At 44.6% G+C, this 276,288-nt stretch overlaps 4 protein-coding genes across 5 annotated transcripts; 1 reads left to right on the top strand and 3 right to left on the bottom strand.

The window, feature by feature from the left end:
* The first annotated feature begins 18,315 nt into the window (after positions 1 to 18,315).
* Positions 18,316 to 54,322, top strand: trim54 (tripartite motif containing 54). 2 transcript variants are annotated; one of them, XM_084314782.1, is made up of 8 exons: positions 18,316 to 19,495; positions 23,121 to 23,299; positions 25,007 to 25,187; positions 35,282 to 35,377; positions 35,517 to 35,750; positions 37,198 to 37,220; positions 52,269 to 52,393; positions 53,710 to 54,322. In XM_084314782.1, the coding sequence occupies exons 1-8, from the start codon at positions 19,304 to 19,306 to the stop codon at positions 53,787 to 53,789; spliced, it is 1,110 nt and encodes a 369-aa protein (XP_084170908.1). In that variant the 5' UTR covers positions 18,316 to 19,303; the 3' UTR covers positions 53,790 to 54,322. The 2 variants fall into 2 exon arrangements, with proteins under 2 accessions (XP_084170908.1, XP_084170909.1); XM_084314783.1 differs by lacking the exons at positions 37,198 to 37,220; positions 53,710 to 54,322 and having other exon boundaries at positions 52,269 to 52,392.
* Positions 54,323 to 99,259: 44,937 nt separating this feature from the next.
* On the bottom strand, positions 99,260 to 100,692 carry uts1 (urotensin 1). Its single transcript, XM_084315287.1, has one exon. It carries the CDS (start codon positions 99,925 to 99,927, stop codon positions 99,346 to 99,348), a length of 582 nt encoding a protein of 193 aa, XP_084171413.1. The 5' UTR covers positions 99,928 to 100,692; the 3' UTR covers positions 99,260 to 99,345.
* Positions 100,693 to 115,794: 15,102 nt separating this feature from the next.
* On the bottom strand, positions 115,795 to 157,986 carry mpv17 (mitochondrial inner membrane protein MPV17). Its single transcript, XM_084313856.1, has 8 exons — positions 157,943 to 157,986; positions 155,478 to 155,551; positions 144,902 to 145,017; positions 142,304 to 142,396; positions 140,983 to 141,078; positions 119,478 to 119,510; positions 118,875 to 118,927; positions 115,795 to 116,050 (listed from the first exon to the last, which is right to left on the bottom strand). The coding sequence occupies exons 2-8, from the start codon at positions 155,548 to 155,550 to the stop codon at positions 115,981 to 115,983; spliced, it is 534 nt and encodes a 177-aa protein (XP_084169982.1). The 5' UTR covers position 155,551; positions 157,943 to 157,986; the 3' UTR covers positions 115,795 to 115,980.
* Positions 157,987 to 165,087: 7,101 nt separating this feature from the next.
* LOC311228051 (uridine-cytidine kinase-like 1) lies at positions 165,088 to 249,925 on the bottom strand. The gene is made up of 16 exons (XM_084313952.1): positions 249,823 to 249,925; positions 247,734 to 247,945; positions 238,811 to 238,917; positions 236,494 to 236,664; positions 233,291 to 233,362; positions 218,543 to 218,732; positions 215,040 to 215,101; positions 210,165 to 210,181; positions 202,324 to 202,422; positions 202,109 to 202,202; positions 191,376 to 191,438; positions 189,606 to 189,728; positions 188,527 to 188,634; positions 172,734 to 172,890; positions 169,537 to 169,630; positions 165,088 to 168,002 (listed from the first exon to the last, which is right to left on the bottom strand). Exons 1-15 carry the CDS (start codon positions 249,912 to 249,914, stop codon positions 169,554 to 169,556), a joined length of 1,644 nt encoding a protein of 547 aa, XP_084170078.1. The 5' UTR covers positions 249,915 to 249,925; the 3' UTR covers positions 165,088 to 168,002; positions 169,537 to 169,553.
* Between the last annotated feature and the right edge of the window lie 26,363 nt (positions 249,926 to 276,288).

Here is a 276,288-nt window from a genome sequence, read left to right as displayed (position 1 = left end):
CATTATAGACTAGAGATGATTGTATGGGTGTGTTCTAGGATGTAAACATCATTATAGACTAGAGATGATTGTATGGGTGTGTTCTAGGATGTAAACATCATTATAGACTAGAGATGATTGTATGGGTGTGTTCTAGGATTGAGACATCATGATGGACGACATCCAAAATCTCTAAACAGTTTTGCACACATTAATTTAGCATGTTCTGTTAATTACAGCTCCATGAAATGATGAAGGAATAGCAATACCTTGTCTTATAGGGACTGCTACTTCATCATTTCACTGAGCTGTAACCAACAGCGGCATGGTGGTGTAGTGGTTAACACTGTCGCCTCACAGCTAGAAGGTCCTGGGTTCGATTCCCGCTTGGGGACCACGTTGCCAGGTTTCCAGGTACCCAGGTGGGGTATCTCCCAGGCCTTTCTGTGTGGAGTTTGCATGTTCTCCCCGTGCCCGCAAGGGTTCCCCCCCCCCCCCCCCTCCCCTCCTGTGGACTCACTCGGCCAAACCCTGTTGGTGTGCATCACAGTTACGGGCCTATCTGAAGTGTTGCTCCTGAAGGCAACAGAAATCCTTTTTCTAGACCGTTTGAGAATCACCCGAGAAGACCATATCGTCTCATATGGTCGAAAGACATAAAACATTCACAGATTTCAAGTCAGTCTCATGTTTTTACAGGTCAAAAGAAAGTTACACTAAGACTCTGGCAATGAAATATTACCAGAAAATACTTATATTATTCTTTTTCACTTTTTTGCTACATATTTTAACCAACGTCAGTCCTGATTATAACTACCAAATATTCATTCATTTCTGGGTCTCAATGAATCCAAAATGACAATGTGGTTAGACGTGGTGGAGAGAATAAAAGCTAGCATATAATGGTGGTGTCTGGTTAGGAGGCGAATGATAATGGTTGGATTATCCAATGGGGGGTCCGGGGGGGGGGGGGGGGGGTGCGAGCAAGAGCATAATTGTGTAGGCTGTAGGGTATTAGATAGCAGGTATTAGGGGTATATCTTGTATAAGACATTTATCTAAATGGTGATTTCATTGGATGTGCACTGTTAATTAATGCTTGTATATATAATCTTGTGTTGTCGTGTTTGTTTATGTGTTTGTTAAAAAAAAAAAAAAATACAAATATTCATTAATTTATAGAATTAATTATTTAAATACCATTTTTTGTGATGATACCAATCATATTTATTAAAACAATTCTAATTGAAGTATTCTCAATATAATAAAGGCTATGGGCACTACACAGGGGTGTAAAAAGTACCCAGAAATTATACTTAAGTGAAAGTATGGGTACAGTCTCAAAATCCTACTCAAGTCAAAGTATCTGGCTAAAAACACACTTTAAAGTAAAAGTAAAAAAGTTTCTACTTTTAAATGTACTTAACACTTTGATCGCCATGGTTAAATTCATAATTTACCATCCCTCGCCATCTCTATTTGTCTATGGAGAAGTTCACCTTCTTTGCAGGGCTATAACTTTTTAAATTGTATTGCTAAATTGACATTATTATGGCCCATTCAATGTCCTATATCTATTGTTCAGGGTGTAGCAACGTTATACTTTTTCATTCACATATTCATACTAAAATACGGTCTAAAGTATAAGTATGTTTTTATCGTTTTCTGCAGCTTTCTCCAGAACTTGATTTATAGCCAAATACAGTTTGGTAGGAATCTGTGCGAGATAAAAAATGTCAACTGGATGTGCTTCTAGGAGTTACTACATATGATCTGATGTTGACCGGATGGGCGGGGGGTCGTTTATAATTCCGTGGGCAACGTTATATCATTCATCTAGTGTGGGTGATATGATCATCAGAGCAGTTAGTAAAGAACACATTGGAAAATAACGCTGGATCTTACCGTAATGCAGCGGCCCGCCTGATCTCAAACCTACCGAAGTCGGCCCATGTCACCCTACTTCTTAGGGACCTGCACTGGCTCCCCATTGCTGCACGTATCCGCTTCAAGGCCCTCGACCTAGCATACCATGCGGCAAAGGGAACCGCTCCCGCCTACCTCCGGTCAATGGTCTCTAACTACACACCCTCAAGACCCCTACGCTCTGCATCTTCTGGCCGCCTCAGACCTACACCTATCCAAGCTCCCGGAGGGTCATCAAAGAGAAGCCGCCTATTCTCAGTCCTTGCCCCACAATGGTGGAATGAACTACCCATCCCAGTTAGGACAGCCGAATCCCGTCCAATCTTTCGCCGTCGACTAAAGACTCACTTCTTCAACCATTATCTGAAATGATCAAAAAAAAAAATCTAACCCTGACTAACCTTACTGTCATGCACTTGTCCTAATAAACTAACCTACACTGTAACACGCAACACTTGATGAACATTGTTACTCAGCTGATAGAGTTGTACCCTTCTTGCTGTCTTGTCGTACAGAACTTGTAAGTCGCTTTGGATAAAAGCGTCAGCTAAATGACTAAATGTAAATGTAAAAATGTATCTTCCTCGCGCCGTTGGGCGATGAGCGTGTAGCAGAGATATTCATATTATGGGATGTAGAAATACCCGATCCATTTCCAGGTTGTATAATAGTATATACGTCCAAATCATGTTGTTTGTCGAGTTATTTGCAACCGATCGACATCCATTGTGTCAAGATGGAGTCCTGCTAATGATAGCGAGTGCCCGGACGAAATATGGGTGAGCACCACTTCATCCACATGACTTCCTGTTGGGCGATCTGCCGATCGGCCACCAGATGGCGCTCTTGAACCGTTAGAGAGTTGAGTGGAGCTCAGCAGTATATCTCAGGTCCCCGGGGGAGAAATATGATTTCGATCACAGATTTTTGAAATATTGATATCAAAGACGTGTTACGGCGTCTTCGGCAGAATGAGCATGGCGGGGAATGACGAGTTACGGCGTTTCCGGCGATTAAAGTGTTAAAGACGGAGGTCAAATAAGTGGCACAAGTGGATATCTGTTTATTGATGAGTTGCCAAACACACATAGCATGAAGGACACGCAGTTTTCAATAAACTGACTGGATTGGTTGGTGTCTTAATGAGAATGCAGATTCAGATATGAGGGACATTAACATGCCCCTAGATATGACAATTCAAAGGGCTTTGATAGATGATAATGCCTGTTTTCAGATTCGGATAGTTTTATTTGCCATATACAACGAGTGCAATGGGATTCTTACACTCTGTTTGCTCCACAACATAAATGAAAAAAAAGCAGGCATTTATATACAATAAACTGTATGTCCAGTAACATAAATATAAGTAAATCAAAATAAGTACACATTAGACGAGTTGAAAATACCAATTCCATTTGAGAAATGAATCAAAACAAACCCTTCTGTGATGTCTGTGGCAGGTATATGATTCAGATGTTGTGTAGCATATTAAACTAACCCTTCTGTGATGTCTGTGGCAGGTATATGATTCAGATGTTGTGTAGCATATTAAACTAACCCTTCTGTGATGTCTGTGGCAGGTATATGATGTGTAGCATATTCAGCTGACAGCTGTTCCTCCAGGGCCCTCGTCCCTCCGTCTCCATCCACCACACTGCTCTCCAGTCGCAATACTCCAATTCAGCCAATGGGTGGCGTTGAGCGGTCCTCACAGTGCAGCCCTTTCCGAGTCTGCAGCTGGATACTATTGACTAGAATAGGAGGAACACCACTCTGTTATGAGTTCATCTGTCTGTTGTCAATGCGCCTTTAGTGCTTGAGAAAATTATATTTATTACTGGACCGTGCAGCTTCAAGTAGAGCCTTCTGACCAAGAGCATATTTATAGAAATCTTGACATGTCAGAGAGAAATTTGCTTTGACTTGAATTTCACTCTTCATAAGCTCCACACTGTCTATTTCTCTGGTCCGTCCATGCACGTCATGAGGGAGATCAGCCTCTCGTTTGAGCTTTTCCTTCCATAGCTAAGCTAACATTCAGACAGCTATAGTAGTATGATAGCAGGCAGCCACAGCATGAGTGGGTGGGATCCACAAAGAATGGATTGCACGGTGCTAATTGCACCCTGTGAGATCCACTGGTTTTTCAATGTGTACATAATGTAAATATCTGTAGATGACAGCATCTACTCTGACGGATCTATAGAGGAACAGCAGCTTTCATTCGTGTGTTTTTTCAAGTTATACTGTGGAGCCACAGACAGAGCGGAGAGCAGATAAGGACTTGGGCTGTGCGGCAAGGTCAATCACTGAGGACAGAGAGGGGGGCAGGGCAGAGAGAGAGAGAGAGAGAGTGGGTCAGTAGGTTGCCATGACATCGTGTCCCTTAGTAACGAGAGAAGGGGCGTGGCTACGCTACGGGGATGGCCACCGGTTGCTAGGGAAAAGACGTTATTAGCTGTGAGTTCTTCTGGTGTGACTCAGACTAAGAAACGAAGCGTAGACACGTAGACAGAGAGACCGCAGGGGCTAGAGGGTGGGGGAAGGGAAGCTGACGCGTAGCCCCACCCTCCGGTTGCCACGAGCTAGCTTCGGCTAACAGGGAAGGCTTTTGGATAACACTAGGCCGCGACAACCACCGGGCTGATAGAGAGAGAGATCATTAGAATAAGGAATTCAATAGCAGTCAAAGACTTTTCAGAACGGTTTCCATCTTGTACAGAGTATGTTTATGGGAATAAACATGACGTTCCAAGGAAAGGTATCCTGTTTCCAGTGTGTCCTTAATTCTTTTGAGACGAATTAATCAACGGGAAGATATCGTGCATCAGCTAGTACGATGAGAAAGAGATAAACACAACGCAGAAACTTCACAGAGCCACAGGTGACGAGGTGATTACTGGCTGATATCGCGAAATCCAACCACCCTTACTTACAATTCATTATGAATTGAAAATGGGGGATCCTGATGTAAACAAGACGAAAGTCTTTCTCTGGTCAGCATCCCCTTAACAATTGTGTGTATTGAGCCATACTGTATTGTACCCATTCTGCAATCTGTTAATACAATTTTCAATCAATCAATCAATCAATCAATCACCGCGCAGGTCATCAGTCAGCCAGTCAGTCAGTGATTCAACACTCCTAACAATGACTTTTCCACTCAAATCTTTATCCACTTTTCAGACTGTATGGAGTATAATCTATGCATGACTTTTCAGACTGTATGCCGATGAATCTATGCATGACTTTTCAGACTGTATGGAGAATAATTATGCATGACCTTTCAGATTGTATGGAGTATAATCTATGCATGACTTTTCAGACTGTATGCCGATGAATATATGCAGACTTTTCAGACTGTATGGAGATGGCTCTATGCAATGACTTTTCAGACTGTATGGAGATGGATCTATGCATGACTTTTCAGATTGTATGGAGATTAATCTATGCATGACATTTCAGACTGTATGGAGATTCATTTATACATGACTTTGGCGCAGTAAGTGTTAATAATAATAATAATAATAATAATAATAATAATAATAATAATAATAATAATAATAATAATACAAATACTACTACTAATAATTGAATCATAATAATTGAATAATAGTTATAACTGCACCAAGCAGCCAACACTGTGGGACAGAATTTGGCCTTGTTACTGTTACAGCCACAGCCAGGGCTTTTCTCTCCCCTGTCTGTCAGCAGGTTCCCAGGCCCATACATGGTCCCCTTCCTGTTCCCGTCTCACCATCAACCTACTCACCTGTGACAGACGACACACCTGCCGGCTATCACCCAATCACCGAACCTGGATAAGAGGCCTGCACTTCTGGTCCGAGTGTTGTTTACACCTCCTGTGGTATATTATGTTTTTGTGTGGTGTGCTCAGTGACTTTGCTCTCTATACTAATCCTTGTTCTCCGATGTCCAGGACCTCACCTCTCTCCGGCCTACACCTCAACCACGGTTCCTCACCAGCCTGCACCCTCATGGACCTCACCTAACCTATTGTTATTTTGTATTATTGTATTGTGAAGAAAAAAGCTGAAGGCCGGACCAGCACTCTCAGATTTAATTTTTTTTTAATTTAATGGCAGCCTATAATACAGACATGTTTCGGAACGTGTTCCATCTTCAGTGTAATAGGCTAGCAGTGATAGCTTGTAAAAATGGGAGCTATATACCATGAGGGCAGGAAGTGACATCATAGAGGTGAGCTTGGGAAAGCCAGTCAACTTTGACCTCCAGAGTAAGGACTTGATAATGTAGCATGTTGAAAACAAATATATACCAGAAACTTAAATAAGCCTATAGCAAACACAAAATTCTATGAGAAAAGAAAAACAACAACAGAAAGAACTTTTCACCATTTGTAAAATAATAGTAATGATAATATACTCATGATAATAAAAGTAATAAAAGTCACTTGTAGGAAACAGGATCACAACTTTTTTCATTCATTCCCTTTGGTACGATGCCATTAATCAAATGAATATAGTAACCTGTCTCCCCCTCTAGAGGGCATTGTAGACTAACTAGTCCCTTAAACAATAAGAATGCATTAGGAGAAATAGAGAGATACTGTACACCCTTAAGAGAGGACATAGTGGTGTTAATCACTCAAATGTACACTTGCAATGTCAGTAATGGTGTAAATCTCCGGGACCGATGAACTTTTCTTGCATACTCCGCCGTGGTGGAAGAGGGCCGTCTGGAAACATCTTCTCCGGAGGGAGCACAGCGGAGACATCTCCTTCTTAGGTCGGTCTCTGGGCTGCCAAATAGGGAGAGGCAGTTAAATCATTTTGTGTCCTGTACTGTGCAGGACAGTGATGCAACAGTAGCAGGACAGTGGATCACAGTGATGTAGCAGGACAGTGGATCACAGTGATGTAGCAGGACAGTGATGTAGCATCACAGTGATGTAGCAGGACAGTGATGTAGCATCACAGTGATGTAGCAGGACAGTGATGTAGCATCACAGTGATGTAGCAGGACAGTGATGTAGCAGGACAGTGATGTAGCAGGACAGTGATGTAGCAGGACAGTGATGTAGCATCACAGTGATGTAGCAGGACAGTGATGTAGCATCACAGTGATGTAGCAGGACAGTGATGTAGCAGGACAGTGATGTAGCAGGACAGTGATGTAGCAGGACAGTGATGTAGCATCACAGTGTTGTAGCAGGACAGTGATGTAGCAGGACAGTGATGTAGCAGGACAGTGATGTAGCATCACAGTGATGTAGCAGGACAGTGATGTAGCATCACAGTGATGTAGCAGGACAGTGATGTAGCAGGACAGTGATGTAGCAGGACAGTGATGTAGCAGGACAGTGATGTAGCATCACAGTGATGTAGCAGGACAGTGATGTAGCAGGACAGTGATGTAGCATCACAGTGATGTAGCAGGACAGTGATGTAGCAGGACAGTGATGTAGCATCACAGTGATGTAGCAGGACAGTGATGTAGCAGGACAGTGATGTAGCATCACAGTGATGTAGCAGGACAGTGATGTAGCAGGACAGTGATGTAGCAGGACAGTGATGTAGCATCACAGTGATGTAGCAGGACAGTGATGTAGCATCACAGTGATGTAGCATCACAGTGATGTAGCAGGACAGTGATGTAGCAGGACAGTGATGTAGCATCACAGTGATGTAGCAGGACAGTGATGTAGCAGGACAGTGATGTAGCAGGACAGTGATGTAGCAGGACAGTGATGTAGCATCACAGTGATGTAGCAGGACAGTGATGTAGCATCACAGTGATGTAGCAGGACAGTGATGTAGCATCACAGTGATGTAGCAGGACAGTGATGTAGCAGGACAGTTAAAGGTGTATTCCACCCAAATGGTTAGCAGGACAGTGGAGGACAGTGCATCACAGTGATGCAACAGTAGCAGGACAGTGGACAGTGGTAAAATGGCTGCAGGACAGTTAAAGCCCAACCTCCAGGTTAAACCCTACTGATCAATTATGGGTAGTTTACATCATTGGTATATAATTTCATTATTTATTTTTTTCCATTTGACACCGGAAATGCCACTCTGAAAGAGTTAAAAAGGTCCACGCACGAATAACATGCACGCGCGAATCAAAAAAGCTTATCAAACGCCGACGTCACTACAGGTGCATATTAATGAGCCGAATCTAAAAGCTAGCACGGCCATGACGTCACTTCAGGAAATGCCTTGCCCGTCCGGGTCATAGTACTAGTTCAATGGTGGCCCACTCGGTGCATCACAGTTAGCCTATATAGCTCCGCCGTCCCTGCTGCCTACAGTTGGGACCACTACACTGACGTTAGCCTATGGTTCTCTCCTCTTTGTGTGCCCCCGTCCTCGCGGGTGTCCTGCGGAGGAGCTTGTGGACGCGACAACAGCGGCGGCCGTTGTTAGCTCATAGCTATCGTGTTTGTACCACTAGCCTTTACGGGCTCGAGCACCCTACAGGCTGCCACCATTGTCGCCGTTGTCGCGTCCATGGCCCCCCGGCAGGGTACCCGTGCGGACGGGGTGTACAGAGAGGAGAGAACCATTTTGGGTCGGCCGTTCATGCCGGCCAGCGAGCCGGATGTCGGGATATTTTGTTATCACAATAGCTACCAAGCTAAGCTATGTTAGCTACTAACGTTATAAACACAATATGTGTACAACGACACAATGATTTACAGTATTACAAATATGGTAACGTGGTTGTGGCTTTAGAGATGGGTGGCTATAATCACGGAGCAATAGTGTTAGGTGAAACAGATACATTTTCATTCGGCTAGTAGTAGCAAGCATATATCAGTGCCTGCCACTAGCTGTGTGTGACTCTCAGCGCCCCCTGGTGAGCCCCCTGGTGCCCTGCACCTGTTGTGACGATCATTTCGATTACACACGCACGTTATGAACCATTGATTAAAATATGCACGTGCGTGGTGATTGTGTTGGGCAGACAAAATGTTTGATAAAAACACTAAAACTGTGTCAATTTCAATACTTTTTTTTCCATTCTTCATGAAAGTCACTGTTGGCCTAGTCCACATTGTTTATTGAACAAAAATACAACGTGAAGGTTGACCTTTAAAGGTGTATTCCACCCAAATAGTGTTAAAGGTTATAACCCAAATGTGTCTTCCCCGAATGATTTTAAAGGTGTATTCCACCCAAATTGTTTTAAAGGTTATAATACAGTAGCAGGACAGTGGATCACAGTGATGCAACAGTAGCAGGACAGTGGGCAGTGGTAAAATGGCTGCAGGACAGTTAAAGGTGTATTCCACCCAAATAGTGTTAAAGGTTATAACCCAAATGTGTCTTCCCCGAATAATTTTAAAGGTGTATTCCACCCAAATTGTTTTAAAGGTTATAATACAGTAGCAGGACAGTGGATCACAGTGATGCAACAGTAGCAGGACAGTTAAAGGTGTATTCCACCCAAATGGTTAGCAGGACAGCCCCATCACAATGTGCAGGAGGTGTGTACAGTAGCAGTACAGTAGGTGTACAGTAGCAGTACAGTAGGTGTACATTAGCAGTAGCAGTACATTAGCAGTACAGTCGGTGTACAGTAGCAGTACAGTAGCAGTACAGTAGGTGTGCAGTACAGTATGTGTACAGTAGCAGTACAGTATGTGTACAGTAGCAGTACAGTAGGTGTGCAGTAGCAGTACAGTAGGTGTACATTAGCAGTACAGTAGGTGTACAGTAGCAGTACAGTAGCAGTACAGTAGGTGTACATTAGCAGTACAGTAGGTGTACAGTAGCAGTACAGTAGCAGTACAGTAGCACTACAGTAGGTGTACAGTCACAGTACAGTAGGTGTACAGTAGCAGTGCAGTAGCAGTACAGTATCAGTACAGTATGTGTACATTAGCAGTACAGTAGGTGTACAGTAGCAGTACAGTAGCAGTACAGTAGGTGTACAGTCACAGTACAGTAGGTGTACATTAGCAGTACAGTAGCAGTACAGTAGGTGTATAGTCACAGTACAGTAGGTGTACATTAGCAGTACAGTAACAGTACAGTAGGTGTACAGTCACAGTACAGTAGGTGTACAGTCGCAGTACAGTATGTGTACATTAGCAGTACAGTAGCTGTACAGTAGGTGTACAGTATCAGTACAGTATGTGTACATTATCAGTACAGTATCAGTACAGTAGGTGTACATTAGCAGTACAGTAGGTGTACAGTAGCAGTACAGTAGGTGTACATTAGCAGTACAGTAACAGTACAGTAGGTGTACAATAGCAGTACAGTAGGTGTACAGTCACAGTAAAGTAGGTGTACAGTAGCAGTACAGTAGGTGTACAGTCACAGTACAGTAGGTGTACAGTCACAGTACAGTATGTGTACAGTAGCAGTACAGTAGGTGTACAGTCGCAGTACAGTAGGTGTACATTAGCAGTACAGTTTCAGTACAGTAGGTGTACAGTATCAGTACAGTAGGTGTACAGTATGTGTACAGTAGGTGTACAGTCGCAGTACAGTAGGTGTACATTAGCAGTACAGTTTCAGTACAGTAGGTGTACAGTATCAGTACAGTAGGTGTACAGTATCAGTACAGTAGCAGTACAGTAGGTGTACATTAGCAGTACAGTAGCAGTACAGTAGGTGTACAGTAGCAGTACAGTAGGTGTACAGTCGCAGGGCAGTTAAAGGTGTATTCCACCCAAATGGTTAGCAGGACAGTACATCACAGTGATTCAACAGTAGCAGGACAGTTAAAGGTGTATTCCACCCAAATGGTTAGCAGGACAGTGGATCACAGTGATGCAACAGTAGCAGGACAGTGGATCACAGTGATTCAACAGTAGCAGGACAGTTAAAGGTGTATTCCACACTCTCAGGACCCATACGAGGCTCCTCCCACTAAGACACTCTCAGGACCCTCGCTCCCATTGGCTGATTTGGGTCACGTGACCGTCACAGGGTCACGTGATCGTCCCACCCAATGGCTGAATTGGAGTATTGCACTGCGGGATTGATTGATTGAAAACTTTATTAACAGATTGCAGAATGGGTACAGTACAGCTCAATACACACAATTGTTAAGGGGATGCAGACCAGAGAAAGACCTCAATGCAGTACTGTTACATTTGTGACCAGGCACGTGCACACATAGAGGCCATGGGGTGCTTGAGCACCTGCCTTTTTCAGCCTCATCCAAAAAGTGCCCTTTTTGAAAGAAATTCAATACATTTTTGTTTTTACCGTTATGCATATAGATTGCCCTTCCAACTGAAAAATGTCAGGATAGAATCAAAATATTATGTAAAGAGAGAGAGATGCCCCATATTCCATTGCAGTTTGCACGGCCTCCTCAGCATGCCTCTCCGCGGACCTATATATTTTATGCATAGCGTGGGTGGTGATGATGAAGATGATAGAAACCGCTGTGGCCCATACAGTTGAATGCTGGTATTACACTCATTGAGGGACGCGAAGAAGTCAAGTCCGATGGGATTTGGGAATCTCAAATACAAATCGGGATTGGAATAAAAATTGCATTTATATTAAACAATACAGAATATACAGCACTTCTTGGGGTCTGTAGGGTAAGCACTTATTCCCTCCCCCCTGAACATTTATGGAGATGTATGGGCCTTTTAAGTCAGTGATAAAAGTGTCTTTCAAGGATAAGTGAGCTCCTGCACTGATTATTTTAGTTCAATATTCAATATTTCAATATTTGTTCACCAAAACCCCCCAAAAAGCATAAAAAGGGGGCCCCCCGCCCGAAAAGGTTAATATATACACACAAGTGTAGTGCCCTTTTCAGCCTTTGAGCACCTGCCCCTCTAAAGTCCTGTGCACGTCCCTGTTTGTGAATACAGTAAATATATACAAGGGTGAGGCCTGGTCTCTCTGTGTTCTCTCTCTCTCTTTCTTTCTCTCTCTCTCTCTCTCTCTCTCTCTCTCTCTCTCTCTCTCTCTCTCTCTCTCTCTCTCTCTCTCTCTCTCTCTCTCTCTCTCTCTCTCTCCCACGGCTCCCACGGGCCGAATATTACCCCGATCCTTGCGAGATTAAATCCACCGGTACCTCTCGGTGTGCCGAAGCTTTTCCTAAATCACTTCCATCATCGAAAACGAGGGGAATAGGTCGGCTCGCGACTCTGAAAATGTTGCGTGATTTTAAAAACGCTGTATTAAGTGAGCCTATTATAGGGTCCATGCAAGCTTTTTACCGTGGGTACATCTGGGCGTCCCGCAACTTTTACCCATTCACATGTAGCCCCGAAAACGCTTAGAAAAGGAAAGTTGAAAGCGTGGAATAAACTCGCAGAAACGGTAAAGTGTCCCACGGGCGCGCCGTGATTCCGATCCGCGTGAAGATATTCACGGCCATAGAGGAGACCGTGGGACACCTTTTTGCAACCGAATATGTGTCTCGAATTTGCTCCCACGCGGCGCGCAAAATCGCGCGCCCAGCCTAGTGAATGAGAAAAGCCTGCCCCTAGTGGAGCAGGACAGTCCCTACACAATTACAACAGTACAGGACACAAAATGATTTAACTCCTACTGCAAATAGGCCTGCGGGAGTGCAGGGGGCACGGCACCTAGTGTGTAGACAGTCCCGTTTGTCTCCTCGTCTCCAGCATCTCTTATGCTGCTCGGTGTCTTGCCGATAAGCAGGCCCCTCTGGATGATGGCGTCCTGCCAATAGTTAGTAAGGGTCACGCCATGGAGTAGGATACAAGTCTCTCTCTGCTTCAGGCAAGAATGGGACTCGTGACTCCATCGTTGTAGCTACGAAAGCTGATGTAAATCCACTAGGGACAGGGTGAACTGTAAACTCTGGAGCTGCAGGTCTCTAAGCTACCAAAGTAGCTATGTATCAAAATCTGAGAGTGCTGGTCCGGCCTTCGGCTTTTTTCTTCATAATGTTTTGGATTTCAGCACCCAGTGTCAGATACTGAGAGCGCGGTCTAACTTGACTTTGATACATAGCTACTTTGGTAGCTTAGAGACCTGCAGCTCCAGAGTTTACAGTTCACCCTGTCCCCCTGCACTCCCGCAGGCCTATTTGGCAGCCCAGAGACCGGCCTACAAAGGAGATGTCTCCGCTGTGCTCCCTCCGTAGAAGATGTTTCCAGACGGCCCTCTTCCACCACGGAGGAGTATGCAAGAAAAGTTCATCGAACCCGGAGATTTACACCATTACTGACATTGCAAGTGTACATTTGAGTGATTAACACCACTATGTCCTTTCTTAAGGGTGTACCGTATCTCTCTATTTCTCCTAATGCATTCTTATTGTTTAAGGGACTTGTTAGTCTACAATGCCCTCTAGAGGGGGAGACAGGTTACTATATTCATTTGATTAATGGCATCGTACCAAAGGGAATGAATGAAAAAAGTTGTGATCCTGTTTCCTACAAGTGACTTTTATTACTTTTATTATCATGAGTATATTATCATTACTATTATTTTACAAATGGTGAAAAGTTTTCTTTCTGTTGTTGTTTTTCTTTGCTCATAGAATTTTGTGTTTGCTATAGGCTTATTTAAGTTTCTGGTATATATTTGTTTTCAACATGCTACATTATCAAGTCCTTACTCTGGAGGTCAAAGTTGACTGGCTTTCCCAAGCTCACCTCTATGATGTCACTTCCTGCCCTCATGGTATATAGCTCCCATTTTTACAAGCTATCACTGCTAGCCTATTACACTGAAGATGGAACACGTTCCGAAACATGTCTGTATTATAGGCTGCCATTAAATAAAAAAAAATTTAAATCTGAGAGTGCTGGTCCGGCCTTTGGCTTTTTTCTTCATAATGTTTGGGATTTCAGCACCCAGTGTCAGATACTGAGAGCGCGGTCTAACTTGACTTTGTATTATTGTATTGTAACATTGTTCATTGTATAGTAGCTTATGTTTCTGTACAGTATTTTATGGTTCTTGTATAGTATTTTATGTTTCTTGTATAGTATTTTATGTTTCTTGTATAGTATTTTATGTTTCTCTTTTATTACCTGTGTGATTTCATATTCCACTACTGCACCTTAAATTTGACTCCCAAATCTCATTGTATGCAAATATAATGATAATAAAGTACAATCCAATTAAGCATTACATCACGCGCAGGAGTGGTTTGTGAACAATAAACCATGCCTAGGGGTGGTCGTTAGACCCCCCTAGGCATGGTTTATTGTTCACAAATCACGACTGCAAGTGGTGTAATGCTTTTATACAACTGCCACATTCATCCAACCTTATTGCTATACAATAAACACATTCATCGAAGATTTATTGAAAAAACCATCCGCCAGAAAAAGTTGTTCCCACAACTACAAAAAAGACAAGTTGCCTCCATGTGGAAGCAGCTTGAAGTGCATCCAACCAACTAACACATCCAACTGTGTGTTATTGGAATGGTTGAGAGAAGTTGCCTCCATGTGGAAGCAGCTTGAAGTGCATCCAACCAACTAACACATCCAACTGTGTGTTATTGCATCCAACTGCCTTTCAACTAAGGCATCCAACCAACTAACACATCCAACTGCCTTTCAACTAAGACATCAAACCAACTAACACATCCAACTGCCTTTCAACTAAGACATCCAACCAACTAACACATCCAACTTTTCTTTAGTTTTTAATTATGAAGTTAGTGGTTATTGGAATGATTGATTGATTGATTGAAAATTGTATTACCAGATGCAGAATGGGTACAATACAGTACGGCTCAATACACACAATTGTTAAGGGGATGCAGACCTACTTTCTATAGAACTTCATTCTTAGATGCTTCTATAGAAAGTAGGTAAAACAAATTAAAAGGTTTTCTTTGCCCTATAGGAAAAAAAAGTTTTCTTCGCCCTATTTTTTTATTTATTTTTTTAAACCTACTGTAGAGGGCCTAAACTTAACCAGTTGGAAACCAAGCATACAGTAATAAAATTAGCAATCAATCAATCAATCAACTCAATAGGCCATGCTCACTTAGAACAGCGCAGCACCCAGCTCTCTCTCAGTCTGACTATCCCCTGCGTTGCAGACAGGAGTGTGTGTGTGTGTGCGTGTGTGTGTGTGTGTGTGTGTGTGTGTGCTTGGGGTGGGTGGAGACTGCGCCAGCGTCGGACAGTGTGAGAGTGAGGGCTGCAGTCAGAGAGAAGGGAAAAGAAATTGAAAAAAATATTGCAAATTAATCAATCAATCAATCCGCGATTTTTCTTTTGTTACACAATGATTCAAGACCCATCAATTACATCATCCAACATTGTTTAAAGGACTAAGACATTCGCTGTGACAGAATCGCTTGATATTTAGTCGTTTAGTCGTCATCAACATATCCATTTGTTAAATTATTGTCCGGCATCTTGTGATCCGGCGGAGTGATGTGATGTGATTCGGTTGTGGGCGGATCCTGGGCCAGCAGCGTGGAATTGTGAAGAATAAACACGTGTAAAATGACTGTTTCAGCCAATCAGAATCGAGAAATTTGCATGCCGTTGTATAATCTAATTAAGCATTACATCACGCGCAGGAGTGGTTTGTGAACAATAAACCATGCCTAGGGGTGGTCGTTAGACCCCCCTAGGCATGGTTTATTGTTCACAAATCACGACTGCAAGTGGTGTAAAGCTTTTATACAACTGCCAGATTCATCCAACCTTATTTCTATACAATAAACACACATTAATCGAAGATTTATTGAAAAAACCATCCGCCAGAAAAAGTAGTTCCCACAACTACAAAAAAGACAAGTTGCCTCCATGTGGAAGCAGCTTGAAGTGCATCCAACCAAACTAACACATCCAACTGTGTATTATTGGAATGATTGAGAGAAGTTGCCTCATGTGGAAGCAGCTTGAAGTGCATCCAACCAACTAACACATCCAACTGTGTATTATTGGAATGATTGATTGAAAATGTTATTACCAGATGCAGAATGGGTACAATACAGTACGGCTCAATACACACAATTGTTAAGGGAATGCAGACCTACTTTCCATAGAACTTCATTCTTAGATGCTTCTATATAAAGTAGGTAAAACAAATTAAAAAGTTTTCTTTGCCCTATAGGAAAAAAACGTTTTCTTCGCCCTATTCTTTTATTTATTTTTTTAAACCTACTGTAGAGGGCCTAAACTTAACCAGTTGGAAACCAAGCGTACAGTAATAAAATTAGCAATCAATCAATCAATCAATCAATCAACTCAATAGGCCATGCTCACTTAGAACAGCGCAGCACCCAGCTCTCTGACTATCCCCCGCGTTGCAGGCAGAGTGTGTGTGTGTGTGTGTGTGCGTGTGTGTGTGTGTGTGTGTGTGCGTGTGTGTGTGTGTGTGTGTGTGTGTGTGTGTGTGTGTGTGTGGGGGGGGGGGGGGGTGTGGCGGTGGGTGGAGACTAGAGCGAGCGCTGACAGTCGAAAGGAAAAAATATTGAAAAAAAAATTTAAATTAATCAATCAATCAATCCGCGATTTTTCTTTTGTTACAGAATGATTCAAGACCCATCAATTACATCATCCAACATTGTTTAAACGACTAAGACATTCGGTGTGACAGAATCGCTTGATATTTAGTCGTTTAGTCGCTATCAACATATCCATTTGTAAAGATTATTGTCCACCTTCTTGTGATCCGGCGGAGTGATGTGATGTGGTTCGGTTGTGGGCGGGTCCTCGGCCAGCAGCGTGGAATTGTTGCCAATAAAGACGTGTAAAATGACTGTTTCAGCCAATCAGAATCGAGAAATTTGCATGCCGTTGTATAATCTAATCTAAACACCCCATCGGCCTGTCACTCCTCCACTCCTTGTTCCCTGTCTCTAGCTCCCCTCACGAGCCTTGGACCCTGCTTCCCCCATACTTCAATTAAACATTCTAAACCGCTCTATTTAAAACCTAATGTAGAATACAGAAAAACATGGGCCTACATCTAAAAGTAAGACATAATTAATTCCTGAAAAGTGACTTTTTGAAGGTGTCAGTTTTTCATCTCACATAACTTTATATACAGTTTAATTTTAATCATATTTTCTCTTGCTCTTATTTTTTTTTTACTTCTTTGTAACATCAAATAAATAACTCAATAAAGACACAAAATACTTGAGGAAAATGAACCTGCTTCTCCACTGTGGATGGAGTAGAGAAAGGATGAAACATTAAAATATAACCAACATATATAATCAAATCTACTCAACATACAGTAGAGACAGCACAGTTAGATACTGATATATACAGCACAGTTATATATATATATATATATATATATATATATATATATATATATATATATATATATATATAGAACGGTTAGATACTGATATTTAGAGACAGAACAGTTAGATACTGATATATAGATACAGAACGGTTAGATACTGATTTTTAGAGACAGAACAGTTAGATACTGATATATATATAGACAACAGCTACTGTAGATACTGATACAGTACACACTTCATCAGTGAAACACATACACGCACGCACGCACACACACACACACACACACACACACACAACCTCTCCAGTTGGGGTCTGAGGCATTAGGCTCTGGTGGTCAGCCAGTGGAATGCTGTTTAGACAGTAACTCAAGCCAGAACAAACTCTACAGCTAAATATACCAACAGACAGGCTGGCACAGCGTGTGTGTGTGTGTGTGTGTGTATGTGTGTGTGTGTGTGTGTGTGAGAGGCATGGGAGGGTCTTGACTAGGGGCGAGGCTGACACAGGCGGGCGAGAGATAAGGTAGAGAGAGAGGATAGAAATAGAGTGAAACTGAACAATAGATGAAGGGATAATGTGGTACAGTTAGGGTAGAGAAACACTGTCGCAAGAGACAGAGACATTGACTAAGACAGACTGTGAATGAGTGAGATTCTATAACAGAAAGAGAGAGAGAGAGATCCAGAGGGACAAACGCTGGACTGAAGACACACATTGGATTATACTAAAGGAACACCAGAGAATAACATCAACTGAAAAATACAGAGAGACGAAGGAGACACACGTCAAAGCCGTGTCCACCAGACAGAAGGGTTGTCAAAGAAAGACAGTGAGAGAGAAGGTTCTTTATTGAGACAGTAGGAAGCCTGAGAGAGAGACAGAGTAGAGGATACACATGAGAGAAGGTTCTTTATTGAGACAGTAGGAAGGCTGAGAGAGAGACAGAGTAGAGGAGACACATGAGAGAAGGTTCTTTATTGAGACAGTAGGAAGCCTGAGAGGGAGACAGTGTAGAGGAGACACATGAGAGAAGGTTCTTTATTGAGACAGTAGGAAGGCTGAGAGAGAGACAGAGTAGAGGAGACACAGGAGAGAAGGTTCTCTATTGAGACAGTAGGAAGGCTGAGAGAGACAGTGTAGAGGAGACACATGAGAGAAGGTTCTTTATTGAGACTGTAGGAAGGCTGAGAGGGAGACAGAGTAGGGGAGACAGTAGGAAGGCTGAGAGGGAGACAGAGTAGAGGAGACACAGGAGAGAAGGTTCTTTATTGAGACAATAGGAAGGCTGAGAGGGAGACAGAGTAGAGGAGACACAGGAGAGAAGGTTCTTTATTGAGACAGTAGGAAGGCTGAGAGAGAGACAGTGTAGAGGAGACACAGGAGAAGGTTCTTTATTGAGACAGTAGGAAGCCTGGGAGAGAGACAGAGTAGAGGAGACACATGAGAGAAGGTTCTTTATTGAGCCTGTAGGAAGGCTGAGAGAGAGACAGAGTAGAGGAGACACATGAGAGAAGGTTCTTTATTGAGAGAGGAAGGCTGAGAGAGACAGAGTAGAGGAGACACAGGAGAGAAGGGTCTTTATTGAGACAGTAGGAAGGCTGAGAGAGAGACAGTGTAGAGGAGACACAGGAGAGAAGGGTCTTTATTGAGACAGTAGGAAGGCTGAGAGGGAGACAGAGAGAGGAGACACAGGAGAGAAGGGTCTTTATTGAGACAGTAGGAAGGCTGAGAGAGAGACAGAGTAGAGGAGACACAGGAGAGAAGGGTCTTTATTGAGACAGTAGGAAGGCTGAGAGGGAGACAGAGTAGAGGAGACACAGGAGAGAAGGGTCTTTATTGAGACAGTAGGAAGGCTGAGAGAGAGACAGAGTAGAGGAGACACAGGAGAGAAGGGTCTTTATTGAGACAGTAGGAAGGCTGAGAGGGAGACAGAGTAGAGGAGACACAGGAGAGAAGGTTCTTTATTGAGACAGTAGGAAGGCTGAGAGAGACAGTAGAGGAGACACAGGAGAGAAGGGTCTTTATTGAGACAGTAGGAAGGCTGAGAGAGAGACAGAGTAGACACATGAGAGAAAGTTCTTTATTGAGACAGTAGGAAGGCTGAGAGAGAGAGAGACAGAGTAGGGGAGACACATGAGAGAAGGTTCTAGTGGGATTCAAACCCAGGCCAGGAGTCTTAACACCATCTCTCTCTAGGATCCTTCTAGGATCCACCGTCTCAGGGTGATGATGAACCTGGGCTTCAAGCCTGGGAACTCAGCGGGGGACTCTGGGCCCAGTGGAGGCAGCGGTGCCACTATGGACAACCTGGAGAAACAACTCATCTGTCCCATCTGTCTGGAGATGTTTTCCAGGCCTGTCGTTATTCTGCCCTGTCAGCACAACCTCTGCCGCAAGTGTGCCAATGATGTCTTCCAGGTGAGAAAGTGTGGGTGTGTTTGTTTGTTCATGTGTACAGTATATGTCTGTGTGTCTCTGTAATTGTGTGTGTGTCTATGTATTTGTGTGTGTGTGTTTGTGTGTATGTGTGTGATAGGGGTGTAAAGGTACACATATTCATAGCGAACCATTGGTACAGGACGTTCGGTGCGCATCTTGACTGAATTAACAGTCCAGCTTTAACGACGGAAGTGCAGAACAGAACTTACATTCACAACTCTGAGTTTCCCTCTGGGACATCATGTTGTCGGAGCAACATCCTAGCGACTGAATGTAGCATTTAGCACAGACCAGCCTTGCAGAGTTTGACCATAGAAAATGTATTTGAAATGCTTGGGCTAAATGGGCAAGCATCAGTAATACAGTACAGGACCGTACAAGCGTGTACAGGAAACTATGGCCAATTAATCACAGTTTTGTGGAAGTTAATAACTGAGACAAACAGACACATGGATGTGGGAAGGGGGGGTGCTGAGGGGGCTGCAGCACCCCCACCTGTTGGCGGGGAGTTGTAACTGTAACGCCAAAAAGTTTACTAAACAATGAGGGAGTTTATTTCCACCACCCCTGAGTGCAAGACCACCTTCGGTGTTCTACCGTCTTCGGTAGGCAAATGTGTTTGCCTATCTCTCCTGCACCGTGCATGCTCACTTGTTTGATCTTGGTCACAATAGTATGTGCTACTGGCAGCTGGCGGGCCGACGTCACTGTCTTAGTACTGAAATGTTTCAGCACCACGGACAGCGATTTTTGTTGTGCGTAGTTGTTGAAACAGAAGCCATGTTTCTGCATCTGTTATACGATTCTGTGCGCAGTGCGTGAAAGTTCAAGCGCCTTGTTGCTACCCGGCTGCATCTAAATCCACCATAAATCGTCTTCTGATTAGGGAACAAAAATGGCTGAATTTCGTGTGTGAACTGTCCACATGTTGGTGTTCAAGTTTGCTCTCTGTTGTAGTGTAAAATGTTCTAAAACTGATCTAAAATGTTGACCTTCAGGTGGCGTAGCGGAGATTGCGCTCGTCACCAATGCAAGAGGCTGCGGTCTCGACTCCTGGAGTCAGCATTGCTTGAGGCTTGGGCTGATCGTCATACTAACTCGTTTGGCTGGGTTAGGGGGAGGGCAAGTCGTGGGTGGTAATCTGGCGTTGTGGACAGCAGGTCAGGTCTGGGCGCCTGCTCAGCGAAAGGCAGGAATTGGTGAAAGCAGCGTGACCTCCCACGCGTTACACTTCACCAATGAGAGTCCTCGCTGCCAGGTGAAAAAAGAGTCACTGGCTGTCTCCACATGTGTCGGAGGAAGCGTGCGGATTACTTCAGGGTTCCCTTGTACCGACCAGTAGGAGAACATGCGCACAATGACCAGGTAGGGGAGGGGGGGAACTGGCACAACGACTAAATTGGGACGGGGAGGAAAAAAAGAGAAAATTGGAGAAAGAGAGGATTAAAATGTATTTTTTTAAATGTTGACCTTTCAAATGAATGGAAAATCACGAATGATGCGCATGCATTTAATATGACGTTATTATATGACTTCTCTCTGCATCCCCAACTCTGACTGACTTCCCGCGTCCCTGAACAGACAGAGTATGGAGTCTCTGAGCTTTACTTTACAAACAAATCCAGCAGGAACAAAGGTACAGCCACTCCCTTAAGTCACCTCCTAATTACCTCGCATTACCACCTAATCAGTGTCCATTCTGAGGTGAGACACCTCCATCTAGTGTCCACCACAGTTTACACGTTTATTACTTCATAATAAATTAAAACAATTGAATGTGTTGCATTTATTCCCCCCCCACTCTACTGAAAATATACTGAGATACATACCGAACAGTGACTTTTGTATACAGTTACACCCCTAGCGTGTGTGTGTGTGTGCCATGTTGTCCAGGAGAATTACAACAACCTGTGGAGCATCGATTGCCTTCCGGTCTTGCACGCTTGGTCAAAGGTCAAATTGTGCAAAATCGCATGATCTACTCAACCAATGTAGGGGGGTAGCTGAGAGGATTTGTCTAATGAGCAGTGAATGTGATTGGTTGAACAAGCAGCACTATATCAAATACAGCCGACTTTCTTGCAGCATGCAAGAAAACGGTCTGACTTAATTTGGCTTAGACTTTTAATTCTAACTTAGTCTTTTTAAACCAGTCTGAAAGAATCTTGGAATTCAGACTTGATATATCTGCATCATGGCGTTGCTATTTCCAATCCACGGTGGAGTGGACACATAAATCAGAGACGGACTAATCATCAGAACTGTCCAACAAACGGATACTCCTCATTGAAGTTTAAGTACAAACCAAACATAGATGGACAGACACTACGGATCAATGCAGCCGGACCCTAATGGCTGTTCACATTCACATGGACATTCTGGAACATTCCAACTTTCTGAGTCTCGTGCACTGAACATGAACACACATAAAACAATAGTGAGACACCAGGAAAGGCCCTGTGTGGTTCTATATAGTGACATCACACTATAAGGAGTAACTTTGCTCAGAGTATATCAGCTACAGTACAGGCCAGTAATGGCCTTTAGAATTATACAAAGAGGTTGGGTCATTAGAAAACCATTTCCCTCCTCACCACTGGGAGACGCAACGTATTTGAATAATTAGCGTTGTCTCCCAGTGCTGAATACGTTCTTTGAAAACAGAGGGGCCCCGTCTTCTATTCCAGCATCTCCTCTGGTGTGTTTTGTTGGCTATAGCAACGGGACAAACCAATATGTACCCGTGTTGAAGGATCATCATGCTTAGATAAACATCTGTGAGGTTTTCCTGTGTCCAGAGAGGTTGTATGACTCATTCTGAGGCATGGGGGAAGGGTCTCTCTCTCTATGATTTTAAATCGGCCACATGGTATAATTTGAAATGTTGCTATGATGACATGTGAAGGAATTGAGATCACATGAGATCCACATCACAAGGATTAATTTCACACGTGACATTCATGTAGTTCTCCCTTTTACTCACTTGGGCTCAAATGGACTCAGTTTGAGTCAAATTTACTCTGCGAAATTTACTGTGTATGTTTACTGTATCTACTACAGTATGTTTACTATGTCTACTATGTTTACCACATCTACTATATCTACTATGTCTACTGTATCTACTATGTTTACTAGTTTATTTTATTTTATTTTATTTATTTAGCACATTATTTTAAAAAGACAGTGCTAGGAGGGAACGAAACCCAAAGGGCTTGTACAAAGTTCCACCCCATCTCATTGTCCATAAACAATATGAACGAAATACATGTAAACATGGTCTAGAAGATAAACTACAACACAGGATCAGAGACATAAGGCAGACACTATAGCGAAAACATGGAAGATTGACACGAGTCAATAACAAGAACATTTTTTTATAGAAAATTTTAGTACAAGAGGGCAAAGGAGGAGAATAACATATTAACAGTATATAATGAGGAAAAAGAAACAAGCAGCCATACAGTAGATGTAACACTGTAACACAGGAGTAACTTAATGTGATGGTGATTTATGATGAAATTCAATTAGATTACAATTGTTTTTTAAATATAGATAAGGACCTCATAAGGATAATGACTTACCCTTTAACCCCTCCTCTAACCAGGCAGCCAACTCGCTGTGGCAGTCCCACGGCTCGGCCAGCATGGTGTCCACTGCTGGTCGTTTCCGCTGTCCCTCGTGCCGCCACGAGGTGGTGCTAGACCGCCACGGAGTCTATGGTCTGCAGAGGAACCTGCTGGTGGAGAACATCATAGACATCTACAAACAACAAGAGTCATCCAGGTTTGAGACACACTCATTGCGTGAAGATGCGTGCGTGCGTGCGTGCGTGCGTCCGTCCGTCAGTCATTCCGTTATCCAGTCATTCCTGTTTTTTGACCTGTAAAATCTGTTAAAGTCCGACATATTTAAATATCTCTGGTCATAATGTCCTGTGAAAAGATGTTTTAAACTCGGCAACAGAGGGGAGAATATCAAGCTTTAAGGACTGTTGGAGTTCATTCCATGAACCAGGGGCATCATACTGTAGCAAAATGCAGATTTACCCTCTTCAGAGCAAACTCAGGGGACCTTAACTCATTCAGGGCCGAGGATATTTCTCATCTTGTTCTAGCTAGGCCACGCTATAATAAAGATAGGAGTGCGTCACATTGTTTGTAGAGCTATATCTATATTCTATATTATAGCTATGGATACAATACTATGGTCATTTGACAGTAACTATCTTCTGTCCAAGATGCAAAAAATTATATTTTTTTTCATGAATACGTTTGCACGTTATCCCGTGGTGAATATAAGTATAATTTCGGAATGATCCGGGCTAATTCCTGGGAGGCTGGTTATAGGGCGCTACGTGAATTATACTGAAAAGCATTGGCGTTTCATCCCTGGACACGCCAAATAGTAGTACTGAATTTAGAATCAGTGCTTGTGTTACACTGATGTCACATTACCATATATAAGATAAGATAAGATATTCCTTTATTGATCCCCTTGGGGAAATTCAGGCATCATAGCAGCATGGGGAAGGAAGGGCACAGGTAGTAAAAACAAGCAGTGTAAACAATATAACAAGTCAATATAATTAACTAACTAATGTGGCAATTCCAGGTGTAGGGGTGGCAGAATAAACAACACACAGACAGGTTGCAGTTCCCAAAATCATACTCTTTATTTTCTATTTAAATAATGATCGCTTGCTGGCGGTAATCTGTCGGCCGGGCGGCGTCTCCGCTCTGTGGCCTCTCGCCTTGCGCTGCTACGGGGGACTGAGAGGAGGCTCCTCGGCTCCATTAAGTCCCCCCTCCCCAACAGGCGCACCGCGCCGTGATTCGATAATCACATAATCACTCCTGATGGGTTTTTAGTGACAGGTGCGTCCGGAAGCGGACGCCCAAACATGGGCAGCGCCCAGGGGTGGCTTGGGGTTGCCACACTAACTAACTGAAATATACAGTATTCACATAAGGTGCAGTATGCATAAGGTAGTGTTATTGTCCTTTTTAGGTTCCTAGTAGTTGTAGTTGGATGTCTGGCAGCAGTCCCTGCCCACTGTTGTGGAGCCTAATGGCCGCTGGTATGAAGGACGGGAGCATGTCTATGTTCCCCAGGTCCTATGTTCCCCGGGTTCTATGTTCCCCGCTTTGATTGATTGATTGATAGGAAATTTTAGACCACCAGCCCTGATTCCAAACTCTAACCTTAACCAGTTCGAAAGAGGGCCTACGCTTAACCGTTCGAAACAAGGCGGACATTAATAATTAATAAAATAATACAAATTAATAAAATGTTCAATCTATTAATCAATCAAAGCGGGGAACATAGAACCCGGGGAACATAGGACCCGGGGAACATAGGGATGATCCCTGAAGGACTGGCCGAGGCGGTTAGTTGAGTGTTGTATGAGGCTGCCTGGTCTCAGATCAGAATTTCACCAAATATTACCAAATTGGAGTGTGAATGAAGCGGGACCTTCCTCCACCACTGCAGGCCTCTGAGCATGAAGGCAGAGCCGCAGCAGCAGCAGCTGATGTGTGAAGAACATGATGAAGAGAAGATGAACATCTACTGTCTGAGCTGCCAGACACCAACCTGCTCCCTGTGCAAAGTGTTCGGTCAACACAAGGACTGTGACGTGGCTCCGCTCAACACCATCTACCTGAGGCAGAAGGTATGAGGGGGAGAGAGAGAGAGAGAGAGAGAGAATTTTGAATTTTAACAACACTTTATTTATAAATCATTCCAGCATTACAACAAAAAGTGTTACAGTCAACTGTATAACACTCGTCTTTCTTTCAATAACAATTTGACCATACATTTTTAAAAGCACAACAACAACAAAACAACAAAAAGAAAACACCACCAACAACAACAAAAACAACCACAACAAAGAAAAAACTCAAATCAGCTCAATTGCCAACACCAACTCATCTTCCATTACAGAGCACAACACTCCTTTATGTGCCCATATATCAGTGAACTGATCTAGGTTGTTCAATGCTCTATAATAATTAAAATCTATGCTCAGTCTGGCTTTGATCATTTTTCTGAACAGACATACAGCATCATGATCCAAGATCTGTCCTATCTTATTCCTCCTACTGAGATACACAGCCATCTTTGCTCTCCCTAAAATGAAATTAAAAAGATGACACTTGCTTCTTTCCCTTCTACAGTATTTAAAACCTAAAATGTACCTCTCTTTCGAGAACACCTCTTCACCGGACTGGAAAAGTCTCTCTAGTAACCCTAGCAGAGGCAGCAGCCTGGAACAGTCCAGAAAACAGTGGAAAACTGTTTCCCTTTGCGCACAAAAAGGACAGTCATGTGAGACGTTAGGGTTCAATATGGAAATAAAAGAATTGACAGCCACTATACCATGTAAAACCCTCCACTGCAGATCGCCAATTCTTTTGAATAACGGTGGTTTGTACAGTGCTCGCCACTCTGGTTTCACCTCATCACTGAGACCAAGGTGCGCTCTCCAGGGAGTGTCACCTCTCCCGTTGAGCTTCTCCTTGTTGAGAACCTTGACTAACAGTCTGTACAAACATTTTCCATCACCCTCATCAAAAAACACACCAGAAACATCTCCCATTGCTAAAAGAGGCCCTGTGCAATTTTTTAAATCAGGCTGCAGCTTAAAACTAGGAAACATATCCTCATCACTAGGATGAAGAAACCCGTTTTTAAACTCTGTCAACATGCAACGTTCTATCTCACTGAGCCCCTGCTTCCATTTTCCCAGCATCATGCTGACCGTCCTGATGGATTTCACTCCCAGGCGTGAAGCAAGAGCAGCAGCATTGTCCATGTTCGCTCCTGTCAATTCCACAACATGGCCCAGTGTGGTGATCTTTGACCTGCAGAGCTGCCCGGAAAATGTCAGACCTGGCCCACCAGCTACGTCAAAACGTGCTCCCAGCACAACTGGCTCCTTCAAAAGCCAGAACAGTAATCCAGCGGTCCTTTATCAAACAAACTCCATGTTTTAAAAAGTACACGATAAAAAACAGGCAGAACATTTAAACGAGCACCGCTAAAATCCATCAAAAACAGAGAGTTCGACAGTCCCAGCCCTCCAAGCTGTTGCAGTATGGCACAAGCCACCGGCCTCCACACCAAGTCTTTTGGTCCATAAAAAAGTCTCTGAATGAACTGGAGTCGAAAAGTTGCACCCCTACTGCACAGATGCACAAGACCCTGCCCACCCTCCTCCTTGGGCAGGTACAAAACACTCTGGGGCACCCAGTGCAGCTTGTCCCAGAAAAAATCTAAAAAACAAGCTTGAAGTTTAGGGAGAAGGTCTATTGGGGGATCAACACACATCAGACGATGCCACAATTTAGAAGACACTAGGTTATTGATTACCAGAACACGGCCCCTATACGACATGTTTGGCACAATCCACTTCCATTTCTTTAAACGGCCTTGAGCTATTTCCAGTACATTTTCCCAGTTTTTCCTTTTAAAAGTCTCATCCCCTAAAAACACTCCCAGATATTTGAAACCTCCCTTTTTCCAATGCAGGCCCCCTGGTAAAGTGAGTCTGTTGCACAACGTACCCACCATGATTGCTTCGCTCTTCCCCCAATTGACCTTAGCCGAGGAAATCAAAGCAAAACGTCCCACATTTTCAACTAACACATTGATGTCCTCTTGTTTATTTATAAAAATAACCAAGTCATCTGCATATGCTGAAAGCTTAAAAGGTGCAATACAACCAGGGACACTTACCCCCGAGATGCCTGCCCTGAGCCTGTGTAGCAGGGGTTCAAATGCCAGGGAATACAGCATTCCCGACAATGAACACCCCTGCCTAATACCCCTCTGGATTTTAAAAGGAGCACTCAAACCACCATTAATCTTAAGCACACTCTCAATGTTACTGTACAAGGCCTTGATCTTGGCTATGAGACCTGGGCTGAAACCAAAGGCCTCTAGAGTTTTCCACAAGTACTGGTGTTCAACCCTGTCAAAAGCCTTTTCCTGATCTATGGAAATAAGACCAGTTTCCAAACCCAATGCACTAGAGATGTCCAAAAAATCCCGAATCAGAAACACATTGTCACTGACCAACCTGTCAGGCACACAATAGGTCTGGTCACGATGGATCACCTGCCCCATTACCTCTCTCAGCCTGGTAGCTAGCACCTTGGAGAGGAGCTTGTATTCTGTACACAAAAGTGAGACAGGTCTCCAGTTCCTGATCTCCATTAAGTCTCCCTTCTTTGGCAACAGTGTGAGTACTGCCCTCCAATAAGACTGTCTCCGAGCACCATCAGGAGATCTTCTCCCAACACTGCCCACATGGTCTTATAAAACTCAACAGGTAATCCGTCTATACCCGGAGCTTTCCCATTTTCCATGCTCTGCAGGGCAGTATGGAGCTCATCAAGAGACACATCCGCCTCCAACTCTGCACTGGACTCTTTCTCTACCTTTGGTAGGCCTTCATAGAAACCATGAGATTCCTCTTGCTCCTCTCCAAGTTCAGACTGGAAAAGGCTACTATAAAAACCCACAGCATGCCTCCTGATGTCAGTGGACTCAGACAGTATCTGACCTGTGTCTGAGCGCATGCTGTGGATGAGCCTCTTCTGCCCATTCTTGCGCTCCAGACCGAAAAAAAAACGGGAAGATGCATCCATCTCTGAGATGTTTCTGAAACGTGACCTCACCAGAGCACCCTGTGCTGAAATACCTAACAGGTCAGCCAGAGCAGACTTTTTAACTTTGAGAGCTCCAATATGGCCTCGATCTCCTGTGGATTCTGCTAGCTCTTGAAGCTCCTCCACATCAATCTCCAGAGCCTTCATAGACCTAGCGATATCCCTAGTAACATTTAGAGTGTACTGTTGGCAGAACTGCTTAATTTTACACTTCCCCACATCCCACCACTGCTGTAGTGAGATGAAACTGGCCTTTGTCTGCTTATGAACCTTCCATAAGAAGGTAAAAGCGTCCACAAAATCTTTATCAGTTAAAAGAGACGTATTAAAATGCCAGTAAGCACTTTGTGGCTTTACACACTTGATAAAAACAGAACAGTACACAAGAGAATGGTCAGTAAAACCAACAGGGGTTATATAACAATTATTAAAAACACTAAAATGGTGTTTAAAACAATAAAACCGATCAAGTCTGGCCAAAGATAATAAATTATCTCTAGTGTGAACCCATGTGTATTGCCTCTGCTTTTGATGCATTCGTCTCCACACATCACTCAGCTCATACGTCTCAATCACCCTAGAGAGACGACTACGAGATGCAGAGTGAGGCTCTTGATGGTTCCTATCTAAAACGGGGTTAACAGTACAGTTAAAATCCCACACCCAAAGCACTTCATAGTGTCTGAAGTTATATAAATAGTGTAATCAAAGTCATCCACTCTAAAATTCATGGATAAATTCAGATAACTTTTTTCATTTTTTAAAATCATGAAAACCTGTCTTCTGAAAGATAACACATGCTTTAACAGAGGGGATCTACAACCCAGAGAAATCATCTTCACTGGGGAAACTATCTGTCCGTGTCTAGCCAGTTCCCTTTCCAGGACCTCATTTCTGATGAAAGGAGGAACATTGGAAATGATTATTCTTTGTGCAGGACTTACTAGTGGAAACACGGGGGTAAAAGTGTCTTTGATTACCACACCCTGCTCCACCACCAAATTCACTTTATCTACACAATCCAGAAAAATTACAACTGCATTATTCATCCGCGATGCAGATTTCACGCTATCATGACCCACAATAGCCCCGACCGCAAGCCCGCACTCTTCTACGGTACAATTCAGTCCCGGGGAGAGCTTTATAGCGTGTCTGCGCGTCAGACGCTCCAAACTCATAGCTGCTGCGGGCGGCATACCGACCAGCAGAACTGGTGGCTGCTACTCGCTCCAAAACACACCAAACGAACAACACTGACAAAAGACAAACAAAACGTACATATATAATAGACACACAGATAGAAGATGGAAATAACTTTCAGAAAGTTTTAACTCACAGTCACGCGAACCGCTCAGTCAAACTCGCCCGCTCCAACACACTCGCTCCGAAACACACGCATGCGCACAGAGAGAGAGAGAGAGAGAGAGAGAGAGAGAGAGAGAGAGAGAGAGAGAGAGAGAGAGAGAGAGAGAGAGAGAGAGAGAGAGAGAGAGAGAGAGAGACTTGTGTGCGTAGACTGCGTTACCCTCTGTCGCAGTGATCTCCTGGTTGTTCCCCACCTAGGTTATCCAGTGGCGTCGCGTGGGTAAAATAACAGGGGAAGCCAAAAAAAATTATTAAAAAAAAATTAAATATTTTTATTAATTTTTTTTTTTTTTTTTTTTTTTAAGTCAAGCAGTCACCATGTACAATACAGTACGGCTCAATACACACAATTGTATAAGGGGATGCAGACCAGAGAAAGACGTTTGTCTTGTTTACATCAGGGTCATTAATACTGCTGGAGCATTGGTGAATTTTTGGTCCGATTTTTCCTTGCACGATTTTGCGCGCCGCGTGGGAGCAAATTCGAGACACATATTCGGTTGCAAAAAGGTGTCCCACAGTCTCCTCTATGGCCGTGAATATTTTCACGCGGATCGGAATCACGGCGCGCCCGTGGGACACTTTTCCGTTTCGGCGAGTTTATTCCACGCTTTCTGTTTTCCTTTTCTAAGCATTTTCGGGGCTACATGTGAATGAGTAAAAGTTGCGGGACGCCCAGATGTTTCCACGATAGAAAGCTCGCGTGGATCCCATAATAGGCTCACTTAATACAGCGTTTTTAAAATCACGCGACATTTTCAGGGTCGCGAGGCGACCTTTTCCCCTCGTTTTCGATGATGGAAGTGATTTAGGAAAAGCTTCGGCACGCCGAGAGGTCCCCGTGGATTTAATCTCGCGAGGATCGGGGCAATATTCGGCCCGTGGGAACAGTTATGGGTTAATACAATGTTCAGAGTGCAGAGGGGAAAATATGCTGAGTGTCTTCCTCACAGCCCCGTTTTAAACTTTTAGGGTGTGGCAGTCAGCTCGAATCTGATTGGCTAGGATCGGATTTGGACTCTATAATGCTGGAAGCCTGGAGAAAGAGACCTACCCCCTGCCTCTCTCCTATACTAGCTGCAGTGAGCACATTAATTTGATATTAATTCATATTTTAATATTAGGGAGGCATGGCTTCCATAAGGATTCGCCACTGTCGTGCCGACAGTGTGTGTGTATCAGTGGACAGAGTTTGCATGGCAGGCCATCTTGTGAAAACACACACACACACACACACACACACACACACACACACACACACACACACACGCTACGATGGCGGAGAAAAAAACATCTGATTAACCCAATACTGGTAAAATAGAATCCTTACCTCACATCAGATGTTCTGCAAAAAGATTAATCCAATTCCTGATCGCCATTCCAAATATTGATCGCGTTTATTGATCCAACGTTATAGTCCAAAACACATAATCGACCCTTCTCCCAGCCTCCCCAGTGAATGTGGTAACACGATACTGCTTGCCCGAGAAGGGAAACCCCGGACTGGAGTTTTTTTCTGATGCACAGTCCCATCCAATCCAATCCAATGATGGGCAATACCATCCGGGAGACAATAGGCGGTGGTATTTGCCCTTTTCGAGCTCAGACCCATTCCCAATGATAACGATAATGAATGGATATCGCTAATAAAAGAAATAACGATTAAAACCTGAGTTTTCTCGGGTCTTGGCACGCAACGCATGGCGAGTTAACCCGACTAATCTCGTGGTTGGCCCTGAATTAGTTAATGGGGAACTATCTTACTATTTCTTTCAATATTTGGGCAATCATTGTTTTGTATTTTTGTATTTTTATTTTTTATTACCCCCCCCCCCCCCCCCCCCCCCCTTCTTTTTCCGTTTTTCTCCCCTCCCAATGTTAGTCGTTATGCCAATTCCCAATCCCCTTCCTGGTCGTTGCGCACTTGAAAGGGATAACCTGTCCCTCGTAAGTCCTTGAATTGATATAGTTATGGACCAGCGAACCAAAGATTCACAGAACGACAAAGTTGTATTCAAACGGAGTCTTTATTGCACAGAGAAGAAGAAACCGTCCGCCGCCCTCCACGGGGCTCCCTCTCACCAGCATCAGAAGAAAGAATACCCACATTACATGACATTTATACCCTCTTGGACAGAAGAGGAGGGGAGGGGTGTGTGTGTGTATGTATCTGTGTGTGTATGTATGCGTGTGTGTGTGGTGTGTGTGTGCTAGTCTGTGTGGTGTGTGTGTCTAAGTGCAAGAGTTAATGGATGTTTTCTAAGGGGGCCATCTGGTTAACATCCATCTAATGGTTCATGATATTCATGACAGTTCTCATAACAGTTGGTGTGTATCTGTGGGTATGTGTTTGTAGGTGTGGGTGAGCGCTGTGTGTGTGTGTGTACGTGAGTGTGTGTGCGTGTGCGCGTCGGAAGAGGAGGATGTGTGTGTGAGGCGCGCGTGTGTGTGTGAGGAGGGAGCCACAGACGATAACCCAATCAGGATGTACAGGGGGCCCTGTGTGTGTGTTAATGGGTGTGTGTGGAAGGAGCCTGCCACGAGGTCAGCAGGTCACTCAAGCTAGAGAGAGACACGGACTGAGAGACGCTCATGGGGAGACAATAGGTGCACAGATACATAAGATATTGACAACAAATATTACTACATCAATGAACTAAAAAACGATCAATCCCCCTTTTGACGTTAAATCAATACGTCAACACAACAGTTCATTGATGGATCTGTACCCGTCGATTGTCAACCATTACACGCATCACATCTAAACCAGACGAGATGAACAACTCCAAGAGAGGAGAGAGAGAGAGATAGAGGGAGGGGGGGGAGCGGGAGAGAGAGAGAGAAGAAAGAGAGAAACACAGATTTTGCAACTTTTTCAGACAATACACGTAACCCCTGTTGGACCCCCCTTACTAAGGCACACGCAACGTCTATCAGGGCGCTACCTTCCCTCTGTTACAGTGCACCGCCCATCCTGGGTCGGCCCCGTCTTCTAGAGGGCAAGGGCCCCTTCCTGAGCTGGTCCCCGTTCCAGGGTGCGGTCCCCTAGACAAAAGTGTCTCCTCTGGTCTGCTGCCTCCTCAGTGTCTCTGGACTGTCCTCTCCACCTCTCCTCAGCTGGCCCACCATCTCCCCAGCTCTGCCTCCAGTGTCTCTCCTGCTGCCGTTTCCTCCCTCCTGTCGTAGATTATCTGCGTGTCGTAGATGATCTGCCTGTCGTCTATGATCTGCGGTGCCTGGCTGCTGTCGATGATTTGCGGTGCCTGTCTGCGGTGTTCATCTCCGGCCTGTTCTCCGTCTCCTCCTTTCTGTCTCCTGGTCGAGGGTCGTCTGGTGCTCTCGTCACGGACGTCTGAGGGGCTGCTGCTGGTATCTCACCCTCTGGACCTTCTGCACCGTCTTCTTCCCCGTGTCTTCATTCATCCTCGTTCCGTCCTTGGTTGCAGCTGGCCCACATCAATTCTCACTGGAACCTCCACTTGAAAGGGATAACCTGTCCCTCGTAAGTCCTTGAATTGATATAGTTATGGACCAGCGGACCAAATATTCACAGAACGACAAAGTTGTATTCAAACGGAGTCTTAATTGCACAGAGAAGAAGAAACCGTCCGCCGCCCTCCACGGGGCTCCCTCTCACCAGCATCAGAAGAAAGAATACCCACATTACATGACATTTATACCCTCTTGGACAGAAGAGGAGGGGAGGGGTGTGTGTGTGTGTATGTATCTGTGTGTGTATGTATGTGTGTGTGTGTGTGTGTGGTGTGTGTGTGCTAGTCTGTGTGGTGTGTGTGTGTGTCTAAGTGCAAGAGTTAATGGATGTTTTCTAAGGGGGCCATCTGGTTAACATCCATCTAATGGTTCGTGATATTCATGACAGTTCTCATAACAGTTGGTGTGTATCTGTGGGTATGTGTTTGTAAGTGTGGGTGAGCGCTGTGTGTGTGTGTGTACGTGAGTGTGTGTGCATGTGTGCGTCGGAAGAGGAGGATGTGTGTGTGTGAGGCGCGTGTGTGTGTGTGAGGAGGGAGCCACAGACGATAACCCAATCAGGATGTACAGGGGGCCCTGTGTGTGTGTGTTAATGAGTGTGTGTGGAAGGAGCCTGCCACGAGGTCAGCAGGTCACTCAAGCTAGAGAGAGACACAGACTGAGAGACGCTCATGGGGAGACAATAGGTGCACAGATACATAAGATATTGACAACAAATATTACTACATCAATGAACTAAAAAACGATCACACTCGGGGAGCTCCAGTAGCTCACCGCGTACCTCGAGCGCTATTTCGGCGCCGGGGACAACCGTGCTCGTCACGGATCTGGGGTAGCAAGTTCGATTCCCGGACAAAGCCGTAACTTTCTCAGAGTGTCTTCCCCCCATCTCTACCCCCATTCAACCTGTTTCTGTCGGTCATTCTTGACCAGAGAAAAGCGATAAACGCAAGAAGAGCCAGCGGAATGGCCAAAGTTAAATTTTTTTTTTATAAATATCACACTCTACCCCCTACCGTCGGTCTGGGAGGGCGGAGACTATTACATGCTTCCTCCGACACATGTGTACCCAGCCCACCACTTCTTTTCACCTGGCAGCGCGGACTCTCACTGAGAGAGTGTAACGTGAGGAAGGTCACACTACCTCTCTTAGATCCTTCCCTCGCTGTGCAGGCGCCCCGACCGAACTGTAGGAGTCGCTGTCCACAACGACCCAGACCCACCCACCGGCTTCCCTCCCGCTGACTCTGCCAATCGAGCCAGTTTGACGGCCGGCCAAGCCGGAACAACGCTGACAGCTGGATTCGATACCAGTGTCTCTTGCGTTGGTGACGAGCGCCTTGTCCGCTGCGCCACCCAGCCGCCTGTTTTGTATTTCTAATCAAGTACTCTAAAGCAGCATTTTTCCACTTCAAGATTTCAAGCTGTTTTAGGCTGGGCTCCAGTCCAGTGACAGTCACCCACACAGCGTGATACATACAAGAGAGAGCAATAGAGAGAACGAGCGAGCGAGAGAGAGAGAGAGACAGACAGAGAGAGGGAGAGAGAAAGAGAGAGGAGAGATGCTCAGAGAGCGCGCGTGTCTTTCCCCACACACACACACACAGTCGAGTTTGTGTGTAAATGCTCCGAGACAAGGGAGAGAGAGAGAGGCGTCCCGAAAACACACACACGCAGTCGAGTTTGTGTGTAAATGCTCCGAGACAAGGGAGAGAGAGAGAGGCGTCCCGAAAACACACACACGCAGTCGAGTTTGTGTGTAAATGCTCCCGTTGTTCCGTATCCCTCTCTCCCTCTCTGTCGGCACCTGCGCCACGTCAACCCGTTTGAGGAAGTGTCAGTATTTCCACTCGCTCTGTTGTTGAGTGAATGGTTGAGTGTGCGCTACAAACATAGAGGGGGCGAGTGTTATTATGCAGATGAGAATTCTTGGACGTCCGAAGTACGCTAAGTTTCAGATGACCCAGTTCAGTGAGGGAGAATCTTGTGAGATGTGAATTGGAAGAATGCGCCAAAATGAGAATTAGAGACATAGACCCCATTGATACAAACCCACATTTAGAAAACAATGCTAAACACTGGAAAGGGCCATTTATAAGATAGTTCCCCTTTAGGTCTGTCATGCTAAAGTATCTCTTTAAATGCTTGTGTGACACCCAGTCCTGCACTTTTTCACATTCAAGTAGGATTAGGAGGTGGATTGACATGTATTCTACTGCATTATGATTGGCTGCAGACGGAGTTGAGTGACGGCATCGCCATCTTGGTTGCCACTAACGACCACGTCCAGGCCCTCATCTCTCAGATGGAGGACATCTGCCAGACTGTAGAGGTTAGAATCTCTCTCACACACACACAAAAACCTGACTGAATCTCTCTCACACACACAAAAACCTTCCTTCATTCCTCCCTTCCTTCCTTCTTTTCTTCTTTCCTTCCTCCCTCTCCTCCCCTCCCCTCTCCTCTCCCAGGAGAACGGGCGTCAACAGAAGCAGCAGCTAGCGGACCGTTTTGACAGCATGGTGGCCATCTTGGATGAGAGGAAACAGGACCTGGTGGGTCTAATCGCTAAGCAACAGGACGACAAACTCCACTATGTCAGATCCCTCATCAGTTGCCATGGCGATCACCTGGAGACAGCAGTCAAACTGGTGGAAACAGCAATCCAGTCCATGGAGGAGCCGCATATGGCTTTATTCTTACAGGTACAGAAAATCACATTCACTTTATACACCCTATCACTACCTTACCTCCCCTATCACTACCTTACCTCCCCTATCCCTTATCCCCTATCACTACCATAATACCGATACACCTTATCACTACCCTATCCCTATACACCCTATCACTACCATATCCCTATATACCCTATCCCTACACACCTCATCACTACCGTATCCCCCCTATCACTACCATATCCCTATACACCTTATCACTACCCTATCCCTATACACCCCATAACTACCCTATCCCTACACACCCTATCACTACCCTATCCCTACCTTATCCCTCCTATCACGACCATATCCCTATACACCCTATCACTACCCTATCCCTACACACCCTATCCCTACCTTATCCCTCCCTATCACTACCCTATTCACTCTATCACTACCCTATCCCTATAAACCCCATCACCACCATATCACCACTATGCTCGTATGTACCTTTGTACTGTGCTTGCAATGGGCACATTTGGAGCAATTTGGAGACAAAGATACTATACTATGTTCACTAAGCCAGATAGCAGAGCAAATAACAACTGCCTTACTATTGCTAGCTAAATTAATCACAAACTAGAACACAAAGGCAGGTTAGGCAATAACTAACGAAAGTTAGCTTGCTCACAATGTTCGTTCTTCTATGAAAACTGTGCTTTACACATGTGCTCTTCATCAGTAAGCGGTTCCGGTCTGGTATCTAGGGCTAATGAGGTTGTGACACTTTTGTCATTGTCTCTTCATTTTCTGTAGCTGGACTAGCTAGTGTGGATATTCCCAAACGGAATAAATAATGCATCTATAAGTACAAAACTGTTTACCTAGTGTGGCAAGGTTGGTAAACTCACTCCTAAGTTAAATACCACTTCAGGTGGCGGAATGGACTGGTGTTTAACACTGTGTGCCTGCAGTACTAAGTGACCATTATTATCCCTGTGACAAAGATGTAAAGGAGGGGGGGGGGGGGGTTCATTCAAGATTGACAGACTTTGAAGGCTTATATCCCATCCGTCCTTCCTTCCCTTTGGAGGAATTTATTTTTTATTTTTTTTAAGATAATTTTTTTGGCATTTTATTGCTTTGTTGGACAGACCCGGCAGAGAGGAAAGATAGGAGAAGATATGGGCGGACATTTGGCAAAGGTCGCCGGGTCCGGGAGTCGAACCCGGGACGGCCGTGTTGCACTGTTGCGTTACGTGGTGCGCCACTCTGGCGCCCCCTGGAGGAAATTTCACAGTGTTTATTGCCACTGCCAATCTGTTCACACCATCACATTTTATATTATATTCATATATATATTGAAAGTGAGTGCGTGTGTGCATGCACACATGTTTTTGTGCGTGTCCACATCCTCAACACACAGGGCTGAAAGGTAATTTGTTCAACTCTAACTTTCTCACCCTCTTCTTCTCTGTTGCTTTCAACCCTTCAGAGTGCCATGGTGATACTGGAAAAGTAAGTCCAGTGTGAGTTTTCAAAGATTTAACAGTTTTAAGTACTGGTACTAATTGACCATATTCACACAACAGCCATTTTGCTCTTATGTCATGCTCAGGTTGGGATTACTTTCCACTCTATTCCCAGAATCCCAAACTGAGCATGTCAGAAGAGCTGAAGAGGTTGCTTAAATGTCACTCTGCATACTATGCTTTGTCTTATTGTTGAGCTACTGAAGCTTATGAATTAGTGTGATGGATGGATGGGTTCCAATTCTAAACCATGTTAGTGCTAGTCACTGCTGGATAACATCTGCGATGCTAACTAATCAAAACATACTGCAATATGTAATAAAAGCAGATACAGTCTATATATGTGCAGTCTATTTGTTTTGCAGTGTCAAATTTCCCTCGGATTATAATATTCTATATGAGGAGACAGAGCACTGTGGTGGCTTTGAATGGAGAAATCTGTAACATTACGGATGGTGGCAACAACGAAAATACGTGCTACAAAACAAACATTCAGAGAAAATAATTAAACTTGATGTGATTTTATGTTGAGTAAAATTATAACTTACTGCATCATGTTAAATGAATCACAATCTCTACCTGGGACACAACTCGCAGTTGCTTTCAATATGCTGTAGCCGTCCTTATAAAAATACACCCTTACACATACATATTAGATACCTTTTAAATAGATTAAATTGTAACAGACACAAAAAAATTTAGAAACAGACTTGACTCTCTACATGCACACGCATGTGTTGATATATTATTTGACAATGTGAAAACAGGTTTAACCTCTTTATACAGGTTATATTCTTTATTTTAAAGGTCGAATCTGTAATGCTGTCAAACAGTGATCTCGCAAAAGAGCCCTGCTTAGTGTTTTGTTACTATTGCTGGCCAGATGTCAGGCTCTGGCAAGAGAGGTCTGAAGGAATTCACAGTCAGGGTCGGCCCGATGTGTAAGCGAACTAGCGCCTGCTTAGGAGCACTTGAAGTTTTAGTTTTTTTGATGATATATTATATTATGTCAATGGTAATCATGCAAAAACGCAATCTTATGTTAACAGTATGGCTACTTTTTTCTTTATTAGACTAAAATCAATACAATTATACAGCTTTATAAAGTGTAGGAGAATGGAGCTTCTTAACACATTCAGAGCCACACCCTTATGACCATATTAGGGCTAGCGTGCCAACACTGAAGTCAATGGGAGGACAGGGAAATTTGCGAATGCTTAAACTATATCTTAAATTATGTGTCTAATACACCCGTCGCTTATCAATGACTTGCTTGCAGTCAACATGTATGAAACGGATTGTTTTTTCATTCGTACATTTCCGTTTTATACCGTTTTGAATACGAGTATAGTTTTGGAGATGTCTATTAATTCCAGAGAAATTCCACGATAATAGCTCTTTAGTGGAATACACAAAACACGTTGTAATTTTTCGGCTGATTTATGAATCGTTTTCAAATAAACACTCGATTATCGATAGTATATGTGTACTTATGCACGCTAGAGAAGCGGGCTGAAAAATCTATTATCCATGTCGTGGATACGGCTAATATTACGCGCACACACACACACACACGCTGCGATGGCGGAGAAAAAAACATCTGATTAACCCAAGACTGGTAACATAGAGTCCTTACCTCACATCAGATGTTCTGCAAAAAGATTAATCCAATTCCTGATCGCCATTCCAAATATTGATCGCGTTTATTGATCCAACGTTATAGTCCAAAACACATAATCGAAAGCTGCTCCCAGCCTCCCCAGTGAATGTGGTAACAGCTACTGCTTGCCCGAGAAGGGAAACCCCGGGACCGGAGTTTTTTTTCTGATGCACAGTCCCACCCAATCCAATCCAATGATGTGCAATACCATCCGGGAGACGATAGGCGACAGTATTTGCCCTTTTCGAGCTCAGACCCATTCCCAATGATAACGTCAGGCTGGATGGATGAAAAATTAATGGATATTGCTAATAAAATAAATAACGATTAAAACCCGAGTTTTCTCTGGTTTTCTCGGGTCTTGGCACTCAACGCATGGCGAGTTAACCCGACTAATCTCGTGGTTGGCACTGAATGGGTTAAGGAAAATAGACGAGTCTGGACTTAATCAGATTATCCAGTACTTTATTCAATTATATGTACTGTAGTTTACAAAATAATAGAAAGATAGAATGGGATCCCCGGCCGGTTCCCCAGAAGGAAGTAAGACATTTCAGAATATCATTGGGTCTCATTCCCCAATATTTTCCAAAGAGTTCTCTTGGAAGACTTATCTTGGAACCGACTGAGACAGAATCAATGACAAGTTCAACACGAAACAGGAAGCCGGTCAGGGAGCCTGGAGCCAAGGGGACCCTCCAGCCGCCGGACTAGGGACCGGATCAGGAGATCAAGGTGCGGTGGCGACGACCCCCGGAGTAGGATCCAGCGCAGACCACGGCGAGGACCACGGCGAGGACCAGGGCGCCGATCACTGTGTAGGGCTGGACCAGATGGAGCACCAGGACCAGTCGATGAGCCAGGACCAGTTGAGACGCCGGAACCCGGCATAGCAGCCGGACCAGGTGTAGAGGCTGGGCAGGGCGTGGAGACCGGACCGGTCTCAGCGGCGAGTCATGGTGTAGGATCCGGAGATGAAAAGCCTGGAACCGGTGTAGCAGCTGGACCAGGCGTAGAGGCTGGGCAGGACGTGGAGACTGGACCGGTCTCTGCGACAAGGCATGGCGTAGGGACAGGAGATGAGGGCACGGGACCTGACGTAACAACCGAACCAGTCGTAGTGGCTGGGCTGGGCGTGGAAGCCGGAGGGGAAGCGGTGACAGCAGGGGGCTACACCAACCGGAACCAGGCTGGTAGTGACGGTCGGATCAGCTGTGGAGGCCTTGTTAGCGGTACTAGCCCTGCTCGCCCTTCGAGCCTTGCTAGGCCTCGAAGGTCTGCGAGCTGCGGGGTCTAGGCTAACCGTGGGGCCTGAGCTAGCTGTAGGGGCTAGGCTACTGGGCGCAGCTATGCTAGCCATTGAGGCCTGGTTAACTTCAGGAACTAGGCTGACCGTGAACCTTGAGCCTAAGCTAGCAGTGGGGACTGTGCTAGCTGGGGAGGCCTGGTTAGCTGCAGGGGTTAAGCTAACGGGCGGGGCTGTGCTAGCTGTGGATGTTTGGTTAGCTTCAGGAACTAGGCTGACCGTGAATCTTGAGCCTAAGCTAGCAGTGGGGAGGCCTGGTTAGCTGCGGGGGCTAAGCTAACAGGCGGAACTGTGCTAGCTGTGGACATCTGGTTAGCTGTAGGAGCTAAGCTAACGGGCGGGGCTGTGCTAGCTGTGGACGTCTGGTTAGCTTCAGGAACTAGGCTGACCATGAATCTTGAGCCTAAGCTAGCAGTGGGGACTGTGCTAGCTGGGGAGGCCTGGCTAGCTGCGGGGGCTAAACTAGCAGACAGGGTTGTGCTAACTGTGGACGTCTGGTTAGCTGTAGGAGCTAGGCTACCGAACAAGTCTGTGTTAGCCATTGAGGCCTGGTTAGCTTCAGAGCTAGGCTGACCGTGAGTCTTATGCTAGCTGGCTGGCTAGCTACAGGAGCTAAGCTAGCAGACAGGGTTGTGCTAGCTGTGGATGCCTGGCTAGCTGCGTGAGCTAAGCTAGCAGACGAGGCTCGCCTAGCTGTCTCCATGAGCGCACAGACCTTGTCAGCCATAACCCTCATCAGAGGCGCCTGTGTTGGAGTCTCCTTCGCTACATTGTCTATTAACTTCAACCAGAAGACCCATTTAGCAGGAGAGTAGCTGGTCAGATCCCTGTCTAACATACCAAGCACGATGTCCAACGTCTCCGTGACTTTGTCCACTGAGTTCTTGCGTGGTGGCGTCATTCTGTTACGATTGGAGGGGTAGTGAGGGAAGGCGATAAGAACTCAGTTTGCGGACAGGAATGGAGGAGGCAGAGACGGCAGGGTAACGTGTATATATATAGACTTTACTTAGACGACGACACGTTACAAAAAGAAAACATAAATGGCACAGCCGAGCTGGCTCTAATACAAAAACGAAACTGAAGACACGAGAAAACAAAGATGAACAAAAACGGAATACTAATCTACTTACAACTCTCAAGACAAACACAGCAAGGCAAGGGAGAAGACAGGAGACACGACAAGCAGGGGAACACCGAGGTACTGGAGGAAATGACGCCACGACAAGGAGAGAGAGAAACACACTAATATACACAGACTAACGATGATGAGCCACACCTGGCACAGCCAGGCAAAAACAAAGAATACAAAATCATACCACAAAAGGAATAATCAAACCTGGACACAAAAGGCAATAAGACACACAACAACTAGACAGGGAGACGACATCAAACAAAGGCAGGGATGGCCCAAGATAACAAATAAGTGGAAATTAACTCTATTGTGGTGACTCACTTATCACGCACAATTGGTGCAGACATTCACTGGACTTGAGGAGCGGAGGAATGCTCCTTTAAGCCTGGGGATTCTGGGAACGGGGTGGGTATTTGGTGACCTATATTATGTCACCTGTCTGCTGGCTGCTGTCACTTTCAAGTAGTAACGTTAAACGTCTCTGCACTCTGTTGGATGTATGTAATTTATGTTGGGAAGTAAAAGGAAAGACTCGACTACCGTCTCCCGTTTCATCCTTTCTTGCGATCCCACATTGGTGACCTGAAGTACGTGAGTGAATATTACATCATGACGGACGGAGAAGTGAACATTATCTACGCCGCTGCAATTAAGTTACCCGACTTCTGGCATCACAGCCCTCGACCCTGGTTTCAACACATTGAAGCTCAGTTCGAGTTGAGAGGAATAACACAGGATGTTACGAAATATTATCATGTGGTAGCAGCATTGGATGCCCAGACGACGGCTCGCGCTATGGGGCTGCTGGAAGCCCCGCCAGCTGCCGGCAAATATGACGCTATCAAGGCATTCCTTTTGCAATTATTTGAACTGTCGGAAATTGAAAAGGCGGATCGTCTATTGTCACTTAACGGCCTCGGCGACGGCAAGCCGTCCGAACTGATGGACAGGATGCTGTCCGTTTTGGGCTCGGCAGATCCCTCTTTTTTGTTTAAACATGTTTTCATGCGTCAGCTCCCAGCGCCTGTGCGCACCGCCCTGGCCAGCTCTCCCGTCTCCTTCACCAAGGACTACAGCGCGCTGGCTGCCGAAGCGGACAGGATTTATCTCGCCAACCGGCAGCAGTTTGTGCATGCGCTGCTTCCAGCCTACCACCCACCTACCCACCTAGTGGACGCTGCGGACGCCGCTGCAGCAGTGACTGCCCGTCGCTAGGGTAACAGTGGATGGTGTTATTTCCATAACCGGTTTGGCGCCAGGGCCAAACAGTGTCGCCCACCGTGCAATTACAGTGACCAGGGAAACGCCAGGGCCAATGCTCATTAACAGCCATGAGCGTTGGCGGAGGCAGCAGGCTGCTATTTATTAAGGACACCTTATTTGGCTGGCGACTACTAGTCGACTCGGTCGCACAACAAAGCATCCTGCCTGCTACAGCTGTAGACACTATGGCTGGGGGCCACGGTCCCCCCATGGACGCTGCTAATGGCACGCCTATACGTACCTACGGAACCCGGTATGTAGAGGTGTGTTTTGGTGGGCGCCGTTTCGGGTGGGAGTTTGTCATGGCCGCTGTGTCAGTTCCTCTCCTCGGCGCAGACTTCCTGTGTGCGTTCAGGCTGCTAGTGGACATTACAAACTGTCGCCTGATCGATGCTGTCTCCTTCGCTACCTACCCGTGCACGCTGGGAGGGCCAGGGACACTAGGTCTGTCCAACATGCTTGCTGCTGGGGATGTATATCAGCGCCTCCTAGTGGAGTTCCCTATCCTCACCACGCCTACATTTTCCTCAGCATTCGCTAAGCATGGCGTGGAGCACTATATAGCCACTGTCGGTCCCCCGGTCTATGCACGTGCTCGGCGCCTTGACCCAGCTAAGCTCTCCATTGCCAGGGAGGAATTTGCAACCATGGAACGCCTTGGAATTGTGCGCCGTTCTGACAGTCCGTGGGCCTCCCCCCTGCATATGGTCACTAAGGCTGATGGTGGGTGGCATCCCTGTGGCGATTTCCGACGCCTAAACAACGCCACGACCCCGGACCGGTACCCCGTCCCGCATATACAGGACTACTCCGCCCACCTGGCGGGGACCACCATCTTTTCCAAGGTGGACTTGGTGCGGGGATACCACCAGGTACCAGTTCACCCACGGGACGTTCCCAAGACGGCGGTCATCACTCCTTTTGGCCTGTTCGAGTTTCTGCGGATGCCCTTTGGCCTCAAGGGGGCGGCACAGACTTTCCAGCGACTGATGGACTCGGTGCTGCGGGATATGGCATTCATGTTCGTATACTTGGACGACATTCTCGTAGCCAGCACGTCTGCAGAGGAGCACCTGACACATCTCAGGCAGTTGTTTGAGCGGCTCAGTGCACATGGACTCATTGTTAACCCCGCCAAGTGCCAGTTCGGCCGGTCGTCTATTGATTTCCTCGGGCACAGGGTCTCAGCAGAGGGAGCCGTTCCGCTCCCTGCCAGGGTGGACGCCGTTGCCAGCTTTCCACGCCCCCGCACCGTGAAGTCCCTGCAGGAGTTCCTAGGCATGGTGAACTTCTACAACAAGTTCATTCCCCGTGCTGCTCACCTCATGCGCCCCTTGTATGAGGCCCTGCGTGGTAAGGACCCCAAGGCCGAGGTGGACTGGTCCCAGTGTACCGACGACGCTTTTTTGGGCGCTAAAACTGCACTGGCCAATGCCGCATTACTGGCACACCCATTTCCTACCGCCCCTATCGCCCTCACAACTGACGCCTCAGACTACGCAGTGGGGGCAGTGTACGAACAGTGGGTGGGGGGGGGCTGGCAACCGCTTGCTTTCTTCAGTCGCCAGCTGCGGGACAATGAAAGAAAGTACAGCACCTTTGACCGGGAGCTCCTAGGCCTCTTCCTGGCCATCAGGCACTTCAGATTCCTGCTGGAGGGCCGACGGTTTACTGCCTTTGTGGACCACAAGCCACTCACCTTCGCCATGGCCAAGGCCACCGAGCCGTGGTCAGGGCGCCAGCAGCGCCAACTCTCCGCCATCTCCGAGTTTACCACGGACTTACAGCATGTCGCAGGTAAAGACAACTACGTCGCTGACTGCCTCTCCCGGACGGTGGTGGGGGCCGTCCACTTGGGACTGGACTACGCTGCCATGGCTGCCGACCAGGCCACTGACAAGGACATGCAGGCCTACCGAACAGCCGACACTGGGCTAAGGTTAGAGGATGTGCAGTTTGGTATTGCCAACACTCCTCTGCGACGTCTCCACCGGTCAGCCCCGTCCGATGGTTCCCGCTGGCTGGCGGCGGCAGATATTCGAAGCCATCCATGGCCTGTCGCACCCGGGGGTGAAGGCGTCAACTAAGCTGGTCAGTGCTAAATTCGTCTGGCATGGCCTCAGGAAGGACATCGCAGCCTGGGCCGGCTCCTGCGTGGCGTGCAAAGATACACCGTCACACCAAAGCCCCCTTGGCACAGTTTCTCGTGCCGGAGAGGCGCTTTGACCATGTCAATGTGGACCTGGTGGGTCCCCTGCCCCCCTCCCATGGGTTCACTCACCTCCTCACCATGGTGGACAGAACCACTAGGTGGCCGGAGGTGGTCCCGCTGGCATCGACCACATCCGCCGAGGTGGCCCGGGCGTTCATTGGGTCCTGGGTAGCCCGTTTTGGCACACCATCTGATCTCACATCCGACCGGGGCCCACAGTTTACGTCCGGGCTCTGGACTGCAGTCGCCGAGGGCCTGGGAGTGAAGCTCCACCGCACCACAGCCTACAACCCACAGGGCAACGGCTTGTGTGAACGGTTTCACCGATCTATGAAGGCTGCTCTGCGGGCCAGCCTTACGGACTGCAACTGGGTCGACCGGCTTCCCTGGGTCATGCTTGGCCTGCGCTCTGCCCCCAAAGAAGACCTGCAGGCCTCGGCTGCTGAGCTGGTGTACGGACAGCCGCTGCGAGTCCCTGGGGAGTTCCTCCCGGATGCCGAGGCTCCCTGGTCGGTCACCTCATCTCGGACTGTGCTCAGGGATGGCGCCGGTGCTTTCACCCCAGTCCCAACTTCCCAGCACTGCCTCCCGCAGTCCTACATGCCTAGGGATCTGCAGTCAGCCAGGTATGTTTTCATTCGCCATGACAGCCACCGTACCCCTCTGCAGCCCCCTTACGACGGCCCTTTTCGCGTCCTGGAGGCGGGGCCTAAGAACTTCATGGTGGACATTGGAGGAAGGTCAGAGCGGGTATCGGTCGACCGGCTCAAGCCTGCCCATTTGGACCTAGACAGGCCAGTTGAACTGGCCCGGCCCCCGCGGCGTGGACGACCCCCTGCCCGGCCCCTGCCAACTGCTTTTCCCTCTCGTCACCTCATATCTCCTGAATCCCCCCCACACGCCCCACACGCCCCAATCCCCACCTCTACCCCTGCACGGGTGATACGGAGTCGTTTTGGGCGCCTGATCCGCCCCCCGCCTCGTTGACTGTGGATGATCTTTTGGGGGGTTATTGTGAATTCTGGGGGGGCCTGTGTGGTGACTCACTTATCACGCACAATTGGTGCAGACATTCACTGGACTTGAGGAGCGGAGGAATGCTCCTTTAAGCCTGGGGATTCTGGGAACGGGGTGGGTATTTGGTGACCTATATTATGTCACCTGTCAGCTGTCAGCTGGCTGCTGTCACTTTCAAATAGTAACGTTAAACGTCTCTGCACTGTTGGATGTATGTAATTTATGTTGGGAAGTAAAAGGAAAGACTCAACTACCGTCTCCCGTTTCATCCTTTCTTGCGATCCCACACTATTATATTTAACCAGACCAAAATGGCCGCCTGCACCATCTGGCTCATCTGGCCACTAGAGGGAAGTAGGAGACCAGGTAGGAGACCACTGTCAGGAGGTAGGGAATGTCCAATGTCTTTATCATAACAGGCCCACCAAGGGCTGAGCCTGGGGTCGTTACAGACCTGCATTCTTTCAAATGTATATAATTATAAAACAGATGTGTAACAAATAAGAAATACAAATTCCACAGAAGGCATTAAATAATTATAATTTTCAATCATTTCACAATAATTGCATAATTGTGTTTGAATATCTGAGTAATTAAAGTAATTATACATTTGTCCAAAATAGCTGGTTCAGATATGGTTAATCCAGCTGCCCTGTGATCAGATTAATCCATATTATTTATTTTTCCGACATCAAATGCGTAATTTCTTATCGTACAAATATTGTCATATTTATTTTAATTATGATTAAGTAATTAATTCCAAGGAGGCCTGTAGCGTTGACATGAAGGAATCACTATGAGAACACAGTCTGTCAAGTTAATAACATTTTCAATTAGTCAATCAATCATAAGTGTGCTCTTCAGCACTCTTAAATCTGCTCTCAGCCACGCTCAAATCTGATCTCAGGAAAATTTGGTCGTAAATCCGTTCGGGAATGAGACCCATTGATACTTATAGATAGGGATGTCCCGATCCGATCACGTGATCGGGATCGGGGCCGATCACGTGATTGTCCGAAGATCGGGATCGACAATTTTTTTTTTTTTTATTGTGATTATTTTTATTTTTTTTACTTTTTTTATTTTATTCAACAAACATGACCATGTTCACGTCCTAAACTCATACTGAGGCCTTAGTTTTGGTTTTAAATTGCATATCATCATTCATTTATTTATTGTCACACAGAGCAGAAGAATTTTGCCAAAACAAACCAATAGTATCCAGCTGCAGAACGGCAGACCAGCCACACTCTAAATATATATATATTTTTTTATTTTTTATTTTTTTTATTCCAATTTCTCACATTACATTCATCCTAAATGTTGACGTTATCCAGGTGAAAAGTTTACTTCATTCAAGCGAGGCATTGCAATCCTTGACATAAATCATTTGATGTATAATTAAATCAAAGGAAATGCGTTTGGGTCTGAGAGTGTGGCTGGTCTGCCGTTCTGCAGCTGGATACTATGTGATACATATGTGAGTGCCGGACGCATTTCCCAGATGCACGGACATCTCCATAGGCTTAGAGTGGTGGCAGAGAGTGGTATGAGACGGGCAAACTCCGTGGCAGTTAATGTGTTAACAGGCACATACACTATACAATACGCAAGACACTACCCAAGGGAGGATTGTCCTCCCGGCTGACCGAGAACCACAAGGGGCACTTGTGAGATCGTCTGCTCGCAAACAGATCCACTGAAGCTTCCCCGAAGCGATCCCAGATCTGCCTGACTACGTCTTGGCGCAGTTCCCACTCGTTGTGATGAGGACCGCCCCGTGACATCACATCCGCGCCCACATTCTCCTTGCCAGGGATGTGGAGCGCCCTCAGACTGCGCAGATTGTGAGACGCCCATAGCCAGAGCCCGACCGCCGCCCGGTGCAGACGGGTGGAGCATACTCCACCCTGTCTGTTGATATACGCTGCTGCTGTCATACTGTCCGTCCTGACCAAAACGTGCTCGCCTACCACCAAGTGGGCGAGCCGTCTGAGGACCAGGAGGACTGCCTTCAATTCCAACACATTGATGTGCAGGGCAGACCGGGCAGCATGGATCGTCCAGCTGCCCCCTACTGCGTTGGTCCGACATGTCCCCCCCGTTTCCATTTCCGGGGTAGGCCTGATTGGCCGCGACAGGCACGTGACCCGCCGCGGCCACGCCCCACGGCAGCCCCAGGACGCGGCAACGAGGCTGCTGTGTTTCACCGCCGCTTTCCGCCTTCAACGCCGCCCGCAGCATTAGGAGTTTGCGGCGCCTTTCACATCGCAGTCATCAGTCATAATAATATCGCGCCACCCACGCTGCAGTCGGCAGTCATCAGTCATCTCTAATAATATTAATCACTGTTCAACGTTGAAGTAAGTGCTGTATTTTATTTCACATCAAGCAAGATTCACTTTGTCACAAGTGCTTAAGTTATAACTTGAGTCAAGAAAGCGCAAGCTTCACTCACTTTTCCCCATGGTCATCTAATAATATTAATCACTTTTCAAGTGCTTAAGTTATAACTTGAGTCAAGAAAGCGTGAGCTTCACTCACGTTTCCCATGTGCAGTCAGTCATCCACGCTGCAGCCATCAGTCACGCATCATCTAATAATATTAATCACTTTTCAACGTTGAAGTAAGTGCTGTATTTTATTTCACATCAAGCAAGATTCACTTTGTCACAAGTGCTTAAGTTATCACATCAAGCAAGATTCACTTTGTCACAAGTGCAGTAGAGGTACGCCTTACTGTAAATTGTACCTCATCCCATTTCTGCTTTGCACTATAGCGTATTGTATATTGTATGGTACAGTAACGGTCTCTGGAGCGCAACAGTAAGAAGCATTTGCACTGCAACGCGTACACCTTACTGTAAATTGTACCTCATCCCATTTCTGCTTTGCACTATAGCGTATTGTATATTGTATATTGTATGGTACAGTAACGGTCTCTGGAGCGCAACAGTAAGAAGCATTTGCAAGGGTTTCCCCCCCCGATAAGATAAACCCAATGGAAAAACATGCACAACAACAAGATCGCTAACGCTGTGGCGTCCTTGACGAAGACGGACAGGAGCACTTGGATTGGTCCCCTGGCGCGGCTCACGTGGCGCCTGTCTGCTCCCGGCTGCCCTTGGGGGGGAAGGACGACGGGATGGGTTAATCGCAGATACGCATTGTATGCATGGTTCGCATGTGTGCCAAATGGTGACCTCGGAGCAGGTCCTAAATTATTATTATTATTATTATTATTATTGCACTGCAACGCATACACCTTACTGTAAATTGTACCTCATCCCATTTCTGCTTTGCACTATAGCGTATTGTATATTGGTACATTGCATTGTATATTGTATGGTACAGTAACGGTCTCTGGAGCGCAACAGTAAGAAGCATTTGCACTGCAACGCATACACCTTACTGTAAATTGTACCTCATCGCATTTCTGCTTTGCACTATAGCGTATTGTATATTGTATGGTAACTCAGTTACTTCTATTCTGCATCGAACGCTGTACATATGTCTCTATACTATTTTATTTCATACAACAATGTATGCCTTTCAAATGTTAAATGATAAATGATTGCATGATACACACTGAAATAATCCTGCGCTCGCGCAAATTTGCTGCTGCGGGCGCCGTTGAAGGCGGAATGCGGCGGTGAAACACCGCAGCCTCGTTGCCGCGTCCTGGGGCTGCCGCGGGGCGTGGCGGGTCACGTGCCTGTCGCGGCCAATCAGGCCTACCCCGGAAATGGAAACGGTTGCGGAACTGATACAGGCGGGTGGGACACCGTTCAACCCCGCCGGGGCACAGGATCGATGCTACCTGGCTCTCTAGCCACGGCACACCCGCCCTGCGCCCTGTTGTCAACCCATTCACCCGTAAAAAGGGTAAATAAGACTCAGCAAAACCCCCCACATTAGCTACCAACTGACCTTCATCAATGAACCGGTTAAGAGGAGGGAAAAGCAGTGACATCCCACGGCGGGGAACATTAAAACAGTGACCCAGCACTATAGCATTAGTGTTAGCAGCGCGCTCCAAGATCGCCTGGAAAACGTCCAACTCAGAGGGACGTTCACCCAGACATCCCGCCCCTGGCGCCGACACACAACTCGGTTGTGTAACAAAACAACCAGCAGCATTACTAACACCAGCGTTAATGCCTGATGACACAGAGCCTACCTGTGTACGAGTCGGCTCGATAGCCAAACCTCGCACGCTGTCCCTCGATCTGCTGCCACAAGACGAGGAAACACCAGGATAGACCCGACGTGTCGTTGGAACATGCCGCGAAGATTCCAGGGGTTGGCAAATCTCCGGTAAACACTCAACATTGCGCAATTTCTCTAAACTTTTCATTACACTAGTTCACAGGGTGCAAGCATCCGCCATGATGGAAACGAAATAGAGGAAGGGCGAGTGGTGACCACGCCTAGTGCTTTATAGTACGTCACTAGGGCGGGGCCTGGTCAGATGCTGGGTGCATTTGTTTATTTGTTAATGAAGTACAGTAGGTACTGGAGATGAGGTATATCTCGATGGCGAAGAGCAGGACGCGATTCGCCAGTACGACTATATAACTCATGTGGTGTAGTTATGTAAATGTGACAAGGCTGTTGTTTCGTGTGCGGGTACTAACCAGTCCAGTCTTAACAGAGGGAGGGGGGTTATCCAGAGGTGGGAGCGGTGGAGTGAGAGAGAGCGGGGAGCGACACGGGATTGCCGGGGGGGGGGTTCGGTTCCTTGATGGAGAGAGAAGAAAAATAACGCAGGTTAGAAAAAGAACAAAACGCTGTGGAAACAAAATAACGAGGCAGAGTAGAATCCAACACGAGAGATATATACTACGACTTGAAGATACTTTAGTTTGACTAACCACAAGTGATCAGTACGATCAAGCACTGAGTGACGGGCCGTCTGGCTTCTTATACTGCAGGTGTCTCTGCCCAGCTGCTCCGAATTGCGCCTGATTAGGCTCGACGAGGTGAGAGTCACAACACATTATTTTGAAAGAGTGGACGCTCTGTGGAAAATGACTGTCCTCCAACTATGGTTGCTAACATGGTATCCATGGGAACCCTCAGCTGTCCTGTTTCTCACTCAGAGAGCTCATATGCTGCAAACCCCACATGACCATGACCACCCCATCTAAGACAGTCTCCGGAATTCCTTTAAAGGGACCATGCAGATTTATTTAGCACATAATCTCACGTTTTGCACACATTCATTTAGTTGAACAGTTATTGATGGTAAATTAGTTTGAACATGGCCACCAGTGATGTCATCGGGGACATTGAATCTTTGTGTTGTGTTAATTACAATGAAATTATAAGGTAGCAGTCCCTATAAGACAAGGTATTGCTATTTTGCATCTACTATACATCATTTCATGGAGCTGTAATTAACACCACACACAGATCCAATATCCCTGATGACATCACTGGTGGCTATATTCAAACAAATTTACTCTCAATAACTTTAATTAATGTGTGTGTAAAACTGTGTGCAAAACACTGTTTTTTGATGAAGTGCCGCTTTAATGTCTTCAACAGACAGGGTTGGTTGGAAACACACCACAAAGATAATGTAACAATTAAATATACTAAATATACTAATATATACTAAATATACTAAATATACTAAATATACTAAATGTAACAATTAATGTATAAAGCAAAAAGTCATGCACTTCCAAGAAACATTCAAGAATTGTTCTTTGATAGGGAGGGGGGTTATAATCTGAGGGGAGAACACAATTTAAAGGTGCTAAACGTACGCACTACCATGAGAAAACACTGCATCTCAATATGTGGAGTGAAACTGTGGAACAGTCTAAATGTGGTGCTAAAGCAATGTCCAAACATGAGACAATTCAAACTGATGTATAAGGAAATTATGTTCACAAGGTACAGGGATGAGGAAGGGACTTGATATCCACGGGTGTTTACATTTTTATTTTGTTTTCTATTTTATTTTATTTTATACATATATAGTTTTTGTTTTTTGTTTTGCATATATATATATATTTTTTTTTTCTCTTTTCTTTTTTATGTTTAAAATAGTACACTCATTTGAGTAGTGGAAAAGGGGTAGGATTAAATAAGTGTATACTTCTTCCTACTCCTTTTCGAACATGCAGATTGAGTTGTTTTTCTTTTTTGTTATTGTTTGTTGTATTCATTGCATGTTCGAAATAAAGACTTCAAATCAAAAATCAAATCAAAAAATAATCCAATGTATCCCACTTAGTATACTTGGAGTACCACTATCACAAAGGTTAGACTGAGTTGGCAACCGTGGAACTGAATTAGTTCAGGAGATGTTGCAGTGTCCTCCCACAGACACAAACAGACAACTTCGCCCAGACACAATTGTCACAGACACTTCAACTTCATCTTCATCTTCATCTACATCTACAGCTGTTGTTTGTACTGTGTTGACAGGATCACCAGCACAGCCAAGGCGTCTAAGATGGAGCAGCCAGAGCCAGGCTACGAGAGTATGAGTCACTTCAACGTAAACACTGACGATGTAGCAGACATGCTCTGTAACATTACCTTCTGCTCAGGTACATGGGAGAGGAGGGAAGAGATAGGGGGGAGAGGAGAGGTGAGGAGGGGAGGGGGGAGGTGAGGAGGGGAGAGGAGAGGTGAGGAGAGATAGGGGGGAGAGGAGAGGTGAGGAGAGATAGGGGGGAGAGGAGAGGAGAGGAGAGGAGAGGAGAGGAGAGGAGAGGAGAGGAGAGGAGAGGAGAGGAGAGGAGAAAGGAGGATAGAGAAGAGGAGATGCGAGAGGAGGGGAGAGAAGAGAGGAGAGAAGATGATCATGGGAGAGGAGAGAAGATGAGGGGAGAGGAGAGCAGATGAGGGGAGAGAGGATGGGAGTGGAGAGAGAAGAGAGGGGGGCGAGGAGAGAGTAGAACTCAGTAGAGCAAAGTTATAATATACTAGAGTAGAGGAGAATGGAGAAGAATAAAATCAGTGTGACCAACTCTTTTGATTAATAGTGTATTCCAATCATTAACACTCCCTGTAGTTTATATATATACTGTTTTTATATATATTAGAGCTTAGAGAGCAGGTGCTCTTTTTCAGGAACGCCCTGCTTCACATTCACACAGTTCCATTCACACCTGGGAGCTGCCCAGTACAACCACAGTTGACACCATTGGCCACTGAGCAACTCCACTGGAGCAGTTGATTCAAGCCATGTCACATAGTTCAAGTTTGAAATGATTATTTCTGTTTTGCTCCTGAGAGTGCTAGATACTGTACTGTACTGGTCATATTATTTATTTGTGTTAACTTCTGAATAAAACAACTTATTAAACACAAGTACATCTTATTGAACATTATTTTGATATTTCATTACCAATTATCATAGCAAAACAGCTTTTTCAAACAGTCTGTAATGCATTTTGGAAACGGGAGATGGGCTCATGGTGTAATGGGCCACCTGGCCTGAGAAACATAAGGAGGAAAGAAAAAGTAAGGACTTACTTCTGGTCATTATTTGGGTAGAACACACATATTTTGAATGCCTTCTGCAAGTTTTTTTTTTTTTTTTTTAGCCATTTTAATCTTTAATTAATTAATTATATAATTAATCTATGCCCACCTCTAATATATATATATATATATATATATATATATATATATATATATATATATATATATATATATATATATATAATATTCATATGGTCCGTTGGACAAACGGGATACTCTCTCCTGATACCAATAATGTCCTCAGTCTCCATTTGTCTTATACATTTGACACGTGTGTGTGTGTGTGTGTGTGTGTGTGTGTGTGTGTGTGTGTGTGTGTGTGTGTGTGTGTGTGTGTGTGTGTGTGTGTGTTGTGTGCGTGTGCGTGTGTGTGCAGGCTCAGGGGAGGATGTGGAGGAGTGGGGGGAGGAACTTGGCTCTCTGGCAAGAGGAGAGCTGGACTACGGCAGACACTAGTTCCCATCACCGTAACGTAGAAACTCCAGCCTTGTTTTTACAGCTTAAACCATTTTAATGCCATTTATAGGAAGGCTTTTGTATGATGTACCAGAAGTAAAATACCCCACCCCACATACAAAAAGGTATCCTGGTAGTTTGATGGTAATTTCCGTTTTACTATGGTACCAGCCATTGTATAAATAATGTATTCCATGGGAAAAGTTATGCATCACCATGGTACCACTTTTGTAGTTAAATAATACCATAGTTTATACAATGGCATGCAAATATGACTGCTGAAACAGTCAAGTTAGCTGTTGTTATTTCGTATAACACACTCCACATGACCCCAGATCCCTCCCACAACCGAATAACTTTTTCTGAATGAGTCCGCCATAGATAGACAAATGGAAGTATGCATATATTTTGAACGAATCCTCCAAAAACGATACAGTCAACTGGAATATGTTAGTTCGTTACCCATATGTTGGATTATGTAATTGGTTTGTCATGACCCATTGTGAAACAAAAGAAAAAGTATTATTATTTGTTGTCAGACTTGGATCTACTTTCTCTGTGGATGGTTTTGTGAATAAATCTCCATTATGCTTCAATTACTGTGTTTATTGTATAGCAATAAGGTTGGGTGAATTCGGCCATTGTATAAAAGCATTAAATCACTTGCAGTTGTGTGTTATACTCATTAGATCACGCCTAGGGGGGGTCTAACGACTCTCCGCTGCACGTCGGGCCTAACAACCACCCCTAGGCGTGATCTAATGAGTATAACACACTCCGTCGCGTGTAATGCTTAAAAATCCATGATATAGAGTAGATGGTAATATCATGGTATTTCCATATTTTTTTGGTTACTGTGATCACGTGATCAAATGGAGTTATACCATGATACTTTTATGGAAATACCATGATACTTTTTGTAAGGGTCACCATGCTATTAAATCATCCAATGCAACTTTGACGTTGTGACGTATTGATAACAATTAAAGGAACAGTTCACTTTGTATAAGAGGCCTGTCTGATTTGTCACAAACTGGGAGGCATTTCCTTCAATCTAAAGCACCAATGTTTTGTTTTTTTAGAAGTACTGGGCTCTGTTAAGGAAGGACAGGACACTCTCACTGAGAAACATTGCTTTATACTGAAAACTAGGAAGCAGAGACCCTGACACTGGTAACGTCAAACCGTCCGACTACTTGCCAGCTGGACCAGCTACCCTCCCCACTCCTCCAGACCATAGCACCAGACATCCTCCCATTCCTAACTGCAACCATCAACTCCTCACTCAACTCGGGGGTGGTCCCCACCTCCCTAAAACAAGCCAGAGTCACGCCGCTCATAAAAAAACCAACCCTGAACCCTACTGTCATAGGCAACTACCGTCCTGTCTCTCTTCTCTCCTTCCTTTCTAAAACACTTGAACGTGCTGTATCCAACCAACTTACTACTTATCTCTTACAGAATGACCTCCTAGACCCTAATCAGTCAGGCTTCAGGACTGGTCACTCCACAGAGACAGCCCTCATTGCAGTCACAGAGGCACTTCACTTAGCAAAAGCGAAAGGCCTCTCCTCTGTCCTGATTCTCCTAGATCTATCTGCAGCCTTCGACACAGTCAACCACCAGATCCTCCTTGCGGCCCTCGCAGGAATGGGAGTGGCTGGCTCTGCGCTGACATGTCTGTCATCATACCTCAATGACCGCTCCTACCAAGTGTCATGGAGAGGGACCCTGTCGGCCACCCGCCCCCTGCGGACGGGTGTCCCCCAGGGCTCGGTTTTAGGACCCCTTCTCTTCTCCCTCTACACTAAATCACTGGGTAACATTATCACGTCTCATGGCTTCTCCTACCATTGTTATGCCGACGATACTCAACTCTTCCTCTCCTTCCCTCCCTCAGATATCCACGTCTCTGTGCGGATCTCGGCCTGTCTGTCCGACATCTCAGCCTGGATGACGTCCAACCACCTCAAACTGAACCTAAGCAAAACAGAATTGCTCCACCTGCCGGCCAAATCCTCCCCCCTAACCGACCTTTCAATCACAGTCGAGAATGCAGCTGTGACTGCGTCCCCGACCGCCAAGAACCTTGGTGTTGTCCTCGACGACCAGTTGAACTTCTCTGCTCACATCGCAGCGACGACCAGAACCTGCCGATTCCTCCTGAGCAACGTCAGAAGGATACGCCCCTTCCTGACAAAAGAAGCCACCCAACTCCTCGTCCAATCAACAGTCATCTCCCGCCTCGACTACTGCAATGCACTGCTCGCTGGCCTCCCGGCCACTGCCACTAAGCCTCTTCAACTCATTCAGAACGCAGCGGCCCGCCTGATCTCAAACCTACCGAAGTCGGCCCATGTCACCCCACTTCTTAGGGACCTGCACTGGCTCCCCATTGCTGCACGAATCCGCTTCAAGGCCCTCGACCTAGCATACCGTGCGGCAAAGGGAACCGCTCCCGCCTACCTCCGGTCAATGGTCTCTAACTACACACCCTCAAGACCCCTACGCTCTGCATCTTCTGGCCGCCTCAGACCTACTCCTATCCAAGCTCCGGGAGGGTCATCAAAGAGAAGTCGCCTATTCTCAGTCCTTGCCCCACAATGGTGGAATGAACTACCCACCCCAGTTAGGACAGCCGAATCACGTCCAATCTTTCGCCGTCGACTAAAGACGCACTTCTTCAACCATTATCTGAATAAAAAAAAAAAAAAAAAAAAAAATCTAACCCTAACTAACCGTACTGTCATGCACTTGTCCTAATAAACTAACCTACACTGTAGCACTCAACACTTTGATGAACATTGTTGCTCAGCTGATAGAGTTGTGCCCTTCCTGATGGCTTGTCGTACAGAACTTGTAAGTCGCTTTGGATAAAAGCGTCAGCTAAATGACTAAATGTAAATGTAAATGTAAGTAGAAATTGTAAGCATTTGTTAGAAATGCTAGTGGAAGTCAATGGGGTCTGCTAGCATGTGTCTGAATTGTCCTTCCAAGTCCTTCTATAGATTTCATTGGGATTGCATTTCTAGGGAACAGTTTGGACCCCAGTGTATTTCCTGTCTAGCTATTGATATCAGCAAATACTGCAACAGGACATTTAGAGGTCCATTTAGAATGTGTATGTTGTCAGGTTGAAACCATCTATACAGTCGTGAATGTTGTTAAATGGTTAGGGCATTTGTTTGGAAGGTTCTACATGTGATTTCTCTGACTTTGTTTTTAAACAGAGTGAACTGTTCCTTTAAGGCATACAGTTTAGTGGGTTATATAGCGTACTGGCCAATCGCGTCTCGCTCTTCGCCATACCGAGATGTTATGTTGTTATGAAATGCAGAGAGAAATTGAACAATGTTGGGTTTTCGCTGGAGATTTTCCAGCCCCTGGAATCTTCTCGGCACGTTCTGACGGCGCATCGGGCCTGTCCTGGGGTTTCCTCGTCTTCTGACAGCGGATCGAGGGACGTCGCGCGGTGGCTAGCTGTCGTGGCTAGGTTGCGCCCAGGTAGGGCTTGCGCCACAAGGCATAACAATGCTGGCGTTAGTGATACTGCTTGTTGTCCCGTGAGACAACCGAGTTGTGTATTGGCGCAAGGGGCAGGATATCTGGGTAAACGTTGTCGTTTTCCTGGCTATCCTGGAGCGTGCGGCTAATGCTATGCTACGATGCTGGGTTACTGTTATTTTGATTCCCTGCTGAGGGCTGTCTTTTTAAAAAGGTCTTCCCGCCTCTTAACCATTCATGCTGACGGTCAATCAGTGTCTACTGTTGGGAGTTTTGACGGGGGCTTGTTTACCTTTTTCATGGGTGAATGGGCTGAGGCCTAGGGCTGGTGTGCTTTTTGTGAATCTATGAATGGTGTGCGGGACTGGTGTTTCTCTGGTCTGCATCCCCTTAACATTGTGTGTATGGGTTTTAGTTCATTTATTCATTTACCCCTTCATGTGTGCACACCACAGTGGAGGTTGCTGGTTGCAACCACCACTGGTGCTCCGTGCTTGTGAAGCAGGTGGCATCAGTTCTTTGCCTCTGGCATGTTGGAACAGTGCCTCGCCCGGCCGACGCCATGAGGCGAGTCGGCCCGGCGGGTGGCTGGTGGGCTGTTAAGCCTATACCGCCACGGTATAGAATTAGCAGCGATTAGTAACATTGTTCGAATTGCTGTTTTTTCTGTCAAAAATGGTGTCGGGCGGCAGGGCTTTGAAGGCCAGCCGACATCGAAACATCGCGCGAGGTTTTGACGTTATTAGCTTTGACCTAGCCGCAAGCTATAACCGCAGGGAGGGCTAGGATGCGGTCAACGCTTGTTTACAGACATCTTGGTTGGATTATTCTCCCTTCCTTTGAGGGGGTGAGACGTTTTCTCCTCCTCAGGGCTCCCCTCTCCGCAGAGGGACTTTGGTCTTTCCGCAGGAGCGCAGGCAGTATTTGACCTAGGCCCCACACCGCCTCACACCGCGCAGCCAGAGGTGAGAGCACAGCCTCGCCAGCGGCTGTGGCGAGGCCCTCAACCAGCGGCCATGTTTCCCCCGCCTGAGGTACCCTGGGCACAACATCAACAGCCTTGGCGGCAGAGGGATCGGCTACATTAGATGAGCACGCCCTAAAAAACCGTTGCCGTCTAGCTGTGTGCAGCTCGCTCTCTGGTCACTCCCCTCCCCCAACACCAGCGGGATAAGGGCTCTGATTTGTTTCCTTTGGTTGCGGGTCGCGTGTCTTCAATGAAGCACAAGCGGCCCCACGTTTCGCTTCTCATGGGGACAGGGGCTGACACCCAGTTGATGGCTGAAACTGGGTCTGTCCGTGAGAATGTTGTGCTGTCAAGCGGCTCCCACGCCACACGTTCTGCGTCTGTGTTTGGTTGAGCCTGGTGTTACGTCTGTCAACTACAATGGTTGTCAGCAGGGTGGCTCGAGACCTCTTGAGGCAAACAGTGTGGGTTCCCCCGACCTCGCCAGGCCGGGTATCACGTTAGTGCCTCCCACTCCCGGAAGACCGGCAGTGGTCTGGCAGGCGCACGTGATTTGGGTGGTAGTAATATCACTGCAGGGCTACGGTGTGTAGGAACCCACCCTATCAGGCAGTGTGGGGGCCTCACACCTTGCATGTCCAGCTGTAGAACAATTCCTCAGCTGTCCATGCTGGAGGGGTGTTCAGTGGGGGAGCTTTTGTCACCTAGTATGATGTCAGCTTCTCCCGTATCAAACCAGCCCTTTCTGTCGGGGTCCCCCCTTGGGTGCGATTGCCTCGTGGGTAGTGTCAGGGTCCGATGTCCCGACTCCACGGAACGCTCTGCTTGCGCGGTTAGCGGGTCCAGGGTTGGCTACGCACAGCGGGCGGGACCGGGCCGCCTATCTGCGGTGTCTGGCGGACCAGCGCCAAGTGGCGTGGGTGCGCTTGGGATAATCATCACATATGGCTACAGCAGTGCTATATGTCGAGGTGGATGGAGAGAACGCTGAGGCGGGGACTTGTGTTTACACAACCCCACCCGTTTTCAGGTTTGATACAGACCCTATTGTCAGGGTCACCAGCAGTGACAGCTCTGGCCAACGAGATCCAATCTCTGTGGGCGAAGTAAGCCATCGTCGTGGTCCCAAAGGAGGATGCGATGCGTGGCGTTTCCTCCCGGTATTCTCTGGTGCCCGAGAAATCGGGAGGGGGGGTGTCATACCCATGCTGGACCTGTCCCATGGAAAATTCAGCATTTTGGACCGTCTCCCACCTGTTGAACACTGTCAGGTGGGGGCCTGGTTCTCCTCCATAGACCTGTAGGATGCGTATTCGCATCCCCGATCTTCCATCCTAGGGCTTACCTACGCTTCCTTTGCAGGGTTTAGCGTATGAGTACCAGAGGCTGCCGTTCGGCTATTCTCTGGCTTCCCGCATCTTCACCAAGTGCGTGGAGACCGCAATGGGGCCTCTGCATCGTCAGGGGTTACGAAGTGTATTCTGCCCTGGACGACGTTCTGGTCCTTGGCGGTCAGGGTAGATCGTCAGGTCTCATACCAGGCAGGTGGTGGTTTTCCTCACCAGCCTGGGTTTTGCTGTAGACTGGAAGTAGAGTACTCCTCTTCCCAGTCAACGGGTGGAGTACTTGCGCTTATTCTAAGCTCAAGGTCTATATGGGCATCCCTCTTGGAGCGGCGGCGAGTAGGTGTTCTCGGCACGCTCGGGAGGTTCCGTCCTAGGACGGTTACGGCGCTGTCCGTGATGCGCCTGCTCGGTATGATGGCATCTGCTCATTCCGTGGTCCCTCTTGGCCTCCTCTTCACCTCATGAGGAGGATACAGAGGTGGTTTTCCAGTATGGAAATAGACCCGGTGAGAGGCAAGTGGAAGCGGCTAAGGTTCCCATGTCAGTACTGGGGGACCTCGCCCTCGGGCCAACGCAGTAGGGGGCAGCTGGCAAGACCATGCTGCCCGGTCTGCGCTACATTCAACGTGTTGGAATTGAAGGCAGTCCTTCTGGTCCTCAAACGGTGTTTTGATCAGGACGGACAACACGACGTCAGCGTCGTATATAGACAGACAGGGAGGAGTACGCTCCCCCCGTCTGCGGCGGTCGGCTGGCTATGGGCGTTTCTCCATCTGCGCAGCCTGAGGGCTCTCCACATCCCCGGCAGGGTGAATGTGGGTGCAGGTGTGATGTCGCGGGGCGGTCCTCACCCTGACTAGTGGGGATTACGTCCGGACATAGTCGGGCAGGTCTGGGACCGATTCAGTGGCCGTCTGGGATTCTGTACGTTTTCCCCCCCTTACACCTGATAGCTCAGCTGTTGGGGCGGGTACGTCGGGAGCGCGGGACTTGGTCCTGGTCGTGCCGGGCCGGGGCTCAGCTGTTTGGTCCCCGGCCCTGATTCAGCTCTGTGTGGCCCCGCCGTGGCCTGTTCCGTGGTCACCGCGGGCCCTCTCTCAGGCATGCGGAACTCTGTTCTGCCTTCCTGTTCTGGGGCAGCCTCTAGGCTTGGCTGCTGTCAGTGTGAATTGGTGGGGGTGCGTCTTGGCTATTCTGTGGTTACCGCTATCCGGCACGTGCATGCTTCGTCCTCTACCACGGCTTAGGTGGCGTATTTTCCAAGAGTGGTGTAGAGTGGGGGGCTTGGACCCGGTGTCCTGCCCCCTGGACGCTGTCCTTTCCTTCCTTCAGTCTATTTTGGGTAGACTGTCGGCTTCGACGGTGAGGGTATATGCCGCGGTTATATCCTCTTGTCATGTGGGGTTTGAGGGTGTTACGTTGTTCAGCCACCCTCTTGTGAAGCGTTTCCTGCTTGGCGCTCGCGTCTTAAGCCAGTGGAATGTTCTCTGTCTCCGAGTTGGGACCTCCAACTGGTCCTCGGCCGGTTGTCTGAGGCCCCGTTTGAGCCTCTTGAGCAGGCGTCTTTGGAACAACTGTCTTCAAAACTGCATTCCTGCCGACCATCACCTCCACTAAGCGCGTGGGTGAGCTGTGTGCTCTCTCGGTGCGGCCTGAGTGCTTGTCTATTCAATAGCGGTGTGACTCTGAGGCCTAATCCAGTCTTCGTGCCAAAAAATATCCAGAGCTCTTTTCGCTCCAGGGATATTGTGGTTCAGGCGTTTCATCCGCCTCCTCACGCTGGTGAGTTAGAGGCGAGCCTTCACCTGTCGTGTCCCGTCCGGGCTTTGGGAGTTTACCTCAGTCAGATTCAGGACTTCAGGGCTACCGATCAGCTCTTTGTTTGTTACGGTGGCTCTCGCGCTGGTAAGGCACTGTCCAAACTGCACCTGTCACATTGGTTGTGCGAGGGCATTGCCCTTTGCTACACATTAGCTGGACTGGCCCCCCTGGGGGTGTCAGGGCGCACTCCACTCGTGGAGTGGCGGCCTCTGCCGCCTTGCTAGGGGGAGCCTCGTGGAGGACCTCTGTGCTGCGGCCTCCTGGTCCTCCCCGGGTCCCTTCGTTAGGTTTTACCTCATGGATATGACTGGGGGTTCTGTCTCCCAGGCGGTTCTGAGGTCTGGGACCTCCCCTGCGTCCCGCCTTTCGGTGGGTTAGCTGGGGTGTGTGGGTGTGTGCCACGGGGTGATGTGTCACACGTGGTCCCGCCTGTGCTGTGCGTTTTTATGGGTCTCTAGTTCCCTCTTTTTTCGCACTTTGGTGGAGTTGACTGCCGCCCCCTCTTCAGTAGGAAGGGCGGGTGGACGGGACTCCCCTCCCCCCTGGTGGTAGGGCTTGCAGGTCCTCAGAGGGTACATTTGCCGGGCCACGCGTCTGCTCTGCCCCATATCTCGGTATGGCGAAGAGCGAGACGCGATTGGCCAGTATGCTATATAACGAAAGGTTATGACTATAACCTAGTTATATGAGTACTGGCTGAGCGTCTCGCTCTTAGCGCGCCCTGAGGTCCCTTGGTTGGGTTTTCTATGATGGAAACTTTTTCCCGAGGAAGGGCGAGTATGACCATGTCCGGTGTCTTATAGGGGACACTGGGGCGGGGCCTGGTCAAGTGCATGGGTGCATTGTTTTCATTAATGAAGTACAGTAGGTACTGGAGATATGGGTATATCTCGGTATGGCGAAGAGCGAGACGCTCAGCCAGTACTCGTATAACTAGGTTATAGTCATAACCACTCGTTCATGTGTTATACTGGTGTATGAATAGAAGATATTCAAATGTTATAACAAATCAATCAATCAATCAGATTTATTTATATAGCACATTTAACATGACACGTGTCAACCAAAGTGCTGTACAGAGGGTAGATATATACATATTGACAACAATCACACTCCGTTTTATGGGAGGGCACACAGCCAAGCACACAGGAAAACAGGGCATGAGTCAGTGAACGGGAAAGGCTAGTAGATAGAAGTGGGTTTTGAGCCTAGATTTGAAGGCATCTATTGAGGGGGCAAGCCTAATGGAGGTGGGGATGCTGTTCCACAGTTCAGGGGCTGCGACAGCAAAGGCACGGCCCCCCGAGCTTGAGGTTAGACCTCCGGACTGTCAGGAGCCTCTGATCGGCTGACCTGAGGGACCTGGTGTTGGAATAGGGGGATAGGAGGTCTGAGATGTAGGAGGGGGGGTGACCATTAACACATTGGACGCTAAAAACGAAGTTTGCCTTTGAGAACCAATGGTTCTCGAGCCGTAACGGCACATGGGGCAGGAGCCTATCTCCTGTTTCCGTAGCGTGAGGCAGCCTGATGTACAAGTACACCCCTTGGACATGACGCTAGTATGTCGCAAGGACTTCCCCCCAAACCAACCCTTGATGCTGAGTGTCAAGCAGGGAGGCTATGGGTACCATTTTTAAATAGTCTTTGGTATGACTCGGCCGGGGCTTGAGCTCCCAGCCTCCCGAAGTCAGGGCGGACACTCTACCCACGAGGCCACTGAGTATACTCGTTATTGCCCGCCATGCGTTGTGCGCCCGAAATGAGTTAACTCTTTTTGGGATCAATATTTCATTTTTTCGCCATGGCATTCATAATTCATCCAGCCTCCCTCCGGGACTGCAGCTGGACCCTGTCTGATATTGCAACGCCTCAATACCGCCGCCTGGTGGATGTCGGGCGAGTTACACTCCAAGCCAAACCGGAAGTGGTGCTCGGTGCATCAAGGAAATTCCTCCGGCAGTAATATCTTGTAGCGTGGATCTAGATACACACTCGAGTGCATTGGGATCGCTTTCGAAACGCAATAATCAATATGATTTCGGCGTTTATTGCGTCATACAAACGGGAAATGGATCTAGCAGATCGACGTCAAATTATTGGAATATTTTTCCTCCAGTCTCATCGGTTAACGGTAAGAGGAAACTAACGTTATTTTCAGCCCGATTGTTTATTCATTTCACGGCAATCCATCTGATCAACGTATCAACCCATAGTAAATAAATACGCTACGGACAATCAAGGAATTATAAACGACCCCCCCCCCCCTTTTCCTTCACGCATGATGAAGCATAATGTATAGCGATCATATACATTTAATTTTTTTTAATATAGCGTGTATAGGAAAGAAACGCCAATCGATAATCTATCATATGCGTCAGCCGTCAGGACCTATAACTCGCGTTTTAGGAATTACTGCAGAAAACCTTAAACACATACTTATATTCACGACGGTATTAACACGACAATGTATGAATGAAAAAATATAACGTTCCCACATCCGGAACGATAGATACCCGATGTTGAATGGGCCATAGTAATGTCGATATAGCTATAATATTTAAAAAGTTATAGCCCTGCAAAGAAGGTAAACATCTCCATAGGGTTACAGCACTGGCAGACTGGGCCCAAGGATGAGTACAATGCATGGCGGACAATGTGTTAAGGGCTTTAAAAACAAATAGGAGAACCTTAAAATCTATCCTGTAGCGTACTGGAAGCCAATTTTCTTTTTAAAGGTATGGTAAAATTGATGTTTTAGTAACATTGATGAGCATTCTAAAAGCAATTCTTAAAAATATTCAATTTTAAAAACAATCTTAAATTGTATTTAACACTGTATTTTGTATTTTGTTTTGTTTTTTTGTTTTCTGTTTCTTTGCTTGCATGTAATTTTAGCCATCTTAATTGTTAGTTTCATTGTGTATTGTATGTTGAGTACTGGCTTTTAATAATTAGTAACATTGATGAGCATTCTAAAAGCAATTCTTAAAAATATTCAATTTTAAAAACAATCTTAAATTGTATTTAACACTGTATTTTGTATTTTGTTTTGTTTTGTTTTTTTGTTTTCTGTTTCTTTGCTTGCATGTAATTTTAGCCATCTTGATTGTTAGTTTCATTGTGTATTGTATGTTGAGTACTGGCTTTTAATAATTCTGTTTTGCAATAATTGTTTTTGTATGTTTTTTGTGTGGACCCCAGGAAGACTAGCTGGTTGCCATGGCACCAGCTAATGGGGATCCGTAATAAAATCAAAATCAAATAAATCAAATGAAGGGAGGCAAGGACAGGGGTGATGTGGTCTCTCTTGCGGGTTCCGGTTAACAGTCTGGCAGCAGCGTTTTGTACCAGTTGTAAGCGGGACAGGGAAGACTGGTTAATGCCTATATAGAGGGAGTTGCAGTAGTCTAATCTAGATTAAATAAAAGCGTGGATGATTCTCTGAAGGTCTGCAGGGGAGAGAAGGGCTTTGAGTTTGGCAATGGTGCGTAGTTGGAAAAAACATGCCTTTACCACTGTGTTCACTTGTCTGTCGAATTTAAATTGTGGATCAAAAATGACACCTAGGTTCTTGACATAAGGCTTGACCAGGGAGGACAGGTTGCCAAGACTGTTGGTAAGGGTGGTGACAGCGTCTGGGGGACCGAAGAGGATTATTTCGCATTTGTTTTGATTTAGTTGTAGAATGTTTTGTGCCATCCAACATTTAACGTCATCCAGGCAGGACATGAGACTGTTAAGTAGAGACTGGTTGTTAGGTTTCAGGGAAACGTAAAGCTGTATGTCGTCAGCATAACAGTGAAAAGAGATGTTGTGCTTCTGAATGATTGGACCAAGGGGTAGCATGTAAAGAGAGAACAGGATCGGGCCAAGGATGGTCCCTTGCGGGACCCCACAGGAGAGGGAGGTTGAGGGGGAGGAGCAGTTGGTGATGTTGACAGCAAAGTCAACAGACAGTTATTGATATAAGACATTCAAGAATTAGAATAGTTCCAATATGTTATGATATGGTATTCTAGTATTAGTTAGCTCTAATGTCATGATATAAGACATTCAAGTATTAGTTAGCTTATTATGTCATGATATAAGACACCCTTGTATTAGTTAGCTCTAATGTCATGATATAAGACACCCTTGTATTAGTTAGCTTATTATGTCATGATATAAGACACCCTTGTATTAGTTAGCTCTAATGTCATAATATAAGACACCCTTGTATTAGTTAGCTCTGTCATGACATAAGGTATTCTAGTATTAGTTTGCTCTAATGTCATGATATAAGGTATTCTATTTAGGGATGGGTACCGAATCAGGTACTTTTAAGGGTACCGACCGAATCACGTTGGTACTATCAAGTACCGATTCACATGAGATCCGCCGGTGCCACATTTCGGTAAAAAGAAATAGTGAAATGAAACCTATGAAGTGTGCCTTTCGTTCACGTCAACGTTCACACGCACAATACACCTAGGATTTGACTTGATTCAACAACAAAGCAGTCAGAAACGGTTGCTGCAATATTATATATATATAATACCAAATTGTTCTAAATAAATAATAATTATAATAAATTATTTGATTATATAATATACCCCGAATACCTATTTTCTAAAACCCTACATACATATGCTCCAGCTCAAATCCCCCCCTCCCGGACCCCCTCTTGGATAGTACCTCCATTATCCCTCACTCCTAACCAGACATCACCATTATAGGCTAGCTTTTATTCTCTCCACCACTTCTAACCACATTAACATTTTGGATTCATTGAGCCCTAGAATTCTTGCTGTTGATATTTCTTGATATATCACATCAAGATATGTAAGAAACCACACTTTCCGGCACATTTTTTCCGGTTGAAACCAACGTGATGCAATCAGTTTTTTAGCTACTGTGATACCCGATAAAACCAATCTTTTTAGTTGTGGGTTCACTGCAAACTCAAAAACATCATTCAATAGCAATACCGCGGGGTGTACAGGTATATTCCAAAATACGAGTATTGATAATTGTTGGGACACATCTTCCCAGAATGTCTTAACTGGTGGGCAGTCCCAATACATGTGCATAAATGTTCCTTCGTCCCCATTTGTACATTGGGAGCATTTGGAGTTTTGTATAAGCCCCATTTTGCACAGCCTTATAGGAGTCAAGTATGTCCTGTGAATATAGTTCAGATTGATTTGTTGATGATCCGGGTTCCTTGATGTAAGTCGGACATTTGCCCAGGCTCCTTGCCAATCAAAGTCATTTTCCAGGTCTGGTATATCCCTCCTCCAGACATTGTCTAGTTGAAGGGTTTCGTACGAGGACGTTAGTAATTGTGAATAAAAACCTGATACAAAACCTCCCAATGTATTTCTGTCATAGAAAAATTTGTGGTATCTGTGGTGTTCAATTGGTATGTGTAATGGAACACCGTGGGATCTCATACAAAGTTTTAACTGTATGTAAAAAAGCCATGTGGACTCGGTGAGGTTAAACTTTATGCATATTTCGACATAACTACAGAGGCCCTTGTTATTAAAAATATCCCCTAATGAGTGTATGCCTCTTTCTTCCCATACAGGGAATCTTATAGGTCGTTTTCCCATTAAGAGAGCATTGTTATTGAATATGGGAGTGTGATTATGCCATACTTGATTGTTAGGAAATTTCCTTTGAGTTTCCCGCCATGTCCTGATTGCATGGGTTATTATTGGGCCAAATTCTCGCTCACAATGCTTGATTGAAAGTTTAGTGTATGCTATGTCTTCCAATCTCTGTGGGGCTACTATGTTTTCTTCTAATTTTCTCCAAGATACCAAAGCCTCGGGGTCAAACCATATCTTCTTCAATGGTCTTAATGTGAAGGCATTAAAATATTGTAAAAAATCTGGGACTGCCATGCCACCGTCTGCTTTACTTCTCTGTGCGGTGGATCTTTTTATGCGAGGTGGTTTGTTATTCCAAATAAATTTGTATGTGGAGGTTTGTAATCTTTTCCAGTAGCCCTCTGGAGGAGGTAACGGAAGCATTGAGCTGAAGAAATTGATTCTTGGTAATACATCCATCTTAACTATTGATACCCTTGCCTGTACTGAGTTTTTAAGTTTTGCCCACCTGTCCAGGTCGTCCTTGATTTTGTTCTGTATTTTTGTGTAATTGTGCTTCACCGTTTGTCTTATGGTGGGGAATATTTCCACTCCCAAGCATCTGAAATGTTTTACCATCGGTATCGCACCTGGGAGGGTTATATCTTTTTTTGCAGGGGTGTTAAGTGGAAGGAAAGCCGACTTCGGCCAATTTATCTTAAATCCCGATAAATCACCAAAGTTCTCAATCAACTTGAGCAGATGAGGCAATGTGGTGTTGGGGTTTTGCATGAACAATATTACGTCGTCCGCATATAAACTAATTTTTTGTTGTGTGCCCTTGATTACGATTGGTTCTATGGATTGGGATTGTCTTATATATTGTGCTAAAGGCTCTAATTATAAATTGAATAGTCCGGGACTAAGAGGGCAACCCTGTCTGGCAGAGCGTGATACCGGAAAGATTTTGGAGATGATTGTGCCTGTTGTAATCTTGGCCGATGGGTCCTTGTATAGTACTTTAATCATATCAATGAAACCTTTTCCTAACCCCATCCTTTCCAATACTGCCCATAGAAACGACCATTCCAACCTGTCAAATGCTTTCATAGCATCCAGGGATAGTATCGCCTTAGGTGTGATGTCCTCTTTGTCTGTATCTAGTACGTGCAGTATTCGCCTTATGTTATCATTGATCAGGCGACCTTTTATGAAGCCTGTTTGGTCCGTATGAACTAAAGACGTCATATGCTTTTGCAATCTGATGGCTAATATCTTAGAGTACAGTTTGACATCGGTTCCGAGGAGGCTTAAAGGACGGTAACTACCGCATTCAGTGGGGTCTTTGTCTTTTTTGTGAAGAACTGAAATGAGTGCGGTATTTTGGTGTTCGATGAAGCTTCCCTCTTTGACTGAGTATAAGATCATATTTAGTAATAAGGGTCCAAATATGTCCCAGCAAGAAATGTACATTTCTGATGGGATACCGTCAATTCCCGGAGCTTTGCCGTTTTTCATTCCGGATATGGCCTTCTTGAGTTCTTCTAATGTGATCGGTACTTCTAACCGTTTAGCGTCTTCATCTGTAAGTTTAGGGAGAGTAATTTGATTAAGATATGTGTCTAATTTGTCTTGATCAAAGGTCGTTTCTGAGTTATATAAATCGGAGTAGAATTCTTTGAATGTATCGTTTATTATTTTGGGTTCTGTTACTAGAGCTTGTTGTTTCCTAATGGCAGTTATATCTGCAAATTTTGCATTAATTCTTAGTCGCATGGCTAATAGGTGACTAGGTTTAGAACCTTGGAAGTACTGCTGTTGTCTAGTGCTGCGTATTTGCAATTCCGATTTTTGTCTGTACATTGCTTTGATCTCGGTCTTTAGAATGTTAACTTGGTTATCTAGTCTAGTAGAGTTGTTGTATTTTAAAGAATTAAAAAGCGTTGAGTAAAGCGTTTCCATTTCAGACAGTTTTGTGTTTTGATTTTTGCGCAATATGGAGGTAAATCTATCCGAGAAATCCTTGATCATACTCTTTACCGACATCCATAATATTCTGGGATCTTGCACCGAGTTAGCATTAACTTGTAGGAATACTGTGAGAGCTTCTTTAATTTGTGTAATGAATTCCTTGTTGTTAAGCAGCATCGAATTAAAACGCCATCTTGGGGCCCGGGTAGATAATGTACCAAATGTTGCTTTCAGGATTAAGTAGCAGTGATCTGATAGCGCATTGGGTGTCATTTCCACTTCGTATTTATCAAATATTCTCGGGGATGCAAAGACGTAATCAATTCTGGATAGTGTGTTGTGTCTCGCCGAACGACAGGAGTACTTGCGGGTCATGGGGTTAAGTGAACGCCATAAATCAGTTACTCCTGTTGATTTCGACCAATCTTTTAATGCTTTAGATGAATTCTTTTGTTCGCTGGAGAAGGAAAGGTAAGTTTTGTCCATCCTTGGGTTCCAAATGGCATTAAAATCCGCACCTATTATGTATGAGTACTCGGGATGGTTTAACATTTCTCCTGTTAGTGAAGTGAAGAAACCCACTTCGTACAAATTCGGGGCATATACCGCTGCCAATGCAATTTTCCTGTTATTGTGTATAATCCTAGCTATAGTTATGCGCCCCTCAGCATCCGACCATACCCCTTTCAATTCGATATTTAATTTGCGTCTGACGACTATGGCTACCCCTCTAGTTCTCGTAGCAAAAGAAGAGTGACCAATATTATGGTATATGTTATCCGCTAACGTATTTATGTCTCCCTCTAAAATGTGCGTTTCGCTTAATAGTGCCACGTCCACATGTTCTTTTTTCATCAGTGTAAGCATGCTTTTGCGCTTGTGTTGTTTGTTTATCCCACCGGTGTTATATAATTGTAACTTCGCTGGATATACACGGTATACGGTTAAAATGTTATTATTGACTATTTTTGTTTTATCCTGTTTCTGTACTTGCATATATTTTAACCACCTTTACTGAAAGTTTCATTATACATTGTGTGTTGAGTACTGACTTTTAATAAGTTTTGTTTTGCAATAATAAAAAAAATTAAAAAAAAAAAAAAAAATTATTTGATGTTTGGATTTTTTTTTTTTACAATTGAGGTAGGTAGATTACATTTTTAGAGACTAAAGTATCGAAAAAAGGTACTGTTTGGGTACCGGTTCAAATGTGAAAGGTACCCAACCCTAGTAGTTAGTGTAGGTAGTAAGGAGTAGGTTTTTATTTTACTTTTGTGTTATTGTATAATTAGATAAATCTATTCCCACTGCGTTTGTTTTGTTTTACTCCGTTGATTCCTTTGGCATCATTCAAGCTCCTTTTCCTCCCCCCAATATCAATTGCACAATATATCACTTTCTTTCACCTCATTTGTTGTCGGCATTGGTTTATTTTTCCTTTGGTTCATTTATCCCAGATTACAACACGTCAATCTTTTATATTAGTTAGTTACCCTTTCCCCTCGACTTACTGGGGTTGTAAATGTGCTGTCCTAAAGGCCCTAAAGAACAGAGGCTAGCCTGCACCCTACACATTGTCCCGGTGTGGGTACTGTATCTAAGCTAGTTTTTCATGTTGCATTTGTCTGCCGGTGGTCTCCATGACGCCAGAACGTTGGGCTGTAATGTAGACAGTTTCCATAATCCAATTGGAGACATCCATACACACAGTTCAAATTGTATGTCTTCTCCACCATTGTCCTCTCAACTGATGCTGACTCTCTAGCCACACAAGGACATGAAGCAGCTGAACACAGACACGGATATCTCTGAAAGAGCCCATTCCTTTATCAGCTTGTGGATTCTCTCTCCCTCGGCAGCCTGAACGCTGAAAGACTAGATGCTCCGGTTCTTCGCCGCCCTCAAGGATGTGTACTGCAGTAAAAATCCTGCGTTATGTGTAAAAGTACCAAACTATGTATAGCTCAATGGACACACATACTGCTGATGGGGATTGTGAGCTGCAACGCATGCGGGACTGTGGGAGGAGTGGAGATGAGATTTGTCCACGTACAGTATGTATTATTCTTAAGGATTACCCCCCCCCCCCCCCCCCCCTTTATACCACAAACCCCGCTGAGGCCTTATGTAAAGCAACACTATGCCTTGTGTGCTTTGACAGTGTTGGATTTCTGAAAGCCGTGTCTAAACTGATGTGCGATTGAAGTCTCTAAATACAGTAGCAATGTACTGTGTAAGGGTGGACGTGTTCCAGTTAGACCAATCAGCCGTTTTCATGGAGGGAAATCCCACATCCAGCTTTTTCTGTCTTTTTGCGGGACTTTGATGTTGATAGCTCCGTTTTAACCCTGTAAGACCCTCGGTTGCAAAATTACAACATCACTTTTAGCTATTTAAAATGATACAATTATGTAAATGATATACGTATATATATATTTTTTTTCTTCCCCACATTTACATAGTCAATGGGCCTCATTCACCAATACTCTCTTATTATTTTTCTTATATTCTTTCTTACCTGAGAAAAATAAGAAAAGCCACCGCCACATTCATCAAGCCGTTCTTAAAGTCCAAATCCGTTCTTACCCAGGTGTGTTGAATGATGAATCCCACCTGTTCTTAAATTGAAATGCGCGTTCACGCTCAATTCATTTGCATACAGACACGCCCCGCCTGCTCCTTATAAGGCGAATGAGGCATCTGCAACAGCTTGAGAGGTTTGGCATTGCATGCTGATCCATTCAACAGGATAAATAAATGGCTTAGCGAGGCAGCCTTAGCGCACCTCCGAGCGCACACACACACGTCTCACGACTCAGTGCATGTGCGTGTGTGTGTTCCTGTGGGTCGCTCATCGCGTGTGTGTGTGTTAATCTGATGACAAATAAAGACTTATACTTGTACTTATACGTATACGTACTGTATAGTGCGAAATAAATCGTTCCAACAAAGTAGGCTTTGTCAATACTGAACGACTACACGCTTGTCAAGAACCAATCGTGCAGTAGGTTGGGAAATACCGGATCTGTCACCTGTCATCTCTCTCTGAAAGGTCCCTGTGGCTAAAACCCTGAGTGCACTCAGAACGTGTAGGTGTGGAGCAGAGAAGAGAAGAGAGGAGAGGTTGTAAATATGCGTTTTATGCATACGGCCAGAGCATCTAACTGTTCTAACAGCAATATATAATCCATTTCAGAAGCAGGAGGCACGCAATAGGTTATAATAATAATAATTATTATTGAAAAGTTCTGGGTTTATAAAGTCGTATTTGGGGGCAATTGACCAATGGTTTGCTTTCAACCCATGAACTCCTTCCTCTCTCACCTTTTTATATATTATTAAAATTTTCTCTACTAAAACTGTATTGTATTGTATTGTTTGTTTTGTAAAGTGTCTTTGAGCATTAGGAAAAGCGCTATATAAATCTGATGTATTATTATTATAAATGGTAGGCTTTTAAAAAAAAATCTCATCTGGGTAAGAGTTTCTTATCTGGGTAAGAGTGCTCTCGACCACTCTTAGAATTTGGTCTTGCCTAAGAGAAAAGCAAAAATAAGAAAACATTGCTGAATCCCAGGTAAGAACAAAATAAGAAGAAATGCTAGTTAAGAACGAAATCTGTTATTATATCGCTTCGTGAATGAGGCCCATTGGGTCCTGTTGTTCAGCCTCACAATGCTATTGGATAGTAAATGTGTTTATAGGTCCCACATTCTGGCCTCTGAAATTGATAATGTCAATTTATTTTGGGCCTTACAGGGTTAAAGGGTAAGTTCAGAGTGTTGGACCCCTATGGCTCTATTTGCTACTCATCGATGATTAGGGTTGGGTATCACTGAATATTTTTTATTCCTGCGCCAAAACTGAATTTAAAACAATGCCGGACTGGTTCCTAAACAGTGACAAAATCAATACTTAACTTTTATTTTTTTTACTGAATCACCACAGCATCATGCGAACAGCCCAGAATATATCTGTGGTTGTGAGCTCCCCTCCATCCAGGATATATACACCAGACAGTGTGAGCTTCAAGACCCAGACCGGCAGACTCTGGGACCGGACTCATGAACAACATAAAGGTCTGCTACCAGCCTGTGACAAGAAAGAACCTCTATCTCCGTCTCTGCTACTGATTTGCACACACTACACTTGTATTGTAAAATGACGCTTTTGTCATTGTTTTGCTGCAAATGTTTTAAATCCTATAGTTTTTATTGCTCCTTTTGTACTACTTTGTGTTGATGCTGCTTCTAGGCAGAGGAGCCACGAAACAAATAATGTCACTCCTCTATACTGTAAAAGGATAGGGACGTGACAATAAACATAATTCTGATTCTGAAATCAGTGGCACCACACTGCTTACTGTAGTGATATGCAGTAGGTACCATATAGTGCCGGGGTGCACCAGTATGTATGAGCGTCTATGTCCCCATGGTTTTCTGGGTTTGGCAACCGGCTGAGGGTGTCTGCCAGGATCATTTGAGTACCGGGTCGGTACATGACTTCATAATTGTACCCTTGTGTCTTTATCAGCATGCGCTGGAGTCGTGGTGGTGCAGCATGCAGTGGTTTTGCACATATGGTTACAAGTGGTTTGTGGTCTGTTACCACGAGAAATGATTTCCCATACAGGTACGTGTGGTATCGCTGCATCCCATATACAATGGCTAGCATCTCTCGCTCTATATTGCTGTATCTTGACTGGCAGTCAGTCAGTGTCTTTGAGCCAAAGGCGATGGGTCTGATGTTCTGCACCAAAGCAATGCCCAATCCTTTCTGTGATGCATCCACTTCAAGGGTTAAAGGGGTGTTTGGGTCATAGTACTTCAGACATGCATGCTCGGTGACTGTTGACTTCAGGTCCTCGAAGCATTTATGGTGGTCAGTGTCCCATATCCATGGAGCTTCGATTTTTAGCAGCCCCCTCAAGGTGTGAGCCTTATCTGCAAATTTTGGTATATAGGGGGACAGGTATGTTAGCATTCCCATGAACCTGTGCAGATCCTCTTTGTTTTGGGGTGTTGGCATGTGTTGTATGTCCCTGATCTTATCTGGGTCTGGCATGATGCCTTTGCCTGTGTACAGGTTGCCAAAGAAGGAAATGCTGCTTTGTTTTATGGTGCACTTGTCGCTGTTGAAAACAACACCTGCCTCGGCTGCTCGTTCCATCAGGTTGGTCAGGTTCTTGTCATGCTCTTCCTCGTTTTCTCCATATACTGCTATGTCATCAGCTATGCTGACAACACCTTGGAGCCCCTCTAGGATCTGGTCCATCTTGGCCTGGAAGAGGTCTTGAGACACACTCAGACCGAAAGGTAAGCGCTTCCAGCAGTACCGGCCAAATGGAGTCCGGAATGTTGTTAGGAGTTGTGAGTCTTTGTCTAGGTGTATAGACCAATACCCTGCTTTTGCATCAAGCTTGCTAAATATTTTGGCATTAGCAAATTCTGGGTTTAATTCCTCCACAGTTGGAATTTTGTGTGGGCATCTCCTAAGGCTGGCATTCAGTTTTTGAGGATCTAGGCATAGCCTAAGGGAGCCGTCTTTTTTTGTGCCGTACGTCAGACTGGAGCACCAGTCTGTGTGTTCTTCCACCTTTCTTATCACCTCTTGCTCCACCATTTTATCCAGCTCTGATTTGAGCTTGTCTTTGATGTGGATACTGCATTTCCGTGGTGGGTCAATGAAAGGTTCAGCATCTTTTTTCAAAAATAGCTTAGCGGTTCCACTAAAATTGCCTAATTTATCAAACTGGTCTGGTTAAGCTTTCTTTAGCTCTGCAATGTTTGATATCCTCTTCAGTGGTCTCTGGCTGTTGTTAACCTTCTTGTTTACTGTATCAACATTGACAGTTACCAGGTTTAACAGCTCACTGGTTGGCAGTCCAACTACAGCTGGACCTGGTACATCCACAACATAGAACCTGGCGTTGATCCATTGTGAGTCTTTGTACTGGCATGGAATGTCGATAGTACCCATACAGGGAATCTGATGACCACTGTATGCCGATAGTCTCCTGTAATCTTTCCTCAGCATTTCCTGCGCACACGCATCCTTGCCATACATCCGTTTGAAAGTGCGTAGTGGAAGAGTATTGCCTGATGCCCCTGTGTCTATTTTTAGACGGAGTGTATGTCTGTGGCCTGGTAGGTCAGGTGGTCTCACGTTCGGTGTTGTGTATGCCTCTTCTCTGGGTGGCTTGCTCTCAATGCTGTGCATGCACTTCTCACTGATGGTGATTGAGTAGAATTTCGTTTGGTACTCCCCTTCTTCATCAGCCTCTGTGCTGTCTATAGCATTGATGTGGGACTCACCCCGCTGTCTGTGGTAACTCCTGGAGGCCTGTTGTCTGTCCTGTCTTTGTGGTGGTGGGGAGACTTGCCTCTTTGGCTTTGACCGAAGCGTTGTTGTCCTGCCGCCTGCTTTTCCTGCAGCACTTCACCCAGTGGCCTCTGGTACCACAGGCAGAGCATTCATCGTTGAATGCAGGACATTGACGGGGTTTATGGCTCCTGCCACAGTTTTGGCATATTTGCCCTCTGTCCACTGCATGGATTTTCTCACCATGTGACATACCCAGTTGGTGTAACTGTTCATTTCATGCTGATAGGGCTTCATATTTCCGCCCCTCTTGTAGTACCTCCTGTAGAGGATGGCCTTTGGGTTTGCTGTACAGGTCATTTCTCAGAGCATCGTGGGGTGTGCTGGCAATGATCAGCTCCATTAAACGTTCATTGAGCTCTTCATCAATAAACTGGCATTTTTGAGCTAATGTCCTGGCTCTGGTCACAAAATCATCAATGCTTTCATCTGTTTTTTGTCTGTATTGCATTAATTGGAGCCTATGGATTCTAAAGTTAACATTCAATTTTAACTGACCTTCATAGAATTCCCATAGTTTGGCTGGCTTTTTCTTGTCAGCCTCACTGAGTCCACTAGCATTCAGCCGTTTCAGTCCTTCATCTCCAATGCCACGACATATTTTCCGTGCCTGTTTAGCATCGCCAACTATTTCCTCATCTTCTAGGTAAAGACAAGGGGTGATCGAGCCTTCCAGGTGACAGCACCAAGGCTCTGGAATGCTCTCCCCCTGGACCTGCGAATTGCCCCCTCTGAGAACTCTTTTAAAAAACAATTAAAAACACATTTGTTCAGACAGGCTTTTGGTCATGCATAGGCACTTTTTTCTTGTCCTCACTGTTTTGTTTTAATTAGTGACTCATGATTTTATCCAAATTATTTTATTCTACTTTGGTTTCACTGTTTTTAACTGCTGTTTGTTGTTGTTGTCATTTATTTCTGATTTTGTTTTTATTGTGTTTTTATATTAAGCTGTAGTGTAAAGCACCCTGTGCATTCGTGCTGTGAAGGGTGCTATATAAATAAAGGTCATTCATTCATTCATAAAGAGACATTTTTTGTTTAAACAATGAAATAGCCTCACCCTGATCCGGGTCAGCCCAATTCATTGTTGGCAAATGTGATGCCATGACATCTTCTCGTTCGGGTTGCGCTTCCAGCGTGTGAACTGCTGCGGTCAGTTGTCAGCTGTCAGATTGCTTCATTAGCGCTGATTTAGCGCTGACGGAGTGACGGGTTTCCTACGTGCCGATGCAGAATTATCCTCGGACAATCTCCCGTCCTGCTTGTAGGCAATCCACTACTGTTACCGCTGTCACCATGAAGTGTTATCGAGACAATGAAGACGAATGAGTTGCAGACTGGACTCAAGTTTACTTGGTTGACATAGACGCTCATACATACTGGTGCACTCTTATATATCGTCCGGGTCGCATATTGGATCAAAATGAATGATGACATCGAAAGGGTGTGCAGATCCTGCAGAGTGTGTGTGGAACATCACGATGCAAACCCAAAAGAACCTCTCCACCCACACCACATACCATCCAAACCATGGCAGTCTATCGCTTCTGACCTATTCGAGGTCAAAGGTCGCCAGTTCCTTCTGACTGTGGACAGGTATTCCAAATATCCACTGGTGGATGAAATGCCTAATGTGTCTAGCCATGCAGTCGCACAAAAAATGCAGATGTACCTGTCACTGTTTGTCACTGTTTGGCCGAGTAGACGAGATCCTAACAGATAATGGCCCACAGTACACATGGCAGGCCTTCCAAAGGTTTGTAACAGACTGGGGAGTCAAACACATCACAAGCTCTCCCCATTACCCGAAGAGCAATGGGTTCATTGAAAGGCACGTGAGACACATCAAATCAATTGTGACCAAAACCCTGGAACAAGGAGGCAATCTACAGATGGCATTACTACAAGTCAGAGCGACGCCCATCGACAGTAAACTGCCATCACCAGCAGAATTGATGTTTGGGAGGCCTGTCACCACCCTGCTGCCAAGTCGGGCAGAGCCAGGCAGGGAGGAGCATAGGATTCACATGGAACAAAGAACAGCGGACCTAAAAGAGCATCACGACCGCAGCTGCCGCAGAGAATTACCCCCACTCTGCCCCGGACAGCATGTGACTGTGCTGAACAAGGATAGAGGAACATGGCACCCAGCTATCATTGTTCAAAAATGCAATGAGCCAAGAAGCTATGTTGTACAAACACCAAATGGCAACCAGGTCAGGCGGTGCAGGAGCCACCTGCGTGAGCTATACATCCCACAGATGCAGAGAAGTCCAACACAGACACACTTTGCTGTGCCACAACTTCAAGAGGACACCCACGAGGGCCCACCGGAAACACCTACGATGCAGAGTGACCCACCGGAAACACCTACAATGTCACACTGTACCACACAGGTGCCCGATAGCCCAGGCCCAAGACGCACAAGATGTGGGAGGGTTGTGAACAGACCAGATTTTTACAAAGACTATGTGACATAAGCACACAATATTGCACAAGAGATACCCACTACAGAGGGCCAGAACAACACCAGGAGCACAAGGCTGGGTCATCATGGGGACTCTGTTGCTTTGTTATCATTATGGTCTTGGAGGGTGAATGTAAAACTAAATAAGGGGGAGGATTTGCACTTGGTGATGTGATTCAGTGGACTATTGACATAGACTCAGTGTTGTTCTAGTTCTGCTAAGGGAGGTTCGGCATTCTGGGAAAGTATATGGGGCGATGCTGCTAAACAGGGGGGATGTAGTGATATGCAGTAGGTACCATATAGTGCCGGGGTGCGACCCGGACGATATATAAGAGTGCACCAGTATGTATGAGCGTCTATGTCAACCAAGTAAACTTGAGTCCAGTCTGCAACTCATTCGTCTTCATTGTCTCGATAACACTTCACTTACAGTAAGAGTCTAGACCCTGCAGTGCACCTGAAGAAGGTGTTCGGTGGGGAGGGGTTAGGTGTGTTGCAAAGGCCCGTGGGTAAAGCAGTGCTGCATGCATCGTTAAGAGAAACAGCTCTGAGCCTTTGAAGCTCTGTGGCTCTAAACAAGCTATTGTGTTGTCATCTTGGTTAATAAGACATAGATTGAAAAGTATCCGCCTGATTTGTGATGGTTTATTTTGAGGGTATGCGCCTGTACTTGCATCATATCATGTAAAAAGATTTGAAGATTGCTCAACAAGACCTAAAGTCTGTGCCTGGTCACATAATGGCATTGGTTCTGATGCCTTTGGGGTTACATAAAGTAGTCTGATCCACTTAAGAAATGATGGGCCACCAAAGCTCAAAGAACCAGAAGACACTTAGAGAGGTCAAGGAAGTTAGAGGACAGATAAACAGGGAGCTGCTGACGGAAATAGAGAAGAAAGCTAGATACATGAAACAGACATACTATGAAGGGGGACCGAGGGCGACCAGACTGTTAGCTAGACGAATTAGGACACAACAAAAAATAAACACAATACACACAATAAGGGACACAAACACAAACAAAATACTGAGAGAACCAGCGGAAATAGAGAAGGCATTTGAAGAATATTGAAACTATACACACAACCGATAGCGGCAGGGGAAGAGGAGATAGATTTTTTTTTAGAAAAATTGGATTTACCATCAATAGGGAAGGAACAGAATGAAATATTAAATGCAGAAATCACAGAACAGGAAGTTTGGAATGCGATCAGTAGGGCAAAGAGTAGTAAGTCACCGGGTAGCGACGGATTCCCCTCGGAATTCTACAAAACATTTAGGCAGGAACTGAGCCCCATATTAGAAGCAGCATTCAGATACACAATGGAAAAAGGCACAATGCTTCATGGAAAGAGGCCATAATTACTACAATTCCAAAAGAAGGGAAAGATAGAGAACTGTGTAGTAGTTTCAGACCTGTGTCTAGAGCTGCCGCGGTATTGATATTTTCCTTACCGCACGAATTTGCGAAATATTTCCTACCGCCGCGGTTATTACCGCACAGTGCGCACAAAAAAGAAAAAAAGTTTTAATGCATTTTTTTTTTTTTTAGTAGTCTACTCTTATAGCCTGCCTCTAGTCTAATGGCGCTTTTCCACTGCATAGTACCTACTCGACTCGACCCGCTTTAGGCACCTGGTACTTCGTTCCTTTTCCACTGCAGCCAGGTACTACTCCGTTTGTCTCTGTGTGGGGATGCAGGCGGGGCCGCTCGCTTGTGTACACTGAAAGCTCCGTGGGCATAGATGTCCGAGGGCTTGCAGCAAGCCAGAGTTTAACACAGTTTCAATCAATCAATCAATCAATCAATAACAACATTAACCAGACTCTCGTTGCGTCTATTCTGCCAAAGCTAACGTTACCTCTCATTGTGTATTCTACCAAGCAAACCCGGGTTTAACGTTACCTCTCGTGTATATCGGCTGACGGTAGTATATTAGGCTAATAACAACAACAAACTTAACACATCAGCGATCTTGTTGTGACACTAAACTCTCCGCTCGGTGGTAAATTGGGTTGATGTCGGTTTTGTTTCATCAATAAATAAGGCAGAATACACAGTGAATCCATTCTTTTTTGTTTATTGCACTTGGTTCTGTCGCAAAGACGCAAACAAATCCTGAATGAAATGCATCCTTAGCGAGGCAGTAAAGATGGCGGCGCCGGCGTTCTGTTATTGTTCAGAGCAAGGCTACAAAGTGTGACGCGTCTCTCTTCTGACCAGTCAGTGGTCTGCAATGTTTCACATGACTTTTCTGGTACCACTTCTACCCAATAGGGTCGCTTGGAACCGAGTAGGGTATATCTGCAGAGCCGCAAGCCGCAAGCCAACTTTATTATTATGATAAAAAACAGCGGTGACGCGGTATTCAGCCTAACTCTGCGGTGAGCGTGATGCAACAGCGATACCGCGGTAATGCGGTTATCGCGGCAGCTCTACCTGTGTCCATACTTAATGTAGATTACAAGATGTATACATCAATAATATCCAAAAGATTTGAGACATTTATGACAGATATAATAGACGAAGACCAGACTGGATTCATTAAAGGAAGGCAGACACAGGATAACATAAGGAAGACAGTGCAGATAGTAGAGGAGATACAAAAGGAAGGAGGAAGTGCAGTATTAGTTAGCCTAGATGCAGAAAAAGCCTTCGACAGTGTAAGCTGGCTATTTCTATATAAAGTATTGGAGAGATTTGGATTAGACAAAAACGCTATGAAAACAATTAGGGCATTATACCAAGAACCGACGGCTAGGATTAAGGTGAATGGTAGTCTGACGGACCGGATTAAACTAGAGAGAGCTACCAGACAGGGTTGTTGTCTTTCGCCGACGCTCTTCGATGTATTCATCGAACCACTGGCCCAACTAATTAGACAGACCAAAGACATCAAAGGGGTGGAGATAAGGGGGACTGAACATAAATTGGGATTATTCGCAGACGACGTGATAGTATATATGAGACAACCAGACACAAGCTTCCCGACACTGATGGATCTACTGACAGAATATGGATATTACTCAGGGTATAGACTTAATGTGACGAAGACACAGACATTAGCACTGAACTACACACCAATAGAGATCAAAGAAAAATACAAAATCAAATGGGACATGGACAGGATCAAGTACCTAGGGGTGAACATCACAAGAGGGGTGGAGGGGCTATACCAGGGCTATTCAACTAAATTGTTCAGGGGGCCACATTGTCAGAAACCCAAGGGGCAAGGGGCCGGACTGCCACGGCGCCTCCCCGTGCTATGAATATATGTACACTTGACACAACACGCAACCACATTTTCACAACTTTTATTTAACTACATTGCAAAAGTAGTATACTTTTCAAAAAAAGTGCTTCATTTATGTGCCACATCTGCAACATCTCCTGCAAAAAGTGCTTAATTTATGACTGTGCAACAACTGCAACATCTCCTCTTCAACATTTCAATATAAAAATTAAATAAAAAACAAACAAGTGCATGATGTGCATCTGAACATTCTAACATCAACACTTGAACAAAAAAACACATTTATAGTGCAGCTGAGCTTATGAAAAAGTGCTTCATGTCTGTGCAACAACAGCAAATCACAGCATCTTATTAGCACTTATTGTCCACTCTTAACTCTCAAACATCAGGGGGGTGGGGGGCAGACAGGCCTAGCCTACATACACACATCTAATGAGAGCGATTGCACTTCTTTGACTGGGCAATGGCAGAGAAAGAGGGTTCATAGGAAGTGAGGGCTACCCGCAAACAGTGATGCAAATGCTCATTTGTCAAGGAGGCACGGTTGCTTGTTTTAATGGCATTCATGTGAGAGAAACTGGATTCACAGGTGTATGTTGAGCCAAACATTGTTAGCACAGATATTGCCAGCGTTTTTATTTTGGGGAATGTCTTGACATGATACACTTTATCCAAAATGTTGTGGTGGATTCATTCTCAAGTGCCTGCTTCAGAGCAGATGATGCTTGCATGTCAATTATTTCAAGTTGCAGGAGACCTTCATCAATGTGAAGTGATGCAAGGAACTCTTGTCCTTTTGTGGAAATAGCAGCTACATTGGCAAATGGGTTGCTCACAAAATGCATCAATTCTCTGGACATGTCAAATTCATCAAATCGACTTGCAAAGTTTTCCCTCAATTTATCAATGAAATCTGTCATTAATTGAGTTGAGTTTTGGCTCAATTGTGCGTGTTAACGTTGACATGAAAAGAAAAAAGTAAAAAAAAAAAAAAAAAAAAATTATATATTTTTTTATTATCATGTAATCTTTGGCGGGCCGGTCAGAATCATCCCGCGGGTCGGATCTGGCCCGCGGGCCGCCAGTTGAATAGCCCTGGGCTATACGATGCAAACTATACACAGATAAATCAGAAAATCAAGAGAGATCTAGAAAGATGGATGGTGATGCCCCTAGATTTCAGTTCAAGGATCGAAATCATTAAGATGAACATATTACCAAGGTTACTATACCTATTTCAATCCCTACCTATATTAATACCACAAAAACAATTTAGGGAATGGGATAGACAGATATCAAGATTCATTTGGGGGGGGGAAAGGCCAAGGATCAGATATGTGACTCTACAATTACCAAAGGAGAAAGGGGGGATGGCAGTACCCAGTTTAGAAAGCTATTACTATGCAGCACAGCTTAGAACAGTAGCATGCTGGTGCAATGTGAACTATGAGGCCAAATGGAAAGATATAGAGACCAAAAGAGAGGGATTCAAAGTGCAGGCACTGATAGGAGATAGGGAGCTGTTCAGAAGACAGGAACAACTACTAGATCCAATTACCAGATTCACTATAAACATATGGAACACAATAGTAAAGAAATACAAGCTAGAAAAAGAATCTAAGATACTGAGATGGATAGCACACAACAACAAATTCAGACCAGGGATAGAAGACCATGGGTTCAAGAGGTGGGAACGGGGGGGTATAACAGCAATGTGCACAATGACAGAAGGAGGGGAGATGCAGACTCTACAAAAATTGAAAGAAAGATACGGACTAGAGAATAGGGACCACTTTAGATATTTACAGATTAGGGACTACTATAACAAGGAAATAAAGCAAGATGGAGACAAAGAACAGAATGGGGTAATTAAGATAATGGTAAAGTCATACGAAGGACGGAAGGGGAGGGTGATATCAGCACTATATCAGGCAATAATGGACAGTAAGGGAAATACAACATTGTATGTAAAAGAAAAGTGGGAAAGAGAGTTGGAAATAGAGATAACAGAGGAGGAATGGTATGACACATGTAAGACACAAACAACCACAGGATCAAGTTTGGGTGGAAAAATATAATTAGATACTTTATAACACCAGAAATACAGGGCAACTACACACCAGCAAAGAAAACATGTTGGAGGGAGTGTGGACAGGAAGGGGCGAACCATACACACATATTCTGGGGATGTCAGAAGATAAGGCACTACTGGGAAGAGATAGGAGGGATAATAAATGAAATAATAGGATACGAAATACCCCAGGGAGGCCAAGTGTTGTATTTGGGGAATCTGTCACAAGAAGGAATCCAAGGGGAAGACAAATACTTGATTAAGATATTGATAGTGGCAGCCAAGAAAGCTCTAACTAAACTGTGGTACAAGGTAGAAGTGCCGACAAAGGATCAATGGATAGAGTTGGTAGAGGGGATACAGGAAATAGAGAGAATCACACATCTGCTGAGGCTGCAAGAAGAAAAGTTTGAATGGAAATGGGGAAAATGGGAAGAATACAGGAGGGGAAGTAACGACATCACAGAGGTTTGAAAAGGATACAAGGAAATGAATAAAAATGTAAATAAATAATGCAAATGTAGAATGGACCGAAGGACCCATGCCACACTTTTTCTTTACTCATTTGTCTATTTTTTTATATTTATGTACTGTGTATTGTCTATGAATGTTGTCTATGTATGTTGTTGAAAAAATGAAAATAAAACAAAAGTCTCCTTCCCTAAAGGAATCTGTCTGGGCCAGGATGAAAAGTCTTCTTCCCTAAGGGAATCTGTCTGGGCCAGGATGAAAAGTCTTCTTCCCTAAGGGAATCTGTCTGGGCCAGGATGAAAAGTCTTCTTCCCTAAGGGAATCTGTCTGGGCCAGGATGAAAAGTCTCCTTCCCTAATAGCCTAGTGACAATGCCCCCAAAATGTTGAGATACCCCTACCGGAGGTAGAACAAAACACAACAATGTTTTTCCTCATCTCTAAGGTCTCCCATATATGAAATGGATTCTTGTATAAAAATATTTTACTGCAAAACTTGTTAAATTGATAGATATTGTTATAAACCCCCAAAGGAAAAAAGAACCAAAATATAGCCTGGCCGTATGGGAGTTGAGACATATAAACTCATGTAGATTAATAATACAAGCTCCAAGAGCTTTCAAACTTGACATGCTAGCAGTCAGACAGTTGCTTAACCTAATAGAAAAACCTGGATGTGAATATCTTTATGCATGTAGGAAATATATACCTATGTACACATACTTTAAATAAGCGGACATGTAAAAAATTAATATCTATGCAGAATGTTCTCATTTACTTTGTAGTAGCTCTGCCATGGATTGTCATAGAAATACAGATGAGGGCTTTTTTGGAAAGGTGTGGTTGTGCTGAATCCAAATATGTAAATATAGCATGCATGGTCAGGGAGTTACATCAGTAAATGTATGAGGTGTCCTAAATGAAAGAAAATTAAACATTGACATAATGAAGTCTTCAGTCCAATGCCCATTACCAGTGGTGAGAAGCATGTTGACAAATTCAATTTTACTGCAAAGTAAAGTCACTTGAGGTAATGTTCTGGTCTATAATGTTAATATATTTATGATACATTTAATAAATTATACATTTCATATGATACATTTTATGATACTTCATATGGAAACAAAGATCCAATTGAATCAGGTTGAAATTGAAATAGAACACCTTTATTTCAATCTACTGTGTTCTGAGCCCCCTGCTGTATTCACTGTACACACATGACTGTGTGGCCAGGTTCAGCTCTAACTCCATAGTGAAGTTTGCGGATGACACGGTGGTGGTGGGGCTGATCTCTAACAATGACGAGAAGGCCTATCGGGAGGAGGTTGATGAACTGGCACGCTGGTGCCGGGATAACAGCCTACTCCTGAACATTGGTAAAACCAAAGAGCTGATCGTGGATTTTAGGAGAATACAGCAGGGGACACATGTCACTGTGGCTAAATGGGGCTATTGTGGACAGGGTGAGCAGTTTCAAGTACCTGGGAGTCCACATCACAGAGGACCTGACATGGTCAACACACATAGATTCTGTGGTGAAAGAGGCGAAACAGCGCCTCTATCACCTGAGACAGTTAAGGAAGTTCAGGTGCAAATCCAGAGCCTGCAGAATAATGAAAGACCCCCACCACCCCAACAACAGCCTGTTCAAGCTGCTGCGGTCAGGCAAGCGCCTACGTACACACGCTACGAGCACAGAGAGACTCCGGCTCAGCTTCTTCCCCCAGGCCATCAGAACACTGAACTCTCCACTCACAAGTTCACATGAGCACACACACACACAACACACATGCTGCAACCACTTTAAACAATCACTTTCAACTAAATGGAAAAGTCACTTTAAAGGAATGAAGAATATAAAAGTCACTTTAAGGAAAGAACAGATGTGGTTCTTGTATAGTATAGTTTAGATATAGTACGTAAACCATAATGACAGAGTTTAAATTGTATATTGTATAGTAGTGTACATAGGAACTAGTGCCTTCTCAGGAATTTAGTATGTCTATTTTTATCATGCACATCTTATGTCTTAGCTGTTTTTTTTTCTATGTCTATTTTATTATTGTATTATTGCACAATCAATGCGGGCATGACCACCCGCATTTCACTGTATGCCCCGGTATGTATGTGACAAATAAACCTCTTGATTCTTGATTCTAGCAACACATCACCGTCACTCATCCACATTATCATCAGTGACAAAGTGGAACATATTTGGGCAGTCAGGGAAAGAGCAAAAGCAAAATGCAGTGCAAGTCAAGCCCACTGAAAGACATTGGCATTTGCTGGCATCATTGCAGCTTCCATCTTTACAGTACAGGTGGGTGATGTCTCGAACTTCCTTAGGTGCCGGTGCTTTCTGGAACATCACAGGTTCAATGGTCCCATCTTCTCTGAGCCTCCACCCTCTACCAACTGGGTTCCAGAGAAGAGGATTGGCCCGATGGCTGTGACGCCACACTGCTGTTTGGTACAAGGCTCTCAACACATGTTGCTGGAAGGCATCTTCTGTTGGGGGTAGATTTGCAGCTGATGAATCTGTGGTAGATGCTAGTGTGTACCTCAGCTCATCCAGGTTGGTGCAAGGACGTCCATTCTCCATTTTCTTTTGGCCATACAGGAGGAGGGCATACTTTCTTGCCACAGGAAAAGCCTCCTCTAGGCTTTCAGACAGTCTAAAATTGGCCATTTCTTTTAACTCACTCAGATGGGTCTTCAGTCTTGTGAATGCAGTGGTCTTCCCAATTCTGTACAAGCTGCTTGTGGTATCGCAACCTGTGAGGGCGTGGCATGCAGGTAAACACTCACAAAGTGCTGCTCCAAGCTTCTGATCGATGGATCTTTCCTTTGGGCCATGTCCAGAGTGCATGAACACTGTTGAGGATCCAAACATCCCTTTGCTTGAATAGTACACAAGCAAAACCAGCACATCTATATCATCACATTTGACAATGAGACGAGAATGTGACTGTGCAAGGTGTATTGCATGTAACACCAATCTTGTGTCAGCCTCCTCCTGGTCACTATAAAGATCTGTCAAGCAGTCAACGCCTGACTTGCTAATCGTCTTAACCTTCTCACCATTTTCAAAGCCACCTGCCAAGATGACTGTGTTCTCTGAAGAGATTATCTGTGGCCCTTTCAGACATACAATGATCTGGGTGAGTGTGTCCCATTAGCAACGTTAATGGGAAAGGAATGCATCACCTGCGTTTTTTATAGTGTTTGACAGATATGACCATCAACACTCAATCAAAGACCTTGAAAGACAAAGAAGCGGCACCATCCAAACCAGCAGACCAACACATATTATCACAGGACAATCAAGTGTTCCTAACTACAGGAAATACCTGAGGATCAGTGGGAACAAGGCTGCTCTATGTAGCTTTGTCGTCAGCAACTACATAACCAATACAGGGCCACAGAGGATCTCTTTAGAGAACACAATATGCCCTCCTCCTGTATGGCCAAAAGAAAATAGAGAATGGACGTCCTTGCACCAACCTGGATGAGCAGAGGTACATACTAGCATCTACCACAGATTCATCAGCTGCAAATCTACCCCCAACAGAAGATGCCTTCCAGCAACATGTGTTGAGAGCCTTGTACCAAACAGCAGTGTGGTGTCACAGCCATCTGGCCAAGCCTCTTCTCTGGAACCCAGTTGGTAGAGGGTGGAGGCTCAGAGAAGATGGGACCATTGAACCTGTGATGTTCCAGAAAGCACCGGCACCTAAGTAAGTTTGAGACATCACCCACCTGTACTGTAAAGATGGAAACTGCAATGATGTCAGCAAATGCCAATGTCTTTCAGTGGGCTTGACTTGCACTGAGTTTTGCTCTTGCTCTTTCCCTGACTGCCCAAATATGATCCATTTTGTCAATGATGATAATGTGGATGAGTGACAGTGATGTGTTGCTAGAATCAAGAATCAAGAGGTTTATTTGTCACATACATACCAGGGCATACAGTGAAATGTGGGTGGTCATGCCCGCATCGATTGTGCAATAATACAATAATAAAATAGACATAGAAAAAAAACAGGTAAGACATAAGATGTGCATGATAAAAATAGACATGCTAAATTCCTGAGAAGGCACTGGTTCCTATGTACACTACTATACAATATACAATTTTAACTCCGTCATTATGTATTACTTACTATATCTAAACTATACTATACAAGAACCACATCTGTTCTTTCCTTTTGTGTTGTGTTTGTGTTTGTGTTTGTGTGTGTGTGTGTGTGTGTGTGTGTGTGTGTGTGTGTGTGTGTGTGTGTGTGTGTGTGTGTGTGTGTGTGTGTGTGTGTGCTCATGTGTACTCATGTGAGTGGAGAGTTCAGTGTTCTGATGGCCTGGGGGAAGAAGCTGAGCCGGAGTCTCTCTGTGCTCATAGCGTGTGTACGTAGGCACTTGCCTGACCGCAGCAGCTTGAACAGGCTGTTGTTGGGGTGGTGGGGGTCTTTCATAATTCGGCTCTGGATTTGTACCTCCTGTTATATAAGTGCTGCAGGGGTGGTAGTGCAATACCCGTAGTACGCTCTGCTGAGTGCACCACTCTCTGGAGGGCCTTCCTGTACTGTGCCGTGCTGTTTCCAAACCAGGCAGTGATGTTTCCAGTCAGAATGCTCTCTACAGCCCCGGAATAGAAGGAGTGGAGGATTTTCCCCGGTATTCTGAACTTCCTTAACTGTCTCAGGTGATAGAGGCGCTGTTTCGCCTTTTTCACCACAGAATCTATGTGTGTTGACCATGTCAGGTCCTCTGTGATGTGGACTCCCAGGTACTTGAAACTGCTCACTCTGTCCACAATAGCCCCATTTATCCGCAGTGACGTGTGTGTCCCCTGCTGTATTCCTAAAATCCACAATCAGCTCTTTGGTTTTACCAATGTTCAGGAGTAGGCTGTTATCCCGGCACCAGCGTGCCAGTTCATCAACCTCCTCCCGATAGGCCTTCTCGTCATTGTTAGAGATCAGCCCCACCACCACCGTGTCATCCGCAAACTTCACTATGGAGTTAGAGCTGAACCTGGCCACACAGTCATGTGTGTACAGTGAATACAGCAGGGGGCTCAGAACGCAGATTGAGATAAAGGTGTTCTATTTCAATTTCAAGCTGATTCAATTGGATCTTTGTTTCCATATCATCATATCAAGTATCATAAAATGTATCATATGAAATGTATAATTTATTAAATGTATCATAAATATATTAATATTATAGACCAGAACATTACCTCAAGTGACTTTACTTTGCAGTAACATTGAATTTGTCAACATGCTTCTCACCACTGATAATGGGCTTTGGACTGAAGACTATATGTCAATGTTTAATTTTCTTTCATTTAGGACACCTCATACATTTACTGATGTAACTCCCTGACCATGCATGCTATATTTACACATGTGGTATTGCTGGATTCAGCACAACCACACCTTTCTGAAAAAGCCCTCATATGTGTTTCTATGTTCAAGTTCAAGTTCCTTTTATTGCCAATCCATGGCAGAGCTACTACAAAGTAAATGAGAACATTCTGCATAAATATTCATTTTTTACATTTCCGCTTATTTAAAGTATGTGTACATAGGTATATATTTCCTACATGCATAAAGATATTCACATCCAGGTTTTTCTATTAGGTTAAGCAACTGTCTGACTGCTAGCATGTCAAATTTGAAAGCTCTTGGAGCTTGTATTATTAATCTACATGAGTTTATGTCTCAACTCTCATACGGCCAGGCTATATTTAGGTTATTTTTTCCTTTGGGGGTGTATAACAATATCTATCAATTTAACAAGTTTTGCAGTAAAATATTTTTATACAAGAATCCATTTCATATATGGGAGACCTTAGAGATGAGGAAAAACATGCTTGTGCTTTGTTCTACCTCCGGTAGGGGTATCACAAAAACTAAAGCGCTTTTTGACAGTTTGTCACGAATCTGTCTGCCAGGATGAAAAGTCTCCTTCCCTAAGGGAATCTCTCTGCCCCGGTTTCCATTATTTTTAGGGATTCCCTGATCACGTTTTTTGATACCGATCACTGATCGTCTTGAGCCATATCGGCCGATACCGATCCGATATCGATCATTTTGATTAAAAAATTAAATTAAAAAAATTATTTTATATAATTTTTTTTTAATAAAATATATATATTATATAATCATACTTGTAGTTGTATTATCTGCGAGACATCAAAGTCAAAATGCTCGCTATCTGCAAACAGCTCCACTGTCTGTGTGTACTCGAGTAGCCTCCAGCTACGGCCAGGATTCTCCGGAGCTGCAGCTGGATCCCTATTGATCACATTCAACATGCCCTCAGCTCGAATACGCATCGAATCAGTGTTATAAGACATTGATATCAGGAGCTATCTGTAGCTACTGCTAGCCGGCTATATAACGTTAAAGGGAAACTATTTTACTATTTCTTTCACTATTTGGGCACTTTTACACAATTCCTGTGAGTTTATGGAACACCTCTGTAATTATTTTTTTTAATTCATTGTTTTGTATTTCTAATCAAGTCCTCAAAAACAGCATTTTTCTACCTGAAGATCTTAAGCTGTTTTGAGGCTGGGCTCCTAAACCACTGTGTGGTCTTCGAAGCATCTGGGACATTAACATGCAGCGGTGTCTCTCTGACATCACAAATCATCACATTTTCAGATGACTCAGTTCAGTGAGGGTGAATATTGTGAGAGGAGAATTGGAAGAATGCGCCAATATGAGAATTAGAGACATAGATCATATTAATATAAGTCCACATAGCTAGGAAACAATGCTAAACACTGAAAAAGGCCATTTATAAGATAGTTCCCCTTTAAGACAACGCCTCAGTGAACTATTTAGTTTAATGGGACGTTTCGTTTTGAACAGTGAGCTAACGTAAGCTAACGTAAGCTAACGTAAGCTAACGTGAGCTAACGTGAGCTATCATGCACTACTAGACTTGCTGGAGCATTTGTTGATATCAGGAGCTATCAGTAGCTAGCCGGCTAGATACCGTTAATGCCTCATCATGTATTAAACTAAAAGTGAATAGTTGACTGGGTCATTTTGTAACGGTAGCTAACGTTAGCTCACGGAGGTCCCAGTGTCCCACTAGACTAGACTATACTAGTGTTTACAGTACACTGGTGCAGGGGCTGGAGGAGGAGGAGGAGGAGCAGACGCCGCTGCTCTCGCCGTGTGTCTGAGACCGAATTCAGCGAGTGAGATCTCCGCTTCAAATTGGATCATGTTTTTCGATCGGATTTGACGATCGGCGAAAATAAAGCACTATCACCGATCACCGATCGCATATTTATACTGATTATCGGCCGATAACGATCGGTGGCCGATCGATCGGGGCATCCCTATTATTTTGACCTAACCTTCTAGATCAGTGGTCTTCAACTTCCTGTCCCGGGAGCGTGAACACTTTAGGCAACTAACATGTGCTTCCGCATTGCTCTGATTGGCCCACTGACCCCATGTGACGCTACGCTCGTTTTCGCCCGCACGCCGGTAACGCAAGCGAGCCTTGTAATGTTAAGCGACCTACTCGCGGAAATGGGAATGTACATATTTATCAAAACAACTACCAACGCGTTTCACTCTACCAGACAACTACCAGATTCACTCTACCAGATTCACTCATAAACATTGTTAAACATAAACATTGTTACTCAACGAGTGGTATTTACAGACCGAACGTCCATCTCCGCCGTTGGTGTCACAGCGCATGCGCAAACCGAAAGTCACGAAAAAGGCTAATCCAGAACCTGAGCTACGGAAAGCAAACAGCAACTGGTGCCGCTATTAGGCTGCCTGGTGCGCATGCGCTGTGACACCAACGGCGGAGATGGACGTTCGGTCTGTAAATACCACTCGTCGAGTAACAATGTTTTAAACTGTTTATTAGCAACTCCGAGCTTCCAGACCCCACTGTAAAGCTGTGTTAAACCCATATTGTACGCTGGGTATCTTTGAAATTCATATCTGATATATTTTTGACACAACGTGATCCACACATTCACGCTTGGTTGATATTTTCTGAAGTGGTTGCGGCGGATAAATAAGTGACTGCGGTCACAAAAGCCCCAGGCTTGCAAACCGAAAGTCGCGAATTGAACTCCACCCCATACGTTAAGCTAAAACCAAATATTTTCGTCCATCACCCCGTTTTAAACAGCGTAAATACGACACTTCTCTCCGTTTTTAAAGCAATCAACTTATATACGCCAACTCCCCCACACCTTAGCTAGTATCCCTCCGTTTTTAACAACAATCCGACAGTCGCAACATATTTAAAACACATAATTCATCGCTAGTCATTACACGCCAAGACGCTCTTATTTTCAAACCTCTTTGTCTAGTTTAGCGACACAACACGACAATTCAACATTACTTTTACAGTTATACTGTTTATTAAAACACACGTATTTAACAACAACCTCAAGTACTTCCTATTCATCAATAAATGAGGCAGAATACTCATCAATAAATGAGGCAGAATACACAGTGACTATCCTTTTTTGTTTATTGCACTTGTTCCTGCTGCGTTTCCTGCTGCAAATGAAATCAAAGATGGCGGCTTTCTGTTTTCGTTCTACGCTCGGTGCGTAGAGCTACTGGGATTCACGAAGGAGAGCGCTGGCCAATCAGAGCAATGCGGAAGCACATGTTAGTTGCCTTAAGGGTTCACGCGTCCCGGGACCCCTGCAACACGGTCTCATCAGAAAATGGAAATAAAGTACTAATTGACCACAGGAAAACAGGTACATAATGTACGTTATGTTATAGGAATAAGTAATATATTTACATTTCGTATCGGCAAAAGTCCAAAACAAACCGGGAGTCAAACCAACATACATTTTGTTTTTATCCACTTTTTCTCCTCCTTTTTCTATTTTTCTCCCATCCCAATTTAGCCGTGCCAATTATCCCCTCCCCTGTCTTGAACGTTGCTCGCAAGTGCCCCCCACTGGCCGGTTGTAGGGAGGATAGAAGCCCATCGCATGTCCCCTCCGATAAATGTGCAGGCAGCCAGTCGCATCTTTTCACCTGCCAGCGCAGACTCTCATTTGGCGAGGAGTAACGTGTGGGAGGCTCACACTGCCCCCGCCATTTTGCTGTCTCTGCTGTGCAGGCGCCCCAACCGACATGTAGGAGTCGCTGTTTACAACGTCCAGATTACCACCCTTCGACTTCCCACCCGCTAACTCTGCCAATTGAGTTAGTATGACGGCCGGCCCAAGCCGGAGGCAACGCCGACACAGGCGGATTCGAACCCGGTGTCTCTTGCGTTGGTGACAAGCGCAATGTCCGCTGCGCCACCCAGCCGCCATCAAACCAACATTAATTGTAGTCACGGGTGAGTACTCTCACCACTAGAAGACACCCACTGACCCTGATCCAAACACAGCAATACTATGATGATGGTTTGTTTTAACGTTTAATGGTTTTATGGTTAAGACAGAAAGTTACGGTTAAGGTTAGAGTTAAGGTTAGTTTAAGGTAACCGTGTTGGTTAAGGTTAAGGTTAGGGTTTGGGTGAGGATCAGAAAAGTGTGTCTCAGTAGTTTTGAGGTAAAGGCACCTGCCTTCCTGCGAGTGTCCTGGGTATGTTCCCCAATATGTCAATATATTACTTATGGCTTTAACATAACATTCAATATGTTCCTTTTTCCTGTGGTTGATAAGTACTTTATTTACATGTTTAAGCAAGATCGGGCTGGGGACCTCCAGGGGTCCTTGAGGGGGCTTCAGGGGGTCCCCAGAAAAATTAGGAAGTTATTTAATTCACTAAAAGTTATGGCAATGATTTTTGATCATACTGTAGGTTTCACTCTCTCCACTGGTATATCATATCTAACAACAAAAATCATATCAGTTGGGGATCCCTGAGACAAAATCTTTCCAGATAAGGGTCTGATACAAACACGGTTAAGAACTTCTGATCTAGATGTATGCCAATGGCAGTTTCAGATACTTCTGATCTAGATGTATGCCAATGGCAGTTTCATATACTTTTGGCTGTACAAAATATGGTCCACATTAGAAAATGGAACACATGGGAAATTACTATGGCTGCTTCTGAATTCATTGTATGTACTGTACATACAGTATGTACACCATACTACTTACTATTGGAGCTTACTGTTCAGTACATGGAGTGCAGTACAGTATGTACTACATACTACAGTGATACGACTTGGCAGACCTGCACATCCAGGCGGAAATTGGCCGTTTGTTGTAATAGCATATTACAGAAACAGATTCAGTCACAGCTATTTCCACTTGCTAGCTGTAGTCAGGAAGATATACTGTCAGTTTATTATTTTTTATGTTTGTTTGGAAGATTTTGGCTGACCGGGAACCGGAAATTACACTGGAATTACCTGCTGCAAAGAATTGTGGGGTTGAAATGACTCCATGGATGCAAGTATGCATACTTCAAATATTGGTGCTTTTGATATCCATACAAATCTCTGTTGCATACATTATTTGCATACTAACGGATCACATACTGAAAACTGCATACAATAATGTGCAGCATGGAGAATTCGGAAGCAGCATAATGACCTGACAAAGGCCAGCGGAAATATGTTATTTATTACTGATCAAACAGTAGCTACTTATGTAGTGACGGTAGCTACTAATACCGTCATATGCTGCACTACTACTAGCACAGAATCACAAGGACATGGTTGTATTCTGAACCTTTTTTTTATTACAAAATATAAATGGCAAAAAAGCTTTCCTTTGCACGGCTAAAACAAACATGACTGGAGTCAGCCAAAACAGGTGACATTGAAACAAAGCATTTTGATGTCCTTTTTTCTTTGTGACGCATGCTAGGTAGTACAGATGATGGTGTGTCCGCTGGGATGAAAGGAACAGAGAAGAATGCAGAGGGAGGAGAGAAGTGGACGGTTGAGATGGTGAAATACTGACTGGTTCCTTCCCCACCCACCTCTTTGCCTCTTCCTCCAGAAATTCAACAGAGGAGGAAAGGGGGGTTGCGAGTTTTAACCCCCAGACAAGAACCAAGAACACATTCTTACTTCCAGCAATGGCCAACAAGAAGGATTATAGGAAATGGGGGACTTAAAGATGTCTTTGAACAAACGGACGTCGTTAGACACATTTGTTTTGGCCTGTCTGGTGAACTAATTTGCTCTTTTGGGGTCGATGTCATTAGGTTAATTACACCAGACGTGTCCAATCAGAGAAGTCAGAGAGGATTTTAACACACCGGAACATGAAGGAGGGAGAGAGAGAGAGAGAGAGATGGAGAGAGAGAGAGACAGGGAGAGCTGGAGAGATAAAGGGGCCAGGCAGAAAGAGAGTGAAAGAAGAACCACACACACCAATTATATCATTCATTCAAGAAGTCTTTTAGTTTGTGCCCAACCATAAATCAGCAAACTACCAGACCGCACACCTGGCTGCTCTATCTATAGACTCTACACCTATCTGCTCTATCTATAGACTCTACACCTGATTTTATTTTATTTGACATTTAAAAAAATTCAAGATTCCACTCCAGACACCATCAAGGATGAACACAAAAAAGTCAAGACTTGTTTCCATTGTGGTCCTTGGTCTCAAACAGATAAGCAATACAAAACATGACCACAAATAACAATATGACAAACTACATAGACATGTCCATTTTAAGTGCAGTACAAATGACGCCACAGATCAACAATGTATCAGACAACATTTTCATACATTTTAAAATCTAGTTTTTAACATTGTCGAGGAGCCATGATTTGACTTTTTTCTTAAAATTGTGTCGGCTACTAATGCATTTTAGCTGTGAAGGTAGCAAATTTCAATTTGTGGCTCCCCAGAATTTAAAAGAACATTTGCCCATATTTGTTTTGAACCTTAGAATACCTGGCTGCTCTATCTATAGACTCTACACCTATCGGCTCTATCTATAGACTCTACACCTATCTGCTCTATCTATAGACTCTACACCTATCTGCTCTATCTTTAGACTCTACACCTATCTGCTCTATCTATAGACTACACCTATCTGCTCTATCTATAGACTCTACACCTATCTGCTCTATCTATAGACTCTACACCTATCTGCTCTATCTATAGACTACACCTATCTGCTCTATCTATAGACTCTACACCTATCTGCTCTATCTATAGACTCTACACCTGGCTGCTCTATCTATAGACTCTACACCTGGCTCTTCTACCTATAGACTCTACACCTATCTGCTCTACCTATAGACTCTACACCTATCTGCTCTACCTATAGACTCTACACCTATCTGCTCTATAGACTCTACACCTATCTGCTCTACCTATAGACTCTACACCTATCTGCTCTATAGACTCTACACCTATCTGCTCTACCTATAGACTCTACACCTATCTGCTCTACCTATAGACTCTACACCTATCTGCTCTATAGACTCTACACCTATCTGCTCTTCCTATAGACTACACCTGGCTCTTCTACCTATAGACAGCACACCTGGCTGCTCTATCTATAGACTCTACACCTGACTGCTCTATCTATAGACTCTACACCTGGCTGCTCTTCCTATAGACTCTACACCTGGCTGCTCTACCTATAGACAGCACACTGTATTGCTTGATTGATATTGCTCCATCTATTCCCTCTAAAAGGATGTTCTCTCTCTGAGGTCCATTGTGCACTTATAGAACCATTACTATTTGAGTCTCCAAATTGCTCTTCATTAATGGTTCTACGTATATAGGACCTAGTAGTTCCATACAGAACCAATTGGTTCTTCAGTGGTTCACAAATTATTCTATTTAGAACCTCAGGCAGTTCTCATGCGAGGATGCTCCATCATAGCATCTTTAAAAAACTAAGTGGTTCTACGTAGCACCAATAGTGGCTCTGCATGTGATTAAAGTTCAAGCCAAAAAAAAAAAAACTATATTTGTGACAGTTCCCTCTTAAGTGCTGCCTGCCTAATTTACAAGAACAAACTAAAGGCATGATGGTCTTCAGCATTTAAAACGAAAGGATACACAGGACATAACCACTGTATAAGGACACATCGTTTGCTTCAAAGGCAGGGGTATGTGTGAGATTTAACGTTAATCAAAACCACAGGGCGGCCGGGTAGCGCAGCGGACTAAGCGTGTCTACCACCGCAGAGACAGTGGGATCGAATCCAACTGCCAGCGGTACCTCCGACTTGGTCGACCATCCATACTAACACAATTGGCAGTGTTAGAGGGTGGGAAACCCGACGAGGGTGGGTCCTGGTCGTTGTAAACAGCGACTCCTACAGTTCGGTCGGGGCGCCTGCACAGCGAGGGAAGGATCTGGGGGAGGTAGTGTGACCCTTCCACACTACACTCCCCCAGTGAGAGTCCGCGCTGCCAGGTGAAAAGAAGCGGTGGGCTGGGTACACATGTGTCGGAGGAAGCATGTGATAGTCTCCGCCCTCCCAGACCGACGGTAAGGGGTAGGTGCGCAACGACCAGGAAGGGGATTGGGAATTGGCATAACGACTAACAAAAAATTATAAAAAAAAAAACACCAATGTCACATTTCATAAAATAATGTAAATGACAAACCTCTGACCATTATAAAATCCCATCTGTCTAATTACCTTTTGTAGTGTGTCATAGAGTTGTATAATTTCCCAACACAGGATTTAGATAGAACAAGTTAAATCTTTAAAAGTAAAAACTTTCCGTACCGTCTCCATATTACACCAGACTGTTGAAACTGAGCAACAGTGGACCACTTGGGTTTTCCATCGCGCAAATTGTAGAATTTCTGAAAGTTGTGATTGTGAAGCTATTCCCGGACGCGTGTTGCTTATTGACAGCGGAAGAGTGCAAAAATGCTTCCGCATTCGTCACCGCACGCCAGTACGGTAATGCGCCTTTCCTTTCGCCCCGCTCAGACAAATGCATTATGTACATTGCAACACAAACGCAGCATTTCCGCGTACATTGCAACGAATCACTTGGAGTTTGAAAGTGATATCAGAAGAAACTACTCAACCTCGGCTGTCTTTAACTATGAGTGAACACAACGCATTGTAACGTTAACGCAGCTGTCAACTGTACTTTACTATGGAATATACATGTATATTATCGCGACGCGTCGTCACAGACTAAACAGTGTTGTGAACACAACACATTGTAACGTTAACGCAGCTGTCAACTGTACTTTACTATGGAATATACATGTATATTATCGCGACGCGTCGTCACAGACTAAACAGTGTTGTGAACACAACACATTGTAATGTTAACGCAGCTGTCAACTGTACTTTACTATGGAATATACATGTATTGTTAGAAAATGTTTTGGATCTAAATCACTTGGAGTTTGAAAGTGATATCAGAAGAAACTACTCAACCTCGGCTGTCTTTAACTATGAATGAACACAACACTCTAACTCACCATGTTTAGATAATAAAGTACTCAACCTCTACTTGTCTACTGTCTGACTGAACAAACACTATAACTTACCATGTTTAGATAATGAAGTACTCAACCTCTACTGTATTTAACTATGAGTGAACACAACACTCTAACTTACCATGTTTAGATAATGAAGTACTCAACCTCTACTGTATTTAACTATGAGTGAACACAACACTCTAACTTACCATCTTTAGATAATAAAGTACTCAACCTCTACTGTATTTAACTATGAGTGAACACAAAAGTTAGAGTGTTGTGTTCACTCATAGTTAAATACAGTAGAGGTTGAGTACTTCATTATCTAAACATGGTAAGTTAGAGTGTTGTGTTCAGTCAGACAGTAGACAAGTAGAGGTTGAGTACTTTATTATCTAAACATGGTGAGTTAGAGTGTTGTGTTCATTCATAGTTAAAGACAGCCGAGGTTGAGTAGTTTCTTCTGATATCACTTTCAAACTCCAAGTGATTTAGATCCAAAACATTTTCTAACAATACATGTATATTCCATAGTAAAGTACAGTTGACAGCTGCGTTAACGTTACAATGTGTTGCGACGCGTCGCGATAATATACATGTATATTACATAGTAAAGTACAGTTGACAGCTGCGTTAACATTACAATGTGTTGTGTTCACAACACTGTTTAGTCTGTGATGACGCGTCGCGATAATATACATGTATATTCCATAGTAAAGTACAGTTGACAGCTGCGTTGTTTCTTCTGATATCACTTTCAAACTCCAAGTGATTCGTTGCAATGTACGCGGAAATGCTGCGTTTGTGTTGCAATGTACATAATGCATTTGTCTGAGCGGGGCGAAAGGAAAGGCGCATTACTGTACTGGCGTGCGGTGACGAATGCGGAAGCATTTTTGCACTCTTCCGCTGTCAATAAGCAACACGCTTCCCGGACATCAGAATGTAAAAATGACAGTTGGGGTAAGAAAACCCAAATATCTCCCGTACGCGTTCCCCGTGCGTGAGTCCAATGTTGTGAGGGGTCTTGGTCAGTCTTTCTACGTCTATAATGTTATTTTCCAACAAACAAAGACAAGTGGATGCTTATCTTTCTTTACACAACTGTTTATGCGTATACGAGTGACACGGGTTGTGCATAAAATGATACGGAGAAGAGGGCGGACACACCAACCGTATGAACGCAAACAAAAAGAAAACCGATGACTGGGGTCCAAGAGTGCGAGGTTGGCTTAATATTATTCTGTAAGCATGTTTCTTGTTACCCCCTTGTCAGAACTTCCTCAGCAGCGTGTAGCAGCCGCAGGTCACTTTCCGACTTCATCTAGAAACTTACGGTTGAGCTCTGCCCGCTCTCTCTGGCTCTCGATCTTCGCTATCTCGAGCATGTTCCTGAGCAGGTGGAAGGTGAGGTCGATGGAGATCGGCGGCTCGTCGTTCCTCTTGGACAACAACAAGCCCGCCGCGAGCTCCACGACGCCGCGGTGACCTCCCTCCTCGCGCGCGGCCGCGCTCTCCTCCGTCTCCCAGGAAGTCGAGCTGCGCGAGAGGTGGTGGTGGGCTCCTCGCGACTTCACGCGCCCCTCGTCGTCGACGTCCACGAGGGGAAACTCTGGAAGAGCGGTCATCATCAGATTCATCATCGTCATCAGGTCATTCGGGTGTCTCTGTAGGAACTTTAGTATCTTCTCCCCCCCCGGGAGGTGAGACGCGGCGTGGTCTCTGGCGGCGGCGGCTCTGAGGAACACCTCGTCCGGCTGTTGACTCCTGAAGCCGCCGTTGCCGTAGAGTAAAGCCGGGGGGTTCCGCGGTGGTCGGCACGCGCCGGGGCGGATGTGGGACGTGAGGAGGACCGAGGCGAGGAGCAGGACGAGGGGAACGGGCTTCATGGTGATGGGAGGGAGAAGGACAAGATGCCCTGGAGAAGAGAAACGAGAGGCGGGATCACTGACCAAATAAACGACACCGGGCACTCAGTATAGTGAGAGTTTAATGTGCATATATACCTGCATATAATAATTTGTACATACCTGTAGATACTATACATATATATGTACATGTGATGTCCCTTACCTCTTACTATGCTGTATGACTTACTACCATAGTGTCTTTATACCTGTAAGAGTAAAGTGCAGTAATATACAATGTACAAGTGATTAAACTGGATATAACATATAAATTAGTACTAGAGTAATAGTGCTATTCAGATGTATGTACTGTACAGAGTTGTTGTTGTTGTTGTTGTATAGTAGTATTAATATGTACACTCTGTTTAGATGCCAAACTTATTTTTGTTGTACTGTGTTGTATAATGACAATATGATCTAGACAAAACACACCAAAAGCCAATATTAGTATCTCCAATAGCTAACCAGTTGTTAATATGCAAGTCTATGCTGCGAGGGAAGTTGTTGGAAATTCAAATTAGAATGTAGATGTTTGCTGATGGGCACAATAGAAACGGACTAAAAATGTGAAGCTATACGCATGAGGTACAGTCGGTATGACAAGATTATGTGCAGCAGGGATTTTTTTTAAATGATTGAAATCGGGCTACTCTAAAGGACACTGCTTGAGAGCTATTTTATTGCACATACTTTTACTGTGATTTTATATGATGTCAATTCTATGCTCACTTCATGCATTGCTCTTATTCTGCCAATTTGATGCTTTATGCCTTTTTACTGCTGTGAATCACTTTGGGCTGCAATTCTTGTATGAAAGGTGCTATACAAATAATGTGTATTATTATTATTATTATTATTATTAATATGATATGATGCTGAACATATATACTGTAATTGCATTGAGATTTAAATTCCTGGCGCATCTAAACACTATATCCTATAGGCGTTTTTACTCTCAAATACTCAGGTTCAGGTGATGATAAACGCCTGAAATGAACCACTTACTTGTATCGCCTCTCTTGTAGTGATGTATCCGTGGAGACGCCGGTCTGAGGGGTCCCGTTGAAAAGAGGGTTTGGAGAGAGACGCCTCTCTGTGAGCAGGTTATATATCCAAACATTCCCCCCATTGACGTCAATGCAAGAGAGCAACGCTTGTTAATTAGGCAACAATTATGGTTTTGATTGATTGATTGAAAACTTTATTAACAGATTGCAGAATGGGTACAGTATACAGTACAGCTCAATACATACAATTGTTAAGGGGATGCAGACCAGAGAAAGACTTTCGTCTTGTTTACATCAGGGTCCCCCATTTTTAATTCATCATAACATATATGACACACACAACATACAGATAGACAGTACTGTTACATCTATACATTTATGACATGGTCATAGTCTTTGGAACAGCCTGCCGGAGGGTCTACGGGTTTCTGAATCTGGGCATTTTTAAAGAAATCTTAAGACATCTTTTTAGCATTGCTTTTACACACACACATGCGTGCGTGCGCATTTACATTTAGTCATTTAGCTGACGCTTTTATCCAACGCGACTTACAAGTTCGGTGTCATCACGTTAGAATACCAGCGTTGTATGCTCTACTTGGTGTCAGACTTTAGTGCCAGTTCCATTGAAGCCTGTATTAAAATTCTAAATATACAACCTAATATACACGGCTCAATACACACAATTGTTAAGTGGATGCAGACCAGAGAAAGGCGTTTGTCTAGTTTACATCAATGGGCAATGATGGGGGACCCTGATGTAAACAAGACGAAAGTCTTTCTCTGGTCTGCATCCCCTTAACAATTGTGTGTATTATTGAGCCGTACTGTGTATTGTACCCATTATGCAATCTGTTAAATAAAGTTTTCATTCATTCATCTGAGGAAATATACATCAATCAATATATCAAACGTTAGTAGTTTAACAGCTAGTTTAGCTATAGTTTATTAACAATGCAACAATTTGCCAGTTGCCGATGATTCTGACACCTGAGGTAATAACCTGTATACTTGGCAGGCGGCAGGTCATACACGAGGAGATGGCTGATCCCATTCGACTCAGCGTCGGCAGAACTGAACGCGCGACGGGGGAACGTGCTGCGCGCGCGCGGCAGATCGAGGCAGGAACTGTCCTTGGTGCTGAACCGGCTGCGTGTACCACTTCCGCAACGGATTTGATTTCCGGGGTTGACCTGATTGGCCACTAAGCCCACGTGACCCTACGCTGGCACGCCCCCCTTGCCCCGCTTACGCCTGAAGGCCTCTGCATGCTACAGAAACTTCAGAGCAACTGCAACACAACATCGGCGCAATTTCAGCGCGGTTGTTTTAGAGGGTCTTGTAGACTGTGTTGCTTGGACGTTGCGTACATGTCCCTCAAATCTAACCTAAACAACCGTTGCGTTGATATTGCGTAGCAGTGATTGGTTGGTTAGCGAATGGGGGCGGGGCTGTCATAGAATAATATTAGTCCCGCAGAGAATATCATCCTCCATTGTTGTTTCTAGCGTTGACGCTAAATATGTAGCGTCACATAGCTCGCCTTTTTCTGAAAACCCAAGCACATATTGTTCCATAGCATACGCCTTCAGTTGATCATGACAAATCCTCTCTTACCTTGACGATTAAAAAGCCTCCATAATTTAGTAAATAAAGCTGTAGCCAGCCAGCTAGCATTGGGTCTATTCAAAATGCTATCCACATTAGCTACATAGCTAACCAAGTAAATACAATGGTATCCGTCCTGAGGTAACGTTAAATACAACGTTTGCTAGTCGAAATGACTGGACACACACAGGGACAAGTTAAACATCAATCAATTAATTTATTCCAATAGGTAGTTTGAGCTGCATGTGAGCCGAGGTCCTCTCCATTGGAAACTAATGATGTTACGGTAACGTTAGCTCGAAAAGCACAGAAAGTTAAGCTGCTAGCAACAGACACTATAACACTTCCGGTCGGGGGTTTTCAAAATAAAAGAGCGACGTCTAAAATCACCGGAAATACGTTTATTTTGTACATTATCTAACGTTAACACGAACCTAAACTAACTTTAGTTAAACTAACTTTGCATGTCGATGTTGCAGAAGCATAAAGGCAGAGTGTCTAAAACACTGTTGCTTTGTCGATGTTGTGTTGCAGTTGCTTTGAAGTTTCTGTAGCATGCAGAGGCCTTGAGAGTCACACACCAGCTAGCGGCAGCCAGAGAGCCTTGCTACTACTAGCCGAGTGATGAATGAAGCTCTATCTGTTCCGCCTAACAGCACTATTGCTCCGTGATCATAGCCATCCATCTCTAAAGCTAACCACTATTTGTAAAAGCCACAACCACGTTGAATGAATGAATGAATGAATGAAAACTTTATTAACAGATTGCAGAATGGGTACAGTACAGTACAGCTCAATACATACAATTGTTAAGGGGATGCAGACCAGAGAAAGACTTTCGTCTTGTTTACATCAGGGTCCCCCATTTTCAATTCATCGTAACATATATGACATACATGACATACAGATAGACAGTACTGCTACATCTATACATTTATGACATACCAGATTTGCAATTACAGTACTGTTTGTGATACAAAAAGAGTCCAGAAAGAAAAGAGTATATACATTAGGCGTAGAAACTGTACATTGGATTGGGTAGGTGGGGGGGGACTGTACATTGTAGGTGGTTGGGTGGGGGGGGGGTTGGGTAGGAGTGGGGGGGGGGGGTTGGGTAGGAGTGGGGGGGGGTTGGGTAGGAGGGGTGGGTGGGGACTGTACATTGGAGGTGGTTGGGGGGGGGGGGGGTTGGGTAGGAGTGGGGGGGGGGGTTGGGTAGGAGGGGTGGGTGGGGGACACTGTACAACTGTACAAACAACACTGTACATTGGATTATTGACAAGACCATACTTGGTAATTTACTGTACATTGGAGGGGGTTGTGTTCGGACATTTACAGCGGCCAGTTTCGAGTTGCAGTCTCCCTTAGGTGTTTTTTGAGAGTGTTTTTGAAAGTGGGTAGTGATTCACATTCCTTTACAGCTTTGGGTAGGGCGTTCCACATTGATGTGGCATAATTGCGAAACGTGTTTAGTCCCTTGTTTGAGCCGAATCTGGGTTTAACATGATTTGTGGAGCTCCCTCTGGTGTTGTGATCGTGGTATTCACTGACCTTTGGGAAGTATTTTGTCATGTACATGGGTACCTTGGTCGTGTAGTGTATCTTGTAGACCAGGCCCATTGCAAGTTGCTGTATTCTGTCGTCTACTCTAAGCCATCCTAGGTTGTCAAAGTGAGCAGGGGTGAGGTGGGTTCTAGGAGTAAGGTCAAGCAGTAGTCTGACCAGTTTGTTTTGAGATGTTTGTAATTTTGTTTTTAGCGCCTTTGAGGTGCTTTGGTACCATGAGGTGCAAGCATAGTCGTAGTACCCTTGAATGAGTGCTCCTGCTAGAGTCTTCAGGGTATTCTTGTTTACCAGTGAGGAGATCCGGTACAAGAAACGAGTTCGTTGGTTGACTTTTTTTATTACATTGGATGCCATTTTGTCACAGGAAAGATTTGCCTCTAGGATGGAACCCAGGTAGGTAATATCTTTTTTCCTTGTGACAATATTGTCACCCACTGTAACTGAGAAGCCGTCGGTCTTGCTGAGTTTGTTATTTGAACCGAAGAGAATGGACTCTGTTTTGCCCATGTGTAATGATAGTTTGTTATCAGCGAGCCATATGCAGATTTTGCCTAGTTCTGAGCTGAGGGTTTTTTCAACCTGTAACTTGTTCTTGTCAGAGACCAGCAGGGCTGAGTCGTCCGCAAACAGGAACAAGTTGCAGTCACAAGCTGACGACATGTAATTTGCATAAATTAGGAACAGTAGCAGACCTAGTATGCTTCCTTGTGGAACACCACAGTTTACTGTGAGGGGGGGGGATAGGGTACCGTTTACCTCCACCATCTGCTCTCTCCCCTCTAGGTAGGATTGCATCCAGCTCACTGATAGACTATCAAAACCAATTGCTTTTAGCTTGTCAATCAGAATGGTGTGATTGACAGTGTCGAAGGCCTTTTGTAGGTCCAGCATGACCATGCCGCAGTATTTGCCCGCGTCCACCTCTTGTTTGATGTGGTCGTTTAAATAGAGAAGGCATGTGTCAGTGGAGTGGGATGTTCTGAAGCCAGATTGGAATTCGTAGATTAGATTTTTTTCCGCAAGGTATTTTTCGACCTGTTCGTATACAATTTTTTCCATGACTTTCGAGATGGAGGTAAGGATAGAAACAGGGCGGTAGTTGCCTGGGTCTAATTTACTGCCTTTTTTGTGCGTTACCATATGTAATAATGTAAATCATTGTGTCGTTGTACATATTGTGTACACCGTTAGAAGCTAACGCAGCTTAGCCTGGTAGCTATTGTTGTGCTAACAACATCCCGACAGATGTAGAAGGCATAGACGCAGGTCGCTTGTTGGCCGGCATGAGTGCCCGATTTGGGGTGGTTTTCTCCTCTTTGTGTGCCTTTGTCCTTGCGGGTGTTCTGCCGGGGGAGCTTGTGGACGCGACAATAGTGGTGGTTGTAGGGTGTTTGAGCTTGTAGCCTAGTTAGCTCGCAGCTATCGTTAGCTTCTAAGGCAACGGTGTATACACAATATGTACAACGACACAATGATCAAACACCTTATAAATACTATTGTCATGTCCATAAGTTCCCTGGCAGAATACTTGTGAGGACGCGGGTATACAAGGAGGAGAGAACCATTTTAAATCGGGTATTCATGCTGGCTAACAAGCTGGGTAGCTATGAGCTAACTAGGCTACAAGCTCAAACACCCTACAACCACCACTATTGTCGCGTCCACAAGCTCCCCCGGCAAAACACCCGCAAGGACAAACGGCATCTGTTGTGCATGTTTTTCCATTGGGTTTATCCTATCGGGAGGGGAAACCCTTGCGAGCACGGGGAGAACATGCAAACTCCACACAGAAAGGCCTGGGAGATACCACACCTGGGTACCTGGCAACGCAGAAACCTGGTCCCCAAGCGGCAATCGAACCCTGGACCTTCTAGCTGTGAGGCGACAGTGTTAACCACTACACCACCGTGCCGTATTGTGGTGCTAGATTGTATTCTACAGACTTTAAGAAAACATCTGTTTGGTACAGATCCCCACAAAAATCACACCATGGTCATTCTAATGTGTTTTTCAATGAAGATGAGAATGGTGACACAAAAACAATCATTCCCTCTAATAATGTGAATCATATCGCAACTGCAATATTGGTAGAAATAATCGCAATCACATTCTTTCCCTCAAAATCGTTGAGCCCTAACATAGAGCAGAGACATAAAACATGTATATTCTTGACCAAAGAGAACTGCTTCCAATCTTATCCATTCCATTTTCTGACACTTAAAGGTAAAACGGCTCATCTTATATCTTAGGAATCTGTTCTCAACTGAGCCCTGAGCCACGACCTTTTGGCAAAAAATGAGGCACCACTTGAAAGAGAAACATTTAGTTTTAAAGGGATATTTCACTTTAGTAGAACTTGTCAAAAATCAGAAGTTATGTATCTAAAGTTGTCTATAAGTACCACGACCACTGCTGATATTGGCAAATAAAGTGATTTGGAGATAGTTGATGCCTAGAGACCAATTCTTCAGTTTGATCTTGAAACAATGCCATACGTTTATGTATGCACTATATGGGGTACTTGGATTTAATTTAGTTTTTATTTTAACCTGAGCTCTGTGCCAACTGTGGTTATGGCATAGCGTGTTGAGCCTCACATATTCAGGTAGGCTACAGACTCATAGAAAGTAGGTAGATAGGGGGCGGCTAGGTGGTGTAGTGGGCAAGGCACTCGCCACCAGTGTGGAGACGCTAGGATTCGCGTGTTCGAATCCAGCTCTCCACATTGTTTTCAGTTTAGCTGGTCGTCCGCAGTAATACACATTGGCCGTATTACGGGGAGGGAAACTGAAGGGTGGGGATCGGGCGTTGTGAACAAGCGACTCCTACAAGTCGGTTGGTGCGCCTGCGCAGTAGAATCAGGAAGTGTCGGGGGCAGCGTGAGCCTCCCACGCGTTACTCCTCGACACTGAGAGATCGAGCTGCGCAGGTGAAAAGATGCGACTGCTGTTACCTCAAGTACCGGAGGGGACTTGTGCTATGTATGACTTAGTCCACATTGCAGCCGGCTTGTGGGAGGCAAGAAACAGCGTTCGTGACAGGGGAGGGTTGAATTGGATGATACGAAATTGGGATGGGAGAAAAAATATAGAAAAATGGGAGAAAAAGTGGATAAAAAAAAAAAGAAAGTAGGTAGATAGCAAGTGTACTAGCTAAACAGGGAAAAGGTTATTTGGCAGATTTTCACTGTATTCGTCAGACTGTTCTTCCTTCCTTTTTTTTGTGAGGAGAAATGTACTGAGTTCATTTGGATGACAGCTCAGCACAGCGGCGTCCAAATCTCTCTCCTAACTAAACTAACTGCTTCCACAACAGCTCAACTCGCCCGCGCTCCAGAAGGTCCCATGCCATCACATAGTGGGGATTGTGGTGAAACTTATGGCAAGAGAAAAAAAGAATGTTACGGACACATTATTTGGTAGAAATATGGCTTTTAATATTAAAAACTAGTATTTTTTAACATTTAAAATATTATACTGTTTGCAGAAATCAGAAGGTAAAAAAAAAGAAAAAAAAAAGAATGATACATTATGATAGTCAAAACAAAACACGACATTAAGCAAATCAGCTCAATACATTATGGATTAGTAAGGTTTCCTTTGACAGTGGTGTGTGTGTGTGCATGAGTGTAGATGTGTGTGTGTACAGTATGACTACACTATGTGGTACCAGTGTTAAATCGCATTGCTATTTACAGGCTTTCACAGAAATCTTCAGCATTGTAGGGGAGAACGGGGGACGTTGTCACGCGGGTAAGTTCAAGTTTCTTTAATAGATGTCATACAGAAGTACAGAATACTTTTATACAAAATGCTTCTTACTGTTACGCTCCAGAGACTGTGCAAGACAAGATAAGTATGAAATAAAATAACATAGTATAGCATGTAAATTAGAAGTAAAAAAAAAAAAATGAGGTCACAGTGTTCAGTATAGACATATGTACAATGTTCGATGCAGAATAGACGTAACTGAGTTACCATATAATATACAATACTATGCAGTGTACTAATATACAATACTATATAGTGCAAGGCAGAAATGGGATGAGGTGCAATTTAGGTACAATTTACAGTAGGTGTACGAGTTGTAGTGCAAATCCTTTATCAATAAATATAAAGTGTGTTTGTGTGATCTAAAGTGTGGAGAGTGGGTGCTGCAGTGTGTTGTTTGTTTAAGTGAGTGTGTGGGTGTGTGTGCTGTGTGCATTTGATGGTTGTTGCATAGTGTTTATTTAAGCATTACATCACACGCAGGAGTGGTTTGTGACCAATAAACCATGCCTAGGGGTGGTTGTTAGGCCCGAGGCGCAGCCGAGGGTCGTTAGACCCCCCTAGGCATGGTTTATTGGTCACAAATCACGACTGCACGTGGTGTAAAGCTTTTATACAACTGCCAGATTCATCCAACCTTATTTCTATACAATAAACACACATTAATCGAAGATTTATTGAAAAAACCATCCGCCAGAAAAAGTAGTTCCCACAACTCCATGTGGAAGCAGCTTGAAGTGCATCCAACCAAACTAACACATCCAACTGTGTATTATTGGAATGATTGAGAGAAGTTGCCTCATGTGGAAGCAGCTTGAAGTGCATCCAACCAACTAACACATCCAACTGTGTATTATTGGAATGATTGATTGAAAATTTATTAAAACGTTTTCTTTGCCCTATAGGAAAAAAACGTTTTCTTCGCCCTATTTTTTTATTTATTTCTTTTAGCCTAAACTTAACCAGTTGGAAACCAGGGGTACAGTAATAAAATTAGCAATCAACCAATCAATCAATTCAATAGACCATGCTCACTTAAAACAGCGCTGCTTCTCTCTCAGTCTGACTCCCCCGCTGTTGCAGACAGGAGTGTGTGTGTGTGTGTGTGCGTGTGTGTGTGTGTGTGTGTGTGTGTGTGTCACAGTGTGTGTGTGCGTGTGTGTGTGTATGTGTGTGTGTGTGTGTGTGTGTGTGTGTGTGTGTGTGTATGTGTGTGTTTGTGGGTACGCCAGCGTCGGACAGTGTGAGAGAGAACGCTGCAGTCGGAAAGTAGGAAGGAAGAAATTTAAATCAATCAATTAATCTATCAATCAATCCGCGATTTTTCTTTTGTTCTAGATTGAGTCAAGACCCATCAATTACATCATCCAACATTGTTTAAAATACTAACACGTTCCCCTTGACAGAATCGCTTTATATTTAGTCGTTATGACGCTATCAACATATCCATTTGTTAAAGATTATTGTCCGCCATCTTGTTTTTTCCGACGGAGTGATCCGGCGGAGTGATGTGATTCGGTGGTGGGCGGGTCCTGGGACCAGGAGCGTGGATTATGAAGGATACATACGTGTAAATGGACTGTTTCAGCCAATCAGAATAGAGAAATTTGCATGCCGTTGTATAATGTTCGTTTAGCAGCCTGATGGCCTGGGGATAGAAGCTTCTTCTGAGTCTTTCTGTGCTCGCCTTAAGACTCCGGTATCGCTTGCCTGACCGCAGCAGTTCAAAGAGGCAGTTGTTCGGGTGGCTCGAGTCCTTAATAATTCTCTTAGCCTTCCCCCTGCACCGCTTGTTGTAAATGATCTGGAGGGTGGGAAGCCCCCCTCCAATTGTGCGTTCGGCTGAACGTGTCACTCTTTGTTGTCTGCTACGGTCTTGTGCAGTGCTATTCCCATACCAGGAGGTGATGTTGCCAGTCAGGATGCTCTCTATTGTACATGAGTAGAAGTTCCTAAGGATCTTCTGACTGACTTGGAACTTCCTTAGGCGCCTGAGGAAGTAGAGGCGTTGTCGTGCCTTCTTCACAACACTGTCAATGTGTGTGGTCCATGTCAAGTCCTCGGATATGTGGGCTCCGAGGTACTTGAAACTGTTCACTCTCTCAACCGGTGCCCCGTCGATGCTGAGGGGGCTGTAGTCCTTGACCCCCGACCTCCTGAAGTCCACAATCATCTCTTTTGTTTTGCTGACGTTCAGGGAGAGGCAGTTCTCCTGACACCACTGTGACAGATTCTCTACCTCTTCCAGGTAGGCCCTCTCGTCGTTGGCAGAGAGGTTGTCACATTCATTATATTTCACCACCAGAGGATCCTGTCTCCCATACTTTGGTATTTAAATGTCCAGAATTGGGGTCAGAGTTCACCTACATTGTCATCTTTGGAGTGAAACAGCTGAATTTGTGTTTTTCATGTCAATTTGTAAATATTCCGCTCCTCAGTATTTTTCTTCTAGGCTTTTACACAATTGGTTTATAATGAAACAATTATTACCCTTAAAAAGTATGAAGGGATAGCTATAGTTTAGATTGTTGTTAGCTAGCTAACTAGTTGTTAGATGGCTGTTAGCCTTGATGCTATCAAGACATTCCAGTTGGGGTTGGTCATCACATTTTATTTGGGGTTGGTTGTCACATGTTGTGTAAGGTTATTATTGTTAGGCCGATTTATTGTGTTCTTATTTTGTTATATAGGATGGCCTAAATGTGTTTCCCGTTTATGTTCATTAAGATGCATTAAGTTATGTATTTGTCAACTTGTCAATGCAATTAAATTTTCAAATTTAGTTCTGCCTTCTTGTCTATTCTCAGTCCTTGCCCCACAATGGTGGAATGAACTACCCACCCCAGTTAGAACAGCCGAAACCCGTCCAATCTTTCGCCGTCGACTAAAGACGCACTTCTTCAACCATTATCTGAAATCTAAATGTTGTCTTCTTTTTAAGATTTTCCCATTAAAAGTTTTAAAACACATGGTGACAACCAACCCCATAGTGTGTGACAACCATCCCCATGATGGGGTTGGTTGTCACAATGTGTCAGAGTGTCTTTGATAGGTGATTAACTCTGTGTTACAATACGTTGGAAAATGAGAGGGATACACATTTCAAGCCAACATCTTAAGCTTCAATTTAATGTAGGAATGACTATTGAAAGATGTTTTGATTATGAGCAATTCACACTAGAGTAAAAAGTGTGACAACGTCCCCCGTTCTCCCCTATACGTTTGACTTTCAAGTGTGAATTTCCCACGAGCTGACAAGTAGTTTTGCCCTTTGACCTTCATGGGTAATACCTTTTGTGTTTTAAAACACAATACTTAGTAACTAGTAGCCTTTCAAAATGGCTATTATCACATGTCCAGGGTCATGGCTATGGCCACATGCTGAAATGCATTATAACCTCTAAAACGATGATCACACAATTAACTTTCTTCACGTCTATTTTAGGTGAAGGTGGGGCATTCGGGTTAAGGTAAGGGTTAGATAGAGAACAGTGAGGTTACGGTAAGTTTTAAGGTAAGGGTTAGGTTTATTAATATTAAGGTTAAGGCAGTGGTTCTTTGGCGGACCAGAATCTTCTGGGTCCCCCCTCGCCCCAACAAAATAGTCATGACATGGGGCCAAGTTTAAATTGATTGAAATAACCACTTAACAATAGCATTCTACATCAGTAACAAATTAACAACAACCAAAAACGGAGACAAAAAAATATGAAATGTGTCCCTTTGCTAGAACAATAACATACATAACAATATAGTTCCATAGACACTCAGACTGTGCTTTTTTCTTAAAAAATAATAGAGAGAAATATCGCCAAGAGCGAGATAAGCTTTGTCGTATTTTCTTGACTTGGCTTTTGGTTTATTGACATCATCACACTTGTTTTGTTTCTGAAGCGTCGCTTGTCTTCCTTTTTGTCCTTGACAAATATTTCTCCATCCTGACACTTATCCTCTCGTCAGCTGCCCTGTTACCAACAAGGTCTGCCCTACTTCACTTATCCTCTCGTCAGCTGCCCTGTTACCAACAAGGTCTGCCCTACTTCACTTATCCTCTCACCAGCTGCCCTGTTACCAACAAGGTCTGCCCTACTTCACTTATCCTCTCGTCAGCTGCCCTGTTACCAACAAGGTCTGCCCTACTTCACTTATCCTCTCGTCAGCTGCCCTGTTACCAACAAGGTCTGCCCTACTTCACTTATCCTCTCACCAGCTGCCCTGTTACCAACAAGGTCTGCCCTACTTTTTCAAAAGCCTAGAGAAAGCTTGTCTTCACAGTTACTAATCATCATGGGTTATGCATGTCAATTTTATAGTATTTTTCATTGCATACGTGCGTCTTTGGAGACCTATTTACAGAACATGCTGCGTCTATTCTATCCGCGCTGCGTCTCCGTCGATCCGACTCGGGAACGCACACACTTATACAGTCTTGCTAGGTTCAGTGTGGACGACCCGAAGCTGGCAGATTGGGGGGGAAAGAGAATCCATATCGTGGTATAAAGCCTCAAAGTCTATGTGAAAAGGGCTCCTGACACGCCGTGGGCTGAGCTGAAGGAACCCATTCATGGAGAGCGGGGGAACGTGACGGTACGGTGTGTTTGTTGTTGTGCACCGCGAGAAACACACCGACATCAAAACAATAGTTCAGCATGTTGGGTCCACGTAAACAGACTTTCCCCGGTCGCTCTCGCCCCCTGTCACCCCCCAGAGGAGCACCCCCCCCCCCCCCCCCCCGTCAGAGGAGCACCCCCCCGTCATGCCTCTGCACCCCCCAGAGGAGCACCCCCCCGTCATGCCTCTGCACCCCCCAGAGGAGCCCCCCCCCGTCATGCCTCTGCACCTCCCAGAGGAGCACCCCCCCGTCATGCCTCTGCACCCCCCAGAGGAGCCCCCCCCCGTCATGCCTCTGCACCCCCCCCCCGTCATGCCTCTGCACCCCCCAGAGGAGCCCCCCCCCGTCATGCCTCTGCACCCCCCAGAGGAGCCCCCCCCCGTCATGCCTCTGCACCCCCCAGAGGAGCCCCCCCCCCGTCATGCCTCTGCACCCCCCAGAGGAGCACCCCCCCGTCATGCCTCTGCACCCCCCAGAGGAGCCCCCCCCCGTCATGCCTCTGGACCCCCCAGAGGAGCCCCCCCCGTCATGCCTCTGCACCCCCCAGAGGAGCCCCCCCCCCGTCATGCCTCTGCACCCCCCAGAGCACCCCCCCCCCGTCATGCCTCTGCACCCCCCACCCCCCGTCATGCCTCTGCACCCCCCAGAGGAGCGCCCCCCCCCCCCTGTCATGCCTCTGCACCCCCCAGAGCACCCCCCCCCCCCGTCATGCCTCTGCACCCCCCAGAGCACCCCCCCCCCCCCCTGTCATGCCTCTGCACCCCCCAGAGGAGCTGGGTTAAGGTAAGGTTTGGGGGTTAGGGTTAGGTTTATAAACAGTAAGGTTAAGGTTAAGGTCAGAGTTAAGGTGAGGTTAAGGTAAGGGTTGTTTATAAACAGTAAGGTTAAGGTTAGGGTTAGGTTTATAACAACTGTTAAGGTGGGGAATCCGCCATGACCCACTTCCAGTCATGCTGCGTTAATGTGGTGTTGGGTAGATTGACCCACCTCCAGTCCTGCTGCGTTAATGTGGTGTTGGGTAGATTGACCCACCTCCAGTCCTGCTGCGTTAATGTGGTGTTGGGTAGATTGACCCACCTCCAGTCCTGCTGCGTTAATGTGGTGTTGGGTAGATTGACCCACCTCCAGTCCTGCTGCGTTAATGTGGTGTTGGGTAGATTGACCCACCTCCAGTCCTGCTGCGTTAATGTGGTGTTGGGTAGATTGTTTATCCTACCAGGTCAGATAAAGTCGGGGGAAATCTTTGATGTACGAGTTGCAATGGTATGACCTTTGACCCTCGCTGCCATTGGCTACAGTAGTTCAATCACAATCAAATTAATGGGTTCATGTTTCTCGCGACTTTAGCATGTGAAGGCTAGCAGGTCGGATGAAAGACGTCATGACTTTAGCATGTGAAGGCTAGCAGGTTGGATGAAAGACGTCATGACTTTAGCATGTGAAGGCTAGCAGGTCGGATGAAAGACGTCATGACTTTAGCATGTGAAGGCTAGCAGGTTGGATGAAAGACATCATGACTTTAGCATGTGAAGGCTAGCAGGTCGGATGAAAGCCATCATGACTTTAGCATGTGAAGGCTAGCAGGTTGGATGAAAGCCATCATGACTTTAGCATGTGAAGGCTAGCAGGTTGGATGAAAGCCATCATGACTTTAGCATGTGAAGGCTAGCAGGTCGGATGAAAGACGTCATGACTTTAGCATGTGAAGCAGTGGCGTCCTTTCACTAAAAGGCAAGGTATGGCGAGGAGGGTGGGGGAGGGGTGGGTTGGGTGGGGTGAAGGGGGGGTTTACAATAGTTGTGCAATAGTCACTTTTGGTGAGTTGTTTCTATACAATTCAGTTATATGACATTTAGGTATGACACAGGACTACACAAGCATTTTTAGTATAGAAATGTGTCAACAGACTAAAGCAGGGAACCACAATATTTTGCATACGAATTATGCAGAATGTAATATCATAACTGTCTATTACTTTTCTTGCAATTGAGCCAATTTTCCTTAGGTACGGTTTTGAGGTGTGTGTTCAACAGAATGTAGTATCAAAAACACATTCACAAAAAGTATGGGTTACTGAATGCTGAACTGCACTGTTATAATCACTAAGCCATTGTAAGACCTTACCTGTGTCCCTGTATCACTTGTCTCATGATCTGTTGCCGATCTGTTGCCCTTTGATAAAAAAAAACTTCCCTATGTCCATTTTCCTTTTTTTTGGGCATATTTCAGTTAATCACAGCAAAAGTCACCTAGTAAAAGTGAGATAATTGACAATATCAAAACATGCTAGGGCTGTACCGAATAGTTCGAAGCTTCGTTCAAAATGTTGACATTCAAATTCTAAATCAACATAAAAAATAGTAAAAAAAAAAATTACATTTTTATTTGCCAAGGTATGGCGAGTGCCATACCTTGCCATACCAAATGGACGCCCCTGATGTGAAGGCTAGCAGGTTGGATGAAAGACATCATGACTTTAGCATGTGAAGGCTAGCAGGTTGGATGAAAGACATCATGACTTTAGCATGTGAAGGCTAGCAGGTCGGATGAAAGACATCATGACTTTAGCATGTGAATGCCAGCAGGTTGGATGAAAGCCATCATGACTTTAGCATGTGAAGGCTAGCAGGTCGGATGAAAGACGTCATGACTTTAGCATGTGAAGGCTAGCAGGTTGGATGAAAGACATCATGACTTTAGCATGTGAAGGCTAGCAGGTTGGATGAAAGACATCATGACTTTAGCATGTGAAGGCTAGCAGGTCGGATGAAAGACATCATGACTTTAGCATGTGAAGGCTAGCAGGTTGGATGAAAGACATCATGACTTTAGCATGTGAAGGCTAGCAGGTCGGATGAAAGACATCATGACTTTAGCATGTGAAGGCTAGCAGGTTGGATGAAAGCCATCATGACTTTAGCATGTGAAGGCTAGCAGGTTGGATGAAAGACATCATGACTTTAGCATGTGAAGGCTAGCAGGTTGGATGAAAGACATCATGACTTTAGCATGTGAAGGCTAGCAGGTCGGATGAAAGACATCATGACTTTAGCATGTGAAGGCTAGCAGGTTGGATGAAAGCCATCATGACTTTAGCATGTGAAGGCTAGCAGGTCGGATGAAAGACATCATGACTTTAGCATGTGAAGGCTAGCAGGTTGGATGAAAGACATCATGACTTTAGCATGTGAAGGCTAGCAGGTCAGATGAAAGACGTCATGAAGTTTGCTACCTCAGACAGATCATTATAGATTCAAGTCCTATCATGATTAACAAGTAGTGGGTGTTCAAGTTCAAGATTTTTATTTGTAAAATACACAACAATACATACAGGGGGCATTGCAGGTAATGAAATGATTGTGTTTCGAACTCAGACTCAAGAGTGCACAATTAAGAAACATCAATGAAGACAAGAATGGTCACAATAGGTAGTGTGTAGTGTGAGGTTGGGGGCGGGTCTTGTAACAATCCTCTACATCTTATTGGCCTTCCAGGACAGGTAGGAATTCCAGCCGACAGCAACAATCTGGACCACAGCCAATCTACAAGCAGAGAGCTGCTGACATCAGTATCATTGATGGATGTAGATGTGTTCTATGTGAATGGATCTATACTGCTGGTAGATGTTGGTGTGTTCTATGTGAATGGATCTATACTGCTGGTAGATGTTGGTGTGTTCTATGTGAATAGATCTATACTGCTGGTAGATGTTGGTGTGTTCTATGTGAATGGATCTATACTGCTGGTAGATGTTGGTGTGTTCTATGTGAATGGATCTATACTGCTGGTAGATGTTGGTGTGTTCTATGTGAATATATCTATACTGCTGGATGAAATCAAAATAGTATTTTTCACTTTGGTGACAGATCTGCTTTCATCATTAAGTGTTACAAGCGCACTAAAGGTATCCAATTGGGTCTTCTTGTAAACAACTGTGTTTTATGTTTACATTTCCACCCAAATAGATTAGAGTTCTTTATTGCTGTTCTATAATCTACAAGATGAAAACATTTCCTACCTTATTGACCTTTGCAAGGTAAATTTTTGCCGCTTTCTCTGTTGCAACTACAATTCACTTTCTTAAAGGGGAACTCCAACATTTTGGGAAATTAGCTTATTTAACATCTTCCCTGGAGTTAGACAAGAAGATACATACCTTTTTTGTCTCTGTGCGTGCATTTTAGCTTTGAGAATAGACGCTCCGTTAGCATAGCTTAGCTTCATCACTGGAAGTGAGGCAGGACAGTAGCCTTACAGTGCCTTACAGTGTATTGCAAGGTCTGACATTGACCAAATTTGATATGCATGACCTTGGTGGGCTCTAGGTCAACTCCTGAAAAGGGGGTCAATGTCAGACCTTGCAATCAAAAGTTAGGGGGCGCACTGAAATTATGGCAAGGGTTATTAGCCCCCTAACTTTTGATTGCAAAGTCTGACATTGACCCCCTTTTCAGGAGTTGACCTAGAGCCCACCAAGGTCATGCATATCAAGTTTGGTCAATGTCAGACCTTGCAATACACTGTAAGGCACTGTAAGGCTACTGTCCTGCCTCACTTCCAGTGATGAAGCTAAGCTATGCTAACGGAGCGTCTATTCCCAAAGCTAAAATGCACGCACAGAGACAAAAAAGGTATGTATCTTCTTGTCTAACTCCAGGGAAGATGTTAAATAAGCTAATTTCCCAAAATGTTGGAGTTCCCCTTTAAAGGATAAGGCCAGTGTAATTTTATAAAATGTTCTTATTGTCAACAAAAAGACCAAAACCTACAATGCATTTCTTGTATTTACAAGTATTGTCCAACCAGCCAGCACCAGATTGTAGCTCGTATCCAGAAGTCATAGACACGCCATTGTTAGATTTAAATCTAAAACCAGTCACAGAGCCGTGCTGTGTGCGTACACGGTGGTGCCCCTGCCTACCTCAAGGAACTCCTCACCCCCCCAGTCCTCCTCACGCTCCCTCCGCTCCGGCACAGCCTACCTCCTCAAAGCCCCCAGGACTAAGCTGCACCCAGACTGTGGAATGCTCTCCCCATCCACCTGAGAGCATCACAATCCGTCGAGGCTTTTAAAAGGGGCCTAAAAACATTTCTTTTTAACAAGGCTTTTGCCTGAATTTTTCTTTTACTTTTATTTTTACTTCTATTCATTTTATTATTATTTTATTTTACTTTTATGTTCTTCCATTTAATTGGTTGTTTTATTCATTTAACTTTATATCTTTATCTCCTGTAGCACTTTGAGATTCTCACAAATATAAAGTGTGGTACAAATTGAATCTATTATTATTATTATTATTATTATTATTATTATTATTATTATTATTATTATTATTATTATTATTATTATTATTATTATTATTATTATTATTATTATTATTATGAACCAGAACTACTTCCGAAGCAAAACATTAAGTAGTTCCAGGAAAGTAAAATGCCCGCTCCAACAATGGAGTTCTATGATGTCTGGATATAGAATAGAATATAATAGAATATAATAGAAGTACTTTATTGATCCTGAGGGAAATTCAGCACTACAGATTGCATACAATAAACATTTATGTAGTCGAAAATCTAAAATCACGAATACGAATAAAAATACAGTCAGGGATATACATTCTAAAATATACAGCCAAATATATACAGTAATAAAAAGTAAAGCGTTGATGTAAAAGTAAAAAATCACAAGTCAAAAAGTCCAGGAAGATGACCAGAGTTTGTACTGTCATTATGTGCTCAGTGAGGCACTAGCAGTGAGGCACAGTGATGCATTGTATAGTCTGGCTGGTGGAATGAAGGACTGTGCCGTTCAGTGTTGGATCTTGGGAGCATATGAGCTATAATCTGGTGTTGGCTGGATGGACCGTACTTGTAAGTAGAAGAAATGCACTGTAGGTTTTGGTCTTTTCATAGGCAATGTTGACAATAAGATAATCAAATTACACAGGCCTTATCCTTTAAAGGAACATGCCAACATTATGGGAAATGCGTCTTCTCTGGAGTCAGACAAAAAGATGGATACCAATAAGCTATCCGGCTGCAAGCTATAGCCTAGCTTAGCACAGATGAATCAAAGCGGATACGGACACCTAAGCCTAGCTTAGTATAAATTAAAGGTAGCGGATACGGACCACTAGCCTAGCTTAAAACTCTGGGAGCGGTGTTTTTGGCCAACAGCTAGTCTAGTAGTCCGTATATGCTTCCATTAATTTGTGCTAAGCTAGGATAGCTTTCTACCGAACACGAGGAAATTGGTATCCATCTTCTTCAAGACAGTAAGCGCATGTCTCATAATGTTGGCATGTTCCTTTAAGAAAGCGAATTGAGAGTTAATTAAGCCACACCTTGATTAGGTAGTCATCTTACCTGTGGTGCAGTGGTATGAAGTAGAAATTAGCAATCTGGACAGGAGGCCATAGCTGAAAAACAAAAACAACACGTGAACAATCTTCAAAATATTCAGACTTAGAAAATGTATCCCGTTAAAATACTTAATATGTATTGGTTATTATTTGGTTGAAACTGACGGTTATCATGCAAATCGATAAGGCTGGGCTGGTTAGGCAATAATGGGGGGAAAGAAATCATGGTATTCATTCATACTTTTTCCGTTGATGATATACAGTATATCATAATATCTTCTTAGGCACAGACAATCACCTGAGATAATCAAACTGATGCCATCATAATAGACTGCATGGTACCGGTGCGTGTGATGCAATATCAAAATAAAACGAATCGTCATTTGACGTTCTCAGCTGAAATCAAATGAAGAAATTATTTTGTGACTTAATATTTACTTTTTACAATAAATCTTTAGACAAAAGAATTATTGCATCACGAATCACGATTATAACCCTCCCCTTTCCCACAATACAATAACAAAAATAGACAACAACATTTTTTATATTGGTATAGTGTCCAGCCATAACCATCCATGCCATTAACAGCTACAGATGAAGAACTCACATAGTAGTTAGAGATCAAGGCGTCTGGGTAGTCCTGTAAAGAGAAGATAGAAGATCAGCCTTTTCATTGTACATTTAGGCCCCAATATGTTCATGATGCTTATTGACTTTCCAACCTACCAACAGTGGGCTCACAAAGTAAACTGGAACTGCCGTATATGTAATAACAACATCTTATTATAAAACTGTCTGAAGGCAGAAACTATGTTTCTTATAAAACGTACTGAAGGCAGAACCATGTGTTTCTTAGAGAACTTCCTGAAGACAGAACTATTGTATATGTTTCTTATAAAACATTCTGAAGACAGAATTGTTTCTTATAAAACTTTCTGAAGACAGAACTATACGTTTCTTATAAATTGTTTCTTACAAAACATTCGGAAGGCAGCAACTATGTTTCTTATAAAGCTTTCTGAAGACAGAACTATGTAATATATAATATAACAATAGTAATACTATACAGTAACATACTGTTTTAAAACCCACCTCAAAACCCACCTGTTTAGGCAGGCGTATGTCTGATTTTATTTTAAAATTGATTGTGATTTTAAATGAACTGTTTTTAATTGTTATACGGCGACCTTGAGTGTCCTGAAAGGCGCTTTATAAATAAAATACATTATTATTATTACTACTGTATAATACAATAAGAAATACATTAAATAATACATACAGTAACATGTACTGTATAATATAATAATACTACTAGTACCTACAGTAACAATACCATTCAATCTTGTCTGCTCAGATTCATCTCCTTGTGTTACTCTTCCTTTTATGTTCTATGTCTGTGTCTTGTATGTTTGTTTTTTGACCAGGTCTCACCAGTGACTACCTGGTCAAATAAAATGTAAAAGAAATGTACTGTATAATAGAATACTACATATAGTAACATATCATGTATTATGTAATAATAAATACATACAGTAACATGTACTGTATAATCGAATAATACATACAGTAATGTACTGTATAAAATAATAGTAACACATTATAGTAACATGTTAGCAGCTATAGATACTTTAAGTAGCTTAAAGTGGGTCAGAGGATTTTACATGGTGAGTAAGAGGTAATACATTCACAATGAGGTGTTTTGAGTAAGCACAATCTTTTCAAGTTTGACAATTTTGTAATTTTCTGTAATATTAGACTCATTGTTAAATCTGCCTTCTCTGTTAAAGGGGCAAACTTATGGAACTCTCTGCCTACTGGCTTAAAACAGTCCAATGCCAACGTCTTCAGCAGAGGACTCAAGGTATGGCTGAGATCAAAGCAGCAGTGGTCACATATGTAGACGCGGACTGGGTTTGTTATTTTGATCATGGACTCTTGTTCTGGTAACTATTTGTTCTGATTTGTTCTGATTTTAATTCTGTATTATACTGTTAATTTTATTCTATCTTTTAGAAAAGCCTCAATGGACTAGTGTTGAAAACTAGCACTTGTGCTATAAACACGCAAAACAACACATCTGGTCTGTCCACTGTGACTGGTCCAATGTAGCTGTGGTGTCCATTTTAAATAAAACTTTTAATTAATTCTCTCTCTCTCACACACACACACACACACACACACACACACACACAGAGTTTGGAACTGATTTTAAAATACTTGTGATATTTCTTAATAATACTGTGTCATTTTAAAGTAAATAGAAATTAGTTTTGAAGATACATTTCATGGGTGACCCGTGGGTCGGGCGGGAACCAATGGCTCGCGAAGCATGTCCGGGTCATTGTAAAGGTGAAGAAATCAATTTAATCAGATAGCCAACTAGTTTATCCGCTTCAACCCTTGTAACGGAAAAGATGGCGAAAAGAAAAAAAGACGATGATTATCGTGCATTCCAGGCTGCGTGGACAGAGGAATTTGCATTTGTGGAGAGAGCAGGATCTGCGTGTCTAATATGCAATGATAAAATTGCATCGATGAAACGGACAAATATAAAGCGGCACTTCGATACGCGCCATGCTTCATTTGCATCGGAATATCCAGCGGGGGACAGCAGGAAGAGGGCATGCGAGGAGCTACAGCGGAGAGTGCAGACGAGTCAGCAGCAACTACGTGTGTGGACCAAGCAAGGTGACGGGAATTCCTCTAGCTTTGCGGGTGCTTTGGCAATAGTAAGGAATGGAAAGCCATTCACAGATGGTGAGTATGCCAAAACATTCATGCTTGATGTGGTGATGCCAATGAACTGTTTGATGACTTCCCAAATAAAGACAAGATAATCAAACAAATAAAAGACATGCCCCTGTCAGCAAGAACTGTGCACGAACGTAGCATCATGATGGCAAATCAAGTCGAAGAAACACAAATTAAGGACATAAACGCCGGGACATACTTTTCTCTCGCGTTAGATGAGTCAACAGACGTTAGCCATCTATCTCAGTGCAGTATAATTGCCAGGTATGCTGCAGGTGACACACTGCGTGAGGAAAGCTTGGCTGTTTTGCCAATGAAAGGGACAACAAGAGGAGAGGATTTATTCACGGCTTTCATGGAGTTTGCTAAAGAAAAAAAACTACCGATGGATAAAAAAGAACAAAGGATTTGTAGCGCTTCTCCGTGAACATGAAAAGAGAGCCATCCTAAGTTTTCATTGCATCCTGTACCAGGAGGCGCTTTGCGCTCAGACGTGTGGCCAGGAGCTTGGTGAGGTGATGTCGCTGGTCATTCGAGTGGTCAACTTTATTGTTGCCCGAGCTTTAAATGATCGCCAGTTTAAAGCTCTGTTAGAAGAAGTTGGGAATCAGTATCCCGGTCTGCTTTTACACAGCAACGTGCGTTGGTTGTCAAGGGGGAACGTGCTCAGCCGTTTTGCAGCTTGCCTGAGTGAAATCCGGACTTTTCTTGAAATGAAAGGCGTCAAGCATCCTGAGCTAGACAACACTGACTGGCTCCTGCAGTTTCACTATCTCGTGGACATAACTGGCCACCTGAACCAGCTCAATGTGAAAATGCAAGGTATTTGACATACAATCGCATAGGGATGCACCGATCCGATATTGGTATCGGCCGCCGATATCAGTAAAATAGCTGGATCGGGTATCGGTAAAAATAAATAATTATCGGATTTATTTTTATAATAAATAAAATAAGAAATAACCATTCAGTACATTTATATCTATGTGTAAATTTGTTACATTTAGTTTCACTAAGTTAGGAAAGTAATGTTTTAAGTCAAGCCTGATGTTGCCTTGCACAAAAGAATGATGCCAGTCTCTTCCACACAGTGACAGTGAGGCATACAGTTTATTAATTGAATGAAGTTTATTTTCTGTCTTTGTTTACAACAAATCAAAAACACACATTACGACAATATCAACATGTCGCAACAGAAGCCTGTGAAACGTAACATTCAGACAAAGTCCCAAACTGAGTAAAAGATCACGTTCTGACATTGAAGATGCAGAGGAAGCTTCATTGGAGGAAGCGCTGACAAGAGAGGTTGACATGAATCTAACATTACAGGCCATCAATAAGAGACTTGATAAACTGGATATGTTGGACTTGATGATGCAGGAAATTAAGAGCCTCAAAGAAAGCTTGGAGTTCAGTCAGAGACAAATTGATGAGCTGGTCAAGGATAATGCTGAGCTGAAAGGAAAGGTGGAATACATGGGAAACAAAGTAGACATAATTGAGATAGACAACAGGAAGTTGAAGGAATCTCTTCTGGATGTACAGTGTAGGTCTATGCAAGACAATCTGGTTTTTACAGGGATAGCAGAGAAGGAGAGCAAGGACTGTGAAACAGTCATAAGGGAGTTTATGTCAGACCAGCTAAGACTGCCTAGGGACACTGTTCAGAACATCACCTTCTCTAGAGTACACAGAATGGGAAAACCCTCAGGGGACAGACCACAGGCAATAGTGGCTCGTTTTGAGCATCACCAGCAGAAGGAGCTTGTCAAGGGTAGGGGCAGGGAGTTAAAGAACACCACCTTTGGCATGAACGACCAATTTCCTCCCGAGATCAATGGAAGACGTAAGCTATTATATCCTATCATGAAAGAACATCGAAGCCTAAACAAACGTGTCGCCCTTGTAGTGGATAGACTATATATCAACAACCAACTGTTTGAAACCCATTGAGACTATTGCTTTATGGTCGGTAGGCCTACTGATACTTCCTGTATTAAGCTAGGCTTGTATAAGGGTTTGGTTATAGCTCATATTAATGTGTGTAGCCTAAGAAATAAGTGCTATGAAATTGAATGTATGGTCAAAGCTAACTGGATTAATATCCTTGCCATCTCTGAAACGCACCTTGATGATTCCTTCTCTGATTCTGCTGTAACTATAGAATGTTTTAATATTTTTAGAAAAGATAGAAACAGGTTTGGTGGGGGTGTGGCAATCTATGTTCAGAATCAATTACCTGTCAAAACACGATATGATCTGATGAAGGACAACATTGAAGCTATCTGTGTGCAGGTTCACCTGCCCTATCTCAAACCAATTCTAGTTTGCAGTTTCTACAGACCTCCGAGTGCAAATGCTACATATGTTAATGATTTGTGTGATATGTTCGATAGGATATCGGACGAAAACAGAGAAATATTCTTACTTGGGGATATGAATGTCGACTGGTTGGGAAAGCCATGTACCAATAGGAACAAGGTGCTCTCTATATTACATACTTGTAATCTGTCACAAATTGTCAATCTTCCCACTAGAATAAGTATAGATAAGGATGGTAGCATTTCATCTACATGTATTGATCATATTTATACAAACGTGCCAGGCCAATGCTCAAAGGCAGTCTCTGTTCCTGTAGGTTTCAGTGACCACAACATCATAGCAGTCTCCAGAATGACGAAGGTCCCAAAAGCCAAAGCAAAAATTATTGTCTCACGGTCATATAAGAGTTTTAATGTAGAAGGTTTTATTAATGAAATGTCGGGTATAAACTGGGAGGAGGTATGTTGTGAGGATGACCCAGAGGTTGCACTGGACTTATTTATGTTGAGGTACATGAGTGTAGCAGATAAACATGCTCCGTTAAAAAAGTTCACAGTCAGAAACAAACCAGCCCCATGGATAGATAGTAGCTTAAGGATTTTAATGAATGAGAGAGACATAGCCAAAAAAGCATCGGTGTGTTCCAGTTCTGCAGATGACAGACAAAAGTACCGTTCCTTACGTAATCAAGTCACAAAGTTAAATAAGGTGAGAAAAAGGGAATATTTTAAACAATGGTTATATGATGTGAGAAATGATGGTAAAAATCTATGGAATGTTTTAAATCAAATTATGGGTAGAAAATCCAATGTCTGTACACCTTTTGTTGAGTCATATGGAATTGTCCTAACCAAACCATGTGATATTGCCAACTATTTTAATGATTTTTATGTAAGTAATATATCTCAGCTCAGGCAAGGAATGCACATCTCAAACAATACAAAATCAAATAACATAATTAAGAATATCATAATGAAAGATAAAGGGTGTAAATTTGATTTTAAACAGGTTGAGGTTAGTGATATTGAAAGGTTACTCCAGGCTCTACCTGACAGCAAGTTAGCTGGCACAGACAACTTGGATAGTAAATTATTGAGAATTACTGCTACGATCATAGCAAGTCCAGTGTGTCATATTATTAATAGATGTATACAAGTGGGACTATGTCCAAAGAGATGGAAGGAGGCTAAGGTTACTCCTTTACCCAAAGACTCCAAATCAGTTTTTAATGAGGGCAACTCCAGACCTATAAGCATTTTACCAGTTTTAAGCAAAATCATGGAAAAGTGTGTTTTTGCACAAATCCAAGAATATTTTCAGTTTAACATGCATACAGAACTGGTCACTCCACATCGACTGCTCTAGTTCAGATGACTGACAACTGGCTCAGAGCTATTGATAACTCCATGATAGTGGGAGCTGTGTTTTTAGATTTCAGTGCTGCATTTGATGTGCTTGACCATTCTCTCTTGATTGATAAACTTAAATGTTATGGTTTTAATCCCCTGGCTTTGATGTGGATGCAGAGTTATCTGTCCTCCAGATCTCAGCAGGTTTATTTGAATGGCAGCTTATCTAGTAGTAGAAGTTTGGTGTTCCACAGGGGAGCTCCCTAGGGCCTCTGCTCTACTCAGTGTTCACCAATGACATACCGTGGGCTACTAAGAATGCCAAATTGGTCCAATATGCAGATGATTCCACCTTGTATTATGCTTCTCCATCAAATGGTATGCTTAATGAAGTCCTGAGCAGAGAACTTAATGATGTGAATGATTGGATAGTAGCTAACAGGCTTGTACTGAACATCTCTAAGACAAAAAGCATGGTGTTTGGATCGAGGCATGGGTTGTCTTGTAACCCAAAGCTTATTTTAAATTCATGTAACTCCATCGTTAAGCAAGTTGAAAGCATTAAGCTCCTTGGAGTGACACTGGATAGTACTCTATCTTGGTCAAACCACATCACTAACATTGTCTCAAAGATGGGAAGAGCTGTAGGCATTGTTAGAAAATGTGCTTCTTTTGTTGATCGTCCTCTTCTACGTCAGATTATTCAGAGTCTAGTCCTGTGTCATGTTGATTATTGTTCGGTGATCTGGTCATCTGCCACCAAAGGTGAGATCAGGAGACTACAGGTAGTCCAGAACAGGGCAGCACGGTTGGCTTTGGGTTGCTCACTAAGGTCCAATGTCAACCGTATGCATGCTGGTCTCTCCTGGCTCACAGTTGAAAAAAGGTTATCGTCTAACTCACTTGTATTGTGTAAATCAGTCATTAACAGCAAGACTCCATATTTTGTGTTTGAGCAACTTGTTTACAGAAGCTCTATACAAGACCATAATACAAGAGGGGCCAGAAATGGTCAGTTTGTACTCCCTCGTCCTAGAACCAATGCTTTAAAGCGGTCTTTTATTTATAGGTGCATAACACTCTGGAACAACCTACCTAGTTATCTCTACACTTTTAGTAAATCGATTTTTAAAAAGAAACTCAAATCTCAATTACAGTTGTTGCCTTAATGTGTATTGCATTTGTGTATGGGTTTTTGCCTATTAGCCTACAAGTTCTCATTCTGTATCTTTAAAAATTGATATTTATTGTATGTTTTTAGTTAATTGTTTTGTTTTTTATTTCTATCTATAGCATCTGTGAAAGTATCTTATTTGCTATATACTAAATCCTTGTTTTTATCTTTTGTATTGATCTATGCATTAACTGTTTTATGTATTGTGTGGACCCCAGGAAGACTAGCTGGGAGCCATGGCACCAGCTAATGGGGATCCTTAATAAAAACAAAACTTGTGATCCTTTACAATTCTTAAAAACAATATATATTTTATATATATATATATAAAAAAACTTGGATAAAGTTATACATTTTTTTTTTACTTTTTGGGAAAACATATTTGGACAATGGGTATCGGATCGGTATCGGTATTGGCCGATACCCAAACCCAGGTATCGGTATCGGGACTGAAAAAGTCGGATCGGTGCATCCCTACAATCTCATCCCTTCAACAAGCAGTGTTTGCATTTGAAAGCAAGCTGGAAGTCTTTCTCAGGGACATTGAAACAGGTCGTCTTCTGCACTTTGAAAGACTGCAACAATTTAGAGATGCATGCTTAGCAAGTGACTCCACCCAACATCTGGATCTCCAGCAGCTAGCTGGCTTTACGTCCAATCTCCTGCAGTCATTCAAAGCACATTTGGAGAATTTCGTGAGCGCACTGGTCTTTTCAAGTTCATCACTCATCCACATGAGTGTGCAGTGGACAAAATCGACCTGACATGCATCCCCGGGGTCTCTATCGGAGACTTTGAGCTGGAAGTTGCTGACCTGAAGGCATCAGACATGTGGATGAGTAAGTTAAAGTCACTTAATGGAGAGTTGGAAAGACTTGCACGACAGCGAGCAGAGCTGGCGAAGGGAACACAAGTGGACAGAAATGAAAAATCTTCAACCTGAAGACCAGCTGATTCTTTTTTTTTTATCCACTTTTTCTCCTTATTTTTCTATTTTTCTCCCATCCCCAAATTCGCCTCACCAATTCTCCCTTCAATTCTCCCCTCCCCTGTCTCGAACGTTGCTAGACCATGCCTCCCACTGGTCGGCTGCAGTGAGGACCAAGCCTTGCATCACGTGTCCCCTCCGGTACACGAGGAGGCAGCTGTCGCATCTTTTCACCTGAACAGCGCAATCTCTCAGTGGCGAGGAGTAACGCGTGGGAGGCTCACGCTGCCCCCGATACTTCCTGATTCTGCTGTACAGGCGCACCAACCGACCTGTAGGAGTCGCTGTCCACAACGTCCAATCCCCACCCACCGGCTTTCCCACCCTCTAATACTGCCAATTGTATTAGTATGAACGACCAGCCAAGCCGGAAGCAACGCTAAGAAAAAAAACTAAGAATAAATCAAATCAGATACAGAGAAATGTATACCTGCTGTTCATGTTTTCATTGTTCTGTCTTTAAAAGTCTTTTTTAGTTGGAAAATATTTTTACAGTACTTCAACTCATTATAAAGAGAATTCCAGAGTTTGCCTCCCACCACTGATATACACATCTGTGTCAGGGTTGTCCGTGCAGCACACTGATGTTTAAAATGACCTTCCCTTCTATGCTCTCCATTTTGTGATACGAGGACAAACCTGTTTTGTAGATTGGCTGGTAATGCCTTACTTTTACGTAAAAAATCCTATATGGCTCTCAATGAAATATATTTAGAAATATTTGGCTTTTATGGCTCTCCCAGTCAAAAAGGTTCCTGACCCCGGCCCTAACCCCTTACCCTAACCCTAAAACAGCCCCTTGTCATTGTGGGGGTCTGACCAATGTCCCCACGAAGACAGCAAATATCTTGTTTTTCGTCCCTGTGTTGAAATCTGGTCCCCACAAGCATAGGAAAATAAAGAGACAGACTCACACACAATATGGGACTGCCATTGTAACGGTTCAACGCTCACTTTGTCGACCTAACAGCTGTGGGTCAACACATTCTATGATATTTTACATCAGTGGCCTATAACTCACACACACACACACACAAACAAATAAACAAACAAACACACACACTGTGTGATGCTGTTCTGCACTCTCTTCAACACAGCTTCAATAGTACTGTATAGAGGCTGCCTTCTCTAGTCTTAGGGCGCGTTCACACCTACTCTGTTTGGTCCACTTTAAGTGGACCATGGTCCCTTTAAGTGGACCATGGTCCCTTTAGATCGATAGTCCGTTTGGTTTGTACAGGTATGAACGCAAACCGAACTATAATGAGGACCAAACAACCGAACCATGGTCCTCTTGAAAAGTTGGGACTCGGTTCGTTTCAATCGAACTATAGTACCTAATCCAGGAAGCAAAGTAGCCTACTCCTCTCTAGACTGGCGCCGCACGCGGACAGTCTCTCTCTCTTCCTCCCTCTCTCTCTCTCTAGATGCAGTCTCTCTCTTCCTCTCTCTCTCTCTACTCTAGACTTGCGCCGCGCGCGGACCCCCCAACTTTCTCCTGCGTGAGGAGGACATTCGCGGACATTCTCTCAGATAAAGAAAAAAAAAGCGTACATAATTTTTCATAATAGCAGCGTGGACCAGCTCTGTAACAAACTAACAACAACGCATCTCGAGCTGCGCCTGCTTCTATGCAGAGCTGTCTAGTAGTTGACAGCTTACGCAGGAAGGAAAGGTCTCTCTCTCTCTCTCTGCCTCTCTCTCTCTCTGCCTCTCTCTCTCTCTCTCTCTCTCTCTTCCTCTCTCTGTCTCTCTAGACTGGCGCCGCGCGCGGACAGTATCTCTCGTCCTCTCTCTCTCTCTGCCTCTCTCTCTCTCTTCCTCTCTCTGTCTCTCTAGACTGGCGCCGCGCGCGGACAGTCTCTCTCGTCCTCTCTCTCTGCCTCTCTCTCTCTCTCTGCCTCTCTCTCTCTCTGCCTCTCTCTCTCTCTCTCTCTCTCTTCCTCTCTCTGTCTCTCTAGACTGGCGCCGCGCGCGGACAGTATCTCTCGTCCTCTCTCTCTCTCTGCCTCTCTCTCTCTCTTCCTCTCTCTGTCTCTCTAGACTGGCGCCGCGCGCGGACAGTATCTCTCGTCCTCTCTCTCTCTCTGCCTCTCTCTCTCTCTTCCTCTCTCTGTCTCTCTAGACTGGCGCCGCGCGCGGACAGTCTCTCTCGTCCTCTCTCTCTCTCGCTCTCTCTCTATATCTCTACTCTCTAGTCGACTTGCGCCACGCTCGTAATGACAGTATCTCTCTGCTTTATCACAAGAGACACTGTCGGCAACTGTTTACGTTTGTGAGTGCTATAGTCCAATAGATGAACGACTTGGCGACAGCATGTCCTTTGTTTACAAATTAGATCCGCACCAAACAGGGTAGTGTGAACGCAGACCAAAATTAAACAATGTATCATTTTCACATTTGGTGCGGATCTAATTTGTAAACAAATTAGAAAGTCCGGACTATCCCTGGACTTTCAGATGTGAACACACCCTTAAGCTTATTTTGAACACATCTAAAACAAAAGGTGGCAAATATAATGACTTCCTTTCTGGGGTTTTCAAAATAAAAGTGCGACGTTTATAGCAGCGGAAAACGTTTATTTTGTACATTATCTAACGTTAACGCAAACCTAAACTAACGTTACAACTAACCTAAAGTTAGTTTAGGTTCGTGTTAACGTTAGATAATGTACAAAATAAATGTTTTCCGCTGCTATAAACGTTGCACTTTTATTTAGAAAACCCCAGAAAGGAAGTCATATTTGCTTTACTGACCGTCCTGTTCTGCGTTAGCTCCGGTTAGCTACGTGCAGTAGTTAGTATTATATTATCAATACCAGCCATTGGATTACTGTTTTCTAAATTGGGGAGGCTTTTAATCGTCAAGGTAAGAGGATTTTAAGTCATGGTATTCATAAACTTCAATCGGTTCGGATCCTTTGAATGAATGAGAATGTCGACAAACACGGCTTCACGTAGAAATAACTGGCTGCGCGCAGAGACGAGTGCTTAGGCAAAAAATAGTTCCGAGTATATTTGCTTAGAAAACGTAATTGTCTAATTCAATAATTTTTTATTTCTCCACGTGGGAAATACACAGGTCACAACATGTTTACATGAACGTTTTGGAGTTGTATTTGGAGTGTATTTGGTGACTGTATACACTGTAAGGGAACGTCAGGCTATTTCCCCCCCCCACTTCCAGTGATGAAGCTAAGCTACGCTAACGGAGCGACTGTTCCCAAAGCTAAATGCACGCACAGAGACAAAAAAGGTATGTATCTTCTTGTCTAACTCCAGGGAAGATGGTAAATAAGCTAATTTCCCAAAATGTTGGAGTTTTCCTTTAACACATTAACTGCCACGTAGTTTGCCCGTCTCATACCACTCTCTGCCACCACTCTAAGCCTATGGAGATGTTCACCTTCTTTGCAGGGCTATAACTTTTTAAATTGTATTGCTAAATTGACATTACTATGGCCCATTCAACATCGATTATCTATCGTTCAGGATGTAGGAACGTTATACTTTTTCATTCATAGATTCATACGAAAATACCGTCTAGAATATAAATGTTTTTATCGTTTTCTGCAGTCATTCCTAGAATGTGAGTTATAGGCATAAACACATATATAGATTATCAACTGCCGTTTGTTGCCGATACACGCTATATAAAAAATGTCAACTGTACATGATCCTAAACGTTATGACTCATCATGCGCGGATGAACGGGGGGGGGGGGGGTCGTTTATAATTCCGTGATCGTCAGTGCTTTATGTAGTATGGGTGATATATTGATCAGAGCAGTTTGCATTAATAATAATAAACAAACACGCTGAAAGTAACGTTACTGTCCTCTTACCGTTCGCCGATGAGACTGGAGGAAAAAGATCCCACTTATTTGACGGCGATCTACTAGATCCATTTCCGGTTTGTATAATAATAATAAACGCCCCAAATCATAGCGATTATTGAGTTATGGCAGCGATCCATATACACGGATGTGTGTCTAGAGTCCCGCAACAATATGTGAGTGCCGGACGCATTTCCCAGATGCACGGAGATCACCAGAGATCCATTTCCGGTTGTAACTCGCCCGATCATCCACCAGGCGGCAGTATTGAAGCGTTGCAGAGTTGTGCAGGCTCCCACTGCATCAGCCGAGGCTGGGTGAGGGAATTATGGATACCATGGCGAAAAAATGAAATATGATATCAATAACGTCGTACGACGTGGTTTGGCAGAATTCGCATGACCTTGAAACCCGTTGTACAACGTTATTGGCGCCCAATGTGTTAATCAAAAATAAAAGCAAGACTTGGCTTCTTGAACAGGAATCGCTCCTGCTTTACTCACTCTGCTAAACTCTCCCAAGTCCAAATGTCCATTGATTGATTGAATTGATTGAAAACGTTATTAACAGATCGCAGGATGGGTACTGTTGTGAAGGATCAGATTAAACCGAATATATATATTTATTTGTGGATATATATTTAATAGTATTTGTATATCGTTTGATATCCCCTGTATATTCCTTGTACATATACACTGAATATCCCTTTAGTCTACTAACAGCCCATAATAGTTTCATTCTACCATTGGACGAGAACCTGGCGCCAGCAGCCAAGCCCCTTGGTTCAAGTTCAATCGTGCCGACGAACATGTCGTTACAAGCCCGGTTCCGCGTAGGAATACGTCTGGCGAAATACGAATGGTACTATTTGTTCACAGCGCATATATATATGGCGCAAGTAAAGTAGAACTTTCTTTTAGTCCATTAGTCCTTTACCCTCCAACCTAGTAACAGACGTGAAGCCTCACCCACGACGCACGTGTGGTGCAGTATGGCCTACTTGGCCTCAGAATAGGCATTGAGACATCGTGTGGATTAATAGTTGAATTGTCATAGTTTGGCACTATACCGTCGAGTGGGACGTATTTCTATTAAGTTAATAATAGTCTATTATGTATGGTGCATCGTTCGGTTAGAGTTATAAAGTGAGCAGTACCCCCATCGTTCCTGGCGTTATCTAGAGTCTTAACCAGGCTGGGCAGACCACGTGTGGTGCTTGCATCCGAGGAGCTCTGGGCCAGGACGAGTGGACCTGTACATTGGATTACTTCACCCGGACGACGGCGAGCCCTCCACGGCTTGGATTATCTACGTGCTTTGGGTGCTTTGATTATGCCATGGATAACAGCCAACACTGCTGAGTGTTGGAACTACCCCCCCGAGAGGAGTCCAGGTGAGACGGCGCTCTACCCCGAGTGAGGTCGCCTCACGTCTCTTCGTTGTGGACCGGCAGCGACCGTCTACAAGAGGGCCCAGCTGTATTCATCTGTGGACCGAGGTTCTGTGGGCACCGTGTTCAGCACTCTGAATTCTCCCAAGAAATCGTCGGCCAGATGGGATATCGCCAGCGGCTCTCCTAACCCCCCCCCCCTACTGACTTACAACCAGCGGGACCCCCCTTTAGAGTATCCAGCTATAATCATTTAAGTACCATCGCTATAGTTCCCTAAAGAACCAGGTTGTATACTTGCTCCCTGCGTAACCAGAGATTGGACATTCAATGTTGATTTACCTACGAATACTCATTTGCCTTACAAGTGCATTCAAATCATAAATGTCATTAAGTGAACGTTGTATATACCCTTTGCTATATAAAATATTTGATTTATACATTTGTGTGGACTTCGTTTCATCAGGTGGGAAAGTGTTCATCATATCTACATCATGTACTGTGTGGCCAGTATTTAAAGTACATAAAGCAGGTAGTGGTTTAATGATACCATACTTATCAATACAGTCAGGGAATTGTACCCCTCAGTTACAGGTACAGTACAGTACAGCTCAATACATACAATTGTTAAGGGGATGCAGACCAGAGAAAGACTTTCGTCTTGTTTACATCAGGGTCCCCCATTTTCAATTCATCTACTATACACTATACACTGTACATTGGAATATTGACAAAGCCATACTTGGTCATTTACTGTACATTGGAGGGGGGTTGGGTTAGGACATTTGCAGGGGCCAGTTTCGAATTGCAGTCTCCCGTAGGTGTTCTTTTGAGAGTGTTTTTGAAAGTGGGTAGTGATTCACATTTCTTTACAGCTTTGTTTGACTATGGTGATGTCATTTACAGTACATGCATGCAAGCAAGAGTGTCCTTGATCGCCTTAATGTTTTGTAACACTCAATTAGGTTTGCTACAAATGCCCCTTTTCAACACATCACTGTGACTTATACAGCTCTGTAAATTGGCCATCATTACACTCTCGACGAGAAATTAATTGGCTTACACTCATTTACCTCCTTGGTCTGACCCCTCCTTATTTGATACACCTGTTGGTCACTTACTGCCTATAACACTAGAGCTACTCAATATATCTCCCCGTATTAACTCTTCCTTTGGTCAATCCTCCAATTTGCTGCTCCCAGCAGTTGGAACGAGATGCAAAATACTTTGAAAATGGACAAATTGATCCCCCTCACTACTTACTACAAGGACTCTATCGCAGAGTTATTTATACACACCTGCAACTGTTATCCAGCCTTTTAACAGACATTTAAATTGTCTTCTGCTTCATGTCTTACATACCTTGTTATAATCATTTTATTTGGTTGTTTATTTGGTGTGTATTTTAATTATTTCCCTTACCTCGGTGATGTATGCATCGTTTGTGTTCAATAGTCTTATCAGGATTATTCTTTTTGATTTATTTATTGTTCTATTTAATTGTATTAGTTTTTTTTGTCCCCTTTTCCCCGTTACCCTTCAAGAGGCCCTTTTGTCCTCTCACCAGGCTGTCATTGTAAATACGAATTTGTTCTTAATTGACCTGCCTGGTTAAATAAAGGTTAAATAAAAACTTACTTCACCTACAACAACCTTATCCTACCTCACAAACCTTTCTTTACCATCTATCTTAAAGATCAGGTCAGCTTGTTTCGACATATAAAACCACAAAGGACTCCTGTCACGTGTTTGTTTTTCTGCCGTGGAAATGTTTCTAATTAAATGCTAATTAAGGCCAAACAAGGGCCTTTGCCACCTGAGGTGAAATTGCCACTGGCGATCGCTACGTTAGAAAAATATATGATGCCACAAAGAAACCCCCCTTGCTTCAGAGAACAAAATACTCTACAATAAGCCCTCACTCACATTAGAGTAAGATACTCTACAATAAGCCATTCCTATTTGTCATTTGTCCAAGGCGTTTGATACCGTTGACCATTTTCTTCTATTGCCAAGATTACACAGTGTTGGCTTTGATACAGGTGCTTGCAGTTGGTTTCAAAGCTATATATCTGAGAGATTTCAGTGTGTGAAAACGGGAAATGCCCAATCAGATCTTCTACCCATTACAAAAGGTGTCTCATAGGGATCAATCTTGGGCCCCATCTTATTGACCATTTAAATTAATAATATTGGACCTCATTCCTAAATGCAAACATTTCTTCTTAACTCCACTTACAAAGTTCCTGCAACAATTCTGGCATTCCTAAATGGTTTCTTATCCGAGATTCGTTCTTAGCCAAGAACAGGATTTAAGAATGCGGAAAAGCAGTCATAGATTGGCGAGCGCTTGTGTTCTTAACACATTGTGTGCCATAAACGTGTTTTTACGTTTCTGGGCGTGAATCGTTGGGTGCCATAAACGTATAAATACGTTTTTGGATAGTTTGATCTTTTTACTTTGATCCCCGCTCTACACAGTTTCCCAGAGCAATCTGCATCATTTAGGCACGTCCCGACAATTTGGAACTGCATTCTGATCGTCCATCACCAGGTGGCAGTATCGTCCCGTGTCTGAACTGCATGGGGCTCTGGGCTGATAGCCAGATTCACTTTCAGTTTCTCCTCGCGAGTGGCCACTCCTTCTCCCGGGACAGAAATGCACAGTCCTCGCCTCGGGATACCGTTGCATGAGCGTATTTGACCATCGAAACGTGTATAGAACGCAGCGGCCCGCCTGATCTCAAACCTACCGAAGTCAGCCCCATGTCACCCCACTTCTTAGGGACCTGCACTGGCTCCCCATTGCTGCACGAATCCGCTTCAAGGCCCTCGACCTGGCATACCGTGCGGCAAAGGGAACCGCTCCCGCCTACCTCCGGTCAATGGTCTCTAACTACACACCCGCAAGACCCCTACGCTCTGCATCTTCTGGCCGCCTCAGACCTACTCCTATCCAAGCTCCGGGAGGGTCATCAAAGAGAAGTCGCCTATTCTCAGTCCTTGCCCCACAATGGTGGAATGAACTACCCACCCCAGTTAGGACACCCGAAACCCGTCCAATTTTTCGCCGTCGACTGAAGACGCACTTCTTCAACCATTATCTGAATTAAAAAAAAAAAAAAAAAAAAAAAATCTAACCCTAACTAACCTTACTGTCATGCACTTGTCCTAATAAACTAACCTACACTGTAGCACTCAACACTTTATGAACATTGTTACTCAGCTGATAGAGTTGTGCCCTTCCTGATGACTTGTCGTACAAAACTTGTAAGTCGCTTTGGATAAAAGCGTCAGCTAAATGACTAAATGTAAATGTAAATGTAAATGTATAGACATATACACTGGTAATCGCGATGGCGATGCGATCACTTGGAATTATTCTTTTGGAATACCTTCTGGCTAAGGTAAGGTACATTCTATGTCTATTTTACCTAATCTGAAACGTGTTTTTCTAACGATCACAGTTCTGTTTCAACAGATGAAAAACATGCTTGGCAAACGCGATCATAGTTTTGAGTTAAAACGACCCCCCCCCCCCCCCCCCATGATGATTTTGTGATGATATATATACAAGTCATATACCTTTGATATGAGAGTATTCAGGGTTTCAGGGGATCAGCCAGAACGGTTTGGGCTTATTGCACATAACGTGTTTTATCTCGCGATCTATGAAAAAATACTGTATTATCTTGGAAATGCGAGATGTTTAGCGTGTAATAAACTACAAACTCCAGCGTGTGGAAACAAACTATTATTCCCATACTGGACTACAAGTAATGTTTGTCGAAATGGGCCACACCGTGTCTCTACAGCTATAATACAGAACACAAACACAGCTTCGCAAACATAGTGCAACGACCAAGGAAACGACTTAAAAGGCCGGCATTCTAAAGGTAAATTAACCAAACACTCAAAGTGTTAAGGGCTTAATTTGTGAGAAATCATTGGTTATTGTGTTCATATCGATTCTACATAATTACAATGATAATAAATACAAGAATATTTGTATGATTAACAATTACGTTGAATATTTATAGTCATGATTCTATGAGGCGTTGTGTCCTTGTGATGTCCTTCAATAAATAAAAGCACTACAAAAACACTGCAAATGGCAGTGAATAAATAAACAAGCACTCAATTGCGTAGATATAGCCATAGTGGAATAAAATGGACACATCCCATTCCTTTCATGTAGGCTATATATTTGCCATTTTGTATTAATAGTTCTCTATTGTTATTTTTTATTGTTGGTTTTATTTATTGTTACATTTACGTTATATGCGTAAATGTGCACTATGTGCCTAAAGTCAAGACTCGACAGTGCAAGCGTTTCACTCGCATTTGAGACAAAAAATAGCGAACCGGATTTTTTTTTTTAACACATCAACGTTAGTAGGCTATTATAATCGATTCTGTTCTGTCACTGCATCGATGCAGAATCGTCCACGTCGCGATGCATCTTAGAATCGAGAAATATCCACACCCCTAACACACACACACACACACACAGATGTGAGTGATTATAATCTTCACGTCCCTGGTGTAACAACTGTGACCTCCAGTCCCAATACTCTCCATCATGTGTATTAATCACATGCTACATAATCCTGGAGGGCTTCTATAAAAAGCCACCAGAACATAATGAAAAGCACGACAACAGATCAGCGTCCACGTCATTAGCACTAATTCCTTTTGTTCTACGCAGGTAGCGTGGCTTTGCCCATGACCTATGACCTTCTCGCAGAAGCCTGGAGATGGACAGAGACCGCCGAGTAGCTTGAGGTGATCGGTGAAGACTTCTGGGAGAAAATTAAACCTCTCATACAGTATCTCTCCTAGTTACACAGTCCTCATATCTCTCCTAGTTACACACAGTCCTCATATCTCTCCTAGTTACACACAGTCCTCATATCTCTCCTAGTTACAGTCCTCATATCTCTCCTAGTTACACAGTCCTCATATCTCTCCTAGTTACAGTCCTCATATCTCTCCTAGTTACAGTCCTCATATCTCTCCTTGTTACACACAGTCCTCATAGCTCTCCTAGTTACACAGTCCTCATATCTCTCCTAGTTACACACAGTCCTCATATCTCTCCTAGTTACAGTCCTCATATCTCCTAGAACACACAGTCCTCATATCTCTCCTCGTTACACAGTCCTCATATCCCTCCTAGTTACATACAGTCCTCATATCTCTCCTAGTTACACACAGTCCTCATATCCCTCCTAGTTACATACAGTCCTCATATCTCTCCTAGTTACATACAGTCTTCATATCCCTCCTAGTTACATACAGTCCTCATATCTCTCCTAGTTACAGTCCTCATATCTCTCCTAGTTACACAGTCCTCATATCCCTCCTAGTTACAGTCCTCATCTCTCGTAGTTACACAGTCCTCATATCCCTCCTAGTTACATACAGTCCTCATATCCCTTCTAGTTACATACAGTCCTCATATCTCACCTAGTTACAGTCCTCATATCTCTCCTAGTTACACACAGTCCTCATATCTCTCCTAGTTACACAGTCCTTGTATCTCTCCTAGTTACACATTCCTCATATATCTCCTAGTTACACAGTCCTCATCTCTCCTAGTTACACAGTCTTCATATCTCTCCTAGTTACACAGTCCTCATATCTCTCCTAGTTACACAGTCCTCATATCTCTCCTACTGTAGTTACAGTCCTCATATCTCTCCTAGTTACACAGTCCTCATATCTCTCCTAGTTACACAGTCCTCATAGCTCTCCTAGTTACACAGTCCTCATATCTCTCCTTGTTACACACAGTCCTCATATCTCTCCTAGTTACACAGTCCTCATATCTCTCCTAGTTACACAGTCCTCATATCTCTCCTTGTTACACACAGTCCTCATATCTCTCCTAGTTACACAGTCCTCATCTCTCCTAGTTACACAGTCTTCATATCTCTCCTAGTTACACAGTCCTCATATCTCTCATTTACAGTCATGTCGAGTGTACATACAGAAATAAGCAAAGAAAAGGGTATATAAAATCATAACAATAAGACAACAAGGCGAGACAAAAGTAAGGAAAACTAATCAATTAAAACACGTACAACTTTCATCTCATTATTAGTCAGCAATTTAATGAGCAGCGTTATGATTTTCGTCTGACCTGGCATTTACCTGACTGACCTTTAGAGGGCCTTGCAGGTGTGTAAACAACTCTGCAATACATTTACATTTAGTCATTTAGCTGACGCTTTTAACCAAAGCAAGGCTGTTGTCCTGGCACCAGCGTTCCAGTACCTCAACCTCCTCCCGGTAGGCCTTCTCGTCGTTGTCCGAGATCAGCCCCACCACCACCGTGTCGTCTGCGAACTTCACTATGGAGTTGGAGCTGAACTTGGCCACACAGTCGTGTGTGTAGAGTGAGTACAGCAGGGGGCTTAGAACACAGCCCTGGGGGGACCCGATGCTCAGGGTGATGGTGTTGGAGGTCTGACCCCCCACCCTGACCGCCTGGGGTCTTTCACTCAGAAAGTCCAGTACCCAGGCGCTCAGGGCGGAGCTCAGACCCAGCTCGATCAGCTTGTCCACCAGTCTGGTGGGGACTATGGTGTTGAACGCTGAGCTGTAGTCAATGAACAACAGTCTCACATAGCCCCCCTTCTGACGGTCAAGGTGGGAGAGGGTGCTGTGCAGTACCTGGGAGACCGCGTCGTCAGTGGACCTGTTTGTCCTGTATGCAAATTGCATAGGGTCCATATCACTGGGGAGGGAGGCACAAATGTGGTCCTTGACCAGCCTCTCAAAACATTTCATGACCACAGAGTTGAGTGCCACCGGTCTGTAGTCATTTGGACATGTTGGGGAGGGTTTCTTCGGTACAGGGATGATGGTAGACATCTTGAAGCAGGCAGGGACCAACGACTCCGCCAGGGATTGATTAAATATGGCGGTGAACACCGGGGCAAGCTGGTTGGCACAGTCCTTAAGTATGCGTCCTGTTATACCATCTGGGCCAGCAGCCTTCCTGGTGTTCACCTGCATAAATGCTCTTCTCACACTGTGTACCGTCAATGAGAGAGCGCCCCCCCCCCCCGCGGATGCCCCCCCCCCTCCACAACAGCCGGCGCACCAGTGACGTCACTAGCCGTTGGGCTAGCAGTGCCACTGTTTGCACCAAACCGCGCATAGAAGGTGTTGAGCTGGTCCGCAAGGGAGGCGTCGTCTAAGGGGGGTAGTGTCTAAGGGGGGTAGTGTGATCCTTCCACACGTTACACCCTCTCAGTGAGAGTCCGCGCTGCCAGGTGAAAAGAAGCGGTTGATTGGCTACACATGTGTCGGAGGAAGCACGTGATAGCCTCCACTCTCCCAGACCGACTGTAGGGGGTAGGTGCGCAGCGACCAGGAAGGGGATTGGGAATTGGCATAACGACTAACATTGGGATGGGAGAAAACGGAGGAAAAAGGAGGGAGAAAAAGATAAAAATAAAATAAAAATAAAAATAAATGACAATCGAGACATGTGGCCACAATCGCTGGTCGCGGTCACAAATTATTGTGTAATAATCAAGTAAACGTGATTTCAATATCAATAAAAAAAAAATCGTGATTATGACACATATACGCATGCACACAAAATGAGTCGCACAGATGTCGTTATTTCCACCATCCCTCCCCTCCCTCATCTTCCTCCATCTGCCCCTCCCTCTACCGGAGGAAATGGTGGGAGGTGTGTGGGGGGGCGCAGCAAGGAACAAGGCACCGCCTACGGTCTTCATGACAGAACCTCCATGAAAGTCTCATGTGAAGCCCCAGACCTCTATCTGTCCTAACAGAACCTCCATGACAGCCTCATGTGAAGCTCCAGGGGGTATGAAGCGTGTTTCATACATCTCCTTTCATACGTCTATATGGCATCCATGGCGATACTGCACACTTGTGGCCTGGGCACAAAACATATTTTGTCACATACAAAAAATACTCTGCAGTGAAAGGCTTCTCCTGTGTGACCCTCCCGCCTCATATCAGCATCGTCACTTAAATGACTGTAAGCTAATTAATCAGATATCATTATATCACATGGACACAGAGTAATGTGTGTATTACTGCACAGTACACATATTTTTTTTTATTTTTTTTTGGCATTTTCTGCTTTATTGTGGATAGGACCGTTTTGGAAATTGGGAGAGAGAGAGAGATGGGGAGGACATGTCCGGGGGCGGATTCAAACCCAGGATGCTGCGGTTACACTGGGCGCCCCAACACTACACATATCTATTAACACTGATATGAAGAAGATAATATTAGAGTTAAGTCTAATCTCACCCTCTGGAGCTTGGTGGCGTTCTCTCCCACCGTGAGGCCGTTCAGAGCTCCGGAGATACACAGGAACCCTGCCAGGAAACATGGAGCGAAACACAGCTAGGCACGCAGACAGACACACAAAGACACACACGCAGACAGACACACACGCAGACAGACACACACACACATACATACACACACACACACACACACACACACACACACACACAGACACACACACACACGCAGACAGACACACACACGCAGACAGACACACACACACAACACTGTTAATTCTATGAAATGGTAAATTAACTGCATTTATATAGCGATTTTACGAGTTTGCTGACCACTCGAAGACACACACACACGTCACACACACACACACACACACACACACACACACACACACACACACACACACACACACGCACACACAATTAAGGGTTAAGTGCCTGGCTTTCTCTAGGACACTTGGACATGAAGTCAGTGTATGATACTTGGTGTCAGTGTACAGATATAATATTGACACTAAAAAAATATCATGATATAACGTTGTAGCAACTCGATGAGAGATAGAGGCACTACTGATGAACTGGGACTCAATGAGAGATAGAGGCACTACTGATGAACTGGGACTCGATGAGAGATAGATAGACATAAGAGGGCACCCACCCACCCACACGCCCGCACGCACGCGCGCGCGCATAGTCCGTCAAAGAAAAGCTTCCCCCTTTCCGGGAGGATGTAATCCCGCCCACAGGGTAGGGCATCGCGCACCTCATTGTCCTCCCCTGGTCCTGTGCATTCAGCCGTTTCCCTAAATCACGTTAGCAAGGAATTATCCATCGTTCTGTCTGTTTGTTCCTCACCTGTCAAAGGGAGGATTAACTGGGGGAGGGGGGTGTGAATGTGGGGACAGAAAGCTGAAATACACATTTATCTCTGTTTGTTGTTGGTTCTCACACACACACACTTCCAAGGACTTTTCAATGATTTTCAAGGTCCACATCCGGTGAATTCAAAAGCTTCATTCATTGTGTTTTGCACACTGCTATCAAGAATGATGATGTTGACAATGACGATAATGGTAATGATGAATATGAAGAAGAGGAAAACGAAGAAAAAGGGGAAGACAATAAAGAGGAAGAAGAAAAAGAAAGAGGAAGAAAAAGAAGTAGTAGAAAGAAAAAGGTGTGTCTCACCTGAAGAAAAATTAAAAGAAGAAAAGAAGTAGAAAGCTTTATTGTCATTGCACAATACAGTACAATGAAATTGGTTTGTGCAGCACCTAAAAAGAAAGAAAGTGGTAGTAGTAGTAGAAGAAGAAGGTGTGTCTCACCTGATCAACCAGCATCTTCTTCAGGGCAGAACCTTTAGTTCCTCCGACCACCAGTCTGTCCAGAACCTTATACCAGCCTCCTATCACTGGACCCTATAGGAGAAACAATAGGAGCTTATACCAGCCTCCTATCACTGGACCCTATAGGAGAAACAATAGGAGCTTATACCAGCCTCCTATCACTGGACCCTATAGGAGAAACAATAGGAGCTTATACCAGCCTCCTATCACTGGACCCTATAGGAGAAACAATAGGACCTTATACCAGCCTCCTATCACTGGACCCTATAGGAGAAACAATAGGACCTTATACCAGCCTCCTATCACTGGACCCTATAGGAGAAACAATAGGAGCTTATACCACCCTCCTATCACTGGACCCTATAGGAGAAACAATGGGAGCTTATACCAGCCAGTAGAGTAGGTCAAACTTAAAAGCATGATATTACTGTTTCACTGTGACTTGTTTAACAAGCTCCAGTATAAAACCACAATTCATAAAATGTTTGTTTATATCTCATATATCAACACCTAGCAAGCATTGTGTCAACATAGAAGAAGAAAAAGGGGCATTCCAAACATTCTCTGCAAAGCCTCTATTGATCTTCTCCAATCTGATTAGAAAACCAATACTGATTCAACACTTGCATATTTAATCTATGATCTATGTAAATTTCTTCCCTATCAAATGATCACTTGGTTTGAAAAAGAATCAGCCACCATGACACATGTTCCTATTTGTGAAACATTCTGGAGGGAAACAGTCCAAGACATAAAGAGACAACAGGCCGTTGTCTGAGCATAAGATGATTATAGATGTATAAATAAACATTGCCTACGGGGTTATGACGTAAAAGATTTACAGAAGAATGAAGGATAAATACACTGGTGAAGCAGGAGGGGTCAATACACACATATGTGTACACAAGTGCATGTGATGTGAGTACACACAATACTACTACATACATGTGTGATGATGTGAGTACTCACAGTACTACTACATACATGTGTGATGATGTGAGTACTCACAGTAATACTACATACTGTGTGATGATGTGAGTACTCACAGTAATACTACATACATGTGTGATGATGTGAGTACTCACAGTAATACTACATACTGTGTGATGATGTGAGTACTCACAGTACTACTACATACATGTGTGATGATGTGAGTACTCACAGTACTACTACATACATGTGTGATGATGTGAGTACTCACAGTAATACTACATACATGTGTGATGATGTGAGTACTCACAGTAATACTACATACTGTGTGATGATGTGAGTACTCACAGTAATACTACATACATGTGTGATGATGTGAGTACTCACAGTACTACTACATACATGTGTGATGATGTGAGTACTCACAGTACTACTACATACATGTGTGATGATGTGAGTACTCACAGTACTACTACATACATGTGTGATGATGTGAGTACTCACAGTACTACTACATACATGTGTGATGATGTGAGTACTCACTAGGGATGCACTGAAAGTTTTCGGCCGAAAATGGCAAAAAATGGCCTTTCGGTTTCGGCCGAAAGAGTTTTTTCACCGAAAATATGTCACCGAAAAAGAAACAACCTAACAACCTCGCGTGTTGTTGTGATGATGTCGCGCTGTCGGGAGTCGCGCTGTTTCTATGTAAACTGCGCGCAATGCGTCCAATAAATGCGTCTTTAACATGCTTTATATCCTTATTTGCTATATGCCGCGGTTAATCACTGAGTGATCTAATATGCATATTATTCGGTGTTGTTGTGATGATGTCGCACTGTCGGGAGTCGCGCTGTTTCTATGTAAACTGCGCGCAACGCATCCAATAAATGCGTCTTTAACATGCTTTATATCCATATTTACTATATGCCGCGGTTAATCACTGAGTGATCTAATATGCATATTATTCAGAGCGAGAGGGGGGGATTGTGTTTCTGCCTATGTTATGTAGTTACTCTCCCTCGTCCCCGCTGTCGTCCACACTCAGCTGTGAGAGAATTGTTGAATAGATACACAAATGTTCTAGAATGTTTGATTATGACATCATACTGAGCTGGACCTGTACTTTGTGACGTTATGTTATTTCGGGCATTCATAACATTATTTCGCGCGACTGTACTTGTAACGTTAACACAGCCCAGCTGTCAACTGTACTTTGTAATGCTATGTTATTTCGGGCATTCATAACATTATTTCGCGCGACTGTACATTGTAATGTTAACACAGCCCAGCTGTCTGTCTGTCGCGCGTCTACTGTGCCGAGTCAAGCGAGCACATTCAGCTGGGGACTAGAAAGGTGCGCTCAGTAGAGCACAGATGTCCTGAGAAAAATATCTTGCACCCCCACTTTCAACTATAACTAGGCGGCCATGCTAGAGTCACAATACAATATCATCACAATACCAGAATCACAATACCATATTTTCACAATACTAGGGTCACAATACCATAATTATTATCCGATACCATATAACCAAAAAATGGCTATGATACAGTAGGTTTCAGTGGGTTAAGCAGAAAGTAAGCGAGAAAGAGGAAGAGAAGAAAGTAACAGAACGGGCAGAAGAGAAGAGAGATGAGACTCACCACAAAGAAGAAACCAATGCTCATCATTTTGGCTGTCCTCTGCATGCTGTGATTGGCCAGTCCCCTCCTCTCAATCACCTGCTGCGATATGACATCACCCACTCCCACTAACGACCCTGGAGGGAGGAGAGAGAGGGATGAAAGAGACAGGGAAGAGGATAAATAAGGAGAGGGAGGAGAGAATGTAGGGATGAAAAGGAGACAGGGAAGAGGAGAAGAAACAAAGAGAAAGATGGAGAGATGGAGAGAGATAGAGAGATGGAGGCCGATGGGGAGAGATGGAGAGATGAAGGGGAAGAAAGATGGAGAGAGATGGAGGAGGAGACAGGTGGAGAGAGAGATGGAGGGAGAGAGACAGTAAAGGAGAAAGAGGGAGAGATAGAATTAAAGGAATGGTCAGCAGGTAAACACACGTGGGCGGGGCACAAGTGGGGGTGCCAGTGTGATGAAGACCATGGGATGAGAGGAAGAGCCCCTCCCCCACACACACACCAGTGGTGAAAACAGTTGAAATATCATGATACAATAGAACTCTGGAGGACTCTTAAAGTAAAAGTCCTCCATTCAAAGTTATACTCAAGTAAAAGTACTTGATATTAAATGTACTCAAGCAGGCACTGCTCCTTTGCCCTACCATACAGGAAGTGTTCCGATGGATATTTTGGATATAAAACATGTCTGAAAGGGGGTGTGGTTAGGGATCAACAGAAAAAAACGAAAACATAATTTACATAAATACTTAAACGCCTACGTATTTACATGACACCATGGAAATTACTATACAGTAGTCTATAACGCATCTTTTAGTATAGAAACATGAAAGGTGGCAGGATGTCTGACTCTGATTAAGGACAGGGGTGATACGGTAGGTTATGAACAGGTGTGCATGCATTATTGTAATCTATACAGCCTGGGTGAATACAGCATTACACAACACTGGTTACTCGTTCCGGACTGATATCCAGACATTTGCGAGGGCCTGTCCAGTGAATTTGACTTTCTCGTCACACGAAAGATCAATTTGCGTCTCCTGCTCAGACAGTGGGAGGCCTGTTGCGTCATGCGTAATGAACGGATCTAGGATCCAGTTGTCCAAATTGTCCGTGCTATCTCGTTCTATTTTGAGAACCCCTGAATTAGGCTGTGACATGTTTGTCCAACTAATATGGACCCACATTAGCTCCCATCAAATGGATTTTTTTTTAATTCCATTTCTGCTTTTGTTCCATTAACTCAATCAGCGCCGGAGCGATATGCGTGATGTGTTGTTAACCCATTCAGTGCCAACCACGAGATTAGTCCGGTTAACCCGCCATGCATTGAGTGCCAAGACCCGAGAAAACTCGGGTTTTAATCGTTATTTCTTTTATTAGCAATATCCATTTCATTTTCATCCATCCAGCCTGACGTTATCATTGGTAATGGGTCTGAGCTCGAAAAGGGCAAATACCGCCGCCTATCGTCTCCCGGATGGTATTGCACATCATTGGATTGGATTGGGTGGGACTGTGCATCAGAAAAAAACTACGCTCCCGGGGTTTCCCTTCTCGGGCAAGCAGTATCTGTTACCACATTCACTGGGGAGGCTCGGAGCAGCTTTCGATTATGTGTTTTGGTGCTATAACGTTGGATCAATAAACGCGATCAATATTTGGAATGGCGATCAGGAATTGGATTAATCTTTTTGCAGAACATCTGATGTGAGGTAAGGACTCTATGTTACCAGTCTTGGGTTAATCAGATGTTTTTTTCTCCGCCATCGCAGTGTGTGTGTGTGTGTGTGTGCGCGTAACGTTAGCTGTATCCACGGCATGGATAATCGATTTTTCAGCCCGCTTCTCTAGCGTGCATAAGTACACATATACTATCGATAATCTAGCGTTTATTTGAAAACTATTCATAAATCAGCCGAAAAATGACAACGTGTTTTGTGTATTCCAGTAAAGAAAGAGTAAAGAGCTATTATCGCGGAATTTCTCTGGAATTACTAGACATCTCCAAAACTATACTCGTATTCAAAACGGTATAAAACGGAAATGTACCAATGAAAAAACAATCCGTTTCGTACATGTTGCCTGCAAGCAAGTCATTGATAAGCGAGGGGTGTTTTAGACCCATAGCCATAATTTAAGATATAGTTTAGGCGTTCGCAAATTTCCCCGTCCTCCCATTGACTTCCTTACTGGCACGCTAGCCCTAATATGGTCAAAGGGGCGTGGCTAGGAGTATAGAAATAGTATAGGAAAGTATAGGAATACGTGGCGGTGTTTGCAGGGCTATAACTATATTCTATATTATGGATACAATACTATGGCCCATTTGACATCACCTATCTATCGCTCAATATGTGAAAAAGAATGAATTTTTCCATCCATACGTTCCCGTGTTATACCGTGGTGAATATAAGTATGGTTTTAGAGCGGTCTAGGGTAATTCCCGAAATGCTGAGTTATAGCCGTATACGTCAATTCCACTATAGACGTTGCCGTGTCTTGCCTGTACGCGTTATTATTCCGAAATCAAGTCTATATCATAGCTATTATGTTCCATCATGAATGCATTAAAGGGGGGGGGTAGTTTCTGATTATTTGATTGTCAGTAACGGCATTCGTATTGAACACTAAAAACGCTTATCAGCCCGATCGGTATAAAAGCATTGCAGGATCAAGCTAAAATTGACGTCAGATCGTGCTTACCTGTGATCGGTAGTATTCCAAAAATAATATTCCAATTGTTTGATAGCCATCTGGTATATCCAATGTCCATTTGCTCCACGGCATAATCCACCACAACATATGGATTGGGGATATTTGACGTGCTTCAATGGAACCAGGAGAACTGTTCGCCTCGCCCGACAAGGAAAAATGAAACCTGAGACATTTGGCCGTCCCACACATAGATATATATAGAACACCTATGGTCCCACAGGCCAAGATACAAGGTTATATGATATTCTGTACCCGAAAAAAACTAAAACAAAAGGCTGGCTGCCACAAAACAGTCACATCTAGAGACCTCAAAACCTACTCTAGCGAGGCCTTCAACCTTGAACTGGAGAGTCTGGACTGGTCAGATGAACTCAATGGTACACTGGTTGACGAAACATGGCTTGGTTTCAAAACCAAATTCTCAGCAATACTAAACGACATGGCCCCCCTAAGAACCACCAGGGTAAAAAATCGCGCTGAGCCGTGGATGCACTCCGAAATACTGGCCGCTATGAAAACCAGAGACAAAAAATGCTCTGAGTTTCGTAAAAGTCAGTCAAAGCTTACTAAAAGCACGAGCAGTGAACTCCAAGCCCACGTGACTGAACTCAAACTAGAAAGAAACAGACTAAGAAACGACGTAAACTCCATGATCAAAACTGCAAAAAAGAATTTCATCAATGACAAAACTGAGGAAAACAAAAACAAACCACGTGAACTTTGGAAATTACTCAATAATCAACTAGGATGCAGTAAAAAACTTAAAACCAGATTCTCAAACATAAACATAAAAACGGACAACACGCTCATCACAGACAAGCTGGATGTAGCCAATTACTTAAACATTTTCTTCACAAACATAGCCACAACACTGGTAAACAAACTACCCTCCCACTCAGGGCTTTATGGGGTAGAACACATAGTAGCTTACTACAAAAACCTAGGGGTCCGCAAGGACGACTTCAAGCTGGAAATGGTAACAACAGATGAGGTACTCAATAAACTGAGCGCCCTCCAACCTAACAAGGCCACTGGCCATGACAACATCCCCTCCAAATTCCTCAGAGACTCAGCAGCCGCCATCACACCAATCATCACACACATAATAAACCTCTCCATAAAACAGGGACACGTCCCCAAGGACTTCAAAATTGCGAGGGTGACCCCTCTGCACAAAAAGGGCAGCAAATTAGACCCAGGCAACTACCGCCCTGTTTCTATTCTCACCTCCATCTCGAAAGTCATGGAAAAAATAGTCTACGAACAGGTCGAAAAGTACCTAGCGGAAAAAAATCTAATCTACGAATTCCAATCTGGCTTCAGAACATCCCACTCCACTGACACATGCCTTCTCTATTTGAATGACCACATCAAACAAGAGGTGGACGCAGGCAAATACTGCGGCATGGTCATGCTGGACCTACAAAAGGCCTTTGACACGGTCAATCACTCCATTCTGATTGACAAGCTAAAAGCAATTGGTTTTGATAGTCTATCAGTGAGCTGGATGCAATCCTACCTTGAGGGGAGGGAACAGATGGTGGAGGTAAACGGTACCCTATCCCCCCCCCTCACAGTGAGCTGTGGTGTTCCACAAGGAAGCATACTAGGACCGCTACTGTTCCTAATTTATGCAAATGACATGTCGTCAGCTTGTGACTGCAACTTGTTCCTGTTTGCGGACGACTCAGCCCTGCTGGTCTCTGACAAGAACAAGTTACAGGTTGAAAAAACCCTCAGCTCGGAACTAGGCAGAATCTGCATATGGCTCGCTGATAACAAACTATCATTACACATGGGCAAAACAGAGTCCATTCTCTTCGGTTCAAATAACAAACTCAGCAAGACCGACGGCTTCTCAGTTACAGTGGGTGACAATATTGTCACAAGGAAAGATGAAATTACCTACCTGGGTTCCATCCTAGAGGCTAATCTCTCCTGTGACAAAATGGCATCCAATGTAATAAAAAAAGTCAACCAACGAACTCGATTCTTGTACCGGATCTCCTCTCTGGTAAACAAGAACACCCTGAAGACTCTGGCAGGAGCACTCATTCAGGGGTACTACGACTATGCTTGCACCTCATGGTACCAAAGCACCTCAAAGGCGCTAAAAACAAAATTACAAACATCTCAAAACAAACTGGTCAGACTACTGCTTGACCTTACTCCTAGAACCCACCTCACCCCTGCCCACTTTGACAACCTAGGATGGCTTAGAGTAGACGACAGAGTACAACAACTTGCAATGGGCCTGGTCTACAAGATACACTACACGACCAAGGTACCCATGTACATGTCAAAATACTTCCCAAAGGTCAGTGAATACCACGATCACAACACCAGAGGGAGCTCCACAAATCATGTTAAACCCAGATTCGGCTCAAATAAGGGACTAAACACGTTTCGCAATTATGCCACATCAATGTGGAACGCCCTACCCAAAGCTGTAAAGGAATGTGGATCACTACCCACTTTCAAAACCTCTCTCAAGGGACACCTACGGGAGACTGCAATTCAACACTGGCCCCTGTAAATATCCTAACCCAACCCCCTCCAATGTACAGTCATTTACCTAGTATGGTTTTGTCAATAGTTCAATGTACAATTGTGTTTGTTTGTACAGTGTCTCCTCCCCCCCCTCCCTCAATGTACAGTGTTACTTGTTTATACAGTGTGCCCCCCGCCCCCCCCCCCCCCAACCACCTCCAATGTAAATTACCCAGTATGGTTGTCAATATCCCAATGTACCCAACCCCCCCCACCCAACCTCCTCCAATGTACAGTTTCTACGTCAAATGTATATACTCCCTTTTCTTGACTCCTTCTGTATCACAAACAGTACTGTATTTGCAAATCTGGTATGTCATAAATGTATAGATGTAGCAGTACTGACTATCTGTATGTCATGTATGTCATATATGTCTATATGAATTGAAAATGGGGGACCCTGATGGAAACAAGACAAACGTCTTTCTCAGGTCTGCATCCCCTTAACAATTGTATGTATTGAGCCGTACTGTATTGTACCCATTCTGCAATCTGTTAAATAAAGTTTTCATTCATTCATTCATTCATTCATTCATTCATTCACAAAGGGTGCTCGATACTGCCACCTGGGTGGATGCGGCCGGTATTGCACTTTGGCATTCTCAGGCTGATTCCCCATGTTAACTCAGATGTCCGTGTGCCTGTAATGAATGGAAATATCGAATAAAAGAAATAACGATGAAAACCCGACTATACTCGGGTTTGGCGCCCAAGCGTCGGCGAGTTAACCCGACTATCATCGGGTCTGGTGTGGATTGAGTTAAGAAGGTAGTGTCCATTTAGTGTAGTTACTTAAAGTACACAGAAATACACAGACACTGTTGGTGTTTACTGTGGTGAATGTTAATACCCATGTCCTTGAGGGAGAGGGGGGCAATGAGAGGCTGTATTCTGATGGACATGGCCCAGGCAGGGTGCAGACACGTGGGGGGACAGTTGGCAGGCTTCCCCCTGGAGGGGAGGGAGGGATGAAGCTCAGAGCATTTAGTTGATGAGAGAACTATGATCTGGAGACCCAGCACATTATCCATCATCCATTCAACCAAAAGTCTATTCATACTATCAGTGAATCACACACACACACACTTCTCTCTCTCTCCTCTCTCTCTCTCTAACATATTGAAGTACAATATGTTTCCATGGATACAAAAAGCATCTTCTCCACCTCTGACTCTAACCCTACCAGAGATATAACTCATTCACACTGTCTGACTACATGTTACAGCAGAACTAAATTATACTGTTTGGCTACCTATTACTGATGGGGGAATACTGCACAAGACTGTTTACTGCTGCCATCTACTGTTTAGAAGAGCATACTACACTACATAAAGCCCACACCAAGATACTTATTGGTGCAAACCCTCTAGTCTCAAGCACCACTTTTCCACTGCTGATACTGAGTCCGGTTGGTATTTTACTGAACACTAGACTTAACCATTAGTTTTACTAAACAGTATAGACTTGGACCATCAGTTTACTGAACAGTATAGACTTGGACCATCAGTTTACTAAACAGTATAGACTTGGACCATCAGTTTGACTGAACAGTATAGACTTAGACCATCAGTTTGACTGAACAGTATAGACTTAGACCATCAGTTTGACTGAACAGTATAGACTTAGACCAGGGGTCGCCAATTAGTTTTCGCCGCGGGCCAGATTTTCCCCAAGCCGTTGCTTGGCGGGCCAGGATCAAAAACAATGGCTAATTTAATATACCGATATTGAAAAAAGACAAACGTTTTTCTCTGGTCTGCATCCCCTTAACAATTGTGTGTATTGCGCCGTACTGTATTGTACCCATAACCCATTCTGCAATCTGTTAAATAAAGTTTTCATTCATTCATCATGAACAGCAGATCAGCTGTTGCAGATCACAGCGGCGTGTGATGAACACAGATCAAAATGCATGAAAACACGACTCACCATACCTTGTTTGTTGTTAAGTCCTCCAAAATCCCTGCTAATGTTTGAAACATGTCATATCCACTCGCCGCCCTCCAATTCCAGATTGGCGTTGAATGCTTTATCTGAACTTTATCTGCCAACTTGAACACAGTTGTCATCATTGCCTCGTTGTTGTTGTTGTTGTTGTCGCCACATATTATGCAGAGAGGACGTCGGCTCGGCACGCAAGAATCACGACCTGTTGCGATAAACCCGTATTTTAAGTATTGCTCCTGTTTATTAAAAGAAGCGTTATATTTCCCCGTTTTCTTTTTAACTCGCTCGCATCTCGAACGCGGAAGTGAACGTGCGTTCGGGAAATATACACAGGCCCGGTGGGACTATTCCATTGGTTCTCCCAGTCCACGTGACCATTTCTAGCATTTCAATTGGCTATAGTGACAGACATGATGACTACCGGTAGATAGATACAGCTTCACAATAAAAGACACCCTGGCGTCCCGAGTGAATATTTCCCGCGCGTCACATAAATATCATATTCTCAAAATAATCTGACGGGCCAGAAATTATTGCTGGCGGGCCAATGTCGGCCCGCGGGCCGCCTATTGCCGATCCCTGACTTAGACCATCAGTTTGACTGAACAGTATAGACTTAGACCATCAGTTTGACTGAACAGTATAGACTTAGACCAGGGAGGGGCAACTGGCGGCCCGCGGGCCGCATGCAGCCCTCACCGACGTTCCATGCGGCCCCAGGCCAATATTAAAAAAAAAAAAAAAATTATAATATTTTTTATTTTTTTTTATTTTTTTATTTTTTTTTATTGTATTCGACTAAGAAGAGTTGGCAGTCAACTATGGCTCCTTTCGATCGATTAGTCGACTATTTGACTAATAGGGGTCAGCCCTAGTGTGCACATATTCAACGCTGTTGAAAGTGCCGTGCAGCAATATGGGGGTTTTGATAAACTGTCGGCTGTTGTTACCGATGGATTCGCCGGGCTTCTAAGGCAGAGTGGCGTTGAGTGTCCAATGCTGCACTGCATTATACATCAGGTAAGTTCGCTAACATAATTTCCATTTATTGTGCGTCACTATAATGACCAATGCGAGTCGAGTGTAGTCAAATTATATGCGAGAGTCGTTAAATCGATTTTCTTTTTTTTTATCTGATATAGGAGGCTCTCTGTGCCAAGAAGCTTGAATACAGCCATGTTATGGATTTGGTTACCAAGGTTACCAATCTAATTCGTGGAGGCAACAGGTCACTAAACCATAGAAAGTTTGTCTCCTTTTTGGAAGAGATGGACACTGATTATGGCGACTTGCAGCTACACACAGAAATCCGATGGCTGAGCCGTCGGAAAGTACAGGAGCGACATTGAAACACTGCAAATGCAATTCAATGATCGGTTTGAAGATTTCAACGGCATGCAGTCACGGATAGCGCTGTTTGCCGGCCCCCTCACCGCTACGGTGTCAGAGCAGCCCCCACCGTTGCAGCTTGAACTGTGCGAGCTACAGTCAGATCCTTTTTTTCAAGCAAAGAGAAATGAGAGGGGAATTTCGTTTTGGAAACTGCTACCTGAGCCCCGCTTCCCACTCCTCAGGGACTTTGCCCTCTCTATGGCCAGTATGTTTGGGAGCACATACATACGTGAGAGCAATTTCTCAAACATGAAGCACATCAAGTCAAAGGAGAGAAACAGGCTGTCGGATGAAACATTATTTCATCTGATACAGATTGCATGCACAAACATTGAAGTTGACATTCCTGCTATTGTGCGCCAAATGGAGAGACCACAAGTGTCTCATTAAAGACAGGGGGGGGAGGAGATGATGAAGAGGTGTAGAGGGGGGGGGGGGGGAGGAGATGATGAAGAGGTGTAGAGAGGGGGGGGGAGAGATGATGAAGAGGTGTAGAGAGGGGGGGGGAGAGATGATGGAGAGGTGTAGAGAGGGGACCATTATTATTATTATTATTATTATAACCATTATTGACCCACTGTGGGGCGAGGGTGAATGTCATGCCAGTTTGATAAAGGGTCAATGGGAGGCATGTAGTATTGCACTTTACTTTACTTGCACTTTACTTGTTTACTTTTGTAGTGTTCAGATAACACTAATAACACAAACACAAAGCAGCATTCCTGCTGCATTTCACTACAACAGTAAATCAAAAGTGCAATAATAAATGATTTTGTTAAATGTATATAAACTTGTATCCTGCTACTAAACAAAACATTCCTGAGTGCTTCATATCCATAACATGCATTTCAGTGTTATAATGTTTTGTTTAGTAGCAGGATAAAAGTTTATACATTTAACAAAATAATTTATTATTGCACTTTTGATTTACTGTTGCAGTGAAATGCAGCAGGAATGCTGCTTTGTGTTTGTTGAGCAGTGGGCTTTAAGTTCATACATTTATTTTATTAGAAGCCTTAATTATAATTTATCATTTTTGTATATATTTGGGGTTACAGCAATACTTTTAAATTCAGCTGTTTATAAATTCATAAAGTTGAAATTGCATTACTAAATGCATTTGAAATGGAATAAAAACAAAGTTACAACAAATTATAATTGTTTATATACCTTATTTATCACATCTGTGACTATTATGGGCTATTTGAGTGATGGGGTACTACTGGCGGGACTGCCGATAAACAATGCGGCCCCCCAGATTGATTGTGGACATTTTGTGGCCCTCACCATATACAAAGTTGCCCACCCCTGACTTAGACCATCAGTTTGACTGAACAGTATAGACTTAGACCATCAGTTTACTGAACAGTATAGACTTAGACCATCAGTTTGACTGAACAGTATAGACTTTACTGAACAGTATAGACTTGGACCATCAGTTTGACTGAACAGTATAGACTTAGACCATCAGTTTGACTGAACAGTATAGACTTAGACCATTAGTTTTACTGAACAGTATAGACTTTACTGAACATATGGGACGGCACACCAGTATCTGTATCAGTGCAACACAGGAAATAACGCTTGTTTCAATGAAAATAATGTCGAAAATACAACTCGGCAGTAGGCATGTTTTTCCCACGGTGCACAGGACTGCAGCCACATGCTTTGATTGATTGATTGAAAACGTTATTAACAGATTGCAGAATGGAGATGTTTATGTTTACAAGATGTTTATATTCTTTAACTCTCTCAAAAATAGCCCCATTCACACAGTGGATATATGCAAATGTGCACAGACCGTACAGTTGGCTCTAGAGAAGAGCATGCACTTTGATTTGTTTAAATTAAGTACCAGTTTAAGATTATTAAATTAGTTACAGTATATCATGGTTATTAAAGAATGAGTCTACAAGGTCCAGTGTGTATGTGTTTGTGTGTATAATATATATATAATACAGTATGCGTGTGTCTCCTACCTGCGGTGACTATCTGGACGCTCCAGGGGTGCTTGGTCATCAACACCTGGTAGGACCTCCACAGACCTGCCATGCTGCGCCCCACACACACACACACACACAATTGGTTCTCAAACTTGTTCATGTCAAGGACACTGGGACTGATTATGTAACTGGGAACGCTTTGTGTGATCAGACCTGTGTCCCAGAAGCCCCCGTCTGAGGAGATAGTTGCTGTTAGATATGATTTAGTACAGGATTCCATAATTGTCTATACTGTAGATACAGTGTAGAGAGTAAAACCTATGATTCCTGTAGAATAGTCATTCTTATACAATGTGCTAACTTTTAGTGAATAGAACATTAGTGAAATTTTATTACTCGACATTTTTTCTGGGGGGTCCTGGACCCAACTTTCTGAGAACCACTGGTCTCCAGAATTTATTACATTTTACATTTAGGACAAAACAAGAGTGCCTACTTAGACAGTATAGAGATGACACAGGCTATTATAGGCTGTATGAGAATAGCTGCACTTTAATTCAATTAACTAACAGCATTAACTCGAATTCAAAGCAAGGCAAAATCCACTAAATGTACTGTAGAATCTCAACTATAGGAAACCAGCCTCCATCGGGCATGAAATGTGACTCAAAACAGATAGTTGCACTAATTGATCACGTGGGCGCCGGCCGTAACGCTCCCTATTGCTTCACATTGGACCCACACTGTAGATGATTACATGGCCCTACTGTAGGCTGAGCCGTCTGATACCCGTGACCGACGATACTGTATGAAATAAACACGACATGTAATTATCATCGTCTGAATATTTATTTATTCATCCTTTATTTATCCAGGAATGTCCCATTGAGATACAAGATATCTTCTTCCAGGAAGGCCTGCCATAAGGCATAAGGTCTTTCCACATCATCAACATGCATTTAGCTAGATCTATTAGTATACATTACATTTCATTTGAAAAACTGAGTTGATTTGCCCAAGTCGTTTAGCAACATTGCTTTATAATCACCCTCACACAACAAAGAATAAAAGAAGACCGGGTTTTTGATTTGACACATAATGATATTCATTCATTCTATCTTTATTTCAACTGGGCAAGCAGTCATTTCCAATGATGTCGACCATACAAACATAATAAATACAATAAACAATGCAGTATACAATACGTGCAATCCTATTAAAAGGGTGTGTAAACAAATCAATTAATCACCTGCAGATTATGGTGATTATGGATTTGAACTGATCAGAGGAGACCAAAGTGTTAAGTTTTAGTTTGTCGTTGTATGATGTTCCATTTGTCAGCACAGAAGCTTAAAGCAGATTTCACAAATTCAGTAAACTCTAGGGTTGGGTTGCACCAGCAAGGATTTAAATTATTATATATATTTTTTATTAAACTGGATTAAATTGTGGTGCATCATTTCTGTTGCACCCAACTTTAAAGTTAGTTTAAAAGTAAGCAGTGTTAAATTCAAACCTTTATCTCCCCAGAGTCCCCATCCCTCCAAACCTAGATTCATATTAATGGGTTTATTTATTATTAGTTTAAATAGTAAAAAACTAAGATTTACTAAACAAGGATTATATTTGAATTGTGCAACATAGCTCAGTTTAATTCTAAATCTTGATTTACTCATTTCAAAACTAGTTTAATTTAATGTCCGACTACAACGCATTTTAGATTATTAAATTAAAACTAGTTGATGCAGAACTTTAGTTAAGTAAGACAATCATTGAAACGTGTAATATTATGGAAATTGAGGATGCAAATTAACTAACCCCTTTCGTGACTGTGATGCACCGAGTGAATCCACAGTCACTTGCTCCTCAATAGGAATACAACCTAGATTTACCATGAAGGACTGGTTCTAACCGAACCGCTCGTTATACAAGTATCACAGAGAAATGTCAACGGTATTCACAGTTGCACGATGGTTTCGGACAGATATACGGGATGGTTTGAAAGCTCGGCGTTGCTAATAAACATTTTAAATATTCTTTATAAACTGCTCAAAACGGCATTATTTCCGGCGTTGGCTGCCTGGTGTGATCAAAGCGCATGCGCATCATGCACCCAACGCCGGAAATAATGCAATGTTGACCAGTTTATAAAAAACATTTAAAATGTTTATTAGCAACGCCGAGCTTTCAAACCATCCCGTATCTCTGTCCGAAACCCTCGTGCAACTGTGAGTACCTTTGACATTTCTCTGCGATACTTGTATAACGAACGGTTTGGCCAGAACCAGTCCTTCATGGTAAATCTATCGGTCACGAAAGGGGCTACAAATTAACGTGTTAGGTTTAACGAATACACTGCTTCCTCTGCCGCTCTCCATTCAGTCTTTTCCAAAGCAACCAACACCTTGCACTCATGTCAGTTAAGCGAAGGCGTTATAAACATACTGCAGTAACACGGTCATTAATAACTACTGTATTTTGAGTACCAAAAACATATTTACATGATGCCTCTTCCTTCACGAGTCCAATGATCTCCCCAATGACTGTGGACCACGTCACTTCCACAGTAAACATCCAATCAGAGGCAGCGTGTTGCCCTCTAGTGGCCGACAGTGACCGTTTACAAATGTAAATTGATTGATTGAAAACTTTATTAACAGATTGCAGAATGGGTACAATACAGTACAGCTTAATACAAGGGGATGCAGACCAGAGAGACTTTAGTCTTGTTTACATCAGGGTCCCCCATTTTCTTTTTTTTAAACTTAAATTTTTTATTAACATTTATTTAGACAGACAGCACTTACAAAAAATAAATAATAAAAAATGAAGAGACTAGTATCACAATAAAAACAAAAAGAAAAAACAGTGCACATAAATATTTACATGGGTATCACATGGTTAGTTGTCTGGTTCCCCTACTGTTGTTTTCTAGGTATTTGATACAAAGGCTGATTGTGTATCTCCCTTAAACAGGCATAAACAGGTAATTCCTACTCAAAGACAATAAATGCTGACTAAGATTTGTATGTGTGATCTGGGTCCAGAGACCCTCCTTGAGTTTCTTACTTCCCTTCTCCTTCGTCCTTTCTTTTTTTTTCTCTTGTTTATTAACTTTCACTTTGCCTTTTGTTTCACCCATACACAAACCACATCATCCCTGAATATTTAATATCACACCGTTAAACAGACATAAATAATAAGGTATAAAAGCATTCAGCACTTGTAATATCCCAAAAACAAAATAGATAATATTAACTAAAGTACAGGTGTGTGACATGGGTTCATAGACCCTGCTTGAACATCTTTCCTCCTTTACCCTTCGCTCTCTTGTGTTGCATTTGGTTCTTCCTAGGGTCCCCCATTTTCAATTCATAGTAGGCTATTGCCCCCCAAAATTACCTAGCTTGTCACTTTGTTTAATGGTAAGATTAATTATCTCTCACTCAAAACTCTCTCACACACACACACACAACACACCGCCAAGAATAAAGAAAGTCAAACAAATCATGTTCATATTTTATTGTTTCAACAGAACATGATGAGCACTGTATTTGTACAGTTGATTTAAATTATTCAGGCAACCCCCATTATTGCACAAACAAAAAGCAACCAGTTTGAATGGCATGCTTCGCCGACATTTTAAAAGCAAAAAGAACATTAAAAAAAATGTAACAAATAAAAAAAAAAAATTACGTTAGTTAGCCGAAGCAGCATCAATATTCCATCTTTCAGTATTATAAAACAAAAAACAGTTTTATGTGTGGGGTAACAAATACATGTAACAACTAACACTGTATAAATGCTTCCTTGGGTTAAATAAACTTGGCCTTTGAATCTTTGACAAAGACTGTATCCGCAAAATGGAGAGCATTTGGCCTGGATAATTTTTTTTTTTTATCCACTTTTTCTCCCATTTTCTATATTTTTCTCCCATCCCAATTTCATGTCATCCAATTCAACCCTCCCCTGTCACGAACGCTGTTTCTTGCCTCCCACAAGCCGGCTGTAATGTGGACTAAGTCATACATAGCACGAGTCCCCTCCGGTACTTGAGGTAACAGCAGTCGCATCTTTTCACCTGCGCAGCTCGATCTCTCAGTGGCGAGGAGTAACGCGTGGGAGGCTCACGCTGCCCCCGACACTTCCTGATTCTACTGCGCAGGCGCACCAACCGACCTGTAGGAGTCGCTGTCCACAACGCCCGATCCCCACCCATCAGTTTCCCACCCCCTAATACGGCCAATGTGTATTAGTATGGACGACCAGCTAAACTGAAAGCAATGTGGAGCGCTGGGCTCGAACAGGCGAGCCCAGCGTCTCCAGTATTCGTGGCGAGCGCCTTGCCCACTACGCCACGTAGCCGCCCACCTGGATAAACATTCTACTAGTGTCTTCACTTGTTTAATCTCTGCCTCTGCATAGCATAACATAATATTCTTCTGTACTGACTAAGTCTCTGAATTGCAACAGTTTAGAGTTTTGCTACGTTGTACAGTAACCTAGTTGTCATGGATGTAGTGGAGTACGGCAGGAGTTGTTCTACCTGCTTCCAGGGCCATCCTGCTTACAAGACAGATCAGGCACCGAGCCCCACCTTCCCAGGGCCCCAACCAGAAATTAAATAAGAACGTAGCACGACTTAGTTATTTACTCGCCCCTAGGGAGGTCAGTCAGCCAATCAGAGATCATTGTCAATCATTGTGTAATCATAATTACGTCAATCATCATGTCAAAACATTATTTCAACAGAATGCCTAAATAGCGGTTACCCCTCTGGTGCAGAGATCCGATCTAAGATCAAATGGAAGGGTCACCAAATTATTTGTTTTGCCAAGGGCCGCCAAAAGTCTAGGGACAGCTCTGCCTCCTTAATGACAGGATGAAGCACATGGGGGGCTAGATTAATGCAATTATATTATTCTGCTTGGAGAGAAGTAGGCTTGTAGAGAGCCTACAGTATATAGATTTAACATTATGTATATGTAATTTCAAGTTATGAACAAAATTTTGTAATCTTCAGAGTGTAAGAGAATATAAATGAGAAGACCAAAAACGTTAGCAATGAGTTAATTTGGTCTGAGAAAGTTTTCATCGCAATGTCACGGCTGGCCTCGTCAGGAGTCTGTTTGTGTGTCTGAAGGTTGTATATCGTCATCTCTCCTCACACAAGGCCTCGTCAGGAGTCTGTCTGTCTGAATGTTGTATATCGTCATCTCTCCTCACACAAGGCCTCGTCAGGAGTCTGTCTGTTTGTCTGAGTGTTGTATATCGTCACCTCTCCTCACACAAGGCCTGGTCAGGAGTCTGTTCGTTTGTCTGAGTGTTGTATCTCGTCATCTCTCCTCACACAAGGCCTCGTCAGGAGTCTGTTCGTTTGTCTGAATGTTGTATCTCCTCATCTCTCCTCACACAAGGCCTCGTCAGGAGTCTGTCTGTCTGAGTGTTGTATCTCCTCATCTCTCCTCACACAAGGCCTCGTCAGGAGTCTGTCTGTCTGAGTGTTGTATCTCCTCATCTCTCCTCACACAAGGCCTCGTCAGGAGTCTGTTTGTGTGTCTGAATGTTGTATATGGTCATCTCTCCTCACACAAGGCCTCGTCAGGAGTCTGGTTGTTTGTCTGCATGTTGTGTATCGTCATCTCTCCTCACACAAGGCCTCGTCAGGAGTCTGTCTGTCTGTCTGAGTGTTGTATCGTCATCTCTCCTCACACAAGGCCACAGTCAAACTGACCCGTTTGATTTTCTTTGCAAATCACAAGGGTTTCAATTTCAAATGGAAAACATTGAAAATGCACACAAGGAAATAATTCACAAACAAAGAAACAACAATAGTCTTTCAAGTATTCAATCCAGATAAATGGCTGTGATGTAGAACTAAGTAAATATAAGTAACCCTCACAAAAAAGGGAAAATTATAACATTTTAAGAGATATTCAAGTATTTGAAAATGTCCCTCGATTCCAAGTCAGTTTCCTCTGACCATAACATGGCGAATATTGTCCCTTTCTATATCGCCTGAGACCTTTTCAAAGCTTGGAAATCATAGCGCCAGGTCTCCATGCAGCTGTGAGAAATGCTACTAGCTTAAAGCTAACCAAAGGTTTACTACAATGCTAGCTAACTAGCCACTAGGCTCACTATATTCAAGCTTTCCCATCACGTTCTTAGGTGTGAAGCACCTCATAGATAGGCAATGTCACTAACTCAGTCTGTCAGTCAGTCAGCCACTCAGCCACTCTGCCCCTAGAGGTGGCTCACAGGCAATGCACTTGCTGTAAGCATATCTATGACACCGTGTCCTTGTTCTATTTCAACACTGATATTTCTAGTTTCAGTCTCAAAACAGATTATGCAAAATGTTTCCAGAAAACCTCAAATGTAAAGAAAACAGTAGTTCCTACTGCAACGACCGGCAGTGATTGACCAAGAGTCCATTTTGAGCCCAGTACCACAGATAATGACACTTTGATTATGAATAATGACACTTGATCACAGCCCTTTGCCATGTGGCCTGCACACGTTCCTGACCAAATAGTTTTTTTTAGTCCAGCTCGCAGTAGTATTTTTTTAATATTCTAAAATATTTGGGCTGTCAATAATAACACATTAACTCATTGGGGGCCAACAGCAGAGGGCGCTGATGGCCCTTCAGCGCCAGTGCTTTATCCAATGTAGGATAGGACTTACTTGCGAGTGCTTAAAATATGAAATATAATAGCAATAGATCTAAATAACACGTTGATCGTCAGTGAGTTGCTTCCAGTCAACATGCACGAAACATTTCCGTTTTATACCGTGATGAATATGAATATATTTCTAGAGCGTTCCGTCTAATCTCAATAAACTCCAGCAAATCGAGCTTCAATGTATTTCGTTAGAAATCGTGCCATTTGTCGCTGGATTTATGAATCGTTTTCAAATAAACGCTAGATTATCGATATTATATGTGTCATCATGTGCGAACAGAAGCCGGGTCTGAAAAATCGCTTCTTCGTACTTTGGTCGGCACGAACCTCACACACACACACATGCTCCGATGGCGGTGAAAGAAACATCGGATCAACGCAAGATTGGTAACAGAGACCTTACCTCACATCTGATGTAGTGCAAAAAGATTAATCCAATTCCTGATCGCCATTCCAAATATTGATCGCGTTTATTGATCCAACGTTATATGTCCAAAACACATAATCCACGCTGCTCTGAGTGTCCCCAGTCCATCCGTTATAACGATACTGCATGCCCGAGAAGTAAAACCTGGACCGGACTTCTTAGATCCATGCACAGCCCCAGCCAGAGGGATTCCAATGATGTGCAATACCATCCGGGAGGCGTTAGGCGGCGGTATTTGCCCTTTGCGACCTCAGACCTATTCCCAATGATAACGTCAGGCTGGATGGATGAAAAATGAATGGATATAGCTAATAAATAAAATATCGATTAAAACCCGAGATATCTGGGGCGCCCAAGTGGCGAACCATGCAACACGCTGCGTCGCGGCACGGCCGACCCGGGTTCGATTCCCGGACCCGGCGTCATTTGCCGAATGTCTTCCCCCCGCTCTGTCTCCCGTTCTTCCTCTCTCTCTCTCTACTGGACTGCCCAGTAGTAAAAAGCGATAAACGCTAAAAAAGAAATCTAAAAAAAAAAAAAAAAAAGAGATATCTCGGGGCTTGGCGCCCAGCGCATGGCGAGTTAACCCGAGATATCTCGGGGGTTGGCCTGGAATGTGTTAATTATGGTGATGACTTGGTTGAAAACCACAACACAAACAATAATACAAATGAATCCCATTACCCCTTTTGACCCCTACCGCCTCCCATAACTTCAAAATCGAGCCACGGTAGGTATGGTGTTTACCTAACTAACTCTCTCACATGCTAAGCAGCAAAATGATGACCAGACATCCTAACTAACTCTCTCACATGCTAAGCAGCAGAATGATGACCAGACATCCTCTTAACTAACTCTCTCACATGCTAACCAGCAGAATGATGACCAGACATCCTAACTAACTCTTTCACATGCTAACCAGCAGAATGACCAGACATCTTAACTACCGTAATATTCGGACTATTAGCCGCGGCTTTTCCCCCGATTTTTCAACCCTGGGGCTTATATAACGGTGCGGCTAATCTATGGATTTTTACAGCTAACTGGGCGCACTCCCTCAGCTCTGTGACCGTCAGATCAGACTCCTAAATCTGCGCCTCACATAACCACGTCAACAAACCATTACGGCAAGAGGAGTGCATGAGCAGCTCAGAGCTCCTCTTTCAACATAACTGAAACATTAAACAAAATGACCCAGTCAACGAACTATTCACTTTAGTTTATCAATACATGAGGCGTTGTCTAATGTTATCTAGCTACTAATAGCTCCTGATATCATCAGTTTGGCATTGGATTTTGCAGGTGCTGGCTAACTGGCTATCGTTATGAGAGCTAACGTTGGTACCTACTGTACCCGGCGCTGGCTAACTGGCTATCGTTATGAGAGCTAACGTTGGTACCTACTGTACCCGGCGCTGGCTAACTGGCTATCGTTATGAGAGCTAACGTTGGTGCGTAGTGGGCAAGACGCTCGCCACGAAATCTGGAGACGCTGGGCTTGCCTGTTCGAGCCCAGCGCTCCACATTTGCTTTCAGTTTAGCTGGTCGTCCGTACTAATACACATTGGCCGTATTAGGGGGTGGGAAACTGATGGGTGGGGATCGGGGGCGTTGTGGACAGCGACTCCTACAGGTCGGTTGGTGCGCCTGCGCAGTAGAATCAGGAAGTGTCGGGGGCAGCGTGAGCCTCCCACGCGTTACTCCTCGCCACTGAGAGATCGAGCTGCGCAGGTGAAAAGATGCGACTGCTGTTACCTCAAGTACCGGAGGGGACTTGTGCTATGTATGACTTAGTCCACATTGCAGCCGGCTTGTGGGAGGCAAGAAACAGCGTTCGTGACAGGGGAGGGTTGAATTGGATGTTACGAAATTGGGATGGGAGAAAAATATAGAAAATGGGAGAAAAAGTGGATCAAAAAAAAATTAGAGCTAACGTTGGTACCTACTGTACCCTGCGCTGGCTAACTGGCTATCGTTATGAGAGCTAACGTTGGTACCTACTGTACCCGGCGCTGGCTAACTGGCTATCGTTATGAGAGCTAACGTTGGTACCTATATGTACCTGGCGCTGGCTAACTGGCTATCGTTATGAGAGCTAACGTTGGTACCTATATGTACCCGGCGCTGGCTAACTGGCTATCGTTATGAGAGCTAACGTTGGTACCTATATGTACCCGGCGCTGGCTAACTGGCTATCGTTATGAGAGCTAACGTTGGTACCTATATGTACCTGGCGCTGGCTAACTGGCTATGGTTATGAGAGCTAACGTTGGTACCTATATGTACCTGGCGCTGGCTAACTGGCTATCGTTATGAGAGCTAACGTTGGTACCTATATGTACCTGGCGCTGGCTAACTGGCTATCGTTATGAGAGCTAACGTTGGTACCTATATGTACCTGGCGCTGGCTAACTGGCTATCGTTATGAGAGCTAACGTTGGTACCTATATGTACCCGGCGCTGGCTAACTGGCTATCATTATGAGAGCTAACGTTGGTACCTATATGTACCTGGCGCTGGCTAACTGGCTATCGTTATGAGAGCTAACGTTGGTACCTATATGTACCTGGCGCTGGCTAACTGGCTATCGTTATGAGAGCTAACGTTGGTACCTATATGTACCCGGCGCTGGCTAACTGGCTATCATTATGAGAGCTAACGTTGGTACCTATATGTACCCGGCGCTGGCTAACTGGCTATCGTTCCTGTTTAAACAAATTTTAATAAATGGGAGCTTCCTCAAACAGCCATCTCTTTCCCGACAATCCCCTCTGTGCACAAACCCTTACATATGGTAATTAAACATTAAAACACCTGCGGCTTATAGTCCAGTGCGGCTTATATATGTACACATCATTCAATTTAGCTGCTGCGGCTTATAGTGTGAAAATTACGGTAACTCTCACATGCTAACCAGCAGAATGATGACCAGACATCTTAACTAACTCTCTCACATGCTAACCAGCAGAATGATAACCAGACATCTTAACTAACTCTCTCACATGCTAACCAGCAGAATGATGACCAGACATCTTAACTAACTCTCTCACATGCTAACCAGCAGAATGATGACCAGACATCCTAACTAACTCTCTCACATGCTAACCAGCAGAATGATGACCAGACATCCTAACTAACTCTCTCACATGCTAACCAGCAGAATGATGACCAGACATCTTAACCAACTCACATGCTAACCAGCAGAATGATGACCAGACATCCCCTGGTCTATTGAACTGCAGAGATTATAATTACAAGATTCTGTCATGCATTTCTTTATTACCACAAGCCCCTACAGGAGTAAACATTCTTATATTTCTCTAATTGTGTTCATCTCAATTAATCACAGCCTTTTTCAATTAATCATGCGATTAACTTGTTAAGGCGATGTTAATCGTCTCACAGCTGTATAAAATAGCCTACATGGGGTAGAATGTGTGTGTAGTAGTGTAGGCCACAGGCAAAACTATCCTTGTTGCCAACTCCTGGGTTTCTCTTTCCATTTAACTGTGACCACGTACTTGTAGTATTGATGAGATGTATATTTAATAGGGATGTCCGATATTATCGACCTACCGATATTATCGGCCGATATCGCCATTAAAATGTGATATCGGAAAATATCGGTATTTATTTAATTTTTTTACATTTCTATAACCTTTATTTACCCAGGCAAGCAAGTAAGAACAAATTCTGATTTTATTTATTCTCAAAAGTATGCATAATGTTGTGTTAATTCCACAACAAGAGATATGTTAATTACCTGAAATTATTCCGTTTTTGGGGGGGGGGGGGGGGGGGGGGGGGACCCTGCATATATCGGTATCGGTTGATATCGGTATCGGAAATTAAGAGTTGGACAATATCGGTATATCGGTATCGGTAAAAAAGCCAATATACTTGAAGCATCGATGACAAAGTATCCGTTTTCTGTGATACTGGGTTGTGATTCTAGAGCAGCTCTCGTCAATTAACGGCTCTTACGGATTAACCCAATTACTCTGTATGTCTGGTGTATTAGCCGTCCTGTAGATTAGACGACAACAGAGGACATACGTCTGTGACTTGTCTGTGTTTATGTCCTGGAAGGTTGTGTACTATGGGCTCTACCTGTGCTGCTTCTCCTTGCCCTGTGCCATTTGTCGTTTTTGTAACTAACTAACTAACTAACTAACTAACTAAGTTATCCCTGAAGGTGAAGCTGGACTAGGTCTGGCCACCGTAAGCCAAGGGGTCGTCAATAAAAGGGTCAGTCTATATTGACAAATAAGTCAGTCAATCAATCAATCAATCAATCAATCAATCATCTCCAAACATCCTGGCTTCACAGATCCTGCTGCACCAGCACCATGAATACAAGAAATCAATCAATCAAGTAATTTAATCACTGGATAGCTAGATCAGCTCTTCCATCATCCACTCTCAGCCCAGTTCTGATTGAGGAGATATTAGGGTTAGGGTTATAGGATAATAGGGTTAGGGACTCTCAGCCCAGTTCTGATTGAGGAGATATTAGGGTTAGGGTTATAGGATAATAGGGTTAGGGACTCTCAGCCCAGTTCTGATTGAGGAGATATTAGGGTTAGGGTTATAGGATAATAGGGTTAGGGACTCTCAGCCCAGTTCTGATTGAGGAGATATTAGGGTTAGGGTTATAGGATAATAGGGTTAGGGACTCTCAGCCCAGTTCTGATCGAGGCGATATTAGGGGTGTTAAATGTTTTTTTTTTTTTTTTTTATAGATGCAGTGTGACACATCTATATGAATGCAGGAATACATTAATCTGTGAGTGTCTAAATCAATCAATTAACGTGTTGATCTGTTTAATTCCTTTAGGAACACAACACTATGAGCTAATTATATTTTGATTACACACATTCAGTTATTACGAGGGGAGACAGTTGTCACTTTTATCTGTCAATTGATGATCCAATTGAAATCAAATCACCGTTGGACTGAATGGTTATGACCGAAGATACCCCAATAAAGGAAGGTGGCGCATTGACAGCACCAATGGGATGAGTGGGCACTGGGCAGGACCTTTACAGACAGCACCAATGGGATGAGTGGGCACTGGGCAGGACAATGGGATGAGTGGGCACTGGGCAGGACAATGGGATGAGTGGGCACTGGGCAGGACAATGGGATGAGTGGGCACTGGGCAGGACTTTTACAGACACGCACCATCATTGGTGCCACGTCATGTTTGTTTATCTGCGTTTTTCACTGGATCTACAGGTCAGAAAAAAACATAAATCCAGCGTCAAGATGTTCAGAACAGCTCCAACTTGTACGATATGGTCCAATATGTGCCTGGATGTCTATGGTAAAGTAGAAATTGGCACGTTCAGCCAAGAACCTCTTCATCTCTCATCGGGAGGAATGGCTCGACAGCAACATCATGACATCGACCCTCCTCAGGAGGTTATCTCGAGCACTTTGACCTTTGACCCATCAGGACAACAGAGAAATAGAGATTCAAGTAAGATATACCAGTTTGGATTCCATTGAAAACAATGGACACATCCATCCAATTTCTATAGATTAAAAAAAAAGAAAAAAAAAAAAGAAAAAAAAACTCTCTGGCTTGAATGGAAATGTTCCATTAAGGGGAGACACTGCAGGTGAATAGGGTAAAAAAATTAACTAATAGATATCACAATGAAACTTCCCCAGTTGATTACTTATATTAAGACAAGACTTTTTTGTATTACAAGTTTTCTGAAATTGTATGTTTAAATATGCAAATGAGGCATGATCTACTTAAATATGCACTAATTTGCATATAATTCCAGGACAGAAATCTGAACATTGGATAAAGCCATTTTCAAAATTATAGTTTCATTTTGTTGACATATTAGAGCCAAAGGTTATTACAGAGGGGATTTTGGATATCTCTTTGTATCACTCCATAAATCAGAAAATACTCCATTCAGTCCATTTTTATGGTAAAATTCCATATTTCGCCATGTTTTTAGGAATAAAATGTGATATAAATCAGGGTATGAATGCGATATCAACAAACCCTTCTGTAAATACCTTCAGAACATAGATATTAATAGAACTGGAAGGTTTGGTGTATGTGAGTGCTACTGAAGTGGAGATTTCTGGCTCAGAGTATGAGGAAAAACTCTTAAAACTCATTTTTGGGAAAACGCCTTCAAAGTTCTGTATTGTAAAATGCCATACTTTTTTTTTTAAACAGATATTTACAAACACAATACCTAATCAAACCATTAGTAATAGACAACCTAAACACATGCCTGATAACTGAATAATAATGATGTTATTGAACTGAACAGAACTACACACAGGCTACAAACAGTGTAGTACAGTGTAGTACCCCCTAATAGGCAAAAAATATTTGAATAGATATCACTATGAAACTTTCCCAATTTGTTATGTACATATAAACTAAGAAAAAATATATTGCAAGTTTTCTGAAATTTATGTTTATATATGCAAATGAGGCACTTCCCCATTAAATATGTGCACATTTATGGATGCAATAAGGCGAAATGATGTAAAATAAACAACTAAATGTGTGTTATTGACGTTTTATTGTCACTAGTTTCATAGAAGACATGTTTAGGAAGCAAAATATAACAAAATCTCAAAATCAACAAAAAAAGTATATTTGACTATTCACCTGCAGTGTCTCGCCTTCTATAAAAAAATCCATTATATCAAATTTAATAGAAGTCACATTGACCTAATGGTGAACTCCAATCCGTTTCCACGTTCCAATCGGCAGACCCATTCTAGGGTAACTAGTTCTATGGGCTGGCCCCCCTGGGGAGAGAGCAGAGCTGGACTGTGACAGGATGATGATGCGCCTCAGGCTCCTGGAGCCATCTCATGGAATCCCTTCAGTTGCAGCAGGTATGGCTAAGTGCATTGTGTGATGACCCCTGACCGACCCCACACCCCCACCCCCTCGCTTTTCCACCCTTCTCTCTTCAGCAGTTCATTCCTCACTTCTCTTCTCTCTCTCTTCAGCAGTCCATCCCTTCATCGCTCTCGTACCAGTCTGAGGGAGCATCTGTTCCAAAGTAGCGATCTCCAAAATTACCTGAAGGAGGAGAGGGGAAGTCAGGTGAAGAGATCAGAAGAGAAGAGAGGTTAGATGAAGAGAAGAGAGGTTTGATGAAGAGAAGAGAGGTTAGAAGAAGAGAAGAGAGGTTTGATGAAGAGAAGAGAGGTTTGATGAAGAGAAGAAGAGAGGTTGGATGAAGAGAGGTTAGAAGAAGAGAAGAAGAGAGGTTAGATGAAGAGAAGAGAGGTTTGATGAAGAGAAGAAGAGAGGTTAGATGAAGAGAAGAGAGGTTTGATGAAGAGAAGAAGAGAGGTTGGATGAAGAGAAGAGAGGTTTGATGAAGAGAAGAAGAGAGGTTGGATGAAGAGAAGAAGAGAGGTTGGATGAAGAGGTTAGATGAAGAGAAGAAGAGAGGTTAGATGAAGAGAAGAAGAGAGGTTAGATGAAGAGAAGAAGAGAGGTTAGATGAAGAGAAGAAGAGAGGTTAGAAGAAGAGAAGAAGAGAGGTTAGATGAAGAGAAGAAGAGAGGTTAGAAGAAGAGAAGAAGAGAGGTTAGATGAAGAGAAGAAGAGAGGTTAGATGAAGAGAAGAAGAGAGGTTAGAAGAAGAGAGGTTAGAAGAAGAGAAGAAGAGAGGTTAGAAGAAGAGAGGTTAGATGAAGAGAAGACGAGAGGTTAGATGAAGAGAAGAAGAGAGGTTAGATGAAGAGAAGAAGAAGAGAAGAAGAGAAGAAGAGAGGTTAGAAAAAGAGGTTAGAAGAAGAGAGGTTAGATGAAGAGAAGAGAGGTTAGAAGAAGAGAAGTTAGAAGAAGGGAGGTTAGAAGAAGAGAAGAAGAGAGGTTAGATGAAGAGAAGAAGAGGTTAGATGAAGAGAAGAAGAGAGGTTAGAAGAAGAGAGGTTAGAAGAAGAGAAGAAGAGAGGTTAGAAGAAGGGAGGTTAGAAGAAGAGAAGAAGAGAGGTTAGATGAAGAGAAGAAGAGAGGTTAGAAGAAGGGAGGTTAGAAGAAGAGAAGAAGAGAGGTTAGATGAAGAGAAGAGGTTAGATGAAGAGAAGAAGAGAGGTTAGAAGAAGAGAAGAAGAGAGGTTAGAAGAAGAGAAGAAGAGAGAAGAGAAGAAGAGAAGAAGAGAGGTTAGAAGAAGAGAAGAAGAGGTTAGAAGAAGAGAAGAAGAGAGGTTAGATGAAGAGTAGAAGAGAGGTTAGAAGAAGAGAGGTTAGATGAAGAGAAGAAGAGAGGTTAGATGAAGAGTAGAAGAGAGGTTAGAAGAAGAGAAGAAGAGAGGTTAGAAGAAGAGAGGTTAGATGAAGAGAAGAAGAGAGGTTAGAAGAAGAGAAGAAGAGAGGTTAGAAGAAGAGAGGTTAGATGAAGAGAAGAAGAGAGGTTAGAAGAAGAGAGGTTAGAAGAAGAGAGGTTAGATGAAGAGAAGAAGAGAGGTTAGAAGAAGAGAAGAAGAGAGGTTAGATGAAGAGAAGAAGAGAGGTTAGATGAAGAGAAGAAGAGGTTAGATGAAGAGAAGAAGAGAGGTTAGAAGAAGAGAGGTTAGAAGAAGAGAAGAAGAGAGGTTAGATGAAGAGAAGAAGAGAGGTTAGAAGAAGAGAAGAAGAGAGGTTAGATGAAGAGAAGAAGAGAGGTTAGAAGAAGAGAAGAAGAGAGGTTAGATGAAGAGAAGAAGAGAGGTTAGAAGAAGAGAAGAAGAGAGGTTAGATGAAGAGAAGAAGAGAGGTTAGAAGAAGAGAAGAAGAGGTTAGAAGAGAAGAAGAGAGGTTAGATGAAGAGAAGAAGAGAGGTTAGATGAAGAGAAGAAGAGAGGTTAGAAGAAGAGAAGAAGAGGTTAGAAGAAGAGAAGAAGAGAGGTTAGATGAAGAGAAGAAGAGAGGTTAGAAGAAGAGAAGAAGAGGTTAGAAGAAGAGAGGTTAGAAGAAGAGAAGAAGAGAGGTTAGAAGAAGAGAAGAAGAGAGGTTAGAAGAAGAGAGGTTAGAAGAAGAGAAGAAGAGAGGTTAGAAGAAGAGAGGTTAGATGAAGAGAAGAAGAGAGGTTAGAAGAAGAGAAGAAGAGGTTAGAAGAAGAGAGGTTAGAAGAAGAGAAGAAGAGAGGTTAGAAGAAGAGAGGTTAGATGAAGAGAAGAAGAGAGGTTAGAAGAAGAGAAGAAGAGGTTAGAAGAAGAGAGGTTAGAAGAAGAGAAGAAGAGAGGTTAGAAGGAGAAGAAGAGAGGTTAGAAGAAGAGAGGTTAGAAGAAGAGAGGTTAGATGAAGAGTAGAAGAGAGGTTAGAAGAAGAGAAGAAGAGAGGTTAGAAGAAGAGAAGAAGAGAGGTTAGAAGAAGAGAGGTTAGAAGAAGAGAGGTTAGATGAAGAGTAGAAGAGAGGTTAGAAGAAGAGTAGAAGAGAGGTTAGATGAAGAGAAGAAGAGAGGTTAGATGAAGAGAAGAAGAGGTTAGAAGAAGAGAAGAAGAGAGGTTAGAAGAAGAGAGGTTAGATGAAGAGAAGAAGAGAGGTTAGAAGAAGAGAAGAAGAGAGGTTAGAAGAAGAGAGGAAGAGAGGTTAGATGAAGAGAAGAAGAGAGGTTAGAAGAAGAGAGGTTAGATGAAGAGAAGAAGAGAGGTTAGATGAAGAGAAGAAGAGAGAGAAAACCTACTCCTAATAACAGAAGACTTATGTCTCACCGATGCCTGGTATGATGTAATAATAGAAGATATGTCTCACCGATGCCTGGTATGATGTAATAATAGAAGATATGTCTCACCGATGCCTGGTATGATGTAATAACAGAAGATATGTCTCACCGATGCCTGGTATGATGTAATAATAGAAGATGTCTCACCGATGCCTGGTATGATGTAATAATAGAAGATATGTCTCACCGATGCCTGGTATGATGTAATAACAGAAGATATGTCTCACCGATGCCTGGTATGATGTAATAACAGAAGATATGTCTCACCGATGCCTGGTATGATGTAATAACAGAAGATATGTCTCACCGATGCCTGGTATGATGTAATAATAGAAGATGTCTCACCGATGCCTGGTATGATGTAATAATAGAAGATATGTCTCACCGATGCCTGGTATGATGTAATAACAGAAGACATATGTCTCACCGATGCCTGGTATGATGTAATAACAGAAGATATGTCTCACCGATGCCTGGTATGATGTGGAACTCATCGTTCACCTCCTTGTCGACGGCCGTGGTGATGATGCGGACCTTGGGGAAGGCGTAGGCCACGGAGTGGACCCCCATCTCAGCCATCAGCAGAGACAGTAGGAAGATCTTATCCTCTGGAACATCATGGTCCTTCAGGAGGGAGAGAAACAGAAACACAGATCATCAGCCCATATGCAAACACACTACCTCAGCTTAATGGTGCTCATATGATACGTGTTCATGGTCCTTCGTGGGGGGGGGGGGGGGGGAAGAGAGAGAGGAGAGAGAGAGAGAGAGAGAGAGAGAGAGCGAGATTAGATAGGGCTGCACAATCATTTTAAATAATCAAATTCACAATATGGCCTAGTAGTGTAATATCCAAATCTCAGAAGGCTACATGCAATATTGGAGATGAATGTGAAATGTGTCCAAATAACATTCTAAGATCAAATAAATAAAATAAACAAGCTATGATAATAATAATAATTACAATATAAATATAATAAAGATAAAATAAACAAGCTAGGATAATAATAATAATATAAATATAATAAATTAAAGATAAAATAAACAAGCTAGGATAATAATAATAACAACAACAACAACAACAACAACAACAACAACAACAACAACAATAATAATAATAATAATAATAATAATAATAATATAAATATAATAAAATACAGATAAAATAAACACAGGGCTGCTTGCCCTTGACATCTGCACTGGATCTCTAGTGAATAAGTGAAACATTATGTATACTCTATGAATGATATAAATCTGTATACTCCATGAATAATGTAATAATATGTATACTCTATGAATAACATGAATATGTGCGTAAATACAACCTATAAATATACAGACGTACCTCTATCCTAAGTCTACCCTGGTACAAATATACATAACTTTATACTACGTCTGCTCTGGTATAATACACAGAACCTAACTCTGTCCTCCTATCCTAAGTCTACTGCAGTCCCTGCAGTCTGATGGTAATCAGTAATCCAGGCAACCAGGCCATGGTCCAACTGCATCACGAGATATTATTGTGTAAGACACTTCAGAATGTTACCTTTTTCAAGAGAGACCAGACTCATGCATGTGCTATATAAGTATAAAATATAATAAATATCACAAATTACTTTGGGTATGTAATTGTCAGGCGTTTTACGCTAGATGTGGGGTATTATCCATAAGTGGTTAAGAGACAGAAACCCCGGCAGGGCCTAACAAAAATAATGGTTTGTTTCCGGTTGCCGACCGACCCTGCCGATTTAGGTGCGACCCAATATATATTATAGTTTAAAAAAAAAAAAAAAAAAAAAAAAGTTTCATAGAAATCTTAGTCAAACCTTTAGTATTATGGATATTAAACATGCTGGCAGAGTACATGCATCCATGTTGTTGTGAACATTTTAATTAAATAAAGAAATTCCCTATCCATAGTCGCCGTGGAAAAGAATAAAATAAAAAAATTAAATAAAATAAATTCCCTACCTACCCATGGCCTTAACAAGTCAAGTCAAGAGTTTTAATTGTCACGGCATACAGGTATACAATGAAATGCGGGTGGTCTTGCCCGCAACGATGTGCAATACAGTGGTACAACATATAATAGAATAAAAAAAATTAAAAAAAAAACTTTGTGCAGTAAACGGGTAACAGGTAACATGGAGTGACATCTCGGTATCTGTACATAGTTATTTACAGAGCATATGGGACATGCTAGTTAGCTTTGGTAGTGCAATACACTGTTCCCGTTATTCTAATTTAAAGTGTCCTTTCCTTTTGGCCATAAGTGTGCGTGTGTGCGACATGAGTGTGTGCCCGCTCCGTGGACAGGGTGAGCACCCGCTCATGTTAAAGTGTTAAGTGGCTGCTCGTGTGTGAGCGTGCACAGCGTGCGTGTCGTGTGTGTGTTCATGTGTGCTTGTGTGTGGATAGTTCAGTGTTCTGAGCACTCAATGTTCATTGTTCAGGGCTCTGATGGCCTGGGGGAAGAAGCTGAGCCTAAGCCGCTCTGTCCTAGTAGCTGGGGTTCGCAGGCGTCTGCCTGACCTCAGCAGCTGAAACAGGCTGTTATTGGGGTGGTGAGGGTCTTTCATTATCCTGCAGGCTCTGGATTTGCACCTCTTGTTGTATAGAACCTGCAGGGGGGGTAGTGCAATACCCGTGGTACGCTCGGCTGAGCGCACCACTCTTTGTAGGGCCTTCTTGTCCTGTGCCGTGCTGTTTCCATACCAGGCAGTGATGTTTCCGGTCAGGATGCTCTCTACAGCTCCTGAGTAGAAGGACTGGAGTATCTTCCCCGATATTCTGAACTTCCTTAACTGTCTCAGGTGGTAGAGGCGCTGTTTCGCCTTCTTTACTACTGTGTCTATGTGTGTTGACCATGTCAGGTCCTCTGAGATGTGGACCCCCAGGTACTTAAAGCTGCTCACCCTGTCCACGGTAGCCCCGTTAATCATCAGTGGTGTGTGCGTCTCCTGCTGTCCTCTCCTATAATCCACGATCAGCTCCTTGGTTTTACCAATGTTCAGGAGCAGGCTGTTGTCCTGGCACCAGCGTTCCAGTACCTCAACCTCCTCCCGGTAGGCCTTCTCGTCGTTGTCCGAGATCAGCCCCACCACCACCGTGTCGTCTGCAAACTTCACTATGGAGTTGGAGCTGAACTTGGCCACACAATCGTGTGTGTAGAGTGAGTACAGCAGGGGGCTCAGAACACAGCCCTGGGGGGACCCGATGCTCAGGGTGATGGTGTTGGAGGTCTGACCCCCCACCCTGACCGCCTGGGGTCTTTCGCTCAGAAAGTCCAGCACCCAGGCGCTCAGGGCGGAGCTCAGACCTAGCTCGATCAGCTTGTCCACCAGTCTGGTGGGGACTATGGTGTTGAACGCTGAGCTGTAGTCAATGAACAACAGTCTCACATAGCCCCCCTTCTGACGGTCAAGGTGCGAGAGGGTGCTGTGCAGTACCTGGGAGACCGCGTCGTCGGTGGACCTGTTTGTCCTGTATGCAAATTGCATAGGGTCCATATCACTGGGGAGGGAGGCACAAATGTGGTCCTTGACCAGCCTCTCGAAACATTTCATGACCACAGAGGTGAGTGCCACCGGTCTGTAGTCATTTGGACATGTTGGGGAGGGTTTCTTCGGTACAGGGATGATGGTAGACATCTTGAAGCAGGCAGGGACCACTGACTCCGCCAGGGATTGATTAAATATGGCGGTGAACACTGGGGCCAGCTGGTTGGCACAGGACTTGAGTATGCGTCCCGTTATAAGATAAGATATTCCTTTATTAATCCCCTTGGGGAAATTCGTGACACACACATACAGCTCAACGTCTCATTAATGATATTAACAACAACACAATCATTACATTTTTACAGTAACAATGGCACAGCATAAATTCAACAGACATGTACATTTGTTGACACATGTCATCATTACAGGAGGCCTGAGACACTGTATGCGATAGTCGGCTGCATTCCACCATGTAGAAACACAGTGGATCGCGCCTGGTGAACTGGAGGGGGGGCGGAGTGGAGCGGGGGGGGGGGGGGCATTGGAGATTCGGGTAAGGAATTTGGTTGTGGAGCAGTCAAGGGGGCCCCCACCGACGCGCATCAGAGGCAGCCTGCCACGGCGTATGGCGCCAGTTGAGTTACAACAACAGGGGCGGATGGGGGGAGGGGTGGGGGTAGGGGGGGCCTCATCAATCTTATCGCTTCCAGACAGTACAGTTTGTCTCTTTCCCAGAAATCACACATCGCCGGAGAGTCAACTCCTCCGTGTTGACCTTGGCCTCGGTTCGTTCCACAGCAGAAAGGATAAGGAGGGTGTGGGAAGGGGGAGGGGGGGGGGGGGTGATAACATGCAGCTCGAGGCAGAAATGCCGCATATGGTCAGAATCAGGTCAATTTTGTCTAATCATCGTCACCATCGTCGTATCCCCTATTACGGTACGGTGGCATCTTTATTTTCACGTCCCTAATTTCCGACGTGATATCCAGTATGGCCTGTGACCGCGAAAGTTCCTCTGCATGGTTAGAAGCAAGTCTCTCAAGAATTGTCTTCAAGCATGACTGTTCGTCTACGTGGTAGAGTTCGCCTCTTTCCAACATGGTCTTGGAGCTCAATTGTTCATCACCGCGCAGGGTACTAGGTCAGCGATTTTCTTAAACAGTTCCATTAGGTTTTCCTTGATCCCGGCCAGATCCCTGGCCAGGGAAATCAACTTCTTCCGAATTAGCTTCAGGCAGTACCAGATCCAGCAGCTGACGGAGCCCAGGCCGAGCAGCATGACAATTAGAAGATATACGTCCTCAACGTCGTTTATCTCCAGCGGGAAAAAGCATATTGCGAGCCAGGTCCCGTATGAATTTATGGTGTATCCCGCCTGAGCTCCCAAGAGGGCATAATGGGTCATCCGCATTCTGCTTCCTTGTAGAGAATATGCGATCAATCGCTGTAAAAGCCCAGCTTATTAGATCCATATTACGGTCAAAAGTCGAGTTGAGTTGAGGATTCTGTTGTAAAAAAGAAAGAAGAAAAAGAAGAAAAGGTCAAAATGTCTGAGCGTTTCCAGCGAGTGCAGATCTAGGCTCCGGTGAAACGAGCTGTAAGGGCTGGTACGGACGTCTCCAAACCGATAAGAGAGAGGCCTTGAGGTGTTTCTCTGGAGGAGGGAGAGGAGATAAAAATGCGACTGCTCCTGGGAAGAGAGTGTGGGGCCATCTGGGCCAGCAGCCTTCCTGGTGTTCACCTGCATAAATGCTCTTCTCACACTGTGTTCCGACAACGAGAGAGCGTCCCCGCCCCCCCGCGGTTGCCCCCCCCCCTCCACAACAGCCGGCGCGCCAGTGACGTCACTAGCCGGAGAGCCAGCAGCGCCACTGTCTACACCAAACCGACTGACAACCAACAGGAAACAAACAATATTTTTTTTATGCCCAAGCAACAGGACCAGACTCTGTCTCTCCATCCACCCGTTCACAGACATCTTCAACACCTCACTGGAGACATGGCCACGTGCCAGCCTGCTTCAAAACATCCACCATAATCCCTGTCCCCAAAAAGCCAAGGCCCAGTGGACTAAATTACTACAGACCCATCGCCCTGACCTCTGTGGTGATGAAGTCTTTTGAGTGCCTTGTGCTTAAACACCTTAAATCAATAACAGACCCTCTCCTGGACCCCCTACAGAGCCAACAGGTCTGTAGACGGTGTCAACATGGCACTCCACTTAGTCCTCCAGCACCTGGACTCCGCCAGGATCCTGTTTGTGGATTTCAGCTCTGCCTTCAATACACTCATCCCGGCCCCGATACAGGACAAGCTCTCCCAGCCGAGAGTGCCCGATTCCACCTGCAGCTGGATCACAGACTTCCTGTCTGACAGGAAGCAGCACATGAGACTAGGAAAACACACCTGACTCCCGTACCATCAGCAGGGGTTCCCCCCCCAAGGCGCGTCTCTACTTTTCGTAGCTCCATTTCTGCAGACCCCTCTCTGATTGGTTGGAGCCCATTTCTGCAGACCCCTCTCTGATTGGCCGAGCGCGCGCATGAGCCGCGACAAGCTCCTCTAGCCAGGAGTCGAAACTCCGTTAAGCTCCAGAGAGAGAGGCTGAAAACCCAGTTCTTGCCCGACGGATGGGAGCCGAATCCCGGATCCGAGTTTTCTGATGAATAGCCCCAAAACATGGAGGTCGCGAACGCAATTTATATGCATGGAAGTATTCATTACGCCATAACGAATCATTAAAAAAATATACCGTTAACTGGAATATGTTGTGTGTGCCTTTACACATATGTTGGATTATGTAATTGGTTTGTCATTAAAAACCAATAATAATTGCTTGCATCGCCGGCCTCGCTGACCAGAGCTCTCTCAGATTCAAAGTTTTAATTGCAGCCTGGAACATACATGTTTCGGAACCAATGTGTAACTAGACAGTTACAATATAACATTTATATTAATTAACCCAGTTAATGCCTTAAGAGAAAGAGTCTGGTGGTCAATTGCTACGGAAATGTTGTGTTTTACTAATAATAACTAATTCCTTGGTCAATAGAAGTCTCTGTGATACTTTCTGAATATGATTTGGGAACATCAAATGGGCAGGAAAGACAGTGTAAACAATATAATTAACTCTGAATATAATAATGAGGAAAAATAAACAGGATACACAACAAGGTGCATGAGATGAGGTTATATGTAGAACATGGTACAGTTACAGTAAGTGGGGAGTGCGTCATGGTACAGTTACAGTAAGTGGGGAGTGTAAACACTAGTGATTCAATCAAACTCCCTCAATGTACAGTTTCTGACAGCTGGGCTGTGTTGAACTTGTCACGTGAAATAACGTTATGTGAATAAACCGCGAAATAACATAACGTTACAATGTACAGTTTCTGACAGCTGGCTGTGTTGTGAAATGTGCATAACGTTATGAATAAACCGCGAAGTCACGCGAAATAACGTTATACGCGAATCTGGTAGTACAGTATGATAACATTACATCCGCCTTTTACCGTGTGACGAGCTAAACCAATCAGAGAGGGGCTTCGCTCAACCAATCAGAGAGGGGGCTGCAGAAATGGAGCTCAACCAATCAGAGAGGGGTCTGCAGAAATGGAGCTACGAAAAGTAGAGACGCCCCCAAGGCTGTGTTCTTTCCCCTCTTCTCTTCTCATTGTATACTAACAGCTGCACCTCCAGTCACCAGTCAGTCAAGCTGCTGAAGTTTGCGGACGACACGACCCTCATTGGACTCATCTCTGGTGGGGATGAGTCCGCCTACAGGTGGGAAATTGACCATCTGGTGATCTGGTGCAGCCAGAACAATCTGGAGCTCAACGCTCTTATGACACTGGAGATGGTTATGGACTACAGAAGGACCCCAGCCCCACTCAACCCCACCCTGTGTGACTCCCCAGTGGACACCTGTGGAGTCTTTCCGCTTCTTGTGAATCATCATCTCCCATGACCTCAAGTGGGAGCTGAACATCAGCTCCCTCATTAAGAAAGAACAGCAGAGGATGTTCTTCCTGCGGCAGCTGAAAAAAATTCAACCTGCCAAAGATGATGGTGCACTTTTACACAGCCATCATTGAGTCCATCCTCACCTCCTCCATCACAGTATGGTACGCTGCAGCCAAGGACAAGGACAAGGGCAAGCTGCAGCGTGTTATTCACTCTGCTGAGAAGGTGATCGGCTGCAATCTGCCATCTCTCTAAGGACCTGTACGCCTCAAGAACCCTGAAGCATATTCCATTTTATTTTATTCCACCTTTTTATTTTATTATCTGTCCTCTATTGTCCATCCATTAATAAGAGACAGAGTAGTATACTGACAGAGTATTATACTGACATAGAGTAGTATACTGACACATAGAGAGTAATATACTGACAAGAGTATTATACTGACAGAGAGTAATATACTGACACACAGAGTATTATACTGACAGAGAGAATATTATACTGACAGAGAGTATTATACTGACAGAGAGTATTATACTGACACACATAGTATTACACTGACACATAGAGTAGTATACTGACAGAGAGTAGTATACTGACACAGAGTATTATACTAACAGAGTATTATACTGACAGAGAGTATTATACTGACACACAGAGTAGTATACTGACACACAGAATATTATACTGACAGAGTATAATACTGACAGAGTATTATACTGACACAGAGTATTATACTGACACACAGAGTAGTATAATACTGACACAGAGTAGTATACTGACACAGAGTAGTATACTGACAGAGAGTATTATACTGACAGAGTATTATACTGACAGAGTATTATACTGACAGAGTATTATACTGACAGAGAGTAGTATACTGACAGAGAGTAGTATACTGACAGAGTATTATACTGACACACAGAGTATTATACTGACACACAGAGTAGTATACTGACACACATAGTATTATACTGACACAGAGTAGTATACTGACAGAGTATTATACTGACAGAGAGTATTATACTGACAGAGTATTATACTGACAGAGTATTATACTGACAGAGTATTATACTGACAGAGTATTATACTGACAGAGAGTATTATACTGACAGAGTATTATACTGACAGAGAGTATTATACTGACACAAACTGACAGAGTATTATACTGACAGAGTATTATACTGACACACAGAGTATTATACTGACACACAGAGTAGTATACTGACAGAGAGTATTATACTGACACACAGAGTATTATACTGACACAGAGTATTATACTGACACACAAGAGTATTATACTGACAGAGAGAGTAGTATACTGACAGAGAGAGTAGTATACTGACAGAGAGTATTATACTGACAGAGAGTATTATACTGACAGAGTATTATACTGACACACAGAGTATTATACTGACGCCAGGGTTAGAAATAAAAAAAAAAATTCAAGGGCTTTTTTTGCCCCCCTTAATTGCTTTTCGGGGGCTTTTTTTTGTATTTCGGGGGCACAATATTTTTATAATGAAAATTAACATAAAGATTATAAAACATTGTTGACACTTTTTTTTACAGTCTTCATCCCTATGTTTGATAACGTAATGTTAATGTCTCCATATATAGGGCTCTACGCTAACCTTTTTCCCAAGGAGCACATGTGCTCCTAAATAAAATGTTAATAAATAAAATCTAAATACAAATTTAGGAGCACACAGAAATTTAGGAGCACAGTGACAATTGTTCAAGTAACACACACACACACGATGTGTGACATCATGGCTTGGTTTCATGTTTTGAGGTACGTACCTTCAATTATCTGTAAATAATACATACATACTCTATCTAAATAGATTAAATATTATTGTCCCTGAGGGCAAGTTGTGTTGTTTTCTTGATACATCTACAAATAGCAGACGAATAACCGGTTGCCTCTGGATCAATGAATGTCTAATATTGAATAATATTATTAGATATTTTATTTTTAACATCCCTAATTCCAACAGTCAAGAGGCTTGTTTCAAATTGATGAAAAACCCCACACACGCAACGTTTCTGAGTATAGGCTCTGGCCAGATCGATCAATGAAATACGTTGCGCGCTCAGCGCTGTGGAATGAAGGAAATGCGCATCGGGATCGGATTTGGATGTTATTCTTTGTAGTTGTGTTACAAATGGAACGGTCTTTCCCCGCCGAACACAAGTTACTTAACGTTACGCGGGTCGCCTTTTCCTTAATGATAAGCAAGCAGTGCAAGAATGCGGAAGCATTCTACCGTAGTGGCGTGTGGTAATGCGCCTTTCATTTTCCGCCGCCCAGCGCCCGTGCGTGCACCGGCGGCGGCGTGCTCGCTCAGGTGCGTGCGTGCGCCGGCGTGCTCGCGCGAGGTGCCCGCGCATGCGCATGAGATCCCGCCTTGGTTCGACACGAGCGGAGCTCAATATATATAAGTCACCGCCCCTTATTCAGTATCTAGAAATAGCTCAATTGGCAAGACTACATGGCTGTGGATCCTATGGCTTGTTTGCTGGCGAGTTCGAATCCCATCGAATATTTTCTTTTTAACGTGATTTTTTTTTTTAACATGTATTCTTTCGCCGGTTAAGGTTAGGCATGGTTAAGGTTAAGGTTAAGGTTAGGCATTGTTTCGGAGTTGGTTAAGGTTAGAACGGTTAAGTTTAGGCGCTGTTAAGGAGCTGGTTAAGGTTAGAGTTTGTCAAAGAGAATGGCAATATAATTTCTATGGTTAAGGTTAGGCATGGTTAAGGTTAAGGTTAAGGTTAGGCATTGTTTCGGAGTTGGTTAAGGTTAGAACGGTTAAGTTTAGGCGCTGTTAAGGAGCTGGTTAAGGTTAGAGTTTGTCAAAGAGAATGGCAATAGACAGCCTATTTCCGCGCGACAGCTCCCAAAGCGGGCCTGAAAAGAAAGGCGCTTTACCGTAGTGGCGTGCGGTGACGAATGCTTCCGCATTTTTGCACTGCTTGCTTATCATTAAGGTAGACGCACACGGGTCGCGCTATGCAGATGCTTAGCTTGCTAACGTTAAGATAGCAGTGTAATGCTTGATGAGAGCAGAGCGCTCTCTCTGTGTTCGCACCTCTCAAGTGCCTGGAAGCATCTCCCTGTAACACGCAGCGGGCCCCGCCTCCCTCCTCCTTGGAACAAACATTCCACCCAAAAACTGAATTTCAGTCCAGTTTCAATCTGAACTATTAACAGCGGAGCTGTTTTGTAATCTTCACAATCACTCGTCTGTCTCGCACTGCAAGTAAATGATTTTTCCGGTGTGCACACACACATATTATTAGGGGCAAATACGCACTGTAGAGCATATATATAATTATATATATAATTAGTAAACTGTCGGGGGCTTTTTTTGCCCCGCTTAACTGATTATCAAGGGCATTTGGTCAATTTTCGAGGGCATTTTGCCCCAAGCCCCCGTTAATTTCGAACCCTGACTGACGCACAGAGTATTATACTGACAGAGTATTATACTGACAGAGAGTAGTATACAGACAGAGAGTATTATACTGACACACAAGAGTATTATACTGACAGAGTATTATACTGACACACAGAGTATTATACTGACGCACAGAGTATTATACTGACAGAGTATTATACTGACAGAGAGTAGTATACAGACAGAGAGTATTATACTGACACACAAGAGTATTATACTGACAGAGAGTATTATACTGACAGAGTATTATACTGACAGAGTATTATACTGACAGAGTATTATAGTGACAGAGTATTATACTGACAGAGTATTATACTGACAGAGTATTATACTGACACAGAGTATTATACTGACAGAGAGTATTATACTGACAGAGTATTATACTGACACAGATTATTATACTGACAGAGAGTATTATAGTGACAGAGTATTATACTGACAGAGTATTATACTGACGCACAGAGTATTATACTGACAGAGTATTATACTGACAGAGAGTATTATACTGACAGAGTATTATACTGACAGAGAGAGTATTATACTGACAGAGAGTATTATACTGACAGAGTATTATACTGACACAGATTATTATACTGACAGAGAGTATTATAGTGACAGAGTATTATACTGACAGAGTATTATACTGACGCACAGAGTATTATACTGACAGAGTATTATACTGACAGAGTATTATACTGACAGAGAGTATTATACTGACAGAGAGAGTATTATACTGACAGAGAGAGTATTATACTGACAGAGAGAGTATTATACTGACAGAGAGAGAGAGAGAACCAGACAGTGAGAGATCCAGAGAGAAATATGAAAGCAGAAAATGCAGGCTCGACCCTGACCTCCTTGGTGATTGACTAACTGACATTATCTCCAATATTTACCTTTTCAAAGTTGAAGGCCCCCACCACCAGGGACATGTAGTGCTTCCTTGGCCACCAGCTCTTCTCATAGCGAGGCCTCAAACATCAAACTTTGACCCGTATATTATGACTGCAGATTGCCCACCAGTAGCTCATTTTTGGAAATCCATAACAACTCAACTTTCAAACATATGTAACCTAACAATTCCACTTACGGCAGCAACACTACTCCTAAATGATATATCATTAATACCGGCATCCATGCAACAAAAAATAATCCTTCTGGCGGGTGTCACTGCAGCCAAGAAGCTGATAGCCATGAGGTGGAAACAACCTGAGAAACTTACAATGATTAATTGGTCTCGGACACTACTGGATATCATATATATGGAAATCTCTACTGCACGCGTAATTGGGGTTGGACAAGCCAGTATTGAGCTGTGGGTCTCAGCGGCTGAGAAAGTCAAGGCCACTATCTAGCAGCGGAGCGGGGTTGGGGTGTTGGTCCTGGGCGGTCCGGGGGTGCTGGGGTGGGGGAGGAAATGTCTCTTGTGGTGCCTGTGATAATATAATTGGTTTTTATTTGTATGTCCTGTATTTATTATTTTTGTTATTTCTATTGTCATTCCATTGTCATTATTATATTGTGTGTCGTCATGTTTTATGTAAAAGAAAAGAAAGAACATTTGGACTAAACAGAGCTGTAGGGCTAGAGGAGACTAGAACCTACCAACAGCACTGTGACAGCAACTAGTGTCTAATGAAAAACGGTCAAATCTGATATAGAACTAGATTATGCTGCCCAACTAAGAACATTGGTGCGTTGGTGCAATCCTGGGTATAATGCAAAATGGAAGGACATAGAAAGTGACTTGGTTAGAGGAGCAGCGATACAGGCATTGATTGGAGATGGGAGCCTGATGAAGAGTGAAAACCCATGGATCAAATTGCCTCTCAAGATCTGGAACGAAATATTAAAGATGATTGACACGAGGGAGGTGGGAAGGGTGTTGAAATAGTATGCGTACGACTCGGACTTCATTCTGAACGGAGGGAGGAAGGGAGGGGGGTTTGAGAGACGGAAGCAGAACGGTCTCATATTCCATTATAAGCTGTACACCAAGGGAGTGCTTTCAGGAGCTGAAATTGAGACCAATGAAAAACTGTAAAAGCTGATAGAACATAGAACTACAGTAAACTAGAACCTAACAGCACTCCGACAGCAACTAGTGCCTAATGAAAAACTAACATCTGATAGAACTACGGCTGCAACTAACGATTATTATTTTATCAATTCATCTAAATGATAAATTTACCATAAAAAACAATCATTTATTAAATTTGAACATTTCAAAATTATTGACAAGTGCGGTACTACTATCCTTAGGTCATATGGGTAGTTGCCTTTCTGACACCACCTACTGAATACCCAGAGTAAGAGATGAGGCATGACGTTTACTTTATTATCTTGAAATAATAACACCCACCAGTTACTATGACATTGTTTATTATTACATACAATTTATCTATGCCTGTAGCTAAATGCTGAAATGATTTTTAGTATATTTCCATGTGTTATGGTAGTGCATGTGCCAGGACAGGAGATACGATTATAAAATACTATTATATACCGGTATATACATTTACATTTAGCTGACGCTTTTATCCAAAGCGACATACAAGTTCTGTACGACAAGTCATCAGGAAGGGCACAACTCTATACATAAATCAATATAATAAAATAAGCTCATGAATCAGGATTGTTAAATCTAATTAGCCTAATCCATGTCAAAAAGAGTAGCCTATAGTAAATGTACACACACAAACAACACTAACACAAAGGGAGAGGGAGAAAAGCTTATAGACTTATTTCAACTTCAAATATTTTCACTATCCAGTTCGTTTTTATAGTGCAACGTTTGGCTACTGGAAATCATTAAACGTACAGAGAGAGAGCACGAGAGAGCGAAAGAGAGAGAGAGAGCGAGAGAGAGAGCTATCGGACTCAGCTCCTCACATTCCTCACCTTTGTGAGTGGACTTCAAAATTGAAACTTAAGGCCAATGAGAGTGAAACGCACACAGAGTCCTGGCTTTAGGCAGAATCACAAGTAGTGGTGTAACCTCTTAACTGGCGACCCCAAAAAGTGGCCATTTGTTTTTACTTGAACTTAAGGACTGCATACTTTTTTTGCAAACCAAAATACTATACTTTATACTTATAGCACATGCATGAGCCTGGTCTCTTTTGAAAGATAACACTCTGAAGTTTCTGATACAATAAAGACAATTGTTGTAGAAAAACATGTTACTCACGTTTTTCTGTAGTAGTTGCAATATCCAGAAGTAGTATTTCCAAAAAAATTGGTATGGCTGAAAAAACACCCTGGGTCCATAGCCTGAAGTCTTTTATAGTACATACATAGTAACAAACTTCATAAAAATCTGTTCAGAAATGAGTGATTAGGAGCGATTTTGGTAAAATGTGAAAAAGAAGGTCTGCAGTAAACCATTTCCTCATTGACTTCAATGCATTCTGTGGACATTTCTCTTCCCGTTTTCGCTTGTGACTTTTCACCTAGATCCCCGATTCGCTCATCCCCACGTTGTGTACCTTTGCAAAACCACAGGTTACAACCCTGTCCAATAATCTTTGAGATCGCCAAATGATTGACGGAGATAGAGCGTCAGGGGTGGTATCTGACTCTGCTGTGTACTTTGGCGCACGCCTCGCATATCGGCATGTAACTCGAGAACCGCTGAACAGATTTGTCGCCTGGAACGGCAATCGACAGGCAACAAATAGGGCTTTAATTCTATGTATTAAGTTAAAAAACCAGAGACTCTAGAGGTCGGCAAATTGGCGCGTCGCGCGGTGGGCAAATCGTCCTCAAGAAAAAAGATCATTTTGATGGTTGAACAGATACAGATAGACGTCTCTGCTGCACACCCTACTAGAGTGTACTAGAACCTACCAGCAGAACTCTTGACAGCCATGATGTACTAGAACCTACCAGCAGAACTCTGACAGCCATGATGTACTAGAACCTACCAGCAGAACTCTTGACAGCCATGATGTACTAGAACCTACCAGCAGAACTCTGACAGCCATGATGTACTAGCACCTACCAGCAGAACTCTGACAGCCATGATGTACTAGAACCTACCAGCAGAACTCTTGACAGCCATGATGTACTAGAACCTACCAGCAGAACTCTGACAGCCATGATGTACTAGAACCTACCAGCAGAACTCTGACAGCCATGATGTACTAGAACCTACCAGCAGAACTCTGACAGCCATGATGTACTAGAACCTACCAGCAGAACTCTTGACAGCCATGATGTACTAGAACCTACCAGCAGAACTCTGACAGCCATGATGTACTAGAACCTACCAGCAGAACTCTGACAGCCATGATGTACTAGAACCTACCAGCAGAACTCTGACAGCCATGATGTACTAGAACCTACCAGCAGAACTCTGACAGCCATGATGTACTAGAACCTACCAGCAGAACTCTGACAGCCATGATGTACTAGAACCTACCAGCAGAACTCTGACAGCCATGATGTACTAGAACCTACCAGCAGAACTCTGACAGCCATGATGTACTAGAACCTGCCAGCAGAACTCTGACAGCCATGATGTACTAGAACCTACCAGCAGAACTCTGACAGCCATGATGTACTAGAACCTACCAGCAGAACTCTGACAGCCATGATGTACTAGAACCTACCAGCAGAACTCTGACAGCCATGATGTACTAGAACCTACCAGCAGAACTCTGACAGCCATGATGTACTAGAACCTACCAGCAGAACTCTGACAGCCATGATGTACTAGAACCTACCAGCAGAACTCTGACAGCCATGATGTACTAGAACCTACCAGCAGAACTCTGACAGCCATGATGTACTAGAACCTACCAGCAGAACTCTGACAGCCATGATGTACTAGAACCTACCAGCAGAACTCTGACAGCCATGATGTACTAGAACCTACCAGCAGAACTCTGACAGCCATGATGTACTAGAACCTACCAGCAGAACTCTGACAGCCATGATGTACTAGAACCTACCAGCAGAACTCTGACAGCCATGATGTACTAGAACCTACCAGCAGAACTCTGACAGCCATGATGTACTAGAACCTACCAGCAGAACTCTGACAGCCATGATGTACTAGAACCTACCAGCAGAACTCTGACAGCCATGATGTACTAGAACCTACCAGCAGAACTCTGACAGCCATGATGTACTAGAACCTACCAGCAGAACTCTGACAGCCATGATGTACTAGAACCTACCAGCAGAACTCTGACAGCCATGATGTACTAGAACCTACCAGCAGAACTCTGACAGCCATGATGTACTAGAACCTACCAGCAGAACTCTGACAGCCATGATGTACTAGAACCTACCAGCAGAACTCTGACAGCCATGATGTACTAGAACCTACCAGCAGAACTCTGACAGCCATGAGGGCGGCGGCGCCGGTGGACACGGTGCTGTCCATCAGAATGACGTAGTCCTCGCTGATGTCCTTTGGGAGACGCAGGTAGTGAAGCTATGGAACCCAGACAACACATTCGGATAAGATGAGATATTCCTTTATTGATCCCCTTGGGGAAATTTGGGCACCATAGCAGCATGGGGGAGGAGAGGTAAAGGTTATGGGCAGGGTAATAGAACACAATGCATAGGAAATACAATGCAATTGGCACCTTGCATGGTCGCCTCCGCCATCGGTGTGTGAATGTGGGAGTGAAGAGGCGATTGTGAGGCACAAAAAGCGCTTGTATAAAAAAAAGCACCATATAAATGCAATCCATCCATTCTGGTCAGATGTGTTTATTTTCTTTATAAAAACAACATTTGATCTTCAAAAAACCTTTTTCCAAAAATGAATAATCAGGGTGGTCTTCTACTCTGATTAAAACGGCATTTAATTTCATAATCAGGGTGGTCTTCTACTTTGGTCAATACAGAATTTCATAATCAGGGTGGTCTTCTACTCTGGTCAATACAGAATTTCATAATCAGGGTGGTCTTCTACTCTGGTCAATACAGAATTTCATAATCAGGGTGGTCTTCTACTCTGGTCAATACAGTATTTCATAATCAGGGTGGTCTTCTACTCTGGTCAATACAGTATTTCATAATCAGGGTGGTCTTCTACTCTGGTCAATACAGTATTTCATAATCAGGGTGGTCTTCTACTCTGGTCAATACAGTATTTCATAATCAGGGTGGTCTTCTACTCTGGTCAACACAGTATTTTAGGACACCACCACCTGACTGCCAACACACACACACACACCCACCTCAGGCTCTCAGGACATCACCACCTGACTGCCAACACACACACACACACCCACCTCAGGCTCTCAGGACATCACCACCTGACTGCCAACACACACACACACACCCACCTCAGGCTCTCAGGACATCACCACCTGACTGCCAACACACACACACACACCCACCTCAGGCTCTCAGGACATCACCACCTGACTGCCAACACACACACACACCCACCTCAGGCTCTCCGGTGTCATGGTTGGTCTGGATGAGGATCTTGCCCAGGCGGATGTCTTTACACACAGCCGTCAGAGCCTGCTCCATGGTCTCCCCGGCCCTCAGGATGGACACCCCTGTAATCTACACATAATACACATTGGAGCATTTAGAGTTCCACGTGGACCTTGTTTTTTTAAACTTCTTTTCTTTCTCCCTCTCGTCCATGGGAGAGATGTGTGGCTTGTAGGGGTGGGGGAAAAAATCGATACGTAGTAGTATCTAGGGATGCACGATATTGATTTTTTGACACCGATAACTTTATGCTCCTCAAGCCGATATTTATTGTATTATACATTTTTTTTAAATGTATATATATATATATATATATTTTTTTTTGATCAAGTTCTTTTAATTTTTTTAGTATTTATAAGCTTCGACGTCATCGGTACTGCTATCGGTACTCGAGAAATTATGGAGGTTTTTTTTGAGGAATTTAAACGTCGCAAACTAATCTTGTTGGCCGTTTTCTATATCTCTCCTGCCTCGGTGTCTCTGCCTGCGCGAGGAGGGGGCTGTGCTCACACACACACTCACTCACACACACACACGGGTGCTGCCGAGTACAGACAGCTCTGCTCTCATCATGGCGGACAGAACGAAACGTTCAAAAGTCTGGGTCTATTTTACTAAAGTCGATGCCGACAACGCTTGTTGCCACAAGTGCAACAAGACATTTGCCAGTAATGTATAAGCGCTGGTACTTGTCAATGTGGCTGGCGGGGAGCTAACGTTATTAGCCTGAGCTCCGAGTAGAATAATGGCCGACAATCCGGAGGTAAATAAACGAACGAGAGCTTCTGATTGGTGGTAAGAAGAAGAGGTGGGTGCAAGCGGTGGGACGTAATTGGCAGATCAACTGTCTGCCTCCGAATGTAACGTGACTACGTCACAGCCAAGAAAGGGAGCGCTGGATTTGTGAAAAACTCCCTGTTCCTAAACCACACGCTGTCAGTCGTACCACAGTACTGGCAAAACGGGAGGAGGCTATAATAAAAACAAGCGCCCTTCATCCAAATCCACCCACACCGGATTTCTTTTAACCAAAAAATGTATTATATTTTATCAGAGCTATCAATAACGTTATCGGGTTTATCGGGATGACCCAATAATTATCGTGCATCCCTACTTTGCGTGGCGATACTGTATCGATACAGGGACGCCAAGTATCGATATTTAATTATTCATAAAAAGAAAAAAATAAGGAAGTTGCATTGTTCATTTCAATACCTGTAATAGTACAGTAGTCCACACACACACATGTGCATTCAGTTAAGTTGGAATATGAATGTTGGAATATGAATGTAATACAAACAGTTCAGTTTGTCAGGTACATGCAACACAGATTACAGTGTTTACATCTGTCTGCTTGAGAAAACACCATGTTCTGCAATAAAAATGATTGAAGTAAGATGAACAGACTGAACTTTATTTTATTAGATAAAACATGTTGACAGTTTTACTTTGCAGAAAAAAGATAAAAAAATTGATAAAAAAAAAAATATATCGCAATATTCGCGATATATCGAGTATCGCGATACTATCGTATCGCGGCTCAAGTATCGCGATGGTATCGTATCGCAAGGTCTCTGGCGATTCCCACCCCTAGTGGCTTGTGGCACGCGGGCCGAACACAGTTTGGGACTGACTTACTGACACCCAGGTGAGTGTTGGGACTGACTTAGTGACACCCAGGTGAGTGTTGGGACTGTGGTGTGAGGCCTGACTTACTCTCTGCCCACTCAGCCTCTTGCCCTCGTAGATGGCCCCCTGGGGTGTTTCCACCAATACTGGCTGGAGAGAGGGAGGAGAAAGGGAAGATGTCAGGGAGGTGATAACATAAACAATGGTGATGAACATTTTATTTTAAAATAGTACTGTAATTTTTGGACTATAAGCCGCGCCTTTTTTCCCATTTTTCGACCCTGCGGCTTATATAACGGTGCGGCTAATCTATGGATTTTTACAGCTAACGGCCACTAGGCGATCTCCAAGCGAGGCTCCTGCCGCGACAGACAAGCAGAGAAGAAGACGCTGCGAACGGAAGCAGAAGCGAGGCAAGCGGGCTGGCAACAATGCTAGGCTAACAGCTAATCCATTCAAGCCACCGTTGCAGACACTCTTCCTAACAAACGCCTGCTCCATTCGGAACAAGATGGATGAAATCCGCTTGCGACTCACTACTCAGAGAAACTTAGCAGACTGCTGCTGTATGATTTTCACAGAATCATGGATGGACTCTAGCACACCAGATTCAGCTATCACGCTAGCCGGCCGCAGCGTATACCGAGCTATGGCCGGTCCGCGCCATATGTTAATAAATTGGAGCTTCCTCAAACAGCCATCTCTTTCCCGACAATCCCCTCTGTGCACGAACCCGTACATATGGTAATTAAACATTAAAACACCTGCGGCTTATAGTCCAGTGCGGCTTATATATGTACACATCATTCAATTTAGCTGCTGCGGCTTATACTCAGGTGTGCCTTATAGTCCGAAAATTACGGTAACTAAAGACCATGGTCATTCTGCTGTCCCCTAGTGGTTGATATATCCACCATGCTGCACATTCTGACTCGCCCCAATCTGTGATGTCAGAGTGCCTCTTTGAAGGCACTAGCCAAGTCTGTGTAGGGGAAAAAAAGAGGTAGTCTGACATCACAGATGGGTGGGTCAGAGTGTTCAGCAGGGTGAACATATCAACAAGGGGGGCAGCGAAATAGACATGAGTTTAGTCATAAGATAAGACGCAGGTGTCATATCAGCACAGGGGAAGGGACGTACAGGCAGGGTATTGAAGTGACAATAAAATATAGTAAATAAAAACATGTTACTCGTCAAATCCAAACCAAACAAGCGTGTAACTGAGGGGTACAATTCCCTGACTGTATTGATAAGTATGGTATTATTAAACCACTACCGCTTGTACTTTAACTTCTGGCCATCCAGTACATGATATAGATATGATGAACACTTTCCCACCTGATGAAACGAAGTCCACACAAATGTATAAATCGAATATTTTATATAGCAAAGGGTATATACAACGTTCACTTAATGACATTTATGATTTGAAATGCACTTGTAAGGCAAATGAGTATTCGTAGGTAAATCAACATTGAATGTCTAATCTCTGGTTACGCAGGGAGCAAGTATACAACCTGGTTCTTTAGGGCAGTGGTTCCCAAAGTCGGGGTCGCGACCCAAAGGTGGGCCGCGAGCAGCCACGGGTGGGCCGCGAGATGATTTAAAAAAAAAAAAAAAAAAAAAAAATTATTTTTTTATTTTAATTTTTTTTGTCAGGCCACTGAACTTAGAAGCAGGCCAGGACAGTGTTTCTAGTTGTATTCTAACATTCTATTCTATTGTATTCTAAAATGTGACTATATGGTTTTATATTAACTTAATAAATAAACAAAAACGAAAAATCTACTTATTTCAACGAACATTTCAAACTAAATAACAGATTATGCACATAAAACGCTGAAAACAACCGAAGCAACAATATTATTTTAATGAGGCTATTATTATTATCATTATTATTTTGCAACAAGTTAGCCCTCTCATAAATAGCACATATAAATGAATAACTAACTTGAACTAACTTAATAGGATTGAAGTGATATTTGGCTTAAAAAATCGGTCGCCTGGCAAAAAAAAAGAAAAAAAAAAGCCAGACGATGTGCATTGGGCCGCGGCTCTCTGACGCCTTATTTTCTGGGCCCCGGCCTGAAAAGTTTGGGAACCCCTGCTTTAGGGAACTATAGCGATGGTACTTAAATGATTATAGCTGGATACACTAAAGGGGGGTCCCGCTGGTTGTAAGTCAGTAGGGGGGGGGGGGGTTAGGAGAGCCGCTGGCGGTATCCCATCTGGCCGACGATTTCTTGGGAGAATTCAGAGTGCTGAACACGGTGCCCACAGAACCTCGGTCCGCAGATGAATACAGCTGGGCCCTCTGGTGGACGGTAGCTGCCGGTCCACAACGAAGAGACGTGAGGCGACCTCACTCGGGGTAGAGCGCCGTCTCACCTGGACTCCTCTCCGGGGGGTAGTTCCAACACTCAGCAGTGTTGGCCGTTATCCATGGAATAATCAAAGCACCCAAAGCATGTAGATAATCCAAGCCGTGTAGGGCTCGACGTCGTCCGGGTGAAGTAATCCAATGTACAGGTCCACTCGTCCTGGCCCGGAGCTCCTCGGATGCAAGCACCACACGTGGTCTGCCCAGCCTGGTTAAGACTCCAGATAACGTCAGGAACGATGGGGGTACTGCTCACTTTATAACTCTAACCGAACGATGCACCATACATAATAGACTATTATTAACTTAATAGAAATACGTCCCACTCGACGGTATAGTGCCAAACTATGACAATTCAACTATTAATCCACACGATGTCTCAATGCCTATTCTGAGGCCAAGTAGGCCATACTGCACCACACGTGCGTCGTGGGTGAGGCTTCACGTCTGTTACTAGGTTGGAGGGTAAAGGACTAATGGACTAAAAGAAAGTTCTACTTTACTTGCGCCATATATATATGCGCTGTGAACAAATAGTACCATTCGTATTTCGCCAGACGTATTCCTACGCGGAACCGGGCTTGTAACGACATGTTCGTCGGCACGATTGAACTTGAACCAAGGGGCTTGGCTGCTGGCGCCAGGTTCTCGTCCAATGGTAGAATGAAACTATTATGGGCTGTTAGTAGACTAAAGGGATATTCAGTGTATATTGTACAAGGAATATACAGGGGATATCAAACAATATACAAATACTATTAAATATATATCCATAAATAAATATATATATTCGGTTTAATCTGATCCTTCACAACAGCCGCCCCCTAATTAGTCCCACCTAATTAGCTAAGCAGAGACAGATTAACCGTACTGTCTACCACTCAAGGTCCGCTGTAAGGGTCAGTCAACTCACAAAGTCATGGGGTCATGGTCGTCATCGATAGTGTCTGGGAGTCTGGGCAGTTCTATTAGCCTCGCCACGGGTCGTGTGTAAGTTCGCCCTTGGACGAGCACTTCAGCTGCTCGGACCTTGCCATCGGCACCGGTGATCACTTTGCTTACGCGGCCAGCCGGCCACATAGCTCTGGGTAGTGACTGGTCGATAATCATGACGACTGTTCCTTCTGTCAAATTGTCTCTCTCTTTTACCCACTTCTGGCGGGTCTGTAGAGACGGTAGGTAGTGGAGTAGGAAGCTGTTCCAAAACTTGTCAGCTAGTACTTGACTGTACCTCCACATTCTTCGGCCGTTCGCTTCTTCAGGCCTGTACATTGTCTGGGGTAGCGCGGGGTCTAGCCGCCCCATCAAGAGTGTGTTGGGGGTGACTGGGTCGACATCTGCTACATCACTGGAGACGTAGCCGAGGGGCTTGGAGTTCAATACTCCCTCGATCTCCGTGAGGACTGTCATTAGGACTTCTTCCGCCACAGTCTGGGCCCCAAGCACGGCGTACAGGGCTGTCTTTATAGAACGTACTTCTCGTTCCCAGGTTCCACCGAAGTGGGGTGCGTTCGGGGGATTAAACTGGAAGTCAATCTGGGATGGAGCGAGGTGGGTCTTAAGTTCTGGGCCCATAGCTTGGAAGCTCTCTCTCAGCTCTCTTTCTCCGCCTTTGAAGTTTGTCCCGTGATCAGACAACAATGTAGACGGTTTTCCTTTCCGTGATGTGAATCTTCGGAAGGCCATAAGGAATGAGTCTGTGCTCATGGTTGAAAGGAGTTCGATATGTATCGCTCTGGTGGTCATGCATTTGAATACAATACCCCACCGCTTCTCGGTTCCTCTTCCTTTCTTTATATACAACGGGCCAAAACAGTCCATGCCTGTGGAGTGGAATGGCTTGTCGCCGAGTCGGAGGCGACAGGGAGGTAGGTCAGCCATCCGGGGTATGCTGGGCTGCGCGCGCCACTTTCGGCAGTCTAGACAGGTTCGCTGGAAGCGTCGCACCGCTTCTCTTCCTTGAAGTATCCAATAGCGACGTCTGATCTCCGCGAAGACTCTCTCTGCTCCTGCGTGGTGTACATCCTCGTCGTATTTCTTTATGATCAGCTCTGTGACCTTGTGTCGGCTGTTCAAGACTATCGGGTACTTAACGTCATCCGGTAGATCGGGGGCTCTCCGCAGACGACCACCCACTCTGATGAGATTATGGGCGTCGCTCTCGGGTGCCAGGTGGAGCAGTCTGCTGTCTGATGGGACGGGCTTTCCTCCCTGTAGACAGTCTAGCTCATCGGGGAACGAGTCTCTCTGGGCTCGTTGTAGTAGAAGAAGTTCTGCTTCTTCGTAGTCAGCTGCTGAAATGTCAGTGGTGGACTGAATCTCTGGGTGGTGCCACAGGAATGTCTTTAGCTGCGCACTCTGTAGGGTAACGCAGTCATCTATGTTGGGGTCTGTGGAGGCGACTGTGCTCAGTCCACAGAACATAGGTTTCTTGTTCTCAGCCTCCTCTTTACTTGCTTCCCGTGGGGTGGGCGTAGGCCACTCTTCTTCCGGGAGCTTGAGGAATTCTGGTCCGTCACTGTAGATGTTGCGACGGGTGAGGTCATCCAGGGACATTCCCCGGGTGATGACGTCAGCTGGGTTGTGTTTGGTGTCCACATACCGCCAGCTCGCTGCTTCTGTTAACTCTTGAATCTCGGTGACTCTGACTCCCACGAAGACCTTGTATCTGCATGAATCAGACTTGATCCATGTGAGTACTGTCGTGGAATCTGACCACAAGATTGTTCTGTGCACCGGAATGGTGAGTTCACGTTGGATTAACGTGGCTAGATGCGCTCCTGCTAGGGCTGCGCAGAGCTCTAGACGCGGGATAGATTGTTGCTTTCGTGGGGCTATTCTTGAGCGAGCCAGGATGAAAGCAGTGTGTATCTCTCCTCCCTTCTCTTGGGCACGCAAGTAGGCCACCGATCCATAGGCTACTTCGGAGGCGTCACTGAAGACGTGTAGATCCATCTTGCATGTCTCTGGCCTCACTGTGGGTGGGAAGTAGCTGCGGCGTATATTGACGCCTGGGAGTGAGCGGAGTTCCGTCTCCCACTCTCTCCATGTGGAGGCAAGGTGTGCGGGTATTGGGTCGTCCCAGCCCTGGTCCTTGTCCCATAGTGCTCGTACAATCATCTTTGCCCTGGTGGTGTAAGGTAGAATACATCCCAACGGGTCATATTGTCTGGCGAGTGCTCTGTACACACTCCGTCTGGTGGTCGGTATCGCCGTCGACCTTCCCTGCTCCGTGGTCAGGGGTTTGTGTCTATAGTGGAGCGAGTCTGTTTTGAAGCGCCAGACTAGTCCTAGTGTCATTTCTTGGGCTTCTCCTGGGATGGTCGCCATCCAGGTCTCGCTGCTGGCAGCCTTGTCCGCGGGGGAGAGGCTGCGCAATACGTGCGGGTCGCTGCTGGCCCACTGCCTGAGATCAAAGCCGCCTTTGATCAGGGAGGCGCGGAGCAGCGCACGGCGTCGCCAGTCAATCTTCTTTACGTGTCCCGCTGTGATTAGCTTCTCAATCTCAGCGCGGTACACACTCTCTTGAGCGGGGTCTTTGGCTAGGCGCCGCTCTGTGTTCAATAGATACCGCTCCGTAGCTTCTTTCGTGGCGTGAAAGGTGGGCATTCCCTCTCGCCTCAGGAGTGGAGTTGCGTATCTCATCACTCCGCCGACTGTGACTCTCTTTGTCCCTTGCTCGAGTAGGTTGATGGCGTAAATGTCTTCTTTAGAACGAATGTCTTTCTTTTCGTTCTTAAAGGGCATTGTCTCTAGTGTCCATAGCCTCTCGACATGCTGCAGGAGAGTGGTGTCTTCTTCTGTCGCTCTGGAGTGGAGGCAGCTAGTGGCTGCTGTTCGGTTGAGAGATTTAGCGAGGGGGCCTTGTAGTGTCCACCCTAGGCGGGTCTCGACTGCTGCAGGACAGCCTCGGGGTCCTGTATGGACCCGGTCAATCGGGACGATGAGGTCTGCATGGTCGGAGCCTATCAGCAGGGTCGGGGTGGCGCCGTCTATGAGCGGGATAGGTAGTTGACGCAGGTGCACATATTTATCCATCAGCTTGGCGATGGGGTAGGTGTACTGCGATAGTCCTATTTCTTGGCTGGTGAAAGCATTTGTAATCCTATACCGTCGCTCTGGCTGCCCGCTTGCTGCGATAGTGAAGGAGACATTCTCGCCCTTTATCGTCTTTAAATCTCTTCTTATTGTCCGAATCGTCATTTGGTTCTCGCTCCCCCACAGTCCCAGCTGGGCCGCAGCAGACGCGAGCAGAAGGGTCTTCTCTGACCCGTCATCAAGGACGGCGTAAGTGTCCATGACTTTATCTTGGTAGCTCAATGTCACACGGACTACCTTTAAGAGCACTTGGGCGCCACTGCTGCTGGCGGGGTCAATGTACATGACACTTGCCTTGGTGCTGCTCGATGGTGCAGGTGCAGGCCTTCTTCTGTTACTGTCGTGTAGTATATCTAGATGGGTTCCGTCACACCGACTGCACCTCTTCTTTAGGCGGCATTCGGCTGCCATGTGACTGCGCGCACATCGGTAACAGCGCCTGTTGGACTTTATCCATTGACTCACTTCTTCTGCATTCATCTTTGTGAACAGGTCACATTGTGACAGCCAGTGTTCCTTCTCACAGTAGGGGCACACCATCTTCCACTTCTCTTTTCTCGAGGGGGTACTGTGGCTCTTACTGCTCGGTACTGACTTTGATTGGTGCATGACAGTCACCGATCTTCTTCCATCGTTTATTCTCCTGGGTCCCTCTCTGGAGCTTGGCGTGCTCCGCACGAACGTATCCAGTCGTAAGCTGCTGACTTCTCTCGCCAGGAAGTCGGCTAGATCGAGGAGGGATGGTTCGGGACCGTTAGGATCACGGTGGTCTCTCTGCCGCCTAAAACGCTCTTGTCTTGCGGGTGGCAGCTTCTCTAAAATCCTCTCGACGTTAGAGTTGGCGTATAGCTCGTGCATGCCCTTTTCCCGTTGCGCTCCCAGCATCCCTACCAGGGACTGCACTTTTATCGACAGGTCGTCTAATGAGCGATTGTCTGTTGCTGGGGGTAGGCGATCAATATGCCTTATCTCTTGGATTACGTAATCCCATATACGTCCATATCTCTGGTCCAGCGCTGCTAGAGCCGCGGTGTATGGGGTCGTAGAGGTGGCATAGGCTAGCGCTATATTGTGCGCTTGCGGTACTTTCAGGTGCTTCAGTAATATTGCATACTTGTGGCGTTCATCAGCGACATCCACCATCATTGTCTCTAAGCACATCCGGAGCTCCGTGTACTGTGCTCGATTCTCATAGGTGAAGTCTGGAAACGTCGGCGTGGCAATGTATGACGCCGTGGATGGCTGATACATCGGCGAGCGTTGGGGGAGAGACCTCCTAGGCGAGTCTCCTCTTGCGCCTCTCTGTGGGCTGGTACCGGCAGGGTACCATGGCCCGCTGGTCCAGGTGCTATTCCTCGGGGCTGGTCGTGCGTCGTGCTCACCCGTGAATAGAGTCGGGGGTCTGTAGCGCAGCGCCGCGGGGGTATAGCCTGGGCTGTACTGGACCTCCTGGTCCGGTGGAGTACTGTGCTGTCGTCGGGCTTGGTTCTCCTCCTCTCCCTCTTCTTCTTCTATCAGGTCCTCTAGATCCTGTAGTCGTTTATTTAGCTTCTCCGCAGTGTATGCCGCTCCTTCCTTGTAGCTGGGTCTCGCTTGGACCGGTCTGGGAAGGGGGTCTGCGGGGGGTATAGGCTTGGTCTGTTGGTCAAGTTCAGGGTCGCTTGCTCGGTTAGGAGACGCTGCCCTTGACTGTTGTCTCGACGAGTTCCTTGAACCCCTGGCGGAGGGAGAGGGTGTTGCCTTGAGGATCAGCTGCTCCATTAGCTGCGCTTGTAACTTGTCGCGCTCGGCTTCGCGCTTGGTGAGATCTGCTTCTCTTTGGGCACCGGCAGCGGCGCGTTGTGCGTCGGCCCGGTCTCTTGCCATATTCTCTTCCGTCTGAAGGCGTCTCATCTCCAGGCGTATGCGCTCTTCTTCGCTCCGTTGCTGCGCTTGGAGTTGTTCGCGCTCGATAAGCATCTGTGCTTGGAGTCGATCGCGTTCACCCTGAAGTCGATCGCGTTCAGTAGCGGCTGTCAGGCTGACGAGGAACGCCTGTGATAGCATCCTCTCCGCTTCGCTGGGGGAAGACGGTTGTAGAGGTGAGCCGCTCCTGGGTGAGCCGCTCCTGGCTGTACTCGTTGGGGAGTCCTGGAGCTCTATTTCCTCGGCGCTCTCCTCCTCTTCTTCCGTGCAGAGTTCTCTCTCTGTAGGGTTGTCTTCCTCCCGGGGCTGGTCGGGGACTACTTCTTCGGTATTGGCGGGGGGTAAAGGCATGTCAGCTCCCTCCTGGTCCCCACCGTGAGCTTGGTCAGTTACATTAGAACCCACTAGGGCCTCTGTGGTCGGGGAAACCTGGTCGTTAAGGTCAGACATAATTTTACTTTCTACTTTTACCGCGTTTACCGTTTGTCGAAGGCTAGGTAGTTGACTGACAGCGTAATCCTCTAAGTACTGAGGTGGCTGTCGTCTGCGCTGCGGGCGTTCTACGTTAGGAGGACCGTTTCGTGGAGTGTTCATCATAGGCCATTTCAATATTAATAACACTATATTAATATTACACTAGTTACCATCCGGCTCGAAGGACCAATTGTAACTGAGGGGTACAATTCCCTGACTGTATTGATAAGTATGGTATTATTAAACCACTACCGCTTGTACTTTAACTTCTGGCCATCCAGTACATGATATAGATATGATGAACACTTTCCCACCTGATGAAACGAAGTCCACACAAATGTATAAATCGAATATTTTATATAGCAAAGGGTATATACAACGTTCACTTAATGACATTTATGATTTGAAATGCACTTGTAAGGCAAATGAGTATTCGTAGGTAAATCAACATTGAATGTCCAATCTCTGGTTACGCAGGGAGCAAGTATACAACCTGGTTCTTTAGGGAACTATAGCGATGGTACTTAAATGATTATAGCTGGATACACTAAAGGGGGGTCCCGCTGGTTGTAAGTCAGTAGGGGGGGGGGGGGGTTAGGAGAGCCGCTGGCGGTATCCCATCTGGCCGACGATTTCTTGGGAGAATTCAGAGTGCTGAACACGGTGCCCACAGAACCTCGGTCCGCAGATGAATACAGCTGGGCCCTCTGGTGGACGGTAGCTGCCGGTCCACAACGAAGAGACGTGAGGCGACCTCACTCGGGGTAGAGCGCCGTCTCACCTGGACTCCTCTCCGGGGGGTAGTTCCAACACTCAGCAGTGTTGGCCGTTATCCATGGAATAATCAAAGCACCCAAAGCATGTAGATAATCCAAGCCGTGTAGGGCTCGACGTCGTCCGGGTGAAGTAATCCAATGTACAGGTCCACTCGTCCTGGCCCGGAGCTCCTCGGATGCAAGCACCACACGTGGTCTGCCCAGCCTGGTTAAGACTCCAGATAACGTCAGGAACGATGGGGGTACTGCTCACTTTATAACTCGTCTCTAACCGAACGATGCACCATACATAATAGACTATTATTAACTTAATAGAAATACGTCCCACTCGACGGTATAGTGCCAAACTATGACAATTCAACTATTAATCCACACGATGTCTCAATGCCTATTCTGAGGCCAAGTAGGCCATACTGCACCACACGTGCGTCGTGGGTGAGGCTTCACGTCTGTTACTAGGTTGGAGGGTAAAGGACTAATGGACTAAAAGAAAGTTCTACTTTACTTGCGCCATATATATATGCGCTGTGAACAAATAGTACCATTCGTATTTCGCCAGACGTATTTCGCCAGACGTATTCCTACGCGGAACCGGGCTTGTAACGACATGTTCGTCGGCACGATTGAACTTGAACCAAGGGGCTTGGCTGCTGGCGCCAGGTTCTCGTCCAATGGTAGAATGAAACTATTATGGGCTGTTAGTAGACTAAAGGGATATTCAGTGTATATTGTACAAGGAATATACAGGGGATATCAAACGATATACAAATACTATTAAATATATATCCATAAATAAATATATATATTCGGTTTAATCTGATCCTTCACAACAAAGCGGAACGTAAACGCTGGGAGGCTTATTATAGCCATTTGCCTGCTATTGTCCGGGGATATTCATCAGTGTCTATCTAACCCTGGCCCGGAAAATTCCACTTTGAATGGGGAAATCAACAACTTGACGGATCAGCTGAGGAGAGACTACACCTCCCCTCAGGTAAGATCGGGGATCAGGGAATCTGCGGGGGGGGGGCGTTACCCGTGACATCTCCACTGATCCGTCTCCACCTCTCCGTCTGGGAGCTGTATCGAGGGCCGGGGGGGAAATGACAGTGAGTGGGCACATGATCCCTAACCCATGATGCACAATGTGTGCGTGTGACACGCGACAGACACAGACACACACTCACCTTGAGTGGCAGGAAGGAGAGGGCGTGTTCTATCAGCAGCCTCATTAATCTCTTAGAATAGAAGATAAACTCATCCCTGTTGGTCTCCTTGTTCCTACACACACACACACACAGCGGTGTTAAAGAGAACTGAATGACCTTAGAAATAGGGGAGAATACGTTTAGAAAAAGTGTGTGTGTGCGTCTGTATACATGACATGTGTGTGTGTGTTCACCTGATGATAGTGTGCATACCCCGGACCTGTGGGGTTCTCTCCAGGACGCTCAGAGTCTTGGGTAGAGGCTGACCTTGATGAGCCGAGGCTAGGGCTGACCTGACACACACACAGATCAAACGCACACACACAGAGATCAAACACACCCCTGGTGGTACGATAACACAATTGCAGCATTGGGCTGGGCAACATGACAATGTGGTTTATGCTGTTGTTGTCGTTTATCATCCGTGTTATTGTTAAATAAATGATGAAAAAAAAAATTAATAGGTCGGTAGATTTTTCACAGAATGATCTGAAAACAGCCATTTTCCTTCCACGTTGGGGAAGACAATGGTTGCTAGGTGTTGATATATGCGAAATGTATCAACAACACACACCTGGCCATGGAATCGCTGAGCGGCCAATTGTCAGATTACTTAACGAGGGGGGTGCAGCACATGTAGAAACTGTTCTAACTCCTACACTGTTCACCTAACGAGGGGGGTGCACATGTAGAAACTGTTCTAACTCCTACACAGATTACTTAACGAGGGGGGTGCACATGTAGAAACTGTTCCAACTCCTACACAGATTACTTAACGAGGGGGGTGCACATGTAGAAACTGTTCTAACTCCTACACTGTTCAGATTACTTAACGAGGGGGGTGCACATGTAGAAACTGTTCTAACTCCTACACTGTTCACCTAGTTGGGATGTAAATACCCTCAAATCAAAAAGGTGAAAGTCTGCACTTAAAGCACATCTTGATTGTTTAATTTCCAGTCCATTATGGTGGTGTGCAGAGCCAAAATTGTGGAAAATAATGTGTCCATGTCCAAATACTTCTGGACCTGACTGTATATAGAAAAATACCTCCATATTGCCCAGCCCTGTGGTGAACTGTGTCATAACTCATAACAAACTGGTGCTGCTCCTCCCAGACTTAAAATTCATAGTCAACTATGAATCATCACCAGATTCCGTCAGATATGAGAGTAGTAGATTTGAGTAAGGATGCAACTCCATTCAGCCGATGCTCGTTCAGAGTCCTTCGGTGGTATCAGGTAGTAAGTAGTGGCTGATAGAAGACCAAACCAACCCATTTATATTATTTAACAGAATACACTTTGTATACAATACTATATTAGTGGCTCAGGAGGTAGAGCAGGTCATCTGAAGGTTCCCGGTTCGATTCCGGCTCCTTCCGGGCAGCGTCTCTAAGCGTCCTTGAGCAAGACACTTAACCTCTTAGTCTTAACTGCTCCGGATGAGCAGGTTGGCACCTTGCATAGTGAGATTAGTCACCTCTGCCGTCGGTGTGTGTGAATGTGTGAGTGAATGGGTGAATGTGAGGTATAAGTTGTAAAGCTGCTTCCCATTTACAATTTATACAGATTTAGATATAGTGCAGATATCTGCAGATACCCCTGTAGAGTTGTGAACACTGTTGCAGCCCCCCGGCAGGAGCACACAGAGCAGAGCAAGCACTACGGGGGACGGAGAGGGACGCCGTCTACACAACCTGGCAACAACAAACCCACAGAGCTAAGTTAACCCAAGAGTTCCAGTAGGTTAAACCGGTTTCACAATCCAAAAAGATTCTACTGTAGCCTCGTCACGTCAGACCTGCGGAACACAAGCAAACTGGCCCCCCGTCGGGTCTGAACGCGGCACACACCCGTAAAGTAAACCGTCTCCCGGCAAAAGTGGTCTTCTGTAAAGTGGTTTCGACTCTTCGTCTCTCGTCACGTAATGATCACATTACAGGGAAAAGATGATTTCTCCGTTTATCTGTGTGTAACAATATCTCAGTGTGAGCGCGGGGGCTTTAAGTGTATACAACAGTTAGTTCCAACCAAGTCATTTCATTGGACAAGAGGCCTTCCCTTCAGTGCCGATATTCAGTATAACAGCACTGGGACCATAAGCATCACTCTGCCGCACAGGTGTTCTATAAATAACCGTTAATTAGGCATCATCTCTGTTGCGAGACTGATTTCTTTCTGTAATTTAGTCAGAGAAAAAAACATTATAATAAAGAGCCAGCGGTTAACGTGTGTAGATTAAATTATACAAAGTTCAAGCTGTGCAGGAAAATATTTGTGTGGAACTATTTGTTGGTGGAGCTAAATAAATGATCAAATAAAACAAATTGTTGCAGATTAAATACAATCAAATTGTTGCTGGAGTGCCGTTATACTGAATATCACCACGGCTGTGATCATCCATGACCGAATCACAGCCCGATGTTCAGTATAACGGCACTCCCTCTCGTGAGATATGACTTCGTCAGCCGCATGTGCGCGAGGCTCGTTTACAGCGGGGAGAGCCGTTGGCTACAGAGAAATGGAGAGATCAGCTTTCTCACACGCTTCAACGTGATCAGTGCCAGGATTCCTTACAGGATGAGAGACGGCGATGAGAAACACAATTATATGAAGTTAACCATTTTCGCTTGGGAAGCAATTTGTTTACATTCTTGGAAGTGCTGCATTCAGACCCAATGGAGAGCTGACTTGCATAGCGTTCCGTGTTCCAACACTTCAGGAACGCGATCGAAAGTGAGGACCAATCCATGGCTACAGAAATTACATGGTTGGTGTTGGGCTCCAAATACATGCCAACAGTCATCACCACCATGCATGGAAACACCAGACTACTGGTGGACAGTGGAAGGTGCAGCGTGGTAGTACAGTAGGGCTTTGAAGGCCTTGGTGCTTCACAAAGGACCAGCAGTTTGGAATAGGGATCCAAAATCAATGTGTTCTTATTTAATTAATTTAAAAACTGAAAAAAAGGGGAATAATAATTTGGTGTGAGGTTCCAATTGTGTTGCTGAAAAACGAAATGTAAGATGTTACAAATACATGGAATGTTTGCTTCAAGAGAGTGAATGGAATAGCCATATCCCTACTGTACATGACACAATGTGATAGAAGATAATAGCTTCCTGTATTGTTATTGCCAGTGTGGGTAAAAGCACTTGCAAGAATCATTCAAGTTTAACCAAATACATTTAAATGGATAGTGCATATGCTTTGGAACCCTAGCCCTATTTCCTACGTACCAATGATGCTGTTGATGGGTTGAGTCCACTCTCAGCACAATGCATGCTGTTCTCGTACTACAAACCAATACAAAGACAATGGGGTTTGTACAAGCTGACTGGAGACAACTGAAATCTACTTTGTGTGCTCTGTGGAGTCATTTTATTGAGGAGGGAGAGAGAGGGGAGGGAGAGTGGGGAGGGTGAGATAGTGGGGAGGGAGAGAAAGGGGAGGGAGGGAGAGGAGAGTGGGGGGAAGGGGGGTGAGTGGGGCAGTAGAGAGGGGAGGGAGGGAGGGAGATAGTGGGGAGGGAGAGAGAGGGAGGGAGAGTGGGGAGGGTGAGATAGTGGGGAGGGAGAGAGAGGGAGGGAGAGTGGGGAGGGTGAGATAGTGGGGAGGGAGAGAAAGGGGAGGGAGGGAGAGGGAGAGTGGGGGGAAGGGGGGTGAGTGGGGCAGTAGAGAGGGGAGGGAGGGAGGGAGATAGTGGGGAGGGAGAGAGAGGGGAGGGAGAGTGGGGGAGGGAGAGAGTGGGGCGGTAGAGAGGGGAGGGAGGAGGGAGAGAGTGGGGAGGGTGAGAGAGGTGGTGAGAGAGTGGGGACGGAGAGGGGAGGGAGGGAGGGAGGGAGAGTGGGGGGGAGGGAGAGAGTGGGGCGGTAGAGAGATGGGAGGGAGGGAGAGAGAGAGTGGGGAGGGAGAGAGGGGAGGGAGAGGGTTAGGTAGAGAGTGGGGGCGGTAGAGAGATGGGAGGGAGGGAGTGGGGGAGGGGAGAGAGAGGTGGGGAGGGAGAGAGAGGGGAGGGAGAGGGTTAGGTAGAGAGTGGGGCGGTAGAGAGAAGGGTGAGTGTAAGGCGGGAGAGTGAGGAGAGAGTGAGTGGGGAGGGAGAGAGTGGGGAGGGAGAAAGAGGGGAGGGAGAGTGAGGAGGGAGGGAGGGAGTGGGGAGGGAGAGGGAAGGGAGGGGAGAGAGAGAGAGAGGAGGGGGAGGGAGAGGGAGAGTGAGGATGCATGGGTTGGAAGCACAGACCTTTCGTATTGTTAGGATATTTGAGCTTGAACTTGAGCCCATTGACTTTGCATTGATTTGCGGCCAACTAGTTGGAGCTGGTGTGAGGAACAGCATGGGTTGTGCTGAGAAAGGACTCTCTGATCAACAACATCATTGGTACGTAAGAAACCAGGCCTGGGGGTAAACAAATTATTAAGAAATCTGAACTATCCCTTTAAATAGCTCATGCATCATCGCCTTCAAAATAGCATGAAGCAAAACAAATCTTCAAACAAAAGCTCCAAGTTTAGCAACCAAGAACACCAGCAAACACACATGCTAGATTTTATCACAGGAAGTATGTTAATTCAGTCAGCAAATACATATGACCTGTTAACAAGTTAACATCCATTATGCTGGGAAAATGTTTAAAAATTATTCAAACTACAAAAAAGGGTATGCTTTTTAAGACTACAAAAATGGAGGAAGATGCAGGAGCGGATCCTCACATAACCCAGCGGAGCTTCCTCTGAAGGAGACGACACACATTCATTTGGCGAGAAGGAAATAAAGGGAGGAGAGAAAGAGGAGAGAGAAGACAGAAGACAAGAAGAGAAAAGGCCGTTAGAAGATGGCAGAGAGCAGAAAGCCTCTCTGTATCACTGGAGGGCAGACTTGGGCAAAATTGTAGAAGGATTTGTTCCACCTGTTGTTAAAAATACAAACGGCTGTCACTTTTTATACATTTTGAGTTCTTTCTGTTTGTGTGCTCACTTTTCATTCATGTTGATCTATTTCTCTGTTTCAGTGTACTCACTTTTCATTCATGTTGATCTATTTCTCTGTTTCAGTGTGCTCACTTTTCATTCATGTTGATCTATTTCTCTGTTTCAGTGTGCTCACTTTTCATTCATGTTGATCTATTTCTCTGTTTCAGTGTGCTCACTTTTCATTCATGTTGATCTATTTCTCCGTTTCAGTGTGCTCACTTTTCATTCATGTTGATCTATTTCTCTGTTTCAGTGTGCTCACTTTTCATTCATGTTGAGCTCCATCTGGTCTGTATTTTGCCCAGGTCTGCTGGAGTGAGTAAACGAGAGGATAATCAAGGGGTGAGTGTGAAGTTACCTCTATAAAAACAGATCTCAGACCAGTCTCCGGCCCCTCCGCACTTACCTACACATCACAATGGGACAGATGCCAAACTGACCCGAGACCAGCAGGTATAGCGATAACTTTGCACCGAGACCCGCAGAGTGATGGATTTTGGGCCATTTTCACACAGCAAGTCAAACCGAATGTATTCACTGTGGAAAATATGCCTTTTCAAAACTGGCTTTGAAGACAACCGCTCTAGCATAGAACACATTGTTTTGTAGCAGGACCAGGTGCAGGATAAAAGTACATAGAAATATTGAGGGAAATGGATATCCACCGCCTGGATTACAGCTCCCAGCACTTTAAGGAACACAAAAAGCAACGTTTGGCAAATGAAGAATTGTATCCAGTGTGCGGATATCCATTTCCTTCAATATTCTTTAACTAGAGCCTCTCTAGCCAGGGAGAGATGCCAGCGTGAGCTCCTAAACACACTCCTCGCTCAAAAGTTCCCCAATTAACAAGATTCTGGTCAGAATCAATAAGTATAAACCCAGAGGAAAGATAAAGTAGGGTAACCTTGCACGGCAACTGGCTTCGCAAGATCACAAGAGCACACGAGAATCCATCTGGTCAGGCTTCAAGTTAAGCCCTTGTGCCCCGAAAACCACAGTGGTTTGGACCAATCAGCGTCCTCCTTAGAGGAACTACTGAACTACGGGTGGTGTGGTTTAGGTGTGATGATGACAGCGGTGGCAAGTTATGAACGTTAAACTATTTCAAAGGACGACTTCCCAGATGGTTCTGTGTAACAAGACAATGTGTCAAAAGTAGTTTTCAAGTTGGAAAATAACTGCTTCGGCTTGCTTCGTCTGAAAGTGGGGGGCAAAAAGCTAGATGCAGAGCTAGCTACATCTCTAGATCCAGCTGGATCTCCCTTTGATGAAGCCCCAATTTGCCCCAATACATGAAAGCTGGTGGAATCAGTTGACCTTCAGCCAGCGCTCTGGTCTGGCTGTGTGAACCTGGACATAGAGTTGAGGGCCGTTGGGAGGTGGTCCACCCAGAGAAGAAAAGACCATGCCAGAGAGAGAGAGAGAGAGAGAGAGAGAGAGAAAGAGAGAGAGAGAGGATATTTCTGGGGTTCATAGTTCTGTGTTCATAGTGGTTCAGTCTCTTCAAGGTCTACCTATATAGACCCAGCTACAGCTACCTGTGCGTGTGTGCCTGTGTGTGTGTGCGCGTGCCTGTGTGCATGTTTCCCTGCTTTTCTTGCCGACAGGGCATCAGATAAGCCTCAGGGTGAGAGCGAGTCCTTGGGTTAATAGAATGTTGTTACCTTCTTATCTCTCTCAGCCCACACCATCATCATACATCACCTTTGATGTAAAATACTAGTCTGGGATCAGTCTTGATCACCATCAGGTTCCCTGCCTGCCTCACCATGTCTGCACTTTATGTGCTCATTTTATGCCGGTCTTTTTTCTGTTGTGAAGCACTTTGAGCTGCAGTTTCTGTATGAAAGGTGCTATACAAATAAAGTTTATTATGATTATTATCAGGCGTCGCTGGTCCCAGCGTAGGTCAAGGAGCCTGCCGGTGGAGTCTTCCAGAATTGTCTACCGGGCGACGGGCGTACACCGATTACATTACTTGCCCACCGTGCCCTGTAGCTAGTTTTGCTACTCCTCAGTGCCGCTTGGAAAATAATTAGAGTCCGCTGGTTCAGCAGATGGACACCGTCATCTGTAGATGTACGATGATCTACAATGATCCACATTGAAACTAGCGTTAGGTAACTAGCGCGGTCTGCTCAGCTGTAACGTTAAAGTATTAACAAGTTGGGATAATCCAATCACAACGACCAACTGGTCTTTGACACTTTTGGATGTAATTTGAGATCTCCGCTGCTCGGCAGCTCAGGTGATTGGAGTTGGGCAATCCAACATGGAACTATGGGCCTCAGCGGCCGGGAAGGTAAAGGCCATGATCTAGCGGCGAAGCGGGGTCGGGATGTTGCTCCTGAGGGGTCCTGGTGGGAGAAGGGGAAGACATGTCTTTTGTGGCATCTGTGATAGTACTGTCCTGTGATGTCTTGTGTGTTATTGTTGTTACTGTATTGTTACATTTTTTTTAATGGAAAATAAAAATGTGATCACAAATAAGTTGGGATAATCTGCAGCCAAGGAGCACACTGTTCACGTTGGAACCCCATGATACTAACGTTAACGTTACAGAAGGAAACCATCTGTATGGGTGTAGAGGTACAGCAGCAGAGGAATATACCTCTGAGAGTGTTCTACTGGTGTATTCTGTAGCTTTTGTTCTGGTGTTTTTATGTGGACCCCAGGAAGAATACCTCCTTAGCAGCCAATAACAATTAGAATCAATAAACCGTAAACCACAGAAATATCCTCCCTCTGATTTCAAACAAACACAAAAGGAGGAACATTTGTACAATTTACTGGATGATATGAGCACCTTTAATATATACATACATGATCAAATAACATTTTTGCTTAACTTGTATAACATTGTATATTTCTCCTTTGGTCTTTGCCATTGTCCCCTGCCGTTTGTAAATAGAGGGGAAGACGGAGAGAAAAGAGAGAGAGAGAGTGAGAGAAAGAGGGGTGAGAGGAGAGAGAGGAGGAGCAGAGAGGGAGGAGAGGAGAGAAAGCGATGGAGGGAAGGAGGGATGGATGGATGGAGGGGGAGGGGGCAGTCATACCTCACAGTGATCTCACGCTGGAGTGGTGAGGCAGGCAGGGAGATTTCACACACACATGTGCACAAGGCCAAACACACAGACACAGAGGGAGAACAATGAAAACAAACAGAACTCATAAGATGACAGACAAGCCAATTCAAATGAATATATATATTTTTAAAGAATAAATAAAAACTTGGTGCTATAGATACACTTTTTAGGTATAGCATCCATAAAAAATAAATCCAGAGCTTTTAGAAAGGTGTGGAATAAAAGTATTGCCCCCCCCCCCCCCAATGAAAAATGTATAGATTAATAAATGTATAATTTAAAATGTTTTTATGGGTCCAAAATTAATGTTGTCTACAATGTTACAGGCATGTATCCCCTCCCTACTTCCCATGTCGCCACGTGGAAGGCACCCGATTGGATAAATGACATGCTGGTGCTCTAGTGCGACATCTAGTGGCTGAATGTTATCTATAGCACCTTTACTGTAAGCCTAAAACCAAATAAATAAATAGACAAATAAACCTAAACATCAAAAAGAAGGGGAACAAATCTAAACGTGTTGTTGGATAACAATCAAACAATGGTCATAATGACATTCAAACTCAATGTTATCATGAGTCATACAGACAACATCTGTGTTATGGAAAAGTGATTTCCACTCCTTTGCACAAAACATCTTTACATTTAGATGTAAATAAAAAATAGAAATGATGTATATCATAGTAATTATTTAGTATATATATATATTATAGATTACATATTTATAGGTATATTTATATATACACATGTATTGGATTGTATAGAGATACAGTGTTTATACATATAATTAACAATAGATTAAATTATAATTTGTGATAGTTAAAAAGGGGTAGGAATAAAACATTTAAAAAAGTGTATACTTGAGGGTAAACTAAGATTTGTTTATCTGATTCCCTTTTTGTTGTCTTTTTTTTTTTTTTTTTTATCTTTTGTATATGTCAAATAGATATGTTTGTCTTTATACTTGTTCGAAAAAAAATCTCTTTCATTCATTCACATTCAGATGGGTTCACATTAAAATGCCTTCCCATTTCAATGATTTCAAATGAGGATCAGCGGCCTGGTTTTTCATTGTAATGCATGGTTTTAATATCAAGGGCCAGTGCACACTGTATGTTCCCCATTTACAATCTGCATATTGTCTTTGCAATACAAGTAGAGATGTGGTACCATGTTCTATCTCCCTCTCTCTCTTATCTCTCTCATATATACAATGTGCTCGTAGGGAGAGATCCCATTTGCTTTTGCATATGTTAATTTATCATGTATGATAGGGCAAAAAATATCTATACATCATACATCATATCTAGGAGATAGAGTGCGGTTCTAGTGCATTTTAGTACTCTTATTCCAACACAAAGCTTCATCGGACAAATCCTCAACATCTCTCTCTTTAGCTCCATCTATTTCTCTCTCTCCACCATCTATTTAGCTCTCTATGTATCTCTCTTTAGTTATCCATCTATTTCTCTCTATATATATCTATTTCCCTCTCTCCATCTACAGTATTTCTCTCTTTAGCTCTCTATCTATGGATCTCTCTTTAGTTATCTATTTCTCTCTCCATCGATGTATCTTTCTTTCGCCCTCTATCCATTTCTCTCTCCATTTATTTTTCTCTTTAGTTCTCTATCTATTTATCTCTCTCTCTATACATTATATATATATCTTTAGCTCTACCTATTTCTATCTCTTTAGCTCTATATATTTCTCTCTCTCTCTCCCTCTCTATTTCTCTAATAATTGCGATAAACAATATTGTCATTTTAAGACAATTTTATGCCACTGATATATTATAATGTGAGCATCTAAATTTATTTTACCACAACCAAATTGGCATTTCAAGGCTCTAAATCGCAAGCAAAATGGTCACATATCCAACCTTTTATTTGGGAAGTGTATTTCATCTTTGACTTAGTGGAACTTTCGTGAGTGGGGGTGAAATCTACTGGTTCATTAAAATAAAGATGCAGCCTCAGTGGAGGAAACAGGATCAGTGCTGAAACAGCCCCTTCATTGTGAAGACTAGTGCCTATTGAACCCATTCAATAAATCAATCAAGAGCCAAAATGAAGCTGTCTACAACGGATTCTTTTAAAAAGCTAAATAAGGGGAGAGGAGAGAGGAGAGAATGATGAGGGAGAGATATGCAGCCACTGAAGGCTGTGGATAATGGTGCATGTGAGTTTTTACTCCCGAGTCGTGTCTCATCCCCTCCCGACTCGTCGAGTCCGATACGTGACACAAAACACTCTCCCGACTGCTTTTCAGTCACTTAGATGAAACTACTCGCTCAACAGAGGAGAATGAAACAGTCATCCGGTTGACATGCCGGCTCATTCACGTTATTAATGGGCTCTCCTCTCTCATTCTTCTTAAACCCAATGTTCCCACACATTGTCCATTTATTCTTCCAAACTTTCTGCCTGGAATCATGCAGTTGTCAGGAAAAACACCCATTAGCCTGGAGTAACACATTAACCCAGCCATCCCAACAACAGTTTGTTTCAACTGCTGCCTTCCAGGAGGCGTTACCGCAGCCTCAGAGCCAGGTCCAGCAGGCGTTACCGCAGCATCAGAGCCAGGTCCAGCAGGCGTTACCGCAGCCTCAGAGCCAGGTCCAGCAGGCGTTACCGCAGCATCAGAGCCAGGTCCAGCAGGCGTTACCGCAGCCTCAGAGCCAGGTCCAGCAGGCCTTACCGCAGCCTCAGAGCCAGGTCCAGGAGGCGTTACCGCAGCCTCAGAGCCAGGTCCAGCAGGCGTTACCGCAGCCTCAGAGCCAGGTCCAGGAGGTGTTACCGCAGCCTCAGAACCAGGTCCAGGAGGCGTTACCGCAGCCTCAGAGCCAGGTCCAGGAGGCGTTACCGCAGCCTCAGAGCCAGAGCCAGGGCCAGCAGCCTCAGAGCCAGGTCCAGCAGGCTCAGAGCCAGGTCCAGCAGCCTCAGAGCCAGGTCCAGCAGCCTCAGAGCCAGGTCCAGCAGCCTCAGAGCCAGGTCCAGCAGCCTCAGAGCCAGGTCCAGCAGCCTCAGAGCCAGGTCCAGCAGCCTCAGAGCCAGGTCCAGCAGCCTCAGAGCCAGGTCCAGCAGCCTCAGAGCCAGGTCCAGCAGCCTCAGAGCCAGGTCCAGCAGCCTCAGGTCCAGCAGGCGTTACCGCAGCCTCAGAGCCAGGTCCAGGAGGCGTTACCGCAGCCTCAGAGCCAGGTCCAGCAGGCGTTACCACAGCCTCAGAGCCAGGTCCAGCAGGCGTTACCGCAGCCTCAGAGCCAGGTCCAGCAGGCGTTACCGCAGCCTCAGAGCCAGGTCCAGGAGGCGTTACCGCAGCCTCAGAGCCAGGTCCAGCAGCCTCAGAGCCAGGTCCAGGTCCAGCAGCCTCAGAGCCAGGTCCAGCAGCCTCAGAGCCAGGTCCAGCAGCCTCAGAGCCAGGTCCAGCAGCCTCAGAGCCAGGTCGAGCAGGCTCAGAGCCAGGTCCAGCAGCCTCAGAGCCAGGTCCAGCAGCCTCAGAGCCAGGTCCAGCAGCCTCAGAGCCAGGTCCAGCAGGCGTTACCGTAGCCTCAGAGCCAGGTCCAGCAGCCTCAGAGCCAGGTCCAGCAGCCTCAGAGCCAGGTCCAGCAGGCGTTACCGTAGCCTCAGAGCCAGGTCCAGCAGCCTCAGAGCCAGGTCCAGCAGGCGTTACCGTAGCCTCAGAGCCAGGTCCAGCAGGCGTTACCGTAGCCTCAGAGCCAGGTCCAGCAGCCTCAGAGCCAGGTCCAGCAGGCGTTACCGTAGCCTCAGAGCCAGGTCCAGCAGGCTCAAGGACTCATACTACCATCAAGCCAAATTAAAGTGGGGTTGCGTGTCTCCTATCGGTCATGCTCACGCAAGAAGTTGAGGAAGACAGCCGGGGCTGTTTTTCCCCCACAATCAAATATAAATGTTCACAATCTAATGTATGCTTATTTTTTTTTTTACAATTCGATTATTAATTCAAATATAGAATATTCGTTGACAGCCCCAATACATATACAGATAATGATGTCTCTGCACACCCCTAATATGGACACAAGCCCTAACGTTAAAGAGTAAAAGTAAGCGTTCTACAAATATTGAGCATCATTTTGTAAAATGTCCTGTGTCACCAGTGTTGTCATGAGTTTATTAGTCATGGGAAATTCAACATCACCTTGGCAACCCTAGTGTGTGTGTGTATATGAATGAGTGTGTGTGTGTGTGTGTGTGCGTGCGATAGATGAAGGCTGTCTAGTGACAGTGATGATAGATAAGAAGAGAGCTACAGATCACAGCTGCCTATGCTTCATAAAAAAAAAAAAAAAATGAAGTGATTCGAACTTGTCACCAACAGGACCGCAGGCTCCACAGCAAGCTGGCGAACGAGTTGAGCTAACCGTCGATGTTAAAACAGGGGGGATTGCGTGCGGCAACCTGCGCGCCGCTCTGCCCCTGCGCTCTGGCGCTGCCGCGTCGCCGCGGGGGCGTGCTGGGCGCAAGTTGGTTGCCTGAAGTAATGAAGCTGACTGGCCTGCATTTACTAACTTTAACCACTGGGGGGCAACAGACGTGAGGGAGAACACATGGATTTAATCTCTAAATGCTAATTATCTGTGTCTGTCTCATGAGTCTCATTCTATTAAAGGGGCGGTTTATGAAGCGTAGCTGTAATCCGTTAGTAGCTCTCTCCTCTTATCTATCATCACTGTTACTAGACAGCCTGCATCTTATCACACACACACACAGTTTATCGCAGAGCCCTACTGCAAGCCCACTCACTGAAAGAGAGGTGTAGATGTAAACAGTTTGTATTGAAAGCTGAAGGTGGAGACGTGAGGGGTGAGGTTTCCATAATCCTTACCTTCTCTAGCTGACTGTGAACATGCTGGACAATGAGGTCCAATGCTACGAAGTTCTCTCCCCCTGAAACGAAATATCACAAATACCTTTTCAGAACAAATTATTTACTCTTTGGATTTATTTATTCACTTTCAACTTGATGACTTGTTTGTAAAATGACAACCATTCAAAGTGGTGTAAAAAAAATATGTAGTGTGCGGATTTAGACAAAGAAATAATTTAAACTAACAAATGTAAATATAATAATATATAAATAATCTGGGGCGGCTAGGTGGTGTAGTGGGCAAGGCGCTCGCCACCAATGCAGGAGATGCTGGGTTCGAGCCCAGCTCTCGGCATTGCTATCAGCTTGGCTGGTCGTTCATACTAACACAATTGGCAGTGTTAGGGGTGGGAAAGCTGGTGGGTGGGGGTCCTGGTCGTTGTAAACAGCGACTCCTACAGTTCGGTCGGGGCGCCTGCTCAGCAAGGATAGGATCTAAGGGGGGTAGTGTGATCCTTCCACACGTTACACCCTCTCAGTGAGAGTCCGCGCTGCCAGGTGAAAAGAAGCGGTTGATTGGCTACACATGTGTCGGAGGAAGCACGTGATAGCCTCCACTCTCCCAGACCGACTGTGGGGGGTAGGTGCGCAGCGACCAGGAAGGGGATTGGGAATTGGCATAACGACTAACATTGGAGGGGGGAAAAGATCAATAAAAAAAGTATATATATATATATAAATAATCTCGATTAACAGATTGCAGAATGGGTACAATACAGTACGGCTCAATACACACAATTGTTAAGGGGATGCAGACCAGAGAAAGACGTTTGTCTTGTTTACATCAGGGTCCCCCATTGTGTGTGTGTGTGTCCCAACCGACCCCACTTCTATGTTTCAATAAATTATTTGCATTTAAAACTATTAACGCTGACTCATTCCTTCAGTCCACTCAAAATTATGCTAATATTCCTTATGTTGTTTATGATATTAATTGAAAATAGCATATGAGAGTATCATAGTAATAATAACACATGGCGATATACTAAATGACAGCCAAACATGGCACTGCAACTAAATAACACAAATACAATAGGCACATTTGTGACTGTTACAAATATAACACGTTTTATACTTGTGCTACAAGATTTTGGCCTGTGCTACAAAACTATCAACCTCTGTAGCACCAGTGCTATGTGCAAAAAAAGTTAACGTACAGCCCTGGTACTGTGGCTGCTGGAGCAGAGAACCGTCTACCCCACTGCTGTGTGGGATCTACCCGTGAGGAGCATCACTCGAGCCCGTCTCTAGGAAGAGGCTGGCTGGCTGTCATCTATGCTGTCGCGCATACTTGGATTATAGCTGCTGCTTTTGTCTGCCGATCGAGGGGAGTATATGTACCGCCTCCCGTAGCTGGAGCTTATTGATTCCTCGTTGATCCAGACTTTTGCATTCGAACATTCCTCTCCCCTGCTGGCTTACAACCGGAGGGAACCCCCTTAGTGTCTCCAGCTGACCTATGAGTGTGCCTTATATAATTCTTATGCTACAGGTGGTATTAATTATCCCCATCGTAATATGCTCATGGACTTACGCTCTTGACCTATTTATGCATATTCTTCGCCATACAAGCGCATTCATAATTCTCATTCTGTAACCTATCGTTGCTATAATAATAAATCCCTCTCACTAGAACTTTAGGGGTCATTGTTGTATTCTTGTGTGGGTGTTCACCATATATACCGTGTACTGTATGGCCAGTAATTAAAGTACATAACTAAGTAGTGGTTTAATAATACCATACTCTCAATACAGTCAGGGAATTGTACCCCTCAGTTACAGTAACGGTATATATCACGATATCAGTGTTTCCGTTAGAATAATTTTTTTTGCCTGATAGGCAGGCTATATAAAGAATGACATCCTCAAGGCATGTAGATTTATAATATTTTAACTTAAAACTAGGCTACTTTTGCGTATAAAGTCATTATATTCCAAATAAAATAAGTCCCGAGTCGAGACTCCGTCCTGCTCCCATTGCAAACAGCGGGGCTGGATTTTGCTAGAAGCATATGTAGCTGCAGAGCCGCAGAGCCATGGGCGCTTTCAGGTCTGGTCACAATTCAGCCGTTGGGTGGTGGGGCGCTGTTGAGCGGGCCTGTGACCAGACCTAAAAGCGCCCCTGGTTCTGCGGCTGCATATGCTTCTAGCAAAATCCAGCCCCGCTGTTTGCAATGGGAGCAGGACGTCCACCCGCTGCAGCCGTCGTTATCATAACACTACACACATATCATAATGTTTACAGCAAACTGTAGTTGATGTATGTTTTATTAACGTAGAATAATTCATATAAGAAAAACGATAGGGAAATCCCTTACCTTTCTCCACTGGTTAAAAATGCCAGGAACTGAAATTGAAACTTGCTGTGCGCCGCGGTGATATGTGTTTATTATGAAATGACAATTGCGTGTTGACACGCCCACTGCGCGAAGCCTCCTAAATAACTTTTTCCAGTTTGCACATATCTATTATCTATGACTAATTCTATCTATTTTTAGGGGCAAATGCGATTGAAATAGTCGCGCTGTGGTTACATGACGTCATTGCTATTTTAGAGCTGCCCTACCGGTTACACGGTATAGTCTCAAAATCCATACCGTAGAGCAAATTCATACCGTTTATACCGTATACCGTTTATACCGTCCACCCCTAATACCAACCAGAATGATACAGTCTGAATGTAGCTTCTAATAATAACATCTCTAAGTGCTGGGTGTCTACAGTGTGATACAGTCTGAATGTAGCTTCTAATAATAACATCTACAGAGTGATACAGTCTGAATGTAGCTTATAATAACAACATCTCTAAGTGCTGGGTGTCTACAGTGTGATACAGTCTGAATGTAGCTTCTAATAACAACATCTCTAAGTGCTGGGTGTCTACAGTGTGATACAGTCTGAATGTGGCTTCTAATAACGTCTCTATTGAATGTTGAACACATGAGAGGGGCAGTCCTGATCAGCGAATACTTTTTGACAGTACCAGTTGACGTTGGTCCACAATCCATGATGTGCTGATGTGTGGGTGTGGGCGTGCATGTGGGAATGGGTGTGCACATGAATGTGAGACTGATGTGTGCGAGTGACAGAGGGAGAACAGTATAGTGTGTGTGTGTGCGTTTGTGCAAAACATGTCTAGATTCATTTGTATTAGTTCTTATTCATTTGAATAAATGCCTCAAAAACATACTGCAAACTTTGGTATTTTTCTTTGTGACAGTAATTATATAATGAGCAGTATATTGCTTAATATTTGGAGTAGAAAGAAAGAAATAAGAATCTCCTCTTTCCAACTAAAAATATTGTCGTTTTGGGGTCAATGTGACTGAAAATGATAGAGCAAGTCACATATATCAACGCATAGCAACCGTCGTCTCTTCCAACATAGAGGATAAAGTGGCTCAGTTGGATGCCCCACCCCTCCATGTGTGTGTCTACGATGAAGAAACAAACCCACTGACCTCTGGGTACCACTATGTCGGCCACCTGCACAGTGGGTTCGATGTATTGCTCAAATGCCGGCTTCACAAACTTATTGTACTGTTTGATAACGCCGTTGATGTCCCGGCCGCGGTTTAAAATGTCCCTCCTGAGCCTTCGTACCAGACGGATGTCCGAGTCCGTGTCCACAAACACCTTCATGTCCAAAAGCTAGGGGAAGGAGAGACGGAGAGAGACAGAAAAACAGACAGACAAAGACAGAAAGAGGGCAAGTTTATGCCACTAACAACTCAGGAAACAAGCCACCTGACCTCCACCAGCTGCAGTCAGTCAGACGAGGCGAAGGGCAGAGGCTCAGCAGCAGTAACTCTAGTCTATAACTCAGGAGCTACGGTGCTCAAGCCACAAAAAGGTTGCAGCTTCTGTCGGGCATAAAAGAAAGACTATTGATGACTCTGGTCAAATGAGACTGAGGGATGAGGAGAGGAGGGGGGCAGAGAGAGAGAGAGAGTGAGTGAGAGAGGGGGGGCAGAGAGAGCAAGAGAGAGAGGGGGCGCAGAGAGAGACAGAGGGGGGTACAGAGAGAGAGAGGCAGACACAGAAGGAGAGAGAGAGAGACTCCAGGTATAACTCAGCTGCCTAACGAGGTAAATCTGACCAACCAGAAGAGGCTATACTGCTGGGTCAGCAGAGCTGTCAACCTATAGGAGGAGAATCAGGAGTGGGCGACTCTGATAGGGCAGAGAGCAAGGACGTGGCTGTAGATCACATTCTAACCTGGTGTGTGCGTGTGCGTGTGTGTGTGTGTTAGTGTTCATCAGAGCATGCGAGTGGAGCAGCCGGTATTTCAACTGAGCGAGGAGGAGTGTACTTTAATATCTGCTGCTCAAGGCAGCTTCATTCCGCTTGTTTAAATTAGGCTCTTGGACAAAGTTACTGGCATTATAATTACCTGTAATTTAATGTTCTAATCATCACTTTACCCTCCCAATGCCTGGGGTTTACTTTCACTTTGCCCTCTCCATGCCCTGTGTTTACTTTCACTTTGCCCTCCCCATGCCCTGTGTTTACTTTCACTTTGCCCTCCCCATGCCCTGTGTTTACTTTCACTTTGCCCTCCCCATGCCCTGTGTTTACTTTCACTTTGCCCTCCCCATGCCCTGTGTTTACTTTCACTTTGCCCTCCCCATGCCCTGTGTTTACTTTCACTTTGCCCTCTCCATGCCCTGTGTTTACTTTCACTTTGCCCTCCCCATGCCCTGTTTACTTTCACTTTGCCCTCCCCATGCCCTGTGTTTACTTTCACTTTGCCCTCTCCATGCCCTGTGTTTACTTTCACTTTGCCCTCCCCATGCCCTGTTTACTTTCACTTTGCCCTCCCCATGCCCTGTGTTTACTTTCACTTTGCCCTCTCCATGCCCTGTGTTTACTTTCACTTTGCCCTCCCCATGCCCTGTTTACTTTCACTTTGCCCTCCCCATGCCCTGTGTTTACTTTCACTTTGCCCTCCCTGTTGAAACTATTATATAGATAATATACATTTTCATTACAGACTCATAAAGTAAAATATAATACACACAGTTAATTGGTGATAACGTTTTGTTTTATTTACTTCAATGACAATGAAAGTGCAGTGCTTGTTTGCCACCAAAACTAACACATTTGTCTTTCAGCACCACTCAAGAGTGGACAGCTCCTGCCAACGCAGTGTCTAACACTGCAGCCGTGCTGAATTGCATATGACCGACTTGATTGCTGTATTGGAAACAGCCGTGATATATGTGGTGTGGCTCGTCAAGCACACAGAATGTAAAATGACTTTGAACTGAACTGAACGCAAAGAACTGAACTGAACTAGAAATTGTAACTAATAGAAAATAAAAGAAATTAAGATTTGAGTCAAAAGAAAACCAACGACTGGACATTCCTGTTTTCATCTTTGTAACACTCCCCATGCCCTGTGTTTACTTTCACTTTGCCCTCCCCATGCCCTGTGTTTACTTTCACTTTGCCCTCCCCATGCCCTGTGTTTACTTTCACTTTGCCCTCCCCATGCCCTGTGTTTACTTTCACTTTGCCCTCTCCATGCCCTGTGTTTACTTTCACTTTGCCCTCCCCATGCCCCGTTTACTTTCACTTTGCCCTCCCCATGCCCCGTTTACTTTCACTTTGCCCTCCCCATGCCCTGTGTTTAGTTTCACTTTGCCCTCTCCATGCCCTGTGTTTAGTTTCACTTTGCCCTCTCCATGCCCTGTGTTTAGTTTCACTTTGCCCTCCTCATGCCTGGGATTTACTTTAACTTTGCCCTCCCCATGCCTGGGATTTACTTTCACTTTGCCCTCCCCATGCCTGGGATTTACTTTCACTTTGCCCTCCCCATGCCTGGGATTTACTTAAACTTTTCCCTCCCCCATGCCCTGTGTTTTGGGATAGAGACCAGGGCCCTCATTTATCAACAATTCTTAGAAAGTGTTCTATTTTCGTTCTTAACACTTTGGATGCCACGGACGACATAACACGTGTTATCAGCCCGCCCCCTGAATGCCCACGACGAATTCATATTTCATCAACCGAGTCTACCGTTGGGAAACCAGCCCCATCAGGAGCTCAGATGTGAAAAAAGCGCCCCCTATCGTCTCCCAGATGGTAATGCACACTTTTGGAATGGACTCAATGAAAATGGATGAGAAAAAAATAATCCGGAATCCACTTTTTACTTCTCACGCCATGTACCCCGAGCCGATCGGATTCATTGTGGAGCATCAGAACAGCGTGTAATGTGTTTACAGTATGTAGCATTGGATCAATAAAAGGATCGATTTTTGGAATGGCAATCAGGAATTGGAATAATCTTTTTGGATACCATCTGATCTCAGGTAAGGAATCTATTTTACCAGTTTTAGGATAATCAGACCTGTTTTCACTGAGATATAAGCTTTTCCCCTATGTGCGATATGGCTGTTTGGCTGTGCGAGCGATCAGGAAATATATCAGATCAGATATCAGATCGCCTATATAGCGTGCATACGTACACATATACTATCGATAATCTAGCATTTATTTGAAAACGATTCATAAATAGGCCAAAAAATTTGAATGTTTTTTGTGTATTCTAGAATATTCCGTTTATTATGGAATATTTTTATTTTCCTTGAAAACGAGGGCTTTTCAAGATGCTATAAAACGGAAATGAACAGATAAAAAAACAATCCGCTTCGACAATGTTGACTGGAAAATGAGTCATTGATAAGCGACGGGGCAGATTAGACACATAGCCATAATTTAATATAGATTAGGCGATATTAACGCTAACATTGAAGTGGATGATGGGCATTCAAGGGGGTAAAAAGGAAAACACGGCCGGCTCTGAAAGTGTTAAGCACAGAATTTAGAATGTGTGTACGTACAGAAAAATCGGGATTTATGACACGTGCGTACACAGGTTCTACGCACACTCCGTGTTGATAAATGCCACTTGTTCTACGCTCCCCGCTCGTGCACGGTTTTATGCATTTGCATATAGCACCGCCCGTAATTAACTATATATGGTCATGAAACACCCCCATGAAATGTGGAAAAGTGGACTAAGCCGAGCGAACGCCTGGGAGAAATACGCGACAGGCTGACAGACATCTATTAACAGACATCTATTAACTTCCTAAAGACCATTGCTGCCTCAGGGCAGCACAAACACTAATAAGTAAGGGATAATGTATAGCTACGAGGTCATTGTCACAAAATAATTGACCAACGCAGAGTTTAAAATACCGAGGCGCCTCGCCGAGGTGTTTTAAACGTCAGTGAAGGTCAATTATTTTGCAACAATGATCGAGTATAGCTATACATTATCCCGCTTATTACATGGCTAACTTACTAACAATTAGGGCTGACCTTCGAATTTTTTTTGGCAATCGAAGCTTCGGGGCCGAGCTTCGATTTTAATTCGAAGCTTCGAATTAAAAAAAAAATTATAATTTTTTTTTATTTTTTAATATAATATATATATTTTTTTTTATCTTATGTTGTGGGACTTGTACAGCACTTTGGTAAACTTTGTTGTTTTTAAATGTGCTCTATAAATAAAGTGGATTGGATTAATGAATTAAGTAGCCCCTTTCGTGACTGTGACGCAGCCAACACAGTGTGATTTAATTCAAGGTGGATCGCTGTTGTCGTTTGAACAACTTCAGATTTCATGGGAACTACCAATCCCCCAAATCAAGAATGTTTAAGATGAATGAAGTAAGATTTTGATTATTTGAAATATGGCCTGTGTAGACTAAACTATGCACAGAATTATGTCAGTCTACAAGGTCCGGATTCTACATGGTCCGGCAATGTAGACCTTGTAGACTCCACTACAGACCAATTATCAGTGAATGTTCATGCATTTTTAAGAAGGGCTACTTCCACAAAAAAACAAAGAACTCACCAAAACATCTCAGTAGCACCTTATCTAAATGTTCTATTTCATATATGGAGATTCATATTTATTTATGTATTGCATGCATTTCTACATTTTATTTCCTATTTTGTTTATTCATCCCAGTATCTTTCTTTCTTATGTGTGGAATTCTACAAGGCATTTACATTCACATTTAGTCATTTAGCTGACGCTTTTATCCAAAGCGACTTACAAGTTCTGTACGACAGGTCATCAGGAAGGATACAACTCTATCAGCTGAGTAACAATATTCATCAAAGTGTTGCGTGTTACAGTGTAGGTTAGTTTATTAGGACAAGTGCATGACAGTAAGGTTGGTTAGGGTTAGATTTTTTTTATTTTATTTTTTAAATTTTATTTCAGATAATGGTTGAAGAAGTGCGTCTTTAGTCGACGGCGAAAGATTGGATGGGATTCGGCTGTCCTAACTGGGGTGGGTAGTTCATTCCACCATTGTGGGGCAAGGACTGAGAATAGGCGTGTAGGTGGTGTATATGTGTTTGAGGATGATATCCTTCAAACAGGCAATAGTGATGATATAATTTGGGCAGTGCTGAGCTGGGTTACTTTCCTCCAGTGTATTTGTCCCCCGGCCCCACCCAATGGCCCCATGCACACACACACACCGAAGTAAAAATTAAAATTAAATAAAAAAAAATTGAAAAAAAGATTTTTTTTTTAACTTCGATTTTTTTTTAATGTTCGAAGCTTGTGCCATCGAACGAAGCTTCGAAGCTTCGAAGTATTTAAGACAGCCCTACTAACAATATACCTAATTCATTTTACATCGACAAGACGAGATCAAAATGCAGACGCAGTTCTGTTCTGTCGCTCCCGCTGTCATCGTCACACACACTCTGCTGTCAGTGCAGCCGGTGTGTCTGATTGGCTGCACTGATGCAGTGTGTCAGTGGGCTTGATTGCGAACAGCTGCGCACAGCGGTCATTATTGTTCGGCAGAGGTCCGTTATAGAGTAATAACGGACCTCTGACGAGCGCTATTGACCAATCACAAGCAAGCATTTCGGCGAATGTGAAAACGCCATGTAATAAAGACTGTTAACCACTGTTTGCCATTGGTGTCATTAATAACCATGCTGGAATATGACTGCTTTTTCTTCGTTTCGTTCGATTAATACCCAGGGATTAAAGTTCTCTGTCAATTTCATTCCAAATCGCGATGGATTTTCCGTAAATTTTCTACCTGCATATGATTTGTAGAGGCATACAATCTATTTTGATGTCGGTATTAGGTAGCCTATAAAAACAATAATATGCGAGCATATACAAGAACCTTTCTATTCACATAACTGCATTTGTGATGGAGCTTTGACAGCTACATGGGTGGTACAGACACTCAGTAACAGTCTATTGCTCGATCCATCTCCAATATCACGATGGACCGTGCCATGTAGCCTATGTATAGCCTGCCTATGTGATCAATAAAAACGCGAACTTGAATCCCATCATCATATTTATATGTTGTGTCTGTCCACTATGTTTGTTACTTTGTTCTTTTGTAAAGCGACATTGGGTCTCTAGAAAGGCGCTATATAAAATGAAGCTATTATTATTATCACGTCTGTGCGGGAGCTCACAAATAGACTGTCTTTTAGTCTCAGTGAAGTTTCAACGGAGGTCATCTATTCTAACCAACAAATTTAAGTAGAAAGCATTTCGTTGTGACCAATCTTATTTGGAAACATGACACAAAATAATAGTATTTAGCTTTTCATTTTAAACAATATTTAATCGCGTTTGGAGGTGGGTGTTCTGCGTCTGCCCCCCCCGTGCCAAACAAGCAGGCCAACCTCTTGTTCGAGCGTGAGCCCGTTATAATTACACTACTGTCGCTATTTTACAATTAACTATAATGAATTACGGTTCATACAGAACACTCGCCAGTGTTGGAAGTAATGCACGAAAGCTTATTTCGGCGTCCGCAGTCTCCATATTCTACCGCTGGGCGCCAGGTACGCACGGTCGGAGCTGAGCTGTGCGTATATATACGCACAAAGTCAAGCAGACGTTCAAACACTTTGCTTAGAAATGATCGTACGCACGGGTTACGCACATATCTGTGCGTACGCAACATTGATAAATGAGGGCCCAGGCTTCTCTCACTGCTGCTTAAGAAGTGTTCGAGTTCTGCATCTTTCCATTATTAATCCAATTAGGGCTGCAACGATGAGTCAACATTGTCGATGATGGCAACCATGAGATTTCGTAAACAATCTTTCTGGCTGGTCTTTTTTTTAATCTAAAGCCAAAAAGTAAAATTTTGTTCCCTGTTTTTAAGCATTTAACTACAGGCATAGATACATTATATGTAATGATAAACAATGCCATAGTAAGTGGTGCGTGTTATATTAATTGAAGATAATAAAGTAGCTATGACATCAATAAATAAAAATCGGTAATGGCATGTAGGTTACTCACCCTAGTCAAGTACAGTAACCATCCATACTACACAGAATTTACAGGCATACATAAACGTCATGGCTAGTGGTGCACGATATATCGGCCGCCGATATAATATCGGCCGATAGTAATTTTTTACACATCGGTATCGTTCCAATGTCAAAATAGGGCCATTTATTCATTCATTTCTGAAAATAGTCATTTCTGAAAATTTGCGTTTTGGAAAATAGCTCTTTATTTGATTATCATAAAAAAGTGTTTTCTATACAGAGATATCGACATCGGTAAATATCGGTATCGGCCAGAACAGCAATATTAATATCGATTATCGGCCACAGTGTTCACATCGGTGCATCACTAGTCATGGCTCATCTCCTACTCTGGGTATTCAGTAGGTGGTGTCAGAGGGGCAACTACCCATGTGACTTAAGGATAGTAGTACCACACTTGAAAAACATGTCAATACATTTTGAAATGTTACAATTGCTAATTGAATAAATAGTTTTTTTCAATAAAATAATCAACAGATTAATCGATAAAACAATTGTTAAATTGCAGCCCTAATTCCAATTAAGATCATGTTGCTAGCCTACATGGCTGACATAAGGCGTGGAAAAAAGACAGTATACAGTCCATACCCAGTGCAGTAATCCCCACCCCCCTTTTATACCATAATATACTCAACTATAATAGACTTCAATTACACAGATGTACAAATCAGAGGGTCTATAAATCAGTGCCCAGTAGCAGTCTGTTGAACAGAGAATAGGAGGGTGATACATCAGAGCAGGGCAGTGTGTCAGACTCCGTATGGAGGCTGTGTGGCTTATCACCACAGCACAGCGTGTCCATGACAGTACGCTTGCGGGATAAATCACCGCCAACACAACCACTTTGCCGATGCAACCCGCAATCGCTCCGATTTTAATTTGTATGGATTTTCTCTGGTGTGTACAGGCGCCTAGCGTGCTACTTCCACATGCACGCACACAGTCAGGCACACACAGGAAGATTGAAGTGAACAAAAGGACTCTTCAGTGCATTGTTAAACACTCCATTTCCCTCACATAAATACTACCCACCGACACGTGCACACAAACACACACGCGTCCACAGAAAGGAGGCTGGCTAGCAGGTCTCATTTCCCAGCTCAGTCAAAATAGGATCAGAGCATCGGTATTCCATTAATCAGGGCAGCCAGTCGTCTCTGTAGCCTAGCAGAGCGATTAATCAGGCCTGCCGGAGACACAGACCAGAGGAAGGGAGTGGGGGGGGGGGGGGGGTACCTGGGCAGACACTGTATATCAGAATCAGAAATGTCTTTATTGCCAAGTAAGCTTTTGCACATACAAGGAATTTGTCTTTGTCTTTTGGTGCATCAACATTAACAGACAATTAAAGTAGAATAAAATAAAATGGAATATATAAACTAAATTAAAATACAATTGAATATAATATAGGACAGGGCTGTACAATTGTGCAGGATTGTAGTAGGGTATATACAGTACACTAAATTAGAATAAAAATACAGTGCAATTGGCAAAAAACACTGAATTTTGTTACAAAATAACACACACCAAAACACAGAGGCAACCGTCTGTGGCACCATCCTGGGTATATATGAAAATGTTTTTTAGATCTCCAATGGCGCGCCTGCTGTGAGAACCAATGTACCAATCACTGACTAGGGCCCTGCCCCCTGCTAGTATATAAGCAGTGGCTGAAACCTCCCCTGCGCTCCCTTCACGCTAAATGATTTTGTTCATGTGCACCAATCAAAATCTTCATGGACGCCGCAAGAGACTTTACCTGATGGTCCTTTTCAGGGCCAACCTCAGAAAGAGCCGCTGCTCTTCTTCAGGCCACACTGCCTTCCATAGCCGCTGTGATGAGGACCATTCCAGAAGAGACATACCCAAAAGTCCTTTACGGGGCTAAGCTCCGAAAGAGCCGCCACCCTCCCTAGTGAGGAGCACTGTTCCACTGAAAAGAGCTGCCATTCTCCCTAGTGAGAAGCACTGTTCCACTGAGAAGAGCTGCCATTCTCCCTAGTTAGGAGCACTGTTCTACTGAAAAGAGCTGCCATTCTCCCTAGTGAGGAGCACTGTTCTACTGAAAAGAGCTGCCATTCTCCCTAGTGAGGAGCACTGTTCTACTGAAAAGAGCTGCCATTCTCCCTAGTGAGGAGCACTGTTCTACTGAAAAGAGCTGCCATTCTCCCTAGTGAGGAGCACTGTTCCACTGAAAAGAGCTGCCATTCTCCCTAGTGAGGAGCACTGTTCCACTGAAAAGAGCTGCCATTCTCCCTAGTGAGGAGCACTGTTCTACTGAAAAGAGCTGCCATTCTCCCTAGTGAGGAGCACTGTTCTACTGAAAAGAGCTGCCATTCTCCCTAGTGAGGAGCACTGTTCTACTGAAAAGAGCTGCCATTCTCCCTAGTGAGGAGCACTGTTCCACTGAAAAGAGCTGCCATTCTCCCTAGTGAGGAGCACTGTTCCACTGAAAAGAGCTGCCATTCTCCCTAGTGAGGAGCACTGTTCTACTGAAAAGAGCTGCCATTCTCCCTCTTGAGAAGCACTGTTCTACTGAAAAGAGCTGCCATTCTCCCTAGTGAGGAGCACTGTTCTACTGAAAAGAGCTGCCATTCTCCCTAGTTAGGAGCACTGTTCTACTGAAAAGAGCTGCCATTCTCTCCTGAGGAGCACTGTTCTACTGAAAAGAGCTGCCATTCTCCCTAGTGAGGAGCACTGTTCTACTGAAAAGAGCTGCCATTCTCCCTAGTGAGGAGCACTGTTCTACTGAAAAGAGCTGCCATTCTCTCCTGAGGAGTCCTGTTCCACTGAAAAGAGCTGACTAGTGTCGTCACGATACTGGAATTTCGAACTTCGATACGATACCTTGAAAAGTATCGATATTCGATACCATTTTCGATACCACGGGGGAAAAGGTTCAATCTTAAAATGTTAAAAAAAGAAAAAAAGATAAATATATTTTTTTAAATAAATTTTGCTTTTGTTGCTGGTTGATTCTCCTCAGATTCTCTCTGGTACTATAAGAGAAGATAAATATAACACTTTTAAAACCCTTTGTTTATCTTTAGATCACACATAACTAATAACCCATAATAACTAAATGATATAATCTTAGAAATTAAGTAAAGTTAATAGTACTGCGTGTTAAGCATAACAGATTGACAAACTGAACTGTTTGTATTACAGTCATATTCCAATTTAACTGAATGCACATGTGTGTGTGTGTGGACTCGGGGCACGAAATTGGAGCCCGCCACCCGCCATTGGTGGGCAGATTTTCGTTTTGGCGAGTGACACAGAGGTCTGTCCGCCACATGGCGGGTAGGGATGGGGATCGAAAACCGGTTCCCGTTTTTGCGCATAACGTTAGCGCCACGCATGTAGCCATGGCAGACTATTTGATTCCTTAAGGGCTCGAAATTGCCTGAGTTTTGGTCATATGCTCCCGAAATGCTCCCGCTGTTTGGCTGCTTCTATGTGCAGTGAAAACTACTCCAATGTTTTAGAACCTAGTCATTGATTTAATTCAGCGTAACCTAAGATTAGCCGCGGAGCTAACGCTAGCTAATCAAGCTCACAGAGAGAGATAACAGCCGACAGCAGGTAGTACAAGTACAAATAAAATTAAAAAAAAAGGTGTGGGGGCTGTTGTGTAAACCTTGTACTCTTTAGTTCACATATAATAAGAAACGGAGAGCGTGTGATCACGTTGACTGTTTGTTTACTAGTAAGCCAGGAAGTACTGTGCAACATACAAACATGTCCGTGTAGCAACACGAGCCAATACCTTACAGGACAGGGGCGAGCGGGGACCGGGGAGGGAGCTCTGTGTGTGTGTGTGTGTGTGTGTGTGTGTCTGTGTGTCTGTGTGTCTGTGTGTCTGTGTGTCTGTGTGTCTGTGTGTGTGTGTGTGTGCGGAAAAGACCAGATGACATGAGTTTGATAGTATTTACTGAGGATTGCCAGATAATATTGATATTTAAATGTTAAAAAAATAATACAAAATAAATGTACATGATCATGCAACATAAAACAATTGTTGTAGGAACGGTTTGGAAGAGGGAGGTAGGGAGGGGTGTATTCTTCAACGTAATAGCTTATCTACTTGAAATGTACTGGACATTTTTTTTTATATATGTGACACAAAAATGCTTATTTTTTTTGGCCGGTAAGAAATATGCTTGGCGGGTAGAATTTTCCCATCTACCCGCCACTGGCCGGTGAGTCAAAAACTTAATTTCGTGCCCTGTGTGGACAACTGTACTATTACAGGTATTGAAATGAACAATGCAACTTCCTTATACAAAAAAATTATGAATAATTAAATATCGATATTGCGGGAAATGAGTATTGAAACCGTTTTAAATATTCAGAATCGATATGTATCGAAAAATCTATATTTTTGACAACACTAGAGCTGCCATTCTCCCTCGTGAGCACTGTTCCACTGAAAAGAGCTGCCGGTTCTCCCTCGGGAGGAGTGCCGGTCTCTCCACGCCATCTTCCATAGCCGCCTGATGAAGAGGACTCCTCCGACCATGTCACTCCCAACAAATGTTGCATCAACTATCTGACTCTTCCGGCTCTGAGGTGGACGTAGGGGTTCTTCCCCCCTTCTCTGGTGAGCCCCTCAGAAAGAGATTCCCCTGGTGCCTCTTTCAGTAGTATTATTGACATTGATCGGCTTTCTCAAGTGTTTTCCAAGCTCATCCAGGCTGTGGCCGCGATCAAGGGAATCCCTCTCCCTAGCCCAGGGGTGGCCAACCCGCGGCTTGCGAGCCGCATGCGGCTCTTTGCCTGTCAATGTGCGGCTCTTCCATCCATAAAAAATTATATATATATATATATATATATATATATATATAATTTTTTTTTTTTTTTATGTCACTCATTCCATAAGGATGTAGAATACACATTTACAAAAAAAAATTAATGGCCCATTTGCATGTTCTTGAGATCTGAATCTAGGGACATATATGGATCAGTGTCAGAAATAGTGTGTCTGTTACTAGGCTTGAGTAAATTGTAATGAACCAAAGGAGAATATCAATTCTATTTAATTTGTTTTTATCTTTGACTGTGAATAACACCATGCTAAAATTGACCAGACCTGAAAAATCTAAGCAAATGAATAAAGGGAAGATTATTAAACAGAAGGTTTTGTAGATACAGTACTGAATTCTGCCATCTTTTTTATAATGTAAATTTCTCCACCATTTTTCATCGTATTGCAACACCGTTTTTTGCAAGACGTTCACAGAAAGGTAGAGAAACTAACTGTGTTCTGTTTTATGGCAATAACGTTCAGGTTTGTGGGAGATAATCCCAAAAAATAAGAGAAATAAAAAAGTAAATCCAGAAGTCAGATGATTGACAGGGGCTGGTGTGAGCTGGGTAGGGTAGTTTTTCGAAATTCGAAAGCCCTGAGTCTCTTCCTTCAAAAGACTACACTCACTTTTGGCTGTGCCACTTCCTCCTGTCAATATGTGCCGGTTTCCGACTCAATGCCCTGAGATTTATATAATCTTATATTTCACTAATAAACAATAAACTTGGTAAACAAACGTAATGCTGAAAATATACACTTTTACTGTATATCTCGGGCTTAAGAGGTTAACCCTGTGAGGCCCAAATTAAAAAGACATTAGCAACTTCAGAGGCCAGAGGGTGGGACATATAAACACATTTACTATCAAATAGCATTGTGAGGCTGAACAACAGGATCAATTGACTATAGGCCTACATGTGCTTAAAATTTTTTAAATAAACATTTTTTATTTAATATTTTTTTTTTATTTCTCTTTCTCCAATTTTCTGTTTTTCTCCCGGTCCCAATTTAGTCGCCGTGCCAATTCCCCCCCTCCCCTACCTGGCTGCTGTATGCATGTTCTCCTACGAGTCGGTACAAGGGCGTCCCGAAGCCGACCGCACGCTTCCTCCGATATGTGTGGCAACTGCCAGTGACGTCTTTTCACTTGGCAGCGAGGACTCTCATTGGTGAAGTGTAATGCGTGGGAGGGCACGCTATCTCCATTAAGTCCTGCCCCCGCTGAGCAAGCGCCGAGACCTGACCTGTAGCTTGGCTGGTCGTTCATACTAATACAATTGGCAGTATTAGGGGGTGGGAAGCTGTCCACAACGCCAGATTCCCACCCACCAGCTTCCCACCCCCTAATACTGCCAATTGTATTAGTATGAACGACCAGCCAAGCTGTTGCAACGCCAAGAGCTGGGCTCGAACCCAGCATCTCCTGCGTTGGTGACGAGCGCAATCTCCGCTACGCCACCTGACCGCCCTATAAACATTATTTTTTTAAATGGCTAAAAGTGATTTTGTAATTTTGCAACCGTGGGTCTCACAGGGTACTTTTAACCCTGTGAGGCCCAAATAAAAAAGACATTAGCAACTTCAGAGGCCAGAGGGTGAGACCTATAAACACATGAAGGGTGCCGTGACTGAAAAAAAAGGTTTAGAAACGCTGGTATAATATGGTGTGCCTCTTTGTGGTACCACAGTATTTTTTGTGGCTCTTAGTCTCTGACTGGTTGGCCACCCCTGCCCTAGCCTATCCAGGTCATGACCAAGGGAATCCCTCTCCCTAGCCCAGTGTTTCTATGTGGGGGGGCGCAGAGGCATGACAGGGGGGGCACAAGCGACTGGAAGATATTGATTTACAAATGTATATACTAGGGATGCTCGATATTGGCTTTTTTACCGATACCGATATACCGATATTGTCCAACTCTTAATTTCCGATATCAACCGATACCGATATATGCAGGGTTTCCCCCCCCCCAAAAAAACTTAATAATTTCAGGTAGTTAACATTACATATGTCTTGTTGTGGAATTAACATAACATTATGCATACTTTTGACAATAAATAAAATCAGAATTTGTTCTTACTTGCTTGCCTGGGTAAATAAAGGTTATAGAAATGTAAAAATGTATTACAAATTTTTTGAAAACCAATACCGATATTTTCCGATATCACATTTTAATGCCAATATCGGCCGATAATATCGGACATCCCTAGTATATACTGTATATCGTCTTTTTTCAAGTCAAGAAAATACAACAAAGCTTTCTCTCTATTTAATTTTTTTTTTAACGTTTCAGAACCACTGCCCTAGCCCATCCCAGCCACGACCAAGGGAATCCTTCTCCCTAGCCCATCCCAGCCACGACCAAGGGAATCCTTCTCCCTAGCCCATCCCAGCCACGACCAAGGGAATCCTTCTGCCTAGCCCATCCCAGCCACAACCAAGGGAATCCTTCTCCCTAGCCCATCCCAGCCACGACCAAGGGAATCCTTTTCCCTAGCCCATCCCAGCCACGACCAAGGGAATCCTTCTCCCTAGCCCATCCCAGCCACGACCAAGGGAATCCTTCTCCCTAGCCCATCCCAGCCACGACCAAGGGAATCCTTCTACCTAGCCCATCCCAGCCACGACCAAGGGAATCCTTCTCCCTAGCCCAAATACCAAAATATGGTGTCTCCCTAATGAAATTATTTGTGACATAACAGCTTCAACATCTCCCCGACTCTGAACTAGTTGTGAGGTTTCCAGGCTTTTCCCCCCAGTAGGGATCTTTCAGGGGCAAGTAACGCACTAGAATGCCGGTCTTCTCCCGTTGTGGTTACGATTCCAACTTCCCCTGCTCGATGCTTCTCCTTCTTTATGCACTCAGAGCATTTTGTAGTCAGTGCCTTCACACATGTGTACAGTCAGTGTTTATTCACACATGTGTACAGTCAGTGTTTATTCACACATGTGTAGAGTCAGAGAGAGAGGATGTTAGATATTAGAGAGGAGAGGCGATGAGGAGAAGAGAGGATATTAGAGAAGAGAAGAGATAGTATTCTTTACCTTTAACAGTTCTTTATTGGCAAAAGCTAGAATCCCTTCAAAGATGACCACATTGGCTCCGTACACCGTTTTCTGTGGAAATAGAAACACAAGGGAAGAACTCTAATATCAGGGCAAGACACTGTATTGATGTTAATCTTTTATCTCTCGTCTGTGTTATAGTGTAGTGTTGTTGTTTTTTACCTGAAAGTGAATCATGACACATTATTTAGTTGTTTAACCTCTTAAGCCCGAGCCCTATTTTCTGAAAATCTGCCTAAAAAGTTAATGAAAGATTGCTCCACTTCTACAAGGTCCATTTGCATGTTCTTGGTATCTAGGGACATCTATGGATCTCAGGGAATGTATTCCCAGTGTCAGAAATATTGTGTCAGTTACTAGGCTTGAGTAAATTGTGATGAACCAATTTTCTTTTCTTTTTTCATCTTTGCCGGTGAATAACACCATGCTAAAAATGACCAGACATGAAAAATTGCCACTGAGCTCATTCAGCAACTTCTTGAGATCACGTGTACAAAAGATCTAAGCAAACGAAAACTCCTGGTGCTCCCGATGGCCAGTCCGGGCCTGCATACAAACAAACACACACACACACACACTATAGGTAGCCACCATCTAATGTGCTAGTTCTTGGCTGGCTAGCAACATCCCTGGAGATTTAAAGGAAATTATATTCACAGCCAAACAGAAAGGCCCATAAAATTATTTCTGAGTTACCAGTAATGTCAGATCGCTTCCCTGGGTTCAGCCATGCCTTTCAGCCATGAAATTACATCACAGATGGGGGAGAGAGAGGGGCGTGTACAAAGGGGGGGGGGAGAGAATGAGAATGAGAAAGAGGGAGAGAGAGCGAGAGAAAGAAAGAGAGAGGTGCGAGACCAGTTGTCATAGTGATACTCCCTCAGTGGTGGAAGAGGTTTGTTAAGTTCATTACCAATACTGTAGATGAGGAACCTGTGATTAGTTCTGAGACGTGGAGGTGCATCATGGGTAATGTCTGGCACGTACATGTTCATAATCAGTAGAGTTAATAGGCCTCAAATGTTCAGGATAATTTCTGGGTCTGAGGTAGGCGTGTGTGTGTGCGTGTGTGTGTGTGCATGAGGTGTGTGCATGAGGTGTGTGCACATGTGCGTGTGGTTTGGTGATATGGTGTGTGTGTGTGAGTAAAAGTGGGTGAGACAGAGTGTGAGAGAGCTGGAGGGGGAGAGAAGAGAGAATGAGCAACACAAATAAAAAAAAATGACACTACCTCTTCTACCAAATTTTGGGATTTTAGTTTTGTATAGTGTTTGGTCTTTTAGTTTATTCTTTTACTGTATGAATCACAATTTCAGGAGGGTCATACAGAACCAAGCATTTCACTGTAATGTAGATGTACCTTATAGAAAACGTGAAACTTGAGTGAGTGGCAAACATGTGGGCACTCATTCTGCTTAAGAATGATCCAAGGCAGATATATTGGAGGCCAAGTCAGATGGGGGTAGCCTACAGCACATAGTCATATTGCGCTGGTGGAGGGTGCCAACCTGCTCATCGGGAGCAGTTAGGGGTTAAGTGTCTTGCTCAAGGACACTTCTACACACTGCTGGGAGGAGCCGGAATCCAAATGGGAACCTTGAGATTACCAGAAGACCAGCTCTACCTCCCAAGACACAGTCTCCCCGCGATATCATGGTGGTGACATCTCCTCCATTTACCCTACTCCACAAAGACAAATACATTAACCTCTTAAACCGTCCGGTGGTGACCTGCAAATGACATCACGCCATAAATCCATCTCTACAGACTGTATGAGTTAATGTTCCTTTTTTTTTCAAGAGTAAAAGGCCCTAATCCTGTCAAAACAGCAGTCAGTGTATATTTTCAGCAATACGTTTGTTTACCAATAGGTTAAAGTGTTATCAGTGAAATATTAGTGAAGAGTTTTAGAAATGTATTCAGAAACTAGCGAGTATCAACAGAAGAAAATCCGCGCGGCCATTTTGTTTGTAGTAATATATGAGGAGAGGAGACCCAAGGCTTTCGAATGGCGTTGGAATTTCAAAGAATTACACTACCCAACTCAAGCCAGCTCCTGTCAATCAAATTACTTGTGGATTAACTTTTTTATTTATCTTATATTTCGGGATTATCTACCACAAACCTGAACGTTATTGGCATAAATTAGAACGCAGTTAGTTTATCTACCTTACTGTGAAGGTCTAGCAAAAAACGACGTTGCAATCTGATGAAAAATGGCGGAGGAATCTACATAATAAAAAAGTAACTGTACTTACAGTAGATTTCATTCACGGTTCTTGCTGCACGCCTGGTGATACTAAATCCAGATTGAACTCTGCCATTGGAAAGAGGAGATTTGGCCCGATCCATAGATGTGCGACTTGGCTATAATAAAGTAATTTATAGGCCTGATATTCTACGTATAATAATAATTTCAAATGTGTCCAGATGGCAGAATTCAGTACTGTATCTACAAAACCTTCTGTTTAATCATCTTCCCTTTATTAATTTGCATAGATTTTTTTGTACACGTGCATGTCTGGTCATTTTTAGCATGGTGTTATTCACCGTCAAAGATGATTTTTTATTTTGATTGAATTGATATTCTCCTTTGGTTCATTACAATTTACTCAAGCCTAGTAACGGACACAATATTTCTGACACTGGGAATATATTCCCTGAGATCCATAGATGTCCCTAGATACCAAAACCATGCTAATGGAGTGCCATCTATCCATCCAGAGTTTTGGAGATCTTCCATAGAAGACCTGCCATCACTCAAATACAATAGAGCTGAATTGCACTTGGTTTGTAGTGCTCAAAGCACCCAAAAGAAATACAAAAATAAATAAAACATTTGGAAAAACTCAACAGTGACGTCTCTCTCCAGAAAGCATGCCACGGTTACTTACTTGTGAGCAGTTTCACGTAGGAACTATTTCCTACCAGAGTACACTTGACATTATGTTATTATTACGGGAGGTGTACTTCGGTATACCTTAACCCTTTCACTGCCGCACTACCAAAGCGGTTAGCCCTTTCACTGCGACAATTCACAGAAGGTTAACCCTTTCACTGCCACACGACAGCCGGCGACCGTCGGTTGTATGATAGTAAAGGGTTAACCTTCTGTCGTGTGGCAGTGAAAGGGTTAATATTTGGTGGAATTACCCTTCAATTCACGAGAGCTCAGTTCTTACCCATTCCTTGCGTCTGCAGTGGGACGTGAAGTCGTACACAGGGACCTTGACGCTCTTCCCCTTCTTCAGCTTCCTCAGCACTGTCACCACCAGCTCAAAGTCAAACGCCTCGGGGTGGTCAAAGTTATACTCGTTCTTCGCTGCTAGCTCCTGCTCCTGTTTAGTCAATACCTGGGAGAGAGAGAGGGAGGGGGGAGAGAGAGAGAGTGGTCAAAGTTATACTCGTTCTTCGCTGCTAGCTACTGCTCCTGTTTAGTCAATACCTGGGAGAGCGAGAGGGAGGGGGGAGAGAGAGAGAGAGAGAGAGAGAGAGAGAGAGAGGTCAAAGTTATACTCTTTCTTCGCTGCTAGCTCCTGCTTAGTCAATACCTGAGAGACACACAGGGGGGGGAGGGAGGGGGAGAGAGAGGGAGAGAGAGAGAGAGAGAGAGAGAATGAGAATGAGAATGAGAATGAGAATGAGAATGAGAATGAGAATGAGAATGAGAATGAGAATGAGAATGAGAATGAGAATGAGAATGAGAATGAGAATGAGAAAGAGAAAGAGAAAGAGAAAGAGAGAAAAGAATAGTCTACCTTCAAGCAATGATTCATTGTTAGCTCTTCTTCTCATCATATCATTGATGACTTCACACTGGCTAATTCTATTACACCCATAGACATGCACACATAGGTTTTTCTGATTCCATGGGAAAACGCATCAAGAGCCCATTGACTCCGGGTCCTACAGCGACAAGGGACATCATTGATTTGGGGGGGGGGGGGGGGGGTTGCGTCATTAGGGCTGAAATGAGGATTAATTAGAGTAGCTGGTCTTTACAGTGCTTCAGTGATTAAGTTACACAGGTTTATTGTCGTTTGAAAATCGGACAGTAATTCAACAGTGACCTCAGAATGTCGAGCTTTTAGGGTCTGAGGTGAGACGCTTTCTCCCATGCGTTTCAAGATAATCTGATAAAAGGTTATTATACCAAAACATTGATACTATTAACACATTGGCGCCCAGCCACGGACATGTCTGTATTTCGGCGCCATGCCTAAAGGGCCAACCTGGTTGTTTGGGCTTTTATTCCATTTTAATAACCTACTCAATGTCACCGAGCGGCACTGCAGATTTATCCCACTCTTCGAATTCTGAAAAGTGCATTACCGGCCAGATCCTCATAGGGGCGCTGTCTCAATAATGTAGTGTGCCCTGTGGCAGAACGGTGCTCTCTTTTTTTTTTTACTTTCAATGGAGTTTCCAGTTAGCTGGATTCTTTTTTTTGTATTTTATTTTTTTATAATTTTTTAAACAAACACATAAACAAACATGACAACACACGATTAGATACAAGCATTAATTAACAGTGCACATCCAATTAAATCACCGTTTAGACAAATGTCTTATACAAGATGTACCCCTAATACCTGCCATCCATTACCCTACACACATATGCTCTTGCTCGCACCCCCCACCCTGGACCCCCCAATGGATAATCCATCCATTATCATTCGCTCCTAACCAGACACTACCATTATATGCTAGCTTTTATTCTCTCCACCACTTCTAACCACCAGTTAGCTGGATTCTATACGTGTAGCCTGTAGCTTGGAATACCTTTTGCGACGCCGAATTCACTATGCAGTAAAGGAATATATCATCAGCAAATGGACATATCGATCTACCAGATGGCAATCGATAACTGGGAAATCCTTTTGGGGATCCAACCGGCCCACGGTAAGATCTTTTTCATGTAAATTACATGCTGATCAGGCCTTGCTTTGATAGCCAACCACCCGGTCAACGAATGTGGCTACTGAGGCTAACGCGGTTATTGGTAATCAATAATCAGAAACGACGTCCCCCGCCCACCCCCCCCCCCCCCCTTTCATGCATTCATGGTGGACCATGAATACCGACAATATGCATTTTGCGTTTTAGCTCTAGCTTCTGTAGGGTCGAAACGCTGTTCGATTTAATGTTATTAGCTTAGCGCCCTGTATCTCGCCTTCCAGGAAATATACTAGTCCAAATCCCATATAACGCTTATATTCACGAGGCTATAAAATGAGAACGTATTGATGAAAAAAAAAATTCTTTAAGCCATTTTGAAGGGACGGTTTATGGTCTCAATTGACAATGAGAATGGACAGATAGCAATACTATAAAGTATAGATTTAGCTCTACAAACAGCCTCACATACAATGCAAGGCTGTTTTGAAATGCTGGCCATTTAGCGTGAGATTAGACGGCCCCCAATGGCCCCGAATGTGTTAAAAGATGGTTTAAAGTGACTGTGTGCGGGATCTCGTTTTCTTTATTGTGAACCCTTACCTTGTAGAAAGAATCCATGGAAAGCAGGACGACCCAGGGAACGTCCAGAGCTTCGATGATCTTATTGGCTACCGTGGTTTTCCCAGAGGCACTTCCTCCACAAAGGCCTATGGAAGAGAGGAGGGAACTTAAAAAGGATACTTTTGACATTTAGACAATTGGTTTTTCTAATAAGATAACGTTTTCAGTCTGTTCACCTCAACTCTATCAACGCTCCACTTCCTGATATTCACCAACTCTCTATCAACGCTCCAGGCCAACAGACTGGCACTCCCTCTCCCTCCCTCTTGTCTATTATCTCTCCATCTATTCTCGCTCTCTCCGTCTCTCATCCTCTCCTCATCTATTATTGCTCTCTCTCCTCTCTCTCTCCCTGGGATGCAGGTTGATTGTTCCACTTGAGCAAATTCTTCCATTTTCCTCAGTTCCGAAGCCCTGATCGCATTGGATGGTAGTATGCTCATACACGTGTGTGGGTGGGTGTTTTGGTGTGTACGTGCCTGTGTGTGTGTGTCTCTGTATGTGTATGTGTATGTGTGTGTGTGTGTGTGTGTGTGTGTGTCTGTATGTACGTGCCTGTGTGTATGTGCCTCTGTCTGTGCGTTTATGTGTGTGTGTGCGTGACTGTGCGCAGGGGCGTAGCTGGGGGGGGGAGCTTAGGATGATTCCAAGGGCCCAGCACTGGGGGGGGCCCAACATTTTTTTTTCTTTTTTACTAGACATCACTCAGGTGTATTATTGATGCTCTCATTGATACCATGTTTGTTTCTGAAGTGTGTGTGTGTGTGTGTGTGTGTGTGTGTGTGTGTGTGTGTGTGTGTGCAGGGCACGAAATTAGAGCCCGCCACCCGCGGGCAGATTTTAGGTTTGGCGAGTGAGACTGAGAGGTCTGTCCGCCATGTGGTGGGCAACCAAATAGTCATGTGAAAACCGATCGAAAAACATGATCCAATTCTTAGCGGAGTTTCTGTCTCAAGCACACAGACCTGCAGCGCACTGCTCCTCCTCCTGCCCCTCCCAAACCCGTGTAAACACAGAGGTTATTGCCTCGGGCAGTCTGCTGACTGCTCTAGTCTAGTGGGACTAGAGCTGCCGCGATAACCGCATTACCGCGGTATCGCTGTTGCATCACGCCCACCGCAGAGTTGGGCTGAATACCGCATCACAGCTGATTTTTTTAATAATAATAAAGTAGCGCCCAGACGTTGGACTTGCGGCTCTGCAGATATACCCTACTCGGTTCCAAGCGACCCTATTGGGTAGAAGTGGTACCAGAAAAGTCATGTGAAACATTGCAGACCACTGATTGGTCAGAAGAGAGACGCGTCACACATTGGAGTCTCTGAACAAAAACAGAAAGCCGCCATCTTTACTGCCTCGCTAAGGATGTATTTCATTCAGGATTTGTTTGCGACAGCACCAACCAAGTGTAATAAACAGAAAAGGATGGATTCACTGTGTATTCGGCCTCATTTATTGATGAAACAAAACCGACATCAACCCAATTTACCACAGAGCGGAAAGTTTAGTGTCACAACAAGATCGCTGATGTGTTAAGTTTGTTGTTATTAGCCTAATACTAACGTCAGCAGATATACACGAGAGGTAACGTTAAACCCGGGTTGCTTGGTAGAATAGACACAATGAGGTAACGTTAGCTTTAGCACAATAGACACAACAAGAGTCTGGTTAATGTTGTTATTGATTGATTGAAACTGTGTTAAACTCTGGCTTGCTGCAAGCCCTCGGACATGCCCACGGAGCTTTCAGTGTACACAAGCGGCCCCGCCTGCATCCCCACACGGAGACAAACGGAGTTTTTTTTTGTGTGTGCGCACTGTGCGGTAATAACCGCGGCGGTAGGAAATATTTCGCAAATTTGTGCGGTAAGGAAAATATCAATACCGCGGCAACTCTAAGTGGGACCTCCGTGAGCTAACGTTAGCTACCGTTACAAAATGACCCAGTCAACTATTCACTTTTAGTTTAATACATGAGGCATTGTCTAACGTTATCTAGCCGGCTAGCTACTGATAGCTCCTGATAAACAAATGCTCCAGCAATAGTCTAGGTAGTAGGTAGCTCACGTTAGCTCACTACAAAATGTCCCAGTAAACTAAATAGTTCACTGAGGCGTTGTCTTAACGTTATCTAGCCGGCTAGCAGTAGCTACAGATAGCTCCTGATATCAATGTCTTATAACATTGATTCGATGCGTATTCGAGCCCCTGGCTTCCATCGCATGAGGGCATGCTGAATGTGATTTGACCAACGCAGAGTATAGGGTCCAGCTGCAGCGCCGGAGAATCCTTGCTGGAGCTGGAGGCTACTCGAGTATACACACAGACAGTGGAGCTGTTTGCAGATAGCGAGCATTTTGACTTGTTGCGTGGTGGCGATGTCTCGCAGATAATACAACTACAAGTATGATTATATAATACCATACCATTTTTCGACCCTGCGGCTTATATAACGGTGCGGCTTATATGTGACTCGACGTGACCAAACCCAAAAATGTAAAAATCTAAATATTGCTTTTTTGACTGCATTGAAATGTTATTTATCTGTTCCCTTATTTGCTAAACTTAATACAACTTGTAAATGAGTTAATTCTTGTTATTTGTCCGACAGTATTGTGTCCCAATGCTAATTACATATGGTAATTAAACATTAAAACACCTGCGGCTTATAGTCCAGTGCGGCTTATATATGTACACATCATTCAATTTAGCTGCTGCGGCTTATAGTCAGGTGCAGCTTATAGTGCGAAAAGTACGGTATATATATTTTATTAAAAAAAATTGCCTGGTAAGAAATATGCTTGGCGGGTAGATTTTTCTCATCTACCCGCCACTGGCCGGTGAGTCAAAAAGTAAATTTCGTGCCCTGTGTGTGTGTGTGTGTGTGTGTGTGTGTGTGTGTGTGTGTGTGTGTGTGTGTGTGTGTGTGTGTGAGATATATAGAGAGAGGGGGGGGCTTTGGTAGACTATTGCATTGGTCCATTCATTGAAGATGAACGCAATGCGACATCCTTTACTAGGCTCACCCACCAACAGTGCAGGTGCTGAACTGCTTATCCAAATGTATAGGTAAAAACCATATTATGCGTTTTCATCAATAAATAAATGGCCAAAAAAATTATAATTTTGCGCGCTTTCGCGCGCTCGCATTCACTTGGGGCCTACAAATACATTCTTTAGTGGGGCCCAGAATCTACAGCTACGCCCCTGACTGTGCGTGTGTGTGTGTTTGCGTGCAGACTGTGCAGGAAGGGTGTTTTTACAGCAGCCCCATCGACTGCAGCACAGCGGAGTGTGAAACCAGTCATTGCGGCTCATTGACATCAACAGATTGGCTGCTAAAGGTAATATCCAGTAGGGTTGCCGCGGTGATGTGAAATTTCCCATGATTAATAAACTAAATAAATGACAACACCGGTATTACTGGCGACACCGGACATTTGACAAAATTACGCTCAATATCTGTAGAGCGCCTACTTTGAGCTTTAACGTTAGCTACATTGATCCGCTGTGTCCATCCATCTCTGTCTGTTTTTTTTTATTCCGCTTTTTCTCCCCATTTTTCTATTTTTCTCCCATCCCAATTTCGTATTTCCAATTCTTCCCTCCCCTGTCTTGAACGTTGCTAGACTATGCCTCCCACTGGTCGGCTGTAGTGAGGATAGAAGCCTTGCATCATGTGTCCCCTCCAGTACACAAGGAGGCAGCCTGTCGCATTTTTTCACCGCAGCAGCTCGAACTCTCAGTGGCGAGGAGTAACGCGTGGGAGGCTCACGCTGCCCCCGATACTTCCTGTTTACGCCGCACCGGCGTCACCCAACCGACCTGTAGGAGTCGCTGTCCACAACGTCCAATCCCCACCCACCGGCTTTCCCACCCTCTAACACTGCCAATTGTGTTAGTGTGAACGACCGGCCACCCGGTAGCAACGCAGAGAGCTGGGCTCGATACCAGCATCTCCTGCGTTAGTGGCGAGCGCCTTGCCCACTGCGCCACTCAGCCGCTTTCTCTGTCTGTTTTTAATTCATTCTCAATGACAAGTATATTGTTGCCATGGTTCACCTTAGGTTATTATTAGGGATGTCCGATATTATCGGCCTACCGATATTGGCATTCAAATGTGATATCGGAAATTATCGATATTTAATTTTTTAATTTTAATTTTTTACATTTATTTAACCTTTATTTACCCAGGCAAGCAAGTAAGAACAAATTCTGATTTTATTTATTGTCAAAAGTATGCATAATGTTGTGTTAATTCCACGATAAGAGACATGTACCTGAAATTATTCAGTTTTTTGGGGGGGGGAAACCCTGCATATATCGGTATCGGTTGATATTGGTTGATATCAGTATCGGTAATTAAGAGTTGGACAATATCGGTATATCGGTATCGGTAAAAAAGCCAATATCGAACATCCCTAGTTATTATTTTAAGGTAAATCAACGCCGGACAGTAATAACTTCCGTACATTTTCTGTCTGTTCATTGACGGATCAATGTAGCTGCAGCCTTGCATCATGCAGACATACTGTTGCTGGCCTGGACTGGTCCTCTGAGCTCCTCTCCAGTCGAGCTGCTGCAGCGTTTAAATGATAAATATTGCCAAATCCTCCGCCATCGTGTCGCTTCTAGAGCCTTCTTTCTAGAGCCTTGTTTCTGCTAGGAGGTTTCTATGTGTCTGTGTTTCTGTCAGTCAGGAGGTTTCTATGTGTCTGTGTTTCTGTCAGTCAGGAGGTTTCTATGTGTCATGTTTCTGTCAGTCAGGAGGTTTCTATGTGTCATGTTTCTGTCTGTCAGGAGGTTTCTATGTTTCTGTCAGTCAGGGGGTTTCTATGTGTCTGTGTTTCTGTCAGTCAGGGGGTTTCTATGTGTCTGTGTTTCTGTCAGTCAGGAGGTTTCTATGTGTCAGTAAGGAGGTTTCTATGTGTCTGTCAGGAGGTTTCTATGTGTCAGTCAGGAGGTTTCTATGTGTCAGTCAGGAGGTTTCTATGTGTCTGTCAGGAGGTTTCTATGTGTCAGTCAGGAGGTTTCCATGTGTCAGTCAGGAGGTTTCTATGTGTCAGTCAGGAGGTTTCTATGTGTCAGTAAGGAGGTTTTTATGTGTCAGTCAGGAGGTTTATATGCGTCAGTCAGGAGGTTTCTATGTGTCAGTCAGGAGGTTTCTATGTGTCTGTCAGGAGGTTTCCATGTGTCGGTCAGGAGGTTTCTATGCGTCAGTCAGGAGGTTTCTATGCGTCAGTCAGGAGGTTTTTATGTGTCAGTCAGGAGGTTTCTATGTGTCAGTCAGGAGGTTTTTATGTGTCAGTCAGGAGGTTTCTGTGTGTCAGTCAGGAGGTTTCTATGTGTCTGTCAGGAGGTTTCTATGCGTCAGTCAGGAGGTTTTTATGTGTCAGTCAGGAGGTTTCTGTGTGTCAGTCAGGAGGTTTCTATGTGTCAGTCAGGAGGTTTCTGTGTGTCAGTCAGGAGGTTTCTATGTGTCTGTCAGGAGGTTTCCATGTGTCTGTCAGGAGGTTTCTTTTTTTTGTATCCACTTTCTCCTTATTTTCTATTTTTCTCCCATCCCAATTTCGTGTTTCCAATTCTCCCCTCCCCTGTCTTTAACGTTGCTCACATATGCCCCCCACTGGTCGGTTGTAGGGAGGATAGAAGCCTTGCATCACGTGTCCCCTCCGGTACACGAGGAGGCAGCCTGTCACATCTTTTCACCTGCCAGCGCGGACTCTCATTGGCGAGGTGTAACGTGTGGGAGGCTCACACTGCCCTTGCCATTTCCTGTCTCTGCTGTGCAGGCGTCCCCCAACCGACCTGTAGGAGTCGCTGTCCACAACGTCCAGATTACCACCCATCGACTTCCACCCGCTGACTCTGCCAATTGAGCCAGTATGACGGCCGGCCCAAGCCGGAGGCAACGCTGACACCCGGATTCGAGACCGGAGTCTCTTGCATTGGTGACGAGCGCAATCTCCGCTGCGCCACCCAGCCGCCCTCCCGTCAGGAGGTTTCTATGTGTCTGCAGTCTGTAGCTTACATAGTTTGTGAGTGCAAATCCCCCTCTCCACGGCCGAGTTCGGCTCTCTCTGCCACGCAGTTGTTGAATTATTGGCGTGCAATTGCTGCTTTTTTTTGTACTCGCGCGCAGCCGCGCACGTCACGGCACTTTGTACTCGTCTGCCGGCTCCAGGTTGCATTTTTCGCTGATCAGCCAATACATTGTTGGAAAGTTTTGGTGTTGTCCTCGACGACCAGTTGAACTTCTCTGCTCACATCGCAGCGACAACCAGAACCTGCCGATTCCTCCTGAGCAACGTCAGAAGGATCCGCCCCTTCCTGACAAAAGAAGCCACCCAACTCCTCGTCCAATCAACAGTCATCTCCCGCCTCGACTACTGCAACGCACTGCTCGCTGGCCTCCCGGCCACTGCCACTAAGCCTCTTCAACTCATTCAGAACGCAGCGGCCCGCCTGATCTCAAACCTACCGAAGTCGGCCCATGTCACCCAACTTCTTAGGGACCTGCACTGGCTCCCCATTGCTGCACGAATCCGCTTCAAGGCCCTCGACCTAGCATACCGTGCGGCAAAGGGAACCGCTCCCGCCTACCTCCGGTCAATGGTCTCTAACTACACACCCTCAAGACCCCTACGCTCTGCATCTTCTGGCCGCCTCAGACCCACTCCTATCCAAGCTCCGGGAGGGTCATCAAAGAGAAGTCGCCTATTCTCAGTCCTTGCCCCACAATGGTGGAATGAACTACCCACCCCAGTTAGGACAGCCGAAACACGTCCAATCTTTCGCCGTCGACTAAAGACGCACTTCAACCATTATCTGAATTAAAAAAAGAAAAAAAATATCTAACCCTAACTAACCGTACTGTCATGCACTTGTCCTAATAAACTAACCTACACTGTAGCACTCAACACTTTGATGAACATTGTTGCTCAGCTGATAGAGTTGTGCCCTTCCTGATGACTTGTCGTACAGAACTTGTAAGTCGCTTTGGATAAAAGCGTCAGCTAAATGACTAAATGTAAGTTTAATTTGCCGCCTTTCGATAGTCATCTCACTCAACCAACGTGCTTAGAGTCTAGAGTACAAGACGAAATATCCGGTGAGCATCATTTGACAAGCCGCTCTGATGAGTGACCACGTCCAGTTGTGAACACACGGATGGAACGCATCCTTCACAGAGGTGCGTTCCATCCCTCCCCGCAAGCAGTAGTTTCAGCTTGTGTTGAGAGGGAGGAGGGAGCTACCGCACGTTTCTCAGACGCATCTTCTCTCTAGTCAGGGTTGGTAAACAGACAGACTCATCTTCACTCTAGTCACCATCAGAGATGCCTTTTAAGGTCATGACTGCCCCCCATGCTGCTGCGGACAGTTTGACTGCTCTGTCGGTCCCTCCATGTCCGACAGAGAGAGTAGAGAGGGAGTCCGGTCTTTCTAGAACCCCTCCATGTACCTCTCTCTGCTGGCTCTACTGTGTGTGGGTGAGGGAGAGGGGGGGGGACAACTCGCCGACCCTCCCCAGGAAATCACAGCTGTCCGGGATGCAGCGAGCCGCGTGGGACAGGGCAGCACTCGCATGAGTAAGGCTGTCATCACTTGGTCAGAATGGATCTACTGTATTCTGGATTACTGTTCCGTTTATTATACTGCAGTAAAAACCTGCACAATGACCTGTCTGGATGAAATAGAATAGAATATAATAGGCCATTTATTAGATGCCTTAATTTGCCGACTTTCGATAGTCATCTCACTCAACCAACATGCTTTGAGTCTAGAGTTACAAGACGAAATATCCGGCGAGCATCATTTGACAAGCCACTCTGATGAGTGACCACGTCCAGTTGTGAACGGTCCTGAACTGACCAGTCACCGCTGATGGCGAAAATGATTGACCACCATTGTAGCCAAGGAGCGTCTGCTCCGAAAGCGATCCCAGATGGGGGCTCAGAGTGGGGGAAGGCTCAGGTGACACAAGAAGACGGAAGAAGTCCTTTGTTTTGACTCGCTAGGCGAAATTAATGGAAGTGGACGGTCATTTTGGATAATCACGCTGAATGTTTACCGCTACACACATTACAAAAACCTTTGTCAAACACAAAATTTCCGTTTGGATTAGGGCACAGTTTTTTTTTCTACGTTCACAGAAAAGTAAAGAAATATATATACATTGTATTTTATGGCAATAACGTTGAAGTTTGTTCGACCCGTGAGATATAAACATGGAAATCACGTCAATATTTCTAAGAAAAATGGTTGGACTTCCGTTGTTGGCGGCTGGTGTGAGATGGGTAGTGTAGTTTTATGAAATTTAGATGTCCATTGAAAGCCCTGGATCTCCTCTTTCTTAGGACTACAACAATTTCACGAGTGCTTCTTCTCGAGTCTAAATAATCCGTTTTCCGGTGCAATGCGCAGAGATTTTTTATAAGCTCATTTCACTAATAACACTTAAAATCATTGCTAAACAAACCTAGTGCTGAAAATATACACTTTGACTGCCGTTTTGATAGGTTTAGGGTCTTTACTCTTGGCTACATTTGAAAAAGAAACGCAACATCACTTAATACGGGACTGTATTGATCCATTTGTGATGTGAAATAAATCTCGGCCCTCTGACTTAAGAGGTTAAACTATTGTGCAACCTTATATACTGTACTTAAATAAATAACGTATTTGGAACTTACCCTTGTGTTTGCAATTTTATTGAAATATTAGCAAATGGCTTTCTTTATTGCAAATTCTTTTTACCTCCCAGAAGGGGGGCATAGCCATCCTCCGGACCACCCCCTAGTCGCAAATAAGCACCATCTTGTTTGAAAATCCTGTGGAAAAATGTTCTTTCTTTCACATCACGCATTCCTAATTGTGAGTGGAGGTCTGCGTGGTTCTCTCACCGATGACAAAGGCCTCTTTGAAGGTGGTCCCTGTGACGTTGTACCATGGTGGTCTGCCAGCCGTGTAGATAGTCCTCTTATTGGTTCTCAGCAACGGTGGCTCGGTCTTGGATTGGCTGGTGGTCCGTTTCCGTGGCGACGGTGATATTGGCAAAGGGCATCGGGGAGGGGCGTGGCCCAGGAGGCCGTCCAGCGAATCGTCTCCACTCACACTGGAACAGCAAGTATGGTAACAACAGACGGTCAATTAATAAAAACTGAGCAGATTAATGCTTTTTGATTAGTTTAGTGAAACCCTTAACTTATCATTTTAAAAAGGGATAGTTCCGATTAGCCCCATTTCTTACTTACCAATTATGTCGATCAGTAGAATTCTCTCAGCACCATGCTGTTCCTCATACTAGTTAGCCTGGCCACAAATCAATGGAAAGTCAATTGGGTCAAGCTCCTGTCTATACAAACGGAGTGAAGCGCACTGAAATCGACCATGCGTGCACCGTGGAGTACATTTCAGCGAGCCTCGGTCAGCTTGACTTTGCATCGGTTTGTGGCCATCTATCCCGAGCTGGTATGAGAAACAATATGGATTGTTGTGCTGTGAAATGACTAAATAACAGTCAACAACAACACTGGTAAGTAATAAACAGGTCTAGGGCCCTCAACATCACAACTACCCCCCCCTATGTTTCTGTCAAAACTGTCAAATAATAATAGCTAGCCTAGCATGTGTACACAGAAGCTCCAGAGTAGGGTTGGATGATGCGTCGCAATTTCAATTGCGATTTTGGTTACCCATGATCATGGAAACAAGATAATCGAGATAAAACGATTATTGTGCTGTATGCCTCTCACTGCTCTCATTTTGTCTCGTGAATGCAAAATGCAGCGCACCCTTCCTTCACAGCGGTGCGTTCCATCCCTCCCCCCAAGCTGAAGCAGTAGTTTCAGCTTGTGTTGAGAGGGAGGAGGGAGCCACTGCACGTTTCTCAGACGCATATTCTCTCTAGTCAGGGTTGGTAAACAGACACTCATCTTCTCTCTAGTCACCATCAGAAATGCCTTGTAAGGTCATGACTGCCCCCCATGCTGCTGCGTGCGGACAGTTTGACTGCTCTGTCGGTCCCTCCATGTACGACAGAGAGAGTAGAGAGGGAGTCCGGTCATTCTAGAACCCCTCCATGTACCTCTCTCTGCTGGCTCTACTGTCTGTGTGGGTGAGGGAGAGGGGGGGACAACTCGCCGACCCTCCCCAGGAAAGCACACAGCTGTCCGGGATGCAGCGAGCCGGCGTGGGACAGGGCAGCACTCGCATGAGTAAGGCTGTCATCACTTGGTCAGAATGGATCTACTGTATTCTGGATTACTGTTCCGTTTATTATATACTGCAGCATAAACCTGCACAATGTCCTGTCTGGATGAAATAGAATAGAATAGGCCATTTATTAGATGCCTTCATCAAATGCATCTTAAATGCATATAAAAACAATTGTATAGTTGACCCCCACTGGCAATTAAGCCTTTAACATTTAACCATAGCAGTGCTATTACCATTCTAACAGGAAAGAGCTTAAACATCCAGCTATACTGAAGGATGTGGTGAGAGGAGAGGAGGAAAGCCTGTCTCACGGACATTCACTGACAGACACCTGATCTCTCTTCCATCATCAATGCCACGTCTTATGCAGCAGCAGATACACACCCAGTGACTGGGTAGGATAGCCAGGAAGCAGCATTGGTTAGTTCTGCTAGCATTGTGGTTAGCTGGACAACCAAGCTCATACATTATGTCCAAGCTAACTGACAGTTAGCTCACTTGATGGGAGCAGCCTTGTTATTTGGTCATGATGAGTTGCACCCTGTTGTGTAAACTGTATGTCCGTTCCTTCCTAAACACAAGGGTTAGCTTTAGGCATGTTGTCACCCACTGGGTGGTGCTAAGCTAGCTAGCTACCACCCTTTAGCCACCAAGCTAACATTAGCCGCGCCTGCTACTGTGGTGCTTATTATGGCCCATAATTTATGGGTTTTATTCGTTCTAAAAAAAAACTGCATCCCCTCTATTCGCTAACGTCAACGTTACTTGTCCGACCTCGACACTGCTCTGTCCGCTTCCGATTCTTCCTCTTTCGGCTGCATGTTCTTCTGCACATCTTCCTCGGCTTGGCTCATTGTAGTCGCCATGTCTCCATCTCTCTCGCGTCGCGCGCATGTACTGAGCTGCGCGTGAACCAAACCAGAGCTGTTGTCTAGGAGAGAGAAGTCACCACCTGGAAACACGTGTGGGGCGGAGCATTGGGTTTATGGCAAAGATAAAGACCACTACACTTCCGCGTTACATTGAAATCGGGGGGGGGGGGGGGGGGGGGGGGGAGATTGCGGGGGTCAAATGAATGAATGTGGACGAGAGCCTTGACATTAAAGGAAAACTCCAACATTTTGGGAAATTAGCTTATTTAACATCTTCCCTGGAGTTAGACAATAAGATGCATACCTTTTTTGTCTCTGTGCGTGCATTTAGTTTAGGGAACAGTCGCTCTGTTAGCGTAGCTTAGCTTCATCACTGGAAGTGGGGGAGGGTTTGAGCCTGACGTTCCCTACAGTGCCCTACAGTCACGAAATACACTCCAAATACAACTCCAAAACGTTACCATGACTTAAAATCATCTTACCTTGACGATTAAAAGCCTCCCCAATTTAGAAAACAGTAATCCAATGGCTGGTATTGATATACTACTAACTACTGCACGCTAACGGAGCTAACCGGACACTCAAGCAGATAACGAGAGCAATGACTTCCTTTCTGGGGGGTTTCAAAATAAAAGAGCGACGTCTATAGCAGCGGAATATGTTTATTTTGTACATTATCTAACGTTAACACGAACCTAAACTAACGTTACAACTAACCTAAAGTTAGTTTAGGTTCGTGTTAACGTTAGATAATGTACAAAATAAACGTATTCCACTGCTATAGACGTCGCTCTTTTATTTATAAAAAAAAAACCCAGAAAGGAAGTCATTGCTCTCGTTATCTGCTTGAGTGTCCGGTTAGCTCCGTTAGCGTGCAGTAGTTAGTAGTATATCAATACCAGCCATTGGATTACTGTTTTCTAAATTGGGGAGGCTTTTAATCGTCAAGGTAAGAGGATTTTAAGTCATGGTAACGTTTTGGAGTTGTATTTGGAGTGTATTTCGTGACTGTAGGGCACTGTAGGGAACGTCAGGCTCAAACCCTCCCCCACTTCCAGTGATGAAGCTAAGCTACGCTAACAGAGCGACTGTTCCCTAAGCTAAATGCACGCACAGAGACAAAAAAGGTATGCATCTTCTTGTCTAACTCCAGGGAAGATGTTAAATAAGCTAATTTCCCAAAATGTTGGAGTTTTCCTTTAAGTGATTGCAGATACGGCTGTGGGGGTGCTAGAGACATGATCGAATATAGCCTAGTGACAAGCTCCAAGAGCTTTTAAACTTGACATGCTAGCAGTCAGACAGTTGCTTAACATAATAGAACAACCTGGATGTGAATATCTTTATGCATGTAGGAAATATATACCTATGTACACATACTTAAAATAAGCATGACATACGCACGGTACGCGCATGGACAAGATGGCGGCTGTGGACAAGATGGCGACGACGGTGGACGTGAGACGAGTCGAGATGACGCCCGGAGAGTAGCGGGACGAGAGGACTTCATCTTTGGGGCGCAGACAGCGTACGTCACCCAGCCAACGCAGCAGCAGCAGGCCCAAAGGAAGGGACTGATTGTGGACACAGGTGCGTCGTCCCACGTCATCAACGACAGGAATCGATTCAAGAACTTTGACAACACCTTCGAGCCGAGAGACACAGCATGGAGCTGGCAGACGGGAAGCGCACTTACGAGTTGGCGCAAGGGAGAGGAGACGCACAGGTATGCCTCATAGACAGTGAGGGGCGCCGGTGTACAGTGATGTTAAAGAACGCTCTCTACATACCCTCGTTCCCATAATAACTATTCTCTGTAAAATCTGCTACTGCGAACGGTGCCAAAGTGTTCTTCAATGAAGGTAAAGATGTTCTTGTAGAGCCTGACGGTACGCGATTTAACATAGAGGTGTACAAGAGAATGTATTATCTACAAACAGAACGTAATGACAACGACAAGTGTAATAATAATGATATGTGTAATGTGACTGTCAGTCACGATATTCAGACATGGCATGAGATCATGGGTCATTGTAATTACGAGGATTTACTGAAACTGCAAGCAGTGACAGAAGGCATGCACATTAAAGGTGAAAAGCGTAGACCTGACAAAGAATGTGTAGTGTGCATAAAGGGGAAGTTCACTCAATCGAGAAACAGAAGTCCCACAGAAAAAGTAAAGGTACCACTTGCGCTAGTTAACACAGATCTAGCCGGTCCAGAAAGCAACAAGTCCATAGGAGGCTTTAGATATGTACAGTCTTTTACAGATGTGTGTACAGGGGCAGTGTTTGTTTACTTTCTCAAAGCAAAGAGTGACACACTCCAGGCCACGGAGAAATTCCTGGCAGACGTAGCCCCTTATGGCAACACAAGATGCTTGAGGTCCGACAACGGAACCGAGTTCACAAATAGAGAGTTCCAATCACTGTTGAGAAGGAACAAGATAAGACACGAGACGTCATGTCCGTACTCCCCACACCAGAACGGAGTGGCAGAGAGGGAAGGACGTACTCTTTTCGAAATGGCTAGGTGTAAGCTAATAGCTGGTAACTTACCTAAGAGTCTATGGCATTATGCGGTACAAGAAGCCGCTTACACCAGAAACAGGTGTTTTAATAAGCACACAGGCACCACCCCGTATACAGCACTGACAGGAAAGAAATGTAATCTAGCTAGAATGCACAAATTTGGATCAGTGTGTTATGCTTACCAGCAGGACAGAGGAAAGCTCGAGTCCAGATGTGAAAAGGGACTCTTTGTAGGGCACGACAAAGGAAGCCCCGCTTTCCTAGTCTATTATCCCGGTAAAGGGAAAGTGCAAAAACACAGGCTAGTCAAATTTGTCACAAAGACAACATGTGAGAACGAGACACAGACAGAGGAGCCAGAGCTGAACTCCAGAGTAAGGTGTGAAGAAACAGAGTCACCTCAGCCTAGTGTACTTAGCACAGTCGTGCAGACAGACAGTCAGCAACCCCCAGAGGACGATGACGAGGAGCACCCGAGGGTGATGTCACGTGCCCCATGCAGTGGGAGGTATCCCTCACGGGAACACAAACCCCCAAAGTATCTGAAAGACTATGCCCGGAGAGAAAGTGACGAGGATGACAGTACACTTACCAGCATTGATTACTGCTACAGAGTAGAGTAGTGAGTGGAGTACCTCAGACCTTTAAAGAGGCCATAGTGTCCCCTGAATCAAGTAAATGGGAGAGAGCAATGGATGAGGAGATGAGGTCCCTAGAGGACAACCACACCTTTACTCTAACCAAGTTACCAGAGGGCAGACAGACAGTGGGAGGAAAATCGGTGTACTCAATCAAGGAGGGTATTGAAGGCCACGACAAGTACAAAGCCAGGTTTGTAGCTAAATGTTTAAATACAGAAGGAGGGTATTCCTTGTTTAAATACAGAAGGAGGGTGGCTACATGTTTAAATACAGAAGGAGGGTACTCCATGTTTAAATACAGAAGGAGTGGATTCCATGTTTAAATACAGGAGTGGATTCCATGTTTAAATACAGAAGTGGATTCTATGTTTAAATACAGAAGTGGATGATTTGATCATCGCAGCAGACAACACTAGAAACCTAGAGCAAGTTAAAACATTTTCTAGGCATGGACTTCGAACAGTCTGCCAGTTGTGTAAAAATATCCCAGAAGAGATATGTGGAAAAGATCCTGAAACGTTTTGGCATGCAAGAATGTAGAACAAGGGAAACACCATGTGATCAAAAACTAGACTACCAAGAGGATGCTCAGAAACTGACAGATGTAAAAATTTACAGAGAAGCTGTAGGTAGCCTCATTTATTTGACAACATGTACTCGCCCTGACCTATGTTTTGTAGTGAGTAAATTGTCACAGCATTTTGCTGATCCCACAGAGGAGCACTGGATTACAGCAAAACATGTTTTTCGTTATCTCAAAGGTACAGCAGATAAACAGCTTTGTTTCAGAAAGAGCAGCGAGGGCTTAGGGCTTAAAGCCTACAGTGATGCAGATTGAGCGGCAGACACCACAGACAGAAGAAGTACCACAGGGTATTGTGTGAGTTTGAACACAAACAGCTCACTGGTTTCGTGGAAAACAAAGAAACAGCCCACAGTGGCACTGTCAACTTGTGAAGCTGAATACATGGCTCTAGCTATGACAATACAGGAATGTATTTATCTAGAACAACTGCTCGAAGGAATGGATACCTATGTATATAAGAAAACTGTTGTTTATGAAGACAACCAGGGAACCATTGCGATTGCTAGAAACCCTGTGTGCCGACAGAGGTGTAAACATGTGGATATAAAATATCACTTCATCAGATCTGTCATCAGGGAAGAAAGGATGACACTTGTTTATTGTCCGACAGACGACATGGTAGCAGACGCTATGACGAAGCCTGTTTCCAAACTGAAATTGAGAAGATTTGCAGAGGTCATGTTTGGTGTGTAAATATTGCCTGTTATGTAGTATTGACTGCCATATTCTTTTTGATGCTCTGAACTGTATTACTTTCTTTGAAGATTGTTTTTGAAAAGTTGTACAGTATACAAGACAGCCGTAAGTGGGAGTGTTAAAGTTATGTGATGTATACGATTGAATGTAACTGTCTAACTGTTTCCACAAGAGGGCGCTATAGGCGGAGCTATTAATGCTGGCGCCAGGTAAGAGGTATAAAAGGAGATGTTAACTCCCCCTCTGTCTCTTCCCATCTACCTCTCAGAGAGGGAAGGTCTCATGTACTAGTATGCTCAATGTGATAATAAACCACGCCGATTAATGGCTGAAGTGAGAGGACCTTGTCGTCATGACCAAGTTATTGTCGCCCCATAAGTGACAGGATGTGTGCTTAGCTGGAGCTGAGGATGCTGAAAAGATTCTTATTGGGGATTGGAACACGGATATGCAACAAAAAGATGCACCTGTCTTCAAATCTTTCAATAGGTTTTGTGATTTGCACTGTATGTGAATCAACTCAGACTACCATTGACCTCATCCTGACCTCTGACAAGTCCAAGATCTCCAACAAACGGGTTATAGCATGCGGGTTAAGTGATCATTATATGATATACTGTACCCGCAAAAAGCTAAAACAAAAGGCCGGCTGCCACAAAACAGTCACATCTAGAGACCTCAAAACCTACTCTAGCGAGGCCTTTAACCTTGAACTGGAGAGCCTGGACTGGTCAGATGAGCTCAATGGTACACTGGTTGAAGAAACATGGCTTGGTTTCAAAACCAAATTTTCAACAATACTAAACGACATGGCCCCCCTAAGAACCACCAGGGTAAAAAATAGCCATGGATGCACTCCGAAATATTGGCAGCTATGAAAACCAGAGACAAAAAATACTCTGAGTTTCGTAAAAGTAAGTCAACGCTTACCAAAAGCACAAGCAGTGAACTCCAAGCCCACGTGACTGAACTCGAACTGGAAAGCAACAGACTAAGAAATGACTTAAACTCCATGATCAAAATTGAAAAAAAGAATTGCATCGATGACAAAACTGAGGAAAACAAAAACAAACCACGTGAACTTTGGAAATTACTCAATAATCAACTAGGCTGCAGTAAAAAACTCAAAACCAGATTTTCAAACATAAACATAAAGACGGACAACACGCTCATCACAGACAAGCTGGATGTAGCCAATTACTTAAACATTTTCTTCACAAACATAGCCACAACACTGGTAAACAAACTACCCTCCCACTCAGGGCATTTTGGGGTAGAACACATCATAGCCTACTACAATAACCTAGTGTCCGCAAAGACGATTTCAAACTAGAAATGGTAACAACAGCTGAGGTACTCAAAAAAACTGAGCGCCCTCCAACCTAACAAGGCCACTGGCCATGACAATATCCCCTCCAAATTCCTCAGAGACTCAGCAGCCGTCATCACACACATAATAAACCTCTCCATAAAACAGGGACACGTACCCAAAGACTTCAAAATTGCGAGAGTAACACCCCTGCACAAAAAGGGCAGCAAATTAGACCCAGGCAACTACCACCCTGTTTCTATCCTTACCTCCATCTCGAAAGTCATGGAAAATCTTTTATACAAACAGGTTGAAAAGTACCTTGCGGGAAAAAAATCGAATCTACGAATTCCAATCTGGCTTCAGAACATCCCACTCCACTGACACATGCCTTCTCTATTTGAACGACCACATCAAACAAGAGGTGGACGCGGGCAAATACTGCGGCATGGTCATGCTGGACCTACAAAAGGACTTCGACACTGTCAATCACTCCATTCTGATTGACAAGCTAAAAGCAATTGGTTTTGATAGTCTATCAGTGAGCTGGATGCAATCCTACCTGGAGGGGAGAGAACAGATGGTGGATGTAAACGGTACCCTATCCTCCCCCCCCCCTCCCAGTGAGCTGTGGTGTTCCACAAGGAAGCATACTATTACTAGGACCGCTACTGTTCCTAATTTATGCAAATGCCATGTCGTCAGCTTGTGACTGCAACTTGTTCCTGTTCGCGGACAACTCAGCCCTGCTGGTCTCTGACAAGAACAAGTTACAGGTTGAAAAAACCCTCAGCTCGGAACTAGGCAAAATCTGCATCTGGCTCGCTGATAACAAACTATCATTACACCTGGATAAAACAGTGTCCATTCTCTTCAGTTCAAATAACAAACTCAGCAAGACCGACGGCTTCTCAGTTACAGTGGGTGACAATATTGTCACAAGGAAAGATGAAATTACATACCTAGGTTCCATCCTAGAGGCAAATCTTTCCTGTGACAAAATGGCATCCAATGTAATAAAAAAAGTCAACCAACGAACTAGATTCTTGTACCGGATCTCCTCTCTGGTAAACAAGAATACCCTGAAGACTCTGGCAGGAGCACTCATTCAAGGGTACTACGACTATGCTTGCACCTCATGGTACCAAAGCACCTCAAAGGCGCTAAAACTAAATTACAAACTGGTCAGACTACTGCTTGACCTTACTCCTAGAACCCACCTCACCCCTGCCCACTTTGACTACCTAGGATGGCTTAGAGTAGACGACAGAGTACAGCAACTTGCAATGGGCCTGGTCTACAAGATACACTACACGACCAAGGTACCCATGTACATGTCAAAATACTTCCCAAAGGTCAGTGAATACCACTATCACAATAGCAGAGGGAGCTCCACAAATCATGTTAAACCCAGATTAGGCTCAAACAAGGGACTAAACACGTTTCGTAAATTATGCCACATCAATGTGGAACGCCCTACCCACAGCTGTAAAGGAATGTGAATCACTACCCACTTTCAAAACCACTCTCAATGAGCACCTACGAGAGACTGCAATTTGAAACTGGCCCCTGTAAATGTCCTAACGCAACCCTCTCCAATGTACAATAAATGTCCTATTAAACCCAATAATACACAAGACCCTCTTCTTGGGACCAAGTAAGGTTTAGTCGATAATCCAATGTACAGTTACCCCCCCACCACCTACAATGTACAGTTCCCCCCCCCCCTCCACCCCTCCTACCAACCTCCTTCCTACCAACCTCCTCCAATGTACAGTTTCTTCGTCAAATGTATATACTCTCTTTTTTAGACTCTTCTTGTATCAAAAACAGTACTGTATTTGTAAATCTGGTATGTCATAAATGTATAGATGTAAGCAGTAGGCCTACTGTCTATCTGTATGTCATGTATGTCATATATGTTATGATGAATTGAAAATGGGGGACCCTGATGTAAACAAGACAAAAGTCTGCATCCCCTTAACAATTGTGTGTATTGAGCTGTACTGTATTGTACCCATTCTGCAATCTGTTAATACAATTTTCAATCAATCAATCAAAACGCAGGTGTAGCCAAGTACTTTTGTGCAATATGGCGCGGCTAAGCATGGGCACCTGTGTGTGCGACCACCACTGTAGTGGACATGTGTCTATGCTGGCACTGGGCTCTACCTATACTGCCCTCTCCCCTCCCTGAAGGACTTACACAAGTCCCGCTGCCTCAACAGAGCATAAAACATTACCAAGGACAGCTCACACCCTAGCTTCCACCTGTTCGACCTGTTGCCATCGGGCAGGCGATACAGGTGCATCAGAGCCAGAACAAACAGGCTCAGAGACAGTTTCTTCCCCAGAGCCATCACCACCTTGAACTCTAATATGCACCAATATCACCCTGTCCCCCTCCTCCCACACTGTGCAACATCCTACCCCTCAAGTGCAATATCCACAGTGCAATACCCACCCACTACCGTCTGACACTGTGATTGTTATTTTGTATTGTTATTTTGTATACTGTTATTTTGTATATTGTACAGGATTGTAACATTGTTTTATTGTATAAACATAGTATTTTATGTTTCTCTTATAACTTTTTTTATATTTTATATTTGCTTCCACTAATTAAGTTAGCACCTTAAGTTTGAGTCCCAAATCTTGTTGTATGCAAATATGACAATAAAGTCAAATCTAATCTAATCTATCTATACCGGTCTAGAGTTTTGTCTGTGTACAGTGCCTCTCAGGAGGGCTGTGATGCCTTCTGCAGCTCCCTCAGCTTTTGCCACACCTCTTCCCTCTCTGCTTTGGACAGGCACATGAGGTCCTTGAATCTGGGATCTAGAGCTGTTGCTGCCTTTAGTCATGACAGGTTTGTGTCCTTTTGTCTGTTGAGGTCCTCTGTGAATGCACCATAGTGTATTTTTTATAAACCAAAAGGCCTGTGCTTTAAAAGGCATATGGCTAGTCATTTTAGTTGGGCATCTGTTGAGGAAGTGGTGACCTTAGATAAACTATCCTTTATCATTTTAGGGTTAAACTTAAGGCTAGGTATGTTAAGGGGCGGGTGGATAAAACCGGAGATGCTGCGCCCATTCATGGCCTTTTTCCATTGCCACTGAGTTGGATGGATTGTTGTTGTGTTGGCCTTATTTCCACTGTTGTGTGGGACTGTGTGTGCATTCATTGTGTTCACACTGCTAGTAGCTCATGTCCTTACTGGTGTTTCCACCAGGTAAGGTTGTTTGTGTCTTGTGGCTCCAGTTATTTGTAATAGCTTTGTGTTTGTTGTGCTGGGTGGTTTCCCAACCATGTGGGTTTTGGGTTCTGTCCTGTGACACTTGAGTACTTATGTTTGTTTAGTGTTAACCCTTTGCCTAGTGTAGTTTGTCTCCTTGTAAATCCCCGTTTTGCTCTCCCTTACCTTATCCCTGTTTGTGTGTTTACGGATTTCATTCCCCTTTATGTTGATAAATATAATTTACTTTGGAAAACCTTTATTATTTCCTCCTACCGGGACCTGTGCTAAATGCACTTACTGAATGGGTTGGTTCAGGTACATTTATATTATTATAGACCTTTGTATGTGACAGCAGACATAATAGGTATAAAAGACTTTCACAACAAAATGTCTGATGACCAAACATTAATACCTGCTTAAAGCCCATCCAGTGCGTGCTTTAAGCACAGGTCCCGGCAGGTAATAAACAAGGCGTTTTCAAAAGGTAAATGTATTCATTAAATAATAAGGGGAATAAAACTCGCTGTTATGGTTTGTAAAGCGACCCCAATAGCATAACACAAGACGGGTATGAGAGTTTGCCAAAAACAGGGCATTATTTATTGCACAGGGGAAAATGGCAGCACTGACCCTTTAAGGGTGAACAAAAAGTACACAGGAATATCTTCTTGAGTCCATAAATGAAAACGAAAGTTCGGAGTCTGGTCTCGTACAGCCTCACCAGAACGCTGCCGATGGGCAACACAGCAAACAGGGGTTCCAAGGGGAACGGAGTGAGAACACGGGCATCCTCCCGTGGCACTATAGAGAGCGATGACGAGGCCTCACCCCAGGAACGAGGTCCACGAAGAGGGAGTAGGGCAGTAGCTGGCACGACGTCTCACCCCAGAGACGCGGCGGTAGATGGTAGCAACGAATGGTACAACGTCGCCCAGTGAGAACATAGGAAATCCTCCCGTGGGATTATAGAGAGCGAAGACGATGTCTCACCAGGAGCGCGGCGGTTGATGGTAGCATACTGAACGACCTGGCCATGAGTGGAATCCAACCAGCAGTACTAGTAGTCTCCCGACGAGCTGATTGCCAACCACTCTCAGGTGCGTGAGGTAGAATGTTCCGCACGCCCCCTCATTGGGCAGCATGCAGTCCTTACCCAGCCCTCACACCCGCAGCAATATCTAATACAAGGGAAAGGGGAAGGGGAGAACAAGCAAGGATTTACACTAACAGAGAAACACTAAACAAACACAAAGTATCAAGGGTGTCACAAGACACCAGCCAACCAGCCAGGGGTTGGCACTGGGAAACACCCAGCAATAAGATAGAGTACAGTACACTATAATTAAATCCACACAAATAGTGGGAAATACCAATACAATATATAATCGTTCCAAACAGAGTGGCAAATGGAACAAAAGGCCAACACAGTATTAATAGTCCACACACAGTGGGCAATAGATAGGCCAACACAATATATATAATTGTCCACACACAGTGGTAAATGGCATAAAGGCACAGTATCGCTCCACAACAGTGGCAAACCAAGGCAACCTCCAACACTCACTGGCAAATGACACAATGAGGCGCCCGGATGTGTGTCACATGCCAGGCTTTAACCACCCGTCTACTGAGGCTGGTTGCCCACGGCTGCCACTCCTCAGGCAATCAGCACATCAGAGAAACGGGCGGCACCTGGGAAAGGGAGAAAGAAAAGGGATAAATATAAAGGTGACACACACGGGTGTAAAGTACTTGAGTAATTGTACTTTGTTACAATACTGTTACAAGTACTGTTTTGGGGGATTTGTACTTTACTCAAGTATTATTAGGTTTGTATACTTTGTACTTTTACTCCATTACATTTCAGAGAAAGAAAACATACTTTTTACTCCTTACATTTAAAATGCAGACCTACAAAGTACAAAGTACAAATCTCGCAGGTCCAACCATTTTAATTAGTATATTTGAATTGTTTATCTCGCCAAACTAACGTTAACGTTATTAATCCTGCGACCGCAGGTAAACAGCCAATCAAATCCCCATCAATGTAAAATGAACCCGCCCATACCCATGCTGATTGGTCCTTGAGCAAGACTAAAAAGCGGGGGTTCTTTGATTAAACACCTGTTATCAGAAGAATAGACAGTCAGAGTGACAAGCCATGCCACAATGAGTGATGAAGAGGACGAAACGGTCGGCGACAGCATGGACGGACAAGACGAGCATCCATGGCCCTATCTACATAAAAAATACATAGTTCAAGGACTTCAACCTTATAGTGTTGTTGAGTTGCCATCATTCAAAAACCTGATAAATGGTTTGCGACCAAGCACTAACGTCATTACGACTCAGGCCCACTGTCCACTCGAAGATCAGCAAAGCTGCTCAAACCATGAAAGAGAAAGTCACTGCTGCTATGAGTGAAGTTGAATGGATCGCGACAACAACAGATTGCTGGACAGCCCGACGAAGACGTTTCATTGGGGTAACCGCTCACTGGATCGACACTGAAAGCTTTGAAAGGTGTTCTGTTGCACTTGCCTGCAGAAGACTGAAGGGCTCCCATACTTTCAATGTTTTGGCCAGTGCCTTAAACGACATTCACTTGGAGTACAAAATCTGCATTATGCTGTGGTTAATATTGTGATATTATTCAGTGTACTCCAGTATTCTGTCTTTAATATTGTGATATTATTCAGGGTACTCCAGTATTCTGTCTTTAATATTGTGATATTATTCAGGGTACTCCAGTATTCTGTCTTTAATATTGTGATATTATTCAGGGTACTCCAGTATTCTGTCTTTAATATTGTGATATTATTCAGGGTACTCCAGTATTCTGTCTTTAATATTGTGATATTATTCAGGGTACTCCAGTATTCTGCCTTTAATATTGTGATATTATTCAGGTTACTCCAGTATTCTGCCTTTAATATTGTGATATTATTCAGGATAATCCAGTATGCTGTGGTTAATATTGTGATATTATTCAGGATACACCATTCTGTTTTTAATATTGTCATATTATTCAGGGTACTCCAGTATTCTGTCTTTAATATTGTGATATTATTCAGGGTACTCCAGTATTCTGTCTTTAATATTGTGATATTATTCAGGGTACTCCAGTATTCTGCCTTTAATATTGTGATATTATTCAGGGTACTCCAGTATTCTGCCTTTAATATTGTGATATTATTCAGGATAATCCAGTATGCTGTGGTTAATATTGTGATATTATTCAGGATACACCATTCTGTTTTTAATATTGTCATATTATTCAGGATACTACAGTATTCGGTCTTTAATATTGTGATATTATTCATGCTGTGATGTGAATGCCGTCCATGTTAGTTTACCTTCAATGGAGAAGTACATAATTTTAATGCAAAAAAAGTGTCCTCTGTTCTTTCATTTCAGCATTGTCTATCGCAGAACACATTCCATTGTGGGCAGTGTATGCTTGGTTTCATTCCAGTCTTTTTTTTTTTTAAACTTTTTTAGCGTTTTTTATCGCTTTTTTTTCTGGTCAAGTATGACTGACAGAAACAGGTTGAATGGGATGTAGAGTAGGGGAAGACACTCTGAGAAAATACGGCGGGTCCGGGAATCAAACTCGTGTACCCCAGATCCGTGACGAGCACGGTTGTCCCCGACGCTGAAATAGCGCCGAGATACGCGGTGAGCTACGGGAGCTCCCCTTGTTTCATTCCAGTCTTGCCTAAACACCAGCTGATGATTTCACTAATTGGCTCACCTCTTCAACTAACTCACCTGGTGCAATCTACTGTGTAGTTAAAATGAAAACTTGGCCCACGATGGAATGAGTTAGACCCCTGGTCTATCCCTTTCAAAAAAATATTTACTTTTTGTAACTGAGGGGTACAATTCCCTGACTGTATTGTTAGATATGGTATTTAATACCACTACCTCTTGTACTTTAACTTCTGGCCATCCAGTACATGATATAAATATGATGAACACTTTCCCACCTGATGAAACGAAGTCCACACAAATGTACAAATCGAATATTTAATATAGCAAAAGGTATATACAACGTTCACTTGTTTACACTTATGATTTGAAATGCACTTGTATGGCAAATGAGTATTCGTAGGTAAATCAACATTGAATGTCCAATCTCTGGTTACGCAGGGAGTAAGTATACAACCTGTTTCTTTAGGAAACTATAGCGATGGTACTTAAATGATTATAGCTGGATACACTAAGGGGGGGGGGGGGTCCCGCTGGTTGTAAGACAGTAGGAGGGGGGGGTTAGAGAAGCCGCTGGCGGTATCCCATCTGGCCGACGATTTCTTGGGAGAATTCAAAGTCTTGAACACGGTGCCCACAGAACCTCGGTCCGCAGACGAATACAGCTGGACCCTCTGGTGGAAGGTAGCTGCTGGTCCACAACGGAGAGACGTGAGGCGACCTCACTGGTGTAGAGCGCCGTCTCACCTGGAGTCCTCTCCGGGGGGTAGTTCCAACACTCCGCAGTGTTGGCCGTTATCCATGGAATAATCAAAGCACCCAAAGCATAATCCAAGCCGTGGAAGGCTCGCCGTCGTCCGGGTAGAGTAATCCAATATACAGGTCCAGTCGCCCTGGCCCGGAGCTCCTCGGATGCAAGCACCACTAGTGGTCTGCCCAGCCTGGTTAAGACTCCAGATAACGTCAGGAACGATGGGGGTACTGATAACTTTATAACTCTAACCGAACGATGCACCATACATAAATAGACTATTATTAGCTTAATAGAATACGTCCAACTCGACGGTATAGTGCCAAACTATGACTATTCAACTATCAATCCACACGATATCTCAATGCCTATTCTGAGGCCAAGTAGGCCTTACTACACCACACGTGCGTCGTGGGTGAGGCTTCGCGTCTGTCACTCTGTTGGAGGGTAAAGAACTGGACTAAAAAAGGATTCTACTTTACTTGCGCCATATATATATGCGCTATGAACAAATAGTACCATTCGTATTTCGCCAGACGTATTCCTACGCGGAACCGGGCTTGCCTCGGCATGTTGGGCGGCACGATTGAACTTGAACCTAGGGGTATGGCTGCTGGCGCCAGGTTCTCGTCCAATGGTAGAATGAAACTATTATGGGCTGTTTAGTAGACTAAAGGGATATTCAGTGCATATTGTACAAGGAATATACAGGGGATATCAAACGATATACAAATACTATTTAAATATATATATATAATAAATACATATATTCGGTTTAATCTGATCCTTCACAACAGCCGCCCCCTAATTAGTCCCACCTAATTAGCTAAGCAGAGACAGATTAACCGCACTGTCTACCACTCAAGGTCCGCTGTAAGGGTCAGTCAACTCACAAAGTCATGGGGTCATGGTCATCATCGATAGTATCTGGGAGTCGGGGCAGTTCTATTAGCCTCGCCACGGGTCGTGTGTAAGTGCGCCCTTGGACGAGTACTTCAGCTGCTCGGACCTTGCCATCGGCACCGGTGATCACTTTGCTTACGCGGCCAGCCGGCCACATAGCTCTGGGTAGTGACTGGTCGATAATCATGACGACTGTTCCTTCTGTCAAATTGTCTCTCTCTTTTACCCACTTCTGGCGGGTCTGTAGAGACGGTAGGTAGTGGAGTAGGAAGCTGCTCCAAAACTTGTCAGCTAGTACTTGACTGTACCTCCACATTCTTCGGCCGTTCGCTTCTTCAGGCCTGTACATTGTCTGGGGTAGCGCGGGGTCCAGCCGCCCCATTAAGAGTGTGTTGGGGGTGACTGGGTCGACATCTGCTACATCACTGGAGACGTAACCGAGGGGCTTTGAGTTCAATACTCCCTCGATCTCCGTGAGGACTGTCATTAGGACTTCCTCCGCCACAGTCTGGGCCCCAAGCACGGCGTACAGGGCTGTCTTTATAGAACGTACTTCTCGTTCCCAGGTTCCACCGAAGTGGGGTGCGTTCGGGGGATTAAACTGGAAGTCAATCTGGGATGGAGCGAGGTGGGTCTTAAGTTCTGGGCCCATAGCTTGGAAGCTCTCTCTCAGCTCTCTTTCTCCGCCTTTGAAGTTTGTCCCGTGATCAGACAACAATGTAGACGGTTTTCCTTTCCGTGATGTGAATCTTCGGAAGGCCATAAGGAATGAGTCTGTGCTCATGGTCGGAAGGAGCTCGATATGTATCGCTCTGGTGGTCATGCATTTGAATACAATACCCCACCGCTTCTCGGTTCCTCTTCCTCTCTTTATATACAACGGGCCAAAGCAGTCCATGCCTGTGGAGTGGAATGGCTTGTCGCCGAGTCGGAGGCGACAGGGAGGTATGTCAGCCATCCGTGGTATGCTGGGCTGCGCGCGCCACTTACGGCAGTCTAGACAGGTTCGCTGGAAGCGCCGCACTGCTTCTCTCCCTTGCAGTATCCAATAACGACGTCTGATCTCCGCGAAGACTCTCTCTGCTCCTGCGTGGTGTACATCCTCGTCGTATTTCTTTATGATCAGCTCTGTGACCTTGTGTCGGCTGTTCAAGACTATCGGGTACTTAATGTCATCCGGTAGATCGGGGGCTCTCCGCAGGCGACCACCCACTCTGATGAGATTATGGGCGTCACTCTCGGGTGCCAGGTGGAGCAGTCTGCTGTCTGATGGGACGGGCTTTCCTCCCTGTAGACAGTCTAGCTCATCGGGGAACGAGTCTCTCTGGGCTCGTTGTAGTAGAAGAAGTTCTGCTTCTTCGTAGTCAGCTGCTGACATGTCAGTGGTGGACTGAATCTCTGGGTGGTGCCACAGGAATGTCCTCTGCTGCGCACTCTCTAGGGTAATGCAGTCATCTATGTTGGGGTCTGTGGAGGCGACTGTGCTCAGTCCACAGAACATAGGTTTCTTGTTCTCAGCCTCCTCGTTACTTGCTTCCCGTGGGGTGGGCGTTCCCTCTCGCCTCAGGAGTGGAGTTGCGTATCTCATCACTCCGCCGACTGTGACTCTCTTTGTCCCTTGCTCGAGTAGGTTGATGGCGTAAATGTCTTCTTTAGAACGAATATCTTTCTTTTCGTTCTTAAAGGGCATTGTCTCTAGTGTCCATAGCCTCTCGACATGCTGCAGGAGAGTGGTGTCTTCTTCTGTCGTTCTGGAGTGGAGGCAGCTAGTGGCTGCTGTTCGGTTGAGAGATTTAGCGAGGGGGCCTTGTAGGGTCCACCCTAGGCGGGTCTCGACTGCTGCAGGACAGCCTCGGGGTCCTGTATGGACCCGGTCAATCGGGACTATGAGTTCTGCATGGTTGGAGCCTATCAGCAGGGTCGGGGTAGCGCCGTCTATGAGCGGGATAGGTAGTTGTCGCAGGTGCACATATTTATCCATCAACTTGGCGATCGGGTAGGTGTACTGCGATAGTCCTATTTCTTGGCTGGTGAAAGCATTTGTAATCTTATACCGTCGCTCTGGCTGCCCGTTTGCTGCGATAGTGAAGGAGACATTCTCGCCCTTTATCGTCTTTAAATCTCTTCTTATTGTCCGAATCGTCATTTCGTTCTTGCTCCCCCGCAGTCCCAGCTGGGCCGCAGCGGACGCGAGCAGAAGGGTCTTCTCTGACCCGTCATCAAGGACGGCGTAAGTGTCCATGACTTTATCTTGGTAGCTCAATGTCACACGGACTACCTTTAAGAGCACTTGGGCGCCGCTGCTGCTGGCGGGGTCAATGTACATGACACTTGCCTTGGTGCCGCTCGATGGTGCAGGTGGAGGCCGTCTTCTGTTACTTTCGTGTAGTATATCTAGATGGGCTCCGTCGCACCGACTGCACCTTTTCTTTAGGCGGCATTCGGCTGCCATGTGTGGTCGCGCACATCGGTAACAGCGCCTGTTGGACTTTATCCATTGACTCACTTCTTCTGCATTCATCTTTGTGAATAGGTCACATTGTGACAGCCAGTGTTCTTTCTCACAGTAGGGGCAAACCATCTTCCACTTCTCTTTTCTCGAGGGGGTACTGTGGCTCTTACTGCTCGGTACTGACTCTGATTGGTGCATGACAGTCACCGATCTTCTTCCATCATTTATTCTCCTGGGTCCCTCTCTGGAGCTTGGCGTGCTCCGCCCGAACGTATCCAGTCGTAAGCTGCTGACTTCTCTCGCCAGGAAGTCGGCTAGATCAAGGAGGGATGGTTCGGGGCCGTTGGGATCCCGGTAGTCTCTCTGCCGCCTAAAACGCTCTTGTCTTGCGGGTGGCAGCTTCTCCAAAATCCTCTCGACGTTAGAGTTGGCGTATAGCTCATGCATGCCCTTTTCCCGTTGCGCTCCCAGCATCCCTACCAGGGACTGCACTTTGATTGACAGGTCGTCTAATGAGCGATTGTCTGTGGCTGGGGGTAGGCGATCAATATGCCTTATCTCTTGGATTACGTAATCCCATATACGTCCATATCTCTGGTCCAGCGCCGCTAGGGCCGCTGTGTATGGTGTCGAAGAGGTGGCATAGGCTAGCGCTATATTGTGCGCTCGCGGTACTTTCAGGTGCTTCAGTAATATTGCATACTTGTGGCGTTCATCAGCGACATCCACCATCATTGTCTCTAAGCACATCCGGAGCTCCGTGTACTGTGCTCGACTCTCATAGGCGAAGTCTGGAAATGACGGCGTGGCAATGTATGACGCCGTGGATGGCTGATACATCGGCGATCGTTGGGGGAGAGACCTCCTAGGCGAGTCCCCTCTTGCGCCTCTCTGTGGGCTGGTACTGACAGGGTACCATGGCCCGCTGGTCCAGGTGCTGTTCCTCGGGGCTGGTCGTGCGTCGTGCTCACCCGTGAATAGAGTCGGGGGTCTGTAGCGCAGCGCCGCGGGGGTATAGCCTGGGCTGTACTGGACCTCCTGGTCCGGTGGAGTACTGTGCTGTCGTCGGGCTTGGTTCTCCTCCTCTCCCTCTTCTTCCTCTATCAGATCTTCCAGATCCTGTAATCGTTTATTTAGCTTCTCCGCAGTGTATGCCGCTCCTTCCTTGTAGCTGGGTCTCGCTTGGACCGGTCTGGGAAGGGGGTCTGCGGGGGGTATAGGCTCGGTCTGTTGGTCAAGTTCAGGGTCGCTTGCTCGGTGAGGAGACGCTGCCCTTGACTGTTGTCTCGACGAGTTCCTTGAACCCCTGGCGGAGGGAGAGGGTGTTGCCTTGCGGATCAGCTGCTCCATTAGCTGCGCTTGTAACTTGTCGCGCTCGACTTCGCGCTTGGTGAGATCTGCTTCTCTTTGGGCACCGGCAGCGGCGCGCTGGGCGTCGGCCCGGTCTCTTGCCATATTCTCTTCCGTCTGAAGGCGTCTCATCTCCAGGCGTGTGCGCTCTTCTTCGCTCCGTTGTTGCGCTTGGAGTTGTTCGCGCTCGCTGAGCGCCTGTGCTTGGAGACGATCGCGTTCACCCTGAAGTCGATCGCGTTCGGTAGAGGCTGTCAGGCTGACGAGGAACGCCTGTTGTAGCATCCTCTCCGCTTCGCTGGGGGAAGGCGGTTGTGGAGGTGAGCCGCTCCTGCGTGAGCCGCTCCTGGGGGTACTCGTTGGGGAGTCCTGGAGCTCTATTTCCTCGGTGCTCTCCTCCTCTTCTTCCGTGCAGAGTTCTCTCTCTGTAGGGTTGTCTTCCTCCCGGGGCTGGTCGGGGACTACTTCTTCGGTAGTGGCGGGGGGTAAAGGCATGTCAGCTCCCTCCTGGTCCCCACCGTGAGCTTGGTCAGTTACATTAGGACCTACTAGGGCCTCTGTGGTCGGGGAAACCTGGTCGTTAAGGTCAGACATAATTTTACTTTCTACTTTTACCGCGTTTACCGTTTGTCGAAGGCTAGGTAGTTGACTGACAGTGTAATCCTCTAAGTACTGAGGTGGCTGTCGTCTGCGCCGCGGGCGTTCTAGGTTAGGAGGACCGTTTCGTGGAGTGTTCATCATAGGCCATTTCAATATTAATAACACTATATTAATATTACACTAGTTACCCTCCGGCTCGAAGGACCAATTGTAACTGAGGGGTACAATTCCCTGACTGTATTGTTAGATATGGTATTTAATACCACTACCTCTTGTACTTTAACTTCTGGCCATCCAGTACATGATATAAATATGATGAACACTTTCCCACCTGATGAAACGAAGTCCACACAAATGTACAAATCGAATATTTAATATAGCAAAAGGTATATACAACGTTCACTTGTTTACACTTATGATTTGAAATGCACTTGTATGGCAAATGAGTATTCGTAGGTAAATCAACATTGAATGTCCAATCTCTGGTTACGCAGGGAGTAAGTATACAACCTGTTTCTTTAGGAAACTATAGCGATGGTACTTAAATGATTATAGCTGGATACACTAAGGGGGGGGGGGTCCCGCTGGTTGTAAGACAGTAGGAGGGGGGGGTTAGAGAAGCCGCTGGCGGTATCCCATCTGGCCGACGATTTCTTGGGAGAATTCAAAGTCTTGAACACGGTGCCCACAGAACCTCGGTCCGCAGACGAATACAGCTGGACCCTCTGGTGGACGGTAGCTGCCGGTCCACAACGGAGAGACGTGAGGCGACCTCACTGGTGTAGAGCGCCGTCTCACCTGGAGTCCTCTCCGGGGGGTAGTTCCAACACTCCGCAGTGTTGGCCGTTATCCATGGAATAATCAAAGCACCCAAAGCATAATCCAAGCCGTGGAAGGCTCGCCGTCGTCCGGGTAGAGTAATCCAATATACAGGTCCAGTCGCCCTGGCCCGGAGCTCCTCGGATGCAAGCACCACTAGTGGTCTGCCCAGCCTGGTTAAGACTCCAGATAACGTCAGGAACGATGGGGGTACTGATAACTTTATAACTCTAACCGAACGATGCACCATACATAAATAGACTATTATTAGCTTAATAGAATACGTCCAACTCGACGGTATAGTGCCAAACTATGACTATTCAACTATATCAATCCACACGATATCTCAATGCCTATTCTGAGGCCAAGTAGGCCTTACTACACCACACGTGCGTCGTGGGTGAGGCTTCGCGTCTGTCACTCTGTTGGAGGGTAAAGAACTGGACTAAAAAAGGATTCTACTTTACTTGCGCCATATATATATGCGCTATGAACAAATAGTACCATTCGTATTTCGCCAGACGTATTCCTACGCGGAACCGGGCTTGCCTCGGCATGTTGGGCGGCACGATTGAACTTGAACCTAGGGGTATGGCTGCTGGCGCCAGGTTCTCGTCCAATGGTAGAATGAAACTATTATGGGCTGTTTAGTAGACTAAAGGGATATTCAGTGCATATTGTACAAGGAATATACAGGGGATATCAAACGATATACAAATACTATTTAAATATATATATATAATAAATACATATATTCGGTTTAATCTGATCCTTCACAACACTTTTACTTTCTAGTACTTAAGTACATTTAAAAGTAGGACTTTTTTACTTTTACTCAAGTGTGTTTTTAGCCAGATACTTTGACTTTTACTTGAGTCAGATTTTGAGACAGTACCCATACTTTCACTTAAGTATAATTTCTGGGTACTTTTTACACCCCACACCATATACAATAGAAACAACAACTACAGAATATTACCTATACTAACCTGATGTTTACATGGTGTTACAAATACGATAATAATGATAATGACCAACCCACTTACATCACAAAGACAATAAAAGTAGTGCAACGTAAATGTGCAGACATGAGAATAGGCATAAAATCAGTACAATAAGTACAATGTCGCTCGAAGGCATGTGAACCCCCCCAGAACAGCCAGTCCCCCAAACACCCACCACATCCCCATTTAAGACACACACCCCGATAAAGCATGTCATGACCAAAGAAAAACACAAACAGCCCGCGTGCCACTCACACCGCCATGCACGGTGACAGGAATGCCACCCCCGTGGGCCGCACGATCTCCCCCAGGTCCCGGTGCCCCCGCCACCACGAGGAAGACCAGCGAATCCCAGGGCCCCACCCCCAAACTCCACAGAGGAATGACAGGCTACGTGCCCCAGGACCTGCAGCCATGCCAAAGGAGCCACGACTCCAAACACTCAAGCAGACAGACACAACAGCGGTCAAATGGGAAGACACGCAGCACCGGGACGGTCCGAGACGACACCGGGACACCCCCCACGCAAGGAACCCCCAAAACGCCAGCGAACCCAATGATGAAAACCAACCAAAATCCACCAAAGGACATGCAAGAGGGGGAGCTCCAGTAGCTCACCACGTACCGCAAGTGCTATTTCAGCGCCGTGGACAACCGCGCTCGCGCGGATCTGGGGCTGAGCGCGTTCGAATCCCGGACGGCAGCCGTGCCTTTCCCAGAGTGTCTTTCCCCCCATCTGAACCCTTTCAGCCTGCTTCTGTCGGTCGAACTTGACCAAGTATGAATGCGAAGAAAAAGCGATAAACGCTAAAAAGAACCAGCTGACTGGTCAAAGTTTAAAAAAAAAGGACATGCAAGAGACCAGCACCCAACTCCAGGAAAGGTCCAGCCGAAGCCATAGGTGCCATAGGCTCCAACCAGACCTTCCCCAGAGTCGAACACCAGCCTCCCGCATGCGCTCCGACGGCCCCCATCACTGAACCCCCACCAACCCACCGACATCCCAGGGACCCCCTGCATGAAAAAACCACCACAGCACCCCAAAGTGTCCCAAGGGCCCAGTGCCATCCCAGACCACCTGCAACGCCACACTCCCCCCATCCAACCACCACCATGTCCTTCCATCCGAACATCCAGAATCGTCGCATAATCCTGATGAATGCCCACTACATAGGGCACATTTCTACTTCTTCACACAATTTAAACAACATTGTACAGTACCTAAACAACTGTGAGGTAAAGTGCAAACAACTGAAACAAGATAAAAAGAAAATAACTCCAACAGTAATGGACCAGCAGCCCCAGTCATTAGTGCTACTTGGCGTAACACAATCTTTAAAATAAACTGGGCTCAAACCCTGCTCTAGATGAGCTCTACATGTAACTGGCCAGTGCCCATAATTTGGCTAATACAAATGTATTTTAGTTTTTTATCTATCGACTCGTTAATTTAAGGGACAACTAGGTGGGCTTCTTTAAACTTCACTTCATAGTTTTGCTGCACAAACGTTGCATGTATCTCCGGATGATGGGAGATTAAATTTGAAGTATTGAAGGAAATGTAGTTCTGGGTCGTCCCTGGCTCGCGCAGCATGAGCCCCACATCGCCTGGTCCTCCGGCACCATCATGGGGTGGAGCTCCTCCTGTCATGCCCAGTGTCTTCAGGCTGCGCCCAGCCCTTCGTCCCGGAGTTCCCCTAGTGTCCCGCTTCCAAACCTTTCTACTATCCCTCCTGAGTAACATGATCTCGGGGAGGTTTTCAGCAAGTCCCGGGCTCAGGCCCCTCCTCCTCATCGGCCTTACGACTGTGCAATCGATCTCCGCTCTGGGGCCTCCCTTCCCGGCAGCCGCCTTTACAGTCTGACCATCCCCGAGAAGGTAGCGATGGAGGAGTACATCTCCGAGTCCTTGACAGCAGGCCTCATTCGGCCCTCGTCCTCCCCGGTGGCGGCCGGATTATTTTTTGTTAAAAAGAAGGACGGAGGCCTCCGGCCATGCATTGACTATCACCAACTTAACGAGATCACCATCAAGAACAAGTATCCTCTTCCTCTCATGAACTCCATATGAAGCCCCTCACCCAGGCTACCGTCTTCACTAAACTGGATCTCCGGAGTGCCTACCATCTGGTTCGGCCTCACCAACGCCCCGGCGGTATTCCAGGCGCTCATGAACGACGTCCTTCGTGACATGCTCGATCAGTTTGTGGTGGTCTACCTCGACGACATCCTCATCTTCTCCAAGACTCTCGAGGAGCATGTCCATCATGTCCGCCGAGTACTTGAGCGCTTTCTCCACAATCGGCTCTTCGTTAAGGCAGAGAAGTGCTGTTTCCACTCCGATTCCGTTGATTACCATGGCTTCATCATGGAGAGTGGCCAGACCCGAGCCGACCCCCGCAAGATCCAGGCCATGGTAGAGTGGCCGGAGCCCTCTTCTCGGAAGGAGCTACAAAGCTTCCTCGGTTTTGCGAACTTTTACCGGAGATTCATCCGGAACTACAGCCAAGTGGCGGAGCCACTTACCAAGCTGACCTCTCCCTCCCTGCCATTTGACTGGTCTCCAGCAGCCTGTGCTGCGTTCCGTTCCCTCAAGAACAGATTCACCACCGCCCTGGTCTTGCTCCACCCAGACCCCAAGAGGCAGTTCATCGTGGAGGTGGACGCCTCGGATACTGGACTAGGGGCTATCCTGTCCCAGCGGTCAGCGACGGACCAGAAGGTCCATCCATGCGCCTTCTACTCTCGTCGTTTCCTTCCTGCTGAGAGGAACTATGACATAGGGAATCGGGAGCTGTTGGCAGTGGTAGCTGCCTTGGAGCAATGGCGTCATTGGCTGAAGGGGGCCGAGGAACCGTTCACCATTTGGACTGACCATAAGAACTTGATGTACATCCGCGCATCCAAGCGCCTCAACGGCTGACAGGCAAGGTGGGCCAGCTTCCTCAGTCGGTTTGACTTCTCTTTGACTTTTCATCCTGGGTCCCGCAACACGAAGGCCGACTCTCTGTCCCGGCTACACACCAAGGAGGATCCAACTACGGAGGATCCGACTCCCTTTCTCCCTAAGGCCATGGTTGTGGGAGTAGTCACCTGGGGCATCGAGACCGTTGTCAAGCGCGCCCTACGTTTCCATCCTGCGCCGAGCAACGTACATTTTCGTCGCCTCTTCGTCCCCGACTCTGTCCGGTCCCGGGTTCTCCAAAGGGGCCACACCAGCCGGTTTGCCTGTCACCCCGGCATCCACCGCACCTTCTCCTTCCTGGCTCGTCGGTTCTGGTGGCCCACCATGAGGAACGACGTCAGGGAGTTCGTGTTGGCCTGCACGGTCTGTGCCCGCAGCAAGGCCTCTCACCAAGCACCCGCCGGCCTGCTGCAGCCACTTCCCATTCCGAGCCGCCCTTGGTCCCATGTGGCGTTGGACTTCGTCTCTGGCCTTCCACCCTCCCAGGGAAACACAGTCATTCTAACAGTGGTGGATCGTTTCAGCAAGGGGGTCCATCTCGTGGCCCTTCCCAAGCTTCCATCTGCTTCCGAGACGGCGGACCTCCTGACGAGCCACGTGTTCCGCCTCCATGGGCTTCCCCAGGACGTCGTCTTGGACCGGGGGCCCCAGTTCACTTCCCAGGTATGGCGGGCCTTTTGTAAGGGATTGGGGGCCACTGTTAGCCTTTCCTCTGGTTATCACCCACAGACTAACGGGCAGACGGAGAGAATTAACCAAAGCGTGGAATCTGCTCTCCGGTGTGTTGCCACCAAGAAGCCTGCATCCTGGAGCCGGTTCCTCTCCTGGGTCGAGTACACCATCAACTCCCTGGTCAGCTCCGCCAACGGCCTCTCGCCGTTCGAGGTATCTCTGGGCTACCAACCCCCTCTCTTCACAGCACAGGAGTTGGAAGTGGCAGTTCCCTCCGTGCAGATTAATCTCGACCGGTGTCGTCGTGTCTGGGAGATCACCAGGACTGCGCTGCTCCGGGCATCGGAGCGCGCCAGTCGGGGAGCTAACCGACGCCGGATCCCTGCGCCGACATACCAACCAGGGCAGAGGGTGTGGCTATCCTCCAAGGATCTCCCGCTTCAATCCACCGCCAAGAAGCTGAACCCCCGGTTTGTCTGCCCTTTCGAGATCCGGAAGGTGCTCCGTTCCACGGCCGTGAGTCTAAGGCTTCCAGCCTCCATGCAGATTCATCCTGTGTTTCATGTGTCCCGTGTAAAACCTGTCTCTCTCAGTCCCCTGATGCCTCCTGCCCCAGATCCGCCTCCTCCCGAGATGGTGGATGGACACCCCCAGTGGAAGGTTCGCCGGCTCATGGACATCCGACGCCGAGGATGGGGGTTCCAGTATCTGGTGGACTGAGAGGGATACGGTCCAGAGGAACGGAGCTGGGTCTCCCGCCAGCTCATCATGGACCCCGCCCTGATCACCGACTTCCATCGTTCCCATCCGGACAAGCCGAGGCCGGCCAGGTCGCCAGGTGGCTCCCATGGAGGAGGGGGTACTGTGAGGGCTGGCCCAGCACTGCGCGCTTCTCAGCGTCAATTACCATCACGCACCTGAGAGGAGTTTCCAATCAGCTTGTCGGGAGGACTCTTATACACGGTTTGCAGACATTCATTGTCGGGTCGTTTTGTCACCACCAACTCTACTCGTGTTTCTCCAGTGCGAGACGTTTCGCGTCTCCGCCGTCCCTTGGAGTTTGTTGCTGTTTTCTCTCTCTGCCTCACCGTGGACCCGTGCCTCGTTTTCCACTTCGACCTTGCTCCTGGTGAGTCTTTTGGAAGACAATTTTTCTATGAACTTATATCCTCGTATTTGTCCTGGACTCACTGCCTTCGTTCGTTTCCTTAAACACTGAAGAATTGTTGAATTGTTTTGTTACTGGACCAGTGATGCGTTGCTCATGGGACGAGGTTGCACTCCGTGCAAGTTTTGTGAGCAGAAGCGCGTGCACACAGGAATGCGCTGCACTCGACTGATGCGCCAACTCGCAGTACCCACCTGGCTACTTTGCATATCAATAGCGCCGGTCGTCAGGTGTTACATTCCATTCGTAGAGACAATTAGGCACTGTTTTTAGTCTGTCCTTATGCGAGGGAACATTTATGCACATGCGCGGGAGCACACGCACACGCCTGGGAGCGCGCGTGCACATGACGTCATTAGCGTGCATGCAACCAGTGTTGATATGAGCATCGCAACACTGTACTGGACACTGCCTCGTATTTTCTACGTTTGGGACTAATGACATTGTACGTTTCTTTTTCCCCCTCGAGTGGGATAGCATAAAGCTGCAGAGCCGCAGAGTCAACCTTGCTAAAGGCAGAGCTGCAGAGCCGCAGAGTCAACTCTGCTAAAGGCAGAGCTGCAGAGCCGCAGAGCCCAACTTTGCTAAAGGACATTCCCCTCAAATGGAGTAACATGATTGTCGCACATTTCTGTTTGTGAAAATAAATATGCCCTTCGTTTTTGGCTAACTCTGAACTACCTGTCTGTGTCGTGCTGTTGGGGTTGCTTACAAACCATAACACTTACAGTAGATTTCATTCATGGTTTTTGCTGCCCTGTCAGGGGCACCTGGCTGAACACAATTTAAAGGTGCTAAACGTACGCACTACCATGAGAAAACACTGCATCTCGATATGTGGAGTGAAACTGTGGAACAGTCTAAATGTGGTGCTAAAGCAATGTCCAAACATGAGACAATTCAAACTGATGTATAAGGAAATTATGTTCACAAGGTACAGGGATGAGGAAGGGACTTGATATTCACGGGTGT

Source organism: Notolepis coatsorum, assembly GCF_963971535.1.
Source record: "Notolepis coatsorum genome assembly, chromosome: 5".
Taxonomy (NCBI): domain Eukaryota; kingdom Metazoa; phylum Chordata; class Actinopteri; order Aulopiformes; family Paralepididae; genus Notolepis; species Notolepis coatsorum.
Note: the sequence above shows the minus strand (reverse complement) of the source record. Positions and strands in the feature narration are given on the sequence as shown.

What these genes read in the sequence shown, in the direction of transcription:
- trim54 (XM_084314782.1), top strand. Translation starts at nt 19,304, where the DNA reads ATGATGAACCTGGGCTTCAAGCCTGGGAACTCAGCGGGGGACTCTGGG. An exon ending in AAACAACAAGAGTCATCCAG is followed by an intron (nt 23,300 to 25,006) that starts GTTTGAGACACA and finishes CCACCACTGCAG; the next exon opens with GCCTCTGAGCATGAAGGCAG. An exon ending in ATATGGCTTTATTCTTACAG is followed by an intron (nt 35,751 to 37,197) that starts GTACAGAAAATC and finishes TCAACCCTTCAG; the next exon opens with AGTGCCATGGTGATACTGGA.
- uts1 (XM_084315287.1), bottom strand. Translation starts at nt 99,927, where the DNA reads ATGAAGCCCGTTCCCCTCGTCCTGCTCCTCGCCTCGGTCCTCCTCACG.
- mpv17 (XM_084313856.1), bottom strand. Translation starts at nt 155,550, where the DNA reads ATGGCAGGTCTGTGGAGGTCCTACCAGGTGTTGATGACCAAGCACCCC. An exon ending in AGAAGATGCTGGTTGATCAG is followed by an intron (nt 141,079 to 142,303) that starts GTGAGACACACC and finishes CTGCGTGCCTAG; the next exon opens with CTGTGTTTCGCTCCATGTTT. An exon ending in TTCATACCACTGCACCACAG is followed by an intron (nt 116,051 to 118,874) that starts GTAAGATGACTA and finishes CTCTGCTTGTAG; the next exon opens with ATTGGCTGTGGTCCAGATTG.
- LOC311228051 (XM_084313952.1), bottom strand. Translation starts at nt 249,914, where the DNA reads ATGGCGACTACAATGAGCCAAGCCGAGGAAGATGTGCAGAAGAACATG. An exon ending in ACTGCAGACGCAAGGAATGG is followed by an intron (nt 233,363 to 236,493) that starts GTAAGAACTGAG and finishes CTATTTCCACAG; the next exon opens with AAAACGGTGTACGGAGCCAA. An exon ending in AGAGGCTGAGTGGGCAGAGA is followed by an intron (nt 189,729 to 191,375) that starts GTAAGTCAGGCC and finishes TATTATGTGTAG; the next exon opens with ATTACAGGGGTGTCCATCCT.